Raw genomic sequence first — 288,358 nt, 5'->3', positions numbered from 1 at the left:
AGAGTATCACAGTCTGCCAACTCAATTAACTGTCTTCCTCAAGTTCAAGTTCCTTGATAATAAGGAACATAGCATGCTGAGATGTAGCTCAATGGTGGAGTGCTTTACTAGCATGAAAGGCCCTGGGATGATCCTTAGTGCAGGACGAAGAGGAAAATAAATACTCTCTGTTGTTGAAGTTCAAGGTTTTACATTTGTTAGTAGCAAGTCAGGAGGGAATGCTTCCCACATCCAGAGCAGATCCCACTGAACAGTCCATGTAATATGCAAAACTTAGAACTACAGAGAGTAACCTAGAACTTTGACAGATTAGCTAGAACTGGCTATGTGGTATGCCATCTTAGATCCTGGAGCTAGATCTAGGCTTAATAAGAAACTAAGTCATTGCTGAAAACCCAGCAAGTGGAGAGAAAGAGGGAACGTGTGTTTTTGCCATTCCCAATACTGCAGTATTGCAAAAGTACCCATATATTTCCACTAACACACAAACAACCGTGCACACACAGAAACAGAAATGACCAGCTTCCCCAGCATCTCAACTCAAAACTCTCTCAGAAATGTGACAGATAGCGCTGAGGAGCCCTTAAGAGCAGGGAAAGGGATGTTTCCCACTTTTGCTCACAGCTGTATTATCTGGCTGGCGTACAACTGGAATTGTGCCAAGCATTCAATAAATACTCTGTAAATGAAAAGGTACAGTTGAAATTGTACTGTTAATTTGATCCATTAGACTTATGATCAAAATTTAGATATTTTATGATTTGGGGACACTCTAGAAATACAAGCAGCATTGGTCATACTGGCTTGCAGAGAAAAAAAAAAAAGCAGTGTGAGTACTTACAAAAAGTAAAATTACACCAAGAATTGTGAAAATGCTTTTGGTCCTTGCACATCCTTTACCCCTTGATTGAGAGGCCATTTCCCTTCTTCTTTGAGCACACTCCACTCTACCCTTTTAGGACCAGCCCAAATGTCAGTCCTCTGGGAATCCTTTACACGTCCCCAGCACAGCATATTAATTCTGCTCCCCGTAGCGCGGTGTGGACTTACACACTTCATGACGTGCCCATGTCTCCAACTCCAGTCAGACGAAATCTTTTTAAATGAAGGCAATTCTTCTTTAAAATGGTTCTCTTTTTTTCCTTTTCAAAGGCACAACATGCATTAGTTGCGTTCCTGAAATGATTAGGAGAAAAGAAAACCAACAAAAAGCTTTTAAAAGATGCCTTTTCATCACCACATGGCAGAGAATAAAGTCAGATCTTGTTATTCCTCAGACAGACAGCCCTTTTTTGTCTCCTGGGTTCTGCAGCTTTCAGTTTCTCCCATTGTTGTAAACCATGACATAGCATGTTGCTCACAAAAGAAAATTACTTTGTCAAAGGAGACACTGAAGCTGCCCTTGCAAAGGTGATGGCCAGCAAAGGTCAGCATGCTGAAGGCAAAGTCATAAGGCAATCTTCTCAAGCATCCGGGGGACCTTCTAAACCCTCTGTGTTCAGACTATACATAAAACCTTTCATTATGGCTTATGTGCTGAGGGTACTGCTCCAACCAAAGCTTCACAAATGACAAAGAAAGAGGAAAAGAAGGAGTTTTTGCATGATTAGTCAGTCCAGTGAGTGAAGAGTTCCAAGTTCTAAAATTCCCATAGAAAGACATGATCCTGTGTCTATCCCCCAAAAAAGAGTGAGTGGCTGACTTACTCAGAAAGAAAGTATACATCAGTTTCATGAATGGGTCAATTTCTTCTTCACCATTGGGTTGCCACATCTGTCTACCTAAAGTGTATAAAGTATCACATCTATGGTCGGAAGTCTTTTCTGCTTTGGTCTTATGCAGATAGGCTATTAAATATTGATGGCCTCTCTCTCGCTCCCCTGCTCCTCTGTCATAAGCAAACAATCTTGGTCACAAGACATGCCTGACCTTAATGTAATCTGTGAAGATTAGTCCAAAGAACCCTGTTTGAAAGGAGCTTGGAAAATTCAGGCTGAGCCAGACTAGTATCAGAAAAGTCTGATTTTATAGCCTGAAAAACACTCAAGGAGCCTATCATCATTTTCAGATTCATTGTCTCCACTTCTCCAGCATATATCTAGGCTGAAGCTTTACAGTAGTCTACTTTATGAACAGAGAATTTAAGTGTAACCACAGGCCAGGTGTGAGTTGCCAAGGTTAGAGACCTAACGATCTAGTTTCTTAGAGGTTTAGGGAATGGCATGGGAAACAATGCCTACGGAGTTAACATCTTATGGCAAGGACAGTCCTAAAGCCTAAGGACATGTATGTAATATTGAAGAAAATCAAATCCCTAACAGACATGCCCAACTTATCTTGTTCTAAACATAATATATAGCAAGGTGAGGACTTCAAAATCAAGTTCAGTCTCCCTCCCCTTTATGTGGTATGATTTCAGCACTCCACATAATGTGGTGTTCATAATTTCACACCCAAGAGGAACTTGGCCTGTCAATTGAATATATTTAGAGCAGACATCCTAGCTGTGTCAGAAAGTAAAAGCAGGCAATCTGGACCTCTCCCCCCACCTCAATCCCCTGTGACTGGTGAGCCTATGCTGCAGTTACCTTATTGTTGCTGAAACAAACATCTGACCTGAAGCAGCTGATGGGAGGAAAGGGTTTACTTCAGGCTCACAGAGTCCATGGGAAGCTTCATCATGGAGGAAGAAGCTGGCTCAAGCCAACACCAGTGTTAACAGCAAGAGCTCAAGCTAGCTCTCTACATACCTCAGGGCTAGACTCAAGATACACACCCACCCCTCCAGTGACACACCTCCTCCATCAGAGCTCTGCCTGATGGAGACTAAGTAGGCGGCTTAAACAAAAGTACCTGAATCTATAGAGGACATGTGTTTACAGTCAAACCACCACAACCTGTTTATTCCCTGGTAAGATGTAGCTCTATCCATGCCTCAATATCCTGTGGCTGGTAATCCTATTTATTCCCTGGTAATATTTACCCCTACCTCCACCTCAATTCCATGTAGCTAGTGAGCCTATTTATTCCCTGGTAATAGGTAACCTTATGTTGCAGTCAGGTTTGTATTGTTGCTAGAAATCCCCCAACCAAGAGCAGCAGCAGCTTGTGGGGGAAAAGCGATTTATTTTGGCTTACAGACTTGAGGGGAAGCTCCACGATGGCAGGAAAAAATGACGGCATGAGCAGAGGGTGGACATCACCTCCTAGCCAACATTTCCTTTGACAATAACAACAGGAGAGTGTGCCAAACACTGTCATGGGGAAACCGGCTATAACACCCATAAGTCCACCCCCAGCAATACACCGCCTCCAGATGTTACTTCCCAAATCTCCATCAGCTGGGAATCTAGCATTCAAAGCACCTAAGTTTATGGGAGACACCTGAATCAAACCACCACACCCTACCTCCACCTCAATTCTCTGTAGCTAGTGAGCCTATTTATTCCACCTATTCATTAAGACTTTTAAAATGGCATCATAAGTTGAGTTAAGAGAATACATATTGATATTCTCACCTCATGAATATTTACTGAATACCTACAAAGGCTAAGACACCCTGCTAATTTCTCAAGTTATAAAGACATGATCCTTCATTAAAGAATTCATAGGTTAATTGAAAACACACAAAAAAAAACCAAATAAATGGCTAAAATATGTAAGGAATACAATGTTAGGATATGTAAAATATAGTTACTTATTATAGAAGTCTCTAAGCCAATTTTCAAACTCTGAGGAGTTGTCATGAATAAAATAGTTCAAGAAGACTGTCTATTTTATTAGACTATTAGAACACTTATCTAAAATTTTATTAGAATGTGTTGGCTGAGTACTAAACAGTGAATTGGAGTTAGTGAAAGGTGTAGGAAGCATTTGATAATGATTGGCAAAAGCAAAGTCAAAGGAAAGGCTGTATGCTATAGAAATGTATGGAAAAAAGAGGGAAGGATAGAAAGCCAGAGAGGTAGATGGAGGTCAGAACATGGAGGTCCTTGCATGTCATGTTAATAGTCTTGGACTTAACCTTGTGAGAGATGGAGTACAACCTGATCTCTAATAGTTAGCACAGCTAGTTAGACTGACCTTAAATAAAACGTATACTCATATGTTTTCTTGTCTCTTTAGAATGTTTTTGATATTAAATGACTGCACCATTTGATATGTGATTTTTAAATAGTCAAATTTGCTAAGATTCATTTGCCCCATCTCTAGAGCAGAAATCACAATATCACACAAATATCACACTTTTGTGAGAATTAAATGAGAAAAAAATTGCAATGTGGTGGAATCTTAACACCAGTCCAAAATCAAGGTTCTAAACAATTGCTGGCTGCTGTATACTCTATGACTTTTATTACATAGTAAAGGTGTGTGTGTGTGTGTGTGTGTGTGTGTGTGTGTGTGTGTGTTCAGTGTGGGTGTGTACATGGCATGGCATGAATATGGAGGGCAATTACAGGTATCAATCTTCACCTTCTACCTTGTTTAAGGCAGGTTCTCTTTGACAGTCAACACTATATGCACTAGGCTAGATAGCCTGTAAGCTTCCGGGATTCTCCTATCTCTGCCTCCCACCACTCTGTAAGAGCACTGGGATTCCAGGTGCTCACATTACCATATCAGGTTTACAAGGGTTATGGGAATCCAAACTCAGGTCCTCATGCGTGTGCTGTAAGATGTTTCCTACCTACCTATCCCCCTGACCAAAAGCATAGTCTTGAAAGGAGAGATTATTAATAGAGAACCTCTTCTGCAAACCTTAATTTATTTGATAAATACAAAGTGAGATCATCCTTTCCTACAGTTTCATGTGTAGGTCATCTTTACCTCCTCCAACAGGGTATCAGTAATTGTTGGAATAAGTTTTGTTTTGTTTTGTTTTGTTTTGTTTTGTTTTGTTTTGTTTTGTTTTGTTTTGTTTTGTTTTGTTTTGTGGGTAAGGTCTCACTGTAGCCCAGGCTAACCTGGAATTAATTGTGTAGTCTTAGGCTGGCCTGGAACTCACAGCAATCCTCCTATTTCTGCCTCCTGAATGATGGGATTCAAAAAGTGCACCACTACGCTCAGCATAGGAATGAATTTGAGGAGAGAAAAACTCCAGGAAAGGAGATAAGCTGGGAAGGGGGAGTTACAATACTTTAAGAAAGATGACAAAAGTGAGGTAGTTAGTAGCAGCATTAAAGAAATACAGAATGAACAGGCACAAAATGAGAATGAAAATTTCAGAGACAGAACCCTCAGGAAATGATGAGGATGTAGATTACTTCTTTGTATTATATTTTCACAGCCATAAAAATCAATAAGAGACTACTCAGAACTAGAGCTTGATAATAATTGTGGGGAAATTGACTCTAATAAATTCATCTGATTTTCATTAGACATCCAGATTTGTCTGGAACTATAATGCACTGTACCTCACACTATGCAGAGGTGAACAGGCTGGGAAAATCCAAGTTCCTGTTCTTACTCTCTGTTTTCCCTCCTGACCATGCCTCAAGCTGAGACCATTTGTAGTCAGACCTGTACATTTATTCAGACTGTTAATTTATGTGAGGTGAGTGGTACTCAATTATTAATAGAATGACAGAAAATTGGGGGTTTCTGCTGTCATGGGAGAACACCAAGCTTCAGCGACACATTATTGTATAAAAAAAAAAAAACTAAAGTGGTACAAGACAAATTTTAAAACCAGATGACCAGGGACTGGAGAGTTGGTTTAGTGGTTAAGGTGCTTGCCTGTGAAGTCTAAGGACCCATGTTCAATTCCCCCATATCCATGTAAGCTAGATGCACATGGTAGTGCATGCATCTGGAGTGTATTTGCAATGGCTAGAGTCCCTAGCATCATATTCTCTCCCTCTCCCCCTCTCTCTCTCCCTCTCCCTCTCCCTCTCTCTCCCTCTCCCTCTCCCTCTCTTCTCTTCTCTTCTCTTCTCTTTCTCTCTCCACATCAATCAATAAATAATTTTTTTTTGAGGTAGGGTCTCACTCTAGCCCAGGCTGACCTGGAATTCACTATGTATTCTCAGGGTGGCCTCGAACTCATGGCGATCCACCTACCTCTGCCTCCCGAGTGCTGGGATTAAAGGCGTGCGCCACCACGCCCGGCAAATAAATAAATTTTTGAGATGCTTTTTTTGAGGTAGAGTCTCACTCTAGCCCAGACTGACCTGGAGTTTACTATGTAGTCTCAGGTGGCCTCAAACCAGAGACCCTCCTACCTCTGTCCCCCAAGTGCTTGGATTAAAGGCATATGCCACCATGCCCAGCAATAAAAATATTTAAAAAAACAAAGAGGACCAGAAGCTGGCTACACTTCCCCCAATCCCTGCTTTACTTTTCCAGTTTATTTTGTTTATTGTCCATTTCTCATCACCCTTAATGAAGTCTAAACTCTATAAGGTCAACTTTTCATGACACTGACTCAGCATCTACAAAAGCATTTGTGTTATAATGAGTACTCATGAAGTTTTCAATGAATGTACCTATCTGTCCATTCTTCTACCTACCCTTGTATCTGTCTAGCCATTAATCCTGATAAGGACCTGTGTTTCCTCTCAATTCACAGATTCTGCATTTAATTCTAAAAAATTATCAGCTACATATACTATTAAATTAACCATCTGGACAAGAAGTACACACTTGTGCAATAGTGGCACACAGTCACTGCAGGTAACCAATTTTTCTCAGGTTAGAAACAAGGCTGCTCAGTGGGAGAGAATTCTGGTGCTGGGAACCAAGTCAGAATCCCTTGGTCAAAAAATCTCAGACTTCAGAGAGAAGCCCCCACTGCTGTCTAGAGAAAAAGAGTGGGCTTGCACACCAAAAGGTACCTCAAGCCGCTTCGCATACCTCCTTTAACCCAAGCCATGTTCACTCTTGGTGGGAGAATCTGTGGCAGAGAAAAAAGAAGAAAACCAAGATCCATCGATATGACAAGAAGATAGCTGACTGCCCACCAGGAGACTTGCCACCTCTACCACATGTGCCAGGACCCAGGAGAAATTGCAGAGGAAGCCACAGCATGAATACTGCTCTCACCCCAGCCTGACCACCAGCTCAGGGTGATGACAACAGTCACAGTGATCAATCAAAAACCATCAAAGCAGAAATCTAGAAGGTACTGAGAGAGCTCAGCACTAAATCAGTCTGCCAACAGGCCAGCCGTGGCTCAGGGAACATTGTGAAACAGAGGATCAGAAAGACTGTAAGAGCCACAGAGTGGGTAGGAATGCTCTGAGGCACAGTCCCCCACCCCATCCCCCACAAGGACGAACTGAGGTCTTCATGACCCCGCAGTGAATACCACAACCCCAGGGAAAGAGGAGCATGGGTGAGGGGATAAAAGAGTATCCTCTGTTATAATGTATAAAATAAAAGTGATCAGCTATTAGTCTTTTCAAACTGCCTCCACTCTATCCTCTCTGTTCTTGGCACTTGTTCTATTATATTGGAGTCTCCTGCATCCTTTTCTCGATATCTTTATTCTTATATTTTCCATATTTTTGATTCTCTTGGATATATGCTTGATGATATTGCTACATCTATCTTCCAAATCATTATTAATATCATCACCTATTAACCACTTTATTTGTGTAATATTTTTGTTTTATTTTCTTTTATAGAATTTTGCCTTCATTCTGTCTCACATCTACCTATGTTTCAAGTCATCCTGCTTGTGCCTCAGTTTCTGTTCTTCTTTAATCTTTTATCTCATTGATAATTTTAATCTATTTATTTTAACATCTCTCAGATGGTTCTATTTCTTGGGGTAATATTTAATTCGTTTGCTGATGCTCACTTCAATTTTTGATTACTCTCACGGCAGTTCATCCTTCTGTGTGATTTTGCTTTGTTTTGTTTTTGTTTTTGTTTTCTGAGGTAGGGTTTCACTGCAGCCCAGGCTACCTGGAATTCACTCTGTAGTCTCAGGGTGGCCTGGAACTTGTGGTGATCCTCCTACCTCTGCCTCCTGAGTGCTGGGATTCAAGGCATGCGCCAACATGGCCGGCTCTTCTGTGTGATTTTTCATGTCTGACCATGAGGTCAATTTCAATGACTCTTAGGAATCTGGCAGCTCAGGAAGTGCCTCCACACTATGTGTTACATCTACCCTTTAGTCTCTCTCATACTCGCTTGTTCTAAATTCCTTTTTACGTTAACTTTTTGTTTCAGTGTTTGTACAAAATGAGTGCTTTGAAGTCATATCTTAAAGCAGTATGAGGTGCAGATCCAGTATTCGAATTTCTCATTGGTGATATTTTTATCAGACACAATTCCAGGGAGATTGCAAAATTCCTTGCTGTCTCCCAGAAGAGGAAACCAGGTTTTCCTGTACTTCATCTCAGAAAAGGGCAGGTCTCTGTGGCTCCTGATACTAGGCAGATAGTTCATCTATAGCTGGAGGTCTGAGGTCTTAAATAGCCTCCTGATGCCAATTTCAAAGAATGTTAGTCCCTAGCCCTCACACTTTAAGTTCTATTTGATAGTATTGTAACCACAAATGCTTTTAAAGCTTTAGGTCTACTAACTGCTCTGGCTTTGAGCTACCTCTTGTTGGGCACGTGTGTAATTTCTGTTCCTCTTGGTATCACCTTAAGCTGTGCATGAAAATAATTTTAGTTATATTTTATTTAATATTTTCATAAATTAGAGACAGGAATAGCAGCCATTATACTTCATATCTATTTGTCAAGTTCATGAAATTTTATTCTTCACACTTAACTATTTACCAAACTCAATCTGATTTATGAAAGTTGTAAGAACATCTCCATTCTCCTTAAAAGTAATGTACTCATTTTACTTGAGGGATGCATTTATTTCAAGGCACCAACGTAGAGAGAAACAGGCACTGTGATGCATTTATTCAAAACATACAACATGATAAAGTGTCTAGAAACTACCACAGTGGGAAGGTTGAGACGATGAAATGATGCTTAGCCTACAGGACTCTCAGCCCCCAGCAGCTCTGTCATCAAATATTTAAAGAACTGATGTATATAAAGAGAATTAGTCCTTTTTTTCCTTCATGTACTTCCAGAGAATAAACCCAAGATTATGCTGCAAGTAACTAGGATCCTAATTAATGAGCTTTGATTCATAATATACCAATTTCAGACACATGATTTACTTTCGGACACTCAGGTTCTCATCTATTAAGTGATGAGGTTAAATTGCATGAGTAATTCACCAAGGCTTTGGTTCTTTACTTACTTACCTAGGGAATTGTGAAGATTTTTCTAGCAATGAATCAGTGGGCACAATTGAATAATTTTAATCTCCCTTATTTAATCTCCACTCCAACTAATGTATTGCTTGGTTTTCTCCACCAAGATAATAGACCTTATATCAAGCTTATATGACCCATTTTTTAAGATTTATTTTGCAAATTACATGCTTGAGCATAATGCAATTTGATCATAGTCCCTTCCCAATACCTTCTTTGGTCTCCCTCCCCATCTTCTCAATGAACTCCTTCTGACTAGTCCCTTTTCTATTTTGATAATTGTTTTTGCTCATGTCCATCATCTATGTTTAAGTGTTGCCCCATTTTGATTCAGAAACCATATGTTAAAGATGTCTGACTGACAGAAAGATATCCAAAAAAAAAACACAATAGGAGTCAGGCGTGGTGGCACACATCTTTGATCCCAGTATTCAGGATGCAGAGGTAGGAGGATAGTCATGAGTTTGAAGCCACCCTGAGACGACATAGTGACTTCCAGGTCAGGCTTGGCTACAGTAAGACATTACCTTGAAAAAAACAGACAATAGATCTTGGTGTTACAACAAGCTTAATCTTTCTAACGATCTTTGAGACCCATTTAGCTTCTCTGGGTAACAGTAGATCATGGGTCTTATTAATATCAAACGTTTTAAAGCCAATATAAGAATATCTGACATATGGGACTGGAGAGATGGCTTAGCGGTTAAGTTCTTGCCTGTGAAGCCTAAGGACCCTGGTTCAAGGCTCGGTTGCCCAGGTCCCACATTAGCCAGATGCACAAGGGGGCACACGCATCTGAAGTTCGTTTGCAGTGGCTGGAAGCCCTGGTGCGCCCATTCTCTCTCTCTCCCTCTATCTGTCTTTCTCTCTGTGTCTGTCGCTCTCAAATTAATTAATTAATTAATTTAAAAAAAAGAATATCTGACATATGGTAGGCATTCAATAAATGTTAGTTGAATCTAACATCAACCAAATGCTCTATTGACAAAGGATGGAATGGTATCTATGACAACAGGATATATTTTAATCCTGACAACATGTTGTACTATATGCCTTAACATTGCTAAGTATCTTCTAATCCCATTACAATGTGCAAGCATTTCAACTGCTAGTGATGAATTATTTTTATACAAGGTATAGTTATCTAACCTGCTCCACCACCTGGAGCATCTGTCAATGAATTATTTTTTTCCTTGAATTGTTAAACCATAAGTAATCAAATCTCAGACTCATAAATATTGGATTTAACAAGAAAAATGCTATTCCACTTGGTAACGAACTTACCTTCCAACTTACCTTTGGTCTCCCTCATTATCTCTCAGCAGAGAGGGACTCAAGCCTCCACATTTCTGCTATTACACCAGAGCCGTATTTGATGAGCTGACATTGAGGTATCTGTTGCCTGACATCTGAGTGATCTTAACTTGTAAACAACACAACTAGATTCATTAAAAGTTTCTGTCTCATAGCATCTCCACAAAAACTTCCTCTATTTTTCTTGTACATTTTTATTCCTGTATTTTCTGAGGTTTTACTCCTGTGTTTCAGTCTAACAATGTTACTCTTATTCTGAAAGAAATAGAAATTATTTAAAATCATCTACATTCTTGAGCTACACAGGAGTGACTGTTGATGGAATCACGAAGACTGGAATGTTGAAGAGAAATAGATTGTGCTAATGTAGACTAACTATTTAAATCAATTTGGACTTACTTGGGTTTTGAAATCAGACTCCATCTGGTTCCCTAATCACTGGTAAGGAGGCTGTTGGAACCAAGTAGGCCTGGGATCCCAGTTCCCAGGCTCCTCATTCCCAGATTCTTGGCTCCCTGACTCCTAGATCTAATGCTGGTATGTGGTGGACAGGACCCTGCATATGCAGTGATCCCTGGTGGGGCAGGTAGGGCACTACTGAGCTCCTCACACAAGATGTATTGTGGCAGGCTCACAAGCAGGGATCGACCTACAATCATCTCACTCCCAAAATCGTGATCCAGGAAGGCCTCATAACCACCATGACTGAGATGCAAACCACCAAGTAAGATCCCTGCTATTCCTTCAGCCTGCCTCTGATCAACTGCCACATCCAAACCCACTACTAAGGACCAGGAAGTGAATACCAGAGAGTCAACAGGACCAACCCTGGTCATTGAGCTGGCCAGGCACTTCCAGGGCCTCACCCTGAATTCTCAGGAGAGTGAACAGGTAAGAAAAGCCCACTAAGGCTCAAGAGCACCTAGTCAAAACCTGTAAATATACCACCTTCTCACTCCTACCTTGGCCAAACATGAACAAGGCAACCAATGCACAATCTACAAGGCATACTAATTGCCACAGTCCTGTAAAAACAAGACAAGGACCTCAATATGGGCAAACCCCAACACAAAACAAAAAATTCAGGACATCAAGCCAAAATTTCCCCACCTAGGTCACTCAGCCCTATGATGGAAGCAGCTAACACAAACATAGAGGGAACTCTAGCCTTAGAATTCCAAAATGAAGCTATGGAAAGTATGTTCAACAAACTTAATGAGGCCATGAATTAAAGGAGGGAATAATTAGTTGAGCACCAAAATAAACAGCCCACAAAAGATTTTAAAGCATGGTTGAATAAAGAAACTCAACAAAAGGAATTCAAGAGTGAACTCACAGCATGGCTGAAGGAAAATGGAAACAAATCAGCAAAAAGAACTCAATATGCATCTCAAGAAAATTGAAGACAATCAAAAAAAACTTTGATAGAAGGACAAAGGAAACAATAAATGATCTCAATAGCAGATCTCAATGAAGACGTAATCAAATACATAAATGTGTTCCAACAACCAGCAAATTTAATCAAGAAATGAAATTGGAATTCCACATAGCGATGGAGTGATGAGAAAAAAATGTAATAGATAACAACAATGAAATAACTCTTTTAATGACCAATATCTGTCCAAGCAACTCATCATCTAACCTACATAGCAGCAAACAACCTGATGTGATGCTCACACAAGTTCAATAGTGGTGCACAGCCATGGTGGGAAATCAACTGCTCTTGATTTGGCTAACTGATCTGTTCAGTGGAACAGGACCCATAGCTGGAGCTAGGAAACAAGTCAGAACCATATCTAAAAATGAGCCCACTCTCCATTATCAATCATGGGCTACAAATGGGCCTATACCTACTAAACTCTCTCTCTAAAAAAATAATGGGCATCACATTTATCTGGAGCAAACTTTACTCTCCATTGGAGAATCTGCTTCTCTTTTTCAGATAGATGGAGATCCTAAGAGGAGAACCACCCATCATACATCAAAAAGACCCCAGCTGAAACTAAGAATAATTGGGGAAACATGCAAGAAAACTGTTTTCTTGGCAAACTGGGAACCAGCACAATGGTGAAGGAGATAGACACAGAGAACAACCAACCTCTACCAAACCAGATATCCAGGGACACAGAGGTTCCCAAGATCTCAACAATGAAGCAGACCTAAGATGAACCCAATATGGCTCAGGGAAATTTGTGGAAGATGGGACCAAAAAATGTCAAAGCCACACATTGGGTCATGATAAAGAGACATTTACTCTGACCCAAAACTGAAGGCTAACCCCACAATGCACGACCCATATACCCCAACAAGGAGGCCCCTGTAGATGGAAGAGGACAGGGAGGAGGCTAACAATGGTACCAACTTGACTGTATTCACTGAGTACAAAAATAAAATTCCTAACTTATAAAAACTTTTATTACTGTATTGTTATAACTTTCCATTTTATTATAAGCATTATTAATCTCTTATCATGGCATATATATAGTATATAAGATATCCTCTTAATTTTGGAAATTATGTTACTGATCAAAGTTTTTATAAATAATGAACAAGTTGATAAATAATGGAGTTGTTATATCATTGCCATTAAATTTAATGTCAAAAAAAAAAAAAGAACTCTTTTAAAAGGATCCCAAGAAAGCCTCACCAACAGAGCAGACCATATGTAGGACAGACTCTCAGACCATGAGGACAAGACAGAGGAAATAGTCCAGCAGTCCAAAAACAATGATAAGTTCCAAAATAAATGTACACAGAATATGAAGGAAATTGGAAACACCTTAAAGAAATCTGATTATTCAGATCATTGGCATACAAGAAGGGGAAGAGGAGCTGGAGGGTTAAGGTTCTTGCTTGCAAGGCCTAAGGACCTAGTTTCTATACTCCAGAATGTACATAAGCCAGATGCAGAAGGTGGCACATGCATCTGGAGTTTATTTGCAATAGCTGGAGGTCCTGGCATGCCCAATCTCTCTCTGTCTCTCTCTGTCTCTTTCTCTCTCTCTCTCTCTCTCTCTCTCTCTCTCTCTCTCTCTCTCTCATAAAAAAAAATAATTGGGGGGGAGGTCAAGGTAGGGGTTTCACTCTAGCTCAGGCTGACCTGAGTGTCTTAGGGTGTAGTCTTAGGGTGGCCTCGAATTCCTGGTGATCTTCCTACCTCTTCCTTCTGAATGCTGGGATCAAAGGCATGCACCACCATGTCCAGCTCAAAAATAAAATTTAAATAAAAATAAAAATAAATTAAATTTTTTTTAATAAAGGAAAGAAATACAGACCAAAGGCACAGAGAACATCTTCAATAAAATTACCAGAGAGAATGTCCCTAACCTCACAAATTTTAATATCTGGCTTAGAAAAATTGACCCATCCATTTGCTATTATAGGAAACCCACCTTGCCAATAAAGATAGACATCACCTTAGGGTGAAAGGATGGAAAAAGATGGTCCAAGCTAATGTAAATAAGAAACAAGCCAAGAGTGGCTATACTGTTATCAGACAAAGTGGTCTTCAAACCAAAAGTAACCAAAAGAGAAAGAAAACTGCTTCATACTCAGCAATGGAACAGTAAAATAAGAGGATATTACAATCATAAACCTATGTGCACCAACTACAGGAGCACAAAATTTTAAAAAGCAAATTCTGTTGGACAACAAATTAGAAATAACCCCCAACACAATTATAGTAGGGGACTTGAATGCTCCACTATCATCATCAGATAGATCATCTAAGCAGAAAATTAACCATGAAACAAGGGAGCTAAACAACACAATAGGTCAATTGGACTTAACAGACATCTACAGAATACTGCACCCTAATTGCACGGAATACACATTCTTCTCAACAGCTCAAGTAACATCCTATAAAATAGATTATATATTGGGGCATAAAAAGCATGTTTCAACAAATTCAGGAAAATAAACATAATCCCATGCACTATATTAGACAATGATGCAATAAAGCTAGAGATTAATGACCATGGAAACAACAGAAAATCCACTGACACATGGAGGCTCAATGTCTCACTATTAAATAATTCATGGGAGGCTGCAGAGAAGTCTCAGCAGTTAAGGCACTCATCTACAAAGCCTAAATGACTTGGGTTCAGTTCCCCAGTACCCACATAAACCAGATGCACAAAATGGTGCATGCATATGGAATTCATTTGCAGTCGCTAGAAGCTCTGTTGTGCCCATATTCTCTCTCTCTCTCTCTTTCTCTCTCTCTCTGTCTTTCTCTCTGTGCCTGTCTGTATCTCTATTCTTACCCATAAATAAATAAAATATTCCTAAAACTAAAAGTAATAATAATAATACATAGGTAGTGTAAGAAATCAAAAAGAAACTTAAAAATTTCTGGAATTGAACAATAATGAAAACTCAACATACTAAAATGAATTAAACACAATGAAATTCGACTCCATCTAATTGCAGGGCCTACTACACACTAATATAAACACTTACAACAAATTGATAATGTGCCCTACCTTCAATTTCCCCATCTCAGAATGAGCAGGAACATGGTCTTCATAGATAAAGCCAGAAGTGGGGAGCAAATGCTAGAACTGTTTTAGTATGTGAGAGCCTGCCTGCCCCTACAGACATCGAAAACAGCCTAGAAAAAAAAAAAAAATAGAAGTTCCCCAGTCCGGGGTAGAGTGGATACAAGGAAATATGCTTTCTTGTCTTTTTAACCTTGTGTGATAATGGGCTAGAAAACAATATAATAAAATACAACCTATAATCTCACAAACAAGATACGTGACACAAACACCGGGATTAAATCTTGTAAACCCATGAATAGAGACAGTAGCCACAAGATAATACAAGATGCTTCTTGAGCACTGACTGCATAAAAGACCGTGCTGTGTTTCACATGCATGCTTATGTGACTTCCTCATGTCATCATTATTATTCTGTGAGAATGAAAACCTCATCTAACAACCCACAAGGAAAATGTTATACAATGACAGCCATTTAATAGAGGATGTCTTCATCTGAAAACAGAAGCTGAGACAAAGTCTTACAGAACTGTTTACAGTAGCTAAAGTTAGAATTGCGAAGATAACATGAGAATGTGAACCAATGAAGGCATAAGAAGTACTCTGTTGTGGTTTGATTTATATGTACCCCATAAACTTATGTGTTGTGAATGCTAGGTAACCAGCTGGTGACAATTTGGGAATCAGAGTTCCCTGAAGGCAGTACATTGTTGGGAGAGGCCTTACATGTGTGATAGCCAGCTTCCCCTTGCCAGTCCTGCTACTATTTTTTTTTCATTTTTTTTTTATTTATTTATTTGAGAGCAACAGACACAGAGAGAAAGATAGATAGAGGGAGAGAGAGAGAATGGGCGCGCCAGGGCCTCCAGCCACTGCAAACGAACTCCAGACGCGTGCGCCCCCTTGTGCATCTGGCTAACGTGGGACCTGGGAAACCGAGCCTCGAACCGGGGTCCTTAGGCTTCACAGGCAAGCGCTTAACCGCTAAGCCATCTCTCCAGCCCAAGTCCTGCTACTATTATCCACCTGATGTTGACCAGGAGATGATGTCCACCCTCCACTCATGCCATTGTTTACCCCTGCCATCATGGAGCTTCTCCTCCAGTCTATAAAGCAAAATAAACCCTTTCTTCTCACAAACTGCTCTTGGTCAGGTGTTTTCTGCCAGCAATGTGAAAATGACTGCAACAGGTGTCATTAAGATAAAGTCACTACAATTTATTAAGATTGTCTTGTCCAAGGTAACACAAATTGAAAGTGATGGACAGCTGTCTCATGAAAATCTTCACATTACAGGATTATGTCCAACAGGCATGTGGATTGTAAAGACACAGAAAGATGAAAGAAGTTATAATGTCTACCCAACTCCATCCCAGAACTTCTTTTCTTTCTGTTCTCCAAATAGGAAAGAACTTGAAGATACAAAAGGCTGTTCTTTCAGATACACATTCATGAATAAAGATCCTCTATGGCTTATCTCCTACTGGCCTCTTCGGGCTCATCTGCTACCACTCCCCTCCTTAGCCCTTTGCTCCACATTTTAATTTCCTAACACATTTATTATTCATCTGAAACAAATCCTCACCAATGTTCCTTCCAAATATAACAACCTATGCATTTGAGACTATAATAAAAGCAGATCGCGTCTTTTTCCATTTTCTCTTCTCATTGACTTTGGTTTTTTATTATTTTTTGTTGTTGTGATGAAATGCCAAAAATATACTTAAGGAGGAAGGATTTATTTAGATCAGCAGTTCAGAGATCTTAATCCATAGTCAGTAGCTGGCTCCATTACGTTCAGACCTGGGGTAAAGTAGAAATATGGCAGAAGAGCATAGGGGTTATGGCTAGAACCTATTTTCTACTTTCAACTACCTCCCAAAAATCCCATCAAATTAAAAATCTATCATGGTTTAATATTTTGGTGAGATTACAGTCATCATGATCATGATCCAATTGTCTCCCCAAAGTCCATCACCTGGTAACCAGGCATTGAACACATGAGCCTTTGTCCGAACCGTGACATTCTCCTTGTGAATGAAGACAAGTAGAATCGGTGGTAAGCAGAAAGGCTCAATGAGATCAAACTCTTAACTCTTAGTGTACCCAGCCAGAATGTCTATGTGCATTAAAAGTGAAGATTTCTGGGATGGAATCTATAGATTCAGATAACTAGATTATTCCAAAAATGAAACTAATTGTACAAACTTCCTCCCACATCTGGACAGTTACATGATGAAAACACATCCTGAGAGCCTTCTCATGACAGGCACATGACTTATAAAGACAAAGAACAAAAAAGTTATATATCTAAGTTCATCACATTGCTAATGTGCTTCATGAAGCTCAGAGAGGCACATGACTACTCAAGGATCTTACCATGGAGATCAGAATCCCAGCTCTCTGATTCAGATGGGTGATCTGTCTACATTATCTCATCTCCTTGAGGAACAAGATTATGGCTAAACAGGTGCTAATTTTGGAATTTAAGACTGAGGAGTAAGTCCTGGACACTGTGCTTTTCTATTACCTGGCCTTCATCAAGTGTCAAAAGTAGTAAAAATTACATGTTAACTTTGTGGAGAAATGCCAAATAACTAAAGCTACTGAGTGTCCAATCATAAATGCTTTTCAAATCTGAATCCACAAGAAAATGAAGTAGTTTTGTCTAAAGCCACTTATGTGAACATATGAGATAGGATGAGTTGTGTTACATTTCAACAGCAAAACCAAGAGTTTTTAGAAAAGATTGCAATGGATGAGAGAAGTTATTATTTCCATTTTGTGAATAAATTAATGGCAATATATATGCTCCTAATGTATACATACCTGTGCATCCAGACTGTGATCTCCCAACATCAGCACCCATCCTGACTTGAAAATAAATTCATCAGAGCTGTAACAACAGGAAAACACTATTTATACCAAATATACCTAAGTAAAGTATCAGTTATTGTTTGATGACTAGATCTAACGGAACCTGCCTATCTCCAGAAAATGCCCTTAACAGAAGGAAACTGACTAAATGAGTGATAAATATTTCATGAAAACCAAACTAAAATATATCAATGCTACAGTAAAGGCTAATCCCTTGGAGCTCCTACAAAACAAATCTATGCAAATTCTTACTAACCTCTTGTGGGTTATTGAAGTAAGGAGACAGGGAAAGCTCACACTATGGATGCCTGGGTACCAAGCACTCCGGTAGACATGTGATATACATTATTTTTCTTAAATTTCCTTTTATCCCTATTATTGTCCCCATTTAAGTGACAATGTCAAGCTTCCCCTCAGACATCCAGCATATAAGGGTCTAATGTCAAGTACAGGTTCATCTCACTGTTGCATACCATCAAGCCACTGGGAACACACAATCTCCCCTGCACTTGCTAATGAGTCAGATATAAAGCTAACTACAGAGATCTAAACTCTCAGAACACCTTTTGGGAAGTTAGTCAAGTTTGGATAATTGAAATTGTTTTTCTTCCTCCACAGTAACAAGTAAACCACACCTTTGTGTGTAAAGAACATTTAAAAGCTTTTTGTTATATAAATAGCATAGCATACTCCATGCCCAGACTTCATCTTAGCAAAGCCTACCTCATGAGACTGTAACCCAGATTTCAAGGGTGTGAAACATAGCAGCATGGTATTTATATTTGTTAGAACAAAATATCATGAACAATGTAACTTATATGCAGCACAAGTTATTTCTTATAGTTCTGGGGAATGGAAAGTCCAAGATCAAAGTACTGATAGGTTGAGAGTCCGAAAAGGGCCCTTTCCTGCTTTTCATTGATGGAAGTACCCTCTTTCTCTGCACTCTCATGGGGTGGAAGAAGCTATTTAATTTCTGAAGTCCCTTTCATAAGGACACTAATTCAAATCATGAGGACTCCTCGGACATAATCTAATCACCACTGAAAAGCCCCATCTCTTAATACTATCACCTCAGAATTAGGATTGCAACATATGAATTCAGTCTATCATGAAAACAGGTATCATGATGAGAAGAAAACTTTAGTGTTTTCTAGTTTTTCATAAATATGCATGACCTATTTGATGGAAGCATCCAAGTCCATAAGTAGGAGGTCAAAAGAACTTTATCTGGGGCTGGAGAGATGGCTTAGCAGTTAAGGCACATGCCTGCAAGGTCAAAGGATCCAAGTTTGATTCCCCAGGACTCCCATAAGCCAGGTGCACAAGGTGATGCATGCATTTGGAGGTTTTTGCAGTGGCTAGAGGCCCTGATGTGCCAATTCTCTATCTATCTATCTATCTATCTATCTATCTATCTATCTATCTATCTGTCTGTCTGTCTATCTATCTATGCCACTTTCACTCTTTAAAATAAAAAATTAAATAAAATATTTTCTAAAATGAACTTTATCTATTGAGTAATAAAAGTTTTTTTTAACTAGTAATGACACCTTGAGAATTGATGTAGATGGGAAGTAAGTAGATGGGAAGTCCCTAAAGGAAAACTTATATGTGCAAAGGTATTCATTGCTATACCATTTTAACACTGCGATTTTGAAAATTACTTACAAATCCAACATTAGAGAGGTTGTTAAATGAACTGATACATTAACTGGATGATATTGTATGAAATTTGTAAAGTATGGTATTTTAAACAATATACAGTTTAAGCTACAAAATTCAGAATTTTTTTTTAAATTATTTATTTATTTATTTGAGAGCGACAGACACAGAGAGAAAGACAGATAGAGGGAGAGAGAGAGAATGGGCGCGCCAGGGCTTCCAGCCTCTGCAAACGAACTCCAGACGCGTGCGCCCCCTTGTGCATCTGGCTAACGTGGGACCTGGGGAACTGAGCCTTGAACCGGGGTCCTTAGGCTTCACAGGCAAGCACTTAACCGCTAAGCCATCTCTCCAGCCCTCAGAATATTTTAAAATAAAAAGAAAAGCTGTTTTTTCACGCAAAAAGTAATATATGAATATAAACAATGCATGAAAAAACATTAAGATGACTATTGATATGAAAAGGTGACAAGATTATAGACAGGTTTTGTCTTAATTTTTTTATTTCTGGGATATTTATTATAATGTAACTTTTTATAAGAAGAGCTTAACATTACCCAAAACTGACTTTCTTTTATCTAAATAACAGAAAAACAAAAACATTTGCAAACACTTCGGGGAATAAGTGATTCCTTTTAATCCACTGTGTGAAAGTTCTTGTCATTGATCTCTGTCATTCAATGCAGTGTTCCCTACATTTACAGATCTGCTTTGTTCCAGGGTAATGTAGATAAATGAGGCACAAGTTAAACTATTGACATTATCTTGGCACCTGTGCACATCAGCACTTTGGGTTTTGATTAACACATGAGCCGGGTGTGAAAAAAATCTAAGAACTTGGTATAAAGAAACCATTTCCTCTTCTTTCCAATTTCCATGGAGACATAGAAAAAGCTTTGGCTCAGAATTGAGATGCTTGGAATCCACTCAGCCCTGGTGCTATAGCATACTAGTTCAATGAATCTCTTAGCCCTAGTGAGCCTAGTTTCTCTTCCTGACAGAATGAAGGGGAAAGGCCAGCCTCACTTACCTCACTGAGCTGAGGAAAGATGTACTGAGAGACAAACATGCCATATAAGGTTTTAGGTTGAGGTATCCAAGATAGGAATATGTTTTCACTGTTTCAAAAATAATAAAAACTAGCTGGGTGTGGTGACACACACCTTTTATCCCAACACTTGGGAGAGGCTGAGATAAGAGGATCTCTGTGAGTTCGAGGCCAACCTGAGACTACATAGTGAATTCCAGGTCAGCCTGGGCTGGAGGACAAGCATATTCAAGGCTGCCGAAGTGGAGAAAAGCAGTAATGAAATCAGCTCTGTTAACAAGAAACCAAACAATTCTCACTGCAACCATAGAAAGAGTGTCATAATGGGACCAGAGAGATGGATTAGTGGTTAAGCGCTTGCCTGTGAAGCCTAAGGACCCGAGTTCAAGGCTTGATTCCCCAGGACCCATGTTTGCCAGATGCACAAGGGGGCGCACACATCTGGAGTTCATTTGCAGTGGCTGGAGGCCCTAGCACGCCCACTCTCTTTCTCTCTCTCTCTCTCTCTCTCTCTCTCTCTCTCTAATTAATAAATAAAAATAACAAAAAAAGAAAGAGTGCCATAATGTATTTCAGGAATTATCAAGACCACACCCATCACAAGTTCCAGGGTATACAATTTCAAATGTATACATGAAGTATTTTTCTTTTTAAAAGGGCGCCATGTTTGGGGAGTTACTGTGGCTCTGTACCATGTCTTGAAATCAGGTGTTGTGATGCCTCCAGCTTTATTCTTTTCAGTCATGGAGTATATATGGAACTCAAAAATAATTAAAACTACAAATAAAATGGCAAATTATTTAAATAGACACTTCTCAAGTGAAAAGAGGCAAATAATCAACAAATACATGAAAAAAAAATGTCATCACCCATCAGGAAAAAGCTAGTCAAAGCTTTAATGAGATATCATCTTACCTCAGTTAGAGTCTCTATTATTAAAAAGACAATAATTAACAAATGTTTGTAAGAATATGGAAAAAAAGAGAAGTCTTATACTGTACTTGTAGGAATATAAATTAGTTTATCCATTATAAAAATAGCATAAAGTTGTCTCAAGAAACAAACAATAGATATACAATATTATTTAGGAATTACATCTCTAGATATATGTCCAAAAAAGATAAAATTAGTATATATGTGTGCTCATGTTTATTATAGCTAAGATTTGTAATCGGTGTCAATGCCTATTCACAGAGAAATTTGTAAAACGTAGCATATACCCACAATGGAATATTATTCAGTCAATAAAAAAAGAGTAAAATTATTTCACTATTAGCAAAAAGAATGAAACTGGAAGATATTACGTAAGTGAAATAAGCCAGACACAAAAAGACAAATACCATGTGTTCTCTCTCAAGTTAAAAAAAAAAAAAAACAGTATACTTGGACATAGAACAGTGATTACTAAGAAGTGAGGAGAGTGGGTAAATGGAGGCTGAGTTTAATTACTACATTTTTATACTTGCATTAAAATATAACACTGAACATCATTAATAATTCAATTAATTTATGCTAATAAAAATTAAAATAAAATATTTTTAGGGCTGGAGAGATGGGTTAGCGGTTGAGGCACTTGCCTGTAAAGTCTAAAGACTCATGTTCAGCTCTCCAGGTCCCACATAAGCCAGATGACACGAGGTGACTCAAGCATGCAAGGTCACACATACACACAAGGTGGCTGGAGGCCCTGGCACATGAATTCTCTCTCTCACTCTCTGATAAATAAATCAATATGTGTATATGTATGCATGTATGTAATAAATACAGATTTTTACCTACAGAAACAAAATATGCTGGGGGAATTTAAAAGTCCTTATTTTCACAACTGATTCTTCACTGGCAAGACAAGTTATCAGCTGGTGCTTAAAAATATATAAGTAGATCTGGAGAAACGTATGCATGTAAGACAACAGCAGAAAAGGTAGTGGGACTTACCGGTTTACCAGGTGAGATGTGCTTCTTGGTAGACATGTACTGTTCAAAGTATGACACCTGGGTAGTGGCAACAGCATTGCCTGGGAGCTTGTTAGAACTGAAACAAGTGAGCATTAGAAAGACAAATATAGCATGCATGTGAATTCTTAAAAATGTACATTTAAATGTAGACTAATACTAACTAGAAGCTGTGAAGAAGAACCAAAAAGGAGAGAGGGACATTAGATAATGAGTAGCAACCAAAACACAATAGACATTCTACAGCACAGTGGAGTGGCCAGAGCCAACAATGACCTATTATATATTTCATGAAGAAAAGAGATCAGTAGCTATCAGCACAAAATATTGAAAAGGAGCTAGAAATATTAATTAACCTGAGTCACTCCACACAGATTGTGTGCATGTATTGAAATATCACACTGTACCAGTAAATAGGTACATTATATATTAATCAATATTTTAAGGCTTAAGGTGGTAGACATCATATTATCACATTGTACTACCTAAATATTTACAATTAATTAGGAGAAAAAAAACACCATTTTATAGGTAAGAAAACTGAGGCTGGGCAAGTTCCAGTAAAGAGTAACTCATGAACGGCCAGATTCTAAGCAGAGCTAGGGTTGAAAGCCAACCTGGCATGTTCATTCCAGCATACTATATTGGTTTCAATGAAGAGCAAATCAAAGGCTCATCAGGTGGAAATCGAAGTCTGCCGTCCAAGAATGTCCTCAGTGGGATTCAGAGCAACATGACACTGAATTAAGCTCACTTTCCTGAACCTTAATCACATTAAGTACCTGCCATTACATTGGCAAGAGACAGCCGGCCTGGCTATTCTCTGTTGCACACCTAGTGTGGCATCTGGCACCTGGCTGGCTACTGGGATGACGTGGGTGGTGTTCTGCATTAGGTGGGGTGCACCCCATGCTGTCTGTAGACGGTCCAGCCTCGTAATGAGTAAACCATTCCCTTGGAGTTTATGTTCACCCACGTGCGGTGCACACAACAGGAGCAGCTGCTGCAGCATAAGCCAGAGCCATCAGGCTCCCTAGAACTTCGCAGGTAGTGATAATAATCATAGAAAATTCTTATAAAGGGCTTTGTAGTCTATAAAGTATTGACATTTGTTGTTTTATTTGACTCTCATAGAAACCCAGAGAGTCAGATGTTTTACTGATGAGATTTATAGATTGATGGTTTGATACAAGACCACTCATCTTAAAAACAGCTGAGCATGTCTTCAAACCTAGGTTAAAGAAAAAAAAAAAACTTCATGTTTTCTGATGTTAAATTATTTGTTGTATAGCCCAAGATGATACAGGGATTTTGGAGTTCCTCACCAGTGCACCCATATGATATATCAAATGCACCAATATTTTGGGGTGCCTCCAGATTCTTGTCATATGAATTTGATGAGTGAAGTCCACAGACCAGCGGGCTTATATCAGGTTCAGAGAGATTTTATTAGAGCTTGGAGCTTTAGGAAGCAGAGCTTCAGCAGAAGGGAGTTTAAGAGAAGGAAGGAAGACACTGAAAAGCCCAAAACTTAAAGGGAGAAGGCAGAGCTCTTGCCCAGGGAGGTAAGAGGGAGATGGCTAAGAAGCCCACCCCAAGACTCATACTGGATTATTCTGTGTGAGCCCTGTGGATGGGCAGCTGGTGTGGACCCTTGGTCTTGACATCAGGTGTCTGGAGTCAGGATTTTCAAGAAAGGGTGATCTTCCCAGAAATCTTAACTCTCCAGGCAAAGTCTTCTCAGAAGGACTCAGTAAGGGGCAGAGATAAGGAAAGGCCAGACCCTTCTGATGTTTCCGACCTGTAGTAAAGTATACTGACCTATACTTTCCCCTATAGGCCCAAGGACAATTCACTTTGGGAACCTGTCACCCATAAACTGCCTCAGTGACACGTGAATACAATAGTTTGAGTCAAGCCCCAAAGCTTCAAGAATCCTGGGGTACATGTAACTGACTGTCATGCAACTAAGAGCAGCCATTGGGAAAAAAAAGGGGGGAGGAGAAAAAGAAAAAAAAGAAGCCGGACGTGGTGGCGCACGCCTTTAATCCTAGCACCCGGGAGGCAGAGGTAGAGGATTGCTGTGAGTTTGAGGCCACCCTGAGACTCCATAGTGAATTCCAGGTCAGCCTGGGCTAGAGTGAGACCCTACCTCGAAAAACCAAAAAGAAAAAAGAAAAAAAGGGGGTCAGGGGTTATTTTAGCTTACAGACTTGAGGAGAAGCTCCATGATGGCAGGGGAAAACAATGGCATGAGTAGAGGGTGGACATCACTCCCTGGCCAACATAAGGTAGAAATAGCAACAGGGGGGTGTGCCAAACACTGGCAAGGGAAAACTGGCTATAATACCCATAAGCCTGCCCCAACAATATAATACACTGCCTCCAAGAGGCATTAATACCCAAATCTCCATCAGCTAGGGACCTAACATTCAGAACACCTAAGTTTATGGGGAACACCTGAATCACACCACCATATTCCATCTCTGGTCCCCATAAACTGATAACCATCCATGATGCAAAATGCAATGCATTTCAGTCCAACTTTTAAAGTCCCCATATTTTTTATCAATCCTAATGATGTTCAAACATCCCCATAATCCAAGGTCTTTTAACTGAGCCATAATACAAAAATATACAAAAAAAAAAATTCAGCCAACACAAGATTTCAAACAACCAGGGTAAACATGAAACTCTATAGCTCCAAGTCCAGCAACTCGAGCCAGTGACAAGTCTCCAAGTCCAATAGTTCTAACCAGCAACAAATCTCTGGAGTTCCAGTTCTGCCCCTGCAGCTAGGCTACTCACAGCCCTGGAAAACTTCATCTGGGGCTGGCAGCTTTCCTTAGCAGCCATCTCGTGGTCCTGGCATCTCCACCAGGTCTCTACTGCAACCCACATTTCATCCTCACTGGCTCATTGAGTCTCCATGCAGGCATAAAGCAAACCTACTTCACATTGCCCATGGCCATTTCCAAAACACAAGTGTTGCAAACTCAATGACCCTCTCTTTCCTGCATTTCTCATACTCCATAATACCAGGTAGGGTGCCAATTTGTTAACACATGGGGGGGAAATAAGGCAGACTTTGAAGAACAGGACACTCCTTGAGCACTCTGGTCCCTTCAAAAGAGTCTACATTCTTCCTGTCACTCCAGTGCAGGTCAGCTGGCTCAATCTCAATGGTTGTAATTTCTCATATACTTGTTGAACAGGCAGAAGTTTCAGCCCAAAGATTTCTTTCTGTGCCATATTCCTCTGCTCACATCAGTCTGTTTCTACATAAAGTAACCCTGCACAAGTTCCCAGGACATGGGCATAACAGCAAGCCTCTTACACAAACTGCTTCAAGCCCAGTCCAGGCAAAGCTCTTTTCTCACCCTCACAAGCCAAACCTAACAGTCTAAAGTTCTTACTGCATTCAGGTCTTTCAGCTCTGACCAGAATAATCCATCAAGCTGTACTTACAGCACTGCAAGGTGTCTCTTAGGCCAGGGTTTCAAATTCTTCCACATTCCTCTTGAAAATCAGATCCAAAAGGCCAAAGCCACACAATCAGGTGTCTCACAGTAAATGACATCCCTTCTCAGTACCAATTGTACTGTTGCAGTCTGGTCCACATTGCTGGCAAAAATCACCCAACCAAGAACAGCTTTTGTGGGGAGAAAGGGTTTATTTTGGCTTACAGACTTGAGGGGAAGCTCCATAATGCCAAGGGAAAACTATGGCATGAGCATAGGGTGGACATCACCCCTTAATCAAAATAAAGTGGACAATAGCAACAGGGGAGTGTGTCAAACACTGGCAAGGGGGAACTGGCTATAATATCAATAAGCCTGCCCCCAACAATACACAGCCACCAAGAGGCATTAATTCCTAAAAACCCATCAGGTGGGAACCTAGCATTCAGAGCACCTAAGTTTATGGGGGACACCAGAATCAAACCACCACACTGACTTTCCCTTTTTGTAGTACTTTTTTCCCCTTTTTGTAACTTATTATAGAGTTCTTGCTCAGTAGGTAAAGGTTGGTTCAATAAGCATAAGGTGACCATTTCCTGAGTTCTTCTAGTGCATCCTTTTTCTAACATAGTCATTTCATCAACCATTTCTGTTTGTATGAGACTCAGAGGTTTCCCAGGACATAAGACTTTGATTGCTAAACCCTATACAACATTCTAAAACAAACTAGGATTGATGGCTACCCTACTGACCAAGGACCATCTACCACAGCAGTTATATGGATGTCTCCTGGATCCCTAATCTTTAAACACATGGAACCTTAGGGGAACAAGGGGATGAGTGGAATCCCAGTCCACTGGAACTCCACTCGGCCCTTGGCTCACCTGAGCACATTTCCTAGTGAGTGGGGAGTTATGTTCTACAATTCTGCTTGTAAATAATTTTTCCCTAAAATAATCATTAAGATAGATAGATAGATAGATAGATAGATAGATAGATAGATAGATAGATATGTATGTATGTATGTATGTATATAATATCCAACATTCCAGTAGTGCATGCACTGATTTAAGTGGACAACAGAGAGATGTAGGATTCATTCTGGTTGGGGCCTCCATTAACCCCCTTCTCTGAAAGTGTTCTTTGAGGAGGATAGAAATTGACTCCATGAAAAATGCTTTGAAGGCAACTTGAATGCAGGATTAAAGCTGAATTTGATGTTCCTTCATAGAATAGACCCTCACTAAAATCGAATGTCCTGTCTCTCCTCTCAAACATGTAACTTCTCCTTCAAGATACCCTTTGAGCTTGTCCTCTTCAGACCACCTCTTCCTTCACTGATGCGCCCACTTGAAATGTTATTTGTCCTCCTGTGTGCCTCCCTTAATCCTCGCAAGCCTTCTAAGTCCAGCTCAAGCCATCTCCTTTCCTTCCCCTGCAGATGCTTCTCATGACAAGCATTGCTATTGGAATTGGTGTCACCACTTGAAAGAGTATTTAACCTATCATGACTAACTACTTCTTATGTATATGCCACGAATGTCTAAACCCACATATTAGCCCCAAAAGGATTAGAGCTACATCATACATTTTCACATCACCTGGCACATGGCAATGTGCCCCACACATGTGACCAGATCTGTATGCCTGTTAAGTTGACAGATCCTTTGAGTTGTGGTCCAGTCCCTCCCTGACACTGGAGAGTTGTGCCTCCAGTGGGGACCAAGTGTTCTCACTATAATGTGACTACACTGTGGAGCCTGACTCGATAAAGGCCAGACAGTCATACAAGGCTCTCCTTGGAATTTAGAAGAAACCAGAAACTTATCTCTATACAAGTCACAAAAGCCATGCTTTGTGTCCTAAATGTACTTGTCTACCTTTGTACTATCTACAAAGAGGTAAGAAGAGCTGGGGCTAAGAGGAATCTGACCATCAAAGAATTCAATGACATCTGTTAGAATTGTGACTGATTACACAAAGCAATGAGCAACACAGCCTAGCACGATGCTAAGCTCTCAAGTGTAATCCACACTACCAGTTCTCTGTCTAATAGGCCCCCTCAGGTGCCTCACTATCTACATTCTTGCCAGAAACCCTGTCTTCTTAGAGAGCTACACTTCCCCCTCACTACCAGTGTTCTCCAGCTGTTTCCAGCTCTTGTCTTACTCAAAGAATTGAAGAAAGGTACACACAAGTAGATAAGCAAAAAGACACTTGATTAAGAACAAAGCTGTGGGCTGGAGGGATGGCTTAGCAGTTAAGGCATTTGCCTGCAAAGCAAAGCAAAAGGACCCAGGTTCTATTTCTCAGGACCTACGTTAGCCAGATGATCAAGGGGCCACACAAGTCTGGAGTTTGTCTTCAGTGGCTAGAGGCCCTGACACTCCCATTCTCTCTCTCTCTCTTCCTCTCTTTTTCTCTCTCTCTCTTCCTTCTTTCTTTGTTAAATAAATAAATGAATAAAAAAATTTTTTTAGGGCTGGAGAGATGGCTTAGTGGTTAAGTGCTTGCCTGTGAAGCCTAAGGACCCCGGTTCGAGGCTCGGTTCCCCAGGTCCCACGTTAGCCAGATGTACAAGGGGGCGCACACGTCTGGAGTTCATTTGCAGAGGCTGGAAGCCCTGGCGCGCCCATTCTCTCTCTCTCCCTCTACCTGTCTTTCTCTCTGTGTCTGTCGCTCTCAAATAAATAAAATAATTAAAAAAATATAAAAGAAAGAGACTTTTAAAAAAAAATTTTTTTTTAAAGAGAAAAGCCATAGAAAAGGTTTGAATACACTGCCAAAGGGGCAGCTCAATGCCCAAGGGCACCAGGAAGTGACCTAAACTTTTCTTTATAGGATTTTTAGGGGTGGGTGAATCAGCTGCTATGGGTGTACCTTTGGTAGTTCCATGGTTTGATTGACAGGTTTCAGTTCGATAACATTTTCTCTATCACACATGTTTGTTCCAATATGCATATACACTCAATTATACATAGGCATAAGATGGAAAATATGGATTATTCCCATTAAAAGTTCCATTACAGGACACTGTCTGTTTAGCTGCGCATGCACCCAAAACTAGTTCAGGTCAGATGGCCCCTGCTGTTCCAATCCCAGATCTAGCTAAGAATATATTTGAATAGTACTGATCCTGAAGAATAGTTACTACAGAGAGGGGAAAGTAGTCCATGATATGGAGTCAGGTATATATATAGGTGGGGGTCTCAGGTTTCCAATAAGTTGCTAGGCACATTACTTAAGAGGAAGATGTTTACTGCTCATCCAAGCAGTACCCTCAATGAACACACTGTTCTGCATGCTTGCCTTGCCGTCAAGCTGACAGAGCCCATGTATACTATTAACACCCAAGTTGAAAACCCTTAAGATTTTCCCCCCTCACACTGATAGCATGTCAGAGAGAAATAGCAGCTTTTTCCATGTGTTCACAGATTCCCCAGCCCCTTCTACACTGACTGGGGAAATTCTAAAACATTCATTTTCAATGTTTTCCAAAGTTCCTCTGAGTAATCAAGAGATAGCACACCCTTGCCCTCCATGTTCTTTCTACGTTCCAATAAACTAACTGCATTTGACTTTTTGGCTGGAGATCTGATTCTGGGATCCCAAACCAAAATATCAAAGCCATCCACCTGGACATAGGAGTCATCAAGATGGGCTTTTGTCAACCCGAATGTCCAGAAATGGGTTAGCCAAATAAACATGTGCCAGCCCCTTCCCTGATAAAAGATCAAGAAGTACTTAAAACTGTTGTGTCTTGTACTCACAAAGCCAAATTATCCATGGAGGAATAACACATATTTTCATGTCTCCCTCAGGGATGGCTTCTAGGTGAGGAGGGAGGAGGCACGGATGCAAACTCCCTACCTCATCCTGTCATTGCAGGACCTCTTTTTCTCCCAGCCCTTCCCTTGGCTCACTGCTTTGCATACTCAAGTTCTCAACTTTCCCATTGACTCATCTTTCAGGCTGCCTGCTGTAGTTCTTTTCTCTTTCTCCCTTGACATCTTCCACATCCCCTGTCATGGTCCCCATTGCCTGTTCTGTCCTTGCCACTTGCTGTACTTGACCAAGAGGCTGTACGTTTGGTGGGGCCAAAGACTGCGTCTCCTCCTTGTGTTTATCTCAGAATATAACAAGAGGTCAGCACAGAGTAAATGCTGCGTGTGTGTTTCAGTGTCTAGGTATAGTCAGTACCACCCAAGTAAACATGCAAGTGAGTGAGGCTTTCCAATCAGCCATCTGAATCCTGGAGTTTGCTTATGATCTTAAATCATATTTTCCTGCATTGACCAGTAGCACAAGCCTAAGTTTATAAAGTTTTATGTTACAAGGGACCACTTAGATCCCTTATGAAGTCATTTTTTTTAATTTTTTGTTCATTTTTATTTACTTATTTGAGAGTGACAGAGAGAGAGAGAGAGAGAGAGAGAGAGGCAGATAGAGAGAGAAAGAGAGAGAGAGAGAATGGGTGCACCAGAGCTTCCAGCCACTGCAAACGAACTCCAGACGCGTGCACCCCTTGTGCATCTGGCTAACGTGGGTCCTGGGGAATCGAGCCTTGAACTGGGGTCCTTAGGCTTCACAGGCAAGTAGTGCTTAACCACTAAGCCATCTCTCCAGCCCTGAAGTCATTTTTTATAGATATGAAAACTCAAAGCACATTCCAGTGCCAGTGTTCAGAAAACCTGGCCTCCATCAGTTTCAGCAACCTTCAGTAAGTTTCAAATTAGCTATCTGATTCAACTGCAACTCCTTTGTCTGTTTCCTGCCTCTGAAAATGGAATGACAGATTTGCTCTATCTGCTTCAAAGAATAGTCCTCCCTCTTCTAATGTTCACTGAGCATCTACTGTGTGCCAGGACCTTCTTCCAAGGACAGAACAATGGTCCTAGGCCTCAGACTATGCCCTCAAGGATTTTTTGTTAGCGATAACCTCACAAGATGACAAGGAACACGTCTTACAAAGGAGGAAACAAATGCTCAGAAATGTCAAGTTCACACAGACAATCAGCAGGATAATCAAGCTTCACAAACAACTCTGTTCTTCCAAACAAAACACTACCTTCCTACAGCCTCGTTTTAGCTTAACCTCTTTCATCTGCTACCAGTTACAGACCCTGCTACATTTCAGATTTCATGGACTTCACACAGTGCACAATTTACCTTTGGCAACATGCAGGGTGATGTGACAAAAAAAAAAAAAGCTGTTTAATAATAAAATAGAAGAACTCAACATACACTGAGCATATTGAGTCAAACTGAATAGTTTCAATGAATTTGGTTTCAGGAGACTTGGAAAGTCCAGAACTAGACCACTTAAAGCACTCTATCTGTATCTAATCAGCTGACTTAAATTCCATCCCAACAAGTAAGTGTTAATGGACAGATGGAAGAGCACTGTGATAGGATGGATGAGCCTGGAGGACAAGAAAACATCCACATGAAGCTAACCTTAAGTGAAAGCAGCTGCTGAAAATGCTGGGGCTTGGCTAGCTCCTGGTTGATGTCCATTGAGTGACTAAATGAATAGTTGCATTCCAATTGTCATTTATTTGCATTTGTAGAAGAACAAGTGTTTTTTCATAATATTTTTTGATTTATTTATTTGAAAAAGAGGGGGAGAGAAAGAATGGGCACAATAGGGACTCCACAGGCTACAAATGAACTCCAGGGGCATGCACCACTTTGCGCACTTGGATTATGTGAGCCCTGGGGAATTGAACCTGAGTTCTTTGGCTTTGCAGGCAAGTCACTTAACCAGTAAGCCATCTCTCGAGCCCAGAACAAGTGTTTTGAGTCACACAGACTTTTATTTGAATCCTGGCTGTGCTCCTTACCCTTGGGTGCAATCTTGAATAAGTGTTATAACCCTTCTGAGTATCATTTCCTATCGATAAGAAGGTAATAATTTTGACAATTCCTTCTGTGCAAAGAGTCTCTTGAATGCTTATGTGAATCAGTTTTGAGACAGTAATAAAAAGGTTGGTGTTGGCTCCACTCACTGCCAAATGACAGACTTTAAATCTCACTGTTGTGTGAACTTCCTGGGGAGACTCAAACAAAAGTCTATTCACACCAGATATAGAGTACCAGCCCACCAAGGTACGATTACACCAAAGTCTAACTTAGTGAGTGGATGAGCTTATCTGGGGTACTTACAGAGCACAGGTGAGGGGTTGCTTGCAGGAGTGTGGTTGACTCAAAGGCAGCGGCATGGCCAGAAGCCCACCGTAGCTTAGGTGACAAACCTTAGCTCAGGTGACAAAGCATAGAGGCTGAATCCCGGAGCTCACTGCAGGACACTTGCAGGCGGTGCACTGGCCAGTGTCTCTCCTCCCCGGCTACTGTTGGCTGCTTCTGTCATCTTGGGGAGGGGTCTTGTGACCCTCATAAGTTTCAGGAACTTCCTCCTAAGGCTGGTTGTTGAATTCCTGAATTTCTTCCGCTATCTTCCTCCCTCAAGAAGGGAATGTTGCAATTTGGAGGAAATAGCTATAGAACACTCATCTTTTGATACTTTCTTCCCTGGTCTTTGGGTTGTAATACTGGGAGTTTGGACAGGAACAAAACCCTGCCTCCTGACTGTGGACATGTCCTTTAACCTCTCCAGGGTTTAGTTTCCTTATCTACATAGTAGAGACAATAGAAGCTAACTCATTGCATTATTGTGAGTACTAAATAAAATGACAAGGGGAAAGCTCCCAACCGTTCCTGATAATGTGTCTGAACACATCCTCTTTTGGAAGATGCGTTCCTCATCTTGTGAGGTCATCACCAACATAAGCTCCTTGAGGGCACAATCAAAGACCTGGTACCATAGTTCTGTCCTTGGCAGAAGGCCTGACATGTTACAGGTGCTCAGTGAACATTGAAAGAACTATTCTGTGAGGTAGATGGAGCGAATCTATCCTTCCACTTTCAGAAGTAGGGAAACAGATGCAGGGTTTGCCTTTGAATGAGATAGCCAGTTGAAAGCTTGTTGAAGGTCATTAATGTGACCTTGTTCTTGCCTGCAAGGCAGACACTTAATTCACGTCACTTATGGTGGTTCTGCCTTGCAGCTCAGCCCCGGCACAGCAGCATCTCCAGACTTACAGCTCACTGGGGCCTTCCAGTCCACACCCACTGAACGCAGCAAAGGCAGTGGTAGAAGGATCCCACCACCATCCATCTATACCCCATCCAGTCGCAGAGGAAATGCCGTGTCTGCACTCAGCGCCAGGTCACGAAAAGGACAGGGATCACTTGGGATCCTCTTTAACCCAAAAGGGAGTCAACACAGATGTGCCTGGCACAACTCGGGAGTAAGCTAATCAGTTTAACAGGAAATCCCATCTGCGAAGAGATCCAGAGCGGCGCTCAGTCTCCACAGGTTTAGGAGTAACTCAGCCTGAATGCTGGGTCCATTACTAATCTTGCAGCGCCAGCTGCTGGCGTATCTGTGGTGCCACAGCCATCTCAATTCCAGAACAAATTCTGGAACCCAGGGACAACTTCTGCAAGTGTGTACATAATGGCTAACAAGTGGAATAAATCCATCACGGCTTTTAGTCAATGAGGTATTTGACTACCAATCAAACCATCTATGATGACTGGAATGCAGGAAGCACAGTAAAAAGGTTTCCATTACCATTCTAGGACTTAAAACTTACTTTTTTGGTAGCCTATGGAAATTGACTTCTTCTTCAAAATCAAGATGATCTCAGGAGGTTTGGGGATAGAACTGAGGGAGTTCTATGCTCAGAACACATTTGGCTTCGTAAATGTTTGTTCTCTTCTTGTCACAGCACGGAAGGCTAGTGTAGGAAAGGGTCTATGCTTCAGTTTTCAAAAAAATGTTTCAAGTGTTTAAAGAACACCTTCCACTTCTGTGTTCGTAACTCTCTGTCCCTCAGAAGGCCCTGAGAGCCACCTTAAGAACTACTTATGTATGGTGTCTGATTTCATTCTTTTTCAACAAGCGCCACAAGAGTTTCTGTGAGGGGGCACTTGCACTTTCACGGTTTTGATACAATAAGTTCATGAAAGAAAAGATGATGAAAGAAGTGATTTGTGTCTGGAAAAAGACACTGGGCTAGGAGGCATGTAAGCCTAGATTTTAAAAGACCTAAGGAGGCAGAGGATCTGATATTGCGGGATTGTGGCATCAGTAGGGAATGATAGAAAACTTCAGCCATCACTGCCTTCTTATGCTGTAAATGTCTCCCATCAGCTCACATGTTTTGTACACCTGGTTCCCAGTTGGCGGTGCCATTTGCAAGGTTTAAAAACTTTGGGATATATGGGAACTATCTGGCTGCTAGGCAAGTCCTTAAAAGGATCCATCTCCAGTTTTGGCCTAACTCTCTCTTACAGTTAACTTTCATGTTGCTGGGAGGAAACACCAGACCAAAAGAACCTGATGGAAGGAAAGGATTTATTTTGGCTTAGAGTCTCGAGGGAAAGCTTCATGATGGCAGGGAAAGATGGAATAATAAAGGCTGGCCATCACTTCTTACCACAGCAAGTACAGAACAGCAGCAAGAGAGTAAGCTGAATCTCTGACAGTGTGGGCTGAACTGGGCGATAATGCCCCAAAGCCTTCCCCCAGCTGGAGACCAAGCACTCTAAACACACGAGTTTATGTGGGACATCGATTCAAACCACCACACTCTGGTTCCTGGTCAGGCCATAGCCCTCCAGGCTCCCACTACCACACAGCACTCCATTCCAATGGCCAGCTTTCCCCACCTCCATGGACTGCTCTCTGAACTGTGAACCAAAATTAATCCTTCATCACTGAAGTGGCTTCTGTCAGATAGTTCATCACAGAGAATGTGAAGAGTAATTCACATACCTCCTGATCCCACAGCTTAAGCAGGACTAAAACAGGGCCCAGGGAAGCTAAGGCTTTGCAAAGATCACACAGAAATTAGTGACACAGTAAGGCATAAAGCCCAGATCTTTTAAGAAGAGAGAAACCTTTGATGTATGAGTAAGTATGCATCTCAGGTCAGCAAGGGTAGACAAGTCAATAAATAGCACTGGAGGAACTGGATGGCACCGGAGAAAAGTAAATGAAGCTACATTCCTATGTTAGTTCCTATGACAGAAAAATTCCCAGAGATATTTTAACTCTGTAATTTTGTTTGTAATAATTATTCATTTTTTAAGTTGGTATACAGAGACTTAGGTATCATTAATTCTGGCATTTCAGAATACAGTTTGGTTTTATTGATTCCCATCCCCACTCCTGCCCCCAATTCCTCTCTCCCCATACCCCTTTCCCCACCCCCAGTATCTTCCCCCTTCTGTTAACATGTCACATGTTTCCTTTCGTCCTTCCCTCATCCTTCTTCCAGCTCACCTCTTTATGTTCTCACTCGCTTACAGTTCTATCTTTGTAGGTCTTGTCCATCTTTCCCCCCTCACCAATATATACAAACAAGACCCACATATCAGAGAGAATATGCGGTTTGGGTCTTTCTGAGTTTGAGTCACATCATTTACCGATTCTTTATAAGTCCATCCTGCAAACTTCATTTTCCTTGTACTGCTGAATAAAACCCCACCGTGTATATTACCACATTTGCATTATCCACTTGTCTTTTGAAGTATATCTATGCTGATTCCAATGCTTAGCTATTATAAATGGAGCCACAATAAACATGGATGTGCAAAGTATCTTGGTAGCAGAATGTGGGGCCCTTACAGTACATGCCCAGGAGTGGTTCAGCTGGGTCATATGGAAGTTCTAGTTCTAATTTTTTGAGATCCCTCCATGCTGGTTCCCATAAAGTTGATACTAGTTTGCACTTCCACCAGCAGCAGATAAGGGTTGTTGTCTGTTTTCTTTACAATAGCCATTCTGACTGGGGAAAGATGGGATCTCAAAGTGCTTTGATTTGCAGTTCCCAGGTGGCCAGGGATGTTGGCACTTTTTGAAGTTTTATTGACCCGAGTGTGTTTCTTCTTTTATAAACTGTCTATTCCTTTCATTAGTCCATTTGGTGACTGACAAATTAATTTATCTTGTATTTAATTTTTGCAGTTCTTTGTAAACTCTAGTAATTAGCTCCTTGTTTAAAATGCAACTGGCAGATTTTCTCCCATTCTGTAGGCTGCTTATTGGCTTTGTTGCTGGTCTCTTTTGCTGGGCATAGGCTATTTAATTTCATGTAGTTCGATTTGTTGATTCTTGGGATTATGGAGTAGCAATGTGTTATATATATTTTAAAAGATATAGATATGTATGTATATATGTGCTATCTATTTAATTTTTATTTTAAAATATATAAGAAACTGGTGAGAGGTAAACGACTTGGGAGAGGCATAGTGAGGGGTCACTGTGTGGGGGGAGAAAGACAAGTGCTGCTTAATATTTACATTATGTGCTGCTAACTCTTAAAACCCTATGCATGTATACATCTTTCTTAACTATGTTAATTTCTGTTAAGAGAGGTTGTCCAGGTGTTTGTTTTCTTCATCATTTCTATTCTAAACCAAAAAAAAAAAATCATATCAGAAAAATTTAAATTTACTTTAAAAATTAAAGAGAAGCTCGATATGGTGGAACACACATGTAATCTCAACACTCATAAGTAAAGGCAGGAAGATCAGGAGTTTAAGGCCAGCCTCTGCTACATTAGACCCTGGCTCAACAAACAATTAATAGCATCAAGGAAATACTAGAAAAGAATGGGTTAACATAGACAGTCCCTAACACAATGGTTTGACGTAAAATCTTTCAGCTTTGTAGTGAGGTGATCATGATTCATATTCTCTAGAAACCCTGCTTCAAATACTGAATTCTGAATATTTCCTCCAGATGAGTGTCACGTGGTGATGCTTGTGATGCTGGAAACCTCCCAGTCACCATGTGATAAGGAGGGTAAACAATACCATATGGTGTAAACGGGCTGTGCTGTTCAACTTCAGTGTTTGGTGGGTTAGGTGTATGAAACATATTTCCAACCTACAATATCTTCCACTTACCATGGGTTTGTGATGATGTAACCCCACTGTGAATTGAAGAGCATCTTCAGTTTTACACCGTAGAGTGGGAAGCACTTGCTAAACATGACATAAACCCCAGAATATCTAAAGCAAAGACTAATAAATCTGATCCCAAACAAAGTTAAAGGGCACAGAGAACTAAGAAGAACATTAGCTTATACATTTGCTAAACACGGGGCTGATTTCCTTACTGTAAGAGAGTCTAACAAATCAATAAGAAAAGCTACATAACCCAATAGAAATACTAATGCCCAATAAACAGATTTTAACATGCTTGATTGCAGTAATAATTTAGAAAATACAAATTAAATCAACACTGGAATACCAATTTATATCCCTATTAGTTTAGCAAAATATTTAAGGCTTAGTGATGTTCGCTGTCCTCAAAGATGAAGGAAACAGAAACAGGCACTCACACAGACATACATGCTATAGGATATACTGGTCCAAGCTTCAGAAGATTTGTTTAGAAATAGCTATTCTCCTATTCAAGATGAAAATACCAGCATTTGTTAGTTTATGCACATTGTTACTGTGGTTGAAATGCATCCCTCAAAGCTCGTATGTTGTGGACTGGAAAGATGTCTTAGTGGTTAAGGCATTTGCCTACAAAGCCAAAGGACCCAGGTTGGAGTCCCCAGGACCCACGTAAGTCAGCTGCACAAAGAAGCGCATGGGTCTGGAGTTTCTTTTCAGTGGCTGAAAGCCCTGACATGCCCATTCTCTCTCTCTCTCTCTCTCTCTCTCTCTCTCTCTCTCTCTCTCTCTCTGTCTCTCTCTCGTCTCTCCTTCTTTCCCTCCCCCCTCTCTCAAATAAATATTTTTTTTTAATTCGTATGTTGAGAGCTAGAGTGTGGCTTAATTCTTTGCCTAGCATGTGCGAGGCCTGGGTTCAAGCTCCAGTACTAAAGAAAGGAACCCTCTTGTGTTGAAATTTAATCACTAGTGTGATAAGTTGAAGACAGGAAGTCTTCAGGAAATAATTAAGTCAGGAAGCATAGCCTTGGAATTAGGGTCCTTAGGAAAGGTCTTGAGGGCTGGACCTGTTGGTGAATGCCTGTAATCCCAGCAGCACTTGCAAGGCTGGGGCCAGTACAAGTTAGTGGCAAGTTTAAGACCCCCTTGGGGTACCTGGGTTACACAGAGAGACCCTGTCTCCAAACAGAGGAGGCTTGAGTGAGTGGTGGGTATACTCTCCCCAGTCTTGTCATCATATGAGCAGTCAAGGCCCCATTTTGGAAGTAAATATGAGACTTTGCTTGATTTGGACCTTGCAGCATCCAGAACTATGAAGAAACAGGTTTCTGCTGTATTATAGCAGCACAAACATGTCAGATGTATGTTCTTGTGTGGAGATCCGGAATTTCCTTCCTGAGTGCCTGTCCCAATTTTCAACAAGTCCAAGGGCTCCTCAGGTCAGGGTGTGTGAAGATGTGAGCAAGGACTAAAAGGTTGGATGTGGACACTCCTATGTGCTTCTCCTCCAGTGCTCCACATCACGGTAGAGGAAGGTTGCAGATGTTTCTGAGAAGATCCTTACAGGCCACTCCTACTGCCCTGATGGTTCTAGTCTCTGTCACTACAATTCTTTTAGGATTAGATGTCCACCTCCAAGTGTTGTCTCCAGAAAAAGGTCTCCTTTTCATGTATTGGGCCAGTAAGTTCAAAATTTCTTTATCTTCTTCCCACTGTCATTCCACTCCCACGTAGGACCAGAGGCTATCTCCCCGAAGTGCAAGCCTGGGGTCTGGCCTTCACAGACTGGGAATACTAGGGCTGCTGACACTGTGAAAACTCCAAGGGACTCTGGGTTGAGGAGGCAGAGTCCCCTGAATATAAGTAGAACTGGCCCGACCAGTGTACCTGCTGTCAGAACCTTTCCAAAGATTTGATTATAAAGCTCTGAGTTCCTGTCGGCTGTCTCTGGCTCAGCAGCTCTCTCAGCTCTCTCAGACCTACCTCCTGAGGGAGCAAGGAAACTACAAGAGGTCTTGGCTCTGGACACTCATGATTAGGTCATAGAGCCACGAGCATCCCCTCCAAAAGTCTCTAACTCTGACTCTGAGAAAGAAGACGAGTACAGAAAAGAAAGGTGAGTGGAGAGGAGAACCCTTGCCTTCCTGAGCAGCTTCTGACCTCTAATGGCCTAAGACCTACCCAGAGCACCGCCAGAGCTCCCCAAACACTCCAGTGCACCTTTTACCCAGACCAGAATCCTAGTCAAGTGTGTATCTGCAGATTTAAAATGTCTTTGTGGAGCTGTGCCTCAGGATGAGAACAGTTGGCAATGACTTTCACTGAAAAAGAAAACAACAGCAACTTTATCATACTGAGGGAGAAATCACCCACTTCTAGGAACTGTGTGGTCAACTTTGAATAGTTATGGTTGACTAGGGTTGGCACAGATTGGGACCCTGGGAGTCCAGAACTCTGGGAGTTCAGCCAGAAAAGCTGTGGCAGTCACGAATGACTGCTGCTGAGATTAGCTTGCCCTATTCTCTGTTCCCTCCTCAACACAAACCACTTTCAGTTACTATTGATCAATAGACAATCAGCCTAGGACACTTTTGATTATAGGTAGAGTCAGGCCCAACATATTTGACCCCCCCACCTCGAATCCAGCCCTCATTTGAGTTTCCTACTTCTGGGGGCTCCTGCCCATGTCATTGGATGTTTTCTTGCTTGAAAACCTATTGTTTCTCTCTTTGCTATAATTCTGATTCCTGTAAAGTAAAGCTTATTGAATTCACTTTCTCACACCAGCATGTGATTGTCTCACTGTCTGGAGAATGGTAATTTTTATTTTTGCCATGCCCTGGTTCAGAATCCATTTCAGCAGGGCTCACAGAAAGCAGAGCTACTCCCCTCCCATTTCAGTACAACTATCTGTCCCTTATACTAGTAATGTCATTTATAAGAATTTACTTTACAGAAATACAAAGTCAGTTCTAGTAACATTGTTTTGAATACTGAAAATAGAGGCAATGTGGGTGTCTATAAATATGAGAGTGGGTAAATGGATTCTAGAATATGTGTGCCATACAGTGTGGGCAGCATTAAAAGCAGTGAGATGACTTTGTGTTTACAAGTGTGACATGTTCAAGATTCCTTAAAAAGGGAGAAAATGCATATTGCAAAGCAGTATGAGAATGTGTACCTTTATCACTTTAAGAGATTATGAAAGTGGAAAACAATATATACACCAGACACAATAAGTGCTTGACATATATAAATTCATTCAATCATCATAACCAACCTTCAGAGATGTTATCCATTTCACACATAGGAAAACTGAGGCATAGAGAGGTTACACAACCAGGGAAAGCTCATGAAGCAGGAAAGACCAAAACTCATAATTATAGCCAAGGCATGCTGGCCCTAGAGTCTGGTATATAAGGGCCACACTATTCTGTGTTTTTCTTTTTTTAAAAAAAAAAAAATATTTTTTGTTTATTTTTATTTTATTTATTTGAGAGCAGACACAGAGAGAGAAAGAGATTGCGGGGGGGAGACAGGTACGTCAGGGCCTCCAGTCACTGCAAATGAACTCCAGATGTGTGTGCCCCCTTGTGCATCTGGCTAACTTGGGTCCTGGGGAATCGAGCCTTGAACCGGGGTCCTTAGGCTTCACAGGCAAGTGCTTAACCACTAAGCCATCTCTCCAGCCCTATTCTGTGTTTTTCTGTAGAGGTGGATTATTAGAACAAAGCTCAAGAAAACTTAATACTCATTACCTCCAAAGTTCAGGACTAAGAAACTGGCAGAATGGAAGGAGGCACTACTACCTTCTCTCTACATGGCTCTCAGCACTGCTCACCTTTTTTTTTTTTTTTTTTTTTTTTTTTTTTTTTTTTTTTTAGTAATAAGCATGTGTTACCTTTGTAACATGTAGATACATACATGCGTGTTGGTTAATTAGAGCAAGTCACTAGATGAATCTCACTGAGGCTCCCTGTGCTGACTTGCAAAAAGTCCTCTGTAAGGTTTTGTTTTGTTTCGTTTTGGTTTTTTGTTTGTTTTGTTTTTTTAACTTTTTTCTATTTTTATTTATTTATTTGAGAGCTACAGACAGAGAGAGAGACATAGAGAGACAATGGGCATGCCAGGGCTTCCAGCCACTGCAAATGAACTCCAGACACGTGCACCCCTTGTGCATCTGGCTAACATGAGTCCTGGGGAATCAAGCCTCAAACCAGGATCCTTAGGCTTCATAGGCAAGCGCTTAACTGCTAAGCCATCTCTCCAGCCCCTGTTTGTTTTGTTTTTTGAGGTAGAGTCTCATTCTAGTCCAGGCTGACCTGAAATTCACTATGCAGTCTCAGGGTGGCCTCAAACTTACAGCGATCCTCCTACTTCTGCCTCTTGAGTGCTAGAATTTAAGGTGTGAGCCACCATGCCCAGCAAGTTTTATTTACTTATTTATTTGCAAACATAGAGAGACAGATAAGGAGAGGGGGTACATGCCAGGGCCTCTAGATACCATAAACCAGCTCCAAATGCTTGTGCCACTTCATGCATCTGGTTTTATGTGGGTACTAGGATCATTAGGATTTGCAGGCAAGCACCTTCCCTGCTTAACCATCTCTCCAGCCCCTCTTTAAGTTTCATCCATTCACTTATTAATATTTAAGCCCCATTAGGTGTCAAGCATGGTCGCTGAATGTGCCACTCTGCTTGAAACTTTCATTGACTTCTTACAGCCATGACAAAGGATGCAATAACTCTTATAACCTACGTGCTTGGTACTTCCTCCGCAAATTTTCTAGTTTGGCAGCACAAGATGGTTAGCAAGCCCATGCTTCCAAGATTGCCTTTGTTTCCCTTCTGCGTGCTCTCACCTAGTTTTCCATGTCTACTATCATCTTTTGGTGGTTCACTTTAAGAAGCATCTCAGGCAGAAAGCTTCCCCCAAGTTCTTCAAAATTGGACTGCCCCAATTCAATTGCAGTGCCTGGATGCCCTGGTGCATTTCCTCTCTCTCTCTCTCTCTCTCTCTCTCTCTCATAAAAAAATAATAAAGTAATACTTTCTAGCATTTACTAAGCCCTGTAATATGGCATGAATTAATTGTAAACCTTTACTATTATTAGACCTCACTCATCAAGCAGCCCTGTGGCATAGGAACTATTACTAACCCTTCCTCCAGCAAAGAGGCCATTTGAAGACACAGGGACTATGCCGTTTAAGTCAGTGCAGCTGTGAAGTCATAAAGATCAGGTGGAGATGGGGGAATGGGACCCAGAACCGGGAGTCCAAATGCTGCAGCTGCTTCTCAGATGCAGCACCCATGCTGCCTTGCTCTTGCCTCCAAATGCTCCCTCGCAGCCCCATCATGCCCTAACTCCTGAAAGGATTTTAGCAGCCATGATGCTTACATTGCACATAAAGCTACCATTTCTTATTCCATCAAAGCTCCCCAAAATGGAAGCCTTTCTCTTACTCTGATGATCAACCCAGAGCTCAGAGCCCAGGACCCATGATCTGCATTTAGGTATTTGGAAAGGCACTGGGGGGAGAGCAGGGAAGAGAAGGGGAGGGGAGGGATAGCTCTGCCATGTTCACCTCCTTGCCGTCTGCCTACATGCATAATCATGCACACATATAGATTCACAGACACACACATCCATCTTGGATCTCACCTCTTCCAAGTATTTCAGAGGAAAACTTCAGAACAGCCTCTCATTTCTTCCCTATTTTTTATAGGGTCTCACTCTAGCTCAGGTGACCTGGAATTCACTGTGTAGTCTCAGACTGACCTCGAACTCTCGGTGATCCTCCTGCCTCTGCCTCCAGAGTATTGGAATTAAAGGTGTGTGCCGCCACGCCTGTTTTTTTTTTTGGTTTTTTTTTTTTGGTTTTTTTTTTTTTTTTTCTTTATAAAGACAGTATGACAGACAGCTCTACTTTCTGCCTGTATTCCTGACTAGCTCAAGGCACCTCAAAAGTGACCCTACAGTGCCACCTTGTGTTCAAAGGCCAAGTTGAACCACCCAAATAGGATGGCATTTTTCTCTTCAAATCTGAAATAAGATTTTAAAACTGCACAAACACAAACACACACACACACACACACACACACACACACACACACACTCAACCCTTTGTCATACCGACATGTAGTTGGTACAGGACACACTGCGTGCCTTCTCCTTCAAAGAAGGACTTGTCTCCAGCTGCTGGAAGTGAACCCCTAGAACAGACTTCAGCTGCTTGTGAGACTCAGCAGGATTGAGCCCTTCCCACGGTAACCAGCATGCGATGACGGATGATGGTGTAGAAGCCTGGGTAATTTAAATATCCCTCAAGGATCATTCTCATCCAGATCTCCCCACCGTCTCAGCCAGGGCAGTCCTTGGCGCATCTCCCTCTGCCCAGCCCAACTCTCATCCCTCTCTCCCACAGGTGTCAATGCTAAGGCCCATCTTAATGCCCTCTGCACACTGCACCTCATCTCAGGACCATCTCCAGTGACACCTCTGATGTGTGCACGTGTTCCCGTCTCCTCATGCACATGCCCTGGAGGAGACTCCTTTAACCCTTCATGTACAAAAGAAGCAAATTAAACCAAAGGCCTAATTCTCTATTTCTATTGTCTGGAAGCCAAACTAGTCTAAAAATAAGACGGTAGCCTATCAGCCAGTTTCTAGAAAGGGAAAACCACAAATAACGCAAGTGAATCAGTTAACATTAATACCAAAACCCTCTTTGTGGTCCTGGAGTAACTTTAAAACATCTGAATCACAAAATCTTAGTGTGCATCCATGTCATTCACTGGAAAAGGCATGAAAGTCTCCCAGGGAGATTCAAAGATGCAATGAGATTTGAACATGGTGGCTTGAATGGAAAGCGGGAAAAGCTTTACCTGTGACAGCATTTTATAATCCTGTCTTGGTTTACCCCATTCTATTACCACAGCAACAGTATATACATTCATCACCAAAATCTTGATGACTAATTCAGAGATTCCGATGCTTGTGGGTCTCATCTTGTCTTTTCAAATGTGGGTTTTCTGTATTTTCCATCATGCACCTCATCATTATGATACCAGTCCATCTTGCTTTTTGTCCATCTGTATCATCTACGATGGGCAGAAAGTCAGATATCCTTAGGGAATAGATGTCCCTAGTAGCTCTGAACAGTTAGCAAAATGAAGGTTACAGGAGCTGAAATGCCACATTCTAGACACACACATTTCTCCTTTTCTAAAAATTCAATGGGATATTTTCATAAAAATATATAATGTAGTTTGAATATATTTGTCTGACATTATTCTCTCCTGTACACCCTCTAGCTAGTCCCCTTCCTCTTCCCAAACAGTCCCCTGTCTACTACTTTCATGTCTCATTTTAACTATATATGTAATATTGTATATCCTGTAAATTATACATATATATCCTAGAAACATATATATCCTAGAAATACCTAGATAAATATGGATATATCTAGATGTAGCCTAGAACTATACTAAATCTAGATTAGATATATTCGATCTACATTCTGGATATGAGAGAAAATATATATTTGTCTTTCTGAATCTGACTTCTTTCACTTCATATGATAATCCCTAGTTCCATCTATCTTCCGGAAAATAACATAATTTCATTGTTCTTTACATCTGAATAAAACTCCATTGCATATCTACATCACATTTTTCTTTATACTTCTGTTGGTCATATTCCCATCAGGTTATATATCCCCATTCAAAGCAAAATTCAGAGGTTGCAGAGAGTTTAGCACTAAAGTAGAACATCCATCAACATTTTGACATAGAGGACAGTGGAGAACAAAAAGAATTAGAACCAAAAATCAGAGGCCCATAAGCTAGAAAAAGGCTACAAAGGAGAGGGAAGGTCTAAGGAGGATGGCATTTTATATATGTAAGTAGAAGAGATTACATGGAGGGGAAAGAGATTGTATAAAAGAAGGGCAGGGGGGAGTTCAATCAAAATTCAAGATATTCTGAATAAGACATATGAAAATCTACTTTCTGGAATAATGGCACATCCAGAAGCCACAGATTGTTACTACAAAATTTTCAGTGACTGAGATTGTATACCTTCCAGTGAGTCATTGACCGGAGGAGGGTCTCTGTTGCCCCCAAAACATTACAGGCTATTGCCAAGGCCCTTGGTTCCCCATAAGAAAGAGACAGTAAGACCCTATTGCTGAAAACTTCACATTCCTGAGAGGCAAAGTCACTGAGAAATCAAGTTGGTGCTGAGCAGAAAACCTTTTCCCTGTAGCCCAGCAAACTGAAAGCTGGAAAAAAAAAAAAAGCTGCACTGTGTACATTCTTATGGGAGACAGCAGTCATCAGCAGTGGACACTGGAAACCTCAAGTTTGACCAGACAGGTCAAGTGACTGAACGAGGGCAATAGTGGCATGTCTGCTGTGGGGAAACCAACTGCTCTCTAATTGGACTGAAGGCCCACTCTATAGGAGGGAATACATGCTTGGTACTGAAAACCTACTCAAAAGCCTATGGCAGAGGAAGTCATGAACCTTAGGGGTATAAAGCCTGCTTTTATCTGGATAAATGCATATATTACTCTCACTAAATTGCTCTGAAAGCACTACACTTAATGTTCATACTCATATATCAATGCTACTCTCACTTCTGGCTAGAGAAACATCTCTTTTCAGATGGTGATGACCACTGGGATGACAAAAAAGACAACATAGTGCTGAGAAGAAGGGACAGAGGAGTGTCCAGTACTGAAACATCTCACACCCTCCAAGGCTCAGGGTTCATTGTGGAAGAAGTGGAGGAAAGAATGTAAGAGCCAAAGGAAGGGTACCACTTTTTACACACAACTGCTGGACAGAATTTGGCCTCAATATGCAAGACCTCACAATGCCTAGCAATACCCACACAAGACCCTCATAATAGGAGAAAAAGATTATGACATAAAATTAAAAGAGAGACTAATGGAGAGAGGGAGGAAATATGACAGAGAGCAGAGTTATGAAGGAGAAAGTGGGGGAGGGGAGGGGAGGGGGAGGGAGGGAAATACCATGTTTGTTGTCTGTAAGTACAGAAGCTGTCAATAAATATAAATATACGTATAATATAATAATATTATATATATATATTAAAAATAAAAATAAAATAAAAATTTTAAAAAGCAAACTGCAAAAAAAAAAAAAGAATTAGACATTAGAACAGAGAAAGAACTACTTGGTAAAAAGAGGGGTTTCAGTAAAACAGGGATGAGGCAGAAGCAACAGGGAAGAATAGTGGGAGGGAATTGTGATCAATCATACTATGTTAATACATTAAAATTCCCAATTAAATTTTTGAAGTGAGTTCCAGGAGTAGGGAGATTGTTCAGTCAGTGGTTAAAGGCACTTGGTAACAAAACCTGCCCACCCTGGTTCATTTCTCAACCTGCCCGTGTAAGCTGGATGCATAAAGGAGCAAAAGCGTCTGATGTTTGTTTGAAGCAGCAAGAGGCCCTGGTGTGTGCATGCACGCGCACACCAAAAAAAATTTTTTTTAATTAAAAAATGAGTTCTAGCCAGGCCTGGTGGTGCACACCTTTAATCCCAGCACTCGGGAGGCAGAGGTAGGAGGATCACCATGAGGTCAAGGCCACCCTGAAACTAAATAATGAATTCCAGGTCAGCCCGGGCCAGAGTGAAACCCTACCTAGAAAAACTTTAAAAAAAAAAAACAGTTCTGCCTGCAATGCCCTTTAGCCAAGCCAAGCACTTACACATTCAATTTTGTGGGACAGAAAAAGAAGCTGTGTGCGAGGCAGTGGTTGACCAGACACAAATAGCCGTGTCGGCAGCCCCTCTTCAGTTCTAAGTAAGATTCACAACACATTCAATTTTGTGGGACAGAAAAAGAAGCTGTGTGCGAGGCAGTGGTTGACCAGACACAAATAGCCGTGTCGGCAGCCCCTCTTCAGTTCTAAGTAAGATTCACAGTAGGTACTGGTTTACTAAATGTTTCTGTAATGACTGGATTAATGTATATGTGCTTTATACACTGGCAGATTTGTGAAGACAGAATAGACACCAAAGACTATTCTGGCCCCAATAATAAATCCTAGAACATCACAGACATCAGATATGCATATGCTGGTGAAGAAAGGGACAGTGGAAGGAGACAGTCCCAGCTGCCTGCATCTTCCTAGGCTGGAAGCTCTTTAATGACAGGACCTGTGTAGCTGACTGTTGAATCACTGGTAGTTCATACAACACTGGGCATACTTGAATGTGCTAATAAATACTTGGACAATAACATCAAATACATGTATCATAAATAACAAATCAACTGGCACCTGGGTTTCAAGTCTTTCTCTTCCAGCTAGGTGCCCTTGGACAAATCACTTAAACTCTCTGAGCCCAGTTATTCATGTATAAAATGGTTGCGGCAGTATCTTATTATAAAATTACTATAATGACTAATCTTTAAGAATTGCTATCTGGGGCTGGAGAGATGGCTTAGCGGTTAAGCGCTTGCCTATGAAGCCTAAGGACCCCGGTTTGAGGCTCGATTCTCCAGGACCCACATTAGCCAGATGCACAAGGGGGCGCACGCGTCTGGAGTTCATTTGCAGTGGCTAGAGGCCCTGGCGTGCCCACTCTGTCTCTCTCTCTATCTGCCTCTTTCTCTCTCTCTCTGTTCGTTGCCTTCAAATAAATAAACATAAATGAAAAAAAAATTTTTAAAAAAAAAAGAATTGCTATCTGAATTCCCAAATTGCCTAAAATTCTCAGAACAAAGACTGTCGGAGAGCATTCAGTACTGATGACTGCTTGTTTCTCTGCTCATCTGCAAGCACTGTGGACCTACAGCTGACAGGCCTAGGCAATGGCAGGTTCCATGCCACAGCTGAGAAACTTAGCAACCCGTGGCAACCTTCTCCTGCTGCTGGCTCCCCAGGGGCTGTTGCATTCTTCTGCATGGAACTCAGCGTGCTGGGTTGAGGTCTGAACCCAGATCACTAAGGAGGCAGCCACCCTATGCCACACGTCCCATCCCCATTTTGTTCTGTTTCATTGCCCCAGCTGGTTCATATTTTCTACTAATTCTGACTCTGGTCTTCACCCTCTGTGTCTCCTGAAACAGATATCAAAATAGGAATCCATTCAACAGATCTTTCGCAAGTATCTAGGACTGGATAGAAAGAGTAAAAGCTTATCTTTGAGGCACTCTTAACCTCATAGTGGAGACCTACAGAAAATTTTCAATTTGAAATGATAAGTGATATAGCACAGGGATGAAAGCACACCTGAAAAAAATCCAAAGATAGAGTGACTATGGACTTCCCACCTCTACTCTGAGAATAGCTCAAGGCTTCTCTCTGTCCACAGTCCCTATGTGACACTCTCCCAAAGAGAAAGACAAGTTCTCAAAGCAGCGAGAGCAGAATGGAGACTTCCAGACATAAAATGAGACCACTGGGTTAGGAAATTGCATTTAGTAGGACTGGAAGCATTCTTTCATGACCTCTGCCATAAATCTCTTTATCACTCTACCTTATACAGATATATATATATATATATATATATATACACACTATCTCTCTACTTCTACCTCTACAGCTACAAAATTCAATTTTTGATGTAGCTGGTATAATTTGAGAGCTTACTGCATGATACAACTCAAGTTCCATAGGAGGCATAAGGAGAAAAGAAGCCACACCCAACATTCTGCTCCAGCCACCATGGTCCATTGCATCCCACCACAGGTGAGGGCATGGGGCACCACATGGGCACAGACACATGTATACACCACACAAACTACCAACACACACACATACACATACACACACACACACACACACACACCATACTCAGAGAGAGAGAGAGAACATTACATACATACAAGCAAAAAAAAAAATTATAAAGCCACTTTCTGGAGAGCTGATTAATATTCTTGCTCTGAGCATTCATCCTCCCTCTCCTTCCAGGTATCCAGTCATTGTGATGAGGGCCCATCCACCATCTGTCTGGGTAAACAATAATTGCCAAAAACAAGGGCTGAAGCTCTTAGAGAGTGAGGACAGACTCATATCAGCAGCTGGTTGGAGCATCTTCCCAGAGAACACACCAATTAAGGGACTAATTAGACTTCAGTTAGAGCCCAGTGGGATTTATTAAAGTAAAATTTTGTAAACCATTTCATCCCAGAATGTGTATATGGATAATCCAGAAGAGCAGTTTAATTAGGGGATTAAAAATCCATTGAAGTATATTCCAGAATGGAATTGTTGCTGTCAGAACTACATGGGGATCATAGTCCTGGGGCCAAAAGGAAAAGACATGCCAAACAACTCCTGCCCTCCTTTTTAGTGAGCAGATGGTCACAGTGATTCATTTCTTAATCATTTCAGCCTAAACACACAGGGTAACTTGTATTACTTCTCTTCTGCCATGACTAAGCTATATTAATAATTATAGCTCACAATTTCTCCTTCCTATATTGAACACTGTGGACCTGGGCCCACTCATAAAATCCATATTCTAGGTCAGCCTTAAACTGGAGCTTCATGTAGCCCCTTCCTTATCATCTTCAAAGCACAGGCTGTATCACAGGTACTAGCACTAACTCAAGATCTAGTGTGTTATGGAACGATCCAGACTGTGCACTGCAATGGAGAAATACACTTGAAAAGAATCATCTTCTCTCTATGGATCACATATCCAAAGATTCAAAACTATCTGTGATTGCGACTGGAGTTCAAAATCTAAATTCCAGCTTTGTATGGTAGCATGCATATGTGATCCCAGCATTCCATTAGCTGCAGGCAGGTGGATCATGAATTCAAGCCTACCCTATGCTACATAGTAAGACCCTATGCAGAAAGAAAAGGAAAGAAATTAAAATTCCACCCCCTTTCTTCCTTCTACCTGTATATGTAAACTTCAATTCCAGCTATCTAAGAATGCCAAATCATGTCTCACCAATGCTCAGGAGCAAATCCAGACTCCTGTGGTGTCCTCAATCTCTCTTCTCTCCCTGTTCTATTTGCTTGTTTCTAATGAACCCAGTCCCAGATCCAGTGGGGACTTGATGGGGAGAGAAAACCAATCTAGCAGAGACCTCCTTGGCAGCACATGTTGACCATCCTGGCTCCCCTCCCCCTGGGGTAATTTTTGTAGAAGTCTCAGACTTCTGAGCAAGTACACTCCCCTTGAGCCAGTGTTCAAGCAGACAGCTGTGGTCCTCAGGCCAGCAAGTGTTACTTGGGCTAGAAGCTTATCATGGAGTTGGAGCTAGAGAAAATCTTGGGTGTCCATCAAGTAAAATAGGATGGATACCCACCTTGGAGTAAAACACTTAGACAAGATAAGCACAAATTAATACAAAAGGAGCTTTGAGATATAAGTTCAGAACAGGAATGAAATAAGCTTTGTAACACAATATCATTTTTAATAAAAATGTGCATCCAAAACAGCATGCACTTTCCAAGATACATAGTAAAAAGGACACATACTAAACATACATATCATGGTGGAGCATGAGGAATGGAAACAGAGTGAATAAATGATGAATGAACATATACATGAAATACACACACGTGCAAGAGAGGGGTATACAGAGGCCCATGATGATGGCGCACCATCACGTGGGAGCAGTGTGGCTTCAACACTGTACTCAAGATGCAAGCTGAAAGAAGACGTGGCGGGAGATGAAGCTCTCAAAGGACAGCTTAAGAGGGGCCAGAGGGGTTAAGGAAACAGGTTCCTGCATTTGACTTTTCCCCAAGTACAAAATAGTTTGAGGTAAATGAATCATGTGGCTTGTTAAACACAGACTTCTAGGTCCCAACCCCAGAACTTCTAATTCACTGGATCTCAGGTGGACTCTGAATTTTACATTTTTAACAAATCCCTTGGAGACATTGATGTTTGCAGGTCAGGGGACAAATTTTTTGAACAATGATCTTAAGGATTATGTTACTTCTAAGCTATTTCCATCCAAAACAGAGTGAAAATAAGAGGATATTTGGAATCCAATATACTTTTTAAAAAGTTGTCAATCAGCCAGGTGTGGTAGTACACGCCTTTAACCCGAGCACTTGGGAGGCAGAGGTAGGAGGATCACCATGAGTTCAAGGCCACCCTGAGACTACACAATGAATTCCAGGTCAGCCTGAGCTAGAGTAAAACCCTACCTTGGGGAAAAAAAAAATTATCAGTCAGAATCCTGACAGAAGAGAAATTCAATATTGATTGACATGAATGAGAACTAAATCTCCACTAATGATTTTACACATCTAAATAATTGGATGAATTTGTAAGGCTGGATTCCAACTCCACCTATGTCAAGCTTTAACCTTACTCCCCAGCCCCACATTTTCCCTGGTATAGGCATGATGGAACGGATCCTACTGCAGCACAGCCTTGTGCAAAGCATCTTTTTACAACTTCCCAGTAGGTGCAGGACCACTCCTGGAAATCCTATGCCAAAAGAGATGGCAATGATTTACCTCCACATGGAAGAGGGAGAAAGCTATGTGAGCACAACTGAGCTCTCATAAAATATACTTATGCTTGCCTTTCCATTATCCAGATCCCTAAAATGCCTACAGTCTGTTTAATGTCATCCAATGCCAAGTAAAGTATGATGGAGGGGAAGGAGATAGCTGTGCTGACTGTTTGCATGCAGCTTAAATGTAATATTGTACATTTTGCAAAAGCATAATTATTGGAGAACATTACTAGAGGAAAAAAACACTTACATCCACAGTCACACCATCTCAGGTGTCAAAAAGGGCCTGTGAAACAGAGGGTCCTGAAGAGTGCTCTGTTGGTACATGGTAAATACGCCTCTGAGTCCCACTGTTAACTTGATCAATCTTCACCCACATTGCATAAGGCAACTCCAACTATGGGGACAAGATACACACGAAAGATGCAGAATAGGCCAGTGACAACTGACTTCAGGCTACCTAAAGTCAAACTGGCAGCCTTCCCTCACGTCATTGGAGACTATGTCAGTTACATTCAGAGCTGTGACCACCATATCGGACAGAAACAACTTTAGGGAAGAAAGATTTAGTTTGGCTCACAATTTCAGAGGCTTTCAAGTCCATCATGTGTGTGTGTGTGTGTGTGTGTGTGTGTGTGTGTGTGTATACATATATATATATATATATATATCTGGGAGGACATAGCAGTAGGAGCACGTGGCAGAGTCTGTTTGTGCCTCCTGATAGACCAGGATGGAAAGAGCAAAGCAGGTCCAAGGGTTGGACTGTAACCTTCAAAGTCCTGCCCCTAGAAATCTCCACCTGCAGCCAGGCCCCACAGACTTCCCAGACAGCACCATTAGCTGGGGACAGGGGACAAGCATTCTAAACCAACTTGAGCCTGTTGGAGGAAAATTAAATCATAACAAAAAGAGCTAGGATCCCTTCCATCCTGTGGCTCCAACTTCAGTAACAAATATAAAGACAGCCATGTCAATCGGCATCAAACCACAAAGAAAGAAACAGCTTGGAGGTTTAAATGTGTGGTTTTGTTAGCCAGATCTACAAGACAAGATTACCATTCTTGGGCTGTACAGATGGCTTAGCGGTTAAGTACTTGCCTGTGAAACCCAAGAGCCCTGTTTCGAGGCTCAGTTTCCCAGGACCCACATTAGCCAGATGCTCAAGGGGGTGCATGTGTTTGGAGTTCATTTTCAGTGGCTGGAGGCACTGAAATAGGCACGCCTTTTCTCTCTGTCCCTCTCTCTTTCTCTCTCTCTCTCTCTCTCTCTCTCTCTCTCTCTCTCTTTCTCTTTCTCGCTCGTTCTCGCTCTCCAATAAGTAAATAAATAAATAAAAATAAACAAAAAAGAGATTATCATTCCTATCCATGCTCTAACAGTTCAATTCAGAAACACAGACACAGTGCTCTGCAAGGCAGGTGCTAACAGTAGAAACCATGGCTTTGTAGCAGCTCAGGGTCTCAGGCCTACCTCCACCACGTCTCTGAAGTCTGGGGTTCAAGCAGAGAAGATGGGCAGTTAAGTAGATTCCTGTTTAGAGGCTTCCATGGAAGACACAAATTTAGCAACTGGAAAAGAAAGAAAAATAATAAGCCATTCCCCTAACAACCAAGGAGCGAAAGAGACAGAGTCATTTCCCATGTGGCCACTAGATGGTTCTCTAGGGCTTTGAAGTGCCCAGGTTGGTGGCAGATTCTTTGCAGGAAACCGGAATGAAAAAAACTTTCCAGTCATCAGTCATCTAAGCAGAGCTATAAATGGTCCTATTCTTCCTGGCCTCACTCAAAGAATGGATCTGGGCCGACCTCCACCTCAGGAATATGGGCAAGTGAGAGAAAAGAGAAGTCAGCACTCTGAAGAAAGGCACTGGGAGTCGGAGGAGGCAGACACTAGGTCAGAAGGCCTGGCTGCAGCCCTGGCTCTGCTAGGAATGCTCAGGGAGTTGCGTCTCCTGCTGCTTCTGCCTCGTCTTCTGTGACAGGGATACCATAATGCTGCTTGAAATTCATACCTATCTCCTGCTTTTCTCCTGGTGCTCTCACAAACCTTCACCCCTTTGGTCCGTAGGCATCCCTGGAAAGTTGATACTAGACATTGCAGGTCCTACTTCGCAGGTGAGAAAACTAAGGGGCTAAAATGGCAAATGATTGGCTAGCTCATAAAAGAAATGATCTTTATATTGTTTGGTGACTTCATTTTATAAATTACTGCCAGTGTTCTGACTTCCTGTTCTGCAACACATTCAAACAAGTTGGCTTCTAATCATGTTTGCTCTTTCCAGACAGGGGGAGCTGAGGCTTGGAAGAGGTTAGGCCATTTTGGCAACATTAAGGTTATATAATTCACACTTCTAGATTGTCTCTTAAAATTAGCTTTTTGTGACTTTTATTGAATAAAGGGGCTCATTTTCCCCAACTGTCGCATATACAAATACTTAAATTGCCTTCAGGTGTTTATAAAAAATCTTTTTTTTTTTCCTTTGTCCCTTTAAAAGTGATCCTATAATTTTGGCCAATGTCAAGAGCAGCACTAACTTTCACATGCTTTTGTTGTACATGTTGTTAACTTGTGAGTAAATAAAAATAGAAATACAACAGTAAGAAGAGGTTGAGAAACAAGTGGATAAGCGCAGGGAGATGGGTGAGGGGAAGGGCAAAAGAAGGGGGAGGAACATTCAGGAGGTGGAGAGTGACTTGGGGAGAGGAGGGGGAAGAGAATCAATAAAAATAAATTACATTTGAAAAATGCCAGGATGCTGGCGGCATGTGCATGTGGGGCAGATGGTGAGAACACTGGGGAGAACCAGGACCCATCAACACAGCAAGAAGAGAGAGCCGACTGTCTACCACGATGGTCACCTCCACCTCATCTGCCCAGGCCCAGAAGTCACCACAGAGGAAGTGGTGACACAAACACCGCTCTCACAGCTAACCAGAAAACCAGTTCCAGGGAAACAGACACTGTGGTCACTCAAGCCTCATCCAAACAGAGATCCAGAGGCTACAGAGAACACAACTCTAAATCAGATCTCTATCTTGCCCTCCAGGGCTCAGGGAACATCATGGAAGAGGGAGAGGAAAGACTGTAAGAGCCTCAGCATGGGTGGGAATAGCCTGAGGCACCGTGTTCCCCACACACACCCTGCAATGAACACCACAGAACCCCACCAAAGAAGACCCTCAGCAGAACTGGGGTGGGGGTAAGGAAGGCTAAGAGCACAGTCATTTAAAAAAAAAAAATAGCCGGGCATGGTGGCACACGCCTTTAATCCCAGCACTCAGGAGGCAGAGGTAGGAGGATCGCCATGAGTTCGAGGCCGCCTTGAGACTACAGAGTTAATTCCAGGTCAGCCTGGACCAGAGTGAGACCCTACCTCGAAAAAACAAAAAAATAAAATAAAATAAAAAATTTAAAATGAAGCAGCCAGGTGTGGTGGCGCATGCCTTTAATCCCAGCGCTTGGGAGGCAGAGGTAGGAGGATGGATCACAGTGAGTTCTAGGCCACCCTGCAACTACATAGTGAATTCCAGGTCAGCCTGGACTAGAGTGAAACCCTACCTCAAAAAAAAAAAAAAAAAAAAAAAAAAAAGGGAAAAAAATAAAAACAAAAATGTGATGCCTAAATCCTCATATGCTAACTACAAAACAAAAATATTTTTAAATAAAGGGAAAAAATTAGAGACTCCTGACACCTCTGCAAGAAGGAGTGGGCTCAGAGCAGTGTCGTTCCCACCGTGTTCACCCATGGCCCGGCTGCATCAGGTTAGGGTGAGTCAGGGGCTGTTGCTCAAGACTTCCCCTCACCCCAGATGACTGGGACACACAGACAGGGCTGAGGATCATCTCTCCAAGGAAAGATCCAGATCTAAAAACTCATGAACTGGATCTTACATTTGAAACTTGCACCTTAGTCAAAAAAAAAAAAAAAGAAAGAAAGAAAATATCAGAAGAAATAGTTACATGCATTAGTAGAGAGTCAGATATAATCAATCAAATAACAGTGCTTGGATCTTGGACTCCAGATAAAATAGAAATAAACTCACAACTAAAAGGGAATGTAGGGCTGGACAGATAGCTTAACAGTTAACGTGTTTACCTGTGAAGCATAAGGACCCAGCTTCGATTGCCCAGGAGCCATGTAAACCAGATGCACAAGGTGCCACATGTGTCTGGAGTTTGTTTGCAGTGGCTGGAGGACCTGGTGCACCTTTACACACACACTCTCTCTCTCTTTCTCTCTCTCTCTCTCTCTCCCTGCCTCTCTCTCTCTCTCTAATAAATAAAGTATTTTAAAGGTGAATGCATCCCCATGTGATTTGCAGACCTTGTGTTACTTACTAGTGCCTTGCAGTGGTGTTTGTGAGCACTGTGCTAGAGGCTATTTGCAGTTCAGATCCTCACAACCACCACGTGTCTCCATCACATGGAGAAGAGCACTGATACTCAGAGGACCAAGAGGCTGGTACAGCCAATGCCAGGTCATGCTCATAACCGCCATGGGTCTCCATCACGTAGACAAGAATGCTGACGCTCACTTATGGAGTGGCTGGCCCACCCAGCGCCATTGAGTAAGCACACTTGGTAACACCCAGCTCTTAAAAGTCATGATACTAGGCTGGTGAGATGGCTTAGCAGTTGAGGCCCTTGCCTGCAAAACCTAATGACCAGAGTTCAATTCCCCAGTACCCAAGTCAGCCTGGGCTACAGTGAGAACCTACCTCAAAATAAATAAATAAATAAAGTCAGGATACCAGTGCCTGTAGACCTCCTCCATGCCTGGAACTTGGCAGTAGCTTCATGAGTGAGTTCAAATCCTCATACTAATTCCAAAAAATCGGGAAATGTTATCCCCACTTGCCAGGTGAGATAATACATACTTAGAACAGTTTGGAAAATCTACAAAAAAGTGTCAGCAGGAAAGGGCACAGGCAGAATTTGGCCCTGGCCTGCTGTGGCATGGCCAAGGCAGGTCCAGGATGTCATGCTGCTGCTGCTATTTCACCATTGCCCACGATTATCCTACTCGCTCTCAGCTGTTGCTGTGTGCCAACCTATAGGCCCAGAGGGGAACTGTGGCCTTGCTCAGACTCACAGAGAGGATAATAATTAAAGTCATGCTGCAGCGCTTCCTGTTTCCTCCGGCCATTGTGCAGGCAAGAATGGCTTTTCTTACAATGTTCTGGCATCAACCCACGACCCAGGCCTGTGCCAATACGATTCACATTCTGTCCGGGTTCTGGGCTGCAGTTCAAATGTGTCCTGAGTTTCTGTGGGCCACTTTATCCCCTGCCATGCTTTGAAATCCTGTTGTTAGGGGCAGAATTGATTAAGAGATCAGATTCTGAGCAGCACTTGGCACCCAGAACTTAGGGGTCCTGAGAGTCTCTGCACAAGGAGCTGACCACTCACCAGCCAGGCCTCAAAAGAGACCTGCTCCCCTCCAGAAGGACAGACAGACACCCTGAGCATGCTGGGAAGATGCTCCATGCCTGCCCGGCTGTAACAGCCCTTTGTGTGGGGGTTCGTTTTGTCTTCCAGGGCGAAAGCTCACTCCTCCATTGCTGCTTTACAAACTAGCTCATGTGAAGGCACCAGTTAGTCACGGATTCCAAGTCATTGTGGAGGGACAGGGTGTTTTTAGTACCCGAGCTTCCCAAGCGGCCCCTTAAATCCTGAGAGGAAAATCCCATGGCATCCAGAGTTCTGTCTCTTTGGTGGGGCGGGGGGGGGGGGGCTGGGAAGTTCAAGGCTACTTTTCAGTTTTCTGTTCAAACCTTCTTAGTCACTAATGGTACCAGCAACGGTGTTCAAAATTAGTGTAGTTTATCTGTCATCTAAAGGCAGTCACAGCCCTGTGTGGCATCACTGTTGTCATTCCACAGGAGAGAAAAGTGAAGATCTGAGACAGAGAAAAGCAGGAACTAACAGTCCACTCTGTCTGCTCCAATTGGAAAGATGTGGTTGGTGGCATTCAGACCCCCTTACCAGTGTAGCCAGGCTCCATCCACAATGGCCACTACCAAAGAGGATACGAATCTTACTTAGTGGGGAAAGTTTCTAGCCAGACTCAGCTTGCTATGACAGGCAGTAAACCATGACCACCTAGGGTCAAGGAGTCCGAGGAGTCAGGAAAGCGTTAACAGGGAAATCTGATGACTGATGAATGAGACCACAGAGAGAGAAGTCATGGTGCTTCTAAGTCCCCTGCTGTCAGGTACCAGAACCAGTCCTGACCCAGTCCTCTTGGGGCCTGACCCCAAGAGAGGAGATCATACCCCTACACGCAGGGGTGGGGGGGAGGGGAGCCTCTGCAGTAGATAAGCGTTGTAGCACTGGCAGGTCTATCTTCCTGGGTAGGACCTGTTCACAGACCTGTTCACACGCAGAGCCATCACTGGCTGTACAGTGTCGTGTGCAAATCTTGGGTGCGCAAATTAGTAACTACTGAGGTAGGAGAGCTAGATAGGTAATAGAACATGAAAAGGAAAAGGCCCTCCCTCAGGTTCTGATCGGAATTCCGGGTTCTGATTTCCATCCCAGACACATGCAGACAGCCATATTCCCCTTACTGAGAAACCTCACAAGCAAGATTGTTGAAAATGTCCAGTGAAATGTGCCTTAAGTTTAACCGCCCATGTCTAAGCAAGGCTGCCTTTGAGGATGGTTTTGTCTCTGCCAGCACTCTCCTCTCCAGCTGCAAACCTTCACAGTGCACCTAAAAAACAGCTACAGTACAGAATCTAGGGCTGAGAAAAAGGCTACGGACAAATATCTACTTTGCCTAATATGTAACCTTGGTTGCAGATTGAGTATCTCAAAGCCTCCAAATCACACACATAGCTATTGCTAGGGCATGCAGGCACATTTCATCCTGATGTCTACACTTCACTCTCTCCAAGTACATCTTGTCTTTCTGCTTAACCAATAGACTCACTGACTTTGCTTCCCTCTGACTCCTCCAAACCTTCTCTTCTCTGTCTGACATTGTGGTGGCACCCTGAGGCTCTGGTGGGAGGGGGGTGACTCTGGCTTTGCTGGAGACAGGGCTGAACTGTATTTCATGCTCATGGTGACAGTGAGAGGGCAGTCATGGGCTGAATTTCCCCTTCCACTCCTCTCATTGGTTATGCATGCGCCCAGGATGTGATCTGTCCAAGCTGCTGCCACATGACTGTGACACCAGCACATTTTTCAGACCCCCTCACTCTAGAGGCACCTGAATCACTAGGCCAGCCTAAGTCCTGTTCTGGATTATATAGTTCTTTGTGGCAATATAAACCTCCAGGATTCTGACAGAACAACATAAAGGGAGAAATACTGCAGTTTTATCCAGACAAAGAAGATGGTGCTCACACAATCAATTAAACATAAAAGAACCTTTGACTTTGCTATCCCCAACTTGTAGGGTTACTCTCACAGAAATATGACACCTGACCCAAGCTTCTGCTCCCTGTATGTAGCCCTGGGTTACAATTATTTTGTGTGGTACAGGCTAGGGAATTTCCTCATTAGTGTAAACTGATTTGTGTTTATTCCTGAGTATCAGAAGATTTACTTGTGGTTTATAAGCTGGAATCTTTTCTTTTCTTTTTTCTTTCTTTTTTTTGGAAATTTGGGCAGCAGAAGTCAACCCCCAGCACTGGAAAAATTGTATCACTAAGCAAATAAATTCCAGGAGGAAAACTGGCTTTAAATTAAGTAGGAGGCAATAAAAGAAGCTAAATTCATGCTTAGAAGGCAATTACCCTGTTGAATAAGCAAAAGTTGGCCGGGTGACAGGAGCAGCAGCGGTTCCTGCCTCACACTGGCCAATCTTGGACCAAATCAAATGTCTGCGAAGGGCTATTGTATGTGACCCTCTCTTCTCTACAGCGCATATGCCTACCCTGGCACATTCTTCACACATCATGCCCACGCCTTGTCCATCTTTTCCATCATCATATCCCTGGGACATAACAGTGTCTGTCCTCAGTAAATGACTTAATGTGAATGTGTGGAATGAAGGAGAGATGATAGAGCTCATGGGAACTTCTGTAACATGTCTCGGCAGATTGGCAATCCTCTTCATTCTCATAGGACCTCATATAGGCCTTACGTCCAAGCACTTATTCCATGTGTTAGAATTATGTGGGAGTGGTCCATCTGCCCCACTAGATTATATCTACTTAAATCAGGAACTATGTTATAACATGGAAGCTCTATATATGGTATGTAAATGAGAAACTAAATAAATGTTTCATGGATGGATCTCTTCACCCAGGCAGTTTCCCTCATTAGAAAAGACCCGCACTCTCTAAGTTATCCCACCCATCCTATAAGTTCCTGCTTCTACCAAACAATGCACCCAGATTTTACATATGTCATAACCAGCACCCTTGGCTACATAGGTATGATGAAAATGGAAGGTGGTCGCACAGGTTTCAGGTTTTTTTGAGAGTTCTTTCCATAAGATAGCCTAACAATTCTTTTTTTAAAAAATTATTTATTTATGTGACAGAGAAAGAAGGAGAGAGAGAGAATGGGCTCGCCAGGGCCTCCAGCCACTGCAAACGAACTCCATACGCGTGCACCCCCTTGTACATCTGGCTAACTTGGGTCCTGGGGAATCAAACCTGGGTCCTTTGGCTTTGCAGGCAAACGCCTTAACTGCTAAGCCATCCCTCCAGTCCAACAATGCTTTATTACAATTTTTCACCCTGAGAAAAAATAATTTTTACACTGTTGTATAAATAGGACCATGATGTCAATATCTAACTTTGCATTTTCTTAGCAACTCTACCCATTTAGAATTTAACAAAAAATCCTCTTTGTGGGAAATGAAATGTGGGATCTTTTGTACAGTGGATATTAAACAGAAACTAGAATAGGGCTGGAGACATGGTTTGGGAGCAGAACAGGAAAGCAATCACAAGACTCTAGAAGCATGTGAGATGGTCTTCTCATATGCTGGCCTGGAATGTGCCATTATATGGGAGAAGGCTGGAAGAGGCAAATGATAGATGAAATGATAGATTTCTAGACAATCACAAGAGAGGCATCATTCTAGTTCCAAGTCATACTTGATTCCCTTTTTTTTTTAATATTTTTTAAATTTATTTATGAGAGCAACAGACACAGAGAGAAAGACAGATAGAGGGAGAGAGAGAGAATGGGCACGCCAGGGCTTCCAGCCTCTGCAAACGAACTCCAGATGCATGCGCCCCCTTGTGCATCTGGCTAACGTGGGACCTGGGGAACCGAGCCTCGAACCAGCGTCCTTAGGCTTCACAGGCAAGTGCTTAACCGCTAAGCCATCTCTCCAGCCCAGATTCCCTTAAAGCAATACCTGCAGGTCTGGAGAGGTGGCTTAGTGGTTTAGGCACTTGTCTGCAAAGCCAAAGGACCAAGGTTCAATTCCCCAGTACCCACATAAGCCAGATGCACAAGGGGGCACATGCATCTGGAGTTCATTTGCAATGGCTGGAGGCCCTGTTGTGCCTATTCTCTCTCTCTCTTTCTCTTTCTCCATCTTCCTCTCTCTCTCTCTCTCTTTCTCTCTTAAATAAATAAATAGATGAAGCAATAGCTGCAGCTTACAGTGACTTTGACTGCAAGGGAAGACAGATTCTTGCCAACAACAACTGGGTTATTGGTCAAGTCCCTTGGTAAATGTTTGGGTTCCTATATATCACATAGAGGTAATCCCTGGAGTTTTACCATGAACAGTTTAAAGTCTGATGAAGCCAAAGGGTACTAGGCTCCAACAGAACTCCAGATCAAGCCAGACTTGAAAGGGGAACCAGAGAAAAGGTTCATTCCATGCAGCTCAAGCATGCATCGAGAGAGACAGCGATAAGGTTGAACTATCTTAAGCACATGGATGCTTAACTACTTCCCCACCTACACTGGGCAACATGGTCACCACTGCACATCATACTTCGTTATGAGGACCAGGCACACCAAATGCAGTATTAGGAGAGGTTCTTGTCACAGCTCAGTGCAGCTGAAAGCAATATGTATCCACAACTGCCTCAGAATGGTCAAGTAGCTGGCTTCAGTCTCTGCCACATGTGCCTCAATTGACCAAAGCTGGTGTGTAAACTGCATTTCTCAGTCCAGCACATTCTGCTATGGTGAGCCTATCTCTGAAATTGAAGACAGTTTCTAGAAGTTTTACTACAACATTTGTAAGGAGTCCCTGTTTATGTCAATTTACAGAAACCATTGGAGACAGATTCTTGAAAGAACACTAGTATTTACATGGAATAGCAGAGCATTTTCCATAGTAATGTGCATGGTACAGTGGATTATGGACATATTCAAAAAGGTTAAGCCAAACAGAATTTTTAAGATAAAAGTGAGACAAGGCAGGGTAGTCGGAGGGGATTATGACCAGGATGTAGTGTATATAGGCACGGAGTTGTCAATAAAAGAAAGTTTTTAAAAATGAGGATTACATTAGGTATTTTGAAACAATAATTTTTGGTCACAGTGATTAGTTACAAGAGCAGCATCCATCTAACTTTGGACAAGGGTCTGTCCAATGTCCTTGTAGAACCACTTTTTGTGTAAAGCTCTGGTAGACTTTGTGCAAGCTTGTGATTTTTAAATATTCTTTATTTGTTTTATTTATTAGAGAGAGAGAATGGGGATGCCATACGTCTAGCCACTGCAAACAAACTCCAGATGCATGGGCCAATATGTGCATCTGGCTTACATGGGTTATGGGGAATAGAACTGGGTCCTTAGGCTTCACAGGCAAGCATTTTCACTGCTAAACCATCACTCCAGCCCAAGCTTGTGATTTTGATAGTCTTTTGTGATGGGAAAGTATGAACAACAACCCCCCCCCATAACTTCCCAGCTTTATTTATTTTTGTTTGGTAGAGTTAATATGATGATCCATTTTGATTTTTCCAATCTTTGAGTTTTTCACACCTATTGTGAAAGAAAATAAATATAACATGGTTTCATTGATCTTTGTGGCACAATAAATAGAACTGAACCTTACTTATGGTAGTTTGATTCAGGTGTCCCCCATAAACTTATGTGTTCTGAACACTAGGTTCCCAGCTGATGGAGATTTGGGAATTAATGCCTCCTGGAGGCAGTGTATTGTTGGGGGTAGACTTATGAGTATTATAGCCAGTTTCCCCTTGCCAGCATTTGACACAGTCTCTTGTTGCTATTGTCTACCTTGTTGGCCAGAGCATGATGTCCACCTTCTGATCATGCCATTGTTTTCCCCTGCCATAATGGAGCTTCCCCTCAAGCTGTAAGCCAAAATAAACCTCTTTTTTTTCTCACAAGCTGCTCTTGGTTGGGTGATTTCTACCAGCAATGTGAACCTAACTGTAACAGTACTGTTGGTTCCAAGAAGTGGTGATATTTGCTGCTAGACACCTGACTGTGTGACTTTGACCTTTTGGAACTGGTTTTCAAGGGGAGTGTGGAAGGATTTGAAACTTTGGCCTAAGAGACATCTTGTAATGCTGTAAGTACAGCTTGATGAACTATTCTGGTCAGAGTTGAAAGACCTAAATGCAGTAAGAACTATGGACTGTGAGGTTTGGCTTGTGTAGGCTAAGAAAGAGCTTTGCCTGAACTGGACTATAAGCAGTTTGTGTGAGAGGCTTGCTATTATGCAGTGTCCTGAGAAGTTGTGCAAGATTGCTTTGCATAGAAATGGACTGGTGTGAGCAGTGGGATATGGCACAGAAATGAAATCTTTGGGCCAAAAATGCTGCCTGTTCAGGTACAATTGTATGAGACATTACAACCATTGATAATTGAGCCAAATGACATACATTGGGACAATAGAAAGAATGCAGTCTTTTACAAATTTCTGTCAGAGCACTTGATTACCCACCAAAAGTTAATGGTAAGACCACACTGCCAAAGATGCCATATGCTGTTGGTACAGAACATGGAGAGATCTAGCTAGAATCTGAAAGAGAGTCAGTCCCCAAACAGTTAGCTTGCCTAGTGCCAAATGGTGCTGCATGAGCAACTGGGGGAAAATGACCAACACATCTGTCCAAGCAACTTGTAGTCAAAGCTACTCAGCAGCAAACAACCTGGCGTGATGCTCACCCAAGTGCAAAAGTGGCACACAGCCATGGTGGGTAACCAACCGCTGTTAAATTGGCTAATAGATCCACTCAGTGGAGTGAAACCCATAGCTGGAACTGGGAAACAAGTCAGAACCATATCCAAAAATTGAGTCTTCTCTCCAGTATCAAGTTCCCACCAATCTTGGGCTTTAAGAGGGCCTACACCTATTAAATTCTCTCTAAATAATAATGGTTATCCCATTTATCCAATGATGACTTCACTCTCCATTGGACAATCTGCTTCTCTTGTTCAGATGGACACAGAACCTGAATAGAGATTCAGCCCATCGCACCTCACCAGGGCCCCAGCTAAAACCATGAGTAACTGGGGAAATTAGCAAGAGTGTTGCTTTCTTGGTGAACCTGGTACAAGCACAAGGGTGAAGGAGATAGACACAGAGAACACTCACATCCTACCAAACCAGAGATCCAGAGACACAGAGGCTCCCAAGACCTCATCACTGAAGTAGACCTAAAACAAATCCAACATGGCTCAGGGAAATTCGCAAGAGGGGACAGAAAAATTGTTAGAGCCACAAGTTGGGACATTATGCACAAAGACGTTGCCTCTTCGCCATAACTGATGGCTACCCCCACAATGCAGGACCCACAGTCCCCAACTAAGCGGGTCCTTTTGGAGGTTGGAGGCCAGGGAGGAGGTTAATGATGGTACCAGCATGGCTGTTTACACACTGAGATGTACATAATTAATTTTTTTTAAAAACGCAGTCTTTTGAAGGGCCTGCCTGCCGAAGGAGTGTCCTGTTCTTCAGAGTCTGCTTTATTTCCCTCCTGGATTAACAAATTAGCATGCCACTGGTATTATGGAGTATAAGAAATGCAGGAGAGAGAGGATCATTGAATTTGCAGTATGATCTTTTGTTTTGGAAATGGCCATGGGCAGTGTGAAGCAGGTTTGCTGGATACCTGCATAGAGACCCAATGGAGCCTTGAGGATGGACTTTAGATTGCAGTGAAGATCCAGTGGAGATGAGGGGACTACAAAATGGCTGCCAAGGAGAGCTGCCAGCCCCTGATGAAGTTTTCCAGGACTGTGAGTAGCCTATCTGGAGGGGCAGAGAACTCCAGAGACTTGTTGCTGGTTAGAATTATTGGACTTGAAGATTTGTCACTGAGTAGAGTTGTTGGACTGACAGCTACAAAGTTTGATGTTTGCCCTGTTTAAGTCTTATATTGGTTGAGTATTTCTTTGCTAAGCTCAATGCCATCTTTTGCAGTGTGTTTATTCTGTGCCATTATGGGTTTTGGGTTTTTTGTTTGTTTGTTTGTTTGTTTGTTTTGTTTTTTGGCATTGTGGCTCAATTAAAAGTCCTTGGGTTATGGGGATGTTTGAACATCATTGGAATTGATAAAAACTATGGGGACTTTTTCAAAGTTAGATGAATGCATTCATTTTATATCATGGATGGTTATCAATTTATTGGGGCCAAGGGTGGTGATTTGATTTAGGTGTCCCCCATAAACTTATGTGTTCTGAATGGTAGCTGATGGAGATTTGGGAATTAATGCCTCCTGGAGGCAGTGTATTGTTGGGGATGGGTTTATGGATATTATAGCCAACTTCCCCTTGCCAATGTTTGACACACTCTCCTGTTGCTATTGTCCACCTGATGTTGGCCAAGGGGTGATGTCCACCCTCTGCTCATGCCATCATTGCCCCCTGTCATCATGGAGCTTTCCCTTGAGCCTATAAGCCAAAATAAAACTCTTTTTCTCCCCACAAGCTGCTCTTGGTTGGGTGATTTCTACCTGCAATGTGAACCTAACTGTAACACTTGTCATTGTTACTACTGCCTGTATTGTTGGTTTCCTAGGCTGCTGTATCAACATACCTAAAACTAGGTGGTTTGAAACAGAGCTGGAGACAGAAGTCTGAAATTAAGGTGTGAGCAGAGCCAAGCTCCCTGGCAGCTCTGCTTTTCCTGGCACCTGGTATTGACTAGTCATCTTTGGTGTTCCTGGCTTGTGTGTGTGAGGCCCTAGTGTGCCCATTCTCAATCTCTCTCTCTATGTGTGTGTGTGTGACTATCACCTGCCTATCTATCTATCTATCTGCCTCTCTCTCTCTCAAATAAAAAAGTAAAATAGCCAGGCATGGTGGCACATGCCTTTAATCCCAGCACTAAGGAGGCAGATAGGTAGGAGGATCACCGTGAGTTTGAGGCCATCCTGAGACTACATAGTGAGTTCCAGATCAGCCTGGCCTAGAGTGAAACTCTACCTCAAAAAAACCAAAATAATAATGATGATGATGATGTAAAATAAAGTATTAAAAGGAAAAAATAGAAGATGACACTTGAAGCATCTGAAAAGATTAGGAGTAGAGGTGCTTAATTGATCCAGGAAGATTTTAAAGGTGACTTTTAAGTTAAGATACAAGCAGAGAAGGTGGGAGAATGTACTGAAGCCTGAGTAGAGAAGAAGGCAATCAGAGGGGACATTGATACGGAGCATTCAAACAAGTGCAGATACTATAACACCTCTAACATATAAGCCCTCTTTTGAGAGTGGTGGGTGGGAGTGGAAAGGCTGGCAGGATCCATATGTATAAGCAAAGGCTTTGAAAGTAACCAGAAGCCATTGAAGACTTTCCAGCAGAGTAGTTAGACCTGGGTTGCTCTTTAGTAATCTCCTCAGAAAGCAATGAGGAGGGTGGATTAGAGGACTGTGATCCCAGAAACAAGAAGGCTATTAGGAGATCACTGGACAAGGTTAGGTGAGGAACACTGAGGGCTCAAACTAAGGATGTGGAACTAGCAGAAGACTGGAGAAAATAGAGAAAGGCTATAATTCTTGAATCTTGCATCAGTGCCTTTCAAACACAGGCCCAACCCACTGGACAACAGCCAGAATAATGATGAAATTAGAAAGGATATATTAATATCCCACAGCTCCTTAGCAAGAGTCTATGCTTTGTTAAAAAAAAAAAAAAAACCTCAGTTATAGTGAAGTAGATAATTTCATGTTAATATTTCACTCCTTAAGTATGAGAATATTCATATAAATATAGATTTAGAGAGATGTGGATATGGGTATGTTGAGGCATGATAGCAAATCATGAACAAAAATATTCAAGCATACTGACTTAGAAAGCCTTGGTAGCCATTTAGACAGGATGAGAGAGGCTACAAGAAACAATGTAGCTAGGTTAACTGTGCTAGTCAGTTTGAGAATGTGTTCAAGTTTGAACATAGTGTTTGAGGAGATTAAGAGCTCCCCCCCACCACCACCACCAGCAAGGACATGCTGGCTGGGGAATAAGTAGGTAATAGATCTAGAATAGATGAAAGAAGCTTTGGCTGCAGGCATGTTGTGGGTGGGGGTTCATCACCACATAACAAATAGGTAAAGCCTTAGGAAAAGCCACCATCTCCCAGGAAGAACACAGAGAGTGTGAAGATAAAAGACACCAACATATGGGACCCAGAGGCACACCAGTGCATAAGGGTCTCAGCAAGCAGAGAAGAAGGCATTTAAGAAGGAGGGCTGGGCAGATGGCTCGGTGGATAAAATGCTTACATGAGGACCTGACTTTCAAGATAGCAAGCACTCAGGTAAAAAGCAGGCATAGCAGCTGTCATCCCAGCTCAGGGAAATAGGGACCATGGGTGAGGGTATACAATACTATCACCTATGGAAAAATTATATTTATATGAAAAACTATGTTCTTTTTGTGAAAGACTTGCTAAGAAGACATAGTAGTACTTAGAGGAGAAAATGGTTGAAAGCTGAGTTATTCACTTCTTTATTCCCCCTTGTAGTTTTTAAAATCATGCTAAAAGGTTTATTTCCAGAAGGTGAGAGGAAAGTAAGCAGAGGGTGAGGCTGAAGATTCAAAGTACAGGTAAGAGATAGAAGAGCATCTCTTCTCGGCAGAGGAAGGACAGGATCCTGAGCCAGGAGGGCCAGGAAAGGTCCTACCGGCTGCAAAGAAAGCTGCAAAGGGTGTAGGAGGAGTGACAGCAAATGATCTACCTCATCAGAACCTGATGGTGTGGTGATGGGTACGAGAGTGCTTGAACAAAGATGGACAATGAAACATATTCTACATGCTAAGAATGCCCAGATGTAGATGAAGATAATGAATACATATTCTCTAAGTACAGTTATTATTACCAAAAAGGCTAGCATCCCAAGGCTGTCCAGTCATGCAATTAGAAATACATTCTACTTCTGGGCTTGAGAACTATCATTGCAGTTAAAATAACACGCCTTTAATCCCAGCACTTAGGAGGCAGAGGAAGTAGGATCGCCATCATCATGAGTTTGAGGTGACCTTGAGACTACATAGTGAGTTCCAGGTCAGCCTGGGCTAGGGTGAAATCCTACCTCATAAAGCCAAAATAATAATAATAATTATTATTATTCATTATGGATAATTATGTAGCTAAACAAGAATTAGATAAAATCTGACAGATAAAAATGACATAGCAAAAGAAGGGGGACACGCCTCTGGCTGGGCTACAATTAATAAGCATTACATACTGTACAATAGTAGGTGGCATGGTCAAAGATACTTTCAGAATGGAAGGCAACATGGGAAGAAGAGGGATCAGAGATGGGGAGAACTGGTGGCTATGTAGGGTCCAGCACACATCCTTAGCATCCTGGACAACAAGATGGCTTAACATAATGCCAAGTTTGACTACTGAATCCTCACAATAGCCTTTTGTAATAGATTGTCCTCCAGTTTGCCAGTGGGAAAACTATATTTCAATAAAGTCCATATCTAGCAAAACAGCAAAAGTAAGATGTACCTAACCTCCCAAAGGACAATTGGTAATTGAGCGGATTGTCGTTGTTGTTCTTGTTATCACAACTAGGAGAGTGCTACAAGTAGCATTCAATGGGAAGGAACCAGGAACATCGCTAATCGTCCTGCCGAGCACAAAGCAGCCTGCACAGTGAAGAATTATCGCACCCAAAATGTCGACAGTACTGAGACTGAGAAATCCTGCTAATGTTCTGGTGCAGAGACCTGGAAAGAGATCCGGCCCATCACATCAGGACCTCAGAAACGACAGGCAGGTCTACGTGCCAGGATTTGTGGATCTGGACCCACCACTCACTTGCCTTCCACAGTTGTTTAGTCTATCTGAGCCTCGGCTCTCAAAGGAGCAACTACCTACAGGTCTGGTAAAAAACAAAACAAAACAAAAAACCTCAGTAAACTGGTGCTTAGTGCCTAGCACCCTAGCACACAAAAACTTGAAGTGTTAGCATCATTATGATTAACAAAAAGCATGGCAAATAAGATACTAGGAGAGAGATACCTGTGCTACTGAACTAGGTAAGAAAGAAAACTAAGAAACATGACATAATGACACTAAAAAAAAAAAAAAACCTTAGAAATGGTCACATGCTGTGAAGTTCTACCCTGCACTGTACTCATTGTAAAATCACCTATATCAATGAAATGGCTGTTGAGCAATCTGCTGTTAGCACAATGACATTAATCACCTTTCACCACTTCGAGGGAAATTCAAACACCAGCTTTCTAGGACTGCAAAATTTTCATTACTACCAAGACTGTCCCCTATCCCATGACACTATCTTAAGAAAAGTTTTGTTCAGATTAAAAAAAAAAAAGGCATTTAGTGACAGCATTTAAAGTCATGTCTACCTAGTTGCTTGATACTCAATTTTTAACAACTTCTGTTTTAATTTTATTTTTTGCAAACACTGGCCTAGATTTTTTTTTTTTTTTACATCTGTTGCAGCAACTTTCTCCTGTCTTGTTTTTCCTACAACTTGTCTTTGCTCCCTTGAACAGAAGCAGCAATGAATCACTTGACATCTCCCCCCACATTGATGGGTCTTGGTCTCAGGCTAGGATTTTCACTTGAGGTCTGTACTGAGCAGCCTACTTTTCCCTCCATCTGCTTCCTTCCCACACAGTCTTTCTTCCTCTGCCCCTCAGTCATTCTGATGGGGCTGTGGCTTGGTTTCTTCCTCTGACACATTCATGGCTGCTTAAAATATTCCTTTGACTTTTTCCCTCAAGTATCTTTCCAGGGCCCCTTCAGATTCATTGTCAAACCTGTAATTCAGATGGAGAGTTTCCCTTGGAAACACCATTCACCATTCTCTGTCATGATGAGGTACAAGGAATGAGGAAGCAGGGTGGGGGGTAGAGAAAAAGGGAGGCAGGGAAGGGGAGAGACGGAAGGGACAGGGATGCAACTGGAGGAGAGACTGTGAAGTTGCACAGCCAGTGAGGCAAAGAGATAGGCCAAAGCCTGAAAGAAACATGTAAATAATATTCCTAATTGCTTCTAGGCATAAAGACCATTCATACATTTATATAAAATGTGTATTACTTGCAGAACCAAGCAAGCAGTGAGCCAAAGAGCAGAAAGCCAAGAAGTAAAGGGAGGTATCTTTCCCAAATATGTGATAAAGAAACTTAGATGACAAGAAGTCGCAACTTGCCTCCTTCCCTTCCCCCCCACCACCCAAAAATAGTTGAGAAACCAGAAAGGGAGAGAAATGGACTCCAGAATTGCTCCCCCCCCCCCCACACACACACAGATTTGAAAGAAAGACAAACAGAAACAGAGAGAGCAGTGACAGACCAGAGAAAGTTATGCACAGGTAAGACTAGAAAAAGATGGAAAAGTCAGGGGGTAGAAAATAAAATTAGGAATGATGGACAAGACAGTCACTAGAGCACTTGCCTAGCATGTGTGGGGTGTTGAGTTCAGTCCCCAGCATCATGACCAACCACGATGGCATTGTCAAACCTAAGAACAGAAAGGGAAGGGAAAAGAAGGGAGAGCAGTACTGGAGCAAGGCGGGGTTCTCAGCGACGGTCCCACCTAGCAAGGCTGGGAGATAGAAAACACGAGGGCACTCCACTCCGATCAGTGACAACATAGCCGGGCTCCATTCTTTTAGGTAAAGGCTTCAATTCATGGTGCACTCAAGGGAAGGGACCAGGGACTGTCTAGAAGGAATGATGACACCAAATACACACACCGGCCTTTGCTGGAAGGAGGAGAAAGGACAGGTGGCTGCAGAAGCCGCCTCTTGCTCTTGCCTTTGCCTTCCCAACCTCTTCGTTCCCCAAACCTGTCTTGGGGTTTATGTTCGTTTGTTTTTTGGGTGTGTGTGTGTGTATTCCAAGTAAGAACTACAAACCAGAAAGAAAAGGAGAAAGAGTAGAGAAAAGGGAGAAAGATTAGATGATAGAGAGAGAGAGAGAGATAAAGATAGATACATAGATAAGATAGAGGATAGATGGAGGGAGGGAGGGAGAGAGACAAAAACTTGAGGCTGTGATTAAAACAACCCCCGAGTCTTTTTCCTGCAGTCTCTTTTATTAAGTGACTTTTTTTTTTTAATCCCGTTTCATCTCCACGTGCATTTTCCCCATCGTTCTTGGGCTCGGGAGGGATCCCCCCAGGAGGGCGCGCCCACAACAGCTCCAGGCGGCCGGCCCGGCGGGAAGGGTCAGTCTCGGTGCGGCGCCTCGTCCCCGGGCGCCCCTTCCCAGGCGCCGTCGGGTCTCCAGAGGCCGGAAAAAGCCCCGCGGCCGTAGCCCGCGCCGCCGTAATCGTAGGAGAGCGGATGGGGCGGCGGCAGGGCGCAATCTGGGAAGAAGGGAGCCAGAGAGGCCAAGGGGCCGGCGGGCGCGTCCTCCGCGCCCGGAGAGTCCGCGGCGGCGGCGGGGTACAGGGGGCGCAAGGGCTCGTTCAAGGTCAAGCCGCCCGCTCGCGCTGCAGCCTGGGGCGGCTTCTTGGTCTGGGGACAGCTCGGGGCGCTCCAGGGCTCCGGGTACAGGAGGTTCTCCACCACGGCCGGCGGCGGCTCAAAGAGGCCGGGCTCGAGCTCCAAGGGTCCCCGCAGGCCCGCCGCTGCGCCGGGGAAGACGTCGAGAGGCTCGGCGGACAGCAGCACGCCCGCGTCGCCGCCGCCGCCGTAGTCGGGCGCCAGCAGGTCGAAGAACTCCCCGGCCTCGGCGCCTTTCTCCAGGTCGCCCAAGCTCACGCCGGGCCCCGACGGGCCGCAGCCGCCCACGCCGCCGGCCGTCCGGGACGGCTCGGTGAAGAAGGACGGCGGCAGGTTGCGAGCCCGCAGCGGGACCTTCTTGGTACCGGGGACTGCCGAGACGCCCGCCGCGTCCCCTCCCAGGCCCGCCGCCCCGAGCGCGGCCGCCGCCGGCAAGGTCACGGCCCCCGCGGCGGGCTCGGCGCTCCCGGGGACGTGGCGCAGCGAGTCGAAGAGCGCGGCCAGGCTCCGGCTCTGCAGGCTGGAGGCCGCGGCGGCCTGGGACGCCTCCCTGCGCGGGCCGGCCTTGCCCGGGCCCGGCGTGACCGCGGCGGGGGCGGGGGCGGCGGGGGCGCAGCTCGGGGTGACCGGAGGGCGCTTGGCGGGCGCGTCGGTGGCCGCGCCGGGCGAGGGCGGACCCGGGTGCGCGGCGCCCACGAGGCCGCTGCAGCGCTTGATCTGCTTCTGCAGGTACTTGCGGTGGTTCACCTTCCGCTTCGACTTGCCCGGCTTGTCCAGGGCCAGCTTGATGTTGCTGGACGCCGAGTCGATGAAGCTGAGCAGGTCGCGGGTGGCTTCGCGCACGTCCCCGCCCTCGGCTCCCGACAGCAGCGCGCCCGCCGCCGCCCCGCTCTCGTCGTCCTCGAAGCAGCAGCCCGGCTCCAAGGCTGCTCCGAAGGCGCCCCCGAGCCCGTCCGCCGAGCCCCCGAAGCCGAAGGGCACGAACGGGTGCGAGCTGAGCAGCGCCGCCTGCACCGCCATCGCCGCGGCTCCCCGGCGGTCCGCCGCGCGGCCCGTGCGCCCCCGGCCCGCTCCCGCCCAGGCTCCGGGCGCGTCTTGCCGCTCAGCCTCCCGGGGGAGCTCATTAGATCTTGTACGCCAGCGGCGGAGGGGGGGGGGGAGGGAGGGAGGGAGGGAGAGCGGGCGGACGACCGCCCCGGTAGCCGAGGGGAGGGGTTTTCTTAGCCGGGATTGGGACGGGGGGGGGGGTTGGGGGAGAGGGCGGTCATGGCTCTTTTCGTTTTCTGGGCTTTCTGGAGCCTTAACCCCTTGCTTTCCCTGTGCCCCAAGACGTTTCCTTTGACAAGCGACAAGGGTAACAGCCACCAGTTTCTGGGCGCTTGTGTCTCTAGGTCAGTGACCATATGCTATCTCATGTAACAATTGGACGATGGCCCCGTGGATTGCGTGGAGCCGGCTTGCACTTCGGAGAAGTTCCCCTGAGTTGGCCCTGGCCACATCCAGCCCAGACTACAAAACCATTCCCATACTCTGGATGGCCTTGTGCTCTTGGTTGGCCTTGCTTTTCTACCTGCGATCCTAAGATTAGAACCAGTTTCCCCAGGGTCCTCAAGTCCAGAGTTCTTCTACTCCTTAACTGTTTAAAGTAACTACTAGTTTATAGTAAATCCAAAGTCTGCCCTTAGCCCAACAGATGAAGAAAAAGAAGGAATCAGTCTGCCAAAGCCAATCAATTCTGGATGGAGAGGGAACCAGGAGAACCTAATGAAACCCACAGCAGATTGGGGAAGGGAAGTTGAGTTGGAACCGGTCCTCATGTCACTTCAGTTGTCCTTCTCTCACTTCCGCTGCACCTCAGAGGTCACCTTGAAGTTCCCTTGACCCACTGTTACCACACATTCTTGGGACAGGGAAAATGCCTTGAGACAGAGAAAAATGCTACGGTAAAGCATGAAAACTACTTGGGTTCTGGATTCAGCCCTGAACTAGGATTGAAATCCTTGCTGAGAGTATGTCACTTTGGACTCTCTAGCCAGCCCTGTTTTGCTTAATTTATGCATGTCAAACACAGGTGAGCTTGTCCACCTCACATGTAATAGTTCAAGGAAGTTCTGTGACGATCTGTGTGCTAACTGTGGCACATGCTGGATGAATGTAGTCATCCTTGCCCCTCTGAAACTCACAAACATGACTGTGCTCCCTTACCTGCTGTCTGCTAGAAGTAGTTATTGGGATTCAGTGAAATCATAACTAGGAAAGAACTGTGTATACTAATGAGTGATTCTGAATTATATTACAGTGGACTTCACTGAGGCCAGACCATCTCTTCCAAAATTCTGTTCTTTAAGCCTCATTTATTTTTTTCATCTGTAACGTAACCATGTTTGAGTACCCTGAGCACCAGTCTTATCCAAGAAAAAGATGAAGTAAGGCTGGAGAGATGGCTTCGCAGCTAAAGCACTTGCCTGCAAAGCCTAAGGACCCAAGTTCAGTTCCCCAGTACCCACATAAAGTCAGATGAACAAAGTTGACACATGCATCTAGAGGTCATAGAGGTCCTGGCATGCACCCATTCTCTCTGTCTCTTTCTCCTCTCTCTCTCTCTCTCTCTCTCTCTCTGGTTGCAAAAAAAAAAATATTTTTAAAAATGAAAAAAGAGATGAAGTAGCCACATATCTGAGTACAACTTTATTTTTTAATTCAAGTTGGCTCAATTGTCATGAACCTTTCATCTAAATTCAGTCAGGGATGACCAGGATCCATCAGAAGCATGCAGAGTCCAGTAGAGATGTCCAGAGTGTAGTTAGAAATGCCCAGAGCAGACTTCTAGGACTCTTCAATGTCTGACAAACCTCTTACTTCCCCAAGTTACCTAAATCCTAACATTATTATAAGCATATTTAAAATAAATGAAGTATAACGATTTGTGTGAGAAAGTCTTTTCTCATTTCTAGACATGTAGAAGCTAATTTAAAGGGAGATGATCCTGCTTCTGCCTGTCTCTATGGGAACATCATTGGGCACATCCTTTTCCTAGTAAACATATTCCTCATCTGAATGGGATTGCTCATAATTATCCTTATGTATTTTGGGAGAATTATATAACATCACAAGCAAACAATACCTACAAGTCTTACTTTTCTTATTTGTACAATGAGAGGTTACCTCAACTGGCACAAAATGGTGGCTCAAGAAATCCCATGTTCTTGACTGTTTGGGCTCAACCTATTCCTGTAGCAAACTAAAATCAACATCATTTGACCTTTCTTTCCCCAGAGTGCCTACTTTTAAATGCAAGAGGATAGGTACATCTGTGGCTTGTATGAACCTAGAAAAACCAGTGTTAAAGAGTGGAGGAATTGTAGCCAGACAGAAAGTGGAGTCCAATCTCCCTTTTATTATCTGACAAAAGGAAACTCATCCTGTGGACTGATCTAGAAGATGTCAAAACCCAAGCCTACCTGATAAGAAATCAATAAGATAGTAGAAATGAAAACCCTCTGACAATCATAAAACTATGTATAGAAAAAAATAACAAGACAGTTATGGCCTGGCATTAGTTACAAAACTGATCCTCCTACACATGTATCCATCTAGTCACTTACTCATTCACAGAAAGATGTTGAAGGCCACAGCATGCTCAACACTGTGTAAGGACCAGTAATAGAGCTAAGCTGTGATGCTTGCCTTTTCTCACAGAAAGACCGACATTGCAATATGAAGGTTGTAAGTCTCAACAGAGGTAAATTAAATATACTATAGTGGGCTGGAGAGATGGCTTAGTGGTTAAGCGCTTGCCTGTGAAGCCTAAGGATTCGAGGCTCGGTTCCCCAGGTCCCACCTTAGCCAGATGCACAAGGGGGCGCATGCGTCTGGAGTTCCTTTGCAGAGGGTGGAAGCCCTGGCGCGCCCATTCTCTCTCTCCCTCTATCTGTCTTTCTCTCTGTGTCTGTCGCTCTCAAATAAATAAAAAAAAATTAAAATATATATATATACTATAGTTGATGACATAAAAGGGCCTTTGAAATGGCCCAGAGAAGCCAGGCATTTACAAAGGCAGGTAGCATTGGAGCTACTACTTAAAGATGCCTCTGAGCATGTCAAGGAAATACGCAATACTACTGTCAACAAGAACAGCCCAGACAGAGGCATGTCTAATAATATTGTTATGGGGGGGAAAAATGTAGACAATGAGAAACAAAACAGCTTTTGCTTGAGACAATTCTACATTTAATTCCAAAGTAAGTCCTTAAAGTTTCAACTACCCATCTAAATTATCTATCTATTATACTCTAACTCATGGCCTCAACTGATCGCCCCTTCCCCCACCCCACAATCTCCTTTCTTATGGGGAAGAGCTCTATCTGGAATGAAATTGGTTTCAGTCAAGTCAGTGGCTAGCTCCTGCCAGGCCCTTGGGCCCCTCCTGCTAACCCCTGAGTGAGCATGTTCACTTGAGTGGCTTTGACATCAATACATTTCACTTCCTATAGAGCTGAGGGACTCGCTCCCGCCTGCACAGGGGCTCTGCGGATCTCCACACTAGAGCTCTTTCCTCCTAGCGATGCTTAATGCTGAGCAAGTGGGATTAATCTCCTTGGGAACCGAACCCCCCAGGGGCTCAAGGGCTGAACTCGCCCCAAACCGTTTGGGAGAATTGAGATTTCATATTGTTCTTTTACACAAGGATTTCGGGACATTACTTAAACAAAAGCCCACCTGAGAGCTGCCTCCTTTTCTGTGGGTAAATATAGCAGCGGGATCAAACGCTGACTTATTTATTTTGTTTTCCTCTTTGTAACTTTAATCATATTCCCTGCAGGACAATCTTAGTCCTCAGAGATGTCAGGAATGCACATTTATAATGAAAGAAATAATTATGCATCTTTTTTTCTCCTCAAACCAATTTCCTGCCACTCATTAGATTTGAAATCCCAAAGCAGCTTAATTCCTCCCACAATTTATAAAGTATCATTTTCATCTTGATACAATGTTGCCTTACAAACCCACACCACTCCCCACCCCAAACACAATGTTTCCAGTTACTTGTTATTTTCCCTCTGCAAACCTTCAGTTATCTCTAATACTACATCTTAATTTTCCTATCAAAATATGAGTTATTACTTTGTTTAATCTATGGTTGTATAACAAGTTACTCTCAAGTTTAGTGGCTCCAGAAACAACCTTTTTATCAGATCTCGCAATAATATTATGGGTCAGTAATCCTGGCTAGGTGATCCTTCTGGTCCATAAGACATTAACAATGGTTGACTTGGGGGTGGAAAACAGCACCATTCATAGGGCTGCACCTGTACCAACACATGTGGCTCTCTGAGTACTCTTCTTAAAAATATTTTTATTTGTGTGGAGAGTGAAAGAGAGAGAGAGAGAGAGAGAGAGAAAGAGAGAATATGCCAGAGTTCTTGCCACTGCAAATGAATTCCAGAGACGCATGTGCCATTTTGTGTATCTAGCTTTACATGGGTATTGAGGAATGAAACTCAGGCAGGCAGGCTTTGCAAGCAAGCACCTTTAACTGCTGAGCTATCTCCCCAGCTCCATCAGATTTCTCACATTCTGTATTTGGGGGTTGATTCTGTTCATCTCTCATGATGTCATTTAACATGTTTCTCTGGTCCCTGTATTTGTAAACAGGAAGTAACTGTAGACTTGTCACATTTATGTTCTGTTTTATATACTTGCTCATTGTCTCTTTCCCTCCCTCCTTCCCTCTTTCCACACATGCTATATCAGATACAATTGTTTTAGAATAATAATTCATACTCACTACACAACTACTACAGGTCGGTTTCTCCCTCCCCCCCTTCTCTCTCTCTCTCTCTCTCTCTCTCTCTCTCTCTCTCTCACACACACACACACACACACACACACACACACACACACACACACACAGTCTCTCATCTTTTGTCATTCTCAAAACACTTTCCAAATTTATCCTTTAACTCTTCTCTGTTTGATTATGCCCTCAGTTCAAAGCATGGGTTCATTTGTTTCCCTTTGATTTTTACTGAAGGGAAAAAAAAAGAAAAGAAACTTTCAGCGATGTAGAGTCACTAAAGTACTTGCAAGTATGAGAAACTGAATTTGCCCCTCAGAACCAACATCATAAATGTCAGGTGTGGCGTTGCGAGCCCGTGCTTGAGAGGCACGGGCAAGAGGACCCCTGGGGCTTGCTGGAAGTAGAAGCTGATAACGTACAGCATATTTGGAGAGGACATACTACTGCCTCAACTTTTCAACTTAACTGTAATGTTGGGAGCCATAGAGCAAAAGCCTCTCCATTTTGCCTGGGGCTGTTCATAAGTTGACTCATTCAGAAAGCTGGTCCATCCAGCTTTCTGTTAGGTACTTCTGGAATGTCAGTCAGCAGACTGCTTATAGAATCTTATCTTTTGCAAAAGGCCAGTTTATGGTCAGGCTGTGAAGCCAGGCGCTGTCAGCATGTTAAGCCATTGAGACAAGATTAGATAAACACCTGATTACATCCGCTCTAGGTTTCCTGACAATTCCAAGGCCCTAAATCACGGCAGCCAGCTTATCCCCCCTTTTTTCTTCCCCTATATAACCACTGTGTAAAAAATAAAGATTCAGAGACTTTGATCGGAATATAGACTTGGTCTCCTTCTTTGTGTTTCTTGTCTCTCATCCAGGTCAATTTCCCCTCGGGTCCTTGTTCAACTCCCCACTGGCCAGGGCACTGCAAGATGTTTTCAATTTTTTTAATACTTGAGTAGTATTCTACTGATGAAATCTACCAGTGTTTTTCAACAGCCCCATTTTGATTAGCTTCTTGACATTTCCAGACCTTTAAAAAATCTCTCCTGTGTATGTGTGTGTGTGTGTGAGAGAGAGAGAGAGAAAGAGAGAGAGGGAGAGAGCAGGAGAGGACAGACCCACAGGTGGCATGGTGCAAAGGCATGGGGAAGTTGTAGGACAGCTACACGTGTTGGTCCTCTCCTTCTGCCTTGTTTGAGGGAGAATCTCTTTCTTCTTGCCCTGGAATGAGCCAGGCTAACTGTCTTATGAGCTTGTGATTTCTCCTGTTTCCACCTCCTCTCTTGCCATAGACATGCTGGGATTAAAGACATCTACTACTACATTTGGCTTTTTTTTTTTTTTTTTTTAACTTACACGTGGGACTGGGGAAGGGAGGGGAAACCAGAGTTTCTTGCCACTGCAAATGAATGCCAGACACTATTAAAATATCTGTCTATGGGCTGGAGAGATGGCTTAGCGGTTAAGCGCTTGCCTGTGAAGCCTAAGGACCCCGGTTCAAGGCTCGGTTCCCCAGGTCCCACGTTAGCCAGATGCACAAGGGGGCGCACGCGTCTGGAGTTCGTTTGCAGAGGCTGGAAGCCCTGGCGCGCCCATTCTCTCTCTCTTCCTCTATCTGTCTTTCTCTCTGTGTCTGTCGCTCTCAAATAAATAAATAAATAAAAATTTAAAAAAAAAAATCTGTCTATATATGCATGGCTGAGATCTTGAACCTTGAGCCAAAAGGCCTTGCAAACAAGCACTTTTAACTACTGAGCAATCTCCCCAGCTCCAGCGTCTGGCTTTTATGTGGGTTCTGGTGTTCTGAACTCTGGTCCTTACATTTGCAGGTCAAGTGCTGTGTCTACTGAGCTATCTCTCCCAGTCACCAGGCTCTTGATATACAGGTAGTATTTCAAGTAAGCAACTTCAGTGTAAAACCAAGATTTACCAGCTGCTGGGTGGTGTCCTTTTGGAAATATAAGCATAGTAATAGAAATGAGCCAAATAATCATTTATATTTTCTTCTTTCTTTTGCTTATATAGCAAACATATATTAAGTACAGACCATATGGCAGGAACTGGTATTATTTGGGTGAGATATAGAGGTACATAAGACAGGATTATCTTCATGGAATTCATATCAAGGAAACAATTTAGGCATATTCATTAGAACACAAAGCCTTGATGAGGACAAGTCACTAAAGAGTCAATATAAAAATAAATCCTGAGCCTGGGTCTGAGTTCCCTGTGTGGTCAGTTGTGTGGGTGGACATGGAGGTCTGGAATGGTACTGGACTTGAGGAGATAAATGACCCAGCACACTCCACCCCAGCCCCAGCTGAAACCACAGAGGAATTGGGGAAATGAGCAAGAATGCTGCTCTCTTAGGTAAGCTGATATCAGCACAAGGGTGATGGAGAAAGATACTGAGGACACTCAACACCTACCAAACCAGACATCTAGATGCTCCTAAGTGCCCATCACTGAAGTAGACTTAAAATGCTGCCAGTATGGCTCAGAGAATTTTGCAGAAAAGGGGGTGGAAAGATTGTTAGAGCCACAAATTGGGACATTTTGCGCAGAGACACTGCCTCTCCCCCATAACTGACTGCTGCCCCATAATGCATGATCCACAATCCCCATGGGGTTTACCTGCATCCCCAATGAGGAAGGCCTCTTCAGAAAAGAGGCAGGGAGGAGGGAAAGTATGGTAACAACATGTAATGTTTGCATACAAAATATGTCCATATCTAATCATAAAAAAATAAATAAATCCATACTGATCAAGGAAAATGGTAAGGAGGCATGGATAATGTGGCATTTGGGCAGCAGTTTATAAGAAAGAATTCCCAAACACATAACAACAATATAAGTATGAAAGATAGGCTACATGAACCATATAATGTTGTCCTTAACTAAGTTTTAATTTTTTATGATGTACCATGTTTTACCTATTTATATATATTACATGGTTAGTTAAAATGTTAACATTCCAAGTGCACACTAGGACATGTTCAGGAATGAGTACATCTACACTCTTGGATGTACATAGGAAAATAGTGAAATATGATGCTAATTATTATTAAACATACTAAATGTAAAACCAGAAACAATGAATAATCAACACTAAACTCTGTAGCATATCTCTTTCTATATGTTGGGTTTAGTTTATGACTAAGACCTGACTAGGAAATGCCTGCTTCTAGGTTTTTTGAATATATTTCTTGATTTTTTATTACTGAGAGATAGCTCAGAGGTTAAGGCACTTGACAACAAAGCCAAAGAACCCAAGTTTGATTCGCCAATAACCACTAAAGCCAGCTGCATAAGATGGTGCAAGCATCTGGAGTTTGTTTGCTGTGGCTAGAGGGCCTGGCGCACCCTTTTTCTCTCTATCTGCTTCTCAAATAAATAAATAAATAAATAAAATGTTAAAAATATAATGGGCAGCAGTATTGCAACCCAGTGTTTGGGTATGGGTATCCAATTTGATTCTTTAGTAGAAACAATTGGCTAATTCAAAGCCTGGCTGATTCTGGAGCTGATCAGTAAAGGCACAACATGGACCTGGACAACCTAACACTGCTAGAAAGTTTGAAAAGAGCCAGGAGCAAACTGTAACAGCAGCCAATGACAAATGCTGGGAAATTTGAAATAATATATAACAAGCTTGTGATATGTCCTGTGGAGAACCATAGACTTTGCTCTTCCCAACAGCCAATGAACAGTGTTCAGTTATGGTAATTAACACTATCCAAAGCAGAAGACCAGCTATGTAGGATCCTCGGCACTAGAGCTAGTCAGGTATTTCTCTGAAGAGCTTTACTGAAAAGGAGCATATAAAACAAAGTGGACATTCTTCATGCATTATAGCTGTGGTTTGTTGTAACAATGCCCATGAATCACTGCTCCCTAGCTCCAAGCCTCCTTCCCTCCAGAACTGGAGTCTCATGTCTCCTTGTCTTTGAATTCATGCTAGAGATAGTACATGATGTTCCACGTCTTTGAAAGCCAAAAACTGAGAGAATTTTCAACTCTCCTTTCGCAGTAGGTCTTTTTTGAACACTAGAACTTCTGCCTAGCTGTTGGAGAATGTGAGGCCATGCAGGAAGTAAAAGAAGCACAGTACATCTACAGAAAGTGAGAACCAACTTCCAAACATGTCAAGGAGGCTGCTCTGTACTCTGTACTCTGCACACTCACACTCCATCACACCACCATCAGATAACAGCCACACAAGCAGCGCCATGTAAGACCAACAGACCGTCACATTGCCAATCCACAGAATCATGAGAAATAATCTGGGTTTAAAACCGGGAAGCCTTGCCAGTTGTTTATTGAACCAATTTCAAGGGAATATTTTTTTAACTTTTTATTGACATCTTCTATCATATACACAATGTATCCTGATGGTAATTCCCTCCCATCATTCTCCTTTGTCTCCTCTCCTCTTCCCCCTGCACTGAATGATCCTTCCTCATTACTGCTAGTCCCTCTTCTATTTTGACATCATCTCTTCATTACCCTCATGTTATGTAGGTCTTGTGTAGGTAGCATCAGCCCCTGTGAGGTCATGAATGTGAATGTAATGGACACTTAGTGTTTGGCCAGCCCTTCACTATAGAAGAATGGCCTTCCATTTCAGTAAGTCCATCAAAACAGAAACCCTTCGCTCCAACTGAATATTTTGGGAATATTTCTTGAGCATAAGATAATTTCTGCCTGTCTGTCACAATTGTAAAATTAACATCTGGCAGGATGTTAAATTAATAGAGTTGGTATTATTTGTGTCTATAATTTGGCTTCTGGTCATAGAAAACCAAGTTGCTGGGGGAAAGAGCTGTAGGACTGAGTGATCTGACTGTGAGTAAATTCTAACATTGGTTCAGCCACTCACTGAAGCCCACCAAGAACCCACACTCTGTCTCCCCATTCCATCTTTCTTAATGTCATAGTTTGTATCCTGATGTAGATGATGCATGGCAAAGAGACTTCCTCAGCTTTGTGATTTTACTCAGAAAGGGAATACCTCCCCAAAGCGCCATCTCATTAGCCAAACCTGAGTCACATGTTTAACTCTGTACCACTAATAGTGATGGAGCAGGTTGGAATAATTTGTTTAGGTTAATTTATTCCCTGGTACTGGGTAGGCATCAACACTTACTAGGAAGAAAGCTTATCTCTACCCAACACTGAGATAGATCAGTGTTCTATTCATGGTTTGCAGGAAGAAAATGGAAGGCTGGCTATTAAGTGCACTATTTAATGGACAAGGTGACTAATTTGATCTACATAGCTAGCTCTCTCGAACACAATCACCAATCATTTTTCTGTCACCCTCCACAAAGTCCAGAGTTAGTTATAACTTCCATCTGAGTATAAATAACAATGTCTTAGTCGGCTTTGAATGATTTAACACAAAACCTGAGTGAGGTGCTGGAGAGATGGCTCAGCAGTTAAGCACTTGCCTGCAAAGCCTGATGATGTGGATTTGGGTCCCCAATACCCACATAAAGCCAGATACTCAAAGTAGAACACGCATCTAGGGTTTGTTTGCAGTGACTAGACACCCTGGTGTGCCCGTCTCTCTCCACTGTCCCTGTTCTCTCCCTCTCTCTCCCTTTCTCTCTCTCTGCTTGCAAATAAATAATTTTTAAAACCTGAGAGAAATCAGAGAGGAAAAAGGCTTATTTTTGGCTCATCAGGGCAGGAAACACATAGCAGAAGAGAGCTGCTCACTGCATACTAGCTGAAATCAAAGACAGAACACTAACTTCTATGACAATGCATCTCCCTGAACACCTAGTAACCCATGAACCAGAGCCCTCAAGTCTGAAAGCTGCTACATCCAGGACCAAACCTTTAGCACATGATCTTCTGGACTGACATTAAAAGTCAAATGCAAAGCAAAGGAGCATACAGAGTAAGAAAAAAGTAGCTGGTTATAGAATTTTAAGGTACTTCTGAAGCAATTTATTACTGATCCAGATATTGTCACCTTAAAGAAAGATCATATATGATCTTTTCACATGGGATATTTTATTACTTTAAAAAGCTATGTTCTCTTGTTATTCAGCATTCTAAGAGGTTGTTGTTGTTATTGTTTTTTAATTTTATTTCCTTCAGCTCAAATTTGGGGCATGTTAATGGGCATGGATTTATTTTTACAATAATCTGAAACTGGTAAAGATTGAGTGCATAATTTGGAATATATAGTAAAAACAAACCTGATATACATGTTAAAAGGATGAACCTTGGCAAAGCAAAAAAAAATATTACTATTATATAATAAGGAGAAAATATGTAAGGGACACAAACAAATCAATGGTAAGAAAACAATGAAAAATGAGCAACAGTTAGGTATAATATCATGCACCTATAATCCCAGCACTCAGGAACTGAATGAAACAGGACAGTCAAGTGTTTGAGGGCAGCCTGAGCTGCCTAACTAGACTCTGTCTCAGGAAAACAAAACAGGGGAGGTCAAGGGACCTGAACAGACACTTCTGAAGAGGAAACATATAAATGACAAACATGTATATGGAAGAGATTCCAGTCATCGGGAAGATAAAAAATTAAAACCACATATCTATTCTCAAAAACACATGGGATAAATGTTGGCAAAGGTGTAAAGAAAAGTGTACAGTTTGAAGCTGTTGGTAAAATACTAGCAACCATGGAAAACAGTGTGTAGATACCTCAAAAAATTAAAAATACAACTATTACAAGATATAGCAACCCAAACATCAAAGAGATACCTGCATATTATTGGGTGCAGCATTATTCATAATAGTCAAGAAATGGAATCAATATCAAGCATCCATGGATAAATGAATGGATAAGAAAAAAATTCATGTGCATGGAATATACAACACTATTCAGCCTTAGAAAACACCATTCTGTCATTTATAAAATCATGAATAAACCAGGAGGACAATGTACTCAGAAATAAGATAGATCTAGGACATACTACATAACCTCACTTTTTTGCTCTTTGATTTGGTTTGCTTTCACAGTGCTGAGGGCTTAACCCAGTGTCTTGCATATGTTAAACAAGCAATCTATTGAGCTACATCCATAACCCTTGGTTCAGTGAAACAGGGCCTCATTATGTAGCTCAGGCTGGCCTCAAACTCTTGATCTTCTTGTTTCAACTTCCTGAATGTTTAAGATTACAGGCATCACCATGCCCAGCTTGATCTCACTTATATGGAATCTACAAAAAAGAAGAAGAAGAAGAGGAGGAGGAGGAAGAAGAAGGAGGAGAAGAAAGAAAGAGAAACTCATCAAACTAGAACAGAGTAAGAGCTACCAGAGAGCCAAATAGAGACATGTTGGGAAGGGGAAATTTTGATCAAAAGGCTCAAAGGGCATAGTGGCTCATGCCTATAATACCAGCAATTTAAAAAAAAAATCACAGCATTTAGGAGTCTGATGTAAGGAGGGCTTCAAGTTTGAAGCCAGTCTTGGCTACACAGTGAGTTTCAGGACAGTCTCGGCAACATAGTAAGACACTTTCTTTAAAAAAAAAAAAAAATACCAGGCACGGAGGCACACACCTTTAACCCCTATATTTGGGAGACAGAGGTAGGAAGATTGTGGTTTGAGGCCACCCTGAGACTACATAGTGAATTCCAGATTAGCCTGAGCTAGAGTAAGACCCTACCTTGAAAATGAAACCAAAAAAAAAAAAAAAAAAAAAACAGAAAATACGGTTAGGGAGGTGACTCAGCAATTAAGGCACTTGTGTGCAAAGCCTACCCCAACTTTGTTTCAATTCTTAGCATCAAAGTAAAGCCAGTCATACAAGTGGCACATGCATCTGGAATGCATTAGTAACAGCAAGAGGCTCTGGTGTACCATACTCTCTTTCTGTCTCCCTCTCTCTCTTTCTCTCCCATAAATAAATAAATATTTTTAAAACACCCTGATTCAGGTAGGGATCAAGTTGTATGAAAATCCTAACTATCCAGAATGGTAATTCAACTATTGAGATTATCAATTTTCTATCTTAACATCCTCTATTCACAGACTATATCATTTGTTCTGTTGCTCTGATGCTGGAGTTGCTAACGGTATCCCATTTAGCATTACCTATTCTCAGGGACCACTATGTCAAGTCTGTAACTGAAAGGAGTGTAAGGAGATGTGGCCACAGAGAGAAGATGATTTAAGTAGCTGACAGGCTCAAGGATATTACATACAGGTCTGAAGGCTGGGGGCAAGTGTTGCATGGGGAAAGGACAAAGTATTTCAGGTGAGGACATAGCCAGGTCAAAATACTCAGAGGAAGGAGGGAAATGCATTTGAAGAACAATAAAATGTGGTAAAAAGAGGAGGCCATGGTCAGATGAGTAGAGCTTGAAAGACATGCTAACAAATGGTGGTATTATTATATATACATTCAGTAAATGATGAAGGATTTGAAGCACAGAGAATGGTCATTTATTTCAGAAAGATTACTCACTTTGTGTGATAGAGTGGAATAGTATTCATTTACTTTTTTAAAGTCCAAAGAATTGATATAATAACATAAGTAAATATGAAAAATATTAAGTTAGACCAAATAAGCAAGAAAAAAAGAGTGCATGTTTGTGATTCCATCTATATGAAGCTGTGGAGCAGGAAGTTCATGGTGCTAAAAACCAGAAAAGCATTTGCCTATGAGATAGACGCTTGAACCTGATGTGGAAGTGAAAATGTATACCTACATGTTACTAGGATACTTTATAGAGAAGAAAACTTCTTTCAGCTCACAGTTCTGGAGGGCTAAGTTCTAAGGACCTCATCTAATGGTGAACCTTCTGGCTAGCAAAACCTCAAAGCAATTCAGGGCATTGCATGGAAAGAGACCAGGAGCATATATATGTACCTGTATATATGTGTGTGTTATTTCTGGTCTGTCTTCCTTAAAAAACCACCAGAATTCAATCCTGAGGGCTCCATCCTATCAACCTTATCTGATCCTAACCACCTCCCACAGGCCCCACCTCTAAACCCCACAGTCAGCATCATTTCCAGACTCTTAATATCTTACACTGGTGATTATGTTTCAATACATGAAGCCAGGGGGGCCCCTCAGACCACATCTAAGCCATAACAGGCTGTGCACATTTGCCAGCATTCATGATGGTACATTTAAGATGTGTCATGTCAGTGTTTATAATATACTCATAAAAAAAGAAAGAAAGAAATTCCAGCCAGGCATGAGTATAGAGATTGAGTTAACAAAGAGAAGGCTGAAGATCAACCTGCCTTGCAATGGTTTTCTCTTCTGTCATAACTCATGCAGGTTCTGATCCATCATATGACCAGTCTGCTGCAGATGAGGCCAAGACTGGGATGAATGATGTAATCCCCCAATAGTGATCATGCTCCCTCTTTTCCATGGAAGTGAGGAAGATTCCCAGCCTCCAGGTGGAGTCATTTTTGTTCAATGTTTATTCAACTACCTAATAACATAGACATCTTAGAGTAGTTGACTCAAGTTGGACTAATATTGAGTAACATCCATCAGACCAGGTGTAAATATGTTCTGAACTCACAAATTGTGAGAGTGTGGACACCAGAAAGCCCCAGGCCTTGATAAGGCTAAGTCACTTAAACAGCCCAATATCCAGTGCACCGGACAGAAATGCTTAAAGACCTAGATCCTATTATACGAGGTTGAATTCATTCAATTAAACAGCTTAAGCAGCTCTGATCAGCCATTGGGACACATCTCTGCATAGTGCTAAAACAATGGCCCCAGGGACAGCTGAGGTTTGCTTTCTATTGCTGGAAGCCAGCTGGAGTTGCCCAACACACAGTCATGCTGGGGAGGGCCAGCCCTGCACAATTGCATTAAACCAGCCTAATCTCACAGAGACGTACTTTCTGACCACATCAAGGAAGAAAGGGAGTTAAAGGGGCACTTTCAAGTCTTAGGACACCACACCTATCTTTTACCCTCTTCTTCCCCAGTCCTGCAAAATCCCTTTATGAGAAAGGAATTTGAATTGAAACTCCGCTGCAAATGGCTACTTGTGCTACACTATGTGTGATTTTTTTCTCATTATTATTAAATTGATTTTCATTAGGCATAATATTTAAGACAACAGAAAATGCATCCAGTTATGTTACTATAAAGCTGAACTAAAGGATCGCAATTCCCTACTTTCTAAGGCTCCTATCCTGCTTCTAAAGCACACGTTAAACGCTAACATCTTTCGAAAAGCCTCCTGCGATCCCATGTCACCACTCCTGCAGGCACAGCACCCTCCCTCATGTGTCCTTGATATTTCCCCTTGCCTCAGTTAGTCTGCTTCTTTCTTCTCTCATCCATTTACTCACAAGCTTTGACAGTGCCTCTCCTCACACTTGAAGCAGTTCTGAACACTTGCACGCATTAGTCATTTAATTCTCACAAACAACGCTTTCAGGTCAGTAATTTTATCTCTATTTAACTGAAGAAACCTAAGCTCACAGAGCCTGGTTGTTTGCCAAAAGTGAAAAAGCTGGTAGCAATAGTGTTTGGCTTCAATTCCAAATCCTGTATTTCCAGACCCAGTCTATTTTTTAAATTAGCTACCTAAGAATTTATCCATTTCTATCACTTATGAAATTTCTATTTGGAGCCTGTGATGTGCTAGGCACCACCCTAAGCTCCAAGCATACACACATTATTGTTTCATTACTAAGAAGCTGTACATTTCTAATCATCTATTTATCATGTTGGTTACATATCCAGCAGACCTGCTGAGGACCAGCTACACTCCAGATATGTCATTTAAAGGATGTACAAATGGTGCATGATGCTACCCATCCTTAGAATTGTGTTCTAAGCAAACTATCCCTGCAACATACAAGAGAGTATAATTTGTCATGTTTGGGAAGCTTCAAGAAAGTCTTGCATAAAATGTGACATAGTTGGGCGTGGTGATGCACACCTTTTAATCCCAGCACTCAGGAGGCAGAGGCAGGAGGATTGCTGTGACTTCATGGTCAGCCTGAGACTACAGAGTGAACTCCAGGTTGGCCAGACCCTACCTTGGAAAAACAAATTTTTTTAAGTGCCCTAAAGTGAGACCTTTAAAGAGAATGAACTTTGAAAGCTTTAAAACCATAAAAAGGAAAAGGAGCATCCCAGGCAGCGTCCTCATGAGCAAGGACATGGAGGCTTAAAATCAATCACTGAGCAGCAACGCAGTGCCAGGTGAAGAGCAAGAGTGGAGGAGGACTGGGAATCAACAAAAACGAACTGTATTTGAAAATCCACATATAAAAACTGAAAAAGAAGGAAAGAAAAGAAGATTGACACTATCTAAATTTAAGGACTTAGCTATAAAGCTATAATAATAAAAAAACAGTGGGTTATTGGTGAAAGAATAAAAAATTACATCAGTGAAATATTACAGCCCAGAAATAGGCTCTAGAAGCCTCCATAAAGAAATGTTATTAGGCCATGAAAACAGAATGACCCTTAAGTTGCTAAGTAAAAGAATCAATCTGAAAATGCTATATAGTGTGATTTCAGCTGTATTAATTCTGAAAAATATAAAACTATAAAAGCCATAAAAAAATCAGTTATGGGGCTACAGAGCCTTAGAGGTTAAGGCTTTTTGCCTGTGAAGCCAAAGGACCCAGGTACAATTCCCCATTATCCATGTAAAGCCAGATGCACAAAGTGGCACATGGGTCTGGAGTTCATTTCCAGTGGGCAAAGGCCCTGGCATTTTCTCTCTCTTTCTCTCTTTCTGTCTCTCTCTTGAAAAAGTGACATACTTGGGCTGGAGAGATGGCTTAGCACCTAAGGTTTCTGCTTGCAAAGCCAAAGGACCTTGGTTCGATTCCCCATGACCCACATAAGGTGATGCATGCGTCTGAAGTTTGTTTGCAGTGGCTGGGGACCCTAGTCTGCCAATTTTCTTCTCTCTCTCTCTCTCTCTTTCTCTATCTATCTCTCTCCCACCCACCCTCTTTCTCTCATTCTCAAAAACATAAATAATCAAGCCGGGCATGGTGGTACACGCCTTTATCCCAGCACTTGGTAGGCAGGGGTAGGAGGATCACCGTGAGCTCGAGGCCACCCTGAGACTCCATAGTGAATTCCAGGTCAGCCTGGCCAGAGTGAGAGACCCTACCTCAGAAAACCAAAAAAAAAAAAAAAAAAAAAATCATAAATAATAAAAATTTTTTTTTAATTTTTTTTAAAGTGACATATTTCACAAAGAGATAGATCACTCAGAAACAGAAAAAAGATTTTAAAAAGGATCAATCATTTCCAGTTATTGGGGATGGAACAGAAAGAGATGAAAAGGTGGAAACAGAGGACTTCTAGAAATGTCCTGAGTGGTACTGCACGTGATGGAGCTATGTCATGATACAGCTCCAAACTCATGGAAAGTCGGCACAAAGAGTCAACCCTGGTGCACACTATGGACTTTGGGTGATTAGGGGGTCAGTATAGCTTCATCAGCTGGAACCAGCGCACCACTCTGGTGACAGATGGTTGCCATCTGAATATAAAATATCCCCCACAGACTGACGTGTTTGAACATTTGTCCTCCAGCTGGTGGTGGTGCTGTTGGGGAGACTGCAGAACTTTTTGGACACACGGCCGATGTGGTATACATAGGCCACGGGGAGTAAGCCCTGAGGGTTATAATCCAGCCCTGCTTTCCAACCCCTCTCTGCTTCCTGGTCCACCACCATATAGATAAAACACGTCTCCAGCCCCCACCATCGTGCTGTTGTAAGCCCAAACAAGTCTCTCCTTCCCAAAGTTGTTTCTGTCTGTTATTGAGTCATAACTATTAGCACAATCCTAATACCAGGATGTTAATAATGAAGAAAACTATGAATGTATAGCCGTTGGATTCACAAAAATCCTCTGTTCCTTCCTTCCTTTTTTTTTTTTTTTTTTTTTTTTTTTTTTGTTTGTTTGTTTTTCAAGGAAGGGTTTCGTTCTAGCCCAGGCTGACCTGAAATTCACTATGTAGTCTCAAACTCATGGCAATCCTCCTACCTCTACCTCCAAAGTGCTGGGATTAAAGGCTTGTTCCTTCCTCTTAATAGTGCTATAAATGTAAAACTGCTCTGAAACATAAAGACCTTTTGTAAAGTAGAAGGGCAACATCAGAACATTTTCAACAGCGTGGTGTGGCTGTAATATGCATGGAAAGCAGGAGGTTGGGGGAGATAAAACTAGAAAGGGGGCTGGAGAGATGGCTTAGTAGTTAGAGCACTTTATGGCAAAGCCAAAGAACCCACGTTCAATTCCCCAGAACCCACACACAGGTGTGCAAGGTGGCACATGCATCTAAAGTCATTTGCAGTGGCTAGAGGCCCTGGCACACCATTCTCTCTTTCTCTCTCAAATAAATAAGTAAAATATATTTTTTTAAAAACTAGAAAAGACACCTTGAACGTAAGCAAAGGAGCTTGCTTAGATTTGATCTCACAAGTGTGAAGAGTCATCAGAGACTTGAGCAAGGGTCCTACTTGCCTTTGTGGTCCATGGCACGTGGCACATGGCCTTGTTTTTGGTAACACTTTTAAAACAATTTTTGACATTTTCATGTATGTGCGTGTATGTGTGTGTGTGTTACGTTTTGACCATACATACTACACATTATTCCCCTCTTAGGAGTGGCTATGCCACAAAATAGATGACTCTTCCCTCCTACCCCCAGCAGGATCCACTAACTGTTATTAGCTCACTAGGGACCAGAGTGGCTTCCCAACCTCCCCCCCCCCACCCCATCGATAACAGAACATTGACTGGCTCCATGTACAGGTCTTGTGTAGCTGCCCACAGCTGCTGTGATTTCATGAGTGCAGTGACCTTGTGTTATCCAGATTACAGGACACCGCAGTACTCCTTCCCATACTCCAGTTCTAAATTTCTTTTTGACTCATCTTCCACAACGTTCCTTAAGTCCTGCAGGAGGTGAAGTATATGCCCTACATAGAGCCAAGTACTCATCAGAGACGTTTATTTTTAAAGAGTATAAAAGATAGTTTATTCTGGAGCCAAATATGAGTGAGTAGGGCCTGGGGACACAGATTTAGATTATCCCAAATTCCATGTTCCAATGTGTTAACAATTTCATGAAGGCTTTATAGTTACAGAACAAAAGAAAGTCATAACTCAAGGCACTAGGTAAATATAATTGCTGACCATCAGAGAGGTGGGTTACAGCAAAGTGGGGAAATCACCGGAGGCCTCAGATGCTATCTGATGACATTCTTAGCCCTTGGGTTGGTGGAAGCTGGGGCCTGTTCTTGCATTCCCAAAAGGATTACACCTGATCAACTGACAGTCACCTATTTTTAATACTTGACCAGCCATGATTCTCTGTATTAACTACTACCTCCTACAGCCAAGAAACCAAAAAAAGAAAGAGAAAAAGGCTTTTCTGGCACAGAGTGGCTAAGAATACCCTGAGGCATAGTCCTCCCACTGTCTCATAGGGATGGACTGAGGCCTTCATGACCTACATCATGACCTTCATCACCTCTGTAAGGTGATCAGGGATTACCTTAACCCCAATGAGGAGGGCCCCAGGGAAATGGGACCAGGGGCAAGGGGATAGGAGAGAATAATCTGTCTAAAATATGTATATCTTGTATTTCAAAGTCAAGAAGAAGAAGGGGTCCAGTGGAGGGTCCCTGGGGATGGTGGAACAAAAGAAGGTAACAGGAGGGGATCCTGATCATCATACATTATATACGTGTATGAAAATTGTCAATAAAAAAGTATATAAGGAAAATTCTTTTAAAGACATAAATAAAAAGAAGAATAAGAAGCCAAACAACAAAAAAGAAAATTTTTTCTGGGGCTGAGGAGATGGATCAGTGGTTAGAGGCACTGGCTTGCGAAGCTGATGGCTGGGTTTGATTCCCCAGTACCCATGTAAAGCCAGATGCACAAAATGACACATGTGTCTAGAATTTGTTGGCAGTGACACTAAGCCCTGGTATGCCCATTCTCATTCTTTTTGTCTCCCTCTCTCTCTGAAAATTAAATAAAAATATTTTTCTGAGGGGGTGTTCAAGGTAGGGTCTCATTGTAGCCCAGGATGACCTGGAATTCACTACATAGTCTCAGGATGACCTCAAACTCATGGCGATCCTCCTGCCTCTGCCTCCCAAGTGCTGGGACTAAAGGCAAGCACCACCATGCCTGGTTAAAAATACTTTTTGCACAAAGCTTTTCTGAGCCTGGCATGGTGGCACACACCTTGAATCCCAGCACTGGGGAAGCAGAGGCAGGAGGATCGCTGTGAGTTCAAGGCCACCCCTGAGACTACATAGTGAATTCCAGGTGAGCCTGGACTAGAGTGAGACCCTACCTTGAAAAACCAAAAAAAAAAAAAGCTTTTCTGACCCCAGATGAGAAGAGAACTTATCTGTGGATATAAATATTTAGCAGGAAGTTTTACAACACATCCATTTAGCAATAGAACAATAGTAGTAAGGTTCTTCCCTGAGACCTAAATTCTTCCTGGCCATGAGCTTTTGACCTGGATGGTTTTTTTTCCAAGGTAGGGTCTCACTCTAGCCCAGAATGACCTGGAATTCCTTCTGTAGTCTAAGGGTGGCCTCAAACTCATGGCGATCCTCCTACCTCTGCCTCCCAAGTGCTGGGATTCAAGGCATGTGCCACCACGGCCCAGCTTGACCTGGATTTTAAGATTGAACATGAATTCTTTCCAGCCAAGTAGGTCTTAAATTCAATCAGACAGTGCCTAGTTACCCCAATAACAGTCATGCCACTATTGCACCACAGAGCATACCTTGCCTGGTGGGTTAGTATTAAACAATGCAGGGTTCACTGCTGGATAATATCATTGATGACTTCTCTCTGTCAGCGGCCAGTATAGCACCTTTCTGGCACTATGAAAACTACCAGTAGGAAGGAAGTTCCTGCCTCAGCTCCAACTTGATTTCTCTATGAGCTGCAACTGGTGGGTATGGTGTGTTCAGCAACAGGGTCTTACCTTTCAACTCTGGTGATTCACCAGCAGCCAAGAACTCTGCCAATAGCCTGCACTGTTTTGGGGGCCTTGAAGGCTTTCCTGACCAACAAGTTACAGGGAGGTCTCCCATATTTGGTACTGATATTAATATTGGCTACAAGGAGCAGCAGTATCCATCCTGTGAGGCAGCTCCATTCATTTTTATTCTTAAAAAAAAGATTTCATTATTTATTTATTTATTTATTTATTTATTTATTTATTTGGGGGAGAAAGAGGCGTAAAGAGAGAGATAGACTGAGAGAGAGTGGCACTGTGCATAAACTCTAGATGCACGCACCCCCTTGTGCTTCTGGCTTACATGGGTCCTGGAGAATAAAACCTGAGTCCTTTGGCTTTGCAGGCAAGTACCATAACCACTAAGCTAGCTCTCCAGCCCTCATTCTATTTTGTAGTTATATATTTAAGTAAGTTTGTTAAGTAGTAGATTTTCTAATGACTTTTTCATGTTTCCTAAGTTTTGGTTAATTCCTTCCCCACTCCCAGTTTTTGCCCCTTTCCCCACCCTCATTGCCGCTTAATCTTTTCCAACCTCAACATTCCACCGCCACTGTTTTCATTTCTCTTGGGTGTTAGCATTTCCTCCTCTTAATCACCCCCAAGGGACAGTGGGTGCTATGGTGCCATGTTGCTCTACCCAGCTTCTCACCTCCCCTCTGCTAGCCCAAGCTGCTGATGGCTCACCACCCAACCCCTCCCTCCCCAAGCATTAGCCCCAGCTAAAGAAAGTCGCCTTGTCCAGAGTCACACCTGTACCAAAGAGAGTTAAAAAGACCAGCCAGTACCGTCCTGCCTCAACTTGGGTCAAATCTGAGAAGCCAATCAAGCCCCAGACCTGGATTTCCTGAGGATGATGACAGACAGCTTCTCCTGTCACTCAATCTTGAGTTCCTGACTTGAAACGTCTTCCCCCAAGCTTCTTCAGTCAAACTGCACACAAGTCTCCTTCAGTTTCCAGGGAGAAGTATGTAAGGAAAAAAGTCACATACGTCTATCTCTTTTTAGGAGCTACACTTGAAGGTTAGCTTCCTAACCTCTAAGTTAGGAACATGGGCCAGAGTGCATATATTTCTTAATCATATATTTAACTTAAATTAACTGCAAAATGCACACCCCTCCATTCTGAGTAATCAAAAAAAAATCAAAATAATTTAAAAAATAGAATTCCTATCCCTCTCTGGTCTCCACTGCAAACATTGTGTTAAAGAACCCAGCTGGTTCTATGGTTTAACAGAAATGTGCCCAACACTGTCAGGAATAGTGTAGACCCAGGCTTTTGTCTTGCTTTTGCCATGGACTTTCTAGGATGAAGACAAACCATTTCCTTTCTCTGGGTGGATTCAGTATCAAAAGTGAGGAATATCAAGAAAATTATACAAAAATTGAAAGATTGCTGTATCCCACATTTTTCAATGATATAGGAAAGATTATCTAGAAACTGTCTATAGAAATGTAATTTAACTTTTCTGACATTAGCTATTCATTGAAGGTCTCTGATTTAGAAAAAAAATGCTTCTTACATGATAGTTTTGTTCAGTAGAGATGCACTAAGTTCTTTCCATGGAATAGATAACCACAAATATTTTCAGCCTAAGTTTTTATAACCCAATAAACTTGTAACAATATTGCATTTGGGTGCATATAAATATATGTATGTGTGTGTGTATGAATAGAAACATGTATGTGTATAACATCTATATGTTGATATATGTATGCACATATATACTCATGTACACACACACAGTAGACTACTTTTCCCAGTTATGGTCCACAGAGAAAACAGCATTTAAAACAAAGAGACAGATATAATAATACTGAGAAGAATTTCTTATGTAGACTGACCATAAGAAAACTTTTTAAAAGTGTGTGTGTGTGTGTGTGTGTGTGTGTGTGTGTGCATGTGTATATGGCATATGGTTTATTAAATGCTCTTTGAGCCAGTGCTAACATATTAATGGTTCTGATACAAGACAATGACTTAAATCAAGCTTCTTACTTATGGTTTGTAGTTGCCTCAGAGTCATACCTGTCCTATATGGAAATTACTTTCAACGGGCCTGAGCTGCTGCATGACACTGGGGAAAAACCACCTCACACACTCATCTTGGGAACTCAAGTTTTCAAGTGTTAATGTTCCACAAACTAGGTATCTAGAAATGCAGAAATCAGTTGGACGATTTTTGACCTTTAATGAATTCAAGCTTAGTGATGGGAACTTTTCCAATGTTTCCTAAACTCTAAAGATATGAAAGTTATATCTACTCAGAGCTGTCCAGAACTAAAAGCAGGTCCTTAAACACATTCCTCATACTGTCAGGCATGTCTCCTCTACCTGTAATTCAGTATATACACAATGAAAGCACTCAATATATAACCCCATCAGATACAGTATTCCCAGTACCAGAACTCATGCATTAAGGACTAAATCTATTTAATGAATCTCAGTTTCCAAGTCCCAAAATGAACAGACATCACAAAGCCAGACAGAGCTATATCTTTCTAAATCCACATATATCTACCCCATCTTTGTATTTAGTGGCCAATTAGCAGTGTAACCTTGAACCAGAAAAGAAAGCACACGAGCCTCAGTTTCCTTCTCCATCAAATGCAAATCAACCTCATAGTCTCATTATAAGTATTAAAGTAGAAAAAGTGTGCAAAGGCACTTAGCCGGGGCCTTGGCCCAAAGACACTCCCACTGGCGAGGTCTTTCCTTCCCCTGCTGATTGGACCTGGAAGGCTTTGAGCCTTGGCTGTGCCATGGCTTCTCCCAGCCCCCACTCCAGCGGCACAGTGATCAAGGGATGGGAAAATAGTTCTGTTCAAGCAGGTGTCACTGTTCTAAACCTACGGTCTCATTTCCTGATCGTGTCTTAATCTGCTCGTCGGTGGTGAAAGTTGATTTCTTGCACATTCTTATATCAGTGGGAATTTCTGCCCTTGGCTGACAGGCATTATGGGCTGGCTTTGACATACAGCCCTACAGGGCCTGAACAGCGCCTATTCTTCCCCAGCCCTGAAAGGGAGCTTTGTGCCAAGGATTCATTAAACTGCACTGCACAGCCCCTTCATAAATGGGGCTCAATAATGAACAGTCGATTTAACTGGAAAAGCTGCTGGAGCTGTTAAATTAAAGGGAAATAAAGTGCACTTTAGGCTCAGTCTGCCAGAAGAAATGGTGACCTAAAAGGAAAATCTTCATTTTTATTGAATTGTAGTTTCGTTTCTTAAAAAGTCTAAAATGTCCAGGAAGCGTCCTCATGACAAGCAGTGAGCCATAAGAGCTGAGAATGCAGACTTAAGCGAGTGTGTATTTTCTGTTCACAATCATTCTGGAGTGGCTCTTGGGGGCCACAGGAGGATGATCTAATTTAGAGAAGGAAATATGGGGGGAGCCTACAATGTGCCACACGGAAAAGTAGTTTAAAAACTTAAACATTTGTTTGAGAGTAGACTTTCTGCTTCATTTCTTGAACATTCAAAAGAAAGAACCATTCTTTTCAAATTTTCCACTACTTCAGGGACAAGAAATTTCTCTCACAGGAAATCCAATTGTTTCTTCTCACTCTACAGCTCAAAGGTCTATTTGATTTCGGTGTTTGATTCCAAAAGCTGATTCTAGCCTCTATACTGGATTTGGGATTTTCAGAGGACATGTGTGTGATCTACAGAAAGTTTTCTTCAACTTCTTCTTTTAGGCTATGCAACTTCTTGAATGGTGAGATAGAACTTCTACTGACATATGGTAGAATTTTATGATTTCAAATAACTCTTTTGAAAGAAGCAAAATTCACTGTGCTTTTGCAGATAAAATAACCATATGGCGACCTTAGTTTTTCTCCTCTAAGGTACCATGAGAGAATTCTACTTAACATGTACCTCTATCCTTCATCTGTTTTCAAATTGTTATATAGATTTCAATTCTTATTATGTTTGGATTTTATTACCCTGGTAAAAACCTCTTCTGCTTTTCATCATTAAGCATCGGTTTTACCATCAAAAGTGGCAGCCATTCATAACAGAGAATTTAAAGAGAAATCTGAAAAGCAATGTGAAAGAAATAAAGGCTCACTTTTACCCTCATTGCTCAGGGTCACTAGAACCCAAACACAAATTTTCAGTTGTAGAGCTTAAAAAAAAAAAAAAAGGCAAAAACTTCCTTTCTACCAAGTTTTGTGCTTTCTTTAGAGAAGCCACTTCCTTTTTGACTTTGAATTCTAAGTCATCAAGTTAGTTTGAACATTCAACATCAGGTAAATCAAAGTCACCTTGAAAATACTCTGAAATTGAAAAAAGTAAATCTGTGCATGTCCTCATTATCATTAGTCACTATGGTGACCCACTAAATGGCATTGTTTTCTTTTTTGTCCATCTACTGCTAATGAGTCGCAGCTGGCCAATATAAATCATGGGCTCTCCACACCATGAAATTCTGGATTCATAATAAAACCACTGCCTGTGACAATTTCTCTGAGGGACTTTACCTATGACTGCCCTGATGGTTATCAGGGTCCCCGTGTTCATCAAAGCAACACATAGTGTTACATTCACCTTTCTTTGAAAATTGCCTGTCCAGAATGGCTATACAATCTGGTATGATTTCTCAATACCTGATTACAGTTTACATTTAGCTGTGGGGAGAATATTCTTTAGGAGATATGTACATAACCAGTTTCAAGCTCTGCACATGGTATTAGCCACTTAGATTGCACTCTTGCAACCATGACTTACCCCTACATGAAAAAATGGTTAACCTATTCAGAAGAAATTTAGCCTTACATGATTGTGCAAAAAAGAACTTCCCAGGTCCACATTAAGTGGGCCACAGTCTAATAAGTTAGGGAACACAAGGTAAGGAATGGTGATACATTATCACTTAGATGGAAGAAAATGACTAGGAAGATGGGTTATCTAAAGTCAACCACAGAAAGAAGAATGCTCCCACAAGGTTCAAAACAACCCTTACTTATACTGTTGGATGGGGAAATGTGCCTTGTTCCTATGTATTTGTAATTTTTCTAGGAAAAGAAAGAATGTATCTCTGTATTTGGCAAATATGACAAATAGAGATTTAATAGATGTGCAGTAAATCAACCTCCTGAAGTCTTGGGTGTTTGTTATTAAGCTTTGTGCTTAGTCCCAGCTGGTGGAAACTTTGGAAGGTGGAGCCTTGCTGGAGGAGGTGTGTCATCAGGAGCAGGCCTCGAGATTTTAATCCAACCCCCTTGTCAGTGCTGGCTTGTTCACTCTTGCTACCTCCTCCCAGCTGATATAACAAGATGTGATATCTTGCTGCCTGGATTTCCCCACCATGATGAAACTTCCTCTTGAAACTGAAAGTCAAAATAAACCTTTTCCTTCCATAAGGAGCTTCTGGTTGGGCATCTTATCCATCAATGAGAAGGTAACTGCTACAATAGATATTTGAAAGAAGAGTAGAATAAAGTGGAATACAAAATGGAAATTAACAGGGGAAAGTAAACATTGTGAGACCATGGAAGGATAGCATTAGCCTAGGGAAAATTAGGAATGACACGATCACTTTCTTCAAGTAATTAAAGTACACTGTTGGAGAAAGAGATGAGACTTGTTCTTGTAGAAACCAAATACTTTAACTGAGAGCTATGAAGTAAATAACCAGAAAGGGAGAAATCTTAAACCGCCATCATGATGAAATCCTTCATAGAACCATCTAAGAATAGATCTCAGAAGACAGTGATTTCCTTGAACTAAAGGTAACCTGAGATTAGTTAGAAAACTACATTGCAAATATTTTGTATAAATGACATAAGTATCAGATAACAAATAAATACTACTTCTTTATTGCCTAATACTTGGAACATGGTTTGCAAGCACACATCATTCGCTCTACTTTACCCCCTTTGATGGAATCCTCACAAGCTACCCGCTCCTACATTTACCAACCTAAGAATACACAGGAAGGCCAACTCAAGTGTCGAAACGAAATTCAATATCACACTAACAAACTGAAGAACAAAACATGCTCTGAGCTCTCCGTTACAGCAAGATGGAATGAGCACACTGCACCCTGGTTTCTCCCACAGAACACTACCAAGCAGTGAGGCAGCCAGGACTCTAAAGAATGAGCAGGAACAAGAGAGAGTGGTGAGGGAGACTAGAATCAGAATTACCACCAAATCTGCAATGAGCTTACCATTTTTCACTTCCAGTATTCTCCAGCCTGGACTCGAGGCATGAAAACAGGAACTGAACAGTGGCATAGACAGAGAGCACCAAGAAAACCCTTCTGGAGTGGAGCAGAGTGGCTCAGCCCCAGGCCACGTCTCAGTGGAGGTGGCAGCACCAAGGTCAGGCAGGGCACCAGGAGGAAACCTGCAGGTGAGGGTCATTTGGAAGGAGGCAACTTTCTTTCCCAGTCAAAAGCAGCTGTGCTCCTAAAATAGTGAGATCAACTTAATTGCTTTCTCTCTGTCCTTCCACTTGTGACTTGAAGTGGGTGCTATCACAGCAGAACGGAGGAACAATGCCCAGCTTTAGGCAAAAAAAGAACTGGAAATGGGAAAATACCAAGAAGATAGGAACAACTTTGAAAAATAACATGCCAAAAGGAAGGAAGGAAGGAGAGAAAGAAAGAGAGGAAGGAAAGAAAGAAAGAGAGGACGGAAAGAAAGAAAGAAAGAGGCAAGGATGGAGGAAGGAAGAAAAGAAGGGAGAAAGGAAGAAAGGGAAAAGAAAGAAGAAAGGAAAAGGAAGTGGAGGTTGAGGGGCAGAGCCAAGGAAAGGAAAGGGTAAGGAAACGGAAAGAAAGGAAATGAAAAGGAAAGGAAAGGGGGAAAGAAAAAGAAAAAAGAAAAAGGTTTACAAAGACTTCCACTTTTAAGAATGTTCTGTTGCCATATTTCTCATCATTTTTACCAAAAATTTTATTAGCATGAATAAAATGCTGATTTTAAAATTTGGTCTCTTGGCCTGGAGAGATGGCTTTGCAGTTAAGGCACTTATCTGTGAAGTCTAAAGACCCAGGTTTGATTCCCCAGTGCCCACATAAGCCAGATGCACAAGGTGGCACATATGGCTGGAATACATTCATTTGCAATGGCTGGAGGCCTTGGCATAATCATTCTCTCTGTCTGTCTATCTATCTATGTATCTATCTATCTATCTGCCTCTTCCCCCTCTCTCTCCATTTCTCTCTCTCAAATAAATAAGTAAAAATATTATTGAAAGTATAAAACTAGGTTTCTTCAGTGAATTTTTCCAACATTCTTTTATTTCCCTTCCTCCCTTCTTTCCCCATCCCGCCTATCCTGACCCTTCCCTCTCCTTTAGCTCTTATATTACAAGAGTCCTTTTAGCCACCCCACCGTTTCTTTTGCTTTCCTTTCATGTTCTATCTAGTTTCATAGCCTACACCCACTCCTTCAACCTACAAATATGGAAATTTTAAAAGTTCAGCTCTGCGTATGAGAAAGAACATCTGGATCTTAGTTGCCTTACTTAGTATATTTTCCATTTATTTTCCTGCAACTTTACCAACTTCATTCTTCTTTACATCTGAATAAAATTCTATTGTGTACACATATGACATCTACATTTTCTAGTCATCAGATGGTGGACTTGTAAGTTAATTCCATTTCCTTGCTACTGACAATAGAGCAACAATGAAAAGTCTAAAATAAAAGATGGGTAAAACAATTCAGATAAAAGTAAAATTCAGCCGGGTGTGGTGGCACACGCCTTTAATCCCAGCACTTGGGAGGCAGAGGTAGGAGGATCACTGTGAGTTCCAGGCCACCTGAGACTACATAGTGAATTCCAGGTCAGCCTGAACTAGAACAAGAGGGAAAAAAAAAAAAAAAGTAAAATCCAATCAAAACAGAAAGTCACTGACACAGAGGAAAGCGGAAGGGGAGAAGGGGAGGGGGAGGGAGGGTACTACCATGGGATCTTTTTTATAATCCTGGAAAATATTAATAAAAATTGAGAAAAAAATTAAAAATTAAAAAAATATTTTATTCTTCTGAGTAACATCTCGATCACACCTTCCAAGGCTCAGGGTCTAATGCGGAAGAGGTGGCAGAAAGAATGTCAGAGCCAAAGGAAGGGTAGGACTCCTTACAACGTGCTCCCTCCAGACATAAAATGGCCTGGATCTCCATGACCTCATAGTGCCTGACACTACCTACACAAGACCATCATAAGAGGAGGAAAAGATCATGACATCAAAATAAAAGAGAGTCTGGTGGGGAGGGGATATGGTGGAAAATGGAATTTCAAAGGGGAAAGTAGAGGAGGGAGGGTATTACCATGGGATATTTTTTATAATCATGGAAAATGTTAATAAAAATTGAGGGGAAAAAAAGAAAGTCACTGAAGGCAAAACTTGGGTTTTGGTTTTGTTTTGTTTTCTTTTTAAAAATATTTAAGACTTGTAAATGCAAACCTCTTGAAATACTGACAAATTAAAAAAGAGAAAGGAAACAAATAAGATAAAAGAAACAAGTACAACATAAAGATGGAGAAAGGGTTATGCACAAAGGATTCTATACACCAACAGTACCCTATGCCCCACATGCCCCACACTTATTTCAAGGAAAATAAGGTAATACGGCAAACTATTTTATAAACATACATTCAACAACTTGTGTAAAATGGAAAATTTTCTCAAAAAATACAAATCATTGAAGCTCACTCAAGAACAGAAAGGGAAATGGAATAGTCTTATTGCTACAAATGATTTTTTTTGTGGGGGGAGGGTTTCAAGGCAGGGTCTCTGTCTGGTCCAGGCTGACCTGGAATTCACTATGTAGTCACAGGTTGGCCTCAAACTCAGGGTGATCCTCCCACCTCTGCCTCCCAAGTGCTGGGATTAAAGGTGCGCTCCACCATGCCTGGGTACAAATGAAATTTTGAGGGCAGCTTGCAATTCATAGTAAATTCAGGACCAGCCTGGACTGTAGACCAAGACCCCCCAAAAAGAACTGCATGTGGAAAAAGTGTTCAACATTTAAGTTATAAGTTAAAATTAAAATTTTAAAAATGAGATAGCACTATAAACCTATTAAAATGATAAAAATATGAAACATTGACACCACTAAGTGATAATAGAGCACCAAAAATTCCCACTCATTACTGGTGGAAACGGAAGAGGGCATAGAGAGTCTGGAAAGCAATTTGGCCTGTTCTAAAAAAAAACTACTCAGGCTGGAGAGATGGCTCTGTAGTTAAGGTACTTGTCTGCAAAGCCCAATGACCTGGGTTCAGTTCCTCAGTGCCCATGTAAAGCTAGTTGCACAAGATGGCACATGCATCTGGAGTTTGTTTGCAGTGGCTGGAAGCCCTGAAGTCTGTCTCTTTTCACTCTCTCTCTTCTTGCAAATAAATAAAATATATACATATATTTTTTAAATTTTTTATTCATTTATTTGAGAGCGACAGACAGAGAGAAAGACAAATAGAGGGAGACAGCGAGAATGGGCGTGCCAGGGCTTCCAGCCACTGCAAACGAACTCCAGACATGTGCACCCCCTTGTGCATCTGGCTAACGTGGGACCTGGGGAACCAGGCCTCGAACCAGGGTCCTTAGGCTTCACAGGCAAGCGCTTAACCACTAAGCCATCTCTCCAGCCCCAAATAAAATATTTTTTAAAACAACTAAATACTCATCATGTGTTCCATCAACCATTTTCTTTGGTATTGACCTAACTGACTTGAAAATGGATGTCCACTTAGTAGCAGAGGCCAGTAAGTTAAAAAGGAGACATGAAGCGAAGGGAGGAGGATACTTAATAGGTTGATATTGTATATATGTAATTATAATGATTGTAATGGGGAGGTAATATGATGGAGAATGGAATTTCAAATGGGAAAGTGTGGGGGTGGGGAGGGAGGGAATTACCATAGGATATATTTTATAATCATGGAAAATGTTAATAAAAATTAAAAAAGAAAAAGAAAAAGAAAATGGATGTCCATATAATTCTAAGTACTGAAAGTTAAAACTTTTCCTCTAATATCAGGATCAAAACAAAAATCCCATTCTTGCATCTTCTATCCACAATAGTCCTGAGGGTCCTAGCCAGAGAACTTAATGGAAAAAATAAAAGGTATACAAATTAAAGGAGACAAAATATACGTTTGTGTTTTAGATAACATTGTTCGTTGTACATAGAAAACCCTAAAGACTCCACCCATTAAAAGTAATCAATAAATCCAGTAAAATTTCAATACATAAAAGCAATATATTGGGCCGGGCGTGGTGGCACATGCCTTTAATCCCAGCACTTGGGAGGCAGAGGTAGGAGGATCACCGTGAGTTCAAGGCTACCCTGAGACTACATAGTTAATTCTAGGTCAGCCTGGGCCAGAGTGAGACCCTACCTTGAAAAACCAAAAAAAAAAAAAAGCAATATACAAACATGGTGGAGTATGCCTTTAACCCAGCACTTGGGAGGCAGAGGTAGGAGGATCACTGTGAGTTGGACACCAGCCTGAGACTACATAGTGAATTCCAGGTCAGCCTGGGTTTAAGAGAGACTCTACCTCAAAAAAAAAAAAAAAAAAAAAAAAAAAAAAAAAAAAAAAAAAAAGCAATATAACAAAACTCAGCAGCATTTCTATACACTAACAATAAACTACCCCCCCACCACCACCGAAAAAAAGAAATTAGGAAAACAAGCCCATTTACAATAAGCATCAAAAAATAAAGTACTTAGGAATAAATGTAATCAAGGTATAAATATATGATGAAATACCCTGACATGGATTGGAAGAATTAATGTTGTAAAAACACCTTTACTGCTTTGCAATCTACAGAGCCAAAAGTTTAATAATTTTTCATAGAATTTTTTAAGTATGTGTGATGTGAGAGAAAAGATGAGGAAGTACTGGGGAAATTGTAGCCAATATTTCAATCTTTCAGTGAGTCTTACAGAGAGATGTTGGTCAAGACATATCTACTTGAAAAGCTCAGTGCTAATGGGCCAGTACTCTTTGCTAAGAGTCTCAGTCAGCTTCGTGTGTCCCTGCTATAAAAGGAAAGTTGGCTCTGTCCACTGAACCAGATCCAGATGCATTTCTTTTTCTCTGGTGATAAATTGTTGTTGCCAAACTGTCAATTCATTTTATTGCCTTTGCTCCCTTGTCAACGATCATTATCACATTACTGTCAAGCTCACATTTGTGAAGAAAAGGAAGAATAGCCAGGCACAGTGGCACAAGCCTGTAACTCCTGAGTTCAAGGTCAACTGGAGTATAATAACAAGACCTTGAGAGAGAAAGAGGGGGGAATTGATTATATGTCTTACATATAATTTAAAATAAAAGAAAGGCAGTGGAAATAATTGTAAAATCTATATGATTGATTTGTGTAATTAAAATACCTTACAAACAGTGACTATCACCATTGATATTTATAATTCATAATTATCTGTACTAATTTCCAGTATAAAATGCAAAATTAAGTTATACTTTCTGAAGCAATTTCAAGTATTATAAAATTTAGAATGTTAATGTTATGGCTTCTAAATTCAATATTTAGTATATTCCCTAAAAATTTCTACTTCATTTCCATTGTCATAATTATGGGCTATCTTAAATGTAATATTTTTATGAAGCCTACATATATGCCCACCAGTCTCCTCCCAATTGCTAAGTGTGTCCCCAAAGTAACACCACTTTTGCTGTGAGTCATTTCAGAAAGGTTACAAGGTACTTGTTATGACAAAGCAAAAGCTCCATCTTTGCAGCTGCCACCACGGCCCTCCAGGATCCCCACAGTCCTGCTACACGCCTCCACTTGCTCAAGATCCATTCACACACATAGGAAGCACATTTCTCTGTCACACGGCTCTTTGTTTTTATCCAGGTAGGGTCTCACTCTAGCTCAGGCTAACCTGGAATTCACTATGCAGTCTTAGGGTGGCTTTGAACTCACATCAATCCTCCTACCTCTGCCTCCCAAGTGCTGGAATTAAAGGCATGCACGACCATGCCAGGCTCATAGCTGATTTTTATCTGCATCCTCATCACAGCCTTTTCCCCTCACCAGCACGTAGATCTTGGGTCACCCTGCCAATGTGACCAGTGAAGCAGCAAGTCTCTCCAACTTCTCACTCTACCTTGCCTCCAGATGCCCACACTAGTTGCAGGAAAGGGTTATTATTTCTCTTCCATATTTTATAAGTCTCTGGTTCTCTGATATAAAACATGGAATATGGATGGAGAGATGGCTTAGTGGTTAATGTGTTCGCCTGAAAAGCCTTAAGAACCCCGGTTAGATTCCCAAGGACCCACATAAGCCAGATGCGCAAGGGGGCACATGCATCTGGAATTCTCTGCAGTGGCTGGAGGCCCTGGTGTACCCATTCTTTCTGTCGGCTTCTTTTTCTCTCCCTCTCTCTCTCTCTCAAATAAATAAATAAATAAAATATAAAATAAAACATGAAATGAAAAAAAGAGGAAAACCCTAGAAATAAAAGAGGGATAAACATACAATAGATGCTTTGAGAACCTGGGGAAAGTAAAGAATTCAACTTTTTCAGTGTACTAAGGACCAGAAACTATGATAAGTATTCTCAGTGTCATATGCTGGCCTAGTCCCACAGGTGTGTGGCGAGGTGCATACACACACATTCACACACAAACCGAGTGTAAGTGCGTGTGATGGAGTAGGAGAAAGTGAAGACACTCTGGGTGAAAGCAATGAATCTCTAGTTTTTAAAATCTAAAAGAAGTAATGAATAAGATTGGCACAAGTAGGTAGACAGGCTATGCCCCCATTTTCACATCTCTTACTCATAGGAAATATTAGTCATATTCAGTCGTCTTTCCCATTGAACTGCCTTGACTTCTTTCTTAGCACCACTGTCCAGCTTTCTTCTCCAAAGCCCTTAGGGGTCCTGGGTGACCCCTCTCTCCTTATAGCAAGGATAGACTGTAGCCTGAAGAAGCTATCAAATGATCCTGAATAATTTTTCAATTGCTTCCTAATTTCCTATTTCAACCAAGAACTTGTCATATTAAGTGATGTGTCTATGGTCACCCTTAGACACAAAATAATCTAAAGTTCTTCTCTCTTCGCTCTTCTCTCTCCCTCTCTCTCTCTCTGATTCACACACATATCTATCTTTCTCTGTCTTGACATCTATGCACTTGAACAATCCTTTGTCTCTTTAAATATTGCTTCCTAACAATCTTTGTTCATCATAGTCCAGGCCTGTCTCTCCCACTTCCAACATGTCTAACCCCCTTTTTGTTCTTTGCAAATGTCCAGGTTAGAAAATAAAAACCTGGGGCTGGAGAGATGGCTTAGCGGTTAAGCGCTTGCCTGTGAAGCCTAAGGACCCCGGTTCGAGGCTCGGTTCCCCAGGTCCCACGTTAGCCAGATGCACAAGGGGGTGCACGCATCTGGAGTTCATTTGCAGTGAGTGGAAGCCCTGGCACGCCCATTCTCTCTCTCTCCCTCTATCTGTCTTTCTCTCTGTGTCTGTCACTCTCAAATAAATAAATTTTAAAAAAAAGAAAAGAAAAACCTGTCATTTATCTATTTTTGGATCATGTTCCCTAGACTGGGACAGTGGAATAACTAACTTTGTATATATGCAATCAAGCTCCCTTTGTCTACACAAAACATGCCTTCAGTCCTCCCCTGACTCTATCTCTGGTCATTTGCTTTCTTTTCAGGAACATGTCAAATCCTGGGGGCCCAGAACCTGTGGTGGCTAGGAGGGGAGGTAAAACAGAGCTAGTCTGCTGCTTCCTACCCAGCCAAAGTGCTAAATCTGTGCAGATAAGCTGTACCTATTCCCTGTTCCTCCGGGTGGCACACCTGTACAAGGATGAGACCTGGTGAAGTCACGGAAGAGTATTCTAGGAGCACAAGACTTGGGAAAGATGCTATCCATAAAGGTAGTGTCCTAAGAATCTTCTATGTCTTCTATATTTGGCCTTCTGATAAATGCTGTATCTCTGTGTATTCCAACGTGGACACGCCGACTGAGCTGAAAGTAACAAAGTGGTATACCCTGGGAAGGGCCTCTTTATTCCATGATCCTGTGAAACGTAAAGAAGTTGTAGGAGAAAAGAAAATGGTGTCTACTTCTGTCTTCCTCATAACTATATGCCACTGCTTAGATAGGGTCACCTTCATGTTTCAGTGTGAAATAATAGACAACAAATCAAATCACAGCATGAGTCAGCAAGTGGACATGCACTGGGTTGAACTCGTCTCTTCTCTTGTCTGGGAATCTCAATCCCCATCCTTTGTTGCCAAGATTCAGAGCCTGTATTTTCTGTGCTACACAATAGCTAGTCAGACGTCATGACTCTTCAGGAAAGCACGGGAACATGTGTGCTGGAAAGTTAGCTCAGCACAATTCCAGGCTCAAATCCTCACTTCCATATTGAGGTAGCCAAGTCAGAGATATCCAACTAAAGCATAAGTCAGAACTCAATGCCCTCTGGCAGAGGTCCAGTGGATAAACTCTCAAGGGCAGAAAATGACCTGGGTAATCTAAATCTCAGGCCCAGGTATCCAGTGTTGGTTCTCAAAGGGAGCATATGTGAAAACAGCTCTTCACAGAAACTGAGCAGTGCACACCTAGATTTCAGTAGCTCAGTCCCCTTCTCCCTGGCTCTCCATGACATTCATAGTGCTGACAGCATTTCTGGGTTGTTGGCCTCCATGAGCACTGGAATTTCTTTATGCTAACAGAGACAAGATTCAAGAAAAAGCAACAATAGTCCTCCTCAGAGTTCCTAACCTCAGTCAAAATTAGCAAAAATGTGCTCAAAAGAAATATCATATCTATGAGACTTTGACCCCTCAACTTCAAAGTATGAAAAATAAAACCTTCCTTACAGAACTCCTGTATGGGTTAAAATAAATACATGATGCAGCTTACATTGCACAGAAGTTCTATGCAGGAAAGGTGGATGTTCTCATACTGATTGTGGTAAGAAAGAGCAAGAGGACCAAGGCCTCCCTAAGGGTATTTGGCTGGGTGTTAAGACCAAATACTGTTAAGAATGGTAACAGAGTGCCGGGCGTGGTGGCGCACGCCTTTAATCCCAGCACTCAGGAGGCAGAGGTAGAAGGATCACCATGAGTTTGAGGCCACCCTGAGACTACAGAGTGATTTCCAGGTCAGCCTGAGCTAGCGTGAGACCCTACCTCAAAAAAGGGGAAAAAAAAAAAATGTTACTCCTGCATTTGCAGGACCCTGAGAGTAAACATCTCCTGAAATTTGATTCTCCTGTTGTCTCTGTCTCACTCTAGCCCTAAATGCCTAAATGGCAGCACCCTTATTCCTCTTTACCTGGGTCATTTCTCAGGGTGGTATTTGTTGTAAGCAGCCTTAGAAGACAAACTCTCTTTCATTTGATAAAAGCAATGAATCCTCTGTGCTAGGTATTCTGCCCCTGCAGTGCACCTAGCACATGTAGACATCCCCTGTGAACACATCACCCCTTGTGGATATAGGGGACATGTGGGACGCCCACACATGGACATGAATATGGACCTCTGCGTACTACTTTGCCCTAAGTAACAAAGTCATTCAAAGCTGCAAGTGGATGATGACAGGAGATGTGAGATGTTCCCACTTTGACTCCTTAATTTGTAGCCTTTGTGTATGCCAGCTACAAGATAAGCATCATATGCTGGTCACTGAAATAACACATGTAAATTGTAGAATAACATACTTTCAAAAAGTTTACTGATACTGATGCTGTAACTGGGCCATCTCCTAACCTATTATTCCAGGTATTTCAGGATAATGGGATACAGAATTGCATAATAATAATAAAGAACAACAAATATCCCCATATACCCACTTCTTTGTGTGTGTGGGGGGGGGTGTAGTATACATGTCATAGATGCATGTAGAGGGTAGAAGACAACTTCCAGGTATCACTCCTCACCTTCCACCTTGTTGGAGACAGGGTCTCTCGTGTTTGCCTCTGTGAATGGCAGACTATAAGGCGGGTGAGCTTCAGGATTCTCCTGACTCTGCTGCCCACTGCCACAGGTGCAGTAGGCTCACTTACACTGGGATTACAAGTAGTCTATGCTTCTGTCATTGAGCTTTACACTGCTTCTGGGGATCTGAACTCCAGCCGTCAAAGCTTGTACAGCAAGTGTTTTTAACCGCTGAGACACTGCCCCATTCCACCCCCATCTTCTCACTCCTTTTGCTGTAGATGATGTGGGCAAAAATAATGAAACATGAGATATTATGTTGGAAAACAGGGCGTTCTATAAATCCACAACTTAGTTATCAGAAGCATTTGGGAAGAAAAAAAAAACTAATCCATATCCAAAATGGGTGATTACTCTAGTGAGACTATTCATCCCTTCCGTGGTAGACAGGACAATGAAATCAATCTGTTAGCAGATGCCTGACAGGCATTCTCAGGATATAATGTCAAATCAGAATGTATATTTGACTTTGCTACTGGTAACGTGGACATGCGTCCATGCAGTTCAGCTCAGGGAGGAGGTTCATGTTATTAAGCCCATATACAACCTCAGAACAGACAGGCTGACTTTCACAAAATTGGATTTTGTATGTTAGACGCATACAGGGTCCCTGGCTCTCTAATCACTTGGGAACTTCCAGCTGTGAGTGAGTGTTTCCCTCTGCTGGGCCTAGGCTGGTTCAGCCCAGGCCCAGGCCCAGCCAGTAGGGACTCAGCCTAGGCCCCTAGCTCAGGCCCAGAGGGGATGCCCCAGCGCCCCACCCCCTCAGCCTTTACTCTCTGCATGGGTTCTTTATCCCCTCAGGCTCCCTACATGGCAGGAGCTCCTTGAACTTTCTTTTCTCTTTACTTTCCATGCTTTTTTCCCCAGATCCGTATCTGGCCACATGGACTCCTGAGCTACACGTGGCCCGCATGAGCTTTTGGGATCCATGTGGTGTACTTCTCCTCTCCCTACTTTGTTTCCCCTCACCTCCCAGCCTTCCCCTTTCCACACTCATTTGTAAAATCTGAATAAAATGTGGTATTTTAAGAAAAAATAAATATACAGGCTCCTTCATTAACTCCCCATAAAGCCATCACCAATGTTGGATCAGGGAAGGTTGGTGATAGGATCATAGATGCCATGAAGCATAAAATTTATCCTAGACACCATGAAGCATAAAACTTACTGATACTTCAGGCACTGCTCAAGCTTCATATCACATTCTGTTAATTGTGGAATTCTCATCCAGATTTGCACGGGGTATTTCCAGCTTTAATCCCTGAAAGTCCCAGATCTTAGAGACGACCTCAGTCCCAGGCAAACTGAAACAGCTATTCCCTCTACTTGCTACAAACACATAACTTCACAATGCAGAGATACCTAGGTCATGATAGCCATTTCCAGCCACAGGCTCTTTTTGTGTCCCATGGACAGATAGTAAGTTCTCACCAGGAACTGGTGGCAATCTAAAAGTTGTTTCCCCAAAATAGAATAATTTTCCAAAGTGCTTTGCTTCAACATGCTAAAGGCCTACACTATGAGTTATTTTTAGGAGTTTGCTACAACCTCTACAGAATTCTACCTTAGCACATTCACTGTAAGGATCATTAGCTCAACCGGGCTCTAGGATTCCAAGTAGCAACCTAATTCTGCACAGCTTTCTCTTTCTCTGGACTCCACAGAAATTGAGAACGTCATTGAAAGTCTTAATCAGAAACAGGTCTAAGCAGAATAGTTATATGGGGTGTGTGTTGCTCTCAAAAGCTGAAAAGATACATATCAAATAATATCAAATATTATTTCTTCCGGCTAGCGTTATAAAATAGAACACTTGTCCTCAGCTTCATGGAGCTTGGTTAGCTGTGCTCTGGTTTTATTTCTTTTTTAACTCTGCATGCATTTATACATGCTATTATTAAGGCATGAACAAGCAGGACATCATCCATATAGTGAACAGCTCTTGTAAAAGCATCTTTCATTTGGTTTAGAACAGAGTGCTATTAGATCTGAGTGTCAATGTTTTCACCTGCCTGGTGAATAGTGGTAAGACTATTTCTGGATATAGAAAGAGATTTCCAAATGAGTAACTATATCATATGGCATAGATTGTATTGATTTTTTTACACAAGAAAAAGAGGCAGAGGAAGAAGGAAAGGGAGAGTGAACAGCTAAGATAGGAGCTACAATATACTCATAACCATTATATGATATAAAATACATATTAACCCATTGTCACTCTCCAAATTCCATTCCACACAGACCAAACAGGAAGGCTGATGGGAAGGCTGATGGGAATATGAGAGGAATTACCACACCTCTATCTTTTAAGGCTTGATGATGTCTCTGAAGATCCCCCGAGGCTGCTCATTTCACTCAAATTTCATGGCTTCAAGTTGGCCTTTTCTCCCATAATGACCCTCGTTTCATGAGGTGGGAAACCATGTAGTATTCTATTGGTTGCTGGCTACAACTTTTCCAAGTATGTATTCAAGCAGTAAGAAAATGAATAATGAATTCTGAAGCCAATCATTTCTTCTATATCATGGACTAGAGGTAAAACTCCACTTCTTTTAATCCCAGCACTTGGGAGGCAGAGGTAGGAGGATCGCCGTGAGTTTGAGGCCACCCTGAGACTGCAGAGTGAATTCCAAGTCAGCCTGGGCTAGAGTGAGACCCTACCTTGAAAAGCTAAAAAAAAAAAAAAAAAAAAAAAACAACCCTCCATTTCTCACCTGACCTCAATGATCTCCATTATAACAAATGAGCCATCATGGTATTCTTATACTTCATGGGGAACACAAGATCTGAAGATCTGTCAGTTACAAATTCAAGTCTTCCAGAGCCCACACCGTAGATTTTATGTGATAAATTGGCCTTCATCTTTCAAGTCTAAATGAGTGAACTTCTCTATCAGAACTTAAATCATACACAGAACCTTCTGGCAAGGAAGTTTGGTATGTATATTTTTTAGCCCCTGGGGGCAGGTAGTAAAGATGGTGCAATGTTCTCAGTTTTAAAATATTATAATAGGATTGAAGAGATGGCTTAGAGGTTAAGTGCTTGCCTTTGAAGCCTAAGCACCCCTGTTGAAGGCTCGATTCCCCAGTTCCCACATAAGCCAGATGCACAAGTTGGCACATGCATCTAGAGTTTGTTTGCAGTGGCTGGAGGCTCTGGTGCACCCATTCTCTCTCTCTCTCTCTGTCTCTTTGCCTTTTTCTCTCTCTTTGTCTGTCCCTCTCAAATAAATAAAAAGAAGAAAAGGAATAGCATTAAAAAAGAAAATATAATTGTGGTGGTTTGAATAGAATAGATGGCCCCCAATATATTCAGTTCTTTATTGTTTGTAGTTTGCATCTGCTGGCTACCTGGCTGGAAGCAATGTCACTGGGTGATCTTAAGGTGTGGTGGTGGGTTTCAATCTAAAGATATACAAAGTGTGCCTAGCTGGAGTTCCTGAAGTGCGCTGTGGCTTTTGACCTTTAGGCTTGTGCTCCTCTCTCTGCTTGGGCCTGTGAAGGCAGGCCAGCTTCTTCTGCCATTATGGAACTTCCCCTGGATCTGTAAGCTTCAATAAATCTCTTCCTCCATAACTGTGCCTAGTGTGAAAGTTCATCTCAGTGAACCTGAAACCTGGTGCACCCACTCTCTCTCTCTCTCTCTCTCTCTCTCTGTCTCTCTGCCTTTTCCTCTCTCTTTGTCTGTCTCTCGCAAATAAATAAAAAGAAGAAAAAGAATTGCATTAAAAAAGAAAATATAATAAAAACATGAACTTGAAGAACATATTCTTTTTGGTTATATTAAATTTGAAATGCTTACTTTCATAATGCTATGTTTCACATTCTAGGGAGTAAAAGTTGTACTATATACAAATAGATGATAGATAGGTAAAGAGATAGATAATGATAGATAGATAGATAGATAGATAGATAGATAGATAGATAGATGGATAGATAGATAGATGGACTATACCTGGAATTAAGACTACTAATCTGCAAAATTACATGTTGTGCATATCTCTTGAATCCAAGTGAAGATGTGTTTGGGTCCATAAATTTCAATCTTAAAGAAGAGACCAAAGACAAAAGTTCAGAAGGCACAAATATGAAAAGGTTCCATAAGGAAAACCATATTTTAGATGACATTATCTAGTGAGGAAGGGTACATTTTAAAAAATCAAGGAGGGGCTGGAGAGATGGCTTAGCGGTTAAGCGCTTGCCTGTGAAGCCTAAGGACCCCGGTTCGAGGCTCAATTCCCCAGGACCCACGTTAGCCAGATGCACAAGGGGGCGCACGCGTCTGGAGTTCGTCTGCAGTGGCTAGAAGCCCTGGCGCGCCCATTCTCTCTCTCTCCCTCTATCTGCCTCTTTCTCTCTGTGTCACTCTCAAATAAATAAATAAATAAAAATGAACAAAAAAATTCAAAAAAAATCACGGAGGAAAATGAGTCTGCTAGTACCCAAAGTCACTTAGCTTTCCTCCCATATTATCAGTAAGAAATTGTACAGCTTTGACTACTATATTTAGGTCTATGATCCATCCTGAGTTAAATTTTGTGAAAGGTTTAAGGTATATATCTAGATTAACTCCTTTGCATGCGAGTGACCAGTTGTTCCAACACCATGTATTAAAAAGGCAATCCTTTTTCCACTGAATTGCAAACATGGTGGTCCCTTGGTACCTGTAGAAGGTAGTATTTCTAGGATCCCTTCCCATCTCCTATCAAAACCCATGGATACTCAAGACCTTCAGATAAAAATAGCAAGATATTTGAATGTAATCTTGGGGGAAAGTCTGTACATATTCAGTACTGATGCAGGGTTTTCCTGGACTTGGTTGATTCACAGTTGGGTGAGTCCACAGATGCAAAGCCCATGATATGAAGGGCCACTGTGTATGTGTATTAACATCAGAATAAAACTTCACTATGGAATATAGATAAAGGTCTTCTGTGTCACAAGGGAATGCTTTTGAAAGGTTGTTTGGGAAGCGGATGGCTTGGCTGAACATCTGGGACTTGTGGGCTCCTTTAAAGAAGGCTGATTCATACATTGACTTGGGACATTTTTCCAAAGCCTCCATTCGTAGATAGCGCCACAAGTTAGATCCCAGGAAGAAGTTGAACCTTATTAATGGGAAAGAAATATCACCCACTTCTATTTTCATGCAAATGTTCTCAGCAGAATAAAAAGGGGGACAGTGAAAGTGATGGCACTAATCTAATTATCTGCTGGCTTATATCATCAGGAGTCCACAGAATGGCTTGACATAGAGATGCAAACATGGCCTGGAGACAATCAGGACCTTAGCAACAAGACAGAAAGTGTGCCCACCGCCCCCCCACACACACACACAAGTAGCTGTTTTCTAAGCATTCCTTGTTATTGTCAGTTGGGCCCCCTATGTCCTGCATAGAAAGCATCAGCCCATTTTTAGTAGGATATTCACTGCCATCTAATAACATGGCTTCCCAGGCTATTCTGCTGACACAGTTCAAGCCTTGGTTCTGTGGCCAACACAGCTATAAGAACAAGACTTCAGTGGCTAGAGCCTCCACATCCACATGGCACTTCCCAGACTGTCCTACAAACCTCACAACTGCCAAGCAAGACATGTGTAAAGCTCCAATGTTTAAGATGAAATGAGCAACAAATGTACAATTACTGTGACTCAATTAAAAACTTAAAATTAGGGCTGGAGAGATGGCTTAGCGGTTAAGCACTTGCCTGTGAAGCCTAAGGACCCCAGCTCGAGGCTCGATTCTCCAGGACCCACATTAGCCAGATACACAAGGGGGCGCACACATCTGGAGTTCGTTTGCAGTGGCTGGAGGCCCTGGTGTGCCCATTCTCTCCCTCCCCCTCTCTCTCTCTCTCTCTCTCTCTCTCTCTCTCTCTCTCTCTCTCTCTCTCTCTCTGCCTCTTTCTCTCTGTCACTCTCAAATAAAAAATAAATAAATAAATAAAAATGAACAAAAATTTAAAAAAAAACTTAAAATTAATTTTAATGATAGGGAAAGTTGAAATCCACTGAAATGAGGCAACCGAATGAAAAGTTTAAAGCTATGAAGTAGGAGGAAAAGAGTTTAGGATTCCTTAGAGTCCCTCATCTAAAATACTGAAACCAGCTTCAGCGGTGTTCCCATTATCAGTCAGGGGGCTGGGGACATAGTGGCACATGCCTGTCATCCCAGCAGGTGGTGGAGGCAGGAGCTGTATTCAAGATCATCTTCAGCCATAGAACAAGTCCACACTGGTCTGTCTCCCAAAACAAACACCCAAATGTATCAGCAGAGTGACAGCATTAGAGGCATGCTCAGATGCAACATTCAATGCAATTCAGCACTTCCCTGGTTACTGAAGGTCTTGGAACCCAGCTTGCCTGGCCTGGGCTCCACAGCCCTTCCAACCTTCACTGAGGAGCTTCCTCGATCAGTGGGATGGTCCTGTCCCATCTCTCTCACCATCACCTCCCAACCTGCTGCTAACTCCAGTACTCTGCTTCAAATCCTGCCCTGCCTTATCTCACCTTCTGTTGGCTGAGTGTCACTGCCAAGGATCACTGTTGCTCATCCTGCCCTCACCTGCTTTCCAGACAAAAATTCTGGCCACCTGACACCAGCCTGGATGGAATCAAATTGTCAGTATTCCCCTCCCACCCCAGGAATCCGACCCATAGGCATTATAGCTCCACTAGCCCAGGTTCCCCCTGACCACAGCTCCATTCCCTTCTCCAGGGTGTGACTTGCAAGTCCTGCTCCCTCTAGCAGAGGCAGTACTGGGTAGAAAATGATCTCAGGGCTGGAGAGATGGTTTAGCGGTTAAGCGCTTGCCTGTGAAGCCTAAGTATCCCGGTTCGAGGCTCGATTCTCCAGGACCCGTGTTAGCCAAATGCACCAGGGGGCACATGCGTCTGGAATTTGTTTGCAGTGGCTGGAGAACCTGGCATGCCCATTCTCGCTCTCAAATAAATAAATAAATAAATAAACTTAAAAAAAAAAAAGAAAAGAAAGAAAGAAAATGATCTCATAGTCTCTGGAGTCAGGCAGAGACCTGGATCACAATTTTAGATGATCTGAGCGAGCTGCAGCTCTGTACATTTCTATCTTCTGTCTACATAGAAAAGAGAATCCTAGTTATCATCTGAGGAACCTAGTCCAGTGAACGGGAACTTGTTCTCTTTTTTTTATTATTTTTTAATGTACTTAGTTATTTATTTGAGAGAGAGAAGGAGAGAGATAAAGAGGAAGAGGCTGATAGAGAGAGAATGAGTGTGCCAGGGTCTCCAGCCATTGCAAACAAACTCCACATGCATGCACTGCCTTGTGCATCTGGCTTATGTCAAGTCCTGGGGAACCAAACCTGGATCCTTTGGCTTTGTAGGCAAATCCCTTAACCACTAAGCCATCTATCCAGCCCTTTGTTGTCATTGCTTGCCAGTTGCCTCTCAAGGACTGTTCCAAGGTCATTTTTACTTGTATATAGTCAAAATCTTCCCATTACTATTTAATTCTATATTCAAATTAAACAGTGATAGATAACACTATTTAAGGGGTAAATAAATCACTGAATCAAATAAATAAATGAATGAATGGTTAAACAAATATGTCAAAGCATTGGATATATTTAGAGTAAATAAAGCAATTTCAGTTAAACAAACATATATTAAGTGCCCAATGTGTCCCAGGCACTGTGCTAAGTTCTAGGCAAGTAGCAGTGAAAGAGATAGACAGGATCCTTGTCTTCATGAAATTTACAATCCAGTAATTACTTCCCTTCCTATGGATTTATGTAAGCCACATATTGAGCAAACTGCATTGGAACCATGTTGATGCATAAAATTATTTGAAAGAAGGGACCATAATGCTGCTGCATTTATAGACACCTAACATGGATATGACTAAGTGGGCCCAGTTAGTTTAAAAAATACAAATGCATGATGGTGGTTCACTGGTGGAACTTCACATCTTCCCTAGGGACTCAAGGCGACCAACTGTTGGAGGTGGGCTTATGGGTGTTACAGCAAATTTCCCCATGCCAGTGTTTGGCATACTTTCCTGTTCCTGCTGTCCACCTGATGTTGGCAAGGGGGTGATGTCCACCCTTTGCTCATGTCGTCATTTTCCCTGTCATCATGGAGCTTCCCCTCAAGTGTGTAAGCCAAAATAAACCTTTTTTTCCCACAAGCTGCTCTTGGTTGGGTGATTTCTGTCAGCAATGCGAACAGGACTGCAACAGTAAAGTGGTACCGAGGAGTGGGATTGCTGCTAGACACCTGACTGTGTGGCTTTGGCTCTTTGAAGCTGACTTTCAAGAGGAATGTAGAAGAATTTGAAACCTTGGCCTAAGAGAAACCTTGCAGTGTTGCAAGTATAGCTTCATGGACTATACTGGTCAGAATGAAAGACCTGAATGCAGTAAGAACTATGGACTGTGAAGTTTGGCTTAGGAGGGTGAGAAAAAGCTTTGTTTGTACTAAGCTAGAAGCAGATTGTGTGAGAGGCTTGCTATTATGGCCCTGTCCAGAGAAGTTGTGCAGAGTTACATTGCATAGATATGGACTGGTATGAGCAAAGGAATGTGGCACATAAAGGAAATCTTTAGACTGAAACTTCTATATGTTCACCTGCAATTATACGAGATTACAACCTTTGATATTGGGCCACCTGACCTGCACTGGGGCAACTGGAAGAATGTAGACTCTTTTGAAGGGGCCTGAGTGCTCAAGGAGTATCCTATTCTTCAAAGTCTGCTTTAGTCCCCTTGGATTAACAAATAGGCACCACACCTGGTATTACAGATAATAAGAAATGCAGGAAAGAGAGGGTCACTGAGTTTTCAAGGCAGTCTTGTGTTTTGGAAAAGGCCAAGGGCAGTGTGAAGCAGGTTTGCTGGATGCCTTCATTGAGACCCAGTGGAGCTATGAGGATGCACCATGGGTTGCAGTGGAGAACCAGTGGAGATGCTGGGACCATGAGAGCTGCAAGCCCTGGATGAAGTTTTCTAGAACTGTGAGTAACCTAGCTGGAGAAGAATAACTGGAACTCCAGAGACTTGCTGCTGGTTAGAATTAGTGGACTTGGAGATTTGTCACTGACTAGAGTTGTTGGACTTGGAGATACAGTTTGATATTTTCCCTATTTAAATCTTGTGTTGGCTGAGTATTTCTTTGCTGTGCCCAATGCCATCTTTTGCAGTGTGAGTGTTTATTCTGTACCATTATGGGTTGGGGGAGATTTTTTGGTATTATGGCTCAGTTAAAAGACCTTTGATTATGGGGATGTTTGAACATCACTAGGATTAATAAAAACTACAGGGACTTTTAAAGTTGAACTGAATGCATTGTATTTTATATCATGTATGGATAGCAGTTTATGGAGGCCAGGGGCAGAAGGTGGTGGTTCCAGGTGTCCCCCATAAACCTAGGTATTCTGAATGCTAGTCTCCCCAGTTGATGGCAATTGGAAATTTAAGCCTCCTGTAGTGTATTGTTAGGGGCAGGTTTATGAGTGTTATAGCCAGTTTTCCCATGCCAGTGTTTGGCACACTCTCCTGCTTCTATTGTCCACCTGATGTTGGTCAGGAAGTGATGTCCACCCTCTTCTAATGTAGTTGTGTCCCCTATCATCACGGAGCTTCCCCTCTAGTCTACGAGCCAAAATAAACCTTTTTCCCCACAAGCTACTCTTCGTCGAATGATTTCTGCCAGCAATGTAAACCTGACTTCAACACTGACCACTCGCTTCTCAGCACAGAAAGTTAAGAGGGCCTGGTGAAGAATACACAACCAGTCATGTTCCAACTCCTGTACAATCAGGATGTGCCAGGGCCATTTCGTCCTCCTGCTGGCATCAGTCTAGGCAAAATCAGACAACAAGCACCAACAGTTACCTATGCTTGCCTGTGCAATGAGTGAAGAGAAGGAGCCCGGCCCTCCCACCTCACGCTTCCTCCCACCTCTACCTGCTCCTGTAGCTGTGAGATGTGAACATCTGGTAGCATGCTTCACAGAGCACCAGTCAGCATACATGGTACCCCACAGATGGTTTCATAAAGCTGGTGGAAGCAGAGCTCCTCTGGTTGAAGTGAGAATTTGAGGTCTATGCCCAGCTTCCTCCTTCTCTCCTACAGTTGGTAGGGGTGGAGGGAGGTAGATGGGCAGGGAGAGCACAGGGAAGAGGGAGAGGAAGCTGTGGTTCCTGAACAGGAGGCACACACTGGGAGCACTGGGAGTTTGATGTTTTTAGGGGGGTGTATGCCAAAACAGCAGTAAGCAAGAACAGAGAGGAATGAATGACGACTGGCTGCCAGCATCCTGGTTAACCATGGTGATTATCTACCAGCTCAAGTAAGCAGGCAGGGCACTGATAAGAGACACATGAGTTCTTCTCTTTACAATTCATTTAGAGCTTTTGTTTTTTATTTATGTGGAATCCAGTTGATTCAGCTTCCAAAATGAGGGGAGGGACACTTTCCCTGATCCCTCAACTCCCTCTTGACTCCTCAAAACCAGAGAAGAAAAGATGCCAAACCACATGGCAAGAAAACTCTGAGCTCATGCGAGACCTTCTTTCAAAGATTGTAGAGGCAAGAGCCTGTTACTGCATCTGCCCATACCCAAGCTTCTAGAAGCCCTGGGTAGCTAGAAAGGGTCCCCAGATACAATGGAAGCAGGGAAATCATTGTCATTACAACCTGTCAAATCACCAGGCTCATGGGCTAGAGAGGTAGCTTAGTGGTTAAGGTTCTTGCCTGCAAAGTATAAGGACCCATTTCCCAGAACCCACATAAGCCAGGTGCTCATGGTGATGCCTGTGTCTAGAATTTGTTTGCAGTTGGAAGAGACCTTGGTGCACCCATTTTCTCATTCTATATCTCTAAAAAATAAATAAAAATAAAATATTTTTAAAAGATGAGGACTGGAGAGATGGCTTAGCAGTTAAGGCACTGGCCTGCAAAGCCAAAGGACCTCAGTTTGATTCCCAGGACCCACATAAGCCAAATAAACAAGGTGGCACATGTGTCTGAAGTTTGTTTGCAGTGGCTAAAGGCCATTCTCTCTCTCTCTCTCTCTCTCTCTCTCTCTCTCTCTCTCTCTCTCTCTCTCACTCTCGCTCTTGCTCTCTCTTCCCCTGTGTCTTTCTGTCTCTCAAATAAATAAATAAAAATAAAATATAAAATATTTTTAAAAGACAATGAGATTGCTCAGTGGTTAAGGTACTTGCCAGCAAAGCCTAAGGACCCCAATTTGATTCCCTAGTACCCACCTAAAGCCAGATGCACAAGGTGGTTCATGTGTCTGGAGTTGGTTTGCAGTGGCTAGAGGCCCTGGTGCACCCATTCTCTCTTTCTCTCTATCTCTATTATCTGCCACTCTCTCTCTTTCTCATAAACAAATAAAAGTATTTAAAAAGAAATAGAAGACTCCAGCTATCCTGAATAACAGAGCCAGACAAAGATAACTACTAGTAGCGGGATAAAATGGACCTGAAAGAAAACTGAGGGTCCATACTCCACTGGCAAGGGTGAAGACAGGGATGCAGAGATTGCCTGTGTCCTTCTATCCTTGACATAAATCAGAAGAATCCCCATTCCATTTGTCTTTGGCAAACTTAGCTAACTATCCTATGACCTGGTGCCTTGACCTGTAGATGGTGACTAATATGAACATCTGTTTCCAGACTTTCGTGGAGGTTAATTAAGAAATATGTCAAGCCAGGCATGGTGGCGCACACCATTAATCCCAGCACTTGGGAGGCAGAGGTAGGAGGATCGCCATGAGTTCAAGACCACCCTGAGACTACATAGTAAATTCCAGGTCAGCCTGGGCTAGAGAGAGACCCTACCTTGAAAAATCAAAAAAAGAAAGAAAGAAAGAAATATTTCAAGCATTATAAACAATGAGGCACTGAAGACATGATTTTTAACAGGATGAAGTCTCTTGGAGTCTGGTTCTGAGCATTTATCATCTTACCATCAGCTGTGTCTTTCCACCCTATGCATTACACATCTGCCCAATGTAACTGAAGAATCAGCAGTTGCCAGGCCAGGTGAGGTAGCTGCAGGATCCTCAGGGCAGAGCGTGAGGAACATTGAAGGTAGCTGGAGGTTCAGCACTGCCTCTGGACAACTTAGCCATCTTACAAGTACTTAATGTTTGTATCTGTGTCCTTGCTTGGCATATGGGGTCATAATTAGCACAGTTCTAATTCATGGGATATCATATCTCAGGCATTAAATAAAAATAAACAGTTAACTTTGTTATCTAAGGCACTAAGATAAACCACCCAGAAATTAATGTTGCTGTGAAGGTTAGAGTGGGAATATTTAAGAAATCACCATTTCATGTTGCATTTAACTGCTCCAATCTTCCTCAAAATGAAGAGAACTTAAAATTTTCATATAGTGACATCTCTTTTCTGGTCTAACTGTCTCTTTTTAGAACTGTGGTATGTTTTAGGTAAATGCTCAGGCATGTGACCTTTCTCTTTCTCTGTTCCATCCAGCAAAGGGCATTTGAGTCAGCAAGAAGGGGCTGCCATGAACTTAAGGCAAAGATGGGGGGCCTTGCAGGAGATCCACTATGGAAGGAAAGCCTTCACATTCCTTCAGGAAGTTCTTGTGTGACAAGCTCCTGTCTGGCTTCAGACTGGTACACTGAAGAGTTGTGGATCCCATTAGGTCTTCGGGGAATACTGTACCATATGTACCGTTGCTGAAATTCCTATTCTCTGTTCTAGAAATCTCAGCTATGCTATTTCCCTAGCCTGCTTAGTCTGAACCCCATCACCAAGCCAAGCAGGAACTCTGTAACTTCACAGGCCACCAACAGGGCTGTCCTACATTCCTAGACCACTTCCCAACCACTGCTGCTCTATGCAACTCCTGGCTTTGGTTAAACTCGGTGCTACCCCCACGTGCATGACATCTAGAGGTTTCAGTATTCTTGACCCCGAGCCCTGGACCCAGGCCACTAGATCCAATATTCTCAGTCCCTTCATATCTCTACCTCAGGGCATAAACAATATCACACACACACACACACACAAACACACACCTCAAAGTTATAACCTGAAACTGGGTAAAAAGAGAGAGAAGTAAGGCCCCTTATGTTTTTATCTACCTTGCCCTACCTCTTCCCTGTTCTCTTTGCTCCTTCCAAATTTTAACAATGCTAAGGAAGCTGGGCATGGTGGTGCACACCTTTAATCCCAGCACTCACAAGCAGAGGTAGGCAGATTGTCATGAGCTCAAGGCCACCCTGAGACTACATAGTGAATTCCAGATCAGTCTGGGCTAGAGTGAAACCCTACCTCAAAAGAAAAAAGAAAAAGAAAGAAAGAAAGAGAGAGAGAAAGAAAAATGCAATGGTAAAGGAAGTAGAATATCTCTTGTCCCATGAATCCTTCCCTATTATAGCCCCTATGTATATATATATATATATATACACACACACACACACACATATGGCATTTCTTCATGACCAGTACCAAGCTATTAATGTGTCACAAGAATCAATTCAGGTGTAAAGATCAAAGAGCAAAAACAAAAAAGAATAGAAATTAACAAATCAGGAAACATTAGGGATCATCACCCCAAATAAAGGCATTACTATTTCCTAAAAGTTTATTTTTTTAAAGTTTATTTTTAATATTACATTAATATATTCACATGTGCATCTTGAGTTATAGTAAAAATTGTATATCTTTTTATTTTATTTATTTTTACATTTTCATTGACAGCTTGCATAATTACAGATAATAAACCATGATAATTCCCTCTCTACCCTCCACTTGCCCCCTCACCAATCCACCTTCCATCATATTCCCTCCCCCTCTCAAGTCTTTCTTTTATGTCATCATCTTTTCCTCCTATTATGAAGTTCTTATGTAGGTAGTGCTAGGCACTGTGAGGTCATGGATATCCAGACCATTTTGTGTGTGGAAGAGCATGTTTGGCTCTTACATACTTTCTACCACCTCTTCTGCAATGGACCCTGAGCCTTAGAAGGTGTGATAGAGATGCTTCAGTGTTGAACACTCCTCTGTCACTTCTTCTCAGCACTATGGTACCTTTAGAGGCATCCCAGAGGTCACCACTATCGGAAAGTGAGCATTCTTTAACCAAAAGTGATAGTAGCATTAATATATGGGTATGAATGTTAATAAAAGTGGTTGTTGGGCAGTTTGGTGAGCATAATATATGTATTTATCCAGAAAACAGCAGGTGTTATTCCCCCAGGGCTCATGACCATAGGCATTTGACTAGGTTTTTAGCACCAGGCATGTATTCCCTCCCATAGAGCAAGCCTCTAGTCCAACTAGAGAGCAGTTGGTTTCCCCCCATAACTGACATGCCACTATTGCATCAATTGTCTCATTTGGCCTATCTTAAGGCTTGCAACATCCACTGTTGTTTACCACTGTGAATGGCTTTTCTCTACCATAGGGCTGCACACAGTGTAGCTTTTTCCAGCTTTCTGTCAGCTGGTCCACAGGGAAGAGGTTTTCAGTTCAGTTCCAGCTTGGTTTCTTAGTGACCTGAAGTCCAAGCATGGGGAGACTTCAGTCATAGAGTCTTACCGCCTAGTTCTTGTGGGAAACCAACAGCCTTGGCAAGAGTCTATAATGTTTGGGAGCATCAGGGACATCCCTGTCCAACAACTCACTGGAAGATATCCCATCCCTAGCACTGAACTTTTTCTAGTAAAAAATTGTGTTCCCAGGGCTGGAGAAATGACTTTGCAGTTAAGGTGTTTGCCTACAAAGACTAAGGACTCAAGTTTGATTCGCTAGTACTCACATAAACCATATGCACATGATGGTGCATGTTTCTGGAGTTCATTTGCTAGAGACCATGAAGCACCCATTCCCCCCACTCTCTCTCTCATAAATAAAAATGAAATAAATTGTATTTCTTATCATGAACTTTGATCAAAGAATTCTAAAAATATTGGCTAAAATTAAAAGTTTATGTTAAGAAATTGGGAGATAGACAGTTTATTTATTAAGAGTATATGCTGTGCAAACATAAGTACTTGAGCTCAATCCCTAGCCCCCCCCCCATAAAATGCCAGGCATGGGGCTGGAGAGATGTCTCAGTGGGTAAGGCATTTGGCTACAAAGCCTAAGGACCCAGGTTCAATTCCCCAATACCCATATACAAAGAGCCAGATGTACAGTTCATTTGCAGTGGCTGGAGGCCCTGACATGTGCTCTCTTGCGCTCTCTCGCTCTCTCTCTCTTTCCTTGAAAATGAATGAATAAATGATTTTTTTAAAGCCAACGTTGGAGAGATGGCTTATCAGTTAAGGTGCTTGTCTACAAAGCCAAAGGACCCAGGTTCAATTCCCTAGGACCCATGTAAGCCAGATGGATGCACAAAGTGGCACATGCATCTGGAGTTTGTTTGCAGTGACTGAAAGCCCTGGTGCACCCAATCTCCCCCTCTCTCTCTCTCTCTCTCTCTCTCTCTCTCTCTCTCTCTCTCTCTCTTTCTCTCTCCCCATCGTTCTCTCCCACAACTCAAATAAATATATTTTTTAAAAAGCCAGGCATGGTCAAACATGCCTGTAACTCAAGTTCTGAAGGGGCAGTACAGTGTGAGCTTCAGGTTCATTGGAAGACCATGTCTCAGGGAAATAAATGGAAGAGGAAGAGCATTCTAGGACACCTGACATCCTCCTCTGGCCTTCACAACTGCCATATGAACACACACACATCAAAAAAAAAAAAGAAAGAAAGAAAGAAAGAAACTAATACTTTGCTTTTGATTTATAAATGTAGCTTAAGACTTTTATAAATCACTTTTTTCTTTTGAAAATGCCTGACTCAAAACTGTTGCCTAACTAAGAATGAACCCAGATCTGAAGCTGAAAGTTGAATAACAGACACTTTGCTCTGTGAAGCATTTATCTATCCTTCCAATGAAAGATAATGACATTAACTCACCAACTGATCAGCTATAAGGAACAAGATTTATAACATATTAAAATTCACTTGGAGGCTGGAGGGATGGCTTAGCGGTTAAGGCAATTTCCTGCAAAGCCAAAGGACCCAGGTTTGATTCCCCAAGACCCACATTAGTCAGATGCACAAGGGGGTGCACGAGTCTGGAGTTTATTTGCAGAGGAGGCCCTGGCGTGCCCATTCTCTCTTTCTCTCTCTCTCTCTTTCTCTCTTTATCCCCCTTTCCCTGACAAATAAATAAATAATAAATATATTTTAAAAATTCACTTGGATTTTAGTTCAAACAGTGTATTTTTTTGGTACATCCTGGAGAAAAGCATGTACACCACTAGCAAACTTATTTCAAAGAACACTCCAAGATCCAGTGAACTGTTACTCCCTCAGTGTACTGCCAGATACGTGACTGTAAACAATATCCTAACTCTGCTTTTTCCTATCCACCCTGCATCAACCTTGCCTATGGACCAAGGTTCCAACAGACATCTTCAAAATGGTGTTTACATCTTGCTGGTTTGTCTGTTTCTTAATGAATAGTGAAAGAGAGGTGAGGGGGACCCACCTCCCTCTGGAACACTGGGCAGGTATTAAGCATTACTAAAATCCCTGCTAGGGCCTGGAGAGATGGCTTAGCAGTTAAGGTGCTTGCCTGAGAAAGCGAAGGATCCAGAGTCGATTCCCCAGAACCCACCTAAGCCAGATGCACATGGTGGTGCATGGGTCTGCAGTGGCTGGAGACCCTGGGGCGCCCTTTCTTTCTCTTTTTCTCTTTCGCAAATAAATAAATAAGTAATTAAATCCCTGGTAGTGTTTTGATAAGTTATTATCTGAAGTATGCGTTCTGGTGTTCATTTCCTATAAATAAGCAGACATTGGGGGCGGGACAATTTGATGCCCAAATTGGCTGCTGTTGGAGCCTCTTTTGCTGCCCTTAGCCAAAGGACTGTCTAATATCTAGCAAGACTACCCATATGACAGCCTCAGCCTTGTTGAACACTCCATGGATTCTGGGGTGGTTTGAATGTGAATGTATGTCCCCCGTGGTCTTGAGAATTTTTGGTTAAGATTGAGTTTGTAACCCGAGTCTTCAGTGAACGGATCCCTGCTGGGGCGAAGGTGTCACTAGGGGGTGGATCTTGTAGTCCAGCCCTCCTAGGTATGTGTGCAGGAGTTTGAGCTCTGGCTGTTGGTGGCATCTCACTGCTGTGCATCTGTGGATGTGAGGCAGCTTCTTCTGCCACTGGTGGTATTTCCCTTAGATTCTGTAAGCCTGAAATAAACCCTTTCCTCCCATAAGCTGCCTCTGGTCGGGTGTTTGTCCTAGCACCACAAAAGAAACTGCTACAGATGCAACAGAGAAAACTACACAACCATCACAGTTGATTGTTTCATTGGGCATTCACCAGAACTATTTCAGATTGTATCAGACGTTTGGCCATCACAAGCACTGGTGAACTCTAGCTAACCCTGAGATCATTCCCACCTGGACCAGAGGGGAGCACTTTGACATGTGCAGCCTGGCAGAGGGGTTGCTGTGACTGGTGCTGATGAGACAGCTCTGTGATTGGTGCAAAATCAAGCCTTCACTTGCATGTAAGTAGTGCTGTGGTTGGTGCAAACACCACTCCCCTGGCCAGCAGACTGCAAGAAAGTGCCTTTAGCTGCCCGGCCAGCTCCTCAGCCTCACACACATACTTCTTTAATCCTAATATTGCAATCGTGGTAAAACATACATAACATAAAGCTTTCTTATTAAAGTTTTTCAGCTATGCTGGAGATTTATATCATTTTAATTGTCACTGAGTTACAACTGAATTACATTGTTGAGACATAATTTCAATCACCTAGATGTGGCTGGCAGGTAAAAATATTTATTACATTGATAAATGAGCAAAAATTGAAGTAAAAGTCCCACATTCAGGCTGATTATAGACCAAGATGCCACCCATCTCCAGACCAGCTCTCCGGACTTTTCTGAGCAAGGGCAAGAGCTAATTCCTTTCAGCAGGGCCAAGCTGGCAGAGAGGATTGCTTGCCTGTTTCCTGGGCACAATTGGCTGGACTCCGAGCCTCATGGCTGGCCCCGGGTTGGAGGAAAAAAAACAAGGGCAGCTATAGATCACGGCTTGTGTGAAGTGAGCAACGTTTGCTTCTGCAAAGAAATGTCTTCTTTTTTTTTTTTTTTTTTTTTTTTTTTTTTTTTTTTATTTATTTATTTATTTGAGAGAGTGAGGGAGGAAGAGAGGGATAATGGGTACACTAGGGCCTCCAGCCACTGCAAACAAGAAATGTCTTCTTTATTCACCTACCCCTAGATCCAGAAGATCTCCGGGCCACCAGCTTTGTGTCCAGTCTCGGGGAGCCGGGAGCCAGAGCCTGCTCCCTCTGTTGGTGTGTGGTCTGTCTCAGTTCTGTCTGGCAGACAGTATGGAAGGCCCAGGTCAGTGGGGGTCATCAGAATGCTGACGGGAAATCTGATTGACGAGCAAGTGTCAGCGAGAATGAATGGGAGCCTTAATTAATGACTTCTGCCCTGTTTCAAAGAAAGTCCCCTTGCACCCTCTTCTCTCTTTTCTCTGGAAAAGAAAAAGAAAAAGAAAAAAATTGGGGTGGGTGAGGAACTGAGGAAGAAAAGGAGGAAAAAACACCCCTATAATCCAAAGCTTTCTAAATGACATAAAGGAAACTTCAAAGACAGACTTTCTGGTCAGTTTTTATGTGTGAGACTGGTTCAGTGATTCTCTCCTCTCTTTGTTTCCATGGACAGCTAGGCTCCATTCCAAAGCTCAAAAAAAATAAAATAAAATAAAAGGCCACATTGTTCTGAGGGGAGCTAGCTTTTACAAGAAATTTCCTCCTCACCACTGGGGCAAGTTAACTGCCTCAGGCCTGGGTACTCTGGGAGTGTTTCCTCCAGAGCTGGGTTCACAGCCCTGCCTCCTTTACCTGCCTGCTCACTCTTGCCACAATATGCATGCAAGAGCCACAGTCTGCTCAACAGACAGGCAGCCGGCCTGAGCCCTCAGTGTGAGAGGCATGAAAACCCAGGATTATAACAGTGCCCGCAGTGTTGGTGGGAATAGACTATAGGATTCCTGGAATAGGTGGCATTGCCACTGTCAGTAGTTTTAGTGGGAGCTCATCACTGAACACCCCCTTGTGACTGGCACTGGAGCTTCACTACGCCACCGAATGTGAAGAGGTGAGCCTTGGGCCTGGGAAGGTTGCTCAGTGGATAAAGGCGCTTGCTTGCACAGCTGGCTAGCCCAGGTTCAGTTCCCCAATATCCACATAAAACCTGAAGCACAAGGTGGCCGCATGTGTCTGGAGTTCGCCTGTGGCAGTAAGAACCCCTAGCACACCCATGTTCTCCACCTCCCCTATCTCTCAAATAAAGAAATAATTTTTTTGAATTTTTTTTCTATTTTTATTTATTTATTGGAGAGGGAGCACGTGTGCAAGAGAGAGAAAGAGAGAGAGAATGGGGGGCACCAGGACCTCCAGCCACTGCAAACGAACTCCAGACACATGAGCCCCCTTGTGCATCTGTCTAACATGGGTCCTGGGGAATCAAGCCTCGAGCCAGGGTCCTTAGGCGTCACAGGCAAGCGCTTAACTGCTAAGCCATCTCTCCAGCCCTAAATAATTTTTTAAACAGGAAAGCTCTTTGGATCTTCTTGTAAACCAGACACCATAAAGTCTGTTCCCAGTGCTGACTAAACAACAGATAAAATGAGTTAACTTAGGCAAGCTTCTTGTGCAGTGTCTAGCATATAGAAGGCAATCAATAAATGGTAGTTTAGAAAGGGCATAAAGGGCCAAGGGCTGCCCTGGAGGTTCTCCCTGTCCAGGGAGAACCAGGAATGTGAAAACACATTGATGACATTGTAATGTTTCAAAGGCTACAAGAAGTGTGCACAGAGTACAGGTGACAAAGAGTAAGTTAGAGCACAGCATGTAATCTGCCACACAGGTTAAGCATCACCAGTTTAAGAATCTAAAATTCAGGCCAGATGTGATGCCACACACCTTTAATCCCAGCACTCAGAGGCAGAGATAGGAGGATCACTATGAGTTCGAGGCCACCCTGAGACTAGATAGTGAGTTCCAGGTTAGCCTGGGCCAGAGTGAGACCCCACCTCAAAAAACCAAAAAAAAATAAAAATAAAAAAAAATAAACTTCAGACTAGAAAAATGACTCAGCAATTAAGGTGCTTGTCCATAAAACCTAAAGACCCAAGTTCAATTCCCCAATACCCATATAAAATCAGATGCATAAAGTGGCATGCATCTGGAGTTCCTGAAGTTTGTTTGCAGCATTCTCTCCCCAACCCTCTCTCTCTCTCCCGGGTGTGGCGACCTTTAATTCCAGCACTCAGGAGGTCAAGGTAGGAGGATAACTTTGTGTTCAAGGCCAGCCTAAGACTACATAGTGAATTCCAGGTCAGCTTGAGGCATAAATTCATTACATGTTTATAGTTGGGTCCTATACATAAGACATCTCATTCTGCATATGCAAATTTTCCAAAATCCAGAAGTTATGAAATCCAAAACATCTATGGTCCTGAGAATTTGGGGTGAGAAAAAAATCAACCTGCTTGGGCTGGAGAGATGGCTTAGCTATTGAAGGTGCTTGCCTGAGAAGCCCAAGAACTCCTGTTTGAATGTCCAGGTCCCTCATAGCCAAACGCACAGTGATGCAAACATGCAATGTCGCACATGCACACAAGGGGCACACCAGTCTGGCATTTGTTCACAACAGCTGAAAGGCCCTAGCTCGCTCACTTGCTCTCTCTCTCTCTCTCTCTCTTTCTCTTCCTCTGTCTCTCTCAAAAAGATCCAACCTGTAACCCTCAAGGCAATGTTTCAGTGCAGGTTTCACAAAGAATATAAATTTCATCTGAGTGTTGAAAATCAAGTGAATGGGTGAAACAAGATGAGAAGATGATCTGAGAGGTCCCATGAAGGCAGGTAAATCTGCTACTGTGTGAACAAAGAGTTGGTGGCGATTCAGTGACAAATGAGAGAGACATCAGGATGTGTTGCAGTTAGCTTTTGATTGTTGGAACAAACACCTGACCAGAAACAACTTATGAGAGGAAAGGGTTTATTTGGGGCTTATAGAATCCAGGGGCAGAATCATTGTGATAAAACAAACTGGCTGCCTTCAGTATACATCCAAAGAATATACCAAAAATATAAGAAAAATCAGCACCCACAAGCACAAACAGCCAGAGCTCAAGCTGGTTGTCTACACAACTAGTAGAGATTGATTCAAAATCCACCGTAGTAACACACCACACTGCAGGGGCTCTGCCAGGGATGACTGCTGAAGACTAACTAGAAAGCTTAATCAAAAATATCCAAGGCTATGGGGGATATTCATTTACATTGAAACCACCAGAGGATAATCAAAGCAAATGAACTTAGCAATGGATTGGGCAAAGGAAAGGAGGAACTCAAAGATGGCCCAGGGTGTGTGTGGTGGTAGGAAGATGATGGTACTCAAAACTGTTCTCACAGAAAATAAGTTCTCCACTTGGGGCAAATGTGAAATATCAAGTTGACTGGATCCAGAAACCCAAAGCAATGGGGTAATTTGTACGCTTTTAAGCATTTTCAAGCCATGAACTATAGGGAATACACTTCGCTTCTCTTAGCCAAGTGGCCTCAAGTTATAAAAATGTCACTTCTACAGTTCTATTACCAGTATGAATAGGGGAGTTTAACTTCTTATAGTCCCCTATTCATTATCTCATGTTCTCCGACTACTTTAAGGCACTAGTAGGAAAACACAAATTAACATTTGATACCATGGGAAGAACAATAATGACATAATAGAGCTACTAAAAATAAGAAAGATGCCTGACATTAACAGTATAAAGGAGGAAGGATTTCTTTCAGTTCATGGTTTCAGAGACTTTAGCATATAGTCCTTGGCTCCATGGAATCTGAGTCCACAGTTAGGTAGAATATCATGACAGTGGGAGTATAGAGGAGGCTGTTCACCTCATGGTGGATGGGATGCAGAGAGACTAAAGAGGGTCTGGTTCAAGAAGCTCTCCCCAGTTATTCCCCCACTAACCTACAGCCCCACTATAGGTTCCTTCTCCTAAATTTTCGACAACTTCCCAAAATAGTAGTACCATGTTCAGACCAAAAATTCAACCTATGAGCCTATGAAGGGCATTTGATATTCAATGACATTCTACCCCAACACCTAAAGATCTATGACCATCTCATAATGCAAAAATCCAAAAGTTCCCAAAACCTTAACAGCTTTAACATTGTTCAAAAGTCTGTCCAAGGTGCTAGGGAGATGGCTCAGTGGTTAAATGCACTTCCTTGCAAAGCCTGCTAGCCTGGGTTCAATTCTTCAGTACCCATATAAAACCAGATGCACAAAGTGGCATGTGTCTGCTTGTAGTGACAAAAAGCCCTAATGCTCACTCTCTCACTCACTTTCTCTCTCCCTCCCTCTTCACAAATGTGTGTGTGTGTGTGTGTGTGTGTGTATCTGTGTGTGTGTGTTTGAGGTAGAGTCTCACTGTAGACCAGGCTGACCTGGAATTCACTATGTAGTCTCAGGGTGGCCTCAAAGTCATGGCAATCCTCCTACCTCTGCCTCCCGAGTGCTGGGATTAAAGGCCTGAGCCACCATGCCCAGCATGAATAATATCTTTAAAAGCCTTTTTTAAAACATAGAATTGTCATAGAATCTAAGGTTGCACTTGAGTTGAACATCTCTTGACTCCAACTCAGTAGGACCTGTGGCAGTATGAAATGGTGTTAAGTGACTGCCAGACTTGACTTGCCCTTTGGCATTAGAAGGAAATGCCTGTATGGAAAGAGGCTAGTGACAAAACAACCTCGAGCACCGACCAGACTGTTCATTTATGGAAAGTGTCTTTGTATACTCTTCATTTATGTGTGAATGCTGATCTAACCATAAGCTTAGTATAATTGTAGACAAAAGGGAACATTTTAGCTCATGCCAAAGAGATTTAACAGTAAACCTGGAGTGTAGGAAACCACAAGTTAAAGTCCCCATGGCCTCATGTATTTGTGCTTAAACTTTCTACTTAGTTCCCAGCTGGTGAAGTCTCTGGGAGGTAGAGCCTTGCAATAGGAGGTGTGTTGCTGGGGGTGGGCATTGGCCGGTTGAGGAGTCCAGCCTGCTGTGTGCTCCAAGCCAGCTCACTCACTCTTACTGTCCTAGGCTGCAAATGTGTGATGAAGTGAGCCAGCTTACTCCCCCATGATGAAGCTTTCACTCCAAACTGTAAGCTTGAAATAAATCCTTTCCTCCCATAAGCTGCTTCTGGTCAGATGTTTCATTACTGAAATGCTAGTAAAGCTGGCTTGGAGAGAATAAGGTGTGGAACTTACAGTGGAAGCTACGGAAGCTATGATGATTATAATAGCTGGATTGTGGCTATGGATTTAGGTCAGACAGATTTGTAAGAGATCTCAATTATTGTTTTCTGGGAATGTCTGAAAATCATTGTGGGGACAGTTGCTCTATGTTCCAACATACAGTGGGATACTGTGTACACGCATGGGGATTACTTTACAAAGATCCTGAGAATGTCATTTACATGTTGTTTCATCACTCTACCCTGTGAGAGTTTCTAATGAGATGGGTCCTAATGGAAGAGTGACCAGTGAAGCAGACAGTGAGTTCACAACTCATGAAGATGTTGCCATAGCTTTTGCAAAGGACAGAGCAGATACACAGCATGAACAAGTGGAACTCTGCTTGAATCTACAGTAGGGGCAGGTGCTAGTGCTTGTGGCAAACAAGTGGTGGCAAACATAGGCTATCAATCAGTCCAGTTGCTGTGGTCCAGGCCTCCAGTGCAGAGATGACTGTGATAGCCAGTGGATCTGATCAAGTTTTACAAGAAAACTCCCGTGAGTTTTCAAACATTGCATAGGAGCAGCAAAAAAAAGAGGCTATTACAGTCATGGGAGACATGCCTCTAAGGGCATGAACAGGGTGGGAGGAATGTCTAGCATGTCCAGTATGAATGGACAGGGGATATAATTGGTCTGGATCACTGACTGTTGGTCAACTTTAAAAATAAACATTAATAAATAAATAAAGCAACCCTTAAATTTAATAGTTCTCATGATCCAGCCAGAAGATGGGGTGTTTTAGAATGCAGTCTTCTGGACACAAGGTGGCCATTGCATCCATGACCAAAAGTACCAGTCACTACCTGCACAAGATCTGCACAATATTGCAATTTATTCCTACTCTGAAGGTGAAAACTTGACTTAATTTTCAATAGTTTTGAACACAGCAGTCATCTAGGATATAACAGCAAAGCTGAGTAAGTTATAGCTGCTAAACAACTTGTAAAATATTTTTCTTTACTATTATTATTATTAACAACAATTTTGTATGGATATATCATATGTTGGCACCCTTTTTCCCTCATCCCTGACCCCTACCCCCTGGGGACCCTCTTCAGTGGGGTTGCAGGTATTCCCTATGGGGTTGTAGTTTATGTGTTGTGGGAGCAGCAGTCAGTAATTTTGGGGGGAAAGAATACCTTTGGGCACTATGTCTCAATCTGTGGCTCTTATAACCTTTCTGCCTCCTCTTCCATAAAATTCCCTGAGCCATGGTGGGTGAGTTTTAAGTCCACTTCAGTGATGAGCTCTTAGGAGCCTCTGGATCTCTGCTTTGGTAGGTGTTGAGTGTCCTCAGGGTCTGCCTCCTACACCGTGGGGCTGATTATCAGTTTTAGCATGGAGGCAGCACTCATGCATGTCTCCCCAGTTCCTCTGTGGATTCACCTGAGGCTTGGCTGAAGTGCAGGGGTAGCACTAAACAATTTTTAACTTGTCTCAAGCTAGTTATATTACAGGTTGTGTGTTAAGTAGTAAGTGTATTTAGGATGAAGCCATCAAATTATGGTATTACTCTTAAAATCATATTATGTGAACAGTTCCAATGCACATTAAAAGATAAGCTTTTTCTTTTTTAATTTAATTTATTTTTATTGACAACTTCCAAAATTGTAGACAATAACCCATGATAATTCCCTCCCTCTCCCCACTTTCTTCTTTGAAACTCCACTCCCCATCATATCCCCTCCCCCTCTCAACCAGTCTCTCTTTTGATGTCATAATCTTTTACTCCTATTATGATGGTGTTGGGTAGGTAGTGTCAGGCACTGTGAGGTCATGGATATCCAGGCAATTTGGTGTCTGGAAAAGCACACTGCCCTTCCTTTGACTCTCACATTCTTTCTGCCACCTCTTCCACAACAGACCCTAAGCCTTGGAAAATGTGATAGAGATATTTCAGTGCTGAGCACTCCTCTGTCACTTCTTCTTAGCACCATGGTGCCTTCTGAATCATCGCAAGGCCACTGCCATCTGAAAAGAGAAGATTCTCTAATCAAAAGTGAGAGTAGCATTAATATATGGGTATGAACATTAAGAGAAGTGCTTACTGGGCAGTTTGATGAGCATAGTATATAATTTAGCCACACATCAGCAGACATTACACCCCTAAGGCTCATCACTACCCCTGTAGGTTTTCATTATCAGGAATGTATTCCCTCCCATGTAGCAGGCCTCCAGTCCAATTAGAGAGCAGTTGGTTTCCCCTACAATAGATGTGCCACTACTGCACCCATTGGCTCATTTGACCTGACTGGCCAAATTTAAGACTTGCAGTGCCCACTGTTGAGTATGTCCACTGGTGATTTCTCTCTCTCCTATTGAACTGCATGCAGTGTGGCTTTTTCCAGCTTCCTGTCAGCTGGTCTACATGAAGGAGGTTTCAGCTCAGCTCCAGCAGAATTTCTCAGTGGCCTTGCAGCCCAAGTATGTGGAGTCTTCAGCGATAAGATCTTACCATCTAATCCTGGTGGGAAACCAAGAACATCAGCAATGGCCTGTAATGTTTTGGGGTTATCAGTGACCTCCCTGGCCAACAACTCTCTGGAAGGCATCCTGTGGTGGTTTGATTCAGGTGTCCCCATAAACTTAGGTGTTCTGAATGCTAGGTTCCCAGCTGATGGATATTTGGGAATTAATGTCTCCTGGAGGGAGTGTCTTGTTGGGGGCGGGCTTATGGGCTTTATAGCCAGTTTCCCCATGCCAGTGTTTGGCACACCCTCCTGTTGCTGTGTCCACCTTATGTTGGCCAGAGGGTGATGTCCACCTCTGCTCATGCCACCGTTTTCCCCTGCCATCATGGAGCTTCCCCTCGAGCCTGTAAGCCAAAATAAATCTCTTTTTCCCAGAGCTGCTCTTGGTTGGGTGATTTCTAACAGCAATGCGAACCAGACTGCAACAGTAAAGTGGTACCGAGGAGTGGATTGCTGCTAGACACCTGATTGTGTGGCTTTGGCCTTTTGGAGCTGATTTTCAAGAGGAATGTGGGAGGATTTGAAACCTTGGCCTAAGAGATGCTTTGCAGTGCTGTAAGTACAGCTTAATGGTCTATCCTGGTCAGAGCTGAAAGACCTGAAGGCAATAAGAACTATGGACTGTGATGTTTGGCTTATGAAGGCGAGAAAGAGCTTTGCTTGGACTGGGCTAGCAGTTTGTGTGAGAAGCTTGCTCTTGTGCCCATGTCCTGAGAAGTTGTGCAGGGTTGCTTTGCATAGAAATGAACTGGTGTGTGCAGAGGAATATGGCACAGAAAAAAAAAAATCTTTGGGTGAACTGTTGCCCGTTCAGCTGCAACTGAGAGATTACAACCTTTGAGATTGGGCTAGCTGACCTGTGCTGGGGCAACAAGAAGAATGTCGACTCTTTTGAAGGGGCCTGAGTGCTCAAGGAGTATCCTGTTCTTCAAAGTCTGCTTTATTCCCCTCTGGATTAACAAATTGGCACACTACCTGGTATCGTGGAGTATAAGAAATGTGGGAAACAGGGACATTGAGTTTGCAACACGGTCTTGTGTTTTGGAAATGGCCATGGGCAGTGTGAAGCAGGTTTGCTGGTTGCCTGCATAGAGACCCCATGGGGCCATGAGGATGAACCGTGGATTGCAGTGGAGACCCAGGGGAGATGCTGGGACCATGAGATGGCTGCCAAGGAGAGCTGCCAGCCCCGATGAAGTTTCCCAAGACTGTGAGTAGCCTAGCTGGAAGGGCGGAATTGGAATGCCAGAGACTTGTTGCTGGTTAGAATTATTGGACTTGAAGATTTGTCACTGGTTAGAGTTGATGGACTTGAAGCTACACAGTTTGATATTTGCCCTGGTTGTTTTAAATCTTGTATTGGTTGAATGTTTCTTTGCTATGCCCAATGCCATCTTTTGCAGTGTGAATATTTATTCTGTGCCATTATGGTTTTTTTGAGGTTATTTTTTGGTATTATGGCTCAGTTAAAAGATCTTGAACTATGGGGATGTATGAACATCATTGGGATTGATAAAAACTATGGGGACTTTTTAAATGAGATGAATGCATTGTATTTTACATCATGTATGGATATCAGTTTATGGGGGCCGGGGCGGAAAGTGGTGGTTTGATTCAGGTGTCCCCCATAAACTTAGGTGTTCTGAATGCTAGGTTCCCAGCTGATGGATATTTGGGAATTAATGCCTCCTGGAGGGAGTGTATTGTTGGGGGTGGGCTTATGGGCTTTATAGCCAGTTTCTCCATGCCAGTGTTTGGCACACCCTCCTGTTGCTGTGTCCACCTAATGTTGGCCAGAGGGTGATGTCCACCCTCTGCTCATGCCATCATTTTCCCCTGCCATCATGGAGCTTCCCCTCGAGCCTGTAAGCCAAAATAAATCTCTTTTTCCCAGAGCTGCTCTTGGTTGGGTGATTTCTAACAGCAATGCGAACTGGACTGCAACACATCCCATCCCTGGCACTGTTTCCTAGTAACAATAATCTATGGCTTCTGAGTGTTACATTGTCCATAAAAGAAGGTTTCCATATGACTTATTTATATCCTCTTAGATTTTGATTAGCCCTCCCTCCATCTTTTTTTTACTCAATCTCTTCTCCTAACCTCACTTAGGCCTTTTCAGTCCCATTAATCTGTTCTTCTACTTACATATATACAATTCCATCCTATTAAGTCCCCTCCTCCCTTTCTATTCCCTTTATATCTCCTTTCTAGCTTACTGGCCCATAAGGTTTTTCTTTCTTATTGCCAGAGGTGCTATGCAAGCTGCTGGGAAGAAAAAGACAGCAATAATTCTACCCATCTGTGGACCCTATGTACTTCACAACCAACCTGAAAGGCAAGCTGTGTCCATTATGTGCATTGGTGCAATAATGAGAGGCCAGAAAGTTATGGGAGTAACCAATTGATTTCCAATTGGAATTGAAGCCTGCTGAATAGGAAGAAAACCATGCTTGTACTACAAATCTGGCCAAAAGTTTGTGTCTACGGACCTAGACTCTAGAAGGGAATCCAATGTTATGGTTTTGTTCATTGGGCAGCATGTCAATCAACCTCCTAAATATCTAGGTTTCCTCCCATAAAATTCTGCTATTCATGGTCTCAGACACATAAGTTTCTTTAGACAAAGGGTAGAGGTGAATACAGAGGTACACAGAAACAAAGACACTATTAATAAGCAACTAGTTTGTGCTTAGCCCTAAATATGACATCTAAAGCACATCCTCTAAGGCTCAGGAAAACTCACAGAATAGGAGGATGAGAATATGGACTGTAGAATGCTATCTTCTGAATAAGATAAATCCACTATAGTCATGGACTCACAGCAGTTAGTCTTTTCTATACATGACTAAAGCAGTCAATATCTATTCATAAGTGAGGGAAGAGCCCAAGAGCCCCCACATCTCCCTGGAATGCCCATCCTCTCTCTCTCTCTCTCTCTCTCTCTCTCATAAATAAATAAGTAAAAATATTTTGATAATGTGATAAAATATTCATTTAAGATTTGTGCATTTTACTGGATATTATTTATGTCTCAATAAATCTGTATTTTAAAGCATAAAAGGTAAAAACAGAGACATCAATTACTGAAAGTATGTATAAATTACTATTGTTAAAAGACAGATGATGAAAGACACTACAGTAACTATTCATTTAAATGTAATCATGTGAGAAAGAATAGGTAAAAGTGCAGAGAAGACTGGATTGCTATGCATATATGTGACAGGAAGAATATATAGCAAAAACTTGTGGGTGCAATTAGAAGAGTTTTTGGGAGAAACTATATATGAAGACCATGGCCACAAGTTGGAAAACATTTCCAGCAAGAAATTTATAAGCAAGAAGTGGTTAATAGTTGTTTCAAACAGAAAAAGCTGGAAATTGTTACATGCATTGTTAAACAAACAACACCCCAGGTTGCCTTTTTACCTCCACATGTACACTCATGGACACATGAACACACACACACAAAGAAGAAAGCATATACTCTAAACCCCCAGCTACTCTCCTTATGAAAACAGCATATTAGGAAGTAAGATGAGAGGGACTGGATAGATAACTCAGTGTATAAAGTACTTGTCTTGAAGGCATGAGGACCTGAGTTCAATCCCCATATCATATAAAATGCTGGGCATGGCAACACAAACTTGTGATTCCAGGCCTGGGAAAGTAGAGATAGAGTAACAGTTAGACTACTCTAGCCTAATTGATGAGCTCCAGGCCAGTGAGAAGGCCTGACCAAAAAAGGTGGTTAACCTGAACAAAACACCCAAGGCTGTCCTTAGATCTCCACACACAAGCACACACACACACACACATGCATGCATACCATAAACACTAAATAAAATAAATATTTTTGAAACATATTTTATTTATTTATTTAAGAGAGAGAGAGGCAGAGAGAGAGAGAGAGAGAAAATGGGTGCACCAGTGCCTCTAGCCACTGCAAACAAAGTCCAGACGCATATGCCCCCTTGTGCATCTGGTTTACATGGGTCCTAAGGAATCAAACCAGGGTCCTTTGACTTTGCATGCAAACGCATTAACCACTAAGCCATCTCTCCAGTGTAAAATAACTATTTTAAAAATGAAAAAAATAAATAAATAAAATGAGAGAACATTTCTGCTTATGTCCATTAAGTGCCTCAATTAATTAATTAATTAATTTGATATGAAATGTATGAAATATAGAAAACAAAAGCTATACCTCATACAGAAATATAAAGCAAGACTTAAACAAGTAAAGAAACTTTCCAAGTTCTTCCATAGAAAAAATTCATTCACAGTACACCTATTTCAGTTATTTCTAATGCAATCCCAACTAAGATTTCAAGAGTCTACTTTTAAAATATTTTTAATTTTTTTATTTCTTTACAAGGAGAAAGAGAGAGAATGAGAATGAATGATAATGGGCATGCCAGAGCCTCCTACCAAACAAACTCCAGACGCATGTGCCACTTTGTGTATCTGGCTTTATGTGGGTACCAGGGAATCAAACTCAAGCCATCAAGCTTTGTAACCAAACACCTTTAACCACTGAGACATCTCTCTAGCCTTCAAGAGGCTTTGTTCTTTAGAAATGATTGTGAAGTATATATTAAAAATTATGCACTGTATGGACATGGTGGCACATGCCTTTAATCCCAGCACTCAAGAGGCAGAGGTAGGAGGATCACCATGGTTCAAGGCCACCCTGAGACTACATAGTGAATTCCAGGTCAGTTTGAGCCAGAGTGAGACCCTACCTCAAAACAACAACAACAAAAAATTGTGCACTGGAGAGATGTCTCAGTAGTTAAGGCACTTGACTTCAAAGCCTAACAACCCAGGTTCAATTTTCCAGTACCCACATAAAACCAGACTCAGAAAGTGGCACATTCATCTGGAGTTTGTTAACAGTGGCTAGAGCCCCTGGCAAGACCATATTCTCTCTCTCTTTGCAAATAAAAATAAGTCATATCTATCAATTTTTCCAAAATTTTTGTGAGGATAACAGGAGGACCTTGCTATATAGATATGAAATGTCGGATAGCTCTAGTCTATTCTCCTTTCCTTCTCCTCCCTGACAATCCAGGGGATCCAACATAAGGCCTGCAGTGCAGGAAGACTGTGGCAATCCAGGGAAGATACTGGAACCCAAGCAGAGAAATGTTTCAACATAACAGGCAGGAGAAAAGGTCTCAGTGGAAGTGTCAGATAGATGAACAACCCAGACAGGATGCGGTAAACTTCCACAAGAGGGAAGGACACAGGGATGAGTATCATAGAGAAACAGGGTGAAAGGGGCATTAGCAGCATAGTCAAGCTGCTTGTTACATAAGGCCAAAAACAAAGATAGTAAAGAAGGCACCCAACAAACCGGCACAGGATGTAGTAGGCTGATCCTAATGAAAAGGGTGTCCCCATAGTATGGAAAGAGGGTCATGATCTGCTCAAAGTGTCAGATCCCAGCATGGTAACAAGACAGCCCACCAGAGGAGAGGAGGCTGTGACCTAAATGTGTCCCACACCAACACTCATATAGTGACATCTCAACTCCCAAAGCTGAGAATTTTGTTTACTGAAATGAGAAATATACATCTTTCCTTCTCCCTGTGCTGTTCTGTTACATTTAAAGCACTTTCTCTAACTGTGCCCAAAAGCTATACATTGTTAAATTTCATTGCCAGGGATCGATACCTTCCAGTGAATTTGTGGTTAAGGAAGCCCCTGATGCCCCCCAAAACTTTACAGACTATTGCCAAAGTTTTTGGTTGCCCACCAGAACGAGATAATAAGACCCTGTTGCACAAGACTCCACATGCTTGTACTATAGGACACTAAGTAATCAAGCAAGAGCTCAGCTAGAAGACTCCTCCCTGTTGACTGGCTGTCAGGATGCTGGAAAGAGCTATGCCTGTAGGGATAATAAAGTCATCAATGGTCTTAACCAGCAGTAAACCCAACAAGCTTCATGCCTGGCCACCCAGGCCAAAACTAACTGGTACAATGGTGGCATGTCTGCTATGGGAGAAACCAACTGCTCTCTGTTTGAATTGAGGCCTGCTCCACAGCAAGGAATTCATGCCTGGTACATAAAACCTAATCAAAAGCCTATAGTTGGGGAGGTCATAAGTTCTAGGGAAGAAACTACTACTCTTATCTGACTAGATGGACATATGCTGTTGTAGTCAGGTTCGCATTGCTGGTAGAAATCACCTGACAAAGAGCATTTTGTGGGAAAAAGAAGTTTATTTTGGCTTACAGGCTCAAGGGGAAGCTCCACAATGGCAAGGGAAAACGATGGCATGAGCAGAGGGTGGACATCACCCTCTGGCCAGCATAAGGTGGACAATAGCAATAGGAGAGTGTGCCAAACACTGGCACGGGGAAAGTGGCTATAACACCCATAAGCACACCCCCAACAAAATAGAAGAGAGACTGGTTGTAAAGAAGAAGGGCTTCAGTGGAGAGGACTCTGAGGGAGTGGGGACAGGAGTGTGGCAGGAGAGGATCAGGATCATGGTGTATTGTCTACATATACAGAAATCGTCAAAAAGTTTTGACAAATAATTTTTCTTTCTTTTTGCCAGATATATCTGGCTGCCCCAGCAACAAACTAACTTCTCATGTCCTACAACCAAGTTCTAATTACCCACATCCCTACACTCACTCTCTACAGTCAGTTGCTTGGATCTGACCCTGAAGATAACAGGAAACCAGTGTTTTGCACTTCCCTCTGCATTGTCAATGCTCTCCAACTTCATACCTTAACATAGCATCTCACAGGCCAAGCACTCCATACATATAAGAACATACATGGGAATGCATTTATGATGACTAATCCATTTGGGTGTTCTTTTAAAGAAAGCAAGTGTCTCAAGACTAGTATTGGATTACTCGGGCTGCAGAGAGCAAAATCTCCTAGAGCAAGATTTCTCAGCGTTGACACTACAAATATTTGGATGAAATATTCTTTGTTATGGAGGGTGTTCTGTGTACTCTGGGATGTTCCACAGCTTCCCTGGCCTCTGCCCAATAAATTTGTACACCAATACCCACAGTTATGACAACGGAAAGCATCCACAAGCAGGGCCAATGTCTTCTGGGAAGCAAAATTGCCCCTACTTGAAAACCACTATCCTAGAAGGAAAAGAAAATAGTGAGATAGGAGGAAACATTCATCACACCCACACACAAGCACACACACATACACACAAAGTTATAGGAGAAGGAAGAAGAAAATGCAGTGCCATTAATTAAAATTGTCTGCTATATGCTGGGCTGTGTATGTGTGTAAGAGAGAGAGAAAGAGATAGCACTTTAAAAGAGGAATATAAGCTAAGAAATCTCACTTCCACCCTAATAACCTGTTAAAATTCCCTAAGGATTTCCTGAGGCCAAGCTCTCAAGTGATTATACCCTGGATCAAGCAGACACCCTCACTTTCCCTGGCCCCACAATGAAGTCCAATTCCCATGCCATGTCAAAGAGGAGTGCTTGACATGGCTTGTAGGTATTAATTTACTATTCTGGGGAGGCCTCAAAACCATTTTTGAGTCAGCTCCAAGACAGAACTGAGCCAAAATTTTTATACACAAGCTACTCCAATTCCAGAACTTGGATGTCTGCTTCCTTTGCCCAAGTTATTGGCCATCCTTGGGAATCTCTCTTTGGTATTCATGCAGGGGCTGAGACAAAAAAAAAAAACCAGACTTGGTCAGTTTTCCTGGTGAGGTCTAGTTCAGAGGGCCCTGGCATGAGCCCTCACATTTGCTCAGTAGCCTGGGGACTCCATTCGCTCCTCTCAGCTCCCACCAACACCTGCTGATTGCTGCCAGCATTAATAACACAAACAGCAGGTGGCTTCACATCAGAATGGGGCTGTCTGGACAATTATCCAGTGGTCTAGGACCAGTCAGTAAATTACTCTGTGACCTGGGAATTCAGCAGGTTACCACCATCATTCAGGCCCGTTCACTTTATTGCCCTCCCCTCCTGCTGCACTCATATTCATTTGTCTGGTTTACATTCAGAGCATTGCTCTCATGCCCTTTCTTCCCATCTAAGAGATGAGCAGTAGCCCCATTGGGAAGACAGGTTGTCAGGACAGTGGGATAGTTGTAGCAACATGTAAAGGGAAATATTAGAGCTTTCATCTCACATAATCACTCAGTGCACCCAGGCATGTAAGCACCTTCTCTCAGTTGTGCTCACACATGTATTTTAATCTTAATTGTCCAAATTGCGATCCATACAGCCTGGCATAGTGGAGAAGGGAGAAGCAGAGAAGCCATTCACGTCACTCCCAGCTCACCCACTCCAGTTATTCCCAACAAGAGTAGCACACTCACTCCTCACAATTTCCCTGGTCTCTCTGGAGTATTTGCACAAATTGTTCCATTTACTTGCAACAACCTGTGTCCTCCCCCTTTTCCACACACATTCTTATCTTCAGATCTTTCCTTGGATTTTATACTCCCCAGGAAGCATCTTTAAACCCATCAAGAGCACATCCTGGTTCTCATCTCTCCCAAACTGTGACTACCACAGGATACAGTCCATATTACATGGACCATCTCAGTTTATCGTAGTCACCTGCCCTGCTGTGTATCCTACATTTAAGACTGTGTGCTTAGGGAAAACAAGAACCAGCCACATCCTCATCAGGTCCCCATGTTAAGTACACAAATAGACACAGGATATCTCTAAATTCTGCCTTCCAGGCTAACTGATACCCTGTCTGACCTCAGCTGAGAATCACTTGTGTCCCCAGCACAACCATGAAAGTGTCAGGAGGATTACCAATGGGAGAAAGGATAGGTTCAACAAAGGAATTAATTTCCATTTCCTGGAATTACCAACTGATATCTTGTTCTTTTCAATTCACGAATTTCTATAAATGCATTTCAAGATAATCCTGCAATTTTCATTTATCGTTCATCTGAGCTCAAACATTCATCTAAAAAGTGCAAATATTTCTGCACTAGCTGGTAAAAGTGCTTTATAACCATGATCAAGGCATTTACACACATTTAGCCTGATCCCCTTCCACAGATGATTCCTCATCTCTCACTTTTAATTAATTTGCTAATTTCACACGTGTACATAATGTATTTGATCATAAGCACTTCCCATTACTCTCTCTTGCCCCCCACTCCTGCTGAGCCCCTTCTCTTCCCCACTAATCCTCCTCCTACACTCTTATCTTGTTTTGTGAGTGACCCGCTGAGCTTGACTAGGGTTGAGCACAGTAGGGCGGCATCTACTACAGTATGGGCAGTTTATGGATGGTTACAGCGCTGAAGAAAAAGCCTCCTTCCTCTACTAGCACCGACCAGCAAGCAGCCAGTACCTCCTCTGGGAGAAGTGCAGCCCCGGGAGACCCTCCCTATGAGCTCTTCATTTCCAAAAGGCCTTCAGTCTTCCTTGAAGTTTTTTTATGCTAAAATTTGGAGCCCATTTTGTGAGCCTGCATCATAAAATGTCAGCCACTCTCACTTTACTGAAATCCCCTTTTTGACAAACTGTTTTAATAAGAAAATTGGGGGCTGGAGAAATGACTTAGCGGTTAAGCACTTGTCTATGAAGCCTAAGGACCCCAGTTTGAGGCTCGATTCCCCAGGACCCACGTTAGCCAGATGCACAAGGGGGTGCACGCGTATGGAGTTTTTTTTTGTTTTTTTTTTTTTTTTGTGGCTGGAGGCCCTGGCACGTCCATTCTTTCTCTCCCTCTTCCTCTCCCTCTCTCTCTCTCTCTCTCTCTCTCTCTCTCCCCGTCCCTCCCTCCCTCCCTCCCTCCCTCCCTCCCTCCCTCCCTCCCTCCCTCTTTCTCTCTCTGTCTGTTGGTCTCAAATAAATAAATAAAAATAAATGAGAAAAATAAAATTGGTTAAAGTGAATAAGTTGCCACTTCTTTTCAAACATAGGTCCAGTGAGGGAGAACGTCTGGCCTCTGCTTCCCTCCAGCTGCCCCACTTCAGCTCTGGTTGCAGCTGCTCTGAGCTCCTCCCTGCACTCGTGCTGCGTCCTGGGCTTGGAATGCTCTTCACGCCTGACACACTTTCCAGTCTGGACCAGAACCCACCTTTGACCACCTCCCCTAGGAAGTCTTCCTTACTTTGGAATGTAACTCAGCCCTGACATCAAATAGACTATTGTGGCATACTACTTACTAGCTATGACACTGTGGAAAGGTGACTTATTATAGATGTGATTGAGCCTCAGGCTCAATATCTGTGAAACAGGGTGTCAATAGTTCCTACCTGCCATGGCTATGGGGATTGAGTTTGGTAACTCAAGTAGATTATTTGGCTCAGGTCCTGGAAAATAGTAAACACTATTTGAAGGTTTTAGCTATTATTATTAAGGACCCAAAGTATAATTAATCACTCAGAATACATATTTTCCAAATATATCTTATACCTCTTCCTCCCTGCAAGATTAGGACCCTCTTAAAGTTTAGAAATTTATTCACATCTGTATGCCTCTGTGCATTGTGCCCAGCTAATAAATAGTAAACAAATGCTTTGTTGAATTAAATTATAAGTTGAGAAAAGAAGCACACCCTTAGATGACAAGAATTTGCAATTTTAAATAAAATAAGCCAGCAATGAACGTATACAGCATGTTACATGTGAATGCTGTGGATTGGCTCTGACTCATGCATGCTCATATTCTTCCCATTTCACTTGGAGTCTCAGAATAAATTCATGCAGTAGATATTACTCACTCCAGTTTACACGTGAGAGAATGGAAATTTAATTTTAACCCAAAGTCTCAGGGCAGTTTGCCGAATTCAAGTTTGTATCATTTTTCTCCTTTTATTTAATGCTTCCCTTACCTACTGGCCTGCCATAAAAGGGAGTAACTAAACTTCTCTTATAGCTCAGATATAGGAATTTAAATGTTCACCATGGCTATGTCACCCAGTGCTGGAAATAGGGCCTTTCTCCCAGATGCCACTAACTATGGTGACTGCAGTCCTGGTTCTAGCGATGTCCTGGAGACAGCATGCCATGTGCTGTTCGCTTTGCTCAGGGCACTCCAAGGAGACTAAGATTTCTGTCGGTGCTCTGGGCTCCTGCAGGCTGTCCCTGTGCTTTTATGTAGCTGAGAAGGTGAAGCGTAAGGGTATCAAAAGCTGTAAATAGTCCCTACCTCTGGAGACAGGCATTTGCTAGAAGAAAGAAGGACCAATAGCTTCCCAGAGCATTGTTCAGCCACATTAGAGAAAGGATTAAGCAGATACATTCAGCTATTCTAACAGATTTTCTTTAAGCCTTGAATACGCCTCTCACACTCACTCAGATAATCACATTAGTTTTGTCATTAAAAGATCCCTTTTATAGAAAGTACCTAAACCGCTTAAACCACCCAGAGAGGGTGCATACATTATCAATCCTCAAGACAAACAAAAGGGATTTTTCATCTCACATCTAAGTTTCAATTTTTCCTCAAAAAATTTGACATGTCAAGGTAGAAATGGTTTTGTAAATGGCTAGTGGCTCTATAACAACCCTCACTTTGCCCCCCTGACAGTCCATGTGTAATCAGAACTGGGAAGATGGGAAACCCCTTCAGTACTGAGGTGAACAAATCTCAGAAGACTAAGACAGCAGAGGATGGTGTGGGTAGGTGGGTTTGCTTCTCTGTCACAAAAAATTGCATTTGGAACCAAGGAAGAATACCAAAGCGCCGGATTTAGGATCAGACAGCTGCCTCTAACTAGATCCACAACAATTTGGCTTGGTTTGATTTAGTTTGGTTTTTCACAGCAATGTGACGGATACCTAACTATTGTCATGTAATGAATGCTTAATATTTTTTCCTCAGTGAATATTGTTTTGACTCTATTTTTCACCTAGTCATTAACCACCCTTCAGACTGTCATCCCTCAAGTCCAAGTTTGCATGCTACTACTCTGAGACATTCGGGATGAGTTCATCACTGTTGCATTCATGTTTACCAGTTTCTGAAGGCAATGCAAATTCTGAGCACACTGTACTGAGGTATCTGACATCGTGATCATCTCTTTTCATTGCTCTTTTCTTAATATTTTATTTACTTATTTATTCATTCATTTATTTATTTATTTAGAGAGAGAGAGAGAGAACGGTGCACCTGGGTCTCCAGCTACTGCAAATATATTCCAGATCCATGTGCAATCTTCTGTATCTGGCTTATGTGGGTACAAGGGAATTGAACCTGGGTCCTTAGGCTTTGCATACAAGTACTTCAACCTCTAAGCCATCTCTCCAGCCCTCTTTTCATTACCCCTTTTTGAAAATATTTTTATTTATTTATTTGCAAGCAGAAAGAGATATAGATGAGAGGGAGAATGGGCATGCCTGGGCATCCAGCTGTTGCAAACAAACTCCAGACACATGTGCCACTTTGTACATCTGCCTTTACATGGGTACTAGAGAATCAAACCTGAGTTGCTAGGCTTTGCAGGCAAGCACCTTAACCACTGAGCCAACTTTGCAGCATTGTTTTCATTTCTCTTAAATCCCCTATAAACACTGGGTTTTATCGATTCCTTATTGTACAACACAGACTCGCTGTTAAAGAAGTGTTTAATTTTAAGGGGACAAGAAATCCAACAACTTATGCTATTTAAAGTGTAAGGCTCTTGAGTGATTTGAACTATCAGTTGTTCATCTTCCTTATAGAGTAAAACTCTAGAAAGATCCATAAATTATGACAAAGAGAGTTGTCACCTGGGGCCACTTACTTCTTTGTTATGGGGGCAGTCTGAGAACCAAGAACAAGTGACACAGCCCTACATTTTTGAGACATAGACTACAGAACATTTCTAGCTACAAGGGGAAGCTTTGAATCAGAAGAATGCACTATTCCATTGGATCTAAACCCTAGACTGGTGTGAATCACATAAAGATAGGCCCAAGACCTAAGCCCATGCCAAGAATCACAGAGAGAGAAGCTCCAGACCCACATCTGTGTAGGATCTGCAGAGGTAGATGCCACACTTATGCCCATGCCAGGGACTGCACAGAGGCAGGGCCAACAATTGGACACTAGGAACCACTGTGGAAACTTATACAGTTCTCTTTCCTTCACTTATGTATTTCCCTTATTTAATATCTAATTTAAATTCAGCAGGACAGGATTTTCCTGTCCTGTTCTTTTCCTTTTTTTTTTTTTTTTATTTATTTGCTTTTTGACATTGATAGGCTGGCATGGAATTGAGAGGGAGACTCCCTGACTAAGCCTCCTGAATGCTAGAATGGGTTTCAATTATCTGAATGCATTTTTTTTAACCTCTTTCCATTTTTGGTCTACCTTTAGCTGGAAGCTTCTTATCTCTTCCCTTCATCTTTATTGTTCCCCTTATCTCTATATATATATTTCCCTCTTCTATTTTTTTCTGTGTGGTACTAATACTAATCTATAGTCTTCCTCTGCATATTTCCTTTACATTCCTACCTTTGGTAATAACTTAGTACTAAATGCACTACTGTACTCTCTGACAACCCCAAAATTATTAAAGTTGAAGATATAATTGTTTAAAATGGTTATATTCATAATAATCATCATCTTTTGGATAAAAGGACATTCATGACAGTTGAGCAGCCTCTAGATGACTTTATTGGTCAGCTCCCACCACCCATTGAAAAGAAGATATTTGAGTCGGGCATGGTGGCACACGCCTTTAATCCCAGTAGAGGTAGGAGGATTGTGGTGAGTTCAAGGCCACCCTGAGACTCCATAGTGAATTCCAGGTTATCCTGGACCAGAGTGAAACCCTACCTCAAAAAAACAAAACAAAAGACATTTGGAACTTAATCCTGGGCATTGTCTGTGACATTACTTGAACTGTCTTCCCTGTTTTTACTCTCCAAGTCATGAATACAAAACTAAATTATTCTTTAAAAATATATTATTATTATTTACATAGTGGATTTATCCATCCATTATGATTGCAGTTATGATTGCTTCTGAAGATGCTGTTTCACTCATTATTCTACTCAGTATTGAACTCACAATAGAGCTCAAGATAAGCCAAGTACTTTGAACACTTGATCCGAGGATTTAACTACTGAGCTGCATCACCAGTAGAGTGTGGATAAAAACACCTCAAACTTACTACAATCTAGTTCCACTTGAAACAATACAAATACCTCTACCGAGGGAATGTTGGGAATGAAAATATACAACCCCATATGCTCAAGTTTCAATGTAGAAAAACAAGAAACATGAAAAAAATCAGTATGACTCCTCCAAGAATTACTAATTCCACCATACTGGACTCTAGTGAATGTGAATTAGAAAAACATTTCAGAGAAAGAATTCAAAAGAATGATTTTAAGAAAGTGCAATGAAATCGAAGAGCATAACAATAAGCTCCTGAATGAATTCAGAAAGAGCATAAATAGCTGAATGAAAGCCAATACAGGGACTGGAGAGATGGCTCAGCAGTTAAGCCTAACAACCTAGGTTTGACTCCCCAGTGCCCATGTAACAATAGACAAGGTGGTGCATGCATCTGGAGTTCACTTACAGTGGCTGGAGGCCCTGGTGCACCCATTTTATCTGTCTCTCTCTTCTCTCTATCTCTCCAGGCTTGCAAATAAATAAATGATTGTTTTAAAAGCCAATACAGGATAAGAAAAAGAAATTCAGAAGTGATAGAAATACTGAAAAAAAAATTATATTGAACTTTTGGAAATGAAAACCTAAATAATTCAAATTTAAAAACTTAGTCACAAACCCTCATCAATATCATAGTTACACACAAGACAGAATATCAGTGCCTGAAGACAAGGTTAATGAACTGAACATTCAAATAATAACAAAGATAAAATATTAAGAAAGTATGAATAGAGCATATTAGATCTATGGGGCACAACTAAAAGCATAAGTTTATAATTAATAGGCATAGAACAGGAAAAAGTTCAAGCTAAAAGCACTGAAAATATATTCAATAAAACTAAAGCAGAACATCCCCAAATCTAGGGAGAGCTATGGCCATGCAAACACAGGAGACATTTATATCACCAAATAGACAAGAGCAGAAAAGGACTTCTTCATGCCATACTATAGTTAAAACCCCAAGCATACAGAACTGAGGGGAAAAAAATATATTAAAAGCTGTAAGAGAAAAGCACTAAGTCACATATAAAACCAAACCTATCAGAATAACAGAAAATTTTTCAACAGAAATTCTAAATCTGGGAGGAAGATGTACTTTAAGCACTGAAAGACAGTAATTTCTGCTGAGATTAATCTTGATTGTGAATTTGATGGGCTCTGGAGTCAACTAAGAGACATGCTTCTGGGTGAGTCTATGAAGACATTTCCAGAAAGGATTAACTAAGGAAAGACTTTCCCTCAGAATGGGCAGAGCCTTCCAGTGGGTGGCTCCGGTACAAAGAGGGCCAAGGAAAGAGTGTTTGCCTGCTTGTCTACCTTTGTTAGTGAAAGCATGTAGTAATACTACTGCTAACATCTCCTACTGACATCAGACCCCATCTTCTTCAGACTTCCAACATAGACAGAAGACTAGTGACTCTATGGGAAACTCTCTAGCCTTCAGTACCAGCTGGGAACTGCTGAGGCATCTAGCTTCATGAAGCGAGCAGCTACCATGTTCTCAGACACCCCAGAGTGCAGACAGCCATTTTGAGGCTACCCAGCCCTATTATGTAAGCCACTGTAGTGAATTTCCCTTTATAACATATGTGCATACTATTGGTTCTATTCCTCTAGCAAGCCATGCATAATACAGATTGTAGTACCAGAAGTGATTCCAGAGAAACAGAATTGTAAGGGTAAATCTCTCTAGTGGTCTTGGTGGTATCTGGAGCTGGTTCTACAGGTTAACTGACCCAAATTGATTTAAAAAAAAAAAAAGACCTCTAGTACTATGGAAAGTGTTGATAACTTACAGTATAGACTGTTTAAAGAATTACGTGAGATTAATGCATGCAATACTTGTTATTCATTGCTTGTGAGGAATAAGGAATTTACTGACTCTATATGAAACCTAGACAATTATGGAAAACTAAGAAGTATGATTGCTGGCTGCTTCCAGCATCTCTAGACAAAGTCTAAAAAACAATGAACTGAGAAATTCAATTTCCCAGCTCCAATGCACATAAACAATCTAAAGGTTTCTAGGTGTGTCCTGAGAATCTTCTCCATAGGCATGGGGCTGAAGTTGCTGAAAAACAAAACATGAGCCCTGGTAGAGCACTTTCCTAGCAAGCATAAGATTTGAGCCCTCGGTTCCAGGAGGTGAGAGGGAGAAACAGAAAAAAGAAAAATTGTGATCATGATTATCATTTTGGATAGTTACAATGTATATTTACAGAAAACAAAATAATTTTTAATATTTTATTCATTAATTTTAGAGAGAGGAAGGAAGGAAGGAAGGAAGGAAGGAAGGAGGGAGGGAGGGAGGGAGGGAGGGAGGGAGGGAGGGAGGGAGGGAGGGAGGAAAAGAAAGAAGCCAACAGAAAGAGACAGAAGGTTCCAGGGTCTCCAGCCACTCCAAATGAACTTCAGACATCTTGTGTATCTGGCTTATGTGGGTACTGGAGAATCAAACCTGGGTCCTTAGGCGTCATAGGCAAGCTTCTTAACCACTAAGCCATCTCTCCAGCCCAAACAAAATAATTTTTATCCAAACAGTCTCACCTATGGAATCTTTCTACTACACAATTACTGACATTTTGTTGGACATCTCTGTTCCAAGAGACATTGTGTGACAGATAACGTGTGATTGAGTTGCCTAAATGTGCTTGCCCTCCATCCTAAGATCTGTGACTATGTTTTCATGGCCCTGCCAATCCTTAACCTAAGAGATAGGGACTGATGAAGCAGAAAGGATCCATTCTAGGAAGCCAGCATGGGCCTTATGTGAGTAGAAAAGAGGAATGCTATCCCATTGAGGGGTCATAGAGCAGTCACAGAACTTGAAGCCTGGGGCAGAGCTCCTACACCCAGACAGGCCACATGTCCTGTCTGAAATGATACAAGCTCAGAACACTTTCCAACAGTGGTTTTTAAAATATGCAGCTTCCTGGACTGAAGGTGTAGCTCAGTTAGTAAGAGTGCTGCTTAGCATGTAGGAAGCCCTGAGTTTGAGCCCTTGCATTACATAAATGGAGCATGATGACACATTCCTGTAATCCCATTACTCAGTAGGTAGAGGCAGGAAGATTAAAAATTCAAAGCCAGTCTCCTTACATAGTGAAGCCAAGATGGGATACATGAGACCTTGTCAAGAAGGGAAGGAGAGAGGAAGTGAATACAGAAGAAGGAGGAGGAAGGGAAAGAAGGAAAGAGGGAGGGAACAAGGAAGGAAGGAAGAAAGGAAGTGAAGGGGAATGAGGAAGGAGAGGAAGGAAAGGACAGAGGGAGGGAGGGATAGAGGAACGGAAGGGGACAGGAAGAGGGCGGGAGAGAGGGAAGGAAGGAGGGAGGGAGGGGAGAAGATAGAAGGCAGACTTCTGAGATTCCTATCAAAACACTACAAATGTCTCATTCTTTTTCAATTAAAAAATTAGTGCATTATTAGTCTAGCCTCAGTTAAAGCATCTTTCTATATGCAGAACATGTATATAGCAGTAGGACCACATTATACTTGCAAAAACAAAAATCTTTTGGCATTTGTTTCTTAAGAAAAATACATCTTCTCTTAGCAATTTATACTAAATGAGGGGATTGTGATCAGGGAACATTGTTTATATGTATGGAAGTTATTAATGAAAAGTTAAAGAAAATAAATAAATGAACTGTCAAAGTATTTTAAAAGATCTAAATAATTTAAAAGGTCTCAAGGAAAATACACTAAAATCCTAAAGGATTTTAAAAGATATCCTAAGATATCTTCCATTACCCTCCAAATGCTACATTAAATGAGTTCTTCATTGGCAAAGAATAAAAGCTAGTATTATTTTGATCTTTAAATTCCCACTCCAGCAGAGAATTTTCTGATGCTGAAACAAAACCGGTGACAAAATGCTTTGATGGACAACTCATTACGATGAGAACTGAAGGCTTCCAATGCCACAGAAAATAAGGGTAGCATTTCAGTCTCCCACTCAAAAAAAAAAACTTGTTTTCTGCACTTTAAAGCAAACTGTCTTTAAAATGACAGATAGCAAGGTATATTTTGTTGTTTTGTTTTTTTTAAGTATGAAATGTTCCCAAGACAGGGAAAATAGCACTGAGGAAATACAGTGGAAGAATTCTTTCAACAGAGTCAAATGGTTAGTCTATCTGTGTCCCTGAAAGGTTTTGATGGAAGCTTATTTGTTATCCTAGAAAAGATCTTCCGAAGAAAGGTCTCAGTGTAAGAACTGCTTGAAAGCAGCTAAAGCTTGGAAACAAGAATGGCTCAGCCATTTATTAATGTCAAACATGCTGCCTGCCTGAACCACTCAGTGTATCTCTCGGGCCACACAGAAAACTCCCCATGCACCTGCCTCGTCGTGTGCTGATTCTTCTGCTTTAGTGACAGCAGTAACAACCACCAGAAATTAAAAATTTTTTAAGATAAAGAGAAGTGCATCCTACTTCCTAAATAGCTGGTTCATCAATTTTAAAAAGCATCTTACTTAAGATGCATCCATGACCCCAGCATAGAGCTTATTTGGATTTAAAGTGAAAGGCTAGAGTTTTCCTAAATTTAACCAAATTACCATAAAACTGGTCTTAGAGACAAAGAGAAATGGAAAAGGAGAAGGCCAGCTTTCTTCCTGGTAGCATCACGGTGGCAAATGTCCCAGAACTAAGAAAGGCTGCAGAGGAAAAGAAATTAAAGGACTTTGCAAAAGCAGCCAAGCCTGGGCACACAGCAGTCCCAATGGCTGGAGGGAGCTTAATGTGCAACATGCAGGTAGAAGGTCCAGCCCTGTTCTTTATTATAGCACATGTGACAATCGGTGACCCAAGGACAGAAGAAATGGCCCCATTGCCTGGATTGCCATCACACATCCTTCCTGTCAACTGTGATGACATCCTTTATCCCACCTTTGGCTTTCCTTTTTCAAGGTAGGTATGGTGACTTACAAATGGCCAGATTCCAGCCTCAAAGACAAGGAGAGTCCCTTCTTATAGAGACAATGGCAGTGGCTCTCCCTCGAATGGAAGGCAGCAGGAATGGCACAGTCCTGACAGTGTAGGAGCTGCCATGGTGACACTCTTCCTGGAAGTGGCACAGACAGTGACAACAGAGCAGTCACCTTGGTGGGATGGCTGTTCTCACCCCATCACCCTCTTCTGTATCAACCTTGGCCCCAACACGTCTAGTAACAAACAAGGTAAAATAATTACATGTGGAAAATCAAAGGGAATGGAATGTGGGTGAATATTAAAGAAGAAAGCAAAGATGATCTGTTTTTAAAGGTGCTCAGAGCTGCCCTCCAGAGTTGCCATAGAAATCTGCGATCCATTGCTTCATGTGTCTAATTTCCAGCGAGCGGGCTAACATCAGGGGTGCAGGGTCAAAGATTGTGTTGGCTCTGAGATCTAAATGATGGGCACCCTGTGGGATGGTGATTGCCACCAGGGTATCTGTGATGTCTTTGGTTACTCCACCTCCTGACCAGGGATCTAGCTCACCATTGCTGCAAGTGAAGGAAAACAGAAAAAATAAGGCTGGTAGTTCTTATATGCACACAGATAAAATATGAGAATAGTACTATGTATATATGCCTAAGATTATAAACATGTAAACTAGGAGATTTGATCTAAGGATCTACTTTATCACATAAAAGTGTTTCATGCTGGAGTTTCATAACATTACTGAAAAAAAAAAAAGAACCAAAAAAAGACTAAAGTTGGTGCTCCATTGATCAACCCATGGAATTTAGGTTTTGTTTTGTTTTTCGAGGTAGGGTCTCACTCTAGCCCAAGCTAACCTGGAATTTATTATGGAGTCTCAGGGTGGCCTCGAACTCACAGCAATCTATCTACCTCTGCCTCCCAAGTGCTGGGATTAAAGGCATGCACCACCACCAGCTAACCTGTGGAATTTAGGAATCTGAATTCCAATCCCTACTTCATTCAACAGCTATGAGACACAAGTTACCTTTCCTCCTCTGTAAAATAGATGGTGCATGAAGAATTATTTAATGAGCACAAAGCTAAGGTCCACAGAAGTCTCCCAAGTAATGCTGATATTCTAATTTCTAAGGACTTAGCTACCAAAGTGATGAAGAAAAATATCTCCATATTTAAATGAGAAATAATTGCCAGTTGTGGTGGCACACACTGGTAGGAAATTGCAGAGGAGACAGAGAAAGGAGGATCAGGAGTTTAAGGCCAGCTTGAGCTACACAACTTAAAAAAAGACAATAGGGCTGGAGAGAAGGTTCAGCAGTTAAGGTACTCGCCTACAAAGCCTAAGGACCTAAATTCGATTGCCCAGTACCCACGTAAAGCCAGATGCACATCATGGCGCATGCATATGGAGATCATTTGCAGTGGTGCGTTCTCTCTCTCTCTCTCTGTCTCTCTCTCTCTCTCTCTCTTTCTTGTGTATATTTTTCCTCAAGGAACTATCTTGGCACTGCCATTGGAAACCAACTGTCCATAAATAGGTTCTGGACCATCAGTTATTCTGCCTTAATCCATGTATCTAAGAGTATGCCAGCACTGATTATTATCACTTTCTAATAGATTTGAAAGCAAAAAGTTTAAGTTTATTCAAATCGGTTCCTCCTCTACAAGACTGGACTAATCTGAGTCCCTGGAATTTCATATGAATTTTAACATTAGTTTGCTAAGTTCTGTAAAAAAAGAAACAAAACCGCTCAGCTAGGGTTTTGATAGGCAGTGAGTAGATTTACAAATCAGTGTGGAGAGTACAACACAGTGACAACCACTCTGTCAGTGTGACCTCCTGGAACCCATGCTTGCTTGCTTTAAACCCACCAATTAAAACTTCCCACGAGAACACTTTTTTGGATAATGCCCTGAACCCAGTAAAGTCATTATCCTACAAGTCTCTCCCTTTCCCTCTCTCTCCTCCTTTCTTCTTTCTCTCTTCCTTCCTTTTCCCCTCCTTTCCCTCTCCCTTTCTCCTCTCCTCTCCTCTTCTCTCTGCTTTCCCAGCCTGTACTCCCTGACCTCCACGTGTGTGGCTTCCACATGTGCCACATATCCCCAGGTTCTTTAAGTACTAAACAAACTCTGAAACTCACATGTGGCTGTTCCACAGCCACCCTGCAGAAACCTGTGCAGATACGTCCCTTTCAGGTGCTCATCTGTCCAGCCCCTGAAACTCAAAGAACTTCATACAAAATACTTTCTTGGGCTGCGGAAATTGCCCAATGGTTAAAGACACTTGTTTGCAAAGCCTGATTGTCCAGCATCCATTCCCCAGCACCCAGATAAAGCCAGATGCACAAAATAATGGGTGCAGGCAACTGGAGTGTGTTTGCAGTGGCAGGAGGACCTGGTGCACTCATACTCGCTCTATCTGTCTGCCTTTTTCTCTGACTTAAATAAATAAATAATAATTTAAAAACCAATCTTAAAAAAAAACTATCTTAACAGTTTTACCTTTTCAAATACATTATCATGAAATGTCTTTCCATTTGGAGAAAGATATTCTTTATTTCTTCCAATAAAATTTTGTGCTCTTCAGAATATATATCTTGGACTTTGTTTTGGCTTTTTGTTTCTGCTATTGTTTTTGTTTTTGAGACAGGGTCTTATTCTGTAGTCTAGGCTGGCCTGATACTTACCAGATAGCCCAGGCTGTCCTTAAATTCAGAGATCTTTGTGTCTCAATACCTCCCCAACGTGGAATTGCAAGGTGAAAGTGTGAGCCATCATCCTTGACTTTACAATTTACACTTTCATTAAATCTATTCCCAAATATTTTATTCCTGAAGCTACTGTCAATCAGATTGTTCCCTACTATCTCTGAACATATGACTATTACTTCACATACCCATAGAATGGTTCAGAATTTAAAAAGCCTTTCACCTTGGTCATTATTCAGTCTATGATATAGGTTTATTTACAACCATTCTATACATGACAAAAGAAGATCTGGGGCTGGAGCTCAGTGGTTCAGCACCTGATTAGATGGTGAAACTAATGCCTAGAGAGTTCACAGGGCTGCCCACATTATTCAGCTTGGCAAACCTGATAATCCAACTCAAGACTTGAGTTCGAAAATTCTGAATCCTAAAACACTGAAATGTCTGTTTCTAACTATCTGGCCAGTGCTAAGGATTAGATCACATTCCCCTTTGTTGCATCTTTTGGCATATCTTTACTGCTTAAAATCACTGGTAGAACATTTTCAGGTGTGTTCTGTCATAATGCACATTCCATTTTTCTGGTATTATTTATAAAACCCAATATACAAAAATTTCAAATTCAGGGTTGGAGAGATGGCTTAGCAGTTAAGGTGCTTGCCTACAAAGCCAAAGGATCTTGGTTCAATTCCCCAAGATCCAAGTAAGCCAGCGCTCGCTCGCTCTCTCTCTGTCTCTCTCTCTTTTTCTCTGTCTGTCAAAATAATAATAATAATAATAATAATAATAATAATGGCTGGAGAGTTGGCTTAGAAGTTAAGCACTTGCCTGTGAAGCCTAAGGACCCTGGTTCAAGGCTCGGTTCCCCAGGACCCATATAAGCCAGATGAACAAGAGGGTACATGCATCTGTAGTTCATTGGCAGTGGCTGGAGGCCATGGCGCACCCATTCTCTCTCTCTCTCTAGCTGCCTCTTTCTCTCTCTGTCTGTTGCTCTCAAATAAATAAATAAAACTGAACAAAAAATATTTTTAAATAAAATAAAATATTTTTTAAAAGAAAAGGGGGGGTTATATGAAGACAGTTTGAAGTAGGGGGACAAAATAAGGCAATGGGAAGGGATTTTGAACAAAATACATTATGTACATACTATGAAAATTTTCAATAAAAGTGTTTTTATAGGGTAAAGGAAGTACGAGCTTGAACTTCAGAGTGCTGGAAAAATCAATGTAAATATTCCCTGGAGATGAACGCCTAGAGGAAAACAACCAATGGACAAATACTTCCTCCTGTGATGTAACAAAGGTGACCCTGGAGCTGGTGTGGTCAGTATAGTCTCAAAACAATGTGGGCTAGAACCTAAACCCCTTTGTGGTTGTCATAAGCGGCAAGGGCTTCTGGGAAGTGATTCACATGTAAACGCTCCTCCTGAAGAGGGTTTCATCAAAGTACTGGGAGAAATTAACTTGGGCCCCTTTTCACTCTTATGCCTCTGCCATGTGGTTGCCACCTTCAGGGCACTATCTTGGGCACAAATACCAAGTATCCTCACTAGATACTGAATATGTCAGCACCTTGATGGGGGACTTCCCGGCTGCCACAGTCTGGAGAAATAGGGTTATGCTGTTTACAAATCACCCAGTCTTGGGTATTTTGTGACAGTAGTACTAATGGACTAACTTGGACTCAAAGGCTCACCCATAAGCCTTTTCACTCCTCTCAGTTCTTTCAAGTTTTCCTAATTTCCCACACTCTGAATTAGACGCATTTTAAATGGATTTATTTGTGTAACTGTCACTTTATACAACTGGACTGAATAGAAATTTTTGAAGAATCCAATTGAGGAAAGAATCACAATTTAAGGAAATTAAATAAAAAGCAGCTTCCTAAAAGCCAGGCATGGTGGTGCATGCCTTTAATCCCAGTACTGGGGAGGCAGAGGTAGGAGGATCACTGTGAGTTCTAGGCCACCCTGAGAATACAGAGTGAATTCCAGGTCAGCCTGGGCTAGAGTGAAACCCTACCTTGAAAAAGAAAGAAAATGAAAAAGAAAAAGAAAAGCAGCTTTCTGTTTTCCACTAAAGTGCCTCACCTTTTATTTGAAAATAGTTATTTGCTAGACTTCAAAATAGTATGAATCCAATAAATCTGAGTCATTTAAACAAGGGCAGCATCATTCACATACACTTAGCATCACCTCCAAGCAAAATAGCACTCCTCATTCCTAAAAGCTACAGGTATGTACAGAATGTCAAATTTGACACTTGTTTTAAGAGAATGTGTAAAACAATGCACATAGGTTGGGGAGATACCCAACTGGTATAGTGCTTGCTACCCAAGCAAGAGAGCCTAAGTTAGACTCCTAACACCCATGTAAAATGCCATGTGAGGCAGCACACGCCTGTAATCCCAGTGCTGGGAAGCCAAAAGAAGAATCCCTGAGGCTTGCTAGCTAGCTAGGCTAACTGAATTGATGAGGTCTAGGTTCAGTGAGAGATCCTATCTCAAATAATAAAGGGGAGAACAATTGAGGAAGACACCTGATATTGACTTCTGGCCTCCAGACACATGCATACACATGTGCATGCCAGGCACACACATAAACATGCAAAAATAAATAACACAATTTAAAGCATAAGTCTCTATAAGAGTTTTGTGTCAGCCAGATGCAGCCACCTTCAATCCCAGCACTCGGGAGGCAGACATCAGAGGATTGCCGTGATTTCGAGGCCACCCTGAGACTACATAGTGAATTACAGCTTCGCCTGGGCTGCAGCAAGACCCTATCTTGAAAAAAATAATAATTTTTTGTTTATTTATTTATTTATGTGAGAGTGACAGCCAGACAAAGAGAGAGAGAATGGGTGTGCCAGACCTCCAGCCACTGAAAACTAACTCCAGACACATGTGCCCTCTTGTGCATATGGATTACATGGGTCCTAGGGAATCCAGCCTCATACTGGGGTGCTTAGGCTTCACAAGCAAGTGCTTAACTGCTAAGCCATCTCTCCAGCCCCCAAAATAAATTTTTTAAAAAGAGTTATGTATTGGTATCCACAGATTTATGGGATTTTCTTTTTCACAGTGCTAGGACTGAAATCCAGCCTCATACATACTAGATAAAAGGTCTTCTCAGGCTGGAGAGACGGCTTAGCAGTTAAGCGCTTGCCTGTGAAGCCTAAGGACCCTGGTTTGAGGCTCGATTCCCCAGGACCCACATTAGCCGGATGCACAAGGGGGCATATGCATCTGGAGTTCATTTGCAGTGGCTGGAAGCCCTGGCGTGCCCATTCTCTATCTGCTTCTCTCCCTCTCTCTCTCTCTCTCTCTCTCTCTCTCTCTCTCTCTCTCTCTCTCTCTCTCTCTGTGTGTGTGTGTGTGTGTGTGTGTGTGTGTGTCACTCTCAAATAAATAAATAAAAATAAACAAAATATATTTTTTTAAAAAAAGGTCTTCATGAGCTACATGCACAGCCTTTGGTGAAAGCTTAACTACTTGGTTATTATCTAAAGAGCTGACAACCAGCCAAATATAAATCTTTGAAGTTGACGCACATAGTGTCAACTCAATTAACTCTTGTATGAATATCAAAGATGCTACTTCCTGGGAACAGTGTAGCATGGAAGAATGAATGGGTTTGTAGTCAGACAAACCAAGGTAGAAGTCTGGCTCATTCACTTACCTGGTTGGGATCTGCCAAGTGACTCACTGCTGACTTTCAGCTTCCTTTGGGGGGCTATAACAACTACTTCACAAAGTGGTTATGATGATTCTGGGGTGATTTATTTAAAGTTCCTTATGTAAAGAGAAGCTTTAATGGAAAGACATGGGGAAGAAATAGGATACATCTGATATATAAATGCATGGGGGGGGAATACAAAAGATTGGGGGTACAAGTGGAGAAGGAAAGCAAAGGGGTAGGGAACAGGAGTGGATAGGGAGGGTAGATCAATCAAAAGTTAAGTATTATGAAAATGTTATAGAGAAACCAGTTACTTTTCATGCTAATTTAAAAAATATATATGGGCTGGAGAGATGACTTTGCAGTTAAGGCCTTTCCCTGCAAAGCCAAAGGATCCTGGTTTGATTCTCCAGGACCCATGTAAGCAAAATGCACAAGGGAGCACATGCATCTAGAGTTCGTTTGCAGTGGCTGAATGCCCTGGTGTGCCCATTCATATTCTCTCTCTCTCTCTCTCTTTCTCTCTCTCTCCTCTCTGTCTCCCCCCCTCTCTCTCTCCTTTCCTTTCTCAAATAAATAATTAAATAAAATATATTTTTTAAAACAAGCCAGGCATGGTGGCACACACCTTTAATCCCAGCACTCAGGAGGCAGAGGTAGGAGGATTGCTGTGAATCTGAGGCCAGCCTGGGACTACAGAGTGGGTTCCAGATCAGCCAGGGCTAAAGTAAGACCCTACCTTGAGATAAGCAAAAATAAATAAATAAATATAAATTTAAAAATTTCTGTGAACCTAAAACATTTCTTTCAAAAAAAAAATCTACTTAACTTTTATTATTTTATTTTAGAGTAAGATACACAAAGAAAGAGGCAAAGAAGACAGAGAGAGACAATGGGCACACCAGGGCCTTTTAGCTGCTTTGAGTAAACTCAAGACGCACGTGCCCCCTGTGCACATGTATGACATTGCATGCTTGTGTCACTATGCATCTGGCTACATGGGACCTGGAGATTCAAACATGCATCCTTAGGCTTTGCAGGCAAGTGCCTTAACTACTAAACCATCGCTCCAGCCCTACTTAGCATTTAAAAAATAATAAAATGCTTCATGTAGTAGTTGGAAGAGGACAGAGTGAGCACTCCAAAAGTACCTATTGCATAAATATGGAAATTTTCTTACAATTAATACCAATAGTAGCAATGACACAAACTGAGGACAAAAGACATTGTTTCACTTTGTGCTGGAGAGTTTTTAATATAATTTTGTTGCGGTTGTCTTTAGCAGTTAAACATATTGTTTATATACAAAACTGTCTCTTGGGATAAGGAAAACAAGATAAGTACAGCTATTGCATGCTATATTGCTTTACTGTCTGACATTTTTCCTGGCTCTATTTTCTCAACCATTATACAACTATCTCCATCAACCAAAGTTCCTCTTGGGACCAGCAAAGCTCACCTGAAAACAATGTTTGTGTGTGAACTGATGTTTCTGCCACCATACATGGTAGTGATCCACGAGGGCCTTGGTCTCACTCCCCACTGGCTATAGCACTCATCAGAATATTTCTTCCAGTCCCACGTGTGGGGTTCAAACATGTCCTCAACACCATCCGTACAAAAGGGCAGGATTATTTCTGTGCAGGACTAAAAAAAATCAGGAAAGAATCCAGAGAAAAAATGAGGCCCAAAGAGATAAATTATCCCAAGCCATTCTGTGGGTAAGTATCAAGGGTTGAGCTCCAGTAATTGAGCTCTAGTACTCCTGCTCCTTACTCCCCTCCCAAACAAAGTGGGCAGTACCGGGCTGGGGAGATGGCTTAGCGGTTAAGTGGTTGCCTGTGAAGCCTAAGGACCCCGGTTCGAGGCTCGGTTCCCCGGGTCCCACGTTAGCCAGATGCACAAGGGGGCACACGTATCTGGAGTTCGTTTGCAGAGGCTGGAAGCCCTGGCGCGCCCATTCTCTCTCTCTCCCTCTATCTGTCTTTCTCTCTGTGTCTGTCGCTCTCAAATAAATAAATAAAAAATTAAAAAAAAAAAAAAGACAGCCCTCTTCCACTGAACTCTTTAAAAAAAAAAAAAGTGGGCAGTACCATTCACCTGCACTGCAGGCACACGCCTTTAATCCCAGCACTCGAGAGGCAGAGGCAGGAAGATCACTGTGAGTTCAAGGTTACCCTGAGACTACAGAGTAAATTCCAGGTCAGCCTGGGCTAGAGTGAGACCCTACCCCCAAAAAAAATTGCACTCCTCATTCCTAAAAGCTATGGAATTTATATCTACAGGTCTATTGGACATTTGTTTAAGAGAATAGTGTAAGTAATGTTAATGAAATCTTAAAGGTCATAGAAAGGCACGACTGAGAAGTCACAGAAGTTAGGAGTGTGCATTCGCAAATGGCTTTCCTTCACATGTACGATGATATTCACCCTCAAGACAACTCTGGAAGAGAAACATCATCTCTACAGGTCCTCCTGTACAGATAAAGGAATAGAAACTCAGGGAGTCAAATTAGACTCCTTTTATTTCCATCTTTTATGTGTTCATGAGATGTTTCCTTTATAGAAATTATTAAGGTCTGCTGTAATGTTAATTTACAAATATTTCTCACCAGGCTGTATTTGATGGTGAGATTATGTATTATTTACCTTCATGCATTTGAAGCATTGAACGGAACCTAATAAATGATAAGCATGCACTATGTATCTGGTGATGATTAAATACATGAATGAATGAGGAAAGAAAGAAGCATGTCCATATTCTCATAACGTAATATAACAGAGGGTCCAGGTGAGGTGCTAAAACCTATCTGGTCTGTTATGGCCCCACCATATACTTGAAGCATACATTCTACTCGGAAAATTATACATGCTTACCTGGTAGGCCCAACTCCATGTTCCCAGGTTGGCAATTGTTTCTGAGATATCCATGCATGTTTCCCCACCTGAGTAATTATGGTACACATTCAAAGCTTGGTAAAGGTTGTGCAACAGTGCTCTATCAGATACATTGGGATTTTTCAAGTACCTGCACACTACCTAACATTTTAGAGAGATAAAGGGAGAAAAAGTCAGATATAAATATAAAATTAAAGTTTAATAACACACAGAAGAAACATGATCTTAATTTGATCATTCTTAATTTTTTAAAAACATCTTAAACCTCTAGCTGAAAGTAGGCATGGTCTCACATGCTGGTAATCCCAGCACTCTGGAGGAAGAGGCAAGAGGATGGTGAGTTTGAGGCAAGCCTAGGTGACATAGTAACTTCCAGGAAAAGAAAAAGAAGAGGAGGAGAAAAAGGAGATAATAATAACTGGATTGCTTAAAAATTTCCCGCTTAACTATTTTTCCCTTCCTAAACAAATCTTTTTGTTATTTTTTATTTTTATTTATTTATTTGCAAGGAGAGGGAGTGAATGGGCATGCTCTGGCCTCCAGCCACTGCAAATGAACTCCAAATGCATGAGCTACTTCGTGCACCTGGCTTTACATGGGGACTGGGGGATTTAACTCAGGTCGTTAGGCTTTTCAGGCAAGTGCCCTAACCACTAAGCTATCTCTCCAGCCCAAATAAATCTTTAGAATCTCCCTGAACTACAGAAATATGACAGCCATTCGCAGGGTGTGCAAAGCCCGCCTATCTACCACTCTAGCTGTCTTCAGTCATGCCCTTTGCTCCAGTCCAGTAAAATCATTCCCCATCACACCAAAGGCTTTCCTTCCTCTATGCCGCCATTTAACCTCAAAGCCTTTCCCAGTCTCCAATGCTGGGAGTGGCGAGCTAGCTCATCATTTACCATGCTCAGCTCAAATAGTCCTTCCTCTGTGAGGTCATCTTTGCCTAAATTTCCCAATCTGGAAGAACAGGACCCATTTTCTTCTTAATGCTTCCACTCTTCCCTGCACTTATTTATGTCACAGCCTCTAAAACAGCTACACTGCTCTCACCTGATTTCAGAATGTCTCCCTCACTGCTTAACTAAATGTTTTCTGAATGATGATTATTTTTACCAAAATTTATTATGAAAAAATTTCTTATGAAAAATGATAACAAGTTCCAATATCTGTGGTGTTAGCAGAAGGCTATCATGTAGCTCACAAATTCCCATTACTAGCCTGAATAATTAGGGCCTAAATTCTAGCTCTGAAAATTCTAGACAATACTTGATATTAAGAGTAAAGATAGACACTGACTAAAAGATGCACAAGGAGCTTTCTTTTTATATACGTTTTTTTTTTTTTTTTAGTTAGTTTGAGAGCATGAGAATGGGTATACCAGAGCCTCTCGCCACTGCAAACAAACTCCAGACACATGTGTCACTTTGTGCATCTGGCTTATGTGGGTACTGGGGAATTGAACCTAGGTCCTTAGGCTTCACAGGCAAGCACCTTAACTACTAAGCCATCTATCCAGGCTCACAGAGTGTTTTCTACTATGTAGAAATACTCTATCTTTTCATAGGGGCCCAAGTTACATAATAAATGATAAAGTTAAATTTGTATATTTTACTACATATAGATTTTAATCTCCTCAGAAAAGACACATAAACAACTACTGAATTCTAAAGTTTAATGGTATCAAATTTTATTTAGGGTAAGATGTCTGTAGCTTACTTTAAATGCATTTAAAGATGGGATGGGTAAAAGGATTGACAAGTGAATATATGTAATAAATAAAAGAGCAAAAACTTATTTCTAGAACTTATATGGTAATGGCTAGGAGTGTTGCTGATTGGGACAGTATTTGCCTAGCATATTCAAGGTAAGTTTATAGGTGTTTACTGTCTAATTATTGCACCTTTTCCGCATATTCAAAATTTTTTATAATAAGCTGCTACAGAAAATTCAGAAGCAATGAAATCATAGCTGAATCAAAGTAATAATAATAAGACTTACTGATTATTAATCCTTTTATGAATATTTATATCTGTTAATTTTCAAAAACATCTCTCCTAAAAGATTGATTACTATACACTATTTGGTCTGGAGGAACCTATTAGGTTAAGTCATTTTATTCAAGTTCACCAGCTAGCAAATATGAGGATTGAAATTTGTCCCTAAGTATCTCTCCCTACTAAATAAATATATATCTTCTCCATAATGCTCTACAGACTAGAAAGTGTCTCTTTATGAAAATACAAAGAGCCCCAATGGCAAATGCTAAGTTCACATCAACATCTTGTCAGGAATTCCTTTCCCACTATATATGGGAACAGATATATACAATAGGCAAGTTCTGACCAAAAAAGAGATTAGGCCAAAGAAGGAGCCAGAAGGGAAGGAGAGCCCATTTATCCCACCTCAGAGAAAAATTCTGGGCAGACGATACGGCCTGGGGTGGGGATATTTTACCAGTCAGGAAAGGAAGATAGAGATGTTATAAGAAGTAAGAAGCTCTAAACAAACCCAGTCACTCATTACAGCTCTACCTAGGACCAGCTTGTAGCAACAGCATCTTTTAGGAGAGAAAAAAGGAAAGAGAGTAATGAAATATAGGGAAAATTCTTTGCCTCTCCCCAAATATATTCTACATGACAATATTTCTATGGATGACTAATTGGTAATTTGTAAAAGAGCTCTTAAATAATTTTAAGAAAGCCTATATTCACCAAATGTGAACAGCTTTCTTTAATGAAATATATCTCAGAGTCTTTAACATGTTCAGTTGCAAAGTGACTACCCCCCCCCAAAAAAAAATGGTGCTTGTGCTGGAGAAATGTCTTAGTGGCTATTGTGTTTGTCTGCAAAGCCCAAGGACCTCAGTTCAATTCCCCAGAACCCACGTAAGCCAGATGCACAAGGTGGCACATGCATCCAGAGTTTGTTTTCGGTGTCTGGAGGTTCTGGCATGCCCATGCCCATTCCCTCTCACTCGCTAACTCTCTCTCTCTCTCTCTCAAATAAATAAATAAATATTCTTTAAAAATGGTAGTTTGATTCAGGTGTCCCTCATAAACTTATCTATTCTGAATGCTAGCTTCCCATCTGGTGGCAATTTGGGAATTGGAGCCTCCTGGAAGTGATGAATTACTGGGGATGAGCTTATGGATGCCATAGCCAGCTTCCCCTTGCCAATGTTTGACACACTCGCCTGCTGCTGTGGTCCACCTGATGTTGGCCAGGAGGTGATGCCCACCCTCTGCTCATGCAATCATTTTCCCCTGCCATCATGGAGCTTTCCCCTCAACTCTGTAAGCCAAAATAAAACCTTTCCTCACACAAGCTGCTCTTGGTTGGGTGTTTTCTACCAGCAACATGAAGCTGATTGCGACACTAAAATTGGTACCAAGGAATGGGGTCATTGCATGACTATGAGGCTTTGGTCAATTGGAACTGATTTGAGAGAGGAATGTGTAAGAATTTTAAACCTTGACATAAGAGATACATTGCTGTAAGTACAACCTGATGGACTATTCTTGTCAGTGCATGGATTGTGAGATTTGGCTTATGAAGGGAAGAAAGAACTTTGCTGGGACTGGTGTAGAAGCAGTTTATGTGAGACACTTGCTGTGTTCTGCTTGCCCTGTGTCCCTAGAACTTGCGTGGGGTTGCATTGCATAGATATGATGTGAGCAGAGGGATGTTACACAGAAAGAAATGAAATCTTTGGGTCAAAACGGCTGCCCATTGAGATTGGGCCAGCTGATTTGCACTGGGACTTCAGAAAGAATACAGCCTTTTTCAAAGCGTCCTGAATTCTGAAAGAGATTTCCTGCTTCTCAAAGTCAGTTTTATTCCCACCACCCCAAGATTAACAAATCGGTAGCCCTCCTGGTACTATGGAGTATAGCAAATGCAGAAAACAAATTTATTGAATTTGAAACATGGCTTTGTTTTTAGGATATGGCCATGGACACTATAAAGCAGGCTTGTTGGACTACCTGCAGGAGACCAAATGGAGCCATGTGGGTGAACTGTGGGTTGCAGTGGAGACCCAATGGAGATGCCAGGACTATGGGATGGCTGCCAAGGAGAACTGTCAGCACCAGATGAAGTTTTCCTGGATTGTAAATACCCAAGCTGCAGGGGCAGAATTGGAACTCCAGAGACTAGTCACTGGTTAGAACCATCAGACTTAAAGACTTGTCACTGGTTACAGTTGTCAGACTTGGAGCTACAGAGTTTTTTTTCCCTGTTTGCTTTTTTTTTTTTTTTTTTTTTTTTGGTTTTTCGAGGTAGGGTCTCACTCTGGTCCAGGCTGACCTGGAATTAACTCTGTCATCTCAGGGTGGCCTTGAACTCATGGCAATCCTCCTACCTCTGCCTCCCAAGTGCTGGGATTAAAGGCGTGCGCCACCACGCCCGGCCTCCTGTTTGCTTTAAACCTTGTATTTCTTTGCTATGCCCAATGCCATCTTTTGCAGTGTGAAGGCTTATTCTGTGCCATTACAGGTTTTCTTTTTTTTTTGGGGGGGGGTGTAATAATGGCTCAGGTAAAAGACCTTGAACTATGGTGACTTTTAAAAAGATTTTATGTATGTATGTATGTATGTATGTATGTATGTATGTATGTATTTATTTATTTATTTATTTATGAGAGAATAAGAGAAAGAAATAGTCAAAGAGAGAAAGAGAATGGGCATGCCAGAGCCTCTAGCCACTGCAAACGAACTCAGATGCATGCACCACCCTGTGCATCTGGCTTATGTGGGCTCTGGAGAATTGAACCTGGATCCTTCAGCTTCACAGGCAAGTGCCTTAACCACTAAGTCATCTCTCCAGCCTGTACTATGGGGGCTTTTAAAGTTGGACTGAATGCATTGCATTTTATATCATGCATGGATATTAGTTTATGGGGATCAGGGATGTGGTGGTTTGGTTCAGGTGTTCCCCATAAACCTATGTGTTCTGAATGCTAGCTCCGCAGCTGGTGGCAATTTGGGAATTGGAGCATCCTAGAAATAATGTATTGTTAGGTGTGAGATTATGGGTATTATAGCAGCTTCCCCTTTCCAGTGTTTGTCACACTCTCCTGCTGCTGCTGTCCACCTGATGTTGGCCAAGAAGTGACGTCCACCCTCTGTTCATGCCATCATTTTCCCCTGCCAAAATAAACCCTTTCCTCTCACAAGTTGCTCTTGGTTAGAAGTTTTCTGCCAGAAATGCAAAGCTGACTGCAACAGTGCTGTACATCAATGCCTATAACAATTTTTTAGAAATGCTGACTGTAGAAAATTCAGAAAATGTAATATTTAAAATTAGATGTACCTTTAAAAAGCTCTGGGCTAGAGAGATGGCTCAGCAGTTAAGGTGCTTACCTACAAAACCTAATGACCTGGATTCAATTCCCCACTACCCTCGTAAAGCCAGATACATACATCTGGAGTTCATTTTCAGTGGCAAGAGGCATTGGTGTAACCATTCTATCTATCTATCTATCTATCTATCTATCTATCTATCTATCTATCTATCTATCTCTATCTATCTATCTATCTATCTATCTATCTATCTATCTATCTATCTCTGGTTTTTCCTTGTGTGTGTGTCTTCTCTGTATCTCTCTCTTCTTGCAAATTAATAAATACATTTTGTAAAAAGTTTTGAGAGGGCTGCAGATATGGCTTAGCAGTTAGGCATTTGCCTGCAAGGCCAAAGGATCCTGGTTCAACTCTCCAAGACCCATGTAAGCCAGATCCATAAGGGGGCACAAGCATCTAGAGTTCACTTGCAGTGGCTGGAGACCCTGGCATGTTTTCTCTCATTCTCTCTCTCACCCTTTCTCTCTTTCTCTCTCAAATAAGTAAATAAATTAAATATATAACTTTTTACAAAGCCTTGAAAAGCTGATTAAGATTGCTCGGTGGACCAAGGGCCTGCTGTGAAAGCATGAGAACCTGAGTTTAGATCCCCAGAATGCATGTAAAATTCCAAGTATTGCAGCACATACCTGTAATTCCAGCACTGGGGAGGTACAGACAGGGAATCTCTGAGGCTTGCTAGCTAGATCATCTAGCTAAATTGGTGAGCCCTAGGTTCAGTGAGAGACCCTGTACCAAAGAATAAAGTGGAGAGTGATTGAGGAGAACAACCAATGTTGACCTCTGGGATCCACACACATGTGCACATGTGTGCACATACACCTGTACATACATACAAACACATACACACACAGATACCACACACATGTACTTACATGATAAAAAAAAATCTGTGAGGCAGTAAGCATATGGCATGCTCATGTTTAGGATACACATGTGAAAACAGAATTGAGCTAAACTAAGAGTGTCACAGACCTGCTGCAATTAAAGCCATAGGAATGGCAGCTGAAGAACAATTAAGTCAAAACAGTGGGCTGGTGAGATGGCTTAGTGGTTGAGGCACTTGCCTGTGAAGCCTAAGGACACAGGTTTGATCCTCCAGATCCCACATAAGTCAGATGAACATGGTGGTGCACACATCTGGAGTTCATCTGCAGTGGCTAGAGGTCCTGGCACGCCCATTCTCTCTCTCTCTTTCTCTCTCTCTCTGTTTCTCTCTCCCCCTCTCTCATAAATAAATAAACAGCAGTGTTTTATTTCCTTGAAAACTTTATTATTCTAGACAAATTGACAACTACCAAGCATTTGCATAGCACTTCTATCTGAACATGACTAAAGAAACATGGCAATCAGAAATACTCAAGGCAAGATGGAAGCCAGGAATCAGTCACAGGATACATTACACTGCTTTTTGCCAACAGTTGATCTGTATTTTTTTTCTGATTCTGGACACCCACAGCAGACTCAGCAGTTTCCAGGCAGTAAAAAGCAGAATGGATGCACTAGATGCAGAGAAGAGCATTGCGCTCAAGCCCAGTGTGGTGAATGAGGCGAGGTACAATGCAAGCTGGGCAGGAAAAAGGAGGGGCTTGACGAACAGTACAAAAAAAAAAAAAACCTGACCTAAACCTCTGAAAGAGAGCACTAGTAAAGTGTGTGTGACTCACATGCTGGCATTAGCTCCCTCAGAGCTGGAACACTGGGCCTCTGTTGGGCAGAGAAAAGAGTCCCCATGAATAGTCATTTCTCCAAAGAGCAGTTACTGTCACTCTTTAAAAGATACAAGCATGGCTGGAGGCTGGCACTAGATGACAGCACATGAGTCTCAGCAGCCACAAAATAACATAGACAAAATCTTGGCCTCTGCTGAGAGAAATCAAACACCCGACTAAGGGCAGCTTTGGGCCCCCCTTCCTTGCAGGTCAGTAGATTGTCTTTGGAGGACTGGGTCCAATTCTGATTCACTGACCCTTAAGGAGGAATCTGATATGCTTGAGAAATTCAGAGGCAGGCTGGAGAGATTGCTTAGTGGTTAAGGTACTTGCCTACAAAGCCTAAGTACCCAGGTCTGATTCCCCAGAACCCATGTAAGCCCGACGCACAAGGTGGCACTTGTGTCTAGAGTTTGTTTGTAGTGGCTAGTGGCTAGAGGCCCTGGAGTGCTCATCTCTCCCTCCCTCCCTCCCTCCTTCCCTCCCCCCCCCCCTCTTCTCCCTTCCTCTCTCTCAAAGAAAAGAAAAAGAAATTATTTAAAAAAAAAACCTGAGCCAGGCATGGTGGCACACGCCTTTAATCCCAGCACTCTGGAGGCAGAGGTAAGAGGATCACCATGAGTTCGAGGCCACCCTGAGACTACATAGAGAATTCCAGGTCAGCCTGAGCTAAAGTGAGACCCTACTTCAAAAACCCAATAAATAAATAAATAATTTTTAAAAACCTTAAAAGAAAGAAAAATTCAGAGGGGAGCTAAGAAACAGGCTAAGGAGCAATTTAACATTACTCATTTGGAATATTCCTGGCCTTTCATTGTTGCAAATAAAGCTTTATATCCCTATGGTTAAATCTTTTCACATAGCCTTAATAATTCTAAGATAATTTCCTATAGGAAGTACTGGTTCAAACGAAACAAACATTTTTAAGATCTTTGTTAGATCCATAGTAAAGAAGTACCAATCTGCATATATACTATTTAGAAGGCCCACATATCATTTAATTTTTGCTAAATATTTGCAGGTTAATTATGAGAATTTTACTATAGATAGTTCTAAAGTTTTGTTTTTTTTTCTAACTCAAAGATTCTCTGAGTCCAAGTACTGGCCCCTAGCATGCAAAAAAACACAATATCCATCTATGTACTTTCTCTGATGATAAAGTAAAAAATAAAAAACACCAAAGTCATCATGAAAAGGTAATTCAGCTGGGCATGGTGGCGCATGCCTTTAATCCCAGCACTCCGGAGGCAGAGGTAGAATCGCCATGAGTTCAAGGCCACTCTGAGACTACATAGTTAATTCCAGGACAGCCTGAGCTAGAGTGAAACCTTACCTCAAAAGAAAAAAAAAAAAGAAAAGGTAATTCAAAAACTACAGCAATTCAAAAGGAGTTGTATACTTTTTTCAGACAGCTGTTATAGACACAGAACAGACAAGTCTTCAGTTGAAGTTGCATCATATGAAATGAGCATGGGGCTCACAGCTCTAAGACCAGCACTTGGCAGGCTGGGGCAGGAGAATCACCTTGGGTTTTAGGCTAGCCTAGGCTACGAATTGTGTTCCAGGACAGCCTAGGCTATAGAGACTTTGTCTCAAAGAACCAAACCAAATCCATAAATAAATAGCTACACTGATAATTCAAACATGGGTGAATATTGGCAATTTTGGTACAACCTCATATGATTCTTCAACTTACCCCTAATAATCTGCAGATATTACCATTTGATCAGGGTAAGCATTTGGCCTGTTAATTGTTTACTGAGGGGCCGTGGTTTAATAAGACAGTAAGGGAAGGGCCCCTGACAATTACTTCTGTTCAAAATATTCAACACTCAAGGATCCTCTGTATTATGCTACTTATTTTGTGTGGCTTGTGCCACCGTTGTTTTTATTGTTGTTTTGTGTGTCTTGTGTTGTGATTATTGTTGTTTTGAGGGTTTTAACAAATTGCCCAAGTTGGCTTCAAATTAGTGATCATGCTTCAGCCTCATAAACAGCATGGATTAGTCACCAAGCCCAAATTTCATGCTTACCTTCTTAAACAACATTTTAAATTCTCAGATTATAGTTATGTTTTTGTAATTGATTTCCATTTGGTAAAAACTTTAGATTCTGTTGCTGCATAAAATCAAAAGAATTTAAATATGCAAGAGTAAGAAGGAAACTAAAATAGTAGGGTAACAGGAATTGAAATGGATAGACTTGATTCAGTTTCTATTTCTGAGTAGGAAAGCAAACACTCAGGAAATGCTTTAAAAGAACATTAGAAGGGCTGGAGGGATTAGCTTATCAGTTAAGGCACTTGCCTGCAAACCCAAAGGATCCAGGTTCAATTCCCCAGGACCCACGTAAGCCAGATGCTCAAGGTGGCACATGCATCTGGAGCTCGTTTGCAGTGGCTGGAGGACCTGGCATGCCCATTATCTCTCTCTCTCCCTCTCCCTCTCTCTCTCAAAAATAAATAAATATAAAAATAGTTTATAATGGGCTGGAGAGATGGCTTAGCGGTTAAGCGCTTGCCTGTGAAGCCTAAGGACCCCGGTTCAAGGCTCGGTTCCCCAGGTCCCATGTTAGCCAGATGCACAAGGGGGCGCACGCATCTGGAGTTCGTTTGCAGTGGCTGGAAGCCCTGGCGCGCCCATTCTCTCTCTCCCTCTATCTGTCTTTCTCCCTGTGTCTGTCACTCTCAAATAAATAAATAAAATATGAACAAAAAATATTTAAAAAAAATAGTTTATAAAAGAACATTGGGGGTGTGTTTTAAAGAGGACATAAGGGGTTCTGGAGAGATGGCTTAGCAGTTAAAGTGCTTGCCTGCAAAGCCTAACAACTCAAGTTCAATTCCCCAGTGCCCACATAAAGTCAGATACAATGGCACATACATCAGGAGTTTTTGTTTGTTTGTTTGTTTTATTTTGTTTTGTATTTTTGCAGTGGCTGGACGTCCTGACATGCCCAGGCATTCTTTCTCTCTGTCGCTCTCGCTCTCACTGTCACTCTCACTTTCACGATCTCCTTGCAAATAAGTAAATAAATAAAAATATTTTAAAAATACAAAAGAGTACATAAGGGGCTGGAGAGATGACTCAGAACTTAAGGCGCTTGTCTGCAAAGCCTGATTCCCTAGTAACCACATAAAGGTTGATGCATAAAGTGGGACATGCATCTCGAGTTTGTTTGCAGTGGCTAGAGACCCTGGCATGCTCGCTCGTGTGCTCTCTCTCTCTCTCTCTCTCATTGTAAATAAATTTAAATATTTTAAAGAGTACATAAATTAGCTTGAAAGACAGGCATGGGAGCACGCACCTGTAATGCCAATGCTGGGGAGGCTGAGACTAGAAGATCACAAATTGCAGGCCAGCCTGGGCTACCTGGCAAGGCCCTTTCACCCGACAAAAGAAAAAGTGTAGAAAGTACATTTGTGCAACTGATTGGATCTGCACCCAAATATTGAGGCTCTGCCCTTTGAACCCACATATACCACAGAAAGTAAAGATAATGATTTGTTTAAAAGCGTTAAGTGTCCCTAGCAAGGGGGATATGCATTTTGAATAAAAGAAAAGGGGGAGGGCAAAAATAAATTTTTAAAAAGAAGAAGATAGATTGAAAAAAAAAAAAAGACCAATCTCCTTTACAGAGCATGGTCCATCCACATTAGAAAAGGGATTAAGCAGATACATTCAGCTTTTAGAACAGATTTTCTTTCTCTAAGGCTTCAATACCCCTCTCACACTCACTCAGATAATCACATTAGTTTTGTCATTAAAAGCTCCCTTTTCATAGAATGCACCTAAACCGCTTAAACCACCCAGAGAGGTTGCATACATTATCAAACACCAAGACAAACGGAAGAGATTGTCCCTTTATATCTATGTCTTATTATTTCACTCTGTGTGTCCACATGCTCAGAAGACTAAGCCAAAACGTTTGATAGACTATCAACTAAGAAATGATTCCAAAATCAGCTAACTTCAGGTTCCTTTAAAACTGCTCTAAGGAATGAACAGCCAAAGGACAGAAGGGGTTCTATTTCCCTTTTCTCTCCTTTCTGGTGTTCTGCAGGCCAAGTCCATGATTATTTCTGCATGAATGTTGCAGCTTCTGTTAACAGTAAACAAAAGCAAATGGAGCCTGAATGTGCAAAGCCCAAAGACAAATTAGAAAGAATGATACATGAATTGATGTGGAAAGTGACATTTAGTCTCTGCTCACAGAATCCCCAGTACTGTACAAGGTCCAGACAGATTGGAAATCGTCTGATTTTTTTTTTCCATAACCCAAGTGTTACAATTTATCTCACCACTCTAAATCCAAGTTAGAGACTCAGGAAAGCCCTGCCGTCTGTCAGCCCCTTAAAGAGGAGGAAGTGTATCAGAGGGAGGAGGAGTTTTGGCTAAATGGAACCATCCAAGTGAAAGAGCAGTCCCCAACTGGGTAGTGTTCCAGGGATTAGCGGGTTGGGAGGACAGAGAGGAGGTCAGGAAAGAAGAAACTGAATGGGCAGTGAAAGAAAGTGCTCTGGAGCTCAGCTTGGGAGGGGGATGTGATGGAAACATTCCCAAAATTAAGTGGAAAGCTAACATAGGAGGAAAATGGGGACTGGGTGATGGAGGATTCATTCTCAAACCAGAGGCAAGAGGAGTTACTCTTGGTGGAAGGTGCATGCTGGAAACAGAATTATAAATGTGTTGTTGAGCAATCGAAAATTCCTTCACATCAGCTGAAAGTGTGACTGCTGGTACAGGCTTGTCTAGCAAGCGCAAAGCCCTGGGTTCTATCCTCAAAGCCCCTTCCCAAAAAGGAAGTCCTTGATATGACAAGAAAAAGAATGACTTTGATAAGAAACAACTGAAGGCAATGACAAGAACTAATCTTGGGAAAAAGAAATACAAAGTGATCATAGGAGAAAGACATAAATTTATTGTGACTTAAAAAGAAATGTCCAGGGCTGGAGAGATGGCTTAGTGGTTAAGCACTTGCCTGTGAAGCCTAAGGACCCGGGTTTAAGGCTTGATTCTCCAGGACCCACGTTAGCCAGATGCACAAGGTGGCGCACACAGCTGGAGTTTGTTTGTAGTGGCTGGAGGCTCTGGTTTGTCCATTCTCTCTCTCTTTCTCTCTCTCTCTCAAATAAATAAATAATATTAAAAAAAGAAATGTCCATAATGTATATACACAAAAACATTTGTAAAGGATTGTAATAAATTTAAAATGTTTGAGCTGGGCATGGTGGCGCACGCCTTTAAACCCAGCACTCGGGAGGCAGAGGTAGGGGGATTGCCGTGAGTTCAAGGCCACATGAGACTACATAGTGAATTCCAGGTCAGCCTGAGCTAGATGAGACCCTACCTCAAAATTTAAAACATATGCATTTTAAGTATACTCTGTGAGTTTCAAATGATTTGAAAGAGTGACAGAATATTTATTTACATGTAAGGCCCAACATAGCTCAGAAGGAACATTAAAATAAAGAGAAAATATATTCTAAATCATGATAAGCCAGTTAAAACTAAAAAATCTTATTAAATGAGGTCCACTAGTTGCATTTATAAATAAAGTATTACAGACCATTTTATTCATCTACAGAAAACTTGTGGCTGTTACCATGCTTCTGCTGCAGAATTGAGTCACTGACAGAAGTCACATGGCCCACAAGGTCTGAAATACAGTTCTTTTTAGATAAAGCTAACCAATCCCTGCTTAAAGTAATATGAGAATTTCCCATTGTTTTAACATCTGAAAACCCATTTGATCTTCATGTGGGAATACAGATGTGCTTTAAGTCTCACTTTGTATACCAATGGAATACAGAGCTAACCCTGATATTTGTAAAAATCCAGGATTTTTACATGAGAGACATGAGCTGTTTTCAATAACTATAATTGAGCTTGGTGGTACAGGTCTATAATCCAAGCACTCAGGAAACTGAGGCAAAAGATTAGAGGCCAGACTGGGCTTCATAAGCAGTTCAAGACCACTCTGAGCTACTAAGTGAGATCTCATCTCCAAATAATAATAGCTATGTATTATTCATATCCTATTTAATTTGATGCACATTTTCTTCTAGTCTGTCCAGTGCAAGGTACTCATTGTATACAGAAATAAAAGTAACTCTGATTGCAACTGGATTTGTTTCATTTCAACTACAATGTCTTAAGCACACTGTAGATTTTTTTCACTTTTTTTTATTGACAACTTCCATAATTGTAGACAATATCCCATGGTAATTCCCTCTCTTCCTCCCCCCCACCCCCCCTTTCCCCTTTGAAACTCCACACTCCATAATATCCCCTCCCCCTCTCAGTTTCTCTTTTATTTTGATGTTATCATCTTTTCCTCCTATTATGACGGTCTTGTGTAGGTATTGTCAGGTGCTTTGAGGTCATGGATATCCAGGCCATTTTGTGTCTGGAGATCACATTGTAAGAAGACCTACCCTTCCTTTGGCTCTTACATTCTTTCTGCCACCTCTTCTGCAATGGACCCTGAGCCTTGGAAGGTGTGATAGTGATAGATTTAATAGTTCAAATGGACAGTAGAAGTCAAAGTGCTTTTGAAACCTGGCTCTTATATTAATTACCAAGACAGTTTAGTGGTGACAGTATCCTGACAGTAAAAACAATGAATGTCCTTGAGCCTTTGCTTGCAGTGTCCACTTTGCTAGAGGTCACAGAAGGATCTGGCTTCTCCTTCTCTTTCTGATTAAAGGAGTTCCCACCTTAAACTCAGCCTGAGCCTCTCTCTAGAGAGGAGTTACCCTTTCCAAGAAACCTGCTTGTCAAGGCTGGTCAGTTCTGCCCCAATCTAGAACCTAAAAAAAAAAGACCAAGCTTGGGTCTCTAGGTGGGCTTTTCTGTTTCCAGAAACCCCATCCTGCTGTACTAGAGCCTTGCCTGGCTTCTTCTTTCCCCTAAATTCTTATCCAAAGTCTAATAAAAGGTCTCTAAACTTTACTCTCTGATCTGTGGATTTAAATTCTTTGAATTCATAAGACAAGAACCTGGAGTCCACTGAGTCAGTGGCAGTTTTGTGTGATGGTGACAGCCTAGCACCGTAACTCCTGGGTTAAGGCCTAACCAAGAACCTACAGAGACTCCATCACACCAAACTCCCAAATTATTGCCAAGTAAATATGCATTTCAGCACCCAGTCCAGCTGTGGCACCAGTAATATTCTCAAAGTATAAACTATCCTTTGCTTTTAAATCAAAAGGGAAATTCTTAAGAAAATACTTACAGAAGAGTAAACACAATAAATAATATGGATATTAAAAGAATCTTAAAAATTACAAAAGACCTTAAATTATGTACGAAGTGTTCTTAGATTTGAAAAATAACCTAAAATTGATATATCATCTCAGGTTGTCTTCACATCCATTATTTTATTTGGTCTTATAACCTGATATAGCTATTGATATCATATTCCTCTAAGGACAGTTCAGGGAAGAGGAGCACCTTGCCTAGGATCATACAGCTGGGAAGTAGCAATTCTGGGGCAAATCTTCACCTTCAGGGTCTGAGAAGGTGATCTTTCTACTCTGCTGCTGAGCATGGGGATCACCTTCCATGGAACATGTAGAACCAGAATTCTTTAGCAGCTCACTGAATCACAGTACTATGGTAAAAGCTGCCATTCTTGGAGCATCAACAATGAATTGCATAGATCTGGGCAGCATACATACATCAGCAAGATTGAATATACTCCATATGCAAAACGTCCTATTAACAACAAGTATTAGTCTTACTTCTCATTCATATAATGCTATAGTTGATGAAATTTATCTCCAGTTCGCAAGCGAGGAAACTGAGGTTCAGAAAACTGAGATCATATGTCACATAATCAGAAAATGGCTGAAGTAAATATTCCAACCCAGATTTGAGAGCTCCATAAAGCCCCTATGTCAATGGAATTTCTCCTGATGCTGAAAAGTCAGAGAAGACACATGAAAAGTATAAAAAATAATGAAAAGATATTTCCTGTTACCTTCAAAGGCCATGCAGGCAGAGGCTTTAAAAAGTTAGATGCATATGGATAGTTCACCATGGCCAGATTCACCCAAGTCTCAGAGATCCAATTTTTCAAATGTTGGATGTCATTATAAGTCAAGGGGGTACACAGGTGAAGGGCTTTAGTTAGCCATGGTAGACCACTACCTGGAGATAGAATGACATAGTGTAGGAACCAGAAAGTGCTAGCCAACAGAAATCTTTACAGATTATTTATTCTTAACTGTTTTACAAAAAAATCATAATTTATGACTTCTCCAAAATATTTTCAACATTCAATAATCTATTTTAAAACAACTAGATCATGCTGGAGAGATGGCTTGGCATTTAAGCGCTTGCTTATCAAGACTAAGGACCCCAGTTTGAGGTTCAATTCCCCAGGACCCACGTTAGCCAGATAGATGCACAAGGGGTGCACGCGTCTGGAGTTCCTTTGCAGTGGCTAGAGGCCCTGGCATGCCCATTCTCTATCAATCTATCTGCCTCTTTCTCTCTCTCTCTGTGTCATTCTCAAATAAATAAATAAAAACCAAAAAAAATTTTTTAAAGACTAGATAATTCCATGATCCACAAAATCATGGAGGTTACATTTCCCCAGATTTCTTACAGAGAGAAAGCGGGAGGGAGAATGGCAGAAAGGGCATCCTGATGCTGTAAATAAACTCCAGATGGATGCACCACTTGTGCATCTGGCTTTACGTGGGCACTGGAGAATTGGACCCAGGCCACCAGGTTTTGCAAACTAGTGCCTTTAACCACTTAGCCATCTCTACAGTCCCTAATTTCTCATTTTAATAGAACATTAATGGAAACAGCTACGTAAAACAAGTGGATGTGTCTAATATATGTATCTAACATTAACAAAAGACAGCAGGAAAAATTACATAGTATGCAATTCCAAGTATAAAACAATTTAAGAATAAGAAAATCTAAGTATGGTTCAAGGAGTAAGTATAGTCATTGGGTGAGTGGAGTGGAGTGACTGAGAATGTCATCAGGAGATTTCTGATATGTTGATGTTATTTTCTTATTGACCTGGATGCCAATTTCACCAAGTAATTCTTCATGCTATGTGTTCTGATTCTGTTATTTTCTGTATGCATATTGTGCTTTAACAAAATGTGTGTTTTAATAAGTGGAGCTGAAAAAAAAAAGTGGAGGGCTGGAGAGATGGCTTAGCAGTTAAGCGCTTGCCTGTGAAGCCTAAGGACCCCAGTTCAAGGCTCGATTCCCCAGGACCCACGTTAGCCAGATGCACAAGGGGGTGCACGCGTCTGGAGTTCGTTTGCAGAGGCTGGAAGCCCTGGCGCGCCCATTCTCTCTCTCTCCCTCTATCTGTCTTTCTCTCTGTGTCTGTCACTCTCAAATAAATAAATAAATAAATAAATTTTTAAAAAAAGTGGAGCTGGGGCTGGAGAGGTGGCTCAGCGGTTAAGGCATTTGCCTGCAAAGCCAAATGATCCAGGTTCAATTTCCTAGTGCCCATGTGAAGCCATATGAACAGGGTAGAACAGGTGCGTCTGGAGTTTGATCACTCTGGATAGAGGACCTTACTTGCCATTTTCTCTCTCTCTCTCTCTCTCTCTCTCTCTCTCTCTCTCTCTCTCTCTTATTCCCGCTACCAACTTCCCTCCTTTCCTCCCTCAGGAGGCTGAGGCTGAGGTAAGAGGATCACTATGAGTTCAAGGCCATCCTGAAACTACATAGTGAAGTCCAGGTCAGCCTGAGCTAGAATAAGACTCTACCTTGAAAACCCAAAAAATGTGTGTGTGAGAGCAAGTATGTGTGTGTCTGTTGAAGAAGTGAAAGTTTAAAACAAAAAAAAAAAAAAAAAAAATTTAAGCACTGTAAATCCATTCTTTTAGGTAAAGCTTACCAATATTTGAGAGTCGGTTAATGGCACCCCAGGATCTTTGGACACTCTCTGAACATTTTGGACCACTAATCTTAAAATCTTTAGTTACAATCTTCATAAATAAACCACAAGGAGTCAAATCCTCAATGTGCCAGATAGGGGCAGAAGATGCAAGAGCTCTGAATGAAAGGAAAAATGGAAATATATAACTTGGGCTGAAGCTAAAGCCCAGTTGATAGAGTGCTTGCCCTGGGCTCCAGCATCAGCACCCTATAAAACTGGGTGTGGTGGCACATTCCTGTATTTCTAGCACCAGGAGGTAGAGGCAGGAGGATCAGAAGGTCAAAGTCATTTTCTGATGCATAGAGTTTGAGGACAGTCTTGGCTACATGTGGCCAAGAACATAGAGAGAAAAAGGAAGGAGGGAGGTGGGAGGGAAGAAAGAAGGAAAGAAAGGAAAGAAAGGAAAGGAAGAAAGAAAGAAAGAAAGAAAGAAAGAAAGAAAGAAAGAAAGAAAGAAAGAAAGAAAGAAAGAAAGAAAGGAAGGAAGGAAGGAAGGAAGGGAGAGGGAGGGAAGGAGGGAGGAAGGAAAAGAAAAAAATCTAACAAGTTTAAAAAAGCAACAGACAACAAAAATGAAGAGAAAAATCTCATAGCTGTAAACAAGACAGAAACCATAAATGACAATACATGAGAATGGAGCATGATTTATGCAAAATAAATCTAGAAGTTTGTCTTTCTTATTAAGAAGAACTCATATCTAGCATGCATGCACTTACCCAACTACTATATGAGGGTATTTCATCCTGAACCAGGCTGCAAGCACACCACCGTAAGAGCCCCCGATGGCAATGACAGGTTGGTTTTCAGCTCCCGGAATTGTTCTTTTCAAGTGTATGATTAACTCTGCATAATCAGCCAGCGCTTGTTCTGATGTCAGAAAATTCAAGTGTTTGGAATCCTAAAGAAAAAATCCAGGAACATAGGTATAAAAGTTCACATAAGAGTGGCTTGAGCATAGCATAGATCCAGAAATGACACCCAGTCAGCACATGTTTTTCTTTAAATGGAATTTCCAGGCACTTGAGCTAAAAGACCCTGTCAAAGCAACAGTAGTGCAAATTTCAACAACTTATGAAAAATGACTTTAGCTGTGTAGAAAAAAATATTCTGCAAAATGTTACTTCGTTTTTCAAAGATATAATACAAAAAGTAAGACCAAATACATATTTAAACACTAAAGCTACTGTTGTTAAAGAGCAAAAGGCCTATTAAATCTAGAGGTTTTGCCACTTTGATTCTGGCTGTCATAGTTTTAATTTTGTCAAAATATCTGGCAAGATGGCTCCTTGTTAAAAGTGCTTGCTTGCAAAGCCTGCCTGCTTAGATTTAATTCCTCGGTACTCAGGAGTGCTACTTTGAATGACTGTCTCCGATAGATTCAGGAGTTTATTAAAGCTTGTGACTTATTAAATTTCCAGGTGCCTGGCTGGAGGAGGTATCACTATGGGAAGATCCTTGGGTCTAGCCCAAAGGTATGAGGGCAGATTTGGAATTCTAACCTAAAGGTGTGCAGAGTGCTTGAGTTCTGCCTGGGGTTTCTGGAATGGGCTTGCTTACAGCTCTCTCTGCATGGACCTGTGAAAGGGGACCAGCTTCTCCCACCATTATTGAACTTCCACTGGATCTGTAAGTCAGAAATAAATTCCGGTCCTCCTATAAACTGTGTCTGGTTTGGAAGTCTATCCCAGCAACATGAAGCTGACTTTGACACCACGTAAAGCCGATACAAAATGTGGCACATATATCTGAAATTTATTTGCAGTGGCAACAGGCCCTGGAGTACTCATATTCTCTCTCTCTCTCTCTCTCTCTGTATTATATCAATAAAATATTTAGAAAGAAATAAAAATTATGTTATGATTCATAATTATTTTAATTTATAAAGCTCTTTATATTTATCACCAAAATAACACATTTGAAAAAGAATATTTTTTTAATTTTTTTAATTTATTTATTTGAAAGCAACAGACACAGAGAGAAAGACAGATAGAGAGAGAGAGAGAGAATGGGCTCGCCAGGGCTTCCAGACTCTGCAAACGAACTCCAGACGCATGTGCCCCCTTGTGCATCTGGCTAACGTGGGACCTGGGGAACCGAGCCTCAAACCGGGGTCCTTAGGCTTCACAGGCAAGCGCTTAACCGCTAAGCCATCTCTCCAGCCCGAAAAAGAATATATTTTTTTAATTTGGTTTTTCAAGGTAGGGTCTCAATGTAGCCCAGCACAACCTGGAATTCACTATGTAGTATCAGGCTGGCCTCAAACTCATGGTTATCCTCCTACCTCTGCCTCCCAAGCGCTGGGATTAAAGGCAGGTGCCACCACACCCAGCTGAAAAAGATTATTTTTTATTTTACTTATAACAAACACTTTTCCTGAAAACGAATTTTTAATATATTTTATTTATTTGTTTGTTTATTTATTTAAGAGAGAGAAAGGGTGCACCAGGGCCTCCAGCCACTGCAAAGAACTCCAGATGCATGTGCACCCCTGTGCATCTGGCTTACTTGGGTCCTGGAGAGTTGAACCAGGACCTTTTGGCTTTGCAGGCAAATGCCATAACCACTGGGCAATCCCTCCAGCCCAAAATGAATTTTTGACACCTTTCAAAACAGTCAGCCTAAAGCAGGCATAATAATGAATGCCCATAGTCCCAGCACTCAGACAACTGAGGCAGGAAGATTGCAAATTACAGGCCAGCCTAGTATACATATATACAGTGAGACCCTGTATCCAAAAAAATAAAATAAAATAAAGCAAGATGGCGACTACCTAACTGTGCCACACCTCCCCAGGAAAGAAAGGCAAGGCATTAAGGGTTCACTGGGTCTTTTAGGGGAGAGAAATCTCTAATAGATTGCTAGTGGGAGGGCGCAGAGAAGAAAAATAAGAGAATCGTTGATTCCCTCACTCGCAGGTAGCCCACCAGTGCCCCAGAACCCCCAAACAGCCCCCATAGCCACACTCCCAGCCTCAGGATACTCCCACTCCTACTGTAGGGAAGGGGACCCAGGCCAGCATAGTTCCACTTGCCTCACTGCACAGGACCGGTTGCCCTGCTACCGCTGCCCACACATGACCGCAGGTAGGCTCTGCCTGCTGGCCCCCTGGATCTCAGGCTCCATCCATCCATCTGCCCGACACATTCATGCCACCCATCCCTCCCTGCCAGCTTAGCCTGCTCTGCCCATTTGCCCACTTACTGCTCCTGGCTGACCATCCATCTACGTGCTAGCTCAGGCCCATTCCACCTGCCCATGCCGGTTTAGGCTCAATCTGCCTATCCACCAGCACCAGCTCAAGCACAGTTCCCCTTCTGCCGCCAGCCGCCTGCTCATCTGCCTGCAGAAGGTGTCGCACTGTGCATGAGCTCAGGCTGCTTTGGCATCCTGTTAGCTCAGGACCACTCTGCCCATCTGCTTGCCCACCTGCTAGCTCAGGCCAGCTCCCCCAAGAGGCACCACTTCCACTACCCATCGAGACCACAATCCTACTCTCCCTGCCAATACACTGTGATGGGCAGACCACAGCGCAAAAGAAATAACATGAAAAATCAAATACAAGTAAATACAGTAAGATCACCCAGTCCTACAACGAATGTCTCTAATCAAAACAGAGAAGAGATATTAGGATCAGAACACCAAATTAAGCTATGCGTAATGCAACCCTGACCAAGATACTGGTAGAACTTGCAGAAAAGCAACAAAGGACCAATAATCATGTGGATGCTACCATCACTAGACTAGACCTATTAGATAAGAAAATGGAAAGACTCCAGTTAAGAGATATGAAGGAGATTGAACAAAAAGAGGATGTTAAAAATCAGCTGGCAATGCTCAATGAAGACATAAAGAAATGCAAGGATGAATTCCAAGAAGCATCAAGAAAATCAGAAAATGATGTGAAAAGGGAGCTTGACAGAGGGATGGAAACTATACATAGAAAAGTAGTGGAAAATGCAAACCTAATTGAACGAGCCCAAAACTCTTTAGAAGCTCTCAAGAATAGAGTCAGCCATGTGGAGGATAGAAACTCCAATCTGGAAAATAAGATAAAAGACACAGTCCAAGAGTTCAAAAGTTTCAATAAGTTCAAAAATTTCTATGAACAGAACATGCGGAAGTTGTGGGATACCCTTAAACATCCTAACATATGGATCATGGGAATACCAGAAGGGGAAGAAATTCAGATCAAATGCATGGAGAACTTATTTAACAAAATAATCAAAGAAAACTTTCCCACTCTCTCAAAAGAAAGGCCCATCAAGATACAAGAAGCTAACAGAACTCCAAACAGATTGGACCAAAGCAGAAACTCTTCAAGACATATTGTCATTAAGACTCTAAACATTGACACCAAAGAGAAAATACTAAAAGCTGCTAGGGAAAAACAGCACACCACTTTTAAAGGTAACCCCATCAGAATTACTTCAGACTTCTCAGTGGAAACCCTGAAATCCAGAAGGGCCTGAAATAGAACACTGCAAAGTCTAAGAACTGATGGCTTCCAACCCAAACTATTTTACCCAGTGAAAGTATCTCTCATAATAGATGGTGAAAGAAAAACTTTCCATGACAAAACTCAACTTTACAACTATATGAACAAAAAACCAAACCTAGAGAGAGTATTTTAGGAAATTCTCCATACAGAAGAATCAAATAATCAACCTCAAATGCCTACAAGAAGCAGATCACAATAACCAAACTCAGAGAAGGCATAAAAAACTTCAAAGTCCATGAAAACACCAAACTACATATACCATCAAAATATGGCAGTATCAAATCAAACCTCATAGTCATTACCCTAAATATTAACGGCCTTAATTCACCCATCATAGACACAAGCTAACAGGATGGATCAGAAAATTAGATACCTCAATCTGTTGTCTTCAAGAAACCCACCTCACCACTAACAACAGACACCTCCTCAGGGTAAAAGGGTGGAAAACAATATTCCAAGAAAATGGGAATAAGAAACAAAAAGTCATAACTATATTAATATTGGATAAAATATACTTCAAACCAAAAGTAATCAAAAAAGACAAAGAAGGCCACTTACTAATTATCAAGGAAATGATCCATCAAGAGGATATCACAATCATAAATCTTGATGCACCAAACACAGGGGCACCACAGTTCATAAAACAAAACCTACTTGACAATAAAATAGAAATAACCACCAACACCATCATAGTTGGGGACTTCAATACACCATTATCAGTAATAGACCAATCATCCAAACAGAAACTCAACAGGGAAGTAAGAAAGCTCAACAAAACCATAGATCACTTAGACCTAATGGACATCTACAGAACATTGCATCCCAAATCCACAGACTACACATTCTTCTCAGCAGCCCATGGAACATTCTCTAAGATAGACCATATACTGGGTCACAAAGCCTGCCTCTATATATTTAGGAAGACTGACATAATTCCCTGCATGATATCAGATTGCAATGCTATATATTGCTAGAAATTAACAACAAAAGACCCACCAAGAATCCCATCAGCTCCTGGAAACTGAACAGCACACTTTGAAACAGTAAATGGGTAGTTGACAAAATAAAAAATAAAATTGTAAAATTTCTAGAAATGAATGATGATGAGAACACATCATACCAAATCTTATGGGACACAATGAAGGCAGTCTTCAGGGGAAAATTCCTAGCACTAAATGCCTTCATAACAAAGACAGAGAGGTCCCAAATCAATAACCTAACCATCCACCTAGAGGCACTGAAAAGCAAGAAGAATCCAACCCAAAAAGTTCCAGACAGAAAAGAAATAAAGATCAGAGCAAAAAATAATGAATTGGAAACTAAGAAAATTGACAAAACAAAGATCTGGTTTTTTGAAAAAAAATAAACAAGATTGACAAACCCCTGGCCAATTTGATAAAGCAAAAAAAAAAAAAAAAAAAAAAACGAGACACTTCAAATTAACAAAATTTGAAATGAAAAAAGGAGAGATCCCAACAGACATAAGTGAAATTGGAAGAATCATCAGGACTTATTTCAAAAACCTCTACTCCACAAAACTAGATAATATGGAGGAAATGGATAAATTCCTGGACACATACCATCTACCAAAGCTAAACTTAGAGCAGATTAATCTCCTAAACAAACCTATTATGCTCACTGAGATTGAAAAAGTAATAAAACACCTCCCCAAAAAGAAGAGTCCAGGACCAGATGGCTTCTCAGCTGAATTCTATTAAACCTTCATGGAAGAACTCAAACCAATCTTTCTCAAACTGTGCCACACAATTGGAGAACAGAGAAATCTCCCCAACTCCTTCTATAAAGCTAATATCACCCTAATTCCAAAACCAGGCAGAGAGGCTACAAGAAAAGAAAATTACCAGCCTATTTCCCTGATGAACTTAGATGCAAAGATCCTGAACAAAATCCTCGCAAACCGAATCCAACAACACATCAAAAGCATTATCCACCTTGATCAAGTGGGATTCATCCCAGGAACACAGGGGTGCTTCAACATATGGAAATCTGTCAATGTAATACACCATATAAACAAGGCTAAACACAAAAACCATATGATCATTTCAATAGATGCAGAAAAGGCCTTTGACAAGATACAACATCACTTCATGATCAAAATGTTAGAGAGAATTGGCATAGCTAGTTCATATCTTAACATAATAAAGGCTATATACAAAGCTCCTAAAACTGAAATAATACTTAATGGAGAAAGACTAGAGGAGATCAGGGACAAGACAGGGTTCTCCCCTCTCACCTCTGCTCTCCAATATAGTACTGGAAGCCCCACCTCAAGCAAGAAGACAGGAGAAAGAAATAAAAGGGATACAATTTGGAAAGGAAGAAGTTAAGTTAGTTGCCACATAGAGGGCATGGTCCATGGAGCCCTCTGCCCTTCCTCCCTCTGCCTTTCCCCCATCCCCTACCTCTTCCCCCTCCCCTGACTCTCCCTTTCCCAACTCTGGAATTTGCTTATGACACCCCCTTTGGGGCATCGCTGCTGCCCAGACAGGGACCACAGAAATATGTAGCAACCCCTGGCCAGGGGTACGAGTGAGTCCTCCGCAATCTGCTCAGCTAGTGTACAGTAGTGTAGCAGGGACAAGTGCTGCTGCTCCAGAGTCCCACCAGCAAGGCACCATTGTAATAAGGGGCTGAAGAGATTCTGGACCAACAACAGCAGCTCTTGTATCACCCAACAGTCCAAGGCAGCTCACACACACCCACACACATACACAAAGTGAGTTCCTTACAGGAAAATACTAAGTAACAATGCACATGGAAACTTACTATAGTCAGAATCACGAGGGTAGAACAGAGCGGATCAACTGAGAGAAAAGTGTCCTAGGGTCTCAGGTGTAGCACCTGACCAAGGCCAAGGCTTCTTACAAGAAAAGGAAAAGTTAACGGAAGCTAAAGCAGCCAACTGACTTCATAAAGCTTATTTGTTTTCATTTTACTGATTATATCTTGTTGAAAACACATTGTCATTTTTGAAATATTGAATTCTCTTTTGTGGGCAACCACAGAGTAAGGCTGGCTTGACTGAGGCCAGTCTGGCCAACTGAGCTAAAAATGAACAAGTGCTGTGGGTGCAGCTCAGTGGTACAGCCCTAGCACTTGTGAGGTTCCAGGTTCATCCTCACCAGCACCACAAAAACTAATACTAGAAAGATAATATGGCTCTGAAGGCCTCGAAGTGAAGCTAGGGATGTTGTTCAGCGGCAGAGAGCTTAGCATGCATGTGACCCTGAGTTTGAGCTTCAGTACCAAAAAGAAAAAAAGAAGGAAAAAAAAACCCTCAGTCTACCCAACTGTATATGCATAATATATATATAATATTGTTATAATATTATAGATGTTATATATATTCAAGTTAAACCTATGTCACAGTGAGGCATATAAGCAGCAAATGTTGTAAACTTTTTCCAAGTGTGTGGTACTGAGGCAGATCCGTGGGACCACCACCTTTCCCTGGACACTGGATGGATAGTAAAGCGTTATAACATTCTGTTAAAATCACTGTTACTATACCCAAGCAAAGACATTGTGGATGGTGTGACTTGACTCCCTAATTAGCAGCTACTGCACTGTTCCACTGAGCTGCCTTGAGCAAAAGGGCTATTGGCCTAACAGTCAGCCAGACTACTATTGCCACCTGCCTTAACACTCCAGCACAGTGACACTTTGGGACAACGTGACAAAAGGATATACCTGATTGCCCTCATTCCTAAAGGCCTAGCCCCAACCTGCCTGCCTGAGTACTCTGTACCCTATTTTTTTGTTGTTTTTTTTTTTGTTTTTCGAGGTAGGGTCTCACTCTTGCCCAGGCTGACTTGGAACTCACTATGTAGTCTCGAACTCACCGCGATTCTCCTACCTCTGCCTCCTGAGTGCTGGGATTAAAGGCGCGTGCCACCAGGCCAGGCTTTTGTACCCTATTTTTGCAATCACAAGCCTCAATTAACTATGCCCACCTTGGCTGGGGGAAGTTCACTTCCCGTAGTGTAGGAATTACTCACAGTAGTAGCAAGGTAGTGGTTGGCCCAAGCATCCCTTCTTGGGCTATATAAGCGGGCTGCTCAGCTCACTCAGCTCATGAGCAGGGAGACATTCTCCTCACTACCTTCCCTGGTGTTGCTGAGTTCTAGGGCAGCACGGCTTGCCATGAGCACCCGGGTGCCAGCTTCACAACACAAAGCACTGGCAACTGCTGCTTAACAGCTGGCGTGGCTGCCCGCAGAGGCTTCGTCTGCCCGCTGGAGTCACCCACAAACCCAAATTCCTGATGCATCAAGGTGAATGCTACCGGTGTAGTGTTCAGTTCACGGATCCTGTCGAGGCCTCCTGGCCAGTGCACCTGAGTGAGCCAGGCTGCCTGACGCCCAGATCCTCGGTGGCCTCTGAGTGCCCCGCCGCCTGCACTGCTCTCCTGTGTCCAGAATGCTGTCCTGACAGAAGCATGACTCTGAGTCATCCTGGCGGCAGACCTGGATCACCGAAGCAGCAGCTGAGCAGTTCAAGTACAGCCAGGGCAGGAAGGAGGGAAGAAGAAACATAAAGGACAGAAGAGCAGAATATTAAAAAAAGGCTTAAGGAAGAGTGCCTGCAGGCCCTCGTCACCAGAAGAACTCCAGAGGCTATTCAGTCTTCGAGGCCAAGAGTCTCAGCCCCCAAGCTGACAGCTGCTACACTGGCTGTGGCCAAGATCCGAGGGCCCGATACCCATGGCTGCATGGGGACAGCAACACTGGTAGGACTAGGGCCCCACAGGAACCCTAATATTGGAATGTGCCACTTGCCACTGTCTCTGCCTGCCTCCTACACAACTCACTGCTCTCGGACACCAAGGAAAAACAAATGCTGGCAGATGCAGCATTTGAAGAGCTTCCTGCCTACCTGAACTTTTTTAACCAGGTTGAGCACAAGAACCACCAGCCAGCTGATTGGTGACATAGTACACACTTGTAACCTCAGTACTTAAGAAGCTGGGGTTAGGGAATTGTGAAAGCAATGCTAGAAGGGTCTACATAGTGAACCCCTGTTTGAAGAAGAAGAGGAAGAGGTATAAAAAGAGGAGGAGGTCAAAACAGAGCTGGTGATATAGCTCAGTTGGTAGAGCGCTTGCCTAGCATACATGAACTCCTGAGTTCCATCACCAGGACCACCTCAAAGTGGGACTGTGGCACATGCCTGTAATCCCAGCACTCAAGAAGTGGAGGCAAGAGGGTCAGAAGTTCAAGGTCAGTGCTGGAGGGATGGCTTAGCGGTTAAGATGTTTGCCTGCAAAGCCAAAGGACCCAGGTTCCATTCCCCAGGACCCATGTTAGCCAGATGCACAAGAGGGTACATGCATCTGCAGTTGGTTTGCAGTGGCTGAAGTCACTGGCATGCCCATTATCTGTCTGTCTCTCTCTGTGTCAAATAAATAAATAATAAAATATTTTTTTAAAAAGAAGAAGTTCAAGGTCATTGTCCACTGGGAAGGAAATAAGGGAGGGAAGAAGGAAAGAAAGCACCCTTAACCTTCAAAGAAAAACATGGGGCTGACAGTGATTAAAGGTGCTTGCTTTGCAAGGCCTGATAGCCCACATCTGATTGCTCAGTACCCACATAAAGCCAGATGCACAAAGTGGCACATGCACCTGGAGTTCGTTTGCTGCAGCAGGAGACCCTGGCTTGCCCATTAATTCTCTCTCTTTCTTTCTCTGTCTCTCAAATAAATAAACATTTTTAAAAGAGAGAGAGAGAAAAAACAAACAACCTTACTTACCTTGAGTGAGTCCTCACCAAAGGGTAGAGACTCTCCATAGTATCGATGCTCAGCAAACACCAGCATAGCTTTCATCTCCTCAGCCACATCCCACATGAACCCCTAAAAAGAGTTTATAAATTCACAAGTGAAATCGGAATGTGAAAAATCATCACTAAAACCAGATGTTAAACCAGATCAGAAAGACCTCTCTGAGAAGTTATATAAATGTATGTTTGCTCCATACATATATACCTGATGCTTCATTGTAGAACAGCAGACTCACGCTATGTTAGAGTGAAACAATTGAAAACTGGCCCTGCATCCAGGTGTGTGGTGGTGACACTTATTTTGGCAGTAGGGAGACGCTCATCAGGATTTCCAGCACAAGGCCAGACTTGTATAGACAATAAACCATGATAATTCCCTCCCATGCCCCCCATTCCCTCTCCCAAATCCACTCTTCATTGAATCCCATCTTTTTTCTAATTAATCTCTCTTCTATTTTGATGTCACCTCTTTTTTTTTTTTTTTTTTTTTTTTTTTTTGCTCTTGTATTATGAACGTCTTGTGTAAATAGTGTCAGGCACTGTGAAATTATGAATATCAAGGCTATTTTGGGGAAGTTTTTAATTCCATGCTTCAGTTTCCTCATCCGCTAAATGAGTGTAGTAAAATTCTCCAGTTGTGAAGATTACAGAAGAGTAAGGGCCTTGCAGGTATATAGCGTTACCACATTACTTAGATCTCTTTTGAAAAGAGATTAATATAAAAAAAAACTTCTTGAAATAGATGCAGGCAGATAGTCACTTCTACCTCGGGCATCAGGTCTGTTCAGTTGCTTCCTGTCACAGCCCAGGGTCAGCTCCTTGACGTTATTGCAAAGGATGGATTTTACTCTTAGGACACTCACAGTCTGCGGGCTAAGAGGTAGATGTAAGCACATTTTGCAGCAGGCAGTAGAGACTGCTGCTGTAGCACACTGGCGTTGAGGGAGGAGATCTGTTCCTCCAGGGTGAGCCAGGTAGGGGAAGGTGTGCTTGAGCTGGGAGAAATTGGGCCTGCAGACATATCACAGGCATGGCTCTTGAAGACACCCCAGGTGGTTGCCAGGTTAAATTCTCATTGTCACTTGCATGCATGTCTTTTTTTAATTATTTGTTTATTTACAAAGGAGTGAGCAAGAGTGAATGGGTGTGTCTGGGTGAACTCCAGCTGCATGAGACACTTTGTGCATCTGGCTTTACATGGGTACTGGGGAATCAAATCCAGGTTGTCAGGCTTTGCAAGCAAGTGCCTTGAACCACTGGGTCATCTCTCCAGCCCCAAGACCTATTTTATTATTATTATTTTAAAATATTTTTATATTTATTTGTTAGAGAGATAGAGAGTGAGAGGAAAAAGGCAGATAGAGAATGGGCATACCAGGGTCTCTAGATACTGCAAATGAACTCCAGGTGCATGACTACCATGTACATTGGCTTTCATGGGTTCTGGGGGTTGAACTTAGGTCCTTAGGCTTCACAGGCAAGTGCCTTAACTGCTAAGGCATCTCTTCAGCCCTCTGAGGCCTATTTTTAGCCTTTTTTTTTTTTTTTTTGAGACAAGTTTGCCTTTCTCCAGCTTAGGCTGGTGTGGAAGTCACTGTGTGGCACAGGCTTAAAAAAAAAAAAAAACAAGCATCATGGAAATTGCTTATAACCCAATGATGAGGAGGCAGAGGTAGGTGGATCCCTAGGACTAGCTAGTCTAACAAAATTAGTGAGCTCTAGGTTCATGTTATACCCTGTCTCAAAAAAAAAAAAAAAAAAATGGGGGCTGGAGAGATGGCTTAGCAGTTAAGGTGCATGCCTGTGCAGACAAAGGACCCAAGTTCAATTCTATAGGCCCCATGCTAGGCAGATGCACAAGAGGTACATGCATCTGGAGTTCGTTTGCAGTGGCTAGAAGACCTGGCATGCCCATTCTCACTCACTCTCTGTCTCTAATAAATAAATAAAAATAAATCTTAAAAAAAATGGACCCTGAGCCTTGAAGGATGTGACAGAGATGTCTCACTTAATGCTGAACACTCTCTGGTCACTTCTCAGCACTGTGGTGAGTTTTAAGTCACCCTACTGGTCACTGCCATCTGAAAAGAGAAAAAAAAAGAAGGTCTGGCTGGAGAGATGGCTTAGCAGTTAAGGTATTTGCCTGCAATGCCAAAGGACCCAGGTTCAATTCCCCAGGGCCCACGTAAGCCCGAGGCATATGGTGGCGCTTCCGTCTGGAGTTTGCTTGCAGCAGCTGAGGGCCTTGGCACATCCATTCTCTCTATCTGCCTCTTCCCCTCTCTCTCTCTCTCTCTCTCTCTCTCTCTTTCTCTCAAACAAGTGCCAATACACCCAGCTAAATAAAATAAATTTTTAAAAAAATTTTAAAAGCTGGAGCTCAACTGAGGAAGATACCCAATGTTGACTTCTGCCCCCCCACACATATAACATATGTACATACAAACATGCATGTACATATATACCTGTACACATGCACACATATCACACAAAAAATACTGTGACAGAAAATATAGTCAGGAAAGTATGTTAATGGGCTGTGCTATTTTAACACAAATGTAAGAAAAATGGCAGAACAGGAAACTAAACAAAAGTACAGCTACAATTTCACTCTGCCCTTCCTATTTCACAACTTGTAATTTTTTTTTTTTTTTTTTTTTTTTGCTTATTTCTAGTTTTGCTTTGGTTTCATTAATTTCTTCACTTAAAAAAAAATACTTGCCAGGCATGGTGGTGCACACCTTTAATCCCAGCACTCGGGAGGCAGAGATAAGAGGATCGCCGTGAGTTTGAGGCCACCCTGAGACGACATAGTTAATTCCAGGTCAACCTGGACCAGAGTGAGACCCTACCTTGAGAAACCACTTACTGAACCTAGCACTTGGGAAGCAGAGGTAGGAAGACTGCCTTGAGTTCAAGGCCAGCCTGAGACTACATAGTGAATTCCAGGTCATCCTAGAGTAGAACAAGACCCTGCCTTGGAAAAAAAAAAAAGAAAGAAGAAAAAGAAAGAAAGAAAACTTACTGAGCACTTGCTGCCTGACTAGTACAGTCCTGAATTCCAAAAATATACTACTGAATAAACATGAAAAATTCCTGCCCTTATACTTACTTTGTAAAGGCCATAGACAGGACAAACCACATGCAATCATTCCTACACCCACTTCCCTCGTATTCTTCTATGATGCTAGAAATAAATCAAAATTTAAAAAGGAACTTTAGGGGCTGGAGAGATGGCTTAGCGGTTAAGCGCTTGCCTGTGAAGCCTAAGGACCCCGGTTCGAGGCTCGGTTCCCCAGGTCCCACGTTAGCCAGATGCACAAGGGGGCGCACGCGTCTGGAGTTCGTTTGCAGAGGCTGGAAGCCCTGGCGCGCCCATTCTCTCTCTCTCCCTCTATCTGTCTTTCTCTCTGTGTCTGTCACTCTCAAATAAATAAATAAATTTAAAAAAAAATAAATAAATAAAATAAAATAAAATAAAAAGGAACTTTAAAATTTAATTTTGGGGGTTGCAGAGATGGCTTAGCAGTTAAGTGCTTGCCTGTGAAATCTAAGGACCCCAGTTCGAGGCTCGATTCCCCAGGACCCTGGTAAGCCAGATGCACAAGGTGGCGCGTGCATCTGGAGTTCGTTTGCAGTGGCTGGAAGCCCTGGCGCGCCCATTCTCCCTCTCTCCCCCTCTCTCTCTCCCTCTCTCTCGTTCTCTCTCTACCTCTCTCTCCTTCTTTCTCTCTCTGTCACTCTCAAATAAATAAATAAAAATAAACAAAAATAATTTAATTTTCAAAACAGTATTTCATTCTTTTCATTTCTATTTAAGTTAAGCTGAGCACACGGGCCTTGTGACTACATACAGTTATTCTTTTGCAATCTATCTACATATTGTTGCTACATTTCCATTATTAATGAGCTTACCTTTTCTTAAAATAACTTTACAATTTAACATCAAATGCTAGGCTGGGCCTGCTACCCCAGCTATTCAGGAGGTTGATACAGAAGGATTTCAAGTTTAAGTATGACCTAGACTACAAAGTGTGTTCAAGAACAGCCTTAAACTCACTTTCAAAATAAAAAATAAAAAGAAGCCAGGAGTGGTAGTGTACTCCTTTAATCCCAGCACTTGGGAAGCAGAGGAAGGAGGATCACTGTGAGTTCGAGGCCAGCATGAGACTACATAGTGAATTCCAGGTCAGACTGGGCTAGAGCCAGACCCCACCTCAAAAACATAAAAATAAATAAATTTTGAAAAGGTGTCTGTGGTACAGCACTTACTAGCATATATAAGACCCTAGGTTCAATTTCCAATACTGCAAAAAAAAAAAAACATAGTTAATTATTTTAATTAAAGTTTAGTCATCTATACTGTAAACATTTCCCTCAATTTATTATAATATAAAGTAAGTTGTTTTAGCGGAAGAATCTCACAAATGAGCACATACCGTATTATTGCAAAACCAGATTATGTCCCCTTCATTACCAGTGTAGAAAAGTATTGAGCCTCCGTTTTCCTTCCAGTGTTTATCAGCTATTAGGAACCGCTGTTTAAAAGTTTGCGCGTTAGAAAATCCAAAATGATCAACCTGTGATAAGAACAAAACAAACAGGACATATTTCAAATGAAAGTAATTTCATAAGATCAGCAGAGCAATTCATTCTTCCATTAAAATCAATCTGTGCTATAATAACAATTAAAACAATTTGCTGAAGCCAGGCGTGGTGGAGCACACCTTGAATCCCAGCACTCAGGAGGCAAAGGTAGGAGGATGGCCAAGAGTTCGAGGCCAGCCTGAGACTACATAGTGAATTCCAGGTCAGCCTGAGCTCAAGCGAGACCCTACCTCCAAAAACAAAAACAAAAACAAAAACAAAAACAAAAACAAAAACAAAAACAAAAACAAAACAAAAAAAAAAAAAAAAAAAAAAAAACAATTGCTGGATTCTCTGGCTCCTTCTCATCAGGGACATCAACTCCAGCTGCAGAGCCGAGTTTTGTATAATGGTCAGGCACACGGGGGGACAGTGCGCCCTCTGCTGTTCAGAACTGATTCCCACAGGCTACTTAGCATAGCCTCCTCAGTAGAGGTTTTATAAATATGAAAAGACTATAGAACCATTGGATTTGTGTCGGCCAACTAAGGAATTGAGCTCAAATTGATCAACAGACTTGGTCAAGGTTAATGCAGAGATGTGACTAAATTATTTCTGTAATTTGGCTTACTGAAACAACAAAAGTAAATAACAGTGCTTTAAAGAGACCAAGCATGACCTCAAACAGGAAACACTTGGTCATGCACACAGTTCTTTCTAAAATATAACACAATGGCATGCCTATTCTCTATCTGCCTCTCTCTCTCTCTCTCTCTCATAAATAAATAAATAAATAAACAAATAAAATATAGCCCAAGATACTCAAAAGAAGCTTCCTCCCTTCACTGTGTAGAGGGGAAATAGATCTGTGAGAAAGAGTGGGCAAGAGGGATCATCCTTTAAGTAAAGTTTCTTGTGGTCAAAGAAAATATATCATGGATCCTTAAATTGTTAAAGAATAAATGCGCACATCCGCAAAAGCTGATAATAGCACCAAATCTACTAAGCATGCTTTTGGTGCCAACTTGGGGACAGTGAGAGCAGAAGAGCACCTGCTGCATGCTGGCATTGTGTGTGACTTTACCGGACCCACCAGCTGTTCCCATCAGCTAGAGCAGTTTCACAACACCAGCTCAAGTTTGGCCAGACAGGCCAAATGACCAAATAAGTGCAATAGTGGCATGTCTGTTCTGGGGGAAACCAGCTGCTCTCTAACTGGACTGGAGGCCTGCTCTATGGGAAGGAATACATGCTTAGCACTGAAAACCTAAACAAAAGTCTATGGCAGGGGGCTGGAGAGATGGCTTAGTGGTCAGGCGCTTGCCTGAGAAGCCTAAGGACCCCAGTTCGAGGTTCCATTCGCCAGGATCCACATAAGCCAGATGCATAAGGTGGTACATGCTTCTGGAGTTTGTTTGCAGTGGCTGGAGATCCTGGAACGCCTATTCTTTCTCCCTCCCTCCCTCCCTCTCTCTCTCTCTCTCTCTCTCTCTCCTTTCTCTGTTGCTCTCAAATAAATAAAACTAAGCTTTTTTTTTTAAAGTCTATGGCAGGGGAGGTTATGAGCATTAGGGGTATAAAGCCTGCTCTTGTCTGGATAAATGTATGTTATTCTCACCACACTTCCCTGAAAGCAATACACATAATGTTTATATTCATATATTAATGCTACTCTCACTTTTGGCTAGAGAAGCTTATGCTTTCAGATGGTGATGACCACTGGGATGACCCAGAAGGCAACATAGTGCTAAGAAGAAGGAACAGAGGAGTACCCAGCACTGAAACATGTCCATCACATCCTCCAAGGCTCAGGGTTCATTGTGGAAGAGGTAGTGGAAAGAATGTGAGAGCCAAAACAAGGTCACCACTCTTTATAATGCAACTGTCCAGACAGAATTTGGCCTCAATATCCATGACTTCGCAGTACCTAGCAACACCTTCGACAAAACCCTCATAATAGGAGAAAAAGACGATGACATCAAAATAAAAGAGAGACTAATGGAGAGAGGGAGGGGATATGATGGAGAGCAGAGCTGGAAAGTGGGGGAGGGGAGGGAAATATCATGGTTTATTGTTTGTAAGTATAAAAGTTGCAAATTAAAACATTTTTTAAATAGCTACCACGGTGTCCTTGTGTAAGACAGATACTGAACTGTATTAGTAAATATAAAATGAATATAGTTTAAAATCAGAAGTCCCCTAGTGTTCCTGAAGATGAGAGCCTCTTTTAATATTGAATATTTCATAAATATATTGTATTTTAGTAACCAGTACTTGAGAAAATACGATATTATAAATTCAGGTGTAGCATAGATAAGACGATTACATTTGAGAACATAGTGTCTGTCTGGCAGGAAAACTGATTCAACCACTCTCTCCAGTAACTCCAGTGCTCAGTAACCTCCCTTTAGCCAGAGGCTAGAAGGTCTCAGAGAATTCATCACATTCTAGGTTGCCAAAATGGCATGAAAGCAATATGTTCTCTTTTCTGCTGCTTATACAGAGATGGAGACATCCTATCCTTGGCTACCTAAAACATTCCAGGAGACCCAGCCTTAACATGTTTCCTCACACAGCAGTTAACAGTTTATCAAAAGAAGATGCGGGCATCTTTGTCATCGTGAGTAAGCTAAATAGCTCCATATGGTCAATACATTCCCAGGACTTCAAGAAATCTGTACTTCTGCGAATCAAAGTGCAGCATAATGAGTAAATACATGTTAGGAACTTTTATACCATCAGAGGGCACTGTTGCATAAGTCGTATAGAGAGAAATGGCTAAATTTGCTTTTGTTTTTGTTTTTGTTGTTTGTTGTTTTTTGAGGTAGGATCGCATTCCAGCCCACACTGACAGGGAACTCACTCCACACTCCCAGGCTGGCTTCAAACTCATGCGGCTCCTCCTGCCTCGCTTCTCAAGTGCTGGGATGAAATGTGTGCGCCATCACACCTGGCAAGATAACTACATTGTGTTTGTTTGTTTGTTTTTGTTTTTTGAGGTAGGGTCTCACTCTGGCCCAGGTTGACCTGGAATTCACTATGTAGTTCATGGTGGCCTCGAACTCATGGCGGTCTTCCTACCTCTGCCTCCCGGCTAGATCACTTTATTATTATTATTATTATTATTATTATTATTATTATTATTTACAAAGAAAGAGGGGGAGAGTGAGAGAATGGTGCTCCAGAGCCTCCAGCCACTGCAAATGAACTCCAGACACATTCACCCCCTTTTGCATCTGGCTAAGGTGGGTCTTGGGGAATTGAACCTGGGTCTTTTGGCTTTGAAGGCAAATGCCTTAACCACTAAGCCATCCCTCCAGCCCCTAGATCACTAAATTTTTGTTTCTAAAATTTCCCAGCTAATTTTTCTTAAAGGCCATGAAATAATATGGTTTATGGCTGTGATAACAAAATAATGAACTTATGAAAATAATGTGATAATATTTTGATGGGAATGTTTTGTATTTTAGATTTATACAAAGTGATGGGCTGTATTAAAACATTTTGACTATATTTGCACCCCCATAGCCTTCTCCTGTCCCCCCCCTTCCAGCTAGTTCCCTTCGTTTTCCCAAATAATCCCACATCTACTTTCATGTCTTATCTATAACCTAGATTACAGATATGAGAGAGAAAATATGTTTTTCTCCATTTGGCTTATTTCTTTTAACATGACATCTCCTGTCACATTCATTTTCTTTCAAATGACATTTTATTCTTCCTTATTTTTGATTAAAATTCCACTGGATATTTTATCCATTATTTTATCCATTCACCTCCTGATAGACATCTAGGCTGATTCCACAACTTGCCTATTCTGAATAGTGTTGCAATAAACAGGATATACAGGTATCTCTGTAGCATGCTGACTTATATTGCTTCTAGTATGTTCTAGGGAGAGGTGTATAACTAGATCATATGGTAGCTCTATGCTTAGTTTTGTTTTTGTTGTTGTTGTTTTGGTTTGGTTTTGTCTTTTTTTTGTTTTTTGTGGTTTTTTTTGAGGTAGGGTGCCACAGAATGCCACAACTCCTCCAGTGGAGTCTGCGTGACCTGTTCACCAGGCAAAGGCAAAAGCTTCAAGGAAGAAAGCCTCCTGGAAGGACGTGCATTCTCCAGGCTCGTAGTGACTTTTGCTGCTCTCTAATAGCTGTTTTCTTCATTACTACTGTTCTGTTCCTGACATATGACATCAGCATGATGTTCTTTCACAATTTAGTAAGAATTAGATATGGAACAATTTCCAAAAGTTGAGTCACCTGATGGTGTGACCCTTCCTCCGAAGACCCCACTATTGTTTCAAGCCATAGTCAGAATTCCGAGGACCAGAGCCAATCGATAAGCCATTACCTTATACAGGAGTGTATAGGAATGGGGATACACTAGTAAACAATGGCGGGAAGCGTGTTTCTTGGTAATCTTTAACTTTTGTGGACAGACTTGCTAGGTCGAGGCCACCTTGGTGCTTGCTTACAAAAGCACAAAGAGAAAGCATTAGGAAACAACTGGGATCCAATTATGAGAAGGCAGGCTTTGATACACCTACATTTTTTTTTGGCATGGTTCAAGGAAGAAAATATATTAGAGTTATGACGTTGCCCTGTTAGAACTTTTGTTAAAAATACTTGAGGCTTGAAGCAGGCTGTTCATAGAAATTGTACCAAACAAAGGCTAAGCTTATGCAGCCAGAATTGTATATAACCTGATGGTCTACTTCAGAAAAATACACTCAGGTACATTAACCTTGTGTGTGTGTGTCTGTCACTTCGCCGACTCCTTGCCCACCTCCCAAGGCCTTGTTTTCCCTCAGACTGGTGGTCCCAGCTTTGCCAGTCCGTGGCAGGTGGCGCCCAAACAGGGACTTGAACACTCCTTGGAGAGGTAAGCTTTTGTTTCTTTCTCCTTTTCTTGAATATCTCCAGGCAAGGATAGGACCTCATCAGAGCACTGTAGGCTCCCTGATAAAGGATCATCAGGTTAAGACACGAGAAGGTAACCAGGGGGCATTTGCATTCAAAAAATAAGGATCTATTATCTCTGTGTTAGAGCATTTGCTTGAGGGCAGAGGTAACAAAGTTTCCAAAAGAAATCTTGGGAGTGTTTTATGAGTTCATATTAAAAGTAAAACAATTGGCCTGGTGAATAGGTCACATAGACTCCACTGTAGTTGGTGTGGCAGTAGGGTCTCACTCTGGCCCAGGCTGACCTAGATTTCACTATGTAGTCGCAGGGTGGCCTAGAACTCACAGCATGGCAATCCCCCTACCCCTCGCTCTGGAGTGCTGGGATTAAAGGCATGTGCCACCACGCCCAGCTTTCTGCTTAATTTTTTAAGGAACCTCAACACTTTTTCACAGCAGCTATACTAAATCACATCCCCAACAACATTGTATAAGGGGCCTCATGGCCAAACCTGTACACCTGCATCTCTATCTTTACCTCTCTCTCCCTCTGTCCTTGCAAATAAATAAAAAGATTCTTTTAACTGCCAGAGAACCAGACACTAAAATATGCAAAGATTTTGTAGCTGGTCATAGACTGGCAGAATTAATACTGTAAAATGGTTATTTTGCAGGATATGATGATACACAAATCCAATGAAATCCCAATCAAAATTCTAATTATATTCTTTACATAACTAGAAAAAAAAATCCTAAAATTCATATGGAAGTATGAAGAACTTTGAAGAGCTAGAGCTATCCTAAGCAAAAAGAACAATACTGGAGGTATCACAATACCTAAAGGGAGAAATAGATCATAAAGGAGAAGATAAAGTAATGTGTGTGACATGAAAGGAGGACTATTTGTGGTGGCAGTGGGACAGCTGGATGCATAAAAAACACATTACAGGATGGAGGGACTGCTCAGCAGTTAAAGGCACTTGCTTGCCAAGCCTACTGGGCCAGGGTTAGATTCCCAGTATCCACATAAAGCCAGAGGCACAAGTGACCCATGCAACTCGAGTTTGTTTTCGGTGGCAAGAGGGCCTGGTGCACCATTCTCATTCTCTCTCTCTAATAAATTTCTGGATTGTTTTTTTAAATTTAAAAAACTAGTACTTAACACCAGGCATGATGGTGCATGCATTTAATCCTAGCATTCAGGAGGCACAGGTAGGAGGATTGCCAAGTGTTTGAGGCCACCCTGAACATAGTGAATTCCAGGTCAGCCTGGGCTAGAGTGAGACCCAACCTCAAACAAACAAACAAACAAAAAAAAAGTAGCACTTAAAATCATAATGCTACATCATAATGTTAAAAATCATCCACAAATCACCCTCTTCCAGCGAGGACCTTCTAGAAATCACTCTGTGAGGCCCACTGAAGTAGAAATCCTACCATATGATTTTTTTCAGAGATTGCTTTAAAATACATGGTCTTGGTTTTGTTACATTGAAAAGTACATGATTTAGAGTGCAAAGTACATGATTTAGGAAGAAGTAAGCTTTAGACAGTTCCAAAATGAATAGTATCTGCAAGAGGAAGCAACTATAGAAAGTAATGCCCAAGTTCTTCCTCCTGGGGAACTCCGACATCAGGTTTACAGTGCCCATTTCACTATAAAATGGCCTTCAGGAACTTCTTATCATTTTAAAAATACACCCTGCAACCCGCTCATTGTTTTGAGCACTCTAAAAAAGATATCATAAGCGAAAAAGGATGTCCTCATCTGGGAACAGAAAGCTCACAACAATCGCAGCATGTTCAGATATAACCAGGCAGCTTCCTCTGATTACTCGGGTGCTTTTGGCACTGTATCAGCACCTTGGACGACCACTGCCCAGAGCTCACAGGATCCGCTGGGAATGACAGTCACCTTGGACGACCACCGCCCAGAGCTCACAGGATCCGCCGGGAATGACAGTCACCTTGGACGACCACTGCCCAGAGCTCATAGGATCCGCCGGGAATGACAGTCACCTTGGACGACCACCGCCCAGAGCTCACAGGATCCGCAGGGAAGGACAGTCACCTTGGACGACCACCGCCCAGAGCTCACAGGATCCACAGGGAATTATAGTCACTGGTTAGTTACATGCATTTATCTACTAGACAAGTATTTCATAAATATCCACCATGGGACAAGTGCTAAAGTTACAACATGGAGCAAGCCTCAGAACACAAGAAACAAACACACAATAAATACTTAGATACTGTTATATAGGTTGTATTCTGATAAAGGAACTGAGGTAAGACTAAATTTGATGGAATGATTACAGAAGGGATCTTGGAGCAGTCCATTGATATCTTTTTAATATATTTTTCACTCTTTTAAAAAATTGTTAATACAAGTATAATATTAATTATAAATATTGATGAGGTCAGTGTTATATTTCCATACATGCATACATTGTACAATAATCAAATAAAACCACCTTTTTTTAAACTATCTACCCCATTCTTTTTTTTTTTTAATTTTTATTTATTTATTTGAGAGCGACAGACACAGAGAGAAAGACAGGTAGAGGGAGAGAGAATGGGCACGCCAGGGCTTCCAGCCTCTGCAAACAAACTCCAGACGCGTGTGCCCCCTTGTGCATCTGGCTAACGTGGGACCTGGGGAACCGAGCCTCGAACCGGGGTCCTTAGGCTTCACAGGCAAGCGCTTAACCGCTAAGCCATCTCTCCAGCCCACTATCTACCCCATTCTTATGGATATCTAGTAATAGTAGGTGAAATTCTTTCACCTTGACTTGTTTTTTTTTTCAAGGTAGGGTTTCACGCTAGTCCAAGCTGACCTGGAACTCACTCTATAGTCCTAGCTGGCCTCAAACTCACAAGCAATCCTTGTACTTCTGCCTCCTAAGGGCTAGGATTAAAGTTAAGTAGTTGCAATAAAAACCAACTTCCTAGGGCCTAAGATATTTACTAGGTGGCCATTTACAGAAAAAGTTTACCAACTGCTCTAGATTGGATTCCAAGTGTCCCCAAAGGTCCATGTGATACAGGCTTGCTCCCCAGGATTATTGGGAAGTGGTGGGTAAATACAAGGTATCTGTGCATGCCACTTATCTCTCTTGTTCCTGGACTTATTTATTTGAAAGAGAGAGAATGGATGCTCCAGGGCCTCTCACCACTACAAATGAACTCCAGACACATATGCCACCTTGTATATCTGGCTTTACATAGGTACTGGGGAATAAAACCTGGGTTCTTTGGCTTTGCTGGCAAGTGACTTAACCGCTAAGCCATGATTCCAGCCTCATAAATATCTTTAATTCCAACAGTTGTGAAATGGTACGAAAAATCCCAGAGGTCTTAAAAGTCCAATGTCACATCCTACATGAACATTCCTGCTTTCTTTCTGCTCCCATGTTAACTCTACTTCAGAGCTTTTCAGATGTAGCCCTGCACTATAGCTATTTAATGTATATGGATCTTATATCAGCTATATTATTATGAACTCCATGGCAGAAAGAATGCTATATACTAGGTGTGAAGCCATAGACAGAAGCATGTGTAGTATTCCCATCTGATACTGAAAATAGAGATTCCTTTTCTAGGGTATATGTGTATATCTGTGTTCCCCACAGGTCCTTTGAAGTGGAGAGTTTGTGTCTTTCCTACTTGGCCATGCTGCATCCCCATTTCTCATTCATCTCTACACACTCCACAATACAAAACACCATGCACACAGGCCTGGAACCATCAAAAAGCTAAGATGAATTGAGGAGACATGAGACGTATGAGATCAGAAGACTAAGTGACCCAGGCTGGACTTAAGCTAGACAGGTTAACTCCATCTTGAGGCCTCAGGTTTACCAGCAGGACTCTGTCATCTTTCCCTGAGAGGGGATGTCAGCTTTGAAATGTGTGAACAGATCCTGAACAATTCAACCTGAAAGCACAGGGGAGCATATAACACATGGGTTCTATGATGAGCATTGATCCTCCTCCCCAAGGACAAGGCCTCCATTCTCTCGCCATTTCCCGAGAGTCTACTTTGTGTGCCTGGCCATACTGCTAATAAGGATAAAGTCACGCTCTGTTCTCAACAATGCCATGGTCTTGGGGCGGAGATAAGCAAGCAGAGAAAGTACAAGGAATGCACATAGGAAAGTGGCTCAGAGCAGGGTATTTGTTATGGCAGCAAAGAGGAGCATTGATCCCACCAACTGCTGTGTGAAGAGACTGTAGTGATGTGCAACGCTGAGGAGCTAACATTGCCTGTCCTGGAGCCTGCCCAGCTGTTCCCATCATGCCCTCTACAGCTTGCCTCTCTGCCACTTCATAGTTCAGAAATCCTCTGGAAGAATGTCCTCTCAAGTCTCTAGGCTCTGCACACAAGTTTCCTCCAGTCCAGAATTCCTTCTTTCCCTTTGTAATTGCAAAATGCAAAATATAGAAAAAATATTTTAAAAGATCCTCCCTTCACATCATCTAAGCAATCCTTAAAGAATTGTTCTCTCAGGCTGGAGGGATGGCTTAGTAGTAGAGGTACTTGGCTATGAAGCTTAAATATCTAGGTTCAATTCCCCAGGACCCATATATGCCAGATGCACAAGGTGAAGCACACATCTGGAGTTCATGTGCAGTGGCTGGAGGCCCTGGGGCGCCCATTCTCTCTCTCCAATAAATAAAATAGCTGGACATGGTGGCACACACCTTTAATCCCAGAATTCAGGAGGCAGAGGTAGGAGGATCGCCACAAGTTTAAGGCCACCCTGAGACTACATAGTGAGTTCCAGGCCTGGGCTAGTAGAAACCCTACCTCAAAATAAATAAAGTAAAATAAAATAAAATAACTGTTCCCTCCACAACACTTTCTAGGACAGGCCCAAAGTCAGATATTCCTCCTTCTCTGAGCCTGTTACAGCATCCACCATAGTAGCCTTCATACTCTGTTTTCATCAAAGTGGAAAGAACCCAGCTTTACAGCTTGAAAGCGAACTTAAATACTAATTGTGTCTCCCTTCTGCTGCTTTCCAACAAGCAAGTTTTTTTGCATCTCTAAGTTTTAGTTGCATCAACCATAGAAAAGGTACTAAAACCTTCCCTACAGGGTTGAAAAGAGTCAAAGTAGGGTATGTACAAGCCTCTGATCACAGCAAATGCTGGGTGAGGGGCAGTGGGAGGAAAACAGTTCCTTATTTCCACAGAGAGGATGATACAACATCTGGACCATAAAGGATGAGTGAGAATGCCAGGCAGAGACACAAGGAAGGTGAACCATTCCATGAGAAGATGTGCCAGCACCATATGATCTACTTCCCAGCAGAGTGAACACAACAGTGAGGTTACTAGTGCGTAATGCCTACCACATAGTGTCGATAGTGAATAATGTCACATACTTACTCCTAGAAAATTTACTTCTGAATGCATTTTAAAGTGGACCTTAACAATAAATTCCAGGGGCTGGAGAGATGGCTTAGTGGTTAAGGCACTTGCCTGCAAAGCCAAAGGACCCAGGTGCAATTCCCCAGTACCCATGTAAGCAAGATGACAAGGTGGTGTTTGTGTGTAGAGTTTGTTTGTGGTGGCTAGAGGCCCTGGCACACCCATTCTCCCTCCCTCCCTCTCTCTCTCTCTCTCTGTCTCTCTCTCTCTCTCTCAAATAAACAAATAAAGTCCATTATCTAAATCTACAATAGCTGAGCAAGCATGGAGAGTCAAGCTACCTTAGAAGGCCACGGTCAGTCGGTTTGGAACTTAACAAATCAAGCACATGGGATGCCATCATAAGGACAGACGATGTCCTTGTGAGATGACACATGCAAGCTGAGCCCTGTTGCTGCAACAGACCTCCCAGGTCCACAGACAAGCAAGAGCCAAGGCGGCTGCCCTCGAGATCTATGAGAGTTGTTCTGTAAACATGAATCCCTGCTGTTTGGAGAGTGAGCATGCTTTAGAAATCAGAACATGTCAACAGGCCAACAGAAAAACCTGTCTTAACCTGTCCTTCTCATTATCATTTAAGGATAATAGTGCAAGGTTCAAACTACATTGTTTAAGGAAAAGGAAGCCTTTGGTGCCAAGACAAGAGAGCTGTCACCAGCGCTTCTCCATACTGTCATACGGGCCACTTCCTCAGAGGAAGAAGCTATCAGTGCTCAGGAAGTGGAAAGGGTTTCCGACGATGTCTGCAGCGTGACCCAAGGTTCCAACTGCACAGAAACAAAAACTGACTGGCAAAGGATAACAAGTACTTCCTTGCTTTCCTCTCTGATGAGTCACAGCCATTGTCTGGTTTGTGGTTCCTTGTTTAAATTGGGTTATTAAATCACAATGATCTCGACCAAACTTACTAGTAGTGTAAACAAATATAGCAGGTTTTTAAAAAATATTTTTCTATTGACAGCTTCCATAATTATAAACAATATCCCATGGTAATTCCCTCCCTCCCTCCCCCCACTTTCCCCTTTGAAACTCCACTCTCCATCATATCCCCTCCCCCTCTCAGGTTTTTATTATCACGTGGAAAACTTGTCACAAATGCCACTTTTATCAAGGTTGAAGTGGGGAAAGAGGCTAATCAGTACCAATGGAGTTAATGAAAAATAGTACTGTTTTTTTTTTTTTTGAAGTAGAATCTCACTCTAGCCTGTCTGACCTGGAATTCACTATGTAGTCTTAGGCTGGGCTCAAACTCACAGTGATTCTCTTACCTTAGCCTCCTGAGTGCTGAGATTAAAGGCGTGCACCATCACACCTGGAAATAGTATCGTTCAAAAAGTTGGGTTTTTTCTCCTTCTCAAAACCCCAAATAGTCTGTGGCATAGCAGTAAGAATTGGAAGAAAGATCTGAGGGCCAACTCTGCCATGTATTAGCTATCTAAACTTGAACAAGTCACTTTACATCTTTGGACTTGTTTTCTCATATGCATAATGAAAAAAAAATACCTACCTGTGATATAAGAATCCAGGATGATTAAACTGATACATGAGTACAAGTGCATATTAAAAGTATACAGGTGGGCTGGAGAGATGGCTTAGCATTAAGCACTTGCCTGTGAAGCCTAAGGACCCCAGTTCAAGGCTTGACTCCCCAGGACCCAAGTTAGCCAGATGCACAAGGGGGCGCTTGTGTCTGGAGTTCATTTGCAGTGGCTGGAAGCCCTGGGGCGCCCATTCTCTCTCTCTCTCTGTCTCTATCAAATAAATAAATATTAGAAAAAAGAGTATACAGGAAGTGGGTTATTGATGTATTATTAACATATTGTGTAAAGTATTATTAGCATAAACTTGCTAAGCCTGAAAACATTGTCACACACACACACAGTTTATAAGCTAAGCAAAACAACTCACGACATAAAACTTTATCAATTTGTTCTGAATATTCACTTTAAAAACATGACTTGGAAAGTCAAGTTAAAAAAAAAAACAATTGTGCTGGGTGTGGTAGAACATGCCTTTAGCCCCACACTTGGGAGGCAGAGGTAGGAGGATTGCTGTAACTTTGAGGCCAGCTGAGACTACATAGTGAATTTCAGGTCAGCCTGGGCTAGATAGAGTGTGATCCTACTTCAAAAAAAAAAAAAATTGTAGGGCTGTGAAGATAGTGAGTTTAGAACCACAGAACCTGCTTAAAGCTTGAGTCCATAGCAAATGTCTGTAATCACAGCATGCCTACTGTGATAAGGGAAGCAGAGACAGAAGAATCTGATAGAAGCTCACTGACCATCTAGCCTGGTGAAAAAAGTGGTCAACAAGAAGTTCTGCCTGACATCTGAAAGTTGCCCTCTGACCATACCATGTGGCATGGCACATATGTGTCCACATTCACACAAATGAACACACATCCATACATACACAAAACCAATAATTATAGCTTTTTTGGAAGTGACTACTGCCATCAACAAGATAGCACCTAGGTGGATAGTGAGAGGCTCTTACATACCAAATATGATGTGACCTACGATGTAATAGGCTTCTGACTGCTGGCTTTCTTTCCACTTACTAGTTACCAATGGCAACATGTATTGTGGATCTTCTAAAAAAATGACATAAATTTCAGAATTACAATGAATTTTATGGAGCTGAAGAAATGGCTTAGCAGTTAAAGGCACTTGCTTGCAAAGTCTGCTAGTCCAAGTTCAATTCCTCAGCAATCTCTCCCATAAAACCAAACATACACACACACACACACAGCCACGTGTACACATGCACATACTCATACATGCAAATAACTTTTTTAAAGATTTAAAACTGAATTTTATTTGCAAAGAATTTTCTAAGTAACCTATGGCACAATTTCATGACTTCATATGAAAAGGCACTATTTTCTCTTACTTGACAGATATAATACATTCATGATCCAGGTGGTCAGGATTCTCAGTAAAGTGGTTTTAAAAATTAGCTGAGCCAGGTGTGGTGGCACACGCCTTTAATCCCAGCACTTGGGAGGCAGAGGTAGGAGGATCACCGTGAGTTTGAGGCCACCCTGAGATTACTTAGTGAATTCCAGGTCAGCCTTGGCTAGAGTGAGACCCTACCTCAAAAAGCCAAAAACAAACAAACAAACAAAAAAAAAATAGCTGAATTTTTTTCTAGTATCCTTTTAAATTATAACACTTTATTTTTTTTTTTCTGGTATTGGGGATTAAACCTAGAGCCTTAGATATGCTAGGTAAGTGCTCTACCATGGAGCTATATACCTAACCCAATTAATGGAAAATAATACAGTTATCCTAGGAATCACAAATGACAGCAGTCTCCAGGCTACCAAAGAGCACAAAATACCTAGTTATGGTTAGCTGGACTTGACTCCCTAATCAAGGGGCTGGTAGATTTTCAAACCCAGAATGCAAGCAGGGGCCATGCAAAGGCCTCTGCACAGAGTGGATGGTGAACACATGAAAGGCTTAGTCCATGAAGGGTAGATTAGACATGCTTACATAAATTGTTATTTTGTTTCAAAAGTAATAAAATTAATGATTTGTTTCATCAAAAGACATTCCTAAATGAAACTGGATATTCATTCATATAATGTGTTTGAAGTGAAGAATACAAAGACTATTGGTATAGTTTGTTTAGCTCCACTACCTTAAGTTACTAGTAACTTGAAATACCATTGTTTGTGCACCATCAGGCAAAGTGACAATAGTTATAAAGAAAATAACATGTTTATTATAAATTACATGTAATTACACATGTAGTAAACAGATTTGACTTCATAGATCCCCAAAGCATGCCAGGAACCCCAGAGATCTGAAGAACAAACTTGATGTATTTTTTTGGTCCTTTATTTACTTATTAGCATATCTTCATTGTACAAAATGATAAGTTTCATTATGACATTTTTTATACATGTATCTCATGAACTTTACCCCATTACTTTTTTTGTTTGTTTGCTTTTTTCGACGTAGGGTCTCACTCTAGCCCAGGCTGACCCAGAATTCATTCTGTATTCTCAAAGTGGCCTTGAACTCATGGTGATCCTCCTACCTCTGCCTCGTGAGTGCTGGGATTAAAGGTGTGTCATCACACACACATACCCTATTATTCTTGCTTAACTCCTCACTCCCTTTCTGCTAGTCCCCTTTCTACTTTCCTGTCAAATACATATATCTTAATGTATATTACACATGAGAGTAAATTTCATTTATTCACCTTTCTGAATCTAACTTGTTTTATTTAACAGCATGATCTCCAGTCACATTATTTTCATACAAACAAGATACTGTTCTTCATGGCTGAGTAAAATTCCATTGCCCATCATATTTTATCTGCTCATCTGTTAACATCTAGACTAATTCCACATTTTTTTTTTTACTGTGAATCATGCACAATAAAGATGGGTGTGGGGCTGAAGAGATGGCTTAGTGGTTAAGACGCTTGCCTGCAAAGCCAAAGGGTCCCTGTTCCATTCTCCAGGACCCACGTTAGCCAGATGCACAAGGGGGTGCATGCGTCTGGACTTTGTAGTGGCTGGAGGCTCTAGCGTGCCCATTCTCTCTCTCTACCTCTTTCTCTCAAATAAATAAAATAAAAAAGATGGATGTGTAGATATCTCTGTATTGATTATGCTGGTCTGGAGACCCCTCTGGACATAAAAGTGGTATATATAGATTGACCATATCTTTGCTTTTTAAAGAACTTCTATACTGACTTCTATAGTGGGCAGAGGAATTTGCACTTTCACCAGCAGTGAATGACAGTTCAACAATTCCTGTTTTCTTAATGTTACCCAGGTCTGGGGAGAAGCAGATCTTTGATGTAGTTTTGATGTGTATTTCCATGATAATTATGCTAGAAATTTTTATAGTTATTGCCCCCCTTTTTTGGTGTTTCGAGGTAGGATCTCACTCTAGCCCAGGCTGACCTGGAATTCACTTTGTAGTCTCAGAGTGGGTGGCCTTGAACTCATGACAATCCTCCTACCTCTGCCTCACCTGGGGTTGGAATTAAAAGGTGTGCACCACCACACAGGGCCTTTGTACTTTTTTTTGAGGTACACTCTTACTTTAGGCCAGGCTGAGTGCTGGGATTAAAGGCCCACACACAACCACCCCTGGCTATACTTCCTCTTTTGAGAACTGTCCATTTGTCCACTCATCAATTGATTGGATTTTTTTAAATATTTTTATTTATTTGAAAGTGGAGAACACAGAATGGATGTGCCAGAGCTTCCAGCCACTGCAAATGAATTCCAGATGCATGTGCCACTTTGTGCATCTCCCTTTATGTGGACTCTGGAGCTTGCAGGCAAACACCTTAACCACTGTGCAATCTCTCCAGCCCCTGGATTGGGATTTTAGTGCATGACTTTGAGTTTTTTAAGATTGTAGATACCAATCTACTATCAGATAAATAGGTTGCAAAAACTGTCCATTTTGTAGCCTGGCTCTTTATCAACAGTCTCCTTTGCTACAAAGCGTTTTAATTTCATGGAATCCTATTTGTCAATTCTTGGGATTACCTGTGCCTTGTCACAAAATTCTTGCTTATGTCTAGATCTTGAAGTGTTTTCTTCTAACAGTTTCAGTTTAAACTCTTAACTTAAGGCCTTCATTCTGAAATAAATTTTATGCAAGATGAGAAAAAGATAATTTTATTCTTCTACATGTGGGTATCCAGTTTTTTCCACAACCACTTCTTGAAAAGGGTTATCTTTCCTCCAACATGATTTGGGAGCATTTGTCAAAAATAAGATTCCTGTAATTATATGGGTTTACTTCTGGTGCCTCTATTCTATTCTACATGTTTTGGTGCAAGTACCATACTGTTATTTTTACTATGGTTATGAGGCATAATTTGAAATTAGGTATTCCCATACTTCCAGAATTGAATTTTTCTTCTTAAGATTGCTTTGACCATCTGCTGCAGTTTCACATTACTGGCTAACACCTAAGAGAAGGTTGTGGGAGGAAAGGTTTTTTTGTTTGCTTGTTTGTGTTTTTGCTTTTTGGCTTACAGACTTGAGAGGAAACTCCATGATGGCAGGGGAAAATGATGGCATGAGTAGAGGGTGGACAATACCTTGTGGCCAGCATCAGCAAAACAGTATGCCAAACACTGTCATGGAGAAGCTGGCTATAACATCCATAAGCCCACCTCCAATATCACCCACCCCCGGGAGACTCCAACTCCCAAATTGTGACCAGCGCATTCAGGACATATAAGTTTATGGGGGACACAAGTTTCATGTATTTCCAAATGACTTCTGAAACTGTTTTTTTTTTTTTTTTTAAATGTGAAGGGTGTTAGAATTTTGATTGGGACTGCATTGAATTTATAGATTGCTTTTGGTAGGATGGGCATATTCACAATATTAACTCTTGCAGTCAGTGTGTATAGGACACTTTACCCTTTTCTGCTCCAGCTTTTCATCCTCAAAAGGATTTTAGAGATCTCTCCTAATACTTATCCCTTCAATTGTACTTTTAGCAACAGAATGCTACTAGCAATAGAACAGATAATCCCATCAAATAAAAGATATAAAAGCAGAAGTCAGGCATGGTGGTGCTTATCTTTGATGTCAGCACTTGGGAAGCAGTGGTAGGAGGATCACTGTGAGTTCGAGGCCACCCTGAGACTATACAGTGAATTCCAGGTCAGTCTGAGCTACAGTGAAACCTTATCTTGAAAAAACCAAAAAAAGAGAGAGAGATAGAAGCAGAAAGCTCCAGCAGAAGAGGGTCCTTGATCTTCTAATAAGGCCTTTACTACAGCCTTCACCTAGCTATCTTCTCTGAAAGCTGGCTCCCCAACAAGACCTTAATTCCCTCAGAAAAGTATTTGTCCAATTTTCAAATAAGGTAACTATCCCTAGACAGAGAATTAGAGGAGTTGCCCCCCAAAAAAAGACTTTTGCTTCCTAGCACCTCTGCTAAAATAATTATTCTTCATAAATCCAAGTTCACATTGCTGGAGATTGTATAGCAAATTCCTCCACATTGAACTATAACCTCCTGAAGTGAGAGGAAGGCTCAGGAAATTCTGGAGATCAAGTATAGAAGAGCAGAAATTTAAAAGATCACAGGACCATCCTCCAAGGTTGAAACAGTCCCTCCAGCAGGGAAGAGTGTAAGGGGGTCAACATGTCTGGGGAAAGGTTAAGTCTCATCCCTAAGACTATGTAAATGTTAAACAACTGCTTGGGAGGAGACTCCACCTGCACCATGAAAAGGACTGTAAGGCCTGCACTGTGCTGAACTCTCCAAGCAGTGGAGTTCCCTACAAGTCCTGCAGTGTGCTCCAGAATGCAGCCTCCATGAGCTGCCAGCAATGCTGGGGTGGGCTTTTCAATGATAAGCCGCCTTTGAGTCACCCATTGCTTCGCTACACCTGAGCCTGTTTTGTAAATAACCCCAATAAACACACTGGTTCACCACTTGGTGCAACTGAACTTTGGTCTGTCATCTAAGCCCTATCTGGGGTGAATATGTGTTCACATCTCCCTGCAACTCTGGGTTAAAGAACTGTTTACTGGCTGGTCTGAAGATAGTGAGTTATCCCAATTAATTGTTCGACCACTTACAGACTTAGTTCCTTGTTCTACACTTCCTCCCCTTTTCACTACTGCACTCAACTAGTCTTAAAAAAAAAAAAAATGTTTCCCTAAAGTAAGTGTGATGGAACTCTCTTTAATCTCAACACTGGATAGGATGAGGTAGGAGGATCACCATGAGATCAAGGCCAGCCTGGGCTCCAGTGAGTTCCAGGTCAGCCTGGGCTAGAGTGAGACTCTACCTTGGGAAAAAACAAACAAACAAACACAAAATAAATAAAAGTCCTTAAAACAAAACAAAAATTGGTTTTCCCATAAATTATTCTATAAACCCATGCCATTCTTCTATTCCAAATGTCTACACAGGCTTCACATAGGTCGGTTACCTATACATTAATAAGTACCACGGGTAAGCTTCTCTTAGAGACCTGTTCTTTTACCCATCACCAGAAACCAGAAAATAAAGAAACTAGGTTGAGAGATTTACTGTAATCTGCAGATTACAGAACTATCATAGTAGAATCCTGATCTGACTCTTTAAACCAAGATCCAACCCTTGCACTCTCTAATCTAATCTTCCATGTGCCAATTTATATCATAGAAATGTACTTTTCAGGTTCCTTTTCATCTCACAAAAGATATACTTTTCCATTCAGTCTTAAAATGTGCCCCTTGCTGCAAATACAAAGGCATCCAAGAAGCCTGTCTTTAAACTCAAGTTACAGACTAGCAACCTGACATCACCTGAAACCTTTTTTAAAAAAATATTTTTGGGGCTGAAAAGAGAAATGGCTTAGCGGTTAAAGCAACTTGCCTGAGAACCCAAATGACTCAAGTTCGATTCCCTAGTACCCACATAAGCTATATGCACAAGTTAGCTCATGCATCTGAAGTTCGTTTGCAGTGGCTAGAGGCCCTGGTGTGGCTATTCTATCTACCTCTTTCTCTTTCTCAAATAAATAAAATATATTAAAATGTATTAAAAAGAAACTATTTTCATTTGCTGGGTATGGTGGCACATGCCTTTAATCCCAGCCCTATGTCAAGATTTGTAGAGCCCTTAGTGCAGGACTAAAAGCTGGGATGACCCAGAAGCCAGGAGAGGCAGAACAAAAAGCAGGAGTGTTGGGTGGCTGAGGTAGGATCACTGTGAATTTTAAGCTAGTCTGAGACCAATTCCAGGTCAGCCTAGGATAGAGCAAGACCTTACCTTGAAAAAAAAAAAAAAACTTTATGTGCAAGCAGAGAGAGATAGACGATAGAGAGAGGGGCTGGAGAGATGGCTTAGTGGTTAAGCGCTTGCCTGTGAAGTCTAAGGACCCCAGTTCCAGGCTCCATTCCCCAGGACCCACGTTAGCCAGATGCACAATGGGGCACACGCGTCTGGAATTTGTTTCCAGTGGCTGGAGGCCCTGGCGCGCCCATTCTCTCTCTCTCTCTCTCTCCCTCTCCCTCTCTCTCTCTTTCTCTCTCTCTCTCCCCTCTTTCCCTGTCTGTCTCTCTCAAATAAATAAATAAAAACAAAAACAAAATTAAAAAAATTATTTAAAAAAAGAAGATAGGGCTGGAGAGATGGCTTAGCGGTTAAGCACTTGCCTGTGAAGCCTAAGGACCCCCGTTCGAGGCTCGATTCTCCAGGACCCACGTTAGCCAGATGCACAAGGGGGCGCACGCGTCTGGAGTTTGTTTTCAGTGGCTGGAAGCCCTGGAGCGCGCCCATTCTCTCTCTCTCTCTCTGCCTCTTTCTCTCTCTGTCACTCTCAAATAAATAAATAAAAATGAACAAAAAAAATTTAAAAAAAAACAACTCACAACTCTTAAAAAAAAAAAAAAGGAGAAAATGGGCACACCAGGGCCTCCAGCAGCTGCACACAAACTCTGAATGCATGTGCCTTTTTGTGCATTTGGCTTTACATGGGTACTGGGGAATCAAATTCAGGCTATTAGGCTTTGCAGACAAGTGCCTTAACAGCTGAGCCATTTCTCTAGGCCTCACCTCAAATCTTGACAGAGGTCTACCATTTTGTTCATAAGCATTGGTTACATGTGTCCAGTTTTAGAGGGAATGAGAGTTATCAAAAACTCTTGAAGGGGACTGGGAAGGTGGTTCAGGGGTTTAAGGCTCTTGCTTTTGCAAGCCTGATAGCCCAGGTTCAAGTCCCCAGGACCCATGTAAATAAAGCTAGCTGCACAGAGTGGTGCATGCATCTGGAATTCATTTGCAATGGTAGGAGACCCTGGTCTCTCTCATTCATGTGTGTGTGTCTGTGTATGAATATATCTTATACACACACATACTTACTTAGTTTTTCACAGTAGAGTCTCACTCTAACCCAACCTGACCTGGAATTTACTATGTAGTCTCAGGGTGGCCTCAAACTCATAGCGAGCCTCCTACCTCTGCCTCCCAAGTGCTGGGATTAAGGGCGTGCGCCATCTCGCCCAGCTACACACACACACACACACACACACACACACACACACACACTCTCTCTCTCTCTCTTGAAGGTCCAACAAGCCAACTTTGAGCTGATACTGAAATGACAGGCTGTCACTTTAGATCTGATCAATTATATATATATATATATATATATATATATATATATGTATATATATATACATACACACACACACACACATATATATATATATATTTGTTTTTATATTCTAATGTTTTTACCTAATCATTAGAATTCACGTTTAGGGATTACCTTGGGGCAAAGGATGTCTATCTACTATCACGAACTAGGTTCCAGGGTTGGCTCTAAACTCAGATTGAGGTATTGTTTTGGGAACAGGATTAGCTGAGGTGAGTCATGGCCATGAGCCCGAATCAAACTAGAGGCCTGACTTCAAGAACTGTGAAAGAAAGAATACATTTCTGTTGATGAAGGAGAGGCGATGTTAAACAATTGGTAAAGGGAGAGGAGATGTTAAGTTTGAGACTTGGGGCTACCCTCTGTACGCTGAGTTGAAGACCGGTCTCGGGTACTCTGTACACTGAGCTTAAGACCGGTCTCGGGTATTTGCAATCTGAATTTCGGGGTGGTCTCCTGTGTCTGAGAGTGGGGATCCCGGTGGTTGGGACCGGGATTTCGACGCCCCCCACCCATTACCTTCTGTTGGAAGTACCGAATTTTGTAGGCATTGGTTACGGCAGGGCGGAATGTGGTGCTGGCTTTCAAGTGTGGCCTGCCCAGGGCCCTTAGTTGAGGACTAAGGGCCGGGGCTGCCAGGGGGGCCAGCAGAGGCAGGAGAAAGAGCAGGAGCGCAGGGCGGCCCATGGCTCCGGCTGGCGGCCGCAGGGCGGGTGAGGGCGAGGGAGCCACCGGCCAGGGCGCGCGCCGCGGCTCAGCCCGTCTCCACGGGACACCGCGGGCCTCCGCCCGGCATCCTCCGCAGCCATCCTCGTCCGGGGCCTCGCCACGAAGGTCGCAGCATCCCGGCCTTTACTGCCACCGCCAAGCCCCGGGTCCACCGCAGCCCTCATCCCCGCGCCAACCCCACCCGAGCCCGCGGCAGTTTACTGACACGCCATCAGCGGACGAGGCGCACATCAGCCTGCCTCACTGCCCCGCCGCCCGCAGCAGCGCAGAGCCTCCGCTGACGGCCGCCCAGCCCCAGGCACCGCAGAGCCTTCCCTGATTGGCTCTGCGGGACCCGTGCGTCACTTCCGCCGGAAGGAGACGCGGGAGATTTGACTGTGGGGAGCTGGTCGAGCCGCAGGGGGCTGGTTCCGGATCGGTGTCAGGTGAAGAGCTGGGAAGTTCTTGGGGCTCTGGACGGAGGCGCCCACCCAGGCGCTTCATGAATTATTTTTATTTATTTGAGAGAAACAGGCACGCGTGTGAGGACGGTTGTGAGGGGAGAGGAGGGAAAGAAAACCGTTTTATACCCTTAAATCACAACGTTTATCGAGTGCTTACCGTGCCCGCTAGTTAGCACAGAATGAGCTCCCGGCATGGGATACGGTGAGAAGGATGCTGACTTTAGCTTCCGAGATGCACAGATAAGTTGGCTGGTTACTGTGCATTGTGAGGTGGAAATTGGATGAAGGAAAATTTAGAAGCCCCTGCACCAAAGTTACGTCTTGTGCAGCTATGATAGACTTTTGTATTAGTTATGTCTTCTACTGCATATTGTTCTGTACTGACACTGAAGTTTGTGTACTGTCACAAGGCCATGATCTGTAATTGCAGCCTCTGTTGTAAATCATCTTATGCTTCTTTTTATCTCCATAATGCAGCTGCAGACATCTGCTCACTGAATTTCGGGGTTCCCCCCCGTTTCTGTAAAATTTGCCTATCACATAGTTAAGGTCTCTGGCATTAGGTCAGGGCTCTGAGAGCTAACAATAATGAACAGCCCAAGGGGCGTATATAAACTGAGTCATCAGAGCTCAGAGTCCAGGCTTTGGAAGGGATTCCCCTGGGCCCATGCTGGTGTGAAAATAAACTAATTCTCCACTCAGATGCCTGTTAAGTGTGCCTCAGTTTCCTGTATCATGAGGACTGTGTTGGAAGCCTTTTTCCTCCCCAACTGCATTGTAACTAAGTGAAGTGCTGAAACCAGACACATATATTTCTTTCCTTTTCTTTTTTTTTTTTTTTAAGTTTTTCGAGGTAGGGTCTCACTGTAGCTCAGGCTGACCTTGAATTCACTAGGTAATCTCAGGGTGGTCTTGAACTCATGGTGATCCTCCTACCTCTGCCTACTGAGTGCTGGGATTAAAGGCGTGTGCCACCACGCCTGGCCAGACACACATTTCTTGAGTTTTCTAGGCTCCTTCATCTCTTTGAACAAGGCACTCCCCATTTAAAAATCTTTCACGTGCTTGTTTGCCCTTGAGTTTAAAAGCAAACTTTAATTAAACACAGCCCCTTCTTATCTAGCTTCCCCAGCTTCAGTGGTTTTCTACATGTAGTCCTAGGCTGCTGCCATACATGAATCATCTTTCTTTTCCCTCCCTCCCTTCTCTTCTCTCTTCCCCCTTTTTATGTATAAATTTATTTATTTATTTATGAGAGAGGGAGGAGAGGGAAAGAAGCAGATAGCAAGAAAGATCGAAAGAGGGGGTGGGCCAGGACCTCCAGCCACTCCCACCTTGTGCATCTGGCTTACATGGGCATTGGGGACTTGAACCTCAGTCTTTGGGCTTTGTAGACAAGTGCCATAACTGGCAAACCATCTCTGCAGCCCCTCTTCCCCCTTTCTTCTGAGGATCAAACCCAAGGCCTTATGCTGTGTTCATGCCATCCCCCACTGGGTTACACACTGTCACATGAAACTTTCTGGGGAGACACAAACATGTCTATTTCCCCAGATAGGTCACAGACAATAGATCAATGCACAGTCGTGCCACAATCAGTTTTAGTGAACCAGTGAGTTAACTGGGGTTACTTGCACAGCAGGGCGAGGAGTTGCTTACAGGAGCATGGATGACTCAAAGGCAGGTTCAAGGAAAGGCCCTTCCCAGCATAGATGACAACTCATGGAAGCTGCATCTCTTCTGCAAACTGCAGGACTTACAGGAAGTTTAGCTGGTTAGCGTACTCCCCTCCCCAAAAGCAGTTGTTTACCTTTTATATATAATCTTAAGGAGGGATCTTGCAACTTTTCCCCCCGACCTGTTGACCTCCTGAGCCTCCCTCCTCCCTGGGAGGCATGGGGAGAGGATGTTTCAATTCAGAGAAAATAGCACAGCACTGGTCAGACTCTGCCCCTCAACAGTTGTTTAGTGTTCCTGTGATTACTTGTGGTTCTATGACCCTTTAAGTTTCAGCTTTCCCAGACTTGACCTTTTAGGAGGGAATATTTTAATTTGGCAAATTTGCTATACAACACACCCAAAGCTCCCGAATGTCTTGTGTTCTTCAAATATACCACTATCCTCCCTCTTACCTCAGACCTCTTCTTCTATCTCCATCCCCAAGCTTGCTTGTTCTGATTCATTCTTTATTTCTGTTTTCAAAAACCTTTTTTTTTGTTGTTGTTGTTATTGTTGTTTTTCAAGGTAGGGTCTCACTCTAGCCCAGGCTGACCTGGAATTCACTATGTAGTCTCAGGTGGCCTCGAACTTTCGGTGCTCCTCCTACCTTTGCCTCCCAAGTGCTGAGATCAAAGGTGTGTGCCACCACACCGATTTCAAAGCCTTTTAAAAAATCAAAAAGCTCATGTGCCTGCCTCATCGTGTCCTGACTCTTCGGCTTTAGAGACAGCAGTAACAACCACCAGAAAAAAATTTATTTCTAGGTAGGGTCTCACTGTACCTCAGGCTGACCTGGAATTCACTATGCAGTCTCAGGGTGGCCTTGAACTCATGGCAATCCTTCTCTCTCTGTCTCCCAAGTGCTGGGATTAAAGGTGTGCACCACCATGCCCAGCTCAGAAATTAAATTTTCAAAGATGAAGTACATTTATGTGAATGGCTGACTCACCACATGTTTTATGTAATTTAATTGCTTATGTGTGTGGGACACCAGAGTCTCTTCCACTGCAAATGCCTGTCCAGTACATATGGGTGGCTGAGGAAGTACATCTGAGCCAGCAAGCTTTGTAAACTAAGCATCTTTCTTTAATCAGTGAGCTATCTCCACAGCCTCTGATGTACAAACTTTTAAAGGATTTTTACTAATACAGTTTATTCAGACTTATAGTGAAAGGCAAAACAGTTATTTTCATTATTTGGTGGGATTTAAAACTAAATTATAAAACTGAACTTAGAACAAATGAAGCAGAGCAGAAGACCACTTTCTTCATCACAGCAGCAAATGTCCCAGAACTAAGAAAGGCTGCAGGGGAAGAGAGAAATTAAAGGACTTTGCAAAAGCAGCCAAGCCTGGGCACACAGCAGTCCCAATGGCTGGAGGGAGCTTAATGCGCAACATGCAGGTAGAAGGTCCAGCCTTGTTCTTTATTACAGCACATGTGACAATCGGTGACCAAGGACAGAAGAAATGGCCCCATTGCCTGGATTGCCATCACACATCCTTCCTGTCAACTGTGATGACATCCTTTATCCCAGCTTTGGCTTTCCTTTTTCGAGGTAGGTATGGTGACTTACAAATGGCCAGATTCCAGCCTCAAAGACAAGGAGAGTCCCTTCTTATAGAGACAATGGCAGTGGCTCTCCCTCGAATGGAAGGCAGCAGGAATGGCACAGTCCTGACAGTGTAGGAGCTGCCATGGTGACACTCTTCCTGGAAGTGGCACAGACAGTGACAACAGAGCAGTCACCTTGGTGGGATGGCTGTTCTCACCCCATCACCCTCTTCTGTATCAACCTTGGCCCCAACACGTCTAGTAACAAACAGGGAAAGTAGAAGCATGTAGAAAATCAGACAAGGTCAGGCAAGTTCAGGATGGTGTGGCCACAGACACATGTGGAAAATCAAACTGAGGTTCCCATGTGGATGGAATGAACATAAAAGAAAAAAAATTTTTTTAAGTTGCTCAGAGCTGTCTTCCAGAGTAGAAATCTGTGATCCATCGCTTCATGTGTCTAACTTCCAGCGAGCGGGCTAACATCAGGGTTACAGGGTCAAAGATTGTGTGGGCTCTGAGATCTAAATGATGGGCACCCTGTGGGATGGTGATTGCCACCAGGGTATCTGTGATGTCTTTGGTTACTCCACCTCCTGACCAGGGATCTAGATCGCCATTGCTGAAAGTGACGGAAAACAGACAAAAAAAAAAAAAAAAAAAAAAAAAAACAGGTTGTTACACCCACACAGATAAAATATGAGAAAACACTATGTAATTGGGGATTTGATCTCAGGATCTACTTTCACATGAAAAGATGTTTTGTGCTAAAGTATTATATTGCTGGAAAAAATAAAACCAAAGACAACTGAAGTTGGTGACCCCATGGGTCAACTTTGTACTGAGACTTGGAATATATAAGCCTGAAATCCCATCACTGCTTCATTACTCAAAATTTATGTGTCACAAGTTACCTGACTCAATATCCTCATTTGTAAAAAATAAAAACCAAGGCATACCCCATAGAATGAAAGGACTAAACCATTATCTTTTACCAGCAATAAGGGAGAGGGAGGAAAAGGGATGAAATAAAGTTGCATTTTTTGTCAAATAAAGTACAATCCTGGGGAAGAAATAGGGTGACAAAACTAAAAATAAATGCAGAGTATGTGGTCAGAAAATTTTGGGCATTCAAATATCTTCACTTTGTATTACCTTTAAAGCTAAGGAAAGTCTGTTAGGTTATTAGTCTTTTTTACACAACATTTCAGAATGATTTAAGCAAGAGTGGTCAGTGAAACAAATTGAATTCCTTAATATATATACACATATGCACACACACAAAAATATATATATAATCTCCAGTCTCCACAGCATCTCTATTATTTTAGCTTTGTTGAGGTATGACTCATCTATTATAGATTTCACCCATTTAAAGGGTACAGCTTAATGGTTCTTAATATATTCAGGTTTGGCAACAGTAACATACTTCACTTTAGGACACTGTCATTGTGGTAGTTCGATTCAGGTGACCCCCATAAACTTAGATGTTCTAAATGCTAGGTTCCCCAGCTGATGAAGACTTGAGAATTAACGCCTCCTAGAGACAGTGTATTGTTGGGAGCAGGCTTATGAGTGGTATAGCCAGTGTCCCCTTCCAGTGCTTGGCGCACTCTCCTGTTCCTGTTGTCCACCTGATGTTGACCAGGGGGTGATGTCCACCCTCTGCTCATGTCATCGTTTTCCCTGCCATCATGGAACTTCCCCTTCAAGCCTATAAGCCAAAATAAACCATTTTTTCCCACAAGCTGCTCTTGGTTGGGTGATTTCTACCAGCAATGCAAACCTGACTGCAATAGTCATCATCTCCAAGAAAAGCTCATACTTACTAGCAGTCATTCCACATTATCACATTTTTACCACTATCAGTCTTGAGCAACTATTTTCCATCTCTATAGATTTACCTTACAGATACTTCATATGAATGGAAATGTACATTAGGCATTTTGTGATTGCTTCTTTTGCTTGGTATTTTTTTAATGTTTCATCTATGTTTGAGCATGAATCAATATATCATTCCTGCTGGGCATGGTTGCATATGCCTTTAATCCCAGCACTCAGGAGGCAGAGGTAGGAGGATCGCTGTAAGTTTGAGGCCAGCCTGAGACTACAGAGTAAATTTCAGGTCAAACTGGGCTACAGCAAGACCCTACCTCAAACACACACACACACACACACACACACACACACACACACACACACACACACACATCACTCCTGTTTTTAAAATATGCTTTATTTGTGGAGAGAGACAGAGAATATGAATGGGCACACCAGGGCCTCCTGCCACTGCAAGCATACTCCAAATGCAAGTGTCACTTTGTGCATTTGGCTTTACATGAGTACTAGGGAACTGAATCAGCACTGACAGGCTCTGCAAGCAAATGCCTTTTAAAAGCTGAGCCATCTCCCCAGTTCCTACCATTCCTTCTTATTGCCAAACAGTATTTCATACTATACATATACTGCATAATAGTTTCCTCATCCACTAATCACTACATGTAAATTTGTGTAGTTTCCACTTTTTCAATATTATGAACCTTGCTTATTTGACATTATCACATGGAAGTATGCATGTATATTTTCATTTTTCCTGGGAATACCTAGGAATGGAATTTCTAGGAAACAAGGTACCATTGAACTTTCACGATCTGATATCTCTACAAGCGCGCAGAAGGACTTGGTGGGTGGGGAGCTTTCTGTTCACTGATGCACTGGATTGAGCCCAGGCTCTCCAGCGTGCTAAGCACTTACTTTATTACTAAGCTACTCACACCCCACTGGTCACTGTGGTTTTGAAAAAACTGATGACATTAAATGTTTTCTTCATGCACTTGAAAAAATCTCTATCCAGCTTCTCATTTATTTTTATTTTTGAGAAAAGGTTCCACTCTAGCCCAGGCTGACCTGGAACTCACTATGTAGACCAGGATGGTCATGAACTCATGGCAATCCTCCTGCCTTATACAGGCAAGAGTCATCCACCACATCTGGATCCTTACCCTCTTCCTTCTTCCTTTCTTCTCTCTCTCTTTCTTTTTTTGTGGTTTTTTTGAGGTAGGGTCTTCTTGTACCCCAAGCTGACCTAGAATTAACTATATAGTCTCACGGTGGCCTCAAACTCACAGAGATCCTCCTACCTCTGCTTCCGAAGTGCTAGGATTAAAGATGTGTGCCACCATGCCCAGCTCCTCATCCATTTTCAATAGAGTTATGTCTTTTTCTTTTTTAGCCCTAAGAGTCCATTCTCAATAGGCCTGGTGGTGCACACCTGTTATTTCAGAACTTGGGAGACAGGCAGAAGAATTACAGGTTTACTGCCACCCGTTTTTTTTGTTGTTGTTGTGGTTGTTTTTTGGGGGGAGGGGCGTTTCGAGGTAGGTTCTCACTCTAGCCCAGGCTGACCTGGAATTCACTATGGAGTCTAGGGTGGCCTCAAACTCAGGTGATCCTCCTACCTCTGCCTCCCGAGTGCTGGGATTAATGCGCCACCACACCCAACCCATTTTTTTTTTAGTAGTTTTGTACTCAGTGTATACAGTCAAGTTGGTACCATCATTAGCCTCTTCCCTGTCCTCCCCACTCTGCAGGGACCCTCCTCATTGGGGGATATGGGTCGTGCATTGTCTACCACCTGATTTTGAAACCCTGACTAAAATAATTCTACACTATCAATTCTTTTTCACTAATAAATAAATCTCAACTTAGGCCAGCATTACAGTACACTGACAACTGTCACAGAAATTAGGAAGTTTAAGTTTTTCTTCCTTTTGAAGAATATTTTGGCTATTCTGGAACCCTTGCATTTCTATAAGAATTTAGCAGCCATGTTTCATTTAGTACCCCCCTCCCCGCAAAAAAAACCAAACTGGTAACTGTACAAACTCTTGACTGTATGTGGTTAGAGTTAAAGCAATTTTGGGATCACACCTGCCTCTGTTCCAGTCCCTGGTCTGCCTCTCATCTACCTAATGTCATGAATCTGAATCCTAAGGCTATAAAGTTGGCACTAAAATACCTGGATCTAGGTACCCAGCCAGGGCCAGTATTAGACCACTTCCCTCTTTTCTGACACCTTGGTATATCTTTATGTAACACTGCAAATGACCTACAAAACCCTTTTATGTGCATTCAGTCATTTATTTAATGCACACTCCACTTTCTGGTAGTATTTACAAAGCCTGAAATAAAATACAATCTTTACGGTCATACAATCATCCAAAAAGCCCACTCAGGTGTAAATCCAATCTGTATGCAGATTACGGTTGCTACTATTTGGGTCTTAAATACTCCTCCAAGGCTCATGTGTTAAAGGCATAGTCATCAGCTTAACACTAGTGGGAAGAAATAAGGCCTAATGGATGATTTTAGGTCACTGGGACACACCCCTAAAGGGGAACATGAGACCTACTTTTTCTCTTTTTCACTTAACAGCCATGTGCTGAATGGGTTTGCTATATGCCAGAATGTGCTGCAGCCTGTATAGTACAATCCAAATCAATGGGGCCAACCAAGCTTGGCCAGACATCTCCAAAACTGTGAGTCAAATACCCCTTTCCTCTTTTTAAGCTGATTATCTTGAGCATTTTCTTACAGTAACAGAAAGGTAATACAACTACTAAATTCTATCTCTAGCCAGGTATTTCCCCTTATACTTTCAAACCAAAATTCAATTGCCTAACTGACATTTTTTACATGGAAATCTAATTAGATATCTCAAACATACCATATCCAAAATCATGCTCTTAATATTCCCAAACTCTTAATCAATTCCTACCATATTCCCAGTCTTTGCTAATGGGCATTCTATCTTAGTTGTTCAGGTCAAGAAGTTTACTGTCATTCTCTAATCTCTGCTTAACACCCAGTCTGTCAATAAACTGTCAGCTGTATCTTCAGATAGAGCCACAACCTAACCACTTCTCACCACACCACTGCTACCACCTTGATCCAGGTCACCATTATCTATCTCTAACACGAATCACTGCATGAGCCTTTGCACTATTCTTCCTGCTTCCACTTTTGTCCCCCCACAATCTAATACAATAAAGCAGCCAATTTGGTTCTGTAAATATGATTGAGAGTATGTAATCCTCTTTCCTGTGTGTCAAACCAGAGCTCCACAGAGGCAGGAATTTGTGGCTGTTTTTTGTCTTCAGTTTGTAGAACTAGGCCTAGAAAGAAACAGTCTATAATCACCTGTGGCCTACAACTAGATGTTCTACATAGAGATCTGAAAATAAATATATGCAAGTTCCTGAGCAGAGAATTTCATCAGTATTAATAACATGAATGTATACTATGTATAGTAGTGGAAAGGACAATGAACTGAGTCAGCCTGCATAGTTTTGAGTAAGTACCTATGGGAACCTCAATTGCTAGGTGCAGTATAGAAAAGAAAATTTAGCCAGGCGTGGTGGTGCATACCTGTAATCCAGCACTTGGGAGGCAGAGGTGGGAGGATCACTGTGAATTTGAGGCCAGCCTGAGACTACATAGTGAATTCCAGGTCAGCCTGGGCTAGAGCAAGATCCCACCTCAAAAAAAACAACAAATAAAAAATTATGTTAATTAGCTCTTCAGGCTGATTTTAATTTTCCTTAGAAAACATGTAGAATGGTTTTGTGGTTCAGACAGGCCAAGGTGGAAATATGGCTAGTACCTGACTGGTTGGTCTCTGGAAAATAACTGAGCGGGGTGAAGAGGATGATCACCCTCATTAAAAATGGGACTATAAGCCAAGCGTGGTGGCACACACCTTTGATCCCAGAACACAGGAGGCAAAGGTAGGAGGATAGCAGTGAGTTTGAGGCCAGCCTGAGACTACATAGTGAATTCTAGGTCAGCCTGGGTGAGAGTGAGACCCTACCTCAAAAAAACAAATAAACAAAAAACAAAAAAATTGAACCAGACATGGTAGCACATGCCTTTAATCCCAGCACTAGGGAGGCAGAGGTAGGAGGATTGCCATAAGTTTGAGGCTACATAGTGAATTCCAAGTCAGCCTAGGCTAGAGCGAGACCCTACCTCATAAGAGAAAAACTGGGATTACATGGGCTGAAGAGATTTCTTAGTGGTTAAGGCACTTGCTTGAGAAACCTAAGAACCCAGTTTCAATTCCCCAGTATCCATGTAAATCAGATACACAAGGTGGTGTATGTGTCTGGAGTTTGTTTGCAGTGGCTAGAGGCCCTGACGCACCCATTCATTCTCTCTCTCAAAGATAAATAAAATATTTTTAAAAATTGGGACTATGAAAACTACTGCAAAGACTGGTGAGAATTCAGATAAGTAAATTATTTAAAATGCCTCATGTAGTATTTAAAAAATAACTGTGGGCACTTCAAAACTATCTATTGAATAAACACTGAAAATTTTGTTATCCTTAATAAAAATGATAACTAACAACACAGGAACAAAAGATACTGGGCTGTAGAGATGGCTCGGTAGTATGGTGCTTGCCTGCAAAGTCTAATGATTCCAGTTCAATTCCCGAGTACCTGTGAAAAGCTGCATGCACAGAGTGGCTCAGGCACCTGGAGTTCGTTTGCAGTGGCTAGAGACCCTAACATGCCCATTCTCTCTCTCTCTCTCTCTCTCTCTCTCTCTCTCTCGCCCTCTCCCTCTCCCTCTCTCCCTCTCCCTCTCTCTCTCTCTCTCTCTCTCTCTCTCTCTCTCTCTTTCTCTGCTTGTAAATTTTTTAAGATGATGCTTAATTTTGTGCTGGAGATTTTTTTTTAAGTATTTTAATCCTGTTGCTATTGTTTAACCCTTTAAATACGTGGACAATCCAGCATCAAACTGAGTCTTCACAGTATCTTCTGTCTTACAGAGAAATACCTGCTGGGTGTCATGATTATATTCTATGTGCTTTTACTAGCCAGCACCTTCCTAATTCTGCAGCCATCAACAAATGCTCCTTTTAGGACCAGCAAAGCTCACCTGAAAACAATGTTTGTGTGTGAACTGATGTTTTTGCCACCATACATGGTAGTGATCCATGAGGGCCTTGGTCTCACTCCCCACTGGCTATAGCAGTCATCAGAAAATTTCTTCAAGTTCCACAAGTACGGTTCAAACATGTCCTCAATTCCATTAGTACAGAAGGGCATGACCATTTCTGTGCAGACCTAAAGAGTAAACCAGGAAGGATTCAAAGAGAAAATGAAGCACAAAGAGATAAATTAGCCAGACACAGTGGGGCATGTCTTTAATCACAGCACTCAAAGGTAGGAGGATCACTGTGAGTGTGAGACCAGCCTGGGACTACAGAGTGAATTCCAGGTCAGCTTGGGCTAGAGTGAAACCATACCTCAAAAAAACAAGCAAAAAAAGGATGATTTATGTCCATGAAATGCATATCCAGATCTGTTATAATGTTAATTCAGTTTACCAAGATTCCTCAGCAGGCTATATTTGATAATAATGTGATAAAGTAATTTGATTATTTATTTTTATGCCTTTGGAGCATAAGAAAACCTGATCAAGCGGGGCGTGGTGGCACATACCTTGAATCCCAGCACTCGGGAGGCAGAGGTAGGTGGATCCCTGAGAGTTCGAGGCCAGCCTGAGATGACATAGTGAATTCCAGGTCAGCCTGGGCTAGAGTGGGACCCTACCTCGAAAAAACAAAAAAACAAAAGCAAAAAAAAAAAAAAGAGAGCCTGATCAGTGATAAGTACTAACTATATTTATGGTGATCATTAAATATGTGAAGGAAGGAAGGGTAAAGAAGGAGGGAATAAGTCAGTTATTCCATGTCTCTGTCACAGTGTACCATAACAGAGGCCAGACCTGAATGCAGGTTAGGTTACAAAATCTTGCCTGGTAATCTGTCACAGTGCAGAAGTATACTGAAGAGCAACCTTCAGTTCAGGGCAACCACACATGCTTACCTGATAGCTCCAGCCCAGGGTGCCTAGATTGCTGGTTGCTGCTTGTGAAAAGTTTAGGCATTTTGCTTGGCCTGAATAATTATAATATACATTCAGAGCTTGAAAAATGTTCTGCAGTAGCAATGAGTCAGATACATGAGGATTTTTCAGATACTGGCATACTACCTGCCATTTTGGAGAGAGGAACAGGAGAAGAATCAGGTATCAATATAAAACTACAGTTTAATTACACAAAGAAATATATTTGATTGTATTTAAGCTGTATTGCTTAAAAATTTCTATCTCAGAGATGAAAAGATGGGTTAGTGGTGAAGGCACTTGCCTGTGAGCCTAAGGACCCAGGTTCAATTCCTCAGAACCCACATAAGCCAGGTGCACATGGTGGCACACACGTCTGGAGTTTGTTTGAAGTGGCTAGAGGTCCTGGTGCACTGATTCTCTCTAATAAATAAATAATAATAATTTTTCTTTAAAAAAAGCAAAATGAGGTCCAGGATATAGTACAGTAGTAGATCACTTGCCTAGCATGTCTAAGGCCCTGAGTACAACTACCAACACTGAAAAAAGTAGTTTTGAAACCTGGCTCACATGTTAACCTATTATAATTTTCATATCCAGTACCCATTTTAGCTGTACCATCAATTATATTCACAAGTTAACATTGTAACCTTAAACACTGAAAAAGATCTAAAAATGAGGGGCTGGAGAGATGGCTTAGCGGTTAAGCGCTTGCCTGTGAAGCCTAAGGACCCCGGTTCGAGGCTTGATTCCCCAGGACCCACATTAGCCAGATGCGCAAGGGGGTGAACGCATCTGGAGTTCGTTTGCAGTGGCTGGAGGCCCTGGTGCATCCATTCTTTCTCCCTCTCTCTTTCTCTCTCTGCCTCTTTCTCTGTTGCTCTCAAATAAATAAATAAAAATGAACAAAGAATTTTTTAAAAAAAGATCTAAAACTGAGAGTGACATGTTATTATATTACTTAAAAAAATGAAGCTATTGTAATGTATCCTAATAGTTCTCAAAGTGTCTTTATATCCAAAATTTTACTCAATCTTCAGCAGAAATTTGTATCTTTTTTCTCATTATAATGGATTTTTAAAAATTTTTGCGTTTTTTTTGTGTGCTATTATGCCAACAAAGAGAGTGGGTCGCTCAGGAAAGAAGTCACCTTGTCTGAAAAGATCATACAGGTGGTATGCAGTAACTCTTGGTCAAGTCCTCACTGTTACAAACCAAGCAGGTGCTCATGCATTCTTCTGTTTTGCATGCAGATTACCCTTCCTATCTATGGAAATTGCTACACTGAACTGCAGATGATACAAACTGCTATTAAGCCTCTAGAACTTATTACATAGATCTAGGAATTTTATGCATATATAAATATCTATATCACAAATATTGAATATTTTCCATATACAAAGTGTAGCCCAGGATTTGGCACATAGTAATTATCTAACCATCAGCAACTACTTGGCTGGAGAAATGGCTTAGTGGCTAAGGTACTTGCTTGCAAAGAATCCCAGTTCAATTCCCCATAAGCCAGATGTGCAAGGTAGCACATGTGTCTGGAGTTTGTTTGCAGTGGCTGGAGGCCCTGGCATGCACATTCTTTCTATCTGCCTCTTTCTCTTTCTCTCAAATAAATAATTTAAAAAAAAAATGTTAAGCCGGGCGTGGTGGCGCATGCCTTTAATCCCAGCACTCGGGAGGCAGAGGTAGGAGGATCACTGTGAGTTCAAGACCACCCTGAGACTACAAGTGAATTCCAGGCCAGCCGGGGCTAGAGTGAGAGACCCTACCTTGAAAAACCAATATATATATATATTTAAAAAGGGCTAGAGAGATGGCTTAGCAGTTAAGGAACTTGCCTTCAAAGCCTAAGGATCCATGGTCTATTCTCCAGATCCCATGTTAGCCAGACACACAAATGTGAGGCAGGCGCAAGGTCACACATGCCTACTAGGTGGCACAAGCATCTGGAGTTCAATTGCAGTGGCTGAGACCCTAGTATGCCAATTCTCTATCTCTCCTCTTGGTTTCTCTCTCTCTCTCTCTCTTGAAAATTAAAAAAAAAAAATTAAAAATAGCAACTATTGTTCTTAATTCTCATTAATATAATGCTACAATATAATTGATGAAATTTATCTCCCATTTTCAAGTGAGGAAAATGAGGATGACAAAAGTTAGTTAACATGCCCAAAGTCATATAATCAGAAATTGTCTGTAGCCAAAATTCCAGCCCAGATCTGCTAGCTTCATGGAGCCCCTGTGTCATTAGGATTTCTTCTGATGCTATAAGCCACAGAATATATATTTAAAGAGGAAGTATTTTATTAAAAATAATAAGCAGGGCTGGGTGTGGTGGTACACACCTTTAATCCCCAGCACTTGGGAGGCTGAGGTAGGAGGATTACTGTGAGTTTGAGGCCATCCTGGAGCTACAGAGTGAATTCTAGGTTAGCCTACGCTAGAGTGAAACCCTACCTAGGGGGAAAAAAAAAAAAAATGGTGAGTAGACTAAGGAGATAGTTCAGTGGCTAAAGCACTTACTTGCTCCTCAAGCTGGCTGACTAAACTTTGGGTTCCCAGTACCCATTGAAAGCCAGACACAAAGTGGTACACATATTTATAATCCTAATGTGCCTACGTCACTGGGAGGCAGATTCAGGAGAATCCTAAAACTTGCAGATCAGCTAGCTTGGCCCTCCCAGTGACATAGAAGACAGACTCTCACTTAAGGTAGAATGAGAAGACCAACATATCAATATTGTCCTTTGATTTCTACATACATGCCATGACACATGTATACACTCACACTCTCTCTCTCCCTCTTCCCCCTCTGTCTCTGTCTTAAAAAATGAACAAGGATAGGAAGTCCCTGTCCTGTTACCTTGATAGGCCAAGCAGGCAAAGGTTGTAAAAAGTCAGATGCATAGGGGTAGTCCATCATAGCCAGATTCACCCAGGTTTCAGAGAGCCAGTCTTTTAGATATGGAATGTCTTCAGAAGTTAAGGGGCTACACAGGTGAAAGGCTTTAGTAAGCCATTGTAGACCACTGCCTGGGAATGGAATTAAATTGCTAATCTAAGTCAGCAGGTCATTTTTTTTCATTACTTGTTAATATAGAATACAGTTTCTATACCACTTCTCCAAGAAGCTTTCCAGTATTCAACAAAATATTCTGGAGTGACTACATAAATCCCTGATATACAGTTGCATCCTGTTCTGGAGTTTACCAAAATTAGTGTTCTGGATTATTCCCCATTTTAAGATACTATCTGGATAAATTAATAAAAACATAAAAGAGAGGATGAGGAGATGACTCAGCAATTAAGGCTTTTGCCTGCAAAGCCTAACAACATGGGTTCAATTCCCCAGTACCCATATAAAGCCAGATGCACAGAGTGACACGTGCATCCAGAGTCTTTTTGTAGTGGGTAGAGGCTATGGCATGTCCATTCTCATATTCTTTCCCCTCTTCTCTCTCCATATATATATATATATATATATCTTTCTCACCTGCCCCTCTCTGCTTGCAAATAAGTTTTTGAAAAAAACTACAAAAGATAGCATAAACTACAACCAAAACGAATGCATCTAATAAAAGTATCACTGAACAAAAGATAGAAGACAAAAAGAAGATGACCACATGCTATGTAATTTCAATTACTGAAAAATTTAAGAATAAGTAAAATTAGCCTATGGTTCAAAAAGTGATCAGCTGAGTGCAGAAATGGTGACTGAGAATGTTATTAGGGCATCTGTGAGATGCTGATTGTGTCCTTTGTGGATCTGGATACTAAGAGCACCAAGTACTTAGTGAAATTTTATGAAGTCTGACATTTTGATTGGCATGGTTTTCCATATGTATATCATGACTTTTTTTTTAAGTGTGCTTAAGTGGAAGTATTGACTTGACTTTAACAAGAGGGAGGTTAAAGAAAAACCAAAAAAAAAAAAAATTCATCTCTTAATTTAAGCTTACTTGTTTTTGACAGTCGGTTAATGGCACCCCAGGACATGTGGATGCTCTGTGAACAATTTGGACCATTTTTGGTAAAATCTCTTGTTACAATCTTCATAAACTCACCACAGGGGACCAAATCCTTAAAGTGCCAGATAGGAGCAGAAGATGCAAGAGCTCTAAATAATAAGAGAAATGAGAGAGAAAAAGAACTACATTGCTTTTCAAATCCAAAATTTAAAATGAAAACTGAGTCTGAACAAAAATGAGAAAAATAATAAAACTATTAATAGACAGACATCAGAAATGTCTGTATAGCAGAATGGACCATGCATTACCCAAGATCAGTCTCTAAGTTTTTATTATGGTCACTAAGTTCTCATGCTCAACATATATGTACTTACCCAACTACTATATGAGGGTATTTCATCCTGAACCAGGCTGCAAGCATGCCACCATAAGAGCCCCCGATGGCAATGACAGGTTGATTTTTAGCTCCTGGAATTGTTCTTTTCAAGTGTCTGATTAACATTGCATAATCAGCCAGCGCTTGTTCTGATGTCAGATAATTCAAGTGTTTGGAATCCTAAAGAAAAAAATTCAGGAGCATAGGTATAAATGTGTACATAATAGCAGTTTAGTCACAATACTGACCCACAAAAGAACCAGAATCACATGTTTTCTTTCCTTCAAACAGAATTTCCAGGCAATTGAGATAAATCACCACATAAAGCAATCCATGAAAAGTAATATTAAGTTTGTAGAAGAATATTAAGAATTTTCCAGTCAAATGTAATTACTTTGTTTCTTAAAGCAACCCAAGGAGACTGAGGAGTTAGCTCAGCAGATAAAAGTGCTTACTGTGCAAGCATGAAGACCTCAGTTCAACCCACAGCAACCATGTAAAAAGTCAAGTATGGAAGCTGGGTATGGTGGCTCACACCTTTAACCCCAGCACTTGGGAAGATGTAGGAAGAGCGCCATGAGTTTAAGGCCAACCTGAGATGGCATAGTGAAATCCAGATTAGACTGGGCTAGAGCAAGACCCTACCTTGAAAAAAAAAAAGTCAAGTATGAGGCTGGAGAGATGACTCAACAGTTAAGGCACTTGCCTGCAAAGCCTCAGGACCCAGGCTGGATTCCCCAGGAACCATTCAAGCCAGATGCACAAGGTGGCACATGCATCTGGAGTTCATTTGCAATAGCCAGAGGCCCTAGCAAGTATATCCATGTATACCTGTACCTATGGCTGAGGTAGGTAAAGACACAAGTATTGCTAGGCTTGGTGGTGAGCCAATCTGACTGTAAAACAGTGGCTCCATGTTCAATGAGAGACTCCATGTCAAGACAGAAGAGCAACAGTGAACACCAGTATTCTCCTTTGGCCTCCACATGCATATGCACAGGAAGCACACATCTGCACACACACTATAATACATCAAAACCCAACTGATGTCTTCTGTGATGGTAAATCTGGATTGTCAACTTGGTTAGCTCTAAAATCATCTGGGAGACAAGTCTCGGGACATGTCTGGGAGGGTTTCTAGATTAGGTTAATTGAAGCAGGAAGACCCACTCTAACCTTGGACAGCACCGTTCTGTACACTGGGTTCCATGACTGAAATCAAACAACAAAGTGAGCTGAGCATAGCAGTGCTCTCTCTACTTCCTGACTATGATAAATATAAGTAGCCACCTCCTGCTTCTGCCACTGTGTCTTCCCTGCCATGATGAAGTCTATTCCCTGGAACTACCACAAGCCAAAATAAGCCACTTCCCACCAAAGTGGCTTTTGCCAGGTATTTTGTCACAGTAACAAAAAAACCAACAAATACTGCTTTTAAAAACTGAGGCTTAGCTGGGCGTGGTGGTGCATGCCTTTAATCCCAGCACTTGGGAGGCAGAGATAGGTGGACTGCTGAGAGTTTGAGGCCACCCTGAGACTACATAGTGAATTCCAGGTCAGCTTGGACCAGAGTGAGACCCTACCTCAAAAAAAAAAAAAAAAAAAAGAAAAAGAAAAAAAAAAAACAACTGAGGCTTAACCAGCCATAGTGGCACACACCTTTAATTCCAGCACTTGGGAGACAGAGGTAAAAGGACTGCTGTAAGTTTGAGCCAGCCTGGGACTGATTACACGGTGGGTTCCATGTAAGCTTCGGCTAGAGTGAGAATCTACCTCAAAAAAATAATATATAGCTGGGCGTGGTGGCACACGCCTTTAATCCCAGCACTTGGGAGGCAGAGGTAGGAGGATCGCCATGAGTTCAAGGCCACCCTGAGACTACAGAGTTAATTCCAGGTCAGCCTGGACCAGAGTGAGACCTTACCTCAAAAAACCAAAAAAAAAAAAAAAATATATATATATATATATATATATATATATATATATATATATATATATGGCTGGAGAGATGGCTTAGTGGTTAAGCGCTTGCCTATGAAGCCTAAGGACCCCGGTTTGAGGCTCGGTTCCCCAGGTCCCACGTTAGCCAGATGCACAAGGGGGCGCACGCATCTGGAGTTCGTTTGCAGTGGCTGGAAGCCCTGGCGCGCCCATTCTCTCTCTCTCTCTCCCTCTATCTGTCTTTCTCTCTGTGTCTGTTGCTCTCAAATAAATAAATAAATAAATAGACAAGAAAAATTTTAAAAAAATAATATATAAAAAAACTGAGGCTTTAAAAGCCTTAATGTAGAACTAGGGATGTAGCTCAGTTGTAAAGTGTTTATTACTCATGCATGAAGCATTAGGTTTGGTCCCCAGCAACAAAAATAAAGAAAAAAGCCTCAATTTGTCCAAATTATATATATGAAGGAAAGTTGTTGAATTTTCAGACAGTTGAAATTAAAGTTATCACATAGTAATATAAGAAGAAAACATTCTGAACTTAAACAAAATGGACTCCCAAAACTTTTAACCTTAAAAGAAAAGTGAGTACTTACTTTGAGTGAGTCCTCACCAAAGGGTAGAGACTCTCCATAGTATCGATGCTCAGCAAACACCAGCATAGCTTTCATCTCCTCAGCTACATCCCACATGAACCCCTAAAAAGAGTTTATACATTCACAAGTGAAATCGGGATGTGAAAAATCATCACTAAAACCAGATGTTAAACCACATCAGAAAGACCATAATCAAAACAAATTATATATAATATCACACCATCCCTGTTTCCCTTAAAATTAAATTTTCATTAAAAAAAAAAAGAAACCATTCTCTCTCTGTTTTTTCAGACAGGATTTCAGGTCTTCCACTTGCCAAATGCTGGAATTACAGGCCTATACCACAGCACTTGACTTCTCATTCTTTTTATTTTGTTTTATTTTATTTTATTTTATTTTATTTTATTTTATTTTATTTTATTTTAAAGGAGAGAGAGAGACAATGGGCACACCAGGGCCTCCAGCCACTGCAAATGAACTTCAGATGCATGTGCCACCACATGCATCTTGCTTATGTGCATCCTGAGGAACTGAACCTGAGTCCTTAGGCTTCGTAGGCAAGTGCCTTAACCACTAAGCTATCTCTCCAGCCCTTGGCTTCTCATTCTTTTCATTTACAATTTCTTGAAGCTGAATATGGAGGTCTCTTGGATATCTATATTTATCCTTTTATAGACTTTTGCTATTCATAGCATTCTAACTTCTTATCACACTGCATTAGTCCTTGTTTACTGACACTTTACATGCACTTTCTTTTTCCATGCTGTTTCTTCTATTATTAGTGAATTTATCTTTTAAAGGGACTTTATAATTAAGAGCAGTAGTGCTTAGACATCTGTACTGCAAAATATTTTTCCAGTTTATCACTATAATAGGCAAACTGCTTCAGCAGAAGCATCTTATAAACATGTACATACCGTATTATTGCAAATCCAGGTAATGTCCCCTTCATTACCAGTGTAGAAAAGTATTGAACCACCATCTTTCCTCCAGTGTTTATCAGCTATTAGGTACCGCTGTTTGAAAGTTTTCGCATTATGAAATCCAAAATGATCAACCTATGGTAAAGGCAAAATAGACATGATGTATTTCAAAGATCAGCATAAATTAATTCTTAAATTAAAATCAACCTATTCTATAATAAATTTAAAATTCACTGAGGAGTGGCTGGGGAGATAGCATAGCACTTGCTTGAAAGGCCTGCCAGCCAAGGTTCAATTCCCCAGTACCCATGTAAAGCCAGATACACAAGTGGTGCATGCATCTGGAGTTGGTTTGCAGTGGCAAGAGACCCTGATGAGACCCTAACACACATTCTCTCTCTGCAATTAATTAAATAAAAATAAAGTTCATTTAGTATTATCATTATTTGTCATTTCTATTATTGGAAATTATTTTGTTTATATGGTAAGATGAAGCAATGTTTGTTATAAAAGAAAAACAATTATATAATCATGTAGCTACTTAAAAACAATAATGTGGGCTGAAGAGATAGTTTAGCAGCTAAGGAGCTTGCCTGTGAGGCTGAAGGACCCAGGTTCAATTCCCCAGTACCCACATAAGCCAGAAGCACAAGGTAGCACATGTGTCTGGAGTTCGTTTGTAGTGGCTAGAGGCCCTGGTATGCCCATTTTCTCTCTCTCTCTCACTCTCTGTTTCTTTCTCTCTCTCTCAAATAAAAAAAAAAATCAATAAAATATTTTTTAAAAATCAATCATCTTATAATTGAAAAGTTTATTTATTTTTACTTAATTTTAATAGAGAAATACAAAATCCATCTATTTATAATATACAACCTGATCATCTGAAATGTATATAGATTGTGAAATGGCTAAATTGAACTAATCTGTGTAAGAATTACCTTTCATACTTATTACCTCTCATCTTTGTTCTGGTGAGAACACTTGAAATCTGTTGTTGTAGGTTTCAAGTATTCAATGTATCTCCTTAGTTTTCAAGATGCAGATATCCTATTTCAATTTTCATTATCTAACCTTTCAATATAAAAATAAAGAACTAGCTGGGTGGTGGCACATGCCTTTAATCCCAGCACTCAGGTGGCAGAGATAGGAGGATCACTGTGTGTTCGAGGCCACCCTGAGACTACATAATGAATTCCAGGTCAGCCTGGGCTAGAGTGCAACCCTACATCAAAAAACCAAAAAGAAAAAGAAGTCAACGAGGGAAACTAGAGTGAAACCCTATGTTGAAAAAAATAAAATAAAATAAAGAACTAAACAGACCATTGAGAAGATCTATAAATACTGTCACTCTCATACTGGTAGACATCCTTAGTAACTGCAGTTTGGGTTCTAATACCATTCCCAAAGAAAAAAGTCAATAAAAGGATCAAGGGTTTGTTAGTAAAGTGACTAATATTTGGGACAGATAAGTTACAAGATAAGTCTACATACTTTGCTGTGCAAACAGGCAAACAAACAAGTACTTAAAAATTAATAGTTACAAAAAATTAATAGTTACATTAACAAATATAGCAGACAATTGCAAGAAACTATCATTAGGACATAAATTGACATAAAAATTGTATGTTCAAAGACTAAAGAGTGGCCAGGCATGGTAGCACATGCCTTTAATCCCAGCCTGGAACTACAGAGTGAGTTCCAGGTCAGTTTGGACCAGAATGAGACACTCCCTTGGGGGTAAGGAGAAGAGTAAAGTTGATTGAAACATTCAATTCATGAAAACCCGTAAATGTACATGAAAATGTTTTAAAACAAAAGATCACTTTCAACCATTTAAGATGTCTGTTAAATTAATTCCTTCACTTGAAATTGGGAATTAGCAGTAAAGAATTCACTATTAAAACTGACTTTCTAGCAGAATTGCATTCTGGATTACCAAATAATCCCAACTGGTTAAAAAACATAGGTGCTATTTACCAAAAAGTCAGCTACTGCAGAAACATGATAAAATTAGAAAAATTTCATTCAGCAAAGTCATTGACTCAGGAAAGAATTATTAATTGGTGTTAAAAAAAATCATTATAAAAAATAACAGAAAGCATTCATCTATATGACTAATAAGACTCTTTTTACAAGGGGAAAAGATCTTTACAAAAAGGACTGGGCTATCATCACTTTAATCTAGTGATCAACATTGACATCATGAATCATGTGGCAAGAAGAGACTATGTGACTTTTCTCTTTTTTATTTTTATTATTTTAGAGAGAGAAGAGAGACAGAGACAGACAACTGGCCATCATGGCCATCAGGGTCTTGGGCACTGCAACTGAACTCCAGACGCTGCGCCACCTAGTGGGCATGTGCAACCTTTCACTTGCCTCACCTTTGTGTGTCTCGCTTATGAGGGATCCAGAGAGTAGAACATGGGTCCTTAGTCTTCACAGACAAGCACCTTAACTGCTAAGCCATCTCTCCAGCCCTCTATGTGCCTTTTCATGTGTACAACATAAAGTGCTTATCACTTTTGATGCTTTCTTGGCAAAAATATTCAATTTTTATCTTAATCTACACTTTAGATCTAATGCTGATTTCAAGACATACAGAGGGTAAGCCAAAAATATGCTGAAGAGGCAGTCAGATAAATCTGAAGGTAGGACACTTTATGGAATAGGTATATAATAATGATGTCCATGTGCTACACACCTCCCATTACATATAACTCACTCATTCAACAAGCATGTGTCCTGTCTGGGCCAAGTGCAAAGTTGAAAGACTGTACAAAGATTAGGTTGAGGTAGAGCCCTGCATTCAACTACAGCTATTTCAACCATATCTACTCAGTCTAAAAGAAAGGAGCTTAGCATCGTGGTGCATGTCTAATTCTACTACTCAGGAAGGCTATAGCAGGAGTATCATGATGTAGAAAAAGTCAATGAGGAGCTGGGCACACCTTTAATCCCAGCATTCAGGAGGCAGAGGTAGGAGGATCACTGTGAGTTCAAGGCCACTTTGAGACTACATAGTGAATTCCAGGTCAGCCTGAGCTAGAGTGCGACCCTATATCAAAAAAGAAAAAAGAAAAAAAAGTCAATGAGGGAAGAAAGGGAGCTTGAGCAGAAGTACCCTGCTGAGGTGGAGTAAGCTTTACCCTGAGGTCTTAGGATGCAGGTAAACCAGTGCTGAGATGGGCCTCTCCAGTGAGTTGTTGGTCAGGAAGGTCCATGAGACCTTCAAAACAATACAGCCTATTGGCAATGCTCTTGGCTGCTCACCTGAACTAATAGTAAGAATCCTATTGCTAAAGACACCACATGCTTCAGGCATAGACACTCAAAAACCAAGGTGGAAGCCATCATCCTGATGGCTAGCTGACAATGGTAGAAAGTATGTGGTAGGCTGCTGGGGGAGAAAAGAAATCAACAGTCTAACAAGCAGTGGATCCTACAAACTACACAATCAAGTAGTCAGGCAAGACGTGCACACTGGTACAATAGTGGCGCTTAAGTTATGGGGGTAATCCACTGCTTTCCAATTGGATTTGAGGCTGAGTCAGTGGGACAGATTTCATGCCTGGTACTGAAAACTTAATCAAAAACCTATAGCTTAGAAGGACATAAATAAGCCTTAAGAGGGAGGTTACCATTGTTCTTTGGCTCAGTATATATACTAAGTTCTTCAGATTGCCTTCTAAATATATGTGCATGTATTTATGCCCATTGATTAATGCTGTTCTCACTTTTGTTTACAGAAGATTCTTTTTAGACATGGCAGTGAAAATTGGGGAGACCTCAAGACTCATGAAGGTGATTTAAAAAAAAAAAAAAAAAAAGCCTTTCTTAGACCTGAACAACTCATCTCTACATCTACCAGGGCTCAGGGAACACTACAAAGAGGTGGCATTAAGAATATTAGTGCTTCTTGCCAGACATGATGGTGTACACCTTTAATCCCAGCACTTATGAGGCAGAGGTCAGAGGAACACTGTGAGTTCAAGGCCAGCCTGAGGCCACATAGTGAATTCCAGGTCAGCCTGGGCTTGAGCCAGACCCTACATAGAAAAACCAAAAAAAAAAGAATATTAATGCTTCTCTCACTGCTAGCCAGAGAAGCTTCTCTATGGTTATAGTAGTAGATACTGAGGGGATTCAGAACTCAGTAAAGAGGAAACCTCAAATAAATGAATGAATAAAATATTTTTTAAAAAACTTACAATGTTCTCTTTTAGAGATTGTATTAAAATACTTTGCTTTTATGATGAAAAATGCATAATTTTATTTTATTTTTTGGGGGTTTTTTCAGGTAGGGTCTCACTCTAGCCCAGGCTGACCTGGAATTCACTATGGAGTCTCAGGGTGGCCTTGAACTTAAAGCAATCCTCCTACCTCTGCCTCCCGAGTGCTGGGATTAAAGGCGTGCGCCACCACACCCGGCTAAAAATGCATAATTTTAAAACACTTGAAAAAGTGAACTTTTCAAAGTCCTCACGTGAATAGTGTCCACAAAAGGAAGCAACTGAAGAAAGTACTGCCTAGGGGTTTCCTCCCGGGAAATTCCAACATCAAATTTTCAAGTTTGATTTTACTATAAAGTGGCCTCCAGGGAGTTCTTATCATCATCTCAAAACTACATTCTACAAACCATTGTTTCAAGCACTATAAAACAGGCAAAGGGAAAAAGGACATCCTCAGTTGAACCCAAAAGCTCTAAACAATAACAGCAAGTTCAAAAGGGAGTAAGTGGCTTCCTTTGATTACTTTCAGGTGCTTGGGACCCTTCATCACCGTCTCAGATGGCAACTGTCAGAGTAATAGGGTCACAGAGAACTGACAGTTGGTGGTTGCATGCATGCACTGGACAAGTATGTCTTGAGTAACCACCACGGGGTAAGTGGAAAAGGGACAACAGTGAATAAGTTTCAGATGGCTGCTGCCAGCAGTGCTTAGTTTAATGACAGAATATACAGGAAACTGACATACCAGAACTTGGAAACTCTAACTGTATGAGTACTATTCTGATAGAGATTACAGAGGTCTGGGAATGGAGTTGTAGCTTAGTAACTTACTAGCATGCATGAGGCCCTGGATTTGTTTCTCAGCACCACAGTAAAATAAAACACAAAACATATGTCCTATATCTGCAATACCATTATAAACTCCAAGACCTCATAACAGGAGGAAAAAATGATTGACAAAAAAAAAAAAAAAGAGAGAGAGAGAGACTAATTGAGAGGAGGAAGGGGTATGATGAAGAGTGGAGTGTCAGATAGGAAAGTGGGGGGGGGGATTACCATGGGATATTGTTTACAATCATGGAAGTTGTCAATAAAAATAAATTAATTAAAAAAATAATGCAAGAGCCAAAGGAAGGGTAGGACTCCTTGCAACATGCTCCTCCAGACACAAAATGGCCTGGATACCCATAACTTCAAAGTATCTGACACTACCTACATAACACCATCATAACAGGAGGAAAAGATGATGACATCAAAATAAAAGAGAGACTAGGGCTAGAGAGATGGCTTAGCGGTTAAGCGCTTGCCTGTGAAGCCTAAGGACCCCGGTTCGAGGCTCGGTTCCCCAGGTCCCACATTAACCAGATGCACAAGGGGGCGCATGCGTCTGGAGTTCATTTGCAGAGGCCTGAAGCCCTGGCGCGCCCATTCTCTCTCTCTCCCTCTATCTGTCTTCCTCTCTGTCTGTTGCTCTCAAATAAATAAATAAATAATTTTAAAAAAGAGAGACTAATTGAGAGGGGGAAGGGGTATGATGGAGCATGGAGTGTCGAATAGAAAAGTGGGGAAGGGGGAAGGAGGGAATTACCATGTGTTATTGTGTATAATTATGGAAGTTGTCAATAAAAAAGTGAATTTAAAAAAGCCCTCATGTAAATGACTAACTGGGCATGGCCATGGAAGTCTTCCATCCCAATCCTGTGGGGATCAGAGACGAGAATTGCTGGGGCTTATGGAAATGGACATTCTCAAGGAATAAGTAGGAAGGCAATGGAGAGTGACACCAGACATTCTCCTCTGGCCTCATGCATGCATGGTATCTGCACATACGTGTTCATATACCACATCATACCTAGTATACACATACACATGCAAAAAGCAGAAAATTTTTAAAAAGATAAAACCACAGGTTACAAGAGTCTAACAAATTCTCACTACACTAGGTACAAGGGAGTTAAGACATACTTTGAGTAAACAACATTCACAATCTTGTTTGTGAGATTCTCAGAAAGATATGTTTATTGCAGGAAAAGTAGTTTACACTCAACGATTAGATACACTTAGGCCTTAAGCATGGTTTACTGCTATATTAATAATCCTTTTTAATATTTTCTTTAATTTTAGAGTGAAAGAGAGACAGAGACAGAGGGCAGAGGGAGAGAGAATTGGTGAGCCAGGTCCTCAGCTACTAAAATAAAACGCCAGATGCTTGCACCACCTAGTGGGCATATGTGACCTTGTGCTTGCCTCACCTTTGTGCATCTGGCTTAAGTGGGACCTACAGAGTGAAACCTGGGTCATTAGGCGTTGCAGGCTAGTGCCCTAACCACTAAGCCATCTCTCCAGCCCTATTTTAACATTCTTATTTAAAGTATCTGTATAAAAATATTGTGTGTGAGCCGTCGTGGAAATCAGTGTGGAGGTTCCTAAGATAGCTAAAAATTGATCTACCATGTATAGCACTCCTAGGCATATATCCTAAGGACTCATCTCATTACCTTAGAAATACTTGCTCAACCATGTTTATCGCTGCTCAATTCACAATAGCTGGGAAATGGAACCAGCCTACATGTCCTTCAACTGATGAGTGGATAATGAAAATATGACCCATTTATACAATGGAGTTCTACTCAGTGGTAGAGAAAAATGAAGTTATGAAATTTTCAGGACAATGGATGGATCTGGAAAGGATTATACTAAGTGAGGTAACCCAGGCCCAGAAAGCCAAGCATCTCATGTTCTCTCTCATATGTAGATCCTAGCTACAGATGATTGGACTTCTGTGTGAGTAGGAAGAAAACTCCGTAGCAAAGGCCAGTAAGCTAGAAAAGAGATATAAAGGGAACAGAAAGGAAGGGAGGAGGGTACTTAATAGGATGGAATTATATATATATGTAAGTAGAAGAATAGATTAATGGGGGTGAAAAGGACCAAGTGAGGTCAAGGGAAGAGAGTGAGTAAATGAAAGGTGGAGGGAGGGCTAATCAAAATCTAAGAGGATATAAACAAATCATATGGAAACCTACTTTTTTGGACAATGGAACACTCAGGCGCCATAGACTGTTGCTAGAAAATTTTCAGTGCCAGGGATGGGATACCTTCCAGTGAGTTCTTGGCCAGAGAGGTCCCTGATGCCCTATAGGCTATTGCTGAGGCCCTTGGTTTCCTACCAGGTATAGATGGTAAGACCCTATTGCTGAACACTCCACATACTTGGGCTGCAAGGCCACTGAAAAATCCTGCTGGAGCTGAACTGAAAACCTCCCCCATGTAGACCAGCTGACAGAAAGCTGGAAGAAGCCATTCTGCATGCAGTTCAATGGGAGAGAGTGAAATCAGAGTGAAGATACTCAACAGTGGACACTGCAAGCCTTATATTTGGCCAGTCAGGCCAAATGAGCCAATGGGTACAATAGTGGCATGTCTGTCATGGTGGAAACCAAATGCCCTCTAATTGGACTGGAGGCCTGCTCCATGGGAGGAAATACATTCCCTAATACTGAAAACTTAAAACAGGGGTAGTCATCAGTCCTGGGGGTGTAATGTCTGCTGCTGTCTGGCTAAATGTGTACACTATGCTTATCAAATTGCTCAGTAGGTACTTCTCTTAATGCTCATACCCTTATACTAATGCTCTCACTTTTGGCAGAGAATCTTCTCTTTTCAGATGGCAGTGACCTTGGGATGACTCAGAAGGCATCATGGGGCTGGAAAGAAGTGACAGGAGTGTTCAGCACTGCAATGTCTCTATCACACCTTCCAAGGCTCAGGGTCTATCGTGGAAGATGTGGCAGAAAGAATTTAAGAGCTAAAGGAAAGGTAGGACACTTTACAACGTGCTCCCCCAAGACACAAAATGGCCTGGAAATCATGACCTCACAGTGCCTGACACTACCTACACAAGACTATCATAATAGGAGGAAAAGATGACGACATCAAAATAAAAGAGACTCTCAAATAAATAAATAATTTGAAAAAATAAAATAAAATAAAAGAGAGACTAATTTAAAGGGAAGGGAATATGATGGAGAATGTAGCTTCAAAGGGACAAGTGAGAGAGGGAGGGCATTACGATGGGATATTTTTTATAAACATGGAAGTTGCTAATAAAAAAATTTTGAAAAAACTATTGTATGTGAGCAATCTTTACAAGCAATTTTATTAGTTGTATAAAACTGATTCCCAGCTGATGAGACCTCAACTAGGCTCCAAGATGACGGTTCTTTTCCCTTCTGAAGTTCCCCTCATTTATCCCATCTTTGTATCTCAAGAGACTCTCAAGTCTCTTCTCCCCAAACAAAATCTTCTTCCTACAAAAGGAAGTTGTTTTCACTGTGCAATTTTGCCTCCCCTGAATCCTCATGCTAAAGGTCTGCCTCCCAGATCATCTTATAGTAACTTGCTTCTTTGCCTTTCCTTTCCATCATGAGAGAAATAGTCCTCTTTGTAAGCCTTCTTTATCTAGATCAGTATTTTGCAAATGAAGGCTGCAATTCATTAGTGGGTTATAAACTCAATTTAGTGGGTCATAGCATTATTTTAGCTTAATTACATACTATGAAACACTAACCTAAAGATTCTGAAATTATTTCTACCTAATAGAAAAATCTAAGTGGCCTGAGCTATTATGTCCTTATAAGTATAATATTCTGTGTGAACAAAGACTACCTGTTAAGTCACATGCCAAGAAATAATTATTGTTAGCAGGCAGTATCACAAAGTAATGCACACTTAATGCTGAATGAATGCCACAGAGAGTAAATACTAGGGGAGCTAGGAGACAGATAGCTCCTACCAGGCTAGGTCAGTTAGAGAAAGCCTCTAACTGGGCATGGTGGCACACACCTTTAATCCCAGCAGTTAGAAGGCAGAGGTAGGAGGATCGCCGTGAGTTCAAGGCCACCCTGAGACTACATAGTGAATTCCAGGCAGCCCGGGCTAGTGAGACTCTACCTTGAAAAACCAAACATAAATAAATAATAAAAAAATAAAGAAATAAAAGCAGTACACCATGGTTTTGTTTTACTATTGTAATAACCTTTCACATATACATGAAATGAGTGATTATATGTATTTGGGGAGGGGGTTGAGATAGGGTCTTGCTCTCACCCAGGCTGACCTGGAATTTACTATGTAGTTTCAGGGTGGCCTCAGACTCATGGCAATCCTCCTACATCTGCCTCCCAAGTGCAGGGACTAAAGGCATGTGCCACTATGCCTGGCCAAGTGATATGTTTTTTTTTTTTTCAAAGCTCATACTAAACAATGAGCTCTGATTTCACAAAGAGGATTGACTTTATTTATTCTTTTTTTTTTTTTTTTTGAGACAAAGAGAAAGAAAGAGAATGGCAACACCAGGGCCTCTAGCCCACTGCAAATGAACTCCAGATGCATACGCCACCTTGTGCATCTGGCTTAAGTGAGACCTGGAGAATGGAACCTGTGTCCTTAGGCTTTGCAGGCACCTGCCTTAACCACTAAGTTATCTCTCTAGCCCAGGATTGACTTTTGCACCCATCTTTAAGTCCTTGTCCACCAGTTCAACAAAAACACCCCATCATTTTTTTTAAATCAGTGTCCTATTCTTTTGTTGTTGCTGTTGTTGTGTTTGTTTTTTTGAGGTAGGGTCTCACTCTAGCCCAGGCTGGCCTGGAATTCACTATGTAGTCTCAGGGTGGCCTCGAACTCATAGTGATCCTCCTACCTCTGCTTCCCGAGTGCTAGGATTAAAGGCGTGCGCCACCACGCCTGGCCAGTGTCCTATTCTTAAGGTACTCACTACCTGGGATCTTCATCAAGGTCTTAAAATATTGAAGTACTTCCACACCAGTTGGCAAATAATTACCTGAGCACCTTCAGTATGTGAATCTGTAGATGCAGACACACACACTCTGCCCTACTGCCCAAGTACCTTTCAGACCTTCAGGCCTCTAGAACTCACAGTATTGCCAAGACCTCTGCTGTATGGGAAGCTGCTGACTGGGCAGTGTCAGTGTCTCCTGGCAGAACTAGACAAACATGGCATGAGGAAAGGGAGCAACCAGTCAGGCTTAAATATTCATCAAACAGCTGTGGAGGGAAGAGAATACACCAAGGATATAGTGCTGGGTGCGCCCAGCACCAGGCTGCCACAGCCAAATGGAAACACCACCATATAGACAGATCACTGCAATCCATGGTAGCAGAGTAAGGGAGGCACATAGGGGACAGCAGGCAGCTACACAACCTGGGTGGATGGCAGTGGGAAGAAAACAATTCCTGATTTCCACTGAGAGGATGATGCAACATATGGACTGTAACGAATGAACAGGAATGCCAGAGACACGAGGAAGGTGAACCATTCCATGAGGAGATGTGCCAGCACCATATGATCTACTTCCCAGCAGAGTGAACACAACAGTGAGGTTACTAGTGCGTAATACCTACCACATAGTGTCGATAGTGAATAATGTCACACACTTACTCCTAGAAAATTTACTTCTGAATGCATTTTTGAAGTGGACCTTAAAAATAAATTCCAGGGGCTGGAGAAATGGCTTAGTGGTTAAGGCACTTGCCTGCAAAGCCAAAGGACCCAGGTGCAATTCCCCAGTACCCATGTAAGCAAGATGCACAAGGTGGTGCTTGTGTGTAGAGTTTGTTTGTGGTGGCTAGAGGCCCTGGCACACCCATTCTCATTCTCTGTCTCTCTCTCTCTCTCAAATAAACAAATAAAGTCCATTATCTAAATCTACAATAGCTGAGCAAGCATGGAGAGTCAAGCTACCTTAGAAGGCCATGGTCAGTCAGTTTGGAACTTAACAAATCAAGCACATGGGATGCCATCATAAGGACAGACGATGTCCTTGTGAGATGACACATGCAAGCTGAGCCCTGTTGCTGCAACAGACCTCCCAGGTCCACAGACAAGCAAGAGCCAAGGCGGCTGCCCTCGAGATCTATGAGAGTTGTTCTGTAAACATGAATCCCTGCTGTTTGGAGAGTGAGCATGCTTTAGAAATCAGAACATGTCAACAGGCCAACAGAAAAACCTGTCTTAACCTGTCCTTCTCATTATCATTTAAGGATAATAGTGCAAGGTTCAAACTACATTGTTTAAGGACAAGGAAGCCTTTGGTGCCAAGACAACAGAGCTGTCACCAGCGCTTCTCCATACTGTCATACGGGCCACTTCCTCAGAGGAAGAAGCTATCAGTGCTCAGGAAGTGGAAAGGGTTTCCGACGATGTCTGCAGCGTGACCCAAGGTTCCAACTGCACAGAAACAAAAACTGACTGGCAAAGGATAACAAGTACTTCCTTGCCTTCCTGTCTGATGAGTCACAGCCATTGTCTGGTTTGTGGTTCCTTGTTTAAATTGGGTTATTAAATCACAATGATCTTGGCCAAACTTATTGATCATATGAACTATAAATATAGCAGGTTTTTCTATCATATATAGAATCTTACCTAAAGTATCACTTTCATCAAGGTTTATACACCCATATATCCCAAGGGAAAAAGAAGGAAAGACCTCTAATCAGTACCAGCAGTACTTACTAAAAGTTAACGGTGGCTTTTATAAACCTTTTCACCAGACGGTAATGTTCTGTGCTATCGTAGGGGGGAGGGGTATTAAAAGGCAGACTTAAGTCTGAGAGCCAATTCTGCCATTCATTAGCTATTTGAATTTGAACCAGTTACTTCGTGTCTTTGAGGTTGTTTTCTATATGCAGAATGAAAACCTGTGATGAAGCCAGGTGTGCTGGCATGTGCCTTTAATCCCAGCACTTGAAAGGCAGAGGTAGGAGGATCTCCGGGAGTCCAAGGCCACCCTGATACTACATAGTGAATTCCAGGTCAGCCTGGGCTAGAGGAAGACCCTGAAAAAAAAAAATCCAGCTATCTTGGAAGCAACTTTCATCAAGAAGACAATGTATTGGTTTCAGTGAGAGCCTCATGTTGACACAAGCTGATGATATGCCTTTCTCCTTGGATTTCCATCCAGTTACCAGTCACCAATGCTGTGACATATGTAATATGCCTTTAGTATGAACTCATTGGTGTATAAAGTATGGATTGCTGAGGAATGGAATAAATTGAAGAAATGAGTGATTTTGTTTTTAACTATAAATAACTTTCTAAATAATCTGTGATATACATTTTTCCTTTTATCATTCCAATTTTATATGTGCTGCCAAAACAAGCACTACATTCATCCTTTTATATGCTAAAAATTATAAATCCATTTCTCAAGGTACTCTTCCTCCTCAGTAACCCAAACAGCATAACTACAGTTATGGCACAAACACCCCAGCTTTTCATAAAAATGGCTAAGGAAACTAGCTTAGATTTTTAGGCTAATATTCTTTGGTTTTGGTTTGGTTTTGGTTTTTTGAGGTAGGTTCCACTCTAGCCCAAGCTGACCTGGACCCTACTCTGTAGTCCCAGGATGGCCTCGAACTCACAGTGATCCTTCTACCTCTGCCTCCCCAGTGATGAGATTAAAGGCATGTGCTACCACTCCCAGATAGTCTTTAAATTATAACATTTTATTAAAGGAAAGAATAGTACATTATCCCCAAAATTATGTTTAATGGACATAAAATACCTATGTATAGTTAGCTGGACTTGCCTCCCTAATTGAGGAGCTGAGAGACTTTCAAAAACAGAATGCAAGCTGGGATGATGGCTCAGCATTTAAAGGTACTTGCTAACAAAGCCTGACTGCCTGGGTTTGATTCCCTAGGACCCACATAAAGCCAAATGCACAAAGTGGCACATGCATCTGGAATTCGTTTGCAGTGGCTAGAGGCCTGGGGGTACCCATCTATCCTCTCTACCCCCTTTCAAATAAATACTAAAAAAAAAAATTAAAAAAATGGAATGTGGAGGCTGGAGAGATAGCTTAGCAGTTAAGGCACTTGCCTGCAAAGTGAAAGGACCAAGGTTCAATTCACCAGGACCCATGTAAGCCAGATGCACAAGGTGGTGTGTGTGTCTGGAGTTTGTTTGGCTAGAGGTCCTGGTATGCCCATTCCCTCCCTCCTCCCCCCTCCCTCCCTCCCTTCCTCTCTCTCTCTCTCTCTCTCTCTCGATCTCTAATAAATAAATAAAAATTTTAAAAAAAAGAACATAAGAAGAAGTCTTGCAATGTCCTCTACAAGTAGAGGTAGATGATGATGTATGTGGCTAATGCATGCAGCACAAACTAGGGACACTTACATGAACTTGTTTGTGTGCTTTTTAAAAATATGAGTAACAAAATTAATGACTTTTATTGTTTTGCCAAGGACATTCATAAGTGAAAGTGGCTATTTATTTTTCAGTGTATGAAGAACATAAGAACTATTGGAATACTTTATTTGGTGCCTAATGTTACCTGCAGTGTTGGCCAACATGCTTGTGCATAAGTGGTGCAACTTGCAAAAGAGTGAAAAGCCAAATGACAATTACATTTATAAAATACATTTGACTTCATAGGCCCTAAGAGAACGTCAGGAACCCCAGAGTTCTGCAGAGCATACTGCATGTGCTCTCATTAAATATTTCAAGCCAAGTTTCTTACACAGGCTGCCAAGAAAGGTTAAGATTCACTAAGGAATTAGAGTAAGCTACCCTGAGTACAACAAGTAAAGAGACAAAGTTCAGTCTGGGGAGACAGCTCAGTCAGTAAAGCTTTTGCCACGCAAGTTTGAGGATCAGAGTTTGATCCCCAGAACCCATAATAAAGAAGCTGAGTATGGTGGCACATACTTGTAATCTCAGCTCTGCAGAGGTGAAGACGGGCAGATCCCTGGGACTCACTGGCCAGCCAGTCTTGCTACGTTGGTGAGTTCCAGGGCAATGAAAGTTCCTGTTTCAAAACAGGTAGATGGTACCTGAGGAGCAACACCCAAGGTTGTCCTCCCACCTCCACATGCATGTACACACACGTGTACCCACACAAAGACAAAATTCTATTATGAGAACTTCACTCCTGCCTTGCCAATTTAGTTGCTTTCATTATTGTCTTGGATAGTACATTTTGTAATTATTATTTGAGACCACATATCATCTGTGGTAGTTGCAATGTATGTCTTCCACTGATTCAGGTGTAAAATTAAACTTGTAACTTGTATCTGCAGCCACCTGGCCAGAGGAAGTGTCACTGGGGACAGATCTGAATTATTCAAAGGTGTGAGAGAGCAGTTTGAGCTCTGGGAGTCTTGCTTGCTACTTTTTTTTGTGTTTGCTGGCTGGTGGTGGTTTCTCTCTCTGCCTCAATTAATGAATGGGAGCCAGCCTCTTCTACCACTGATGGCACTTCGTGTGGATCTGAAAGCTCAAAATAAATCCCATTCTTCCCTTTAAACTGTGTCTGGTTGGATGATCATCCCAGCATGTGGAGCTTTATTCCATATCAGCCATTACTTTGAAAGTCTAAAGAGCCATTTTAAATACCATACTCAGTTTTACCTTCCAAGATGGACTATACCCTCAAATTGTGAGCCAAATAAACCTTTCCTTATGTTGTTTTTGCCAGGTATTGAATCACAGCAACAAGAGAAATAGCGAATATAGCTCCCCTATATTCTGATCCCCTTTACCACCTTCCTACCCTGCCCCGCTCCTCTCCTGACTGTGGACATGGCCCCCAGTCACACTCGCTTTGCAGTTGCCTGCTACATCTGAGTTTGGCCACTCCACCTTCCCAGGGCTTCAAATGCTTCTCACATCTAAAAGTTCTGTGCATATAATAGTGCCAAGTATACAACAGGCACTCAGTAAATAAGTAAATTTGTAGACACAGTTGCTATGGTTTGGATATGGGTTTTCTCTCAAAGATTCATGTGTTGGAAGCTTGGCCCTAAGACATGATTCTGGGAGATGGTAAAATCTGTAAGAGGGAGAGCCTAGAAGGAAGTAATTAGTTCATTTAAGGTGACTGTCTCCTAAAAAATTAGCACATGGAATGAGTTCTGAGAATTATTATAGAAGAGCAGACTACCCCATCACCCATGTAATCTCTCCTTCTCATATATGACATGACAGCCAGAGAGACTTTGCCAGGGCCAGCAACTGTGCTAAGAATGCTTAAGAAATATAAAACTTTTCCAGTGTTTTTCCATGTTCTTCATATACAACTTTGAGTATGTAGAATAGGAATGAAAAACATGTAAATATGAGGAAAACAATCATCTCTGCCTCCCCAGGAACCACTCTTGCACCTGACATGTGAAAGGTATTGTCAAGTGTCGAGTATGTGGCTGGGGTGGGCGGGTAAATGACTGACTGAGGATGGGGGTCATGAGTGCTGTCTCTCCTTCAGGGCACTCCAAAGCCTTTTATTGTCTCCCAGCTCCCTTGGTTCAGTGCCAGCATTTATCAACTCTGGTCAAGGAATTGTGAAAGACTCTTTATCATTCCCAGATTGGAGTATTATTAGTCCTCCCACAAGTCTTTTGCCACTGCTCAAGTGATCATAAAAACCTATGTTGATGGGGCTAGAGATGGCTTAGTGGTTAAGGTGCTTGCCTGGAAAGCCAAAGGATGCAGGTTTAATTCTCTAATGCCCATGTAAGCCAGAGGCATAAGGTGGTGCATGTGTCTGGAATTGGTTTGCAATGGCTAGAGGCCCTGATATGCCCATTCCCTCTTCCTTTTTTTTTTTTTTTTTTTTAGGTAGGCTCACTCTGTAGCCCAGGCTGACCTGGAATTCACTATGTAGTCTCGGGGTTGCCTAGAACTCAACGGCGATCACCCTACCTCTGCCTACCAAGTAATGGGATTAAAGACCACCATGCTCGGCTCCCTCCCTCCCTCCCTCCCTCCCTCTCCCTCTCCCTCTCCCTCCCTCTCTCTCTCTTTCTCTCTCTCTCTCTCTCAGCCTCTCTCTTCTTGCTCAAATAAATTTTTTAAAAAATACTATATTGAGAGGAAGCCTCCACCAACCACTCATCTCTGAATGAGTAAGTACTGCTCATTCTCCTGAAACACATTAAGACTAGTATGAAGGACAGAGCTTGCTGAACACGGGCATGCATCATTCTCTGCTTCCTCACTGTGGACTGAATGTGACCATTTGCCTCAAGGTCCTGCCACCATGTCTTCCCTGCCATTATGGACTGTAACCTCCAACTGTTAGCCAAAATAAGCCTTTCTTCCCTTCTCAAATATTTTGTTCCAGCAATGAGAAAGATGGACTTGATGCCAGGGAAACCCAGGATTCATCAAAATAACAAGAAGTCTAGGGTGTCATGTCTATACACTAGAGCTCAGGGAACAGTGCAGAGGAAGTGGCAGAATAAATATGAATGATGCTCTCACTGTTAGCCAAAGAACTTCTGTATGGAGATGGCAGTAGACTCTAAGGAGACTCAAAACTCATCAAAGCAGAAAATAACAGGCTATTGAGAGTTCAACTCTAAAGCAGATTTCTATTATGCCCTCCAAGGCTCAAGGAACATTGTGGAAGAGGGGGCAGAAGAAATAGAGCCACAGATAGTGTAGGTAAACTTTAGGGAATTGTCTGCCCATCATGAACTGACTGGCACATTTATGACTCCATGGTAGTTACTGATACACCCAGAAGTCCAGCATCAGTCATCTATAAATACATAATTTTTTTTGAGGGGGGGAGGTTTCAAGGTAGGGTCTCACTCTAGCTCAGGCTGACCTGGAATTCACTCTGTAGTCTCGGTGGCCTTGAACTCATGGTGATCCTCCTAAGTCTGCCTCCTGAGTGCTGGGATTAAAGGCGTGCATCATCATGCCCAGCTTCATCAATATTTTGATATAGAGGAGGATGAAAGGAATGAAACAACAAAACAGAGTAAAGATTACCTTGAAAGAGAAGGGTTATTAGGGAATGCAAGCAGAGAAGAGGGGGAAAGGAGACCAATAGGCACACATGACCAAATTACTCTATGTCCCTATATAAATTCCTTTTTTTTTTTTTTTTTTTGGATTTTTGAAGTAGGGTCTCACTATAGCCCACGCTGACCTGGAATTCACTATGCAGTCTCAAGGTGGCCTTGAACTCATGGTGATCCTCCTACCTCTGCCTCCCAAATGCCAGGATTAAAGGTATGTGCCACCACACCCAGCTCCTACATGAAAATTCTTAATAAAATATGGAAAATTGGTGGGGGGGGGCAGACTGATATATTTTCTTAGGCTACGTCACTGAAATCTTGGAGTTTTGTTATAGCAGCATAACCTGACCTATTCTGATTGTCATAATAGACAATTATATTATTTTTAGATCTAGAAGTTCACTGGAGTCTATATTCAGAAAAACAAAATGAAACAGATTAGTAGTACAACTCAAACATGTGGCATATACCTTTAATCCCAGCACTCAGAAGGCTGAGGTAGGGGGATCACTGTGAGCTTGAGGCCAGCCTGAACTACAGACTGAGTTATGGGTCAGCCCAGGCTAGAGTGAGACACAGCCTCAAAAGAAAAATTGCCATGTAGAAATATGACAGCTGAAAAACATACAAAAAAGGAAAAAAGGGGAGGGGGTCTGGAGAAATGGCTTAGCTGTTAAGGCCTTTGCCTGCGAAGTCTAAGGACCCAGGTTCAACTCCTCGGGACCAACATAAGCCAGATACACAAAGTGGCACATGCATCTGGAGTTTGTTTGTAGTGGCTGAAGGCCAAGCACACCCATTCTCTCTCTTTCCCCCACTCTCTCAAATAAATAAATAAATATTTAAAAGTGATGTATATACGAAATTACAAACAGGAGCAGAGAAGTAGGCGAGATCCAGAGCTTCTAGAACACACAGAAGCATACAGAAGCAGCTCCAGCAGCAGTGGAACTAGGTCCACATGGTCACAGTCATAAGGCTCAGCCTGAGCCATAGGAAAAGCCAGGTGAGGAGACTTTCCACTCCCTGGAGCTCCTAGCAAACTCAAGAGACATGAAGGGGGACGGCAGGGACCAATGGAGGAGCAACTTGTGAGGAAGAAGATCACTAGGACCAGTGGGAGAACTAGAGCCACCATCCACAGCCTCCCCTCCCCCACCACCAGCGCAAAAGCCAGCAAACACCAGATACCTGGGGAAGGGAGCTCACCTACACAGCACCTGGCACAGGCAATCAGAGCAGCAACCCAGCAACCCAGCCAGCCTACCTGAACCTACAGCGCAGCAAAGAGGGACCCAAGCGGAAGCACAGCATAACTGAGACCAAAACCATCCCAAAAGGTAACTGGGATTACACCAGATGGCAGTGACCTGGGGATGACTCAGAAGGCACCATGGTGCTGAGAGGAAGTGACAGAGGAGTACTCAGCACTGCAATATCTCTATCACACCTTCCAAGGCTCAGGGTCCATTGCAGAAGAGGTGACAGAAAGAATGTAGGAGCCAAAGGAAGGGTAGGACTCCTTACAATGTGCTCCTGCAGACACAAAATGGCCTGCATATCCATGACCTCACAGTGCCTGACACTACCTACATAAGACCATCATAATAGAAAGAAAAGATGATGGCATCAAAAAAAAAAAAAAATAGAGAGACTGATTGAGAGGGGGAGGGGATATGATGGAGAGTGGAGTTTCAAAGGGGAAAGTCGGGGGAGAGAGGGAATTACCATGAGATATTATTTACAATCATGGAAGTTGTCAATAAAAAAATAAACCAGCCGGGTGTGGTGGTGCACGCCTTTAATCCCAGCACCTGGGAGGCAGAGGTAGGAGGATCGCCGTGAGTTTGAGGCCACCCTGAGACTACATAGTGAATTCCAGGTCAGCCTGGGCTAGAATGAGCCCTACCTCAAAAAACCAAAAAAAAAAAAAAAAAAAAAAAAAACAATTTTTTTAAAAAAAAAAGAAAAAGGGCTGGAGAGATGGCTTAGCAGTTAAAGCACTTGCCTGCAAAGACTAAAGACTCATGTTCGACTCTCCAGGTCCCACTGCACATGCACACAAAAGAGGGCACACACATCTCGAGTTCTACTGCAGTGACTGGAGGACCTAGTGTCACAATTCTGTCTCTCTCACTCTTGCATTAAAAAAAAAAAAAAAAAGACCAGGGCTGGAGGGATGGCTTACCAGTTAAGGCGTTTGCCTGCAAAGCCAAAGGACCCAAGTTCAATTCTGCAGAACCCACATTAGCCAGATGCACAAGGGGGCACATGTGTCTGGAGTTAGTTTGCAGTGGGTGAAGGCCCTGGAGTGTCCACTCATTCTCTCTCTGTCGGTCAAATAAGTAAATAAAAATTAAAAAAAAAATTTTTAAAGACCAGTCTGTTGGGCTTACCTAAAAAAAAAAAAAAAAAAAAAAAGGAAAAACCAAAGCTGAGGTACAATTTTTGTTACTACCTGACAAAGTAAATTTAAGGCAAAAACAAATTGTGAATAATACATAAAGGTAGAAAGAGAAAGTGTAACCATCATAAAAAAAAGCAACTCAAAAAATAAATAAAGCAACTCAAATATTATATTTAACCACTTCTCTGTATGATGAGTCCTCTAAAGTAGGATAGTAACAACCTCTTAGGATGGTTAGAGGGATTACAAAAGTGAATGTTTACTAGGTATTGAGCATATTATCTATAGTACTTAAAGCTTTCAGTAAGTAACAGATTATTTAGACACATGTACTGTGTGTCAATTTACTCTTCTACATTGCATTTTACTAAATATTGGGCAAACATTGCAAAAGCTGGAAAGGGGAACCCAAAACAGGAAGAGAAAGCAAAACTGTAAAGGGTGTATATAAACTGAAGCAACTCAGCCCACTAATATGAGCACCTCACAACTAAGGAAGAAGCTGAGGGCAGGCCTGCAAGAGCAGCAGCTGTGAGTTTCAGGCTGGCCCAAGACAGCTTTCTAACAGGAACACTGATCAGCAGCTAATGGGAATACTTGATAGAGATGACTGACCACTACTTCCCAGAGGACAGCAGAGGCATAATCACAGCAGCCTGCATTTGGATTAGTCAGAAATGTATAGCCATTATGGAAAGTTTAGTTTTAGGGAAGTGGGAAGAAAATGTACCTTTATGCTAAAGTTTTTTTTTAATCCCTTCCATGCCCCAGGAGCTGTGCTTTCAAGTGTTACCACAATTAACCCCAGTAACTTTGGTAGTATTTGTCATAGTTAATGTCAACTTGGACAAGCCATAGTACTCAGATATTTGGCCTCTGTTCTGGATGTTTCTCTGAAAGTTTTTTGTTTGCTTAATTTGCATTGTGTGTGAATGGGGGTCTCTTTAACACTGCAAACAAATGCCTGTCTGGCTTCACATGGGTGGGTGGGAAATTGAACACAGGCTGACAAGCTTTGTAAGCAAGCGCCTTTAACTGCTGAGCCCCCTAAGTGGATCTTTAAAAATGAGATTAATACTTAAATTAGTGGACTCTGAGTAATGTATGTAGATTCTAAAAATTACACAATTGAGATGCGCTTCACCCAATCAATTTAAGGTCTTAATAGAACTTTAGCTCAGCCAAAAGAAATCCTATGAGAAGACTACCTGTGAAACTGGGATTTGAAAGATACACTTGAATAGACATCCTATTGGTTATATTTTTCTAAGGAATCATGCCTAATACAGTAGATATTTCTCCCTATTTTGCCACTTAGGTAAATGACAGCAAAACAAGACTCTTCCTCCTCCTCTTCCTCCTCACTGTATTACACAGTAAAATAACCTCAGGACTCACTCCAACCTAAGAGGCTGGGTTGTTAAGGGAAGATAATAAGTATTGAGACATTAATCACAAGCCAGGCATTCCTGAAAGACCTTATGACACTGGTACTGAGGCAGGACAGAAAGACATGAAAAGCTGAAGAAAGTATGGAAAAGATTAAAAAAAAAATGCTAAAATCTGGCTGGGAGTCAGAAACTACAATATACCTGATAAAAATCAGTTTCCCTCAAAGCCATCCAAAAAAAAAGATTAAAAACAACCAAGTATGCTTACTTAAGGCTAAAATGTTTCCAGCCTTGGGTTTAACAGTATTAACACTCCTGAATGATCCCTAAATCTAAACAATGAACCTCATAAAATGACCTTACAATTTATTTACAAAAGAAAAAATTAAGAGATATAAGTAAACTAGCTCAAATACAAATAAAGTGCTTGCCACAAAACTAATTTTTAAAGTTTAAATTTTAAGCCTTGCTTAAGTCTTTAAACCTTATTGTAAATTACATCCTATTTTTTTTGTTGTTGTTGTTGTTTTTGTTTTCGAGGTAGGGTTTCACTCTAGCTCAGGCTCTCCTGGAATTAACTAGGTAGTCTCAGGGTGGCCTCGAACTCACAGCAATTCTCCTACCTCTGCCTCCCGAGTGCTGGGATTAAAGGCATGTGCCACCACGCCCGGCTAATTACATCCTATTAGCCAGACATAGTGGCACACATCTTTAGTCCCGGCACTAGGGAGGCTGAGATACGAGGATTGCCATGAGTTCAAGGCTAGCCTGGACTATAGAGAGAGTTCTAGGGACTAGAATGAGACCCTGCCTCAAAAAAATATATAAAAGCTTATTAACAGTGTGCCTCTCCTTCTTGAGAAGCCCATGCTTATATCTTGGGTTGTGTACTTTCCTCTTCCTGAGGACCTCTCCCTATAAAAATAAAATCCTACACTTACAAAGCATGTACTTTCCTTTGCCTTAATAGACTAATTTGTATATTTTGTCATCTATATAGCTAGAGTGACTAAAGGGTATTGTTTTGGAGCCTGGAAAGGGAAGATGAGGTTATGTCATAAGGAACAACAGATCTTGGTCAAGAAATTTCATCTATATCCTACAAGCAGTCAAAGTTTGAGAGAATTTCTAAGTAGTAGAGGACAAAACAATTAAGTAAATCTTTTCACACAGGTCTTTCCATAAAATGTCCTTGTTGTGTATATAAGGACCTCTGGGCCTACCTTGATTTCCTAAACAGATAGTGACAGATAAAGAAACCAATACCAAGTTTGATAAAAGCCAAACTTTAAAAAGAAACCTTATCAGGCTTGGGGTCACAGGACTATAATCTAAACTACTCGGGAGGAGTAGCACAAATTCCCAGGCCAGCCTAGACACGTTAGTAAGAGCCTGTCTTCATCATGAAAGTAAAGAGGGCTGTGGATCCAGTTCAATGGTAAATGGTAAAGCACTGACTAGCATGTGTGTAAGACCATAGTAATAAATACACATACACACACACATAATTAAAATGCATAAAATAACTTGGCAAAGTGCCATTCCAATAATTCCTACACTCAGGAGATGGAGGCATGATGAAGAGACTGAGGCCAGACTGGGCTATTTAGCAAGAGTTGGTCTCAAAGCAAAACCATGGGCTGGGATGTTGCTTAATGATAGAATGCTGGCCTAGCATGTATGTACAAGACGCCTGGTTTTGATCCCCAGCACCAACAAAGGGAAGAAGCATAGAAGAATTCTGTGTGAGGCTGCAGAGATGGCTCAGTGGATAAAGTGCTTGCCACAAAACTCTTAAGTACCTGAGTTTGGATCTCCAACCCCCACAAAATAGGCCAGAAGTTGTAGTGGGCTTCTGTAATCCTAGTGCAGGTAGGAAGCAGAGACCAGAAAACTAACTGCCCAGAAGCTCTCAAGTGGAGTGGTGAACGAGAGGTCCTGCCTCAAAATGAAACAAAAGTCAACAACTGAGCAAAAAGCTGTCCTCTGACATTCATACAACTGCTGTGGCATGTACATGCACACACATGCACACAGAAAGAAGAGCAGAAATAAGAAAATTCATTAAAGTTAAGTTTACATACTATCCCAAGCAAAAATCTATGATCTAGAAATGGATATGCAATGCATTCATGCATGTAAGGTTTACTGGCAGGGATTTTGCTTGTTTGTTTGTTTGTTTGTTTGTTTGTTTGTTTGTTTTGCGGTACTGGGGATTGAACCCAGGACCTTACACATACCAGGCAAATGCTCTGCCACTGAGTTACAACAACCACCCTATACAAGGTTTTTGGTTTGTTTTTGATGAACTAAAACTCAATTGGAGCCAATATAAGGAAAATGTGTGTGTGTGTGTGTGTGTGTGTGTGTGTGTGTGTGTATCAGCATAAACCTGGACGGCAGCTTGGATGGGTATAAACCAAACATATATATGCAAACCACCCAAAACACCTTATACTCTGAAAGACAAAATATTAGAAATGAATCATTTCATCATTTCCACCTTTTCTTATGCATCATTCCCAGAAGGATTTTAAATACCATATATTCTAAAATTACTCCCCCTCACCTTATTTTTAGTAATGAGATGCTGTAAACAGCTGTATAACAAAATTCCAGTACATAAACATGTAACAGATAAAGGTGGTGGTACACACCTTCAATCTCAGCACGGGAGGCAGAGGTGGGAGGATCACTGTGAGTGTGAGTCCACCCTGAGACTACACAGTGAATTCCAGATCAGCCTGGGCTGGAGGGAGACCCTACCCGAGGGGCGAGGGGTTAGGAAATAGATACAAGTGGAAAAATGGACAGGGAAAGAAGTCCTAGAGTTCCTAACCTGGCCTTCACCTCAGCCTTATCTGTTTCCCCCAGAACTGGCTCTCTAAAGAGCCTTTCCTCCAAAGTACAAAACACAAGGGTCCTGGCCCCAACCTCTTAATTTGCAAATGAGGAAACTGTACCCGAGAGAATAGACGGAGTTGCAAGGGAGAAGACAAGACTGTTTCCTGATACTTCTGCTAAAATTAAAATTCTTCATAAAGCCAAACGCAAGTTGCTGGGACACACACACACTCAACTCACTCCCTCACCCTACCCCCACCCCTTACCTTCTGTTGTATGTAACGCACTAAGTAGTTATTGGCTACAGCAGGGCGGGATGTGGAGCTGCTCGACAAGTGCAAGTTGCCGAGGGCCCTTAGCGCGGGCCTGATGCCGGCGGCGGCCCCGGGTATCAGGAGAAACTGGAGCAGCAGCCAGAGAGCTGGACGGCCCATGGCACAGGCTGGCGGTGACAAAGAGGCAGGAGGGCGCCGGGGCCAAGCGCAAGCCTTGCCCAGCCCCGGCCCCGCCCGCCGCGGACTGGCTCCTCCCCCGAGGGGCTCCGGCGGCAGATCCCGGAGGGCGCCGAACCCTCCCTTCTCGCCCGAGCCCGCCTTGGGGGCCACCTGAGCCGCGTTCACCCTCCGTTATCCCGCCGGGGCCTCGCCGGACCCGAGCCTCACTTGGGCACCCCAAGGTCAAGAACCATCCTCGCCCTCATGGTCCCCGCCAAGCTGCCCGGCCCCTCATCCCGGCGCCAACCCCACCGGAGCCCGCGGCAGTTTACTGACACGCCGTCGGCGGACGAGGCGCACGTCAGGCCGCCTCACTCCCCCGCCGCCCGCAGCGGCGCCGAGCCTCCCGCGGGCGCGCGTCTCGCGGGGAGCCCGGGCCCTCCGCCGCCCCGAGCGCGGACTCAACCACAGCGGCCCCTGCTGCCCGCCGCGGCGCCTCGCGCGCCCTCCGCCCACCCGGAAGCCGCCTCACTCGGGACTGCAGCGCCCCCCAGCGGGGGGAGACACCCTCAGACCCCGGCTCTGCCCCGCGGACCGAAACGCCCGTCCTCCACCGCCCGCAGGACGGCCGCCCAGCCCCAAGCACCTGATTGGCTCTGCGGGAGCCGTGCGTCACTTCCGGCGGAAGGGGACGCGGGAGATTCGACTGTGGGGAGCTGGTCGAGCCGCCAGGGGCTGATTCCCCTTCGGTGTCAGGTGAGGAGCTGGGAAGTTCTTGGGGCTCTGGACGGAGGCGCCCCCTTATTTTTATTTATTTGAGAGAGAGAAATAGGCAGGTCTGGAGAGATAGTGGGAGAATGAGCGCGCCAGGGCCTCCAACCGCTGCTAACTAACTCCAGACGCGTTGTGCACCTGGCTTACGTGGGCCCAGGGGAATCAAGCCGGGGCCCTTCGGCTTTGCAGGCAAGCGCCTTGACCGCTGGGCCCTGCGCTCCCGGCTGCTGCGGGAGCCAGGTGTGTGAGGGGAGAGGAGGGAAAGAAGACCGTTTTATACCCTTAAATCACAACGTTTATTGAGTACTAAGCGTGCCCACGAGTTAGCACAGAATGACCTGGGATGGGATACAACGAGAAGGCTGACTTTAGCCTCAGAGATGTTCCATTGATCTTAGGTGTTAGGCTTTGTGCTCAGGTTATCAGGGAGAGTGGTCTGGAATTCTCCTTTTTTATTTATTTATGTATGTATTTGAGAAAGATAGAGAATGGGTGAGCCAGGGCTTTCCGCCACTGTAAACGAACTCCAGATGCATGCGCCACCTTGTGCATCTAGCTTACGAGGCTCCTTTGGCTTTGAAGGCAAGTGCCTTAACTGCTGAACCATCTCTCCGGCCCTGGAATTGTCTTTTTATAGCTGTGCCTTAATCCAGTTTTGGTGTTGGGTTTAATAGTATTCCCTTCTGACTTAGAAAAGGGTTTGAGAAGTGATGGAGTTGCAAACTAGATCCCTCAGGCAAACAAGATTGTCTTTGAGCTTCCTCACAGGATGGGAACTCTAGACAGAGAATCACACATACCAGAGGGGCACTTGTCTTTTTATTAGGAAAAGTACATCTAATTAAGAAACTTAAAGTGAATACATTTTAGGGAAGACATATCTACCTGCTGTCAAGGTTGTAGGTAACTAACTAGGGAACTTAAAGAGAGTGCACCTGGGGATTATTTCTAAAAACTCATCATCAAAGGAGTTTAACTGGAAAGACAGTATGGACTTATCCTATCTAGGGAGAAGACAAGGAGGAATTAGAATAGAGTTTTGCCCTGGGCATGGTAGCATACACCTTTAATCCCAGCACTTGGGAGGCAGAGGTAGGAGGATCTCGCTGTGACTTCAAGGCTAACCTGAGAATTCCTGGTCAACCTGGGCTTGAGTGATATTCTACCTCGAAAGAAAGGAGGACGGGAGAGAGAGAGAGAGGGAGTGAAAAGAGTTCTGCCTGTACTTCATGCAGGGGCAGCAGGAAAAATATGGCCAATGTATCAGCCTTGTTAGAACAGTGGAGAATATATGAAGATAGCATATATAGGTTAATGAGAGCTGAAGAAATGGTTCTGCCTTAAAGTTAATGAGAGCTGAAGAAATGGTTCTGCTGTTAAAGGCACTTGCTTTCAAAGCTTAATGGCCTGAATTCAATTCCACAGTGCCCAAATAAAGCCAGATGCACAAAGTGGCACATGCATCTGGAGTTTGTTTGCAATGTTAGAATGCCCTGGCATACTCTCTGCCCTTTTGTGTCTCTCAAATAAATAAATAAAATGTTTTAAAATATTCCTTTAAAAAAAAGATTAATGAAATATATCTATTTTGCTAGAGATTAGCACTGTGCCAGCAAAGCAGGTGCTGAATGGGTTAAAAGTTCAATTTAGGGGGCTGGAGAGATGGCTTAGAGGTTAAGCACTTGCCTGTGAAGCCTAAGGACCCCGGTTTGAGGCTCAGTTCCCCAGGTCCCACATTAGCCAGATGCACAAGGAGGAACGCATGCGTCTGGAGTTTGTTTGCAGTGGCTGGAAGCCCTGGTGTGCCACTCTCTCTCCCCACCCCCTGTCATACTCAAATAAATAAAAATGAACAAAAAAAATTTTTTTTTTTAAAGTTCAACTTAGAATCCCAACAAAGAAGCAGTGGTGTAGATCTTCTTTAAAGATCCGGTAAAATTTAGCAGTATCCTAGTAGAATTAATCCTGGCCACGGTTTTTATTTGGGAGCTATTTTATTACTGTTTCAATTCTCTACTTGCTATAAATCTGTTTTAATTTATCTCTTCTAGTTTAATTTAGGGAGATTATGTGCATCTATAAATTGATCCATTTATTGCAGATTTTCCAATTTACTGGAGTATACATGTTTAAGGTAATGTCCCAATGATTTTCTGAATTTTTTTAGTACCTGTTGTGATGGCACCCTTTTCATCTCTAATTTTTTTTATTTTTATTATTTACTTATTTGAGAGAGAAAGAGAGAGAGAGAATGGGCACGCCAAGGCCTCCAGCCACTGCAAAAAACTCCAGACACATGCGCCCCCTTGTGCATCTGACTTATGTGGGTCCTGGGGAATTGAACCGAGGTTCTTTGGCTTTCTAGGCAAATGCCTTAACTGCCAAGCCATCTCTCCGGCCCCTAATTCTGTTTTTTTGAAGTAGTTCAGGCTGAACTGAAATTCACAATGTAGTCTCAGGCTGGCATCAAATTCACAGTGATCCTCCTACCTCTGCCTTCCAAGTGCTGGGATTAAAGACTGAGATCATCTGGCTTTGCAGGCAAGCACCTTAACCACTAAGACTTCTCTCCAGCCCCTAATTTTTTCCCTCTTATTATGCAGATCTTGTATAGGTGGCTTTAGCCACTATAGTTGTGTCTGGAAGACAGTATTGCAAAGCGCTCCTCCCTTCCTTTGGCTCTTTCATTCATTCTATCACCTCTTCCACATTGTTTGCTGAGCTTTGGAGGGGTGATAGAGATGTCTCACTTAATGCTGAGCACATATACTTCACAACACTGGTGAGTTTTGAGTCACTCCAGTGGTCACCACCATCTGAAAAAAGAAACTTCTAAACAAAAGTGGAAGTATCATTAATATATGGGCATAAACATAAGTATAGGACAGTTTGATGAGCATAATATGTCTGTTCAGAAAACAGTTGTAGGTTCCCCATAGAGCTCCAGCCATAGGCTTTTGAAATTACATTCTTTTTTTTTTTTTTTTTTTTTTTTTTTTTTTTTTTTTTTTTTTTTTTTTTTTTTTTTGGTTTTTCAGTTTTTCAAGGTAGGGTCTCACTCTAGCCCAGGCTGACCTGGAATTCACTATGGAGTCTCAGGGTAGCCTCGAACTCATGGCGATCCTCCTACCTCTTGTCTCCCGAGTGCTGGGATTAAAAACGTGCACCACCATGCCCAGCTCAAAATTACATTCTTGCCAAAGACTGTCACAATGTACTCTTCACTTTAGTATTTACTCATTTCTAGAGTTTTATTCAATTACCCATCAAGCATACATTCACCATACTGTATGTCAAATAATAAAGATAAACTTCATGAAGGAAATGTTATGAAAACAAAACTAACTGCATAAAAGGTTCTTACTTTATTTACCATTATCCAATGAATGAAAATTCTTTTTGCCATTTGCTAAGGTTGTCAAATAAAGCACACAAATAGTAAAAATAATGAGTTGACCTTTTTCATTTCCATTGTTAAATGTGCCAGTTTTTTTTTTTCCACCTAGTGATCCACTAGAGGGCAATAAATGCTTAAGTAAAGGCAGCTTACTCAGTCTTCTTGTAAATAGAGCAATTCATGCTTGTATAACTTGGAAATTAATTCCAAAATTGCATGCTTGTTTAAGTTTTCTATGTATTCATGAGTTACCTGCCTAATCCTATGGCATTTTAGGACAGGAAGTGTTATTTTTAATTATGCAGGTAGGCCTGGTAGCACAGATCTGTAATCCCACCTACTTGGAAAGTTGAAGCAGGAAGATAACAAGTTCAAGGCCTGTGTGGGCAACTTAATGAGACACTATCTCAAAATCAAAAGAAGGTATGGAGTGAAGGTCAGTTGTAGAGTACCTAGCATGCATGAGACCCTAGGTTCAATCCCTAGTACCTTAGAGGAAAGGGGGGAAAAAGATATGTATGTGTGAATAACAGCACAGTGTCCTTGTTAAATTACAAATTTAATCCATCTAAAATTTGACAGAATTGTATAAAGAATTTTATTAAATATCAACATAGTTGCAGTACAGTATAAAATTCTGTTTTGAACCCCTAAAGAAGATAGACTATGTCTACAGTGTAATTACAGATAAGAAAAAGTGGAAAGCAAAATAAAATATAAATGGTTACAACTATTAACTATTTTATGAATATAATAAGTTGAACATAATTCTAGGGCTGGAGAGATTGCTCAGTGGTTAGGGTAATTGCTGAAAAGCCTAACAAATGACCTAGGTTCAGTTCCCCAGTACCTGTATAGTTTCATACTATGTATAAAAGTACTATGGGGCTGGAGAGATGGCTTAGTGGTTAAGCACTTGCCTGTAAAGCCTAAGGACCCCAGTTTGAGGCTCCATTCTCCAGGACCCACGCAAGCCAGATGCACAAGTTGGCACATGCATCTGGAGTTCATTTGCAGTGGCTATATGCCCTGGAGCACCCATTCTCTCCCTTTCTCTCTGCCTCTTTCTCTCTCTCTGTTGCTCTCAAATAAATAAATAAAAATTTAAAAAAAATTTTAAGTACTATGTGTTCCACATGGAGATATAAAATTACTTTAAAATTTAGTAAAGTTGTATTTGATATTTTAGGGTAAAACTTTCCTGAGTGATAGGAAAGCTGAAAATTATAAACAAGGTTTTTAGCTGAAATTCATGTTGACAGATTTGAGCTTGGCACTGGAGATAAAAAGAGATGGTCCTTCTAAGACCTTCCTCTAGTTGTGGAAATTTTTCCTATAATGGAGTAAGTGATAAGCAAGTAGTGTCACTTAGCCTAGGAAAGCTTCTGGGAGAAGAACACTGACCTTTGAGAAGAATCTTAAAGAATAAACATGAGCCCACAAAATGGCAGAGAGGGGAGAAAGTGGAAAAGGGAAATGTGAGATACTGTAAGGCAGGGGGCAGGGAACACAATTCAGGTGCCTTTCTGTGCTCCCTTTATAAATTCCTACAGCTTAATCACCAAGGAAGAGGTCAAGAAGAAAGGCATTAGGGCCAATAAAGCCCAGTAAGAGTAGAATTGGAAAATAAGGGATTGGAGAAATGGCTCAGGGGATAACGCACTTGCCTTACAGCATGAGGATCAAAGTTCATATCCCCAACATCCAAGTAAATGCCAGATGGTCATGGCAGCCAACCTGTAATCCCAGTATTTGGAAGGTGGAGACAGAGGATCCCCAGGACATGCTGGCTAGTTTAGCTAAACTGGTGAGAGACCCTGCCTCACCAAGAAAACTACCCAACATTAGCCTCTGGTAAACACACATGCAATAAACAGTAGATAAATGTTAGAACTTCAGAAATACAATCATCTGAGGTATATAAAGAAAAACCATCCTCTTTATTTCTTGGAGACTTACCATGAAGAAAAGGAAAACTACATATACCTACTCTGTTAGGAACATTTTTATCTTTTTGGTTTTGTTTTGTTTTGAGGCAGGGTCTTACTCTAGCCCAGGCTGATCTTAAACTCACAGTGATGCTCCTACCTCCGCCTCCGAAGTGCTGGGATTAAAGGTGTAGGTTGCTATGCCCAGCCCCCTCCCCCTTACAGGATCGTCTTTATATAGCCCAGAGTGGCCTCAAAATCTCCATCCTTCTGCTTCTCCTTCCCAAGTGCTGGAATGGACTGGTACATGTCACGACGTCAGTTTTCATTCAATGAATGTTTGTTGTTCAAGTGCAGTGGATTAAGCACTGGGACACAAAGAACGAGATAGATCAGGTGCCTTTCTCCATGAAACTTCCAGGTTAGTGTGGGTAGAACCAGCACAAGTAAATAAGTACATGTGGAGGGGTTATAGGAGGTGATTAGTAAATACCATGAAGAATAAAACAGGTAAGGTCATAAAACCTAAGAAAGGAACTGTCTTCTGATAAAGTGAGGCTCCCTGAAGAGGTAACAGAGATCAAGACTGAAGAAGTTCCTGGGTATGGTGGAGCATGCCTGTAATCCCAGCACTCTGGAGGCAGAGGTAGGAGGATCACCATGAGTTTAAGGCCACCTTGAGACTACATAGTGAATTCCAGGTCAGCCTGTACTTAAGTGGGACCCTACCTCAGCAGAGGTGGGGGGGGACAAAAAAGGATTAAAGAAGTCAGTTATTCTGAGACTTAGGTACATATGTAATGAGCAGAAAGAAGGCTCAGAGTGCACTGGTGGGAGACAGACAGTAGTATAAAATGAGCTCAGGGACAAGGTCTAGATGTCGCAGGGCATTGCAGACTATTGTAAAGAATTAAAATTGAGTTCTACATAGCATGCAAGGCTCTCCTACTTGGGGGCTAAGTAGGAGGCTTAATCACAGACATTTGAGGATCTGGGGGACATTTTACTTGCAAACTACCACATTAATGTAATCCCAGCTATTCAGGAGGATTATGTCATCCTGTGAGTTCAAGAACAGCTTGTTTGGGGCTGGGGAGAGACTCAGCAGTTAAAGTCACTTGCTTGCAAAGCCTACTCGCCCAGGTTCAGTTCCCCAGTCCTCATGTAAAGGTAGGAACACAAAATGGTACATGCATCTGTAGTTCCTTTACAGTGGCAAGAAGCGCTGATGTTCCTTCATCCCCCGTTTCTCTCTCTCCTCTCATAAATCTTTTTATTTTATTTTATTTTTGAGGTAGGGTCTCGCTGTAGCACAGGCTGACCTGGAATTCACTGTATAGTCTCAGGGTGGCCTTGAACTCATGGCGGTCCTCCTATCTCTGCCTCCTGAGTGCTGGGATTAAAGGCGTGTGTCACCACACCTAGTTTAAATCATTTTTTTGGAAGAAATCCTTGCCTCAGTAAACAAAGTAGAAAGTGATCAGTAAAGACACCCAACTTCAACCTCTGGCCTACCCACACAGGCACATATGCACACATCATACCCATATGATATATCATACCATAATTTTCTAGTACACTGACATGCTTGGTGCTTACCTACCATGCAGAGGTCCTAGGTTTCATCCTCAGTGCTGATGGTGGGGGCGGGGGCATTGTAGCGGCACTTCCTTTGCTTTGGAAATGAAGCAGCCCGTGTGGTGGTGCATGCCTTTAATCCCAGCACTTGGGAAGCACAGGTAGAAGTATTGATGTGAGTTGAGTCCTAGACCAGCCTGAGCTAGAGTGAGACCCTACCTCAAAACAAACAGGAAAAAAAATGAAACAAAGGACCATTGCTGGCTAGCTTCTTTGGATATTCACATACAGTCAGTTTGTCCACATGGTTGTTATTATTATTTTTTTTATTATTTATTTATTTATTTTTTTTGTAGGCCATGATATAGACACATGAATAGAAGACAGAAATTTCTTCTTGGCTCAGTACTTGCTCTCCAGAATTCAAGTTTTATATATCCATCATGTCAAAAATGCTTCTCTCGGTTAATCCTTGACTCCAAAAGGTAAAAAGTAAAGACTAAAATCATGAGGGAAAATGCAGATATACACTTAATGTGGTTCAGGGGCAAGTAAGACCTGAATTCCCCATTGGATTCCATCAGGATTTTCAAGACTTGCTCTTCTATAAATTTCAAAATAGAATTATATTATCTCGTTTTTAGAGGAATTTTGCAGGTAAATACCAATTCTTTGCTAATTGTCTGCCTCAGAGAAGAAAAATAATTTCTCAAAGCAAAGCTTAGTCCTAATGCAAAATGTTAGCTCACTTCTAACATATCTCTGGGGTGGGGTTGCTTAAGACAAAGTCTCACTCTGCTGGGGTGGCCTGGACATAACTACGTAGCATAAGCTGGCCTTAGTCCTCCTGCCTCAGTCTCCCAGCACTTGGGGGAGATAGCTCAGCAGTTAAAGGTACTTGCTTACAAAGCCTGCCTTGGTTGACCAAGGTTTGAATCCCCAGTACCCTCATGAAGCTGGATACACAAAGTGGTACATACATCTGTAGTTTGTTTGCAGCAACAAGAGACCCTGATGCTGCTCACACTTTCCCTCTCCCCCTTCCTTCCCCCCCCCCCACTCTCTCTCTCTGATAAATAAAAATTAGAAAAGCACTAGGGAGGCAGAGATAGGAGGACCACTGTGAGTTTAAGGCCACCCTAAGACTGCATAATGCATTGCAGGCCAGCCTGAGCAAGACTGTACCTTGAAAAACCAATAAAAAATTTTACACACACACACACACACACACACACACACACGTGCAGTCAGCTTCACATTCCTGGCAGAAGTCACCCAATCAAGAGCAGTTGTGGGGAAATGTGGTTTTTTGGCTTACAGATTTGAAGGGAAGCTCCATCGTGGTAGAGGGGAACGATGGCATGAGCAGAGGGTGGACATCACCTTCTGGCCAGATTTTTTTTTAAATATTTTATTTTATTTCTGTGTTTGAGAAAGAGAGGATGAGACAAGATAGAGAATGGGCACTCCAGGACCTCCAGCTACTGCAAATGATCTCCAGATGCATGTGTCACCTTCTGCATCAGGCTTATATGGGTCCTGGAGAATTGAACCTGGGTCCTTTTGGCTTTGCACGCAAGCACCTTAACCATGTTCTCATATTTATCACAAGACCTCATACAGGAAATAAAGGAAAGAACTTCAGGATAGGAACCCAAGCCTTTAAAATAAAATCTACTAACTTGGGCTGGAGAGGTGGCTTACCAGTTAAGTCATTGGCCTACAAAGCCAATCTTGTTTGGTTAATGACAGCCACCATGAGGACAATGCCAATGTGCACATTTCTTATTTGTTTTTTTGAGGAAGGTTTCTTTCTTTAGGTAGTATCTCACTCTAGCCCAGGCTAACAGAACTCTGTAGCTCCAGACTGGCCTCAAACTCACAGTGATCCATCTTCCTACCTCTGCCTCTCAAATGCTGGGATTAAAAGCATGTGTCTCCACACCTAACGTGTTTCTTTTATGTCTTGTTTTTGATCTCATAAATTCTCGGCACATTCTGATGAATTAAAATAATTTCTAGAATTGCCAGGTGTGGTGGCACACGTCTTTAATCCCAGCGCTTGGGAGGCAGAGGTAGGAGGATGAATTCAAGGCCACCCTGAAACTGAATTCCAGGTCAGCCTGGACTAGAGTGAGATCCTACCTCAAAGAACACCCCCAAAAAAAGTAATAATAATAATTTCTAGAATGCCAAAAATGCAATTTTGCTGGGTTAGTTGGATAATGCACTTGCTATGCATGTATGAATGCTGGATACTATAGTGCAAGCATCTGTAATCCAAGTTTATGTACACTGAGAAGGGAGGCAGAGATAGGAAAATCACCCAGAAGATTATGAACCAGCTAACCCAGCAAATGTAGTGAACAATTTCAATATCCATTTCTTGGATGTGAGGGTGATCTGGCTGGCTAGGTAGGTGTCCCATTCCTCCCTCACCGCTCTATGTGCATGCTCGTCAGTCCGGTTGAAGGAAACAACATTCCCCAAATAGAGGAGGACCAGTCTTCAGTCAAGAATTTACAAGTAGCTGTGCTCTCCTGCTAGAACCTCCAAACAAGCTCTCAATATCCTAAATCTTTTGATATTGCCTAAGTCTTTTATGAACCAAATAAAATTCCAAGGAAATTGATCACATACCTGTAATTCCACCACTCTGGAAGTGGAGGCTCCTACTTGTGTAGATTTGTATTTCATTGTATAAAAATATCAATGGAGACCCCTATATTTTTCCAGGTCTACTTGTCCAAAATGTGGCTGTACAGGTGAAGCTGGAAATGCCAGTTACAGATATAAACTCTCGTTAAAAGTTGCAGAATCAAACAAATTACATGTCATTACTGTATTTGGAAACTGCTTAGATAAATTCTTTGGACTTACTGCCATTGGCTTGCACAGGTAAGAGTGTTGATTCTTTTTCCTGTCTTCTCTAGTATGCCAGTAGAATCTAGAGATGTGTATTAAGCATTTACTAGAAGAGTCTCATTTTATTTCAGACTATCAGTTTTCTTAAAAGAAAACTATTATCTCATGAGTATATATCATGCTGAAAACATATTGGACTTTTGAAATTCATGATAACCCTGCTATAATTAAAATATTTGCAAAACTCAGGCCAGGTGTGGTAGCACACACCTTCAATCCCAGCACTTGAGAGGCGGACATAGGAGGACCACCCTGAGTTCGAGGCCACCTGAGACTCCATAGTGAATTCCAGGTCAGCCTGGGCTAGAGTGAGACCCTACCTCGAAAAACCAAATATATATACATACATACACACACACACACACACACACACACACACACACACACACATTTGCAAACTCTAATCTAAATTGAAAAATTTAAATAAGAAAGTGAAATCATTTGAGTTGAAGTATTCAAATTCAGGTTAAATGCCAAATGGTTATGGTCCTGTGAGGCAGAAGAAACTATTTGAGGGACTATCTGCCTATCAGAAGTTGAAATTTTGTCATTTCTTTCATTAATTTTGCAAGTTCAGTCCCCTTAGTTTCACCCAATAAGATATAGTCTTAACAATGCCAAATTCTACACAGGTAATTAAAGTAGTCTCTCAACCTTCTGCCTTCTTCCTGTAGTCTCTTGACAGAAGAAATCTATGTCCATGTCACTGTTCTGTAAGGTAAACATATTTGAAGAAAGGGATACTTAGAAATGCCACTGCCACAGTTGCAAGAAAGAGGAAAAACCACTACCACCGTTACTTTTTTTTTTTTTTCAATTTTTGTATTTTTCGAGGTAGGGTCTTAATCTAGCACAGGCTCTGACCTGGAACTCTGTAGCTCCAGGCTGGTCTTGAACTCTGCAGTCCTTTACCTCTGCCTCACAAGTGCTAAGATTAAAGGTGTGTACCACCATGCCCAGCTTCCCCTGTTACTAATTGAGAGATTAGATAAGCATCTATTTTATTTATTGTTGTTTGCTCATATTGAACCTAGGACCTTTCCACATGGTAAGCAAGCATTAGGCCATTGAGGTACATTCCCAGCTCTTTGAGGTGTTTGTTCTATTTACACTTCATTCATTGGGTTGTTGTGGGGTTTTTCTTTAAATATTTTTTTTCTTTCTGTGCTATGGGAAAGTAAAGGGCCAAATTGCCTAGGTCAAAGTTAACCCTTCCTATGTTTTATTCTTTCAAAGGTTCCTTCAAGATTCTGATAAAATTCCAGAAACACTGGACAGTGGTACAACACAGCACTTACTAACTAAAGCAGTTAAAAATTGTTTCGTTGGGCAAAGCTTTATTTTTGGAGTGACGGTAATTGTGAGCAGCTTTCTTCTGAATGTCCTGTTGATATTTCCATTGTAATGAATGATTGTAATTTGTTTTTAGTACTGTTGCAGTCAGGTTCGCATTACTAGCAGAAATCAGCTGGCCAAGAGCAGCTTTGGGGAAAAAGGTTTATTTTGGCTTACAGACTTGAGGGGAAGCTCCATGATGGCATAAGCAGAGGGTGGACATCATGCCCTTGCCAACATCAGGTGGACAACAGCAACAGGAGAATGTGCCAAACACTGGCATGCAGACACTGGCTATAATACCCATAAGTCCACCCCAACAATACACTGCCTCTAGGAAGCATTAATTTCAAAATCTCCATCAGCTGGGAACCTAGCATTCAGAAAACCTAAGTTTATGGGGGACACCTCAATCAAACCACCACATTTGCTCCTAGCTCCTATAAACTGATAACCATCCATGATGTATAGTGCAGTGCATTCAGTCCATCTTTAGAAGTCCCCATAGTTTTTAATCAATCCTAATAATTTTCAAACATCCCCATAATCCAAGATCTTTTAACTGAGCTCTAATACCAAAAGATCCCCTCAAAACCCATAATGGCACAGAGTAAGCATTCACCTTGCAAAAGATGACATTTAAGGGCTGGAGAGGTGGCTTAGTGGTTAAGCACTTGCCTGTGAAGCCTAAGGCCTCTGCTTTGAGGCTTGATTCCCCAGGACCCACATTAGCCAGATGCACAAGGGGGCACACGCGTCTGGAGTTTGCAGTGGCTGGAGGTCCTGGCGTACCCATTCTCCCTTTCTCTCTCTGTCACTCTCAAATAAATAAATTAATACATAAAAGTATTTTTTGGGGAAAAAAAAAAGATGACATTTATGAATGGGTTAAGAAGAGCAGGCGTGGTGGCTCATGCCTATGATCGCAGCACTGAGGAGGATGAAATGGGAAGATTACGGGCATACATGTATACATACATGCATAAATATAGAAGGACTTAATAAATATACTGACTCTGAAGAAGTAATAGTTTACTGTCTACATTAAGGGGAACAAGTGGAAATATTTTATTTTTATGTACTTATTTTTTATGAGAATAGGCATGCCAAGGCCTCTAGCCACTGCAAACAAATTCCAGATACATGTACCACTTTGTATATAGGGCTTTATGTGGGTTTGGGGAATTGAACCTAGGTCCTTAGGATTTTCAGGCAAGTGCCTTAACCATTGAGTGACCTCTCCAGCCCATAAATGGAAATTTTTGCTGTATTGAAATCAGGGTCTTAGTAGGGAGAGAAGTAGGTGTGAAGAAAAATCATAAATGCAAAATATATTAAACATAAATAAATAAGGGAAACCCAAAGATTGTGTAAAATCAGGAACTATAGAAGTTTACTTTTAAAATTCATAATTCAGTATTTTTTCCTTTGTTTTTGTTTTTCAAGGTAGGGTTTAGCCAAGGCTGACTCAGAATTCAACGTGTAGTCTCAGATTGGCCTCAAACTCACAGCAATTTTCCTACCTCTGCTTCCTGAGTGCTGGGATTAAAGGTGTGGGCCACCACACACAGCTTTCTTCCACAAATAGTAGCTTCCACTTACTGAACAACTGCCATTTGCTAAGCATTATACAATTTTATGATTGCTAAACAATAGTACTTACTTCATAAATGATAAAAATAAATCTCAGAAAAGTTAAATAACGTGCTCAAGGCCACAACACTAATAGCAGAGGCTTAAGCAAGGATCTGAAGAAATGACTACTCCAAGATTCATACTATTGTAATATATTGCTAACTTGATAATGCTAAAAGGAATCAAATTAAAAGGGTTTTGGTTGAATCTCCTTTAACCTCTGAAATCCCTATTTAAGTCAAAAAAATCTATTTTATTGTCATTTAAATTTATTTATTTCGTAGAACTCTGGAAATCTATGTGGACATGGTTCAGACTACAGTAACTTCTGTCAGCAGTGCTGTGAAAACAGAAGAGAAGTCGGAGCACTAGTAGCTTCCCAGATTGTCCTACCTGACCCGCATGTTGCAGGCTTCACTGTCATTGACTATTTCCATCAGTTTTTGCAGACTTCCAATTTCAAGAAACATTGTGACTCCCAGGAAACTAGTAGCTACTTACATGCTTTGGACCATTCAAGCAGTGATCCCAGTAGCAGCATATGTGGCTCTGAAAATGCTTCCCATCTTCTCTGGTCCTGTGACAAAAACAGTTCTTTAAGGGTTTGGCAGCCTTCACTTGAACTCACTTCTGTTGATTCAGAGCTAACAGATACTGATCTCTCAGCTGCACAACACAGCGTGGTCCATGGTACACCTCACCAAAACAGACAGTACAGCTCCTTTGCAGATGTCACTAGTTCCAGGAATTGCCAGGATCTCCTTCAAGATTCATGGAGCTTTATTTCATATATGGACAAAAAGAGTGCAGCAAGAAAGCTGGGTAAAGAACTTGTCTTACAAGCTAATCATTTTAGTGCAGTTAGCATTGGTCGCCATGAAAGTGGAGTTTCTAAGTCTAATTTACCCACCTTGGAAATACAGGAGCTATTGGAGGAGGGTAAAATGGAATCCTCCAGTATAGCAGGAATTAAAAATATGGATTTATCGTATGAGCTCCCATGCTACCAGCATTGTGATGTAGGAACCACCACTGTCCTTCAAGAGAGATCTGCATGTTGGTCACCTTCAACACTTAGACTTGGAGAGATGGCTGGTGCTTCTCAGAATTGTGATTCCTTGATGTGGGATGACCTGCCATTCTCTGAAAGCCTCAACAAGTTTCTGACAGCTGTTGAAAGTGAGATTGCTTTATCTCAGACAGATGCCAAGAATAGAAAACACAGTGTAGATAATGACATGGATCAGTTACATGCAGACCAGAGAAGGCTCTGTGTTTCTCCACAGAGAAGTACTGGATCCCATAACATACCAGCTATATGTTTTCAATCATCACAAGCAATGGCCAAAGAAAATTCTAGCAAAGATAACTTATTTTCCAACTGCGAGTCAAATCCAAGTCCTGGGATTCAAAAGGAGTCACAAGATAACACAGAAGAGACCATCTATAGAAGCAATAATGGCAGAGACATTTCAGAATATTTTCTACCAAATATTTATCTGTCAGCTGTGTTTACATCTTCAAAAAATATGAAAACATCAGTCACCATTAAGAGCACTACCAAGATCCTACCACATAGGAGTGGAATTTCTCTAAGGCCCAGTATCTCAGAGAGTGATTATTGTCTCAGTAGCAAATATCTTAATGGGTGTGAAGAAAAATCACTTTCAGAAATGAATATAGAATGGACAACTTTGTGTTCCAATAAGTACAATGATTCTTTTTTTTGCAAATCAGAAAATAAGCAGATCTATGGGTGGCCAAAGGGCCAAGATGGCAGTTTTGCCATTTGTAGAAAACTTACATATCCTCTAGAAAGTTTTTGCAGTACTCCAAGGAGAAGTACAAATACACTGAAAAAAATATCTTATGGATGCACTAATAACTTTACACAGAGTTATTCTGGTCATGAAGGTAGCTACGATGCATCTGCTGATCTTTTTGATGATATTGCTAAAGATAAGGATAACATAACAGAAATCACCGAGACATCACAAGATGTTGTGTTACCTTGGGATGTGTCTAAGGCAAAACCTCATCCTGCAGGTAAAAACTATAGACAGCCTTCACAAAAATTATCTTTGCAAAGTGTGTCAGCCTCTCGATATCCAAGACCATATTCTCCTCTACCTCATAATCAGTTAGATTCAGAATGTGATCTCGAAGATAGCCAAGACTTTATTCCATGTTCACAATCAACTCCTGTTTCAAATACCCACCAGAGAATTTTTAGGCTAAGTGGAGCTTTCCAAAAATTACCTTCCTTTTATTCAGATCTTGATACTAACTATAAAAAAACAAAATTCTGTCCTGGAAATGACAAACAAGCCACCCCAACCTGCCCAAAGAATGTAAACACACCTAGCCAGAAATGCCGAAATCCTGTTATGTCTAGTGTTACACAGCTAGGTGTTTTCAACCTCTGCACTACTGCTGAGTGCCTTGAAACTGAGGGTGATGAGTGGGTTCCTCCTACCCCCCAGAAAGTATTTATTTCAGATATGCCTGAGTTCAAATTCATGGGCTTAAGGAAGTGCCTTGTTGCTCATCATTCCCCAGACCAAAAAGAGTTACCAAGAAAGAAAATGATACAAGTCAGGCAGAAAACTGACACTTCTAATTAAGGAGTTAAAGAAAATATTAGCAACAGTTGAGAAATAGAAAACTAAACTAGAAATCATCAGGTTGGAAATGGAAAAAGCCTATTTTTGGACTAGATTCTTTTTCAGAAGTCAAATGTTGCCCTCCATTTTTCAGTATACTGTCCACCTGTGTCTAAAACTGAGAGTGGCTAGCCATCTGAGTCCAGTTCCTGAAAATTGACATTAATCTGTCTGAAAGTGTTACCTCCAGTAGCACAGAAAGGATGTTACATTGTGAACATTCATGGAGATATAAACAGAGAAGGGAGAGTTCTCAGTGCTATTGGTTATTTAAAAACCATGCCAAGATGGGCATGGTTGTGCACACCTTGAATCCCATCACTCAGGAAGCAGAGGTAGGGGAATCGCCATGAGTTCGAGGCCACCCTGAAACTACATAGATCCAGGTCAGCCTGGGCTAGAGTGAGACCCTCAAAAAATAAAATTAATTAACAAAAACTTCAAGCCACTGTTTTCCCAGTTTTTTCCAGAATACATTTAGATAACTGAGCACTTTATCTTCTGTTGACTATAGTAGTACTTTTTTACCCTTTAAAAACTTTATTATTAAAATCATATGTAGATCCAGAAATAAAATACTTTTTTTAATTTTCATTTGTGTGTGTGCATCTATGCATGTATGGCTGCATGTGTGGAGGTCAGAGGAGTTATCTGTGCTCCACCTCTCAGACAGAGTTTCTTGCTATTGCAAATGAGTCTGGCCCACAAATGACCTAAGTGGGTGCTGGAGCATTGAACCCAAGCCACTAGACTTTGCAAGCAAATGCTGTAACCACTCAGAAACTTTCCCAACCCTTTTTGCTTAAAAATTATTTTTATTTGAGAGAGAATGGGTGTTCCAGGGCCTCTAGCCACTGCAAATGAACTCCAGACACATGTACCACCATATGCATCTGGTTTATGTGGGTACTGGGGAATCCAACCTGGGTCCTTAGGGTTTGCAACCAAGCACCTTAGCCACTAAGCCATCTCTCCAGTCCCTCCCCAACCCTTGTAATCATTTAGTTGAGTTAATAAAATAACTGCTAGGTAGTATGGTAACTGCTTACTAAAGTTATGACATGGGCTTAAAGGTCACAGATCTAACCTACTCTGTATAGACCAGCTGGCAAAAGCTATGCTTCTCTCCATGGGAGAGAGAAGTCATCAGTGGAGATAAAAAACAGTGGACACTGCAAGCCTTATTAAGATGGGCCAGACAAGTGAAATGAGCTAACAGGTTTAATAATGGCGTGTCTATTATGGGAGAAACTAGCCACTCTAATCAGACTGGAGGCCCACTCCACAGGAGGAAATACATGCCTGGTACTGAAAACCTAATCAAAAGCCTATGGTGGGGGAGGTAATGAGCCCTAGGGGTATAATCTCTGCTCTTGTCTGGCTAAATGCATATATTATGCTCACCAAACTGCCCTGTAAGCACCTTATTTAAAGTTCATACCCATATATTTATGCTACTCTCATTTTCGGTTAGAGAAGTTTCTTTTTTCAGATGCCAGTGACTTCTGGATGACTGAAAAGGCACCATAGTGTTGAGAAGAAATGATAGAGGAGTGCTCAGCACTGAGACATCTTTATCACACCTTCCAAGGCTCAGTGTCCATTGCAGAAGATACAGAATGTAAGAGCCAAAGGAAGGGTAGGACTCCTTACAATGCACTCTTCCAGACACAAAACAGCCTGGATACCTATGACTTTGCAGTGCCCGGCACGACTTACACAAGACCCTCATAATAGAAAAAGACGACATTAAAATGAAAGATGGGGGGATCGTTGGAACATGGAGTTGTGAAGGGGAAAGCAAGGGGGAGGGAATTATCACGGTTTATTGTCTCTTACTGTCTTCAGGATGCCACCACCTTTTGGCTAACCCTCACCTATGCTGCTCTACATAACCCCAATAAACTGTGGATTCACCAAACTAAACAGGTAAAATCATTTCTTACATCACTAGGATAAATGGGTATTTGTTCATGTCTTCACAGGGAGAAAAAAAAAAAAAAGCACAATTTGTACCTGAATGAAGAATGACAGAACCAAATATGAGTTTGAGAGCAGTAGTTATGTGGCCTGTTTTGGTGATAAAACATGCAACTGAGATTGATCTGTCTGAGAGTGAGGTGTCCTTGGGGAAGTCCCAGGGTGGCCATCTTAATTCTGTATGGCATGGAATGGTATCCTACCTTGATGGAGTCCATCATACCACTATGGGTACATCCAAAAATGAGTAAGGGACTATAGAGAATATTTTGCAAGCCCAGAAAGTACAGGATGGGATTGTATGCAGGCTGTGGCAGCAGTACATGGCCTTTGCCATGGCAATAAGACTTGCTGAGGCTAAGCTGTCTGCCCAGAAAGAACTCACCCAGATAAGGGAAGAATTTCAACAAGAAAAAGACAAGTGCTCCATACTAGCTTCTCAGTTGACAGGAAAAGTGGGAATAAAGCAGGGTAACATGGAGGTCTTGGCATGCAGATTGTTACAACTGGCAAGGCACAAGGGGAAAAATATGAATTTATGCTAAAGAACTCTTGCTGGGCTCCAAAAACTAGCCTGTGGGAAGTAGTAGACAGTGAGGAAGGAGAATGAGGTAAAAGTGATGAGACACATCAAGTCTGACTTTTAATACATGAGAAAGGGAAACCCATGATTCATCCATCCTGCAGGTGGGAGAGAGGGCTCAATAATGGCCCAGTACCAGAATCTGGCAATGAGGGGATACTCTGCATCATAATGCTTGACTTGGAAAAGACTTAAACTAGGAAATAAGAGCCCCTCACCACTGGCTTACGAAGTGGTGGGGCAAGTGGCAGACAGGATCAGTCTAAGTGACATGGAAGCAGAAAAACTGAGAGTAGAACTACCCCTCTGTCCCTTCTGGAAACAAGGGTTGCATAACCTAAGGCCATACAAAGCAAATCAGTCCTGATGAACTGGCTCATATAAGTATTAGGAACACTTGGTTATCACTGGCTGAGTTCCTTGTGAATACTAGGGACTGGAAGACAATAGAAGAACAGGCATTACTGGGGGTACTGAACATATGAAAGGTGGTATTTGATGCCAGATTTGCCAGGTCAGATAGGACTGTGTTCACTGAAAAGAAAGTTTAGCAATGACATGGGGGCAGTAGTAGTTTGATTCAGGTGTCCCCCATTAACTTAGGTATTCTGAATGCTAGGTTTCCAGCTATGGCAATTTGGGAATTAACACCTCCTGGAGGCAGTATATTGTTCAGGGTGGATTTATGGGTGTTATAACAAACTTCCTCTTGTCAGTGTTTGGCACACTCTCCTGTTGCTGTTCATCTGATGTTGGCCAGGAGGTGATGTCCGCTCTCTGCTCATGCCATCGTTTTCCCTGTAGTTGTGGAGCTTCCCCTTGAGTTTGTAAGTCAAAATAAACCCCTTTTCCCCACAAGCTGCTCTTGGTAGAGCGTTTTCTGCCAGCAGAGCAGACCTGACTGCAACAGGGGCTTTAGCCTTTGCTGAGGTCCATGAAGTGATTTGGTCTTTTTTTTTTTTTTTTAACTTTTATTTATTTATTTGAGAGAGAGAGAGAATGGGTGCACCAGGGCTTCCAGCCACTGCAAATGAATTCCAGATGCATGTGCGCCCTTGTGCATCTGGCTTACATGGGTGCTGGGGAGTTGAACTGAGGTCCTTTAGCTTTGCAGGAAAGCACCTTAACCAATAAGCCATCTCGCCAGTCCAAGTGATTTGATCTTTATGAGATAGAAGAAGCCTGCACTTGGGAGGCAGAAGTAGGAGGATCACCGTGAGTTCAAGGCTACCTTGAGACTACATAGTGAATTCTAGGTCAGCCTGAGCCAGATTGAGACCCTACCTCAAATAAATAAATAAACAGGAGAAGCCTGGTGGATCTGATTACTGTAGACCATCATGTCAGTCAGGTTTGTAAAGTGCTAAAGCAATCAAAATGGGATGAGAGAAAGGGAAGGCCAGCAAAGGGGTCTGTCTGGGCTACTCAGTAAACAAATTTGGTGAGCTCCAGTTAAGTTAGCAGATTAGAAGATGCTTCTGTGAGAACCAAAGTAGAGAATTAAGATTTTTAAAACTCCATAGACTGTATCCCAAAGAGAGAAAAGAGGAGAAACTTCAGAAATCCAGGAAGATACTGGAAAAAAGCAGAAACATGCCACCACTCAATCTTTGCCCAACAAAGCCCAGCACTGAAGAGTTAATAGCCTTCCCTGAAAACTAAAGGGAACTAAAGAGTTAATTAGCTATCCCTAAAGCTTGCAGGCAATAAAGAAGTTTGGCACCCTTCCCAGATTGATATACTCCCCCTAGACTAGATGGCCTTGAAGGACCAGAGACTATCTGAGTATCTGCCCTTAGACATTCTTAGCTGAAGAAAGAAGCCTATTCTGAACAATGACACAAACAGCTACAATTTTCTTATCAACTGCACCTAGTACAGTCTGTTTTTCTTAGGATTCTCCTTATAAACTTACACCCTAGCCTGGCTCAATGCTGCAGCCTTCATCCGCTGGGAAAGCTGAGGCCCCTCGCTGTTTCTCTCAATAAACAGTCTTGTCTGTAGAGCTTTTGATTTTCTCTTACACTTTCTTTACAAGCACCACCTCAGCCAAGCGGTTCCCTGGCAAAGGGAAGTGACTAAGAAGCCACTTCCGACAGTAAGTCAGATGGACAAGCCCACAACCCTCATGAGCCTCAAATCCAATTGCAGGGTTGGTTAGACAGTGATCACTCCAGCAAGTAAGTCAGCGCAAGAGAGCTCCCATTTTGTCACACTATAGGACAGATGGCAGTGGTTAGGCACCATCTTGAGAATCTATTAAATACTAAGCTATGTTGGGGCCTGAGATCAGGGAAATCCACAGGTTGGAGAACCTCAGTTTGGTCTAGCACAGTCCATGGGTGAAGAAAGGTCCAAAGTGGCAGTAGAGAGAGTGCCAGACCCTGGTAACTGGAGGGTATAGGTAGCAGAAAGCTTGATCAAGCTAGAAAGAGCATAAAGGAAGATAGCCTGGCCCTTGGCAGCCAGAAACAGATCTTATCATCTGAGAATTACCCTAGAGTTTCATAGCTCTGAACCTGAGACCAGCAAATGGATCAAATTCTGGAGCCATCAATCTGTTACTCACTGCTGTAAAGGAATGCACAGCATACCCACACTGGTATCCCTCCAACAGGGTGATTAACACTCAGGAGACCTAGAAAGTACAAAGGTGGGTCCCTTCCTTGTAATGATCTCAGTGATATAGTTGCTTTCCACACTCCTGATGCACCTGCGAGACACCCCTCAGCAAAAATAGCCAGGTTGGAAGTGGAGGGTCCCATTTTGGGAGTCTCAGGATGAATCTGCCCAGCCACAGCATGCAAAACAAAGTGCAGCCAGGAGAGGCCGCTGATCTGCAAAGAAAGGAAAGGGTGAAGTGGGCTCTGGGAGACATCGCACATTTCTCCAATACAAGTTCAGCCAACCCTCCCTGTCCCATTTCTGCATATAACTACAGGTCAGTTTTCAAGGCATTGCTTCAACACCTCATCTGGGTTTTTTGCGGGGGTCAGGGTTGTTTTTTTTTTTTTTTTTTTTTTTTTTTTTTGGTTTTGCAATGTAGGGTCTCGCTCTAGCCCAGGTTGACCTGAAATTCACTATGTAGTCTCAGGCTGACCTCTAATTCACTCCAACCTCTGCCTCCCCAATGCTGGAATTAAAGGCATGCACCCAGCTCATTTTTTTGTTTGTTTTGTTTTTCCCTGAGTAATTCCTTTTTTCTATACATTTAGCAAGATTTTTATTGTCTTGCAGCTCTTAAGATATTTTATATTGTACATATGTAAGTAGAAGAACAGGTTACAGGGAGGGGAAAGGCCTGATCTACATCAGGGGAAGAGATTGTATAACAGAAGGGTGAGGGGGAGGGTCAATCAAAATTCAAGATATCCTAGCTGGGCATGGTAGCACACGCCTTTAATCACAGCACTCAGGAGGCAGAGGTAGGAGGATCACCGTGAGTTCAAGGCCATCCTGAGACTACAGAGTGAATTCCAGGTCAGCCTGAGCTAGAGTGAGACCTTACCTCAAAAAAAATAAAATAAAATAAAATAAAAATTCAAGATATTCTGAAGACGTCATATGAAAATCTACTTTTTGAATAATAGTACATCCAGAAGCCATAGATTGTTATCAGAAAATTTTCAGTGCCAGGGATGGGAGACCTTCCAGTGAGTTGTTGGCCAGTTTCCCATGAGAAAGAGATGGTAAGACCCATTGCTAAAGACTTCACATGCCTGAGAGGCAAAGTCACTGAAAAATCAAGCTGGTGCTGAGCAGAAAACCTTCTCCCTATAGCCCAGCCAAATGAAAGCCGGAAAAAGCTGCACTGTATGCAGCTTTATGGGAGACAGAAATCATCAGCAATGAAAACAGTGGGCACTGGAAGCTTCAAGTTTGGCCAAACAGGTCAAATGGCTGAACAGGTGCAATAGTGGCATGTCTGCTTTGGGGGAAACCAACTGCTCTCTAATTGGACTGAAGGGCTGCTCTGTGGGAGGGAATACATGCCTGGTACCAAAAACCTAACCAAAAGCTGATGGTAGGGAAGGTCATGAACCTTAGAGGTATAAAGCCTACTCTTGTCTGGATAATATATTACTCTCATCAAATTGCCCTGAAAGCACTACATTTAATGATCATATTCATATATTAATGCTAATCTCACTTCTGGTTAGAGAAGCTTCTCTTTTCAGATGGCAATGGACACTGGGATGACCCAAAAGGCAACATAATTCTGAGAAGGGATGGAGGAGTGTCTAGCACTGAAACATCTCAGACCCTCCAAGGTTCAGGGTCCATTGTGGAAGAGGTGGCAGAAAGAATGTAAGAGCCAAAGGAAGGGTACCACGCCTTACATACAACTCTCCAGACAGAAATTGGCCTTGATATTCAAGACCTTGCAGTGCCTAGCAATACCTACACAAGACCCTCCCAATAGGAGAAAAAGATGATGACATCAAATTAAAAGAGAGACTAATGGAGAGAGGGAGGGGTTGTGACGGAGAGCAGAGTTAAGAAGTGTAGAAGTTGTCAATAATATATATATATAATATTCTCTTTTTGCTGGGTGTGGTGGTGCATGTCTTTATTCCCAGCTAAAATAGGAGGATTATTGTGAATTCAAGGCCTGAAACTACATAGTGAATTCCAGGGCAGCCTGAGAGAGACCCTATCTCAAAAAATAAATGTTTTAAAGAAGTATCAAAGGAGTGCTCAGCACTGGAATATCTTTATCACACCTTCCAAAGCTCAGGGTCCATTGTGGAAGAGGTGGCGGAAAGAATATAAGAGCCAAAGGAAGGGTAGGACTCCTTACAACGTGCTTCTCCAGACAAAAAATAGCCTGGATATCTATGACCTCACAGTGCCTGACACTACCTACACAAGACCATCACAATAAGAGGAAAAGTTCATGACATCAAAATAAAAGAGACACTGATTGAGAGGGGGAGGGGATATGATGGAGAGTGGAGTTTCAAAGGTGAAAGTGGGGGGAGGGAGGGAATTACCATGGAAATTGTTTACAATTATGGAAGCTGTCAATATAATTTTTTAAATAAATGTTTTGTTATTCTCTTTCATACATTCATGCAATTTTGCTTATGCATTTTCCCCATACTTGGGTGATTTTTTTCTTAATTTATTTGGTTTTTTGTTCTCCCACCCAATGTTTCCTGCTTTCCCCCCATTTAGTATTTGATTCTACCTGTATTGGCTTTTTAAAGAAATGCCTATATTTCGAAGTTAGGAAAATAAAACTTGAAAGAAAATGACTGCTCTAATGACTAAAAATGGGACTACAATTTATATTTTTGGTTACCAATGTAATACTTCTAATCCATTATAGGGTAAAGTATCTTTCTTACCACTATAAATAATTAGCATAATTTTCACATCTTGAATATAACAAGTTTGTTTTGTGCTATAGCTTACAGATATCTGATCAAGCCTTCTTATTTTACAGAAGAAAAAAATCAAATAAAATGTTGAATGACTTGCCAAAGATTGGCCAGTTGGCAAATTAAATTCAAACTCAGGTGTCTAGATCCCCACGTGCATGTCACATTCCACTTTATGCTAAAGGACATTAGTATACTTGAAGTTCATTTGCTTGTGACAATATTGAATGACATCTGATTCTCCAACTGTGAGCAACAGGAAATGTTTATTTATATACAATGGGAAAGCAATTTCCATTCAGCTTTAAAAAAATTGTTACAAATAAAGTTTTTGTAAATACATTCATTCTTTGCACACAAAATACATTCTTTTCACCTTTACCCTCAGTATGAGTTATTTCTTAATAAGAAATTAAGCTACTTAAGCTATACAGTCAGGTGGTTTGGCAATTTGACAATCTATTTTTCAAGAAGAAAACCCCAAAATTTAAGAGATAATTAATATATAAAAGAAATACCTTTAAAATTCTCCTTCATTGAACTCTAAAAGATTAAATGAGTATGCCTATCCAGCATGATTTGTAGCTGTCTTTAAAGGAATACAGAGCTCTTCAGAAATTCTCTGTGACAACAGCATAATTTCTACAAAAACCTAACAGTCTTCATGAAGACAGCATAGCCAAGTGACAGTCAGCCTCACAGGAAAACCCTTATGGATATTCTAGTGGGTCAGTCATTGTTTAGGGGTCTAATTGATCAATTTAAGATTTCATAAGCTTCATTCTCAAAATCAGATTAAGAGGTTCTATTTAAGTAAATACAAATGAACTGTTAAGGTAATGTTTTGAGATATGAAAAACATGTCCATATAAGAATTTACATTAATGTTCATAGCAGCATTACTTGGAAACAACCCAAACAGCCTAAGGCTGATGAATGTACAAATGTGGTATATATACATAAAATGAAACATGACCTGGCCATGAAAAGAATATATGATGCATGCTACAACATACATGGACTTTGAGAACCTTAAGTGAGAGAAGCCAGACACAAAAGGCCACACGCTATAGGCATATACTGATATAAGCTGTCCAGGCAAGGCAAACCAATAGAGACAGAAAGAGTTACTGCCAGTTGCTAGGAAGAGACAGGTCTGGATGCTTGACCACAGGCTCTCTGGAGAATGATGTCATGTTCTGAAGTTACAAAGTAGTGACATTATACAATAGAATGACCATACAGAACATTGAATTTTACAACTTTAAAGGAGTGGGTTATATGGTGCAACAATTCTATCATGATATTAAAAGAAAAACACAATTTCATTTAAAAATATTTGTTTGGGTTCCTCTTTTTAAATGCTGACTGAATTTTCCACAAATCATCTTTTTGAAACACTTTTTTTTTTTTTAAGCTTATTGTCCTCAGGTCATCAGTGGCTTAGGTTTCTAATGGGCTTTTGTTAAATAAAACAAATGCATGGATATAAAATGTATTTTGTACTGTTAGTATTTGCACATTGACATTTAAAATCAAGTCCTATGCTTACATGGAAGTGGATTTGGCTTTATAAAGTAATATATGTGAATTTTACTGAGGTCCTATGCATAAAACCAGTAGCCAGATATTAATAATTGAGTTCGTAAAACTCAATGATCAACCTGCTTGTTAAAACCGTGTATATAAAGTATCTATGTTTTAATGGACAGATAGGGAAAGGAGGAAAATAAAGAATTTTCTAAGTCTCCATAAAGCAGCTTCTCTAAATATTTTAACTAGCTGCTGAGATCTCCAAAATTACGTATTTTGCATTTTATTTCATCCCTATACTAAAAGTCATGCATTAAATTGTGTGCAATAATATACATAGGGCACACTTTTCCCCCTTTAGATTATCAAAACTCTTTACTTAATTCTTTATTAGTTGATATTTTGGGCAACATTTTTCCTTTTCTGAAAACAGCAATTTTACTCATGCGCTAGTTGAAATGAGTTGTGCAGCCCCTTTCTGCACCACCAAAGGGGCTCCGACAGCCTGCATGGCTAGAGGACACTTCAATGAGTAGAAGTCAGAAAGCCAGCACTCCAGTCATTTGAAATGTTCTTCAACAAAGGACATAAACGTCCCATCAAGCATTAAAAGTAGATAAAATCATTTAAAGTATCTTTTCTAATAAATCAGCTGACATTCATTGTCAAAATAGTTTACGAGAAAGTTCTACTAGCATTCTATATTTGTATAGAAGAAGATAATATTGATCCCTAATGATTACATTCCAGAGAGCAATATGCTTAGCAGCTGTTTTTCAGAGGGCTTATCAAGTTTACTGCTGTTATTTAATCCAGGCTATGTAATCTTAAAAGCTGTGCACCATTCAACCAACTGGTGAATTACTGGAACTGAACGGATTCTTTTTTTCTTATTTTGTACATAAAATTTTGCTCTAACTATTTAATTCCCCAATTTTTATTTCAAAGTGTAGTGCACACATAGAAAGGGAAAACAACCTTTTTGGGTACTGCTAATTACATTCATCAAATAAGTCACATATGAAATTAAATTGTAAAAGCAAATAAGACAACTGGAAACATGATTTTATTTTTGCCAACAGATGGAAACAGGAGCCATACAACCAGGATTATGCGTCAAAAGCCTACTCTATGATAGCTACATGGGATGTACAAGATGAAGAGTTAATTGGCAATAAGATGATCACACTCTGAGACCAATAAGAAACTAAGTTAAAAACCTGACATTTACCAAAGGAATAACAGTTACCAGCTTAATATGCTTTTCATGACTTACATTTTCAAAACAGACAAAGGGCAATAACAAATAGCAAATGTGGCTCCTTAGAGATAACAATCAACCCATTTTTCTTCCCATGGAGAATGAGATCAAGAAGAGGTTTTCATTGCACTGAGAGGTATTTCAGTTCTAGGATAGTTTCCTGATACAGAGTTTACAACCCTGGAATCGTTTGTTGAGACACAGACAGAATGTCTTTCAAGAAGTATGTAAAGAAACACAGGGGTAACTGTAATATCCAAGAGCAAACCAAACAGGTGGCTTCCTTCTAAGGAACCCTGTCAGAAATGGAATTCTTTTCTTTGTATCAGACTACCCCCAATCTTTTTGTTTTTTTTCCTTTCTTCTTTTGAGAGAGCGCCTCCCTATGTTGCCCTGGCTAGTCACAAAGAAATCCCTCCTACCTCAGCCTCCTAAGTAGCTGGACTAGAAGCACATGCCATGGCTCCTGGTTCCAACATCTTAACCAAGGAGGAAAAACTCAATATCTGAATACCCACTGTTTGCTGAATACGGTGCTTTGAATTCATCTAAATTTTTTCAGAATAATTCTAACAGGTCCATCTCATAGATGAGCAAGCTAAAGATTGGCCTTAAGTCCCAGATCACCTGTGCATTGCAGGGCTCCAGACATCCACATCACAGCGTTCTACATGGTTCTCTGAAGCATCAAAGCCACACTCTCAAAGAATGCCATCAGACCTAGAACACAGCGTCTGCAGTTTTTCTTTAAATCAGCATGAAAGAAAAGAAAGAGACTCAAACATCTCAAGAAACCAAACAACTGCCAGCTGCCTTTGTGGTGTGACTTCCCACCCAAAGGAGTCAGAGCCTCACCAAACTCAAGTACATGGCTCTCCATATTAAATCAAGACCACTGACTCCCCTTTATAAAAACCCATCATGAGCACCTATCAGCCTAGCAAGAGTGCAGGGTATTTTACAGGTGAAATAATTTGGCTAATATACTTTAATTAGCAAAAGATACTTATGGTTATGTCATTTTCATGTTAAAGACCTGTGTCACTTTCTCAACAGAATCAAGGAAACCCACTAAATGTCATTTGAGACCTTTCTAAAATAGACCTAAGGGCTGCTTTACAATCATGATCCTAACCTTCCTGGCACGGGAGCTGTAAAACTTCATGTTGGTCTGTTGCCAGGATCTTTAATGGAAGATTTTGCAGTGCTTAAAGTCCTCTCCAAATCCTGAAGAAAAAACATTACTCATTAAGCCAAGGGAGATAAATAATTTCCATGATTTCACATAACTCTTACCTAAACAATACCTTTTCAATGTTTAACCCAAGAACTGGTTTGATTTCAACATGTCACTGGTGAGTGGACTGACAGGGCAGTCCCAGCTTAGGGCATCATAATGGCAGACCAGACTGGACCTAAAGACATTACTGACCTTTCCCTGAAAGGTGGATACAATTGTGGC

General features: G+C 41.8%; 4 protein-coding genes across 9 annotated transcripts; 1 reads left to right on the top strand and 3 right to left on the bottom strand.

Annotated features, from left to right (window-relative positions):
* Positions 1–70,948: 70,948 nt before the first annotated feature.
* On the bottom strand, positions 70,949–72,372 carry Fam181b (family with sequence similarity 181 member B). The gene has a single exon (XM_045146474.1). It carries the CDS (start codon positions 72,359–72,361, stop codon positions 71,063–71,065), a length of 1,299 nt encoding a protein of 432 aa, XP_045002409.1. The 5' UTR covers positions 72,362–72,372; the 3' UTR covers positions 70,949–71,062.
* Positions 72,373–153,788: 81,416 nt separating this feature from the next.
* On the bottom strand, positions 153,789–216,620 carry LOC101604841 (lysosomal Pro-X carboxypeptidase-like). 3 transcript variants are annotated; one of them, XM_045145944.1, is made up of 9 exons: positions 216,543–216,620; positions 194,975–195,115; positions 190,507–190,608; positions 180,955–181,136; positions 180,197–180,354; positions 178,298–178,467; positions 163,219–163,380; positions 161,802–161,989; positions 153,789–154,515 (listed from the first exon to the last, which is right to left on the bottom strand). In XM_045145944.1, the coding sequence occupies exons 3-9, from the start codon at positions 190,600–190,602 to the stop codon at positions 154,299–154,301; spliced, it is 1,173 nt and encodes a 390-aa protein (XP_045001879.1). In that variant the 5' UTR covers positions 190,603–190,608; positions 194,975–195,115; positions 216,543–216,620; the 3' UTR covers positions 153,789–154,298. The 3 variants fall into 3 exon arrangements, with proteins under 3 accessions (XP_045001879.1, XP_045001878.1, XP_045001880.1); XM_045145943.1 differs by lacking the exon at positions 216,543–216,620 and adding an exon at positions 216,128–216,295; XM_045145945.1 differs by lacking the exon at positions 216,543–216,620 and adding an exon at positions 215,723–215,743.
* A 2,942-nt stretch (positions 216,621–219,562) lies between these two features.
* On the bottom strand, positions 219,563–260,276 carry LOC101604554 (prolylcarboxypeptidase). Of its 4 annotated transcripts, none has more exons than XM_045145948.1 (9): positions 260,257–260,276; positions 235,773–235,913; positions 234,856–234,957; positions 232,317–232,498; positions 231,934–232,091; positions 230,838–231,007; positions 227,948–228,112; positions 226,995–227,182; positions 219,563–220,674 (listed from the first exon to the last, which is right to left on the bottom strand). In XM_045145948.1, the coding sequence occupies exons 3-9, from the start codon at positions 234,949–234,951 to the stop codon at positions 220,464–220,466; spliced, it is 1,170 nt and encodes a 389-aa protein (XP_045001883.1). In that variant the 5' UTR covers positions 234,952–234,957; positions 235,773–235,913; positions 260,257–260,276; the 3' UTR covers positions 219,563–220,463. The 4 variants fall into 4 exon arrangements, with proteins under 4 accessions (XP_045001883.1, XP_045001881.1, XP_004658181.2 ...); XM_045145946.1 differs by lacking the exon at positions 260,257–260,276 and adding an exon at positions 259,753–259,976 and having other exon boundaries at positions 232,039–232,091; XM_004658124.2 differs by lacking the exon at positions 260,257–260,276 and adding an exon at positions 259,753–259,974.
* A 292-nt stretch (positions 260,277–260,568) lies between these two features.
* On the top strand, positions 260,569–276,749 carry Ddias (DNA damage induced apoptosis suppressor). The gene is given in 6 exon segments (XM_045146514.1): positions 260,569–260,676; positions 267,954–268,082; positions 270,334–270,495; positions 271,759–271,876; positions 273,777–276,103; positions 276,105–276,749. Coding segments are annotated over 5 exon segments (2,769 nt in total). The 5' UTR covers positions 260,569–260,676; positions 267,954–267,969; the 3' UTR covers positions 276,154–276,749.
* Positions 276,750–288,358: the final 11,609 nt, after the last annotated feature.

Source organism: Jaculus jaculus, chromosome 3, assembly GCF_020740685.1.
Source record: "Jaculus jaculus isolate mJacJac1 chromosome 3, mJacJac1.mat.Y.cur, whole genome shotgun sequence".
NCBI classification, from domain to species: domain Eukaryota; kingdom Metazoa; phylum Chordata; class Mammalia; order Rodentia; family Dipodidae; genus Jaculus; species Jaculus jaculus.
This window is presented reverse-complemented; position numbering and strand designations above follow the sequence as displayed.

What these genes read in the sequence shown, in the direction of transcription:
- Fam181b (XM_045146474.1), bottom strand. Translation starts at nt 72,361, where the DNA reads ATGGCGGTGCAGGCGGCGCTGCTCAGCTCGCACCCGTTCGTGCCCTTC.
- LOC101604841 (XM_045145943.1), bottom strand. Translation starts at nt 216,295, where the DNA reads ATGGGCCGCCCTGCGCTCCTGCTCTTTCTCCTGCCTCTGCTGGCCCCC. An exon ending in TAACCGACTCTCAAATATTG is followed by an intron (nt 178,468 to 180,196) that starts GTAAGCTTTACC and finishes TTCTATCTCCAG; the next exon opens with GTAGTGGTCTACCATGGCTA. An exon ending in CATGGAGTTGGGCCTACCAG is followed by an intron (nt 161,990 to 163,218) that starts GTAAGCATGTAT and finishes GATTTTTTTTAG; the next exon opens with TCCTGCACAGAAATAATCCT.
- LOC101604554 (XM_004658124.2), bottom strand. Translation starts at nt 259,920, where the DNA reads ATGGGCCGTCCAGCTCTCTGGCTGCTGCTCCAGTTTCTCCTGATACCC. An exon ending in CCTGGATTTGCAATAATACG is followed by an intron (nt 234,958 to 235,772) that starts GTATGTACATGT and finishes AACTCTTTTTAG; the next exon opens with GGGTTCATGTGGGATGTAGC. An exon ending in CCCTGGGCTGGAGCTATCAG is followed by an intron (nt 227,183 to 227,947) that starts GTAAGCATGTGT and finishes TTTACTCTTTAG; the next exon opens with GTCTGCACAGAAATGGTCAT.